Source organism: Xiphias gladius, chromosome 22 (assembly GCF_016859285.1).
Source record: "Xiphias gladius isolate SHS-SW01 ecotype Sanya breed wild chromosome 22, ASM1685928v1, whole genome shotgun sequence".
Lineage (NCBI taxonomy): Eukaryota > Metazoa > Chordata > Actinopteri > Istiophoriformes > Xiphiidae > Xiphias > Xiphias gladius.
In genome coordinates, this window is record NC_053421.1 from 16,052,100 (window position 1) to 16,312,099 (window position 260,000).

General features: G+C 39.8%; 10 protein-coding genes, 1 long non-coding RNA gene and 2 pseudogenes across 31 annotated transcripts; 4 read left to right on the forward strand and 9 right to left on the reverse strand.

The window, feature by feature from the left end:
• Window positions 1–10,235: 10,235 nt before the first annotated feature.
• On the forward strand, window positions 10,236–18,897 carry LOC120784513 (annotated as a pseudogene).
• Window positions 18,898–23,278: 4,381 nt separating this feature from the next.
• On the reverse strand, window positions 23,279–31,770 carry LOC120783978 (annotated as a pseudogene).
• An 851-nt stretch (window positions 31,771–32,621) lies between these two features.
• LOC120784822 (serum amyloid P-component-like) lies at window positions 32,622–35,519 on the reverse strand. Its single transcript, XM_040118933.1, has 5 exons — window positions 35,452–35,519; window positions 35,242–35,296; window positions 34,263–34,365; window positions 33,868–34,165; window positions 32,622–33,706 (listed from the first exon to the last, which is right to left on the reverse strand). The coding sequence occupies exons 1-5, from the start codon at window positions 35,479–35,481 to the stop codon at window positions 33,488–33,490; spliced, it is 705 nt and encodes a 234-aa protein (XP_039974867.1). The 5' UTR covers window positions 35,482–35,519; the 3' UTR covers window positions 32,622–33,487.
• A 2,892-nt stretch (window positions 35,520–38,411) lies between these two features.
• Window positions 38,412–46,498, reverse strand: steap4 (STEAP family member 4). 2 transcript variants are annotated; one of them, XM_040118556.1, is made up of 10 exons: window positions 46,055–46,498; window positions 45,475–45,582; window positions 45,313–45,383; window positions 45,104–45,191; window positions 43,811–44,089; window positions 43,585–43,679; window positions 43,365–43,475; window positions 41,335–41,377; window positions 41,001–41,165; window positions 38,412–39,299 (listed from the first exon to the last, which is right to left on the reverse strand). In XM_040118556.1, the coding sequence occupies exons 1-10, from the start codon at window positions 46,253–46,255 to the stop codon at window positions 39,042–39,044; spliced, it is 1,419 nt and encodes a 472-aa protein (XP_039974490.1). In that variant the 5' UTR covers window positions 46,256–46,498; the 3' UTR covers window positions 38,412–39,041. The 2 variants fall into 2 exon arrangements, with proteins under 2 accessions (XP_039974490.1, XP_039974489.1); XM_040118555.1 differs by lacking the exons at window positions 38,412–39,299; window positions 41,001–41,165 and having other exon boundaries at window positions 41,341–42,966; window positions 46,055–46,364.
• A 15,837-nt stretch (window positions 46,499–62,335) lies between these two features.
• On the forward strand, window positions 62,336–67,641 carry glipr2l (GLI pathogenesis-related 2, like). Its single transcript, XM_040116788.1, has 5 exons — window positions 62,336–62,734; window positions 63,377–63,485; window positions 65,033–65,136; window positions 65,624–65,701; window positions 66,757–67,641. Exons 1-5 carry the CDS (start codon window positions 62,722–62,724, stop codon window positions 66,921–66,923), a joined length of 471 nt encoding a protein of 156 aa, XP_039972722.1. The 5' UTR covers window positions 62,336–62,721; the 3' UTR covers window positions 66,924–67,641.
• Window positions 67,642–68,666: 1,025 nt separating this feature from the next.
• On the reverse strand, window positions 68,667–75,449 carry nacad (NAC alpha domain containing). Its single transcript, XM_040118289.1, has 8 exons — window positions 71,598–75,449; window positions 71,107–71,355; window positions 70,454–70,545; window positions 70,187–70,255; window positions 69,868–70,014; window positions 69,653–69,787; window positions 69,384–69,506; window positions 68,667–68,801 (listed from the first exon to the last, which is right to left on the reverse strand). Exons 1-8 carry the CDS (start codon window positions 75,064–75,066, stop codon window positions 68,787–68,789), a joined length of 4,299 nt encoding a protein of 1,432 aa, XP_039974223.1. The 5' UTR covers window positions 75,067–75,449; the 3' UTR covers window positions 68,667–68,786.
• A 7,512-nt stretch (window positions 75,450–82,961) lies between these two features.
• Window positions 82,962–89,319, reverse strand: tbrg4 (transforming growth factor beta regulator 4). Of its 2 annotated transcripts, none has more exons than XM_040118816.1 (11): window positions 89,200–89,319; window positions 88,184–88,687; window positions 87,737–88,057; window positions 87,210–87,384; window positions 86,541–86,698; window positions 86,302–86,412; window positions 86,062–86,206; window positions 85,078–85,317; window positions 84,822–84,933; window positions 84,590–84,704; window positions 82,962–83,924 (listed from the first exon to the last, which is right to left on the reverse strand). In XM_040118816.1, exons 2-11 carry the CDS (start codon window positions 88,592–88,594, stop codon window positions 83,823–83,825), a joined length of 1,890 nt encoding a protein of 629 aa, XP_039974750.1. In that variant the 5' UTR covers window positions 88,595–88,687; window positions 89,200–89,319; the 3' UTR covers window positions 82,962–83,822. The 2 variants fall into 2 exon arrangements, with proteins under 2 accessions (XP_039974750.1, XP_039974749.1); XM_040118815.1 differs by lacking the exon at window positions 89,200–89,319 and adding an exon at window positions 88,784–89,097 and having other exon boundaries at window positions 83,813–83,924.
• A 53-nt stretch (window positions 89,320–89,372) lies between these two features.
• Window positions 89,373–102,052, forward strand: LOC120784338 (potassium-transporting ATPase alpha chain 1). 3 transcript variants are annotated; one of them, XM_040118069.1, is made up of 24 exons: window positions 89,373–89,529; window positions 93,117–93,221; window positions 93,504–93,563; window positions 93,802–94,005; window positions 94,229–94,342; window positions 94,537–94,671; window positions 95,142–95,259; window positions 95,387–95,655; window positions 95,875–95,953; window positions 96,135–96,254; window positions 96,433–96,542; window positions 96,764–96,898; window positions 97,136–97,328; window positions 97,562–97,737; window positions 97,897–98,033; window positions 98,275–98,425; window positions 98,737–98,905; window positions 99,373–99,527; window positions 99,767–99,890; window positions 100,238–100,383; window positions 100,563–100,696; window positions 101,253–101,354; window positions 101,568–101,659; window positions 101,766–102,052. In XM_040118069.1, exons 2-24 carry the CDS (start codon window positions 93,129–93,131, stop codon window positions 101,792–101,794), a joined length of 3,045 nt encoding a protein of 1,014 aa, XP_039974003.1. In that variant the 5' UTR covers window positions 89,373–89,529; window positions 93,117–93,128; the 3' UTR covers window positions 101,795–102,052. The 3 variants fall into 3 exon arrangements, with proteins under 3 accessions (XP_039974003.1, XP_039974004.1, XP_039974002.1); XM_040118070.1 differs by having other exon boundaries at window positions 89,373–89,525; XM_040118068.1 differs by lacking the exon at window positions 89,373–89,529 and adding an exon at window positions 91,159–92,250.
• Window positions 102,053–102,423: 371 nt separating this feature from the next.
• On the reverse strand, window positions 102,424–120,057 carry LOC120784337 (DENN domain-containing protein 3-like). 8 transcript variants are annotated; one of them, XM_040118060.1, is made up of 29 exons: window positions 119,932–120,057; window positions 119,457–119,520; window positions 117,394–117,549; window positions 116,931–117,057; window positions 116,595–116,684; window positions 116,030–116,145; window positions 115,626–115,750; window positions 115,195–115,306; window positions 114,726–114,845; window positions 114,522–114,620; window positions 113,875–113,994; window positions 113,442–113,557; window positions 113,111–113,266; window positions 112,920–113,016; window positions 112,676–112,779; window positions 112,135–112,322; window positions 111,824–111,983; window positions 111,358–111,553; window positions 111,100–111,265; window positions 109,380–109,639; window positions 109,099–109,269; window positions 108,488–108,617; window positions 108,149–108,256; window positions 105,955–106,094; window positions 105,158–105,318; window positions 104,891–105,027; window positions 104,504–104,622; window positions 104,159–104,296; window positions 102,424–103,577 (listed from the first exon to the last, which is right to left on the reverse strand). In XM_040118060.1, the coding sequence occupies exons 3-29, from the start codon at window positions 117,469–117,471 to the stop codon at window positions 103,359–103,361; spliced, it is 3,753 nt and encodes a 1,250-aa protein (XP_039973994.1). In that variant the 5' UTR covers window positions 117,472–117,549; window positions 119,457–119,520; window positions 119,932–120,057; the 3' UTR covers window positions 102,424–103,358. The 8 variants fall into 8 exon arrangements, with proteins under 8 accessions (XP_039973994.1, XP_039973996.1, XP_039973997.1 ...); XM_040118062.1 differs by lacking the exon at window positions 119,457–119,520; XM_040118063.1 differs by having other exon boundaries at window positions 111,100–111,262; window positions 119,457–120,057.
• A 1,027-nt stretch (window positions 120,058–121,084) lies between these two features.
• Window positions 121,085–135,279, reverse strand: slc45a4b (solute carrier family 45 member 4b). Of its 6 annotated transcripts, none has more exons than XM_040118090.1 (14): window positions 135,141–135,279; window positions 133,273–133,859; window positions 132,887–133,118; window positions 128,141–128,329; window positions 127,862–128,041; window positions 126,926–127,602; window positions 126,530–126,685; window positions 126,169–126,417; window positions 125,850–125,969; window positions 125,510–125,609; window positions 125,271–125,351; window positions 124,988–125,118; window positions 124,368–124,436; window positions 121,085–124,224 (listed from the first exon to the last, which is right to left on the reverse strand). In XM_040118090.1, the coding sequence occupies exons 3-14, from the start codon at window positions 133,101–133,103 to the stop codon at window positions 123,925–123,927; spliced, it is 2,469 nt and encodes an 822-aa protein (XP_039974024.1). In that variant the 5' UTR covers window positions 133,104–133,118; window positions 133,273–133,859; window positions 135,141–135,279; the 3' UTR covers window positions 121,085–123,924. The 6 variants fall into 6 exon arrangements, with proteins under 6 accessions (XP_039974024.1, XP_039974021.1, XP_039974025.1 ...); XM_040118087.1 differs by having other exon boundaries at window positions 132,887–133,141; XM_040118091.1 differs by lacking the exon at window positions 133,273–133,859.
• A 1,410-nt stretch (window positions 135,280–136,689) lies between these two features.
• gpr20 (G protein-coupled receptor 20) lies at window positions 136,690–139,194 on the reverse strand. Its single transcript, XM_040117384.1, has 7 exons — window positions 139,169–139,194; window positions 138,436–138,730; window positions 138,038–138,304; window positions 137,642–137,886; window positions 137,304–137,388; window positions 137,060–137,185; window positions 136,690–136,875 (listed from the first exon to the last, which is right to left on the reverse strand). Exons 1-7 carry the CDS (start codon window positions 139,192–139,194, stop codon window positions 136,690–136,692), a joined length of 1,230 nt encoding a protein of 409 aa, XP_039973318.1.
• A 6,036-nt stretch (window positions 139,195–145,230) lies between these two features.
• On the reverse strand, window positions 145,231–166,964 carry dgat1b (diacylglycerol O-acyltransferase 1b). 3 transcript variants are annotated; one of them, XM_040118044.1, is made up of 19 exons: window positions 166,897–166,964; window positions 166,131–166,648; window positions 164,513–164,600; window positions 161,810–161,850; window positions 160,936–161,021; window positions 158,203–158,255; window positions 157,561–157,666; window positions 154,780–154,908; window positions 154,267–154,335; window positions 154,028–154,131; window positions 153,333–153,371; window positions 153,073–153,114; window positions 152,891–152,935; window positions 152,459–152,571; window positions 151,926–151,991; window positions 151,164–151,251; window positions 150,863–150,925; window positions 150,188–150,288; window positions 145,231–145,565 (listed from the first exon to the last, which is right to left on the reverse strand). In XM_040118044.1, exons 2-19 carry the CDS (start codon window positions 166,376–166,378, stop codon window positions 145,487–145,489), a joined length of 1,560 nt encoding a protein of 519 aa, XP_039973978.1. In that variant the 5' UTR covers window positions 166,379–166,648; window positions 166,897–166,964; the 3' UTR covers window positions 145,231–145,486. The 3 variants fall into 3 exon arrangements, with proteins under 3 accessions (XP_039973978.1, XP_039973979.1, XP_039973980.1); XM_040118045.1 differs by having other exon boundaries at window positions 150,130–150,288; XM_040118046.1 differs by lacking the exon at window positions 145,231–145,565 and adding an exon at window positions 147,911–149,079 and having other exon boundaries at window positions 150,130–150,288.
• Window positions 165,636–210,009, forward strand: LOC120784327. 3 transcript variants are annotated; one of them, XR_005706422.1, is made up of 5 exons: window positions 165,636–165,783; window positions 168,109–168,226; window positions 208,473–208,693; window positions 208,815–209,083; window positions 209,625–210,009. It is a non-coding gene; the product is annotated as an uncharacterized LOC120784327 (long non-coding RNA). The 3 variants fall into 3 exon arrangements; XR_005706421.1 differs by lacking the exons at window positions 208,473–208,693; window positions 208,815–209,083; window positions 209,625–210,009 and adding exons at window positions 187,243–187,297; window positions 198,224–198,683 and having other exon boundaries at window positions 165,639–165,783; XR_005706420.1 differs by lacking the exons at window positions 208,473–208,693; window positions 208,815–209,083; window positions 209,625–210,009 and adding an exon at window positions 198,224–198,683 and having other exon boundaries at window positions 165,653–165,783.
• The last annotated feature ends 49,991 nt before the right edge of the window (window positions 210,010–260,000 follow it).

Sequence of the window (260,000 nt, forward strand, 5' to 3'; positions counted from 1 at the left end):
AATTTTTTCCACATCTCTGTAGACCAATGCCTATGGTCTTTGCGTAACTGAACTCTCACATGTGAATTCATCTTTGTAATGAGGGGTTAATGTACTGCAACCCTGCTATAATATCCCTATCTTTGTAACTGTTGACAAGTAAAGTAAACTTTGAACAACCCCGTAGCTGCCAAGTCATTTTATACCTAAAACAAACAGGAACATTATTTACACAATTTTATCCAGCCTGTTATTAGATATAACACAAAAGGATCACACTTTTCTATGGTAACATACAATATGCACAGTTTCTTCTTGAAAGTAACAGAAATACAAATTACAGTGGAAATAATTACAGCAGTACAATAAATAACTAGAGTAACTACTCCCCCGAGGAGCTTGCTTTGGTTATATTGAGACCACAATAACACAGTGAACCTCTCAATTCTCTGCCTGAAGCAATTAAACGGCTCCCATGATTGCACCTATAAAATATCCTGTGTCTTTAACAGGTCCTCTTTTCCATGTTGTTAAGCAGAGTCATTATGTCTGAAAATGAGTTTTGTTGATGAAGTATAGATGAAAAGAGAATAAAAAATGCAGTTGGATGAATCCTGTGAATAATTTCATAAAGTCTCCATTTTAATTATGTCAGAGTAGGGAGAACAGAGATGTGGTCTCAGTGGTCCTCTTGCTCTCCCGTGCTATCAGTCTATCTTTTAATTATCCACCACTCCTGTATAGAAAGCAGAGGGTTGTGTGGAAAGGCAGAGATAGCAAGGGCTTACGTTCCCACATCAACTGTCTGCTAGAAGTGTGTGGTGATTTGATGATTGAGTCTCTTTCTTTCCTCTCTCCCTCTCTCTCTCTATCTCTCTCTCACGCACACTAAACACTATCTTTCTTTCTTCCTTGTGTCCAATATTGCAATAGACGATTCATCTCTCTTTGTCATCTTAAAAGAGTCTCTTAAACCCTTGTCTCTTCTCCACCTCCTATACCTCCACGGTCACTCGTTCTACATACTTATTATAGGGGATTCAAATTCAGTGTAGAAAGAGACATTAAGATGACGCTAAACTTTAACATTCTTTTTTTTCACGGGGAGAGAAATATTAGTAGGGGGTGAGAATACAGGAAATGAACAGCATGAGGAAGAAAAAAAAATGGACACATGAAGAATGTTGAATGCAACTTCAAAATGAAATCGGTAGACAACTGAATCTGTGTTACAAGGATACACTGAAGGAAAGCATTATGAAATGTGTCACCATTCCATGAATCACTCTCAGTGACTTGGTATTTACCTTGACCTTTGGGGCACTGCAGCTTGTTGACTGTGCCCCTGTAAAAAAAGAAAGACCTGTCTGTTGAAGCAGACCATACCAGTTGTTTTTCTTCGTAAATCATGTGTACTTTAGATCACAGCTAACCATTTTGTAAACCATTCTGTTGTATTTTAGATTTTCGGATTTATTTTTCCTCCTATTCTAGGACTTTTTTTTCTTTTTATTTCTGTGTTATAAGAAAATCAGTAAGCGGACAATTACTGACACTTCCTTGGGTTGTCTAATCCATCACAGTGAACAACATTAATTTAAAAAAAAAAAAAAAAATCAAAGTCACTTTATCATTGCTTGATGTTGCAGTTTATGTACAGATACAATTTGAAAAGTCTGAAATGTATAATCAACAATGATAAGTTTGGCAAAAAATGTCAAATAGCTGTTCACATTGATGGATTACGCGTCAAGCAAGTTTCAGGAGTCTGCTAATTGATTGTCATGGAGTTGATAGCAATATCTGCACAGGTTCAATGAGCGGCAAATACTTTGTGCTAATTTGATTAATGATATGTGCTCGTTAAAATAAATTTGCTTTCAATCAAATTATCACCCACTACATGACACACAGCAAGTATGGGGGTGGGATAACTGGTCGGTTTAGGGGGCAAAATAGGTCGGGCGGAACCAGAGGAGGGAGTTGTTCATGGGAGCCCTAAGTACATTTTAGCTCTGGTGCCCGGTATGAGGTTAATTATTTCTGGGGTAGAATAATAGATTGAAAAATGTAAAAGTGTTTCATCATACATTTGAAAAAAAAAAATGTCAGCAAAAAGTGTAAAGTATGCATTATTTTTACTTAAGGAGCTAAAAAAAATGCAAAGACATCAAGGAGTTTCCTTTAAGGAAATGCGCCTAACCTGATACCAATACATAGTTAAATCTAGTGTTAACCGCATTTTGTTAGAATCACAACCCTTTCAAACTCTTGCACTTCATCAGCTCCTTAATTTTAGAAACTTCAACTTCTTACCATTTGTGATTTTAATGTTTTACAATGTATAAGATCATTCAGAGAGAGAAATCTCCCAGATTATTCTGTGTTTTATTTTCACAGGTCAATTTTCAATAGGATATAGGGGTCCGAATTTATAGACCTCTTCCTCTCATTTGGTTAAAATGTAATCTTGCATAAAGTCCTACTGATCATGTTTAAAAATGATTTTAATTGTTAGTATGATGTATGTACCTTTTTATTAATGTTAAAACCTTTGTATATCTCTGACACTGTAACTTACTTAGGTAGAGGTTATGCCTAAATCCTTTGGTCTTTTTTTCGTCTGCACATTACTTTGATATTTCTATGCCAGATGTTTGATTTTAACTCGCGTAAATATACAGTATAAAACTCAACTCACGTTGAGCTTTTTTTTTTTTACCTCCCCGTTTATTTGTGTAAGACTACTTTTTAAAGTCTCATTTATGTCTTATTCAGACATAATGCACCATGACGAGGCTTTTCAGAAACTCTACAAGGCACTGAGCTTGTTATGTGGAATGTGAGTATATCTGTATGTGTTACAGTAAATGTGTGTTTGTGTGCACATATGTGCTTTTTCTGTTTGCCGTAATCTGTAATCTATGATTAATCACTGTCACTGTGCCAGAATCTGGGCTTTTTGTCTCTTAAATATGAATCCCTACTCTACCATCTCTCGCTCTCTCTCTCTCTCTCTTTCTTTTTTCCCATGGGGGGCGTCTATTTTAGGAACCCGATGTTCTCTGACAGCTTTCACACATTCCTCCATGGCATTAATACTGAGCGAAGGACACACACACAAAAACACACACATTATGAGGGAAAAGCAGGCAAAACTACATAAAGGGATATTGAGTCTCTTTAACGTTAACATTTACAGACAGTCCTCAGGACATGTCAGCCGCACTCGGGTAAATTGGCCTCAGGACAGACACAATAAAATGCAGCACAATACAAAATGATCTTCCAAAAGGCACAGCGCATTACCAAACACAATACAAAACATTACCATACAATACTATATGATGCGGTACAATAGAACTCTGCTCAATAAAAAACATCACCATACATTACAGTAAGATACACTGCATAATGCAAATTTCCTCATCCATTTACTATTGAGTGTAGTCAGGCTGTCTCTGTTAGGAGTCTGCCAGCCATGATGATATGATATCATGTCAATGTTTCTGTCATAACTTGTCAAGTAAGATTATGGCCAGCTTCAGACGTTACAGAGAGAGGGGGAATCACATCCTGAGGCTTTTGTACAGTGTGTGTTTCTGTGTGTATATGTGTGTATACATTACAACCGGTAGTTCAGCATTCTGGCACAAACATAACACACACACAGTGACAGACACACACACTCACACACACCAAGACAGAGGAGTGCGAATAACACTTAAATGTCAATCTATAGCTCAGGAAGTCAGAGACTAATTACACTCCTTTGCCGACACAAAGACGTTCCATTGGCCCTTTCTTTGAGTCTCCATGGCTACCTGACTGGATACGTGACCTGGACAAAGCCAGAGGGATTAGTGTATTCAGTAACACACGCACGCACACACACACACACACACACACACACACACACACACACACACACACACACACACACACACACACACACACACTGGACAAATGAACTCAGGGAGAACCACATGTTCCGGGAGACATATTTTTACAGAAAGTGATCCCTATCACACACTTGAAAACATTCATACATTCACACACAATTATGATGGCGCGTTGGGCACTTTTTTTTATCTTGCTCATTGCTATAGACCACGATACTGTATATAAGCACCCGTATATCATATGTTCATTTGACATTTTGGAGTTGGAGCTTTAACTATTCTTTTAGTGTTTTTTTTTCTTCCTCTCAAACAAAAGTCAGGACTATCCTGTTGCTAGATTTAAACATCTCTTGAAAAGGGAAGCAGTTAGAGTTGTATCGATGAATTGAGTAGGGAACACTATCGTGTTACGTGGTTTCAAAAACAACTGATCAAAACTGAGAAATTTGCAACACTGGACTGTGACCATGGCAACACCCTGTGTCTTTGTGCCTCTGTCTATATCTGCACAGCTGGAGTGTGTTCTGCTGAGTACAAAGGTCATCAGCAAGGGTATTCAGAGTAATTATACATTTTCTCTTCTGCAAACCAATCAGAAAAGACTATTCCTGACCCTTGACAGATCAGAGTTCACTGCTCTCAGCATGGTCACACAGCAATTAACCTACACATACTATACAAACTGTCTCTCCTCCTTACCCTCTCTCTCTCCTTCTTACACACACAAACACACACACACACACAGACACACACAGACACAAACACACACAGACACACACACACACACACACACACACACACACACACACACACACACACACACACACAAGCCACTGTAGCCGTGGCAAATGTGAACTGCATGTCTCCCTCTCTGCTCCTTTAGGGAGTGTAGTATGTACAGAAAGTTTCATGCCGATGTTTGTCAAGCACACCCAAAAAGAAATTCCATGCATCCAGTACAGTCTCTATCTCTATCTCTCACACACACATACACACACACAAACACACACACACACACACACACACACACACACACACACACACACACACACACACACACACACACACACACACACACACACACACACACACACACACACACACACAGAGGCACAATGCATCATCCAATGTGTGAGTTTAACCAGTTCTTGCCGACACCTGCAATTTCAGGTTTGCATGTGCTGCATTTTTCACCCAGCTTCCGAGCAAGGACGCTGTCCGCCATGACACACAAACCCTCACGCACACACAAACACACATACATATCTACACACATCATTCATGCTTGAATTCTCTAACAACTGAATGCTGCAAGTCATTAATTATTAGTTCTTCTCTCAAAATATATGTTCCTGTATGACAAGGACATACACTAGCATATTCCCTCTCTTTCTCACAATTGCAGATCTACACATCTTCATGTGCACAAAAATGTCACAAACACACACACACACACACACACACAACATTGAATCCAGCTCTATTTTAAACAGCTGTTTCCATCAACTGACCAACAGTTGATGGATACTTGAACAACTGTAAGTCTCTGCTAGTTAACAGAAAATGTTAGAATTGTTGTAATTTTACAAATTGATATCCCTCCGTAAGAGCCTGTACTGCTTTTTAAAGACTTTCTAAAGGCCTATACTTTATGTGATGTACATTATATATGTACTGCAGTGTAGTCAACCCCCCTTACACACACACACACACACACACACACACACACACACACACACTTAGACACACATACAAAAAGAAAGAAAGAGAGTGAAGAAAACACAGTTATGGTTTTATAGCAGCCTGGCAGTATATGAATATTATATATAACATCCAATCATCATTTTTATTTATTCATTTATCTGCTAAATGTCTGTTTCTTATCGCTGCTAGCAAGCCATCTGCTATTTGGAAGCACAATGTTGAATGAAAGCGTAGGAATGTTCAGCACAATAGAACATAATAGAATCACATAGAATGGCAAGCAGAAGTGCAGTTTTACAGACATACAGATTCGTGTAGAAGACAATGAATAATTCTCTTTCTCTATTAAAAGCCTACATGAGACAGCAGAATGCATGAGAATCTGGTGTGTCTTATCAGTGCTGACAGTATGTATGGTTGTATTTTCTCCAGGGGAGAATGAGACACGGAAACACTATATGGTACTGAATTACTGGGAATGTTACTTTTTTTTTATTGAGAAATTTAAGAAACAAAGCTCTTACATTAACATCACAATACACTTCCATTCAAAGCAAATCCCTGGAAATCCTGTTTCTCTCTGAATTACCACATATACCCGTAAATATACCATTCACCACAGACAAACTAACAGACATATGAACAGGCAGGCAGAGAGACACTCAAAAATAGACAAACAGTTCTGTTAGGAGATAAGACAAACCAGAAAACAGTTAAACAAATGTGTTTTCAGATCAAATATGTTTCAAGTGGTTTAGTTAAATTCTGTGAGGTTTACTCTTATTATGGTTTGGATTCAAAAAGGGGTAGCACCAAGTAACCACACCACAAGCAGAAAATGTTGGTGACCACTACATTTTTCAAGTTAATATGATGGTGGTTTGTTTGAAATCAACACAAAACATAGTTTTATGGGTGTAAAGACAGTCTGCTCTGATAGTATCAACATCGAACTGACAGTTACTCATATAAAACAACCCACAGCCAGTCAGTGATGTCCACATGCATATTTCATATATTCATATTACTTCATGTATTCTTAAAACCAGAGGTAAATTGCAGAAAAGGCAATTCCAGGAAAAGCCATCATTCCTTGCTACAGTCACAGGCACTGGGCTAAGATTTGCCAAACTTTCTGGTACCACTTTCTAAGTTTATAACTAAAAGCTTCCTTTATTAACGCTTCATAGATCAGTTAAAAGTCATTATAAGGTGCACATTCTCGAAATTAAACAACAAAATACACTGCTGGTAATTTTCCCCCAGACCTATACAAATGAGAATTTTTGCTCTGATGCCCACTGTTTGGGTTAACATGACAGGGTTAGGGTTCGACAGGGTTAGGGGATCTTTGTTTCTGCAAGAATAACCCCTTCTTTAGTTTGGGAGAAAAGAAAAGAAAAGGAAAAGAAAAAGAACATTGGTTTCCCGTGAAAAGTCATGGGTTTTGTTGAACCATCCGTTCACTCTTATCACCTCCCCGTGCAGACTTTGTGGCTCTACAATGACATCACCTGACTTCCACCTATACTTCAAACGGACAAGAGTCATAATTTCTATGGCCATTTAGAGGGCTGTGTCGTTTGAACATAAACAGATGTCAACAGTGTCCTCTGGTTGGTGTTTATCCTGCAGCGTGACACTTTTTTTTTTTTAGCTAGCTCTTATTGACATTCACAGCTCCATGGCTTGCTTGTAAAAACTTTTTATTTTATTTTTTAATTTTTTAATAAGTTTAAGCAAAAATTCAGTCATTGTAATCAGATATAGCGAGATATAGAGAGAAAGCCAGCTATTCAAATAGACTGACATGACAGACAAGGCCTCAATTATACTTAGTAACCGTGCAGCCGATCTAGCAGGCCTGCTGGCTCATAATTATTTTTCTGCAATCATTGGTCTATGTGAGTAGCTTGTTGGGCATTGTATCCCAGAAGGCAGTTTGAAGTGGAATGAGAACAAATGGCACCCTTTCTTGTTAGCAGAATTTCCTCCCCTTGTTAAGTATAGATTTGGTGCGAAAATGTACATAGAAACAACAATTTACCTAATCACCATTAATCACCATACTGCTCATTAAATCTGTGCAAATTGCATGCTGCCATGCCCGCTCTCTTCTTCCTTCAGCCTTCCTGCAGTAAAAATACAGAGCAGGGAAATCGCACCTCTGATGAGTATGAGGTTTTCATCCTTATAGAATTAGACTTCTGCGTCAGCTCTTTCCTACCTTGTCAGCTCTTTCACTTGACTGGAGGTATGGCTGAGGAGATGAGGCAAAAAATTCTTTAGGCCTATTTCAGCCTTATAATGGGCTGCCGATTTCTCTGCAGCCACGAAGAAGGGGCTGTGTGGATGCATGCTATTTGCAGACCACAGCTGTTTGTCAAAGATATGATTATATAGAATGACACAGATACATCAGAGATTTTATTCTCAACTCTCAGAGCACGTCAACCAAAAGGGCTCTGCTCAGTTTCATCTTAGCTCATACAAAGAGTGACATGAGGTGGAAGGGGAAAGGAAGAAGTAAGATGAGGCCAAAAATATTATCAAAGGTTGTTTTTTCCAAGGAGAGGATGAGACAATCCCATGCAAGCATTGTCTTTGTGCAGATATTTTTAAAGTGTCACAGTCCTCTCTGTTGTTGAAAAGACTGAATTCTGAAATAAGCAAGGGCATATAATTCAACAGCGATGTGTGACGAAATCTGCAGTTTCATGCAGCTCCTCCCTGCCTCTGATTTCTGCTGCTTGGCTTGCCAGATAAGATTTGAACTTCAAACATGCAGTCAGTGCTCATCCTGTTAAAGCAGAGATAGAGGATGAGCTCTCTGAGTTCAGAGATGTTTCTATATGGTATGTGGCCCTGCTGTGGAGATGGTGATAATGTGACATTATCAGGCACACACACATACATACTGTACAGCTCTTTCACACCACACATACACAATGACACACATGGGAACTCAAACAAACATAACCAATACCAGAACATTCAGAGATGCACGTGCACCTAGGCATATGAACTATTCGTTTATCTCACCTGCCCTAAAGAAGCAATTTCGTCAAAGACAAACATCTGCAGAAATAGGTTACACTTTCATCTGAACTGCTTCTGATTCTCCTTAAACCTATTCTAAGCGTTTTATAATGAACATCCCAAACGTGTCTGTCTGGAAAGCTGGTAATGGAATATTTATAGAATAATTCTGGGAATACTTGTGGGAAACTGGTTATAACAAGTGTCTTTGTTGTACGGAAGCACAATTTCTGCTTTCCTAAGTTGCATCTCTCCTTCTGTCTCTCTTCCAGTGTCCCAGTCTCTCTGTTATTCTCTTTCTTTTTCTGTCTTTGTGTATCATTGTATATAAAGTATCTTTCTCTGTGCCTTCCTACCTTTATTTCTGACTGGTGTTCAACAACCTCAAACTTCAGCTCAGTCAGAACCTCAATCTGAACCTCATACCTAATGCATTACAGTAGTAGTCATCATAGAAGTTCCTCAGAACTCATCTATCCTGCAGGCTTGTCTTTGTCCATTGAAGCAGCATGGAACTATGTACAATATGCATGCTGTAACTCAAAACTATCTTTAATAACCATGCCTCTTGTCATTCTGTGTGCCTTCTGACAGCTGGAAACAGCTGGAAACTCCCAAATAATACCACTTGGGAATTGAGCCTCAGCGCCACAGCAGTTCAGTATTGCTTGCAGTGCACGCAGTGCAGTGTTGTCAGCAAGAGCTGCAAATGAGAATTCTACATTTTTGTCCATTAAGCTGGCAGAATAAATGTTTAATGTTCACTATTGCATGCATGATCTTCGGTAATGCACTGCAGGCTGATACAACACGACACTGACTAAACTTGAGCTCAATTTCTCACATAAGCTGTAAACTGCAACTCCACACTGACATTTATAAAATGGTGGTTCAGCATGTGTTTGATGTAAACATATCCCAGAGCGCATCACTGTTAAATGTCACAAGATGTTTTCGGATAAGCAAAAAATACTCACATGGTTTCAAATCCTCTCTGGATTTCCTAGGGAAACCTACAAGGACTCGGGTCTTGAGGAACCTGTTAGAGGTGTGTTTGTGTGTGTGTTTGTCATGCTACATTTGGGGATACATTTTTGACTACACACTAGCTGAATTCAGTCCCTCAGGCAACGCCTGACCCCAAGCAGTGCATCGACCTCAACAAGCTCCACCAGTCAAATAAATTTGTTTGTTTTAGGTTCTGGCCACATTTAAGGTTTGACAAGTATTGGTGACAGTTAAAGTTCTAATCCTTTTATAATCTACTTTATATGGTTATAATATGTAAATGTAGTCTTTACATGTTGTTGCACTGCTGCTATGTGGCCAGAAAAATCAATTAATGCAGGTTTTTAAAATTCATAATACCAAGTTTTGATAATATTTATGGCTGTCATTTTTTTCAGCAACAATCAACCAAATCAACCGTGACTGAAAGCTAAAGAATTGGTTGGAGTAAGCCGCCGGGAAGGAATAAGTGCCCTTAATAGCGCTGTGCTCATAGAATGTGTGCAAGTGTGTTTCTGTGTATGAAAGAGAGGGAGTGCTGATAACCTTAGGAGCAAAGAGATATTCTTTTAGTTTACCCAACTATCTCCGTTAAACACAGAGAGGACATGGCCTTTGATGACAACACTGCAACCAGCTTCAGTTGAATTTACTCAGTGAATTCAATAGTTGTTCATTTAGGGAGAGAATGGAAAAGAGATGTGGGGGAGCACTACGGACAGCGAGAGAGTGGAAAGAGCAAAGGTAAGAAAGAAAGGCTGACACTGGAAGAGCGTGGTGATGAAAGCACAGAGAGAGACAGAGAGAGCAAGTGGGTCTGAGTCTGAAAGTGAAGAGGAGAAGAAAAGAGAAATGTCCTGGAGGCAGAGCTAGTAAATGAGTCATCGGAGTGGATCTGCTATCGGGTCTATTCTAACAGCGCTACAAGTGAATGGAAGCCTTAAAGGTTAGGCATAAAATGACTTCTCATTTTGCTGCGATATCCCCCAAGGTAGACATTAATGCTTTAGTTATGGACTTGACTGTAAAAGCTGCTGGGGTAACGTGTTGCCTTTCTGCCATAAATATTGCTGGCTATGTACAGTATGTGCACGTTGTGATTTCGATGAGGCTGCTTTCATGGGGAGGAGAGTATTTTTGTGCAAATAGTCAGTAAAGTTGATGTGATGCTATGTGTCACTTCTAAAGCCAGGTAGTCACTCTGCAGAGCCAACTCCCCAGGTGCTACAAGATCACAGATGAGACTCTATTCAGCTCTGATCGTCCTGACCCATTTCAGTGCACATGCGCACACTCTCACATGCATGGGCACACACACATACACCAACAAACACTTGCAAGCAAAGCCATGCATTCATACAAAGTAAAGCAGTCACGTATAAAACACTTACATACGTGCCAAGCTTCATTTCTGCTCTGTTGAGTGTGTTCGTGTCGCAACTTTGCAGATGTTTTAGTCATGAGGACGTGAACACTAAATTTGAACAAATTCTCTTCCTGGTCTTTTGGTTGGAACAGTGGGTTTTGAAATGATAATGAATCTGTGGGCCAGGATCTCCCACATGGCACCATGTCTAGTGTGGAAACAGAAGAAAAGCTGAACTAGATATTGCCTTTAAAGCAGTCTGTGTTTCTAAGAAGTGATAAAACTTTAAAAAATGTGAATCTAAGGTTAATGTTACATCAATAGAGCCAGATGGTAACCCAAACAACTGATTTACAGTTCAAAGTCTAGTGGTATGAATCAATGTCTGTCACAGACTGGCTCAGGGAATGTGACAAGAAAGGAGTCCACATAAAAGTTATACCAAAAATAAACAGTTTATTACAACGAAAGGTAACACAGATAAATTGGGGTGTGGAAATCAGCAGGTTAAGCCATGAAAGTAGCACAAGGATTGGTGGCATGTGCAGAAGCAAAAGATCATGATACAAAGAGAATATCAGCAGTTGAAAGGGAGAGCAAGTGACTACATGGGCCAGCTTTTATAGTCTGGAAGGCCCGGGTGAACTACATCAGCTGATTACCCTCCCAGTCAGCCGGTTGCCTAATGAGGTTGGCTAGGACAACCTCCAAGACAGTGGGTGGGGTGGGACATCTGGAAAACACTATAAATAATAAAAAAAATAATAATAAAAAAATAAAACCATAAAATCACACATTATGCACACTCAAAGACAAAGAGGGAGAGGCAGTTTACAGGTCAGATTCCACAGCAATATAACTACAAAGCAGGGAACACAGAATATCTAAACTCAGTGTGTGAACAGGATGGTGACTAGTGGCATGTCAGAGGAGACGAAGCCAGACAGCATGTCGCTGCATCCTCTGGACACAGCACCTTCCCCTGAACCAGGGCTGCTGTGTATCTTTGGGACCGGGGACTTGGGGCGCTCTCTGGGCCTGCGTCTGCTCCAGTCTGGCTACAGGGTGGTGTATGGCAGCCGCAGACCTCACAGCTGTGGCCCCTTGCCTCTGGGAGCACAGGTACAAAACATGGCTTAACATAGCACTTGGAGTTTGTTATGTTTGTTATATTTGTGTTCACAGAGAACACTATGTCTTCCTGGAGACACTGGCACCTCATCTAGAAGGAAAGGTGAACCAAAGATCGATGTTAGAATCTGTAACATAAGGTACACAAAATCCTGAATAGTCACTAAAGCACAAAGCAGGAACTAACGTAATTAACAAATGCTTAATAGTTACTGACTAATACTGACGACTGAAGCCACTTCTTGACTCTGAATTAAGGAATATAGTATAAATTACTTGAGTGCTAGAGATTATTTTAACACGCTACTGTCTGTTTTTTTAAGTTCTTCCAGATTTGTAAATCTTGTAAATCATTTGTATTGACAATAAACATGTTTTAAACTCTGAATTAGATAATAAATGGTAATGGCCTCTATAAACACTGTCTTCAACCAGTACTGCATTATTATGTGCCTATCAGTAACTCTTTCTGTGCCCCCTTGTGTAATGTAGTTTTAAAAATGAAGTAAACGTAAGGTAATCATAGAGCAATAATGATGCCTTGTTAGTAATAACTCAGAGTTATGCACTACATCATTTGCGGGGACACAAAGTAGCAACTAATATGTACAAATTATAATAAAGACGTGGTGACTGGTGCCAAGCTTCCATCTGATACACCGGTATCGAGTAAAACAGTGGTACCCAACCCTTTTCACCTCATGAGCCTATAAAATGAAGTGTTGTCTACTTGCAACCCCTCGTCACATGTTGCATAGTTCTACCTCTCCACTTGTGAGTAGTTCCACAAAGACTGATAATTCTTTCTCGGATTGTTTAATTTGAATATACATTTTTTTTTAGAGGCCTGAAGAGGTTAAAGTATCCAGTTTCTCAAAAATAATATGCAAAGTTTGGAGAAATTCAGAAAAATACCTTATTTTGTGTAGTGGAGGTATGTTTTGTCTTCTTTCCTATTCTGTAAATAATCTCGAGACCCATCTGTGTAACACATTACATTAGAATATATAAACATAAACAGTGTGTCTGTGCCATTACATTACAGATTTTTCCTGTTACACTGGCTTTACATTGTTTTTGTTTAAAATGGTTCCACTAATGCTTTCATTTGTAATTTTGATTTCTGGTACATCTTGAAACTGAATAAAATACACATCAATAAAAATATACCATTAAAAAAATTGTGAAATAAAAAAAATAAGGAAGATAAGGCATATTTGAACTGGAAAAATAAAAAAGTCAAAAAAGTATTAGAAAATGTAAATCAGAATTCTCTCTTTATTATATGAATATGTAGGATATGATAGATTTAACTGTTTTTTATTCTTTTGTTTAATCTTTTCTGACGATGCTAATTGGTTGATTACAAGGTGCTGGTGGACCTCGGTAACAACCTGCAGAAAGACGTGTAGTCAGATGCCAATGCTGTTACCTTTGCTACCTGCAAAGGTAACAGAGTCCTGTGAAAGTGCAGAGAAAAAATGAAGGGTGTCTCATTCATAAACGTACTCTGCATGTAAATGTAAGGTTTTATGTGTGCAATAGTCTCACAAAGGAACCTGACTTTTTTCTAAAAACAAAATCTGGGTTTATTGTCAAAAATCATTTGGCGTTAGTAAGTGCTATGTTTTTTTGAATGCTGGATGTCTCATCCGTTAGAATAACATGCTTCTGGGAAAGTGCTCCTAAACACCACTTAGAGCATGATACATCAAAACTCTCCACTGAATCCAAAAGAAATGAAAGAATTTGCGGGGTTGCAGCTCCTTTGGCAGAGCGGCCTGCTGTGTATCTATTCAGTTGAAGTGGAAAGATTGATCCTCACCATTTTGAGACTCTTCCTATCACGTCTGTGTATTTGTAGACAGATACCATAGCAGCTGAAGTCCTTGCTGTATGTTCTCCAGACTGGTCCCTGGAGCTGCTGTAGTGAAAGGCCTTAACACGCTGTCTGCCTGGGCCCTGCAGAATGGACTTTTGGCAGGAAAACAGGTGAGAAAGGAGTGGAGGTAAGGAATCTGTGAAAAGATGGCAGCGGGATCAAGGTGAAACAGAGCCAGGAAGCTTCCGAGCCTTAAGGAAGGCTTTGATTGAATAGAGTAAAGATGCAAAGACAGAGCGGTAACAGGATGGGAGATTACCAACTTGATCTTTGATGATGAGACATGTTTGACTTCAAACCAGGCAACAATAATTGCTCTTACACCCTGGAATACAATGAGAAAAGTGGATCTCAGACTTGTTAATAATAGAAGATGATTGCTTCACCATACACCAGGTAAGATTTAGGAAAGGAATTGATTTCATTTGTGTTGGTGCAGATTATTGATTTTGCCATCTTTCCATAACAATGCAAGAGAAAATGAGGACAGTGCTTGTATAAACGCACAAACAAATAAACACACTTTATGATGTTACAAAGTCGAAAGATCAATGTTTATTGCAGTTTCCGTTTCACAGCTACAAAGAGAAACACAAACATGCTGGAACCTCTGGAGACTAAACCTGAATCTGCCTCGAATCCTCTTCAACACAAATACCCCCCCCCCCCAATACATACACACACAGACACAAACACACTCTCACACACGTACACACACACCACTGCAGTGTTCTATTTTCTTTCAAAACAGGTAGCTGTGAGAGAGCAGGAGTGGTGTGTCTTTATCAGTGCATGTACTATATGTCCACACGCACATGCTTGCAAGTGTGAGCTATTCCCCGGTCAGCAATTTGATCAGAGCCTCAGCCCTGCTGTGGCTCTGTCACATTTACATTCAGATGGAGATTTAGTCTGTCGGCCGTCCCCTGCTGTTACTGGTGCAGTAATGTAGGGAGACATGGCTGGCTGCCCGGTCCACTTATACACATACCTGGGGGAAAACTGCTCAATCCTACTGACTCCACTATATGCCTATCAAACTGCTCCTTCTCTCTCTGACGCTCTCTGGCTTTCTCCATCTCTCTCATTTAATATGATTCCATTTTTCCCCCTCTTGCAAACAACTTAATCGTTTTATTACAGAGCTGTGAGTGTGGTAATAATCCTCAGCATGGTGAGATCTAGAAATGGGATTACATATTGAGCAGCATATGTGTATATAGTATGTATGTGTCTTTACATAGTCATACACTTCCAGGGGCTTCATCTCAAAATGACTGAAACAGCACGGGGGAGAGCAACAAAACAAGGGTAATTTTGCAGACAGACAATGTAGGTGTGCACGGTGTAGTCATGCGCTAGATATTCTAAACAGCGCTGGTGAGTCATCTACCAATCATTTTAGAGTAATTATTAGCAACTGAAAAACAGAAGCATATTAAAATGCAACGAAAGTAAAATGTTTCTTCACTTCTGAAGAAAGGTGCATTTGGTTTTTGAAAGTACTTATGTAGTCTACTGAGCGGTAGTCTACATAATTACAGATAAAGATATTTTAAAAACAGTGCTTCCAAGGTAACTAAACCTCAACAAATATTCATCTACACGACATGTTAGGTAGGATCTTTACAACTAATGATTAATTATAGTACTGGTTCCTCATAATATTTAAGATTTCTCCTTGTCAGCAAACCTTATGAAAAACAAAGCCAACAGTTAGTTTATAATAATAAACAATAACAAGTTTTTTTTTTTTTTTTTTGTAGCTTACTCCTCTGTGCCATAGAATTTTCACACTGTTGCACTGGGTGATATGATCCTTCAGTATAATGAACATGCACACTGTAGTTCATTTTGAGGAAATGCCCCATACATCATCCGGCTGCCATAAATATACAGTAGGTGGCTGAAAATAGGCCCCAACTAATGCACGATTTACTCCTGTTTGAGTGAGGTTTGCTAAAACCTACAATGCCCAGCTTTTTAGGGATACTATTTAGCCTTTTTTTTTTTTAAATAAAAGTATAAATTTGTGACCTATTTTTTTTAAAGATTTTAATTGGGGCTGAGTGGCAAAGACAGTGTATGGAAATCAGAAAGTAGTGAGAGATGGTCTAGCTCGTTGTCGGTTTTCCTCTTTTTTGTGGTATTTATTGACAATAAAATAAATACATAATCCCCAGCCTTGTCCTTTTACCAACCCCTGACTACACAGCCCATTTTAAAAATAACCCACTCCTCCATGCTCTAGGTGTACCTGTGTGGGAACAGTGCAGCAGCAAAACAGGCAGTAGCAGAGATGGCCATCAAGCTGGGTCTCACTGTTCTGGCCAGGGGGTCCCTGTCTGCAGCCAGAGAACTGGAGGACTTCCCCCTGCAGCTGTTCCCAAAGTACGCATGGCCGTTAGCCTCACTGCCTTCTTCTTCTTCTATCTGCTCATTAGAGATGTCATCTAAGCATATGTTGAACATTGGAAATACATATCCTTCAGAATCATGGTGTGCCTGGCCAACAATTTAAAGACCCCCCCCCCCCCCCTTGTTAAGTGTCCTGGAGACTGCTATTTTGTGTTCCCTTCAAAAGTTGTGTTCTGTGTTTATTCTTCATCCTTCAGGTGTTTCCCATTGTGTCGCTCATCATGTTGTCTCTGTGTTAACTGCCTGGTGTCAAAGCTGCCTTCCTTCAGCTCTACAGAGGGACAAAGTACAGGTCAGACATCCATCTGGGACAAAAAAAGTTCACTACCTGTGCAGGTTATTGTAAAAGGTATATTAATTTTGGAGTGTAAAGTGCCTATCTCACTTTTGCGTGTTCCAGGCGCTTCCCTGACTGGCTGGACCACTGGATGCCGTGCAGGAAGCAGATGAGTCTGGTTGCACTGGGCTTTGCTTTTCTCCATGCCATCTACACATTCATCATTCCTATTCGCAATGCCGTCAGACACAAACTCATTTTGCGTGTGGTGAATGAGGTACAGCAGGCTGGTTCAAACCTCTTGCAGTATTTCTGCGATCCCGTACATAGAGGAACATGACATAAAGCTATCATTACGTAGGAATTTCACCAGGGTTACTCTCTCGTATCTCTCTCTCGTAGAGGAAGAACAGTAAAACCACCCCGTTTTACTTTGATAATACAGAGGCACGGAGAACAGACTCATTCTATGTGCTGGGAATCCTGGGTTTCTTTCTCTATGTCCTGCCAGGACTAACATCCCTGCCCTCTGTGGGAGGCTCGCTCAGCTGGAGAGAGATCAGCTTCATTCAGGTCAGAGCGCAGTTTGAAATGTGCATGTGTGAGTGTGAGTGCGGTTGTGCGTGTGTGTGTGTGTGTGTGTGTGTGTTTGCTTGTGTTCACCAGACGTCACATGCTTACTATCAGTCTTTTGATAATCTGTCTTTGTGATAATCTATATATGGAGTTTCCAAGTTTTCTTCATAGTTATCAAACTGCTGTAGAAAGCAATATGTTATTCATTTCCCCAGAGGCTAGTTAACCAACTGCCTAACACAGGCACACAGAGAGAAAGCCTGGCTGATTTTAAATGTTAAGTTATTCATTAAATAGAATTATGATACCTGGTATAATCCCCAGTGAGAAGATTGTTAATGCAGGTCACAGTTCCATTTGTGTAAAGGTCAGATCCATTGGTAGACCTCAGATAGGGAATGAGACTCAGAGACAGAGGTCGAGGTCAAGATAATAATTATGATCTGATGAGAAGAATTGTAAGAGATGTAAAATAACAGGTATCAATTTACATAAACTGTTGTTTTTTTTTTGTTGGTGTTATTGCAGTTATGATCATGGTTGTCATCAGAGGAATGTAAATTTTTAGAATAGAAATGTTAGTGCTGATAGCAGAAGGAATTTCTGTTCTAAATTGGTTAAATAAGATCCCTGATTATCATTATAGGGGCACAGTTCATTACTGCACCACATTTATTTGAATGGTTCCTTATTGTGCTATTTGCACTTATTGTAAGTTGCTGTGGATGAGAACATCAGCAGCCAAATACTAAAAATGTAAATGAAAGCACATTATCCACGTAATTAACAATAACCGAGCCTCAAAGGCCACTGGTGTTACAAAACTAATTATTCTGGAACGGTTGATAAACAATTTGTATTTTTATCTCATTGTAATGCCTGAGGATTTCACAAGCACAGAAAATATCCTGACAATCATCTTTAAATTTATCAGAGAAATACCATAAAAAAGTTAGCTTTATTGTGTGCTAGGTGTTTGTTACAGACAATTTCAAATAATTTTTATGTACTACAACAGGATTATCCATTGCAAAAAAATAAAAAAAATAAAAATACAGCACGTGAGCTGCTTTAGATACCAATTATCCATTACCAGTTTATAATTAGTATCAGCAGTATCTGTTATTTGTGAACACGTATGTGTCAATTAATCTTTCACTCTGAATAAAAATTTTTTTTTCCTCAGTCTATGCTGGGCCACCAGACCTACGTTGTTTACGGCTGGAAGAAATTTCTTCGTCCCTCTACCTACAAATGGTACACTCCTCCAGGCTACATGCTCTGTCGGATTGTGCCGTCGGTGGTTCTGGTGCTAAAGGTCCTGCTCCTCCTTCTCTTCGTGGACCGCACCCTCATCGGTATTCGACAAGGCTGGAAGAGGACCCCGCCAAGGGAGGGCATGGGGGAAAGCAAGGCCACCAGCCTGTGAAGCCTGACCTCTGAAGTCATCAGGGTAACTGATTACTGAGGGTTTCATTCATTATTTTTATAATCTATAGATTTTAAGAATACAGATGTTTCCACAATGGAAAATATTAGTAATTTGTAAAAAACCATAAAGTAGGCAAAAGGATTTCAAATATTTCATGTTCTGATTTTGCAGAAAAACTTTCTTATTAACCAAAATTCCTACTGTTTGGAACAAAAATCTTTTTTAACCAAAAAAAAAAAAAAAAGATATCCAAAGATAACTTTGTCCATGCTCAGTTGGTATGTGATTGTCTCCTTTGATCAGTCAGCACTACCTACTCTCAATTGTGCAATAGACTTAAAAAAAAAAAATCAAAATGGACATATCTCCATGGATATAAATGTTTTAATGTCTATTTCAATTAAGCTTTGGAAAAAAACAGATTTCCTATTTACGCTGAATCTTTTCACAGAATGTGGTGAAAAATAGATTGATATCCCCTGCTGAAACCCATTGTTTTGATAAACATAGGCAATAGTTTCTATTTCCCTCTCTCCTCTCCCTTCAGGTGGTGCGATTGTATCCCTAAAGGTTGCTCCCTTTTAAGGATGTTATTGATCTCCCTGTTTTCTAACACAAATACCTTTCTGCCCAAACCTGGCTCCCTCTCAAGGGCATGTAAACTCGTACACTTACCCACACACGCACACAGTTACATATGCACATACACAAACACAGCGTAAAGGAGAGTACGGTTGAGCTAATTATATTATCACATGCAGAGTCAACACACATGTGCACACACGGATGCGCACATACAAGGGCCAAAACCAGACTGTGTAATAGTGGATAACATATTTTGTAGCCAAGAGCAGACTCTGGAGGCAGAGCAAGTGTGATATAAAAACAGTCTTAACTAGATTTAAAACAGTCAGCAACTATTTCAGAGGCCTAAAGCAGGTAGATAATAGTCATCAGTGCAGATACAAGGAAGCAGACGGCATAAACTGTAGGTTGTATAACTAAGGAAACATAGACAAACACTGGCGAGAGGTGGCAACAATATACACTGATAGCAGATCAGTTGCGTCTGGGAAAGCAGGTGGCTTGATCAGGGGATGAGCAGAGGGGGGAACCCAATACTGAGAGTTGGTGGACAGGTGCAGAGAGGCAGATGTGGAACAACTGGAGAGGGTAGTATGTACGACACTAATCAGATGATCCAGAGACAGAAGGGGGGAGAGGGGAGGATGGAGCAGCTGTCGCTATGACAGGTTCTACAAAGAAATATGTGGCACCTTTTTCGCCCAGAGCAGAACATTTAGCCAGAGACATCCCATTATCTAGCATCTAACAACATTATCTGCACACAGAATCTGCAATCCCTTACACCCTCTCGCATTGTATTATTCTCCCATTACCAAAGAGTTGCTGTTGATCTTAGGCTATCTCCTGCTGGTGGGGTGCTTAGGGCTGAGTGTGTGTGTGTGTGTGTGTGTGTGTGTGTGTGTGTGTGCTGATGTATAAATGAGATAGAGTATTCTAATTTTGCCCTGGGTAAGAATTAAGATGTAGCAACATAAAGAAAAACTGTGAAACGAGCTAACTTACAGTCATTATTTCCACTCACGTTCAATTTCACACGCGGTACAACCCATAATAAGATTATGTGTGTTCAGCCATGAAGGCTTGACTCTATATGAGCATAAATAAACAGTGGACATTGTGGGTAAGGACACAGATCATGGAACATTGAACAAGAGTTCATCCTTGATTCATCTGTGAAATGTATACCTGGATGCTGAATGAAATGTTTATAATGACACTGATAGTTGTCTGAGTGGTTGTCACAGATTGTACAGTGCTATACCAAAGTTTGGATGTCGCTTGAGGTTTGCTTTGTAAACCTCGATCATGGCACAAAATTATGGGACATTTTTTGTCTAAGTGCTGTAAAGTTGTGAGAGAATTCTGTTTTTGCTTTTGTGAATTAAAAAAACATTCTGATAAATAAATGTGTGAATTACTGTATGTCAATTCCTTGTTCCTTAATTGTATGACATTTCTTAGCTTACCTCTTATGCAGGTTGTAGGTAAAAGTTTAGAAAATTGACTACTATTCAACATTGTATTAATAATATTTTTTATTGAAGAACAGCTGATAACATATAGTATCTTAATAGAAACTTGTTCTATTTGGTTTTGCCTCAATGTTCTGTCATGCCTAAAGTGTGGTTACTGTACTGTTTACAAGTGAGTAATTATACAAACCGAAATACACAGGAAGTATCACTAAAGTCTTGATGTTTTTACTCTAAAAAAAAGGTTATTTCCCAAAATCGATTTAATCTATTTTTAAATTCATTTCTAAATTCAAATTTTCTGCCATCAGTGAACTCTGACAACTGCAGGTTCAATGTAAAATTGAGTCTCGTTGCCTGAAATAAATTGAAGTCCTTCCCCATATCGAAAACTTGACATACGGTTTTTTCATACAGATCAGAAAACCCAATTCTGTAGCGCCTCAGGTTTGCATTTAAACCTGTATAACTCAGCACAGCATGGGGCACATGCAGCTTGGCCTTAGACACCAAGGGGGCAAATGATATCTCAAGCGACAGTGTTCCTCATCGTCTGGTGGATTAGACCTTTACAATATGCTCAATCTCTCAGTCTCCCAGTCTGCTGAGGTAAAGGTTGCCCTCCATTACATCAGGTAGCAGCTAGCGTACCACAAGGGGCTTTTTCTGAGTTCTCAAGGAGCACATCATTCTGAATTGACTCAGCAGGAATGTCAAAAGAAAGATGTTTAGGGTGAACTACTGCTACAGCTCTTATCATGCAGCCTAATTTGTTGTGGAAGTCCCTGTAGGTTTGCAAGTAGGCTTCAGCATCACTAGTACCATGTAGTTTGAGCAAATGTTTCATTTCCTTTAGAGAAGAAAACTTGGTATAAAAAAAAAAAAATGATGAAAGACCAGTTGTCTCACTCGGTCATCGCTAATGAATCAAACAGTCCACGACACATATCAATGACTGACAAGGCACCATTTATTTTACAGACCTGGTGCCATGGTAAGTAGCCACTGGCATGCTGCTGAATTTAAAGGTTTGATGGCTGACTTCTTTGCTTCCCTCATTCATTGTAAATCTATATAATGACCCAAACTTTAGATTCAGATTACCAAAAGATTTTGAAGCGTTGACTCACAAACTTCACAGCAGCACGCACTGAGAAAACAGAACAACACCATGAAGAGCCCACATGCAATCATAAAGATCAGCGCATGATCCAATAGGTCATGTGTACGAGGACCAAGAGATATAGCATCCCTTTTTCAGACATTTGTATTTTAAGCATTTGCAATAATAAGAAGGCCTTTTTAAAGAGTTTGCAGTTGCTGCACTTACTTTTTCAAATGCATTATTTAAATTTATTACTTAAAATATATATTTTATATCTTTATTGCTGAGTCTTGCCAAGAATTGTAGTTGTTCAGCTACATAATTTATTAAGGTTTGTGGTCTCGCTTGTTTAACATCAAGTACTACTGAGCATTAATGAATGAGGCCACTAAGACACGCTACTATAAAAGAAGACTTAGGAGAAAGGATGAGGTGGAGTCATAAAAAGTGGAAAGAAGAAGCCATAAAAATGGCTGATATAAACCATTAATTGATCTGACAAACAAACACAAAAAAAAATTCCAATCTCTCTTTTTTGAAACTAGAGGATCTGGGAGCTCTGATCCTGCTGGTTTTCTGTTCAATTAATTAGTTTACTGTGATCACGTAAGTGGAAATTAAACCGTTTTTTTTTACTCTGACACTGCCCTGCAATGGAAAATACTACCCTGATACTTGATGCACACCGAAGCACCAAACCTGTGCTGGTGCCTTGATGGGCCAAAAAACTAAGGCTCAGGTGAAGCAAAATTTGCTCTCAAACTAACAGATGTTATGTACAATCTAAAGCTCTTACAGCACCTGCGAGCAGGGACGCCACAAGGGCACCAAGAGCTGGATCAGGCTTCAGAAACATGCTAGAGATTATAAGATGTGTTGCATAAAAGCTAGTTTAGCTGTCGTCAGGGAGCTACAAATTATCAGAGCACCCCAGCGCTCCACTGATGTTCTGAATATTATTAAAGGTTTTATTTCAGAATAATAGCCATAAAAGCCTGGACAATTTTTCCGGAATTGATCAAAAAAACCTGGTCAAAACAATAAAGAAAGACTAGTTGTCTTACCCGGTTATCACTAATGAATAGAACTGTCCACTACATCTCGATGACTGAGAAGTCACTTCCCAGTTTATCTTCACAAACCTGTAGATTTATTATGTAGTTACTATTTCCTTTAACATGATGCTATGATGAGTTGATGAAGATTGAATGTGAGTTCTTTGCTTCCTCCTTGTTGTCAGAAGGGACACAATTTCCAGGCTACCTGTGCCTTTTTTTTTTTTAGAAAGCTGGTTAAAGCCACTTACCCTTCCCAAAGTTTTAGACTTTTTTTATGCCAGTGTTTGAGCCTAAAGGGTGTGAGTGTTTCATGCTCAAGGGAAAAGACCTCGTCTGGAGTGTCACTGAAGGTTTTGTGTTTTGGAGTGACAAGTCATTTGTTTATCATCTGTCGGCACTCTTCCTGTGGTTTGGAACTCCAGCGCCCTCCAGTTGAGCACATTCCCTGGGGTGAAGTTTAGATCATCCACATAGCCCTGGATCTCACAGGGAGAAGGGATGTAGTCCCACATGTGGTCATCAGATAGCATGTCAACAAAAGACTGGTTAATGTCAAACCCCCCCACCATGGGAATCCTGCTCCTGTAGAGTTTGCAGAGAGTTGAGTTAAAAAACCTCTGTGCTGTGCATGTTTGTACATTATACTATAAGGACATACAGAAAAACTTACCAATCTAAAGACTTTTCGGGAAAACCTTAAACTATAATGTTTAACAATTAAACCACACCTGTCCAAGGATAGACATGGGTCTAATGATGTTTGATCCACCAATGAACCACAGCTGCCACCAGTCCAGATGTAGAGTCCCATGTGGAACAAACAGAGTGCCACATATTCAGCTTGAACCCCTGCCCTCCAAATTCTGCCTTTTTGTCACCAATATAGGGATCAACCAAGTCGCTTACTGCACCCTAGAATACTAACAACCTCCTTTAAACACAGTTAACATTAAAAGATCATGCTAGCGGTAAAATATTATTCTGAGTTTAGAAAATCTTTTCATAGAGCAGTGTCGTTACTAAGAGCAGGCAAATGTGCATTTCAGGCTCTTAATTTTGTTTTATCAGCCATATTACATAATAACAAATTTAATAATATAGGTAACCAAATAATTAAAAACAGAATTAATAAGGTTACAGGAACAAAAACATATCCATGAATACTTGATAAAGCTGAGGTGTCAAGTAGCTCACATGTGACACCTTCTTTTATTTTGTCCTGGCAAACCCTTTCTTCAAAAGGGTATGTGTCTGAAGTCCTAACAGTCTGTAATATGCAACATAATACCTGTTAACAACAAAATAGGCGACAGCGTTTTACGAAGTGTTTTATTTTTACAATTTACTGCCCAGTATGATACTGATGAACTGGCTGCACGTAGCTTATTGAAATGACAAACAGTACATGCTGCTGTAAACAATTACCTGGCATTTTTGGAGATCAGTAGTTCACTCCAGGCAGGGAAATGAAGATGGGCAGTGGTTCTTCAGGATGAGCTGTAAGGACATTCACGTAAAATGAGCATCAGACATGATCAAACTGTTGTACTGTAGAAAGCGTATTTTCTGTATACAGTGTATTTCAGTTAGATGTATTGAGCAACACTGAATCCAAATACACTGAAATCAAGGAAGTGAAAATGTGCTGCTGGATCATGCTTAGAAACATTAACCTTGGAAATGTAATTTCAAAATTTAAATTGTTCTGAAAAAAAAAATCTAAATAATGCTGAGTAGTTTATTAGATGGTGTTGATGATGTGAAGAGGATGAAGGAGACTCCGCTGACACCGTCTCGATTGCATATAAAGGTTTATTACAAAGAAGTACAGCGTCAAGTCAAGCACTTGCAGGTCTGCTTGTGAAGCCAATGAACCACTCTCCCCCTCAGCCTTGACCACCGACTCTTAAAAAAAGCCGTGGTCTTCCTAGGACACGTCACCAACATATGGTTTTAATCATAAAGTGTTACCTCCCTTTTCAGACTGCGAGGCCCCCTCTGAGTCCCCCCAATCCAGGGCCCCTATGATAACACATACATTTATCTCTGCATATTTCCATACACATCAGCTGTCGGTCCATTGTAGCATGGACAGACACCATTGTTTTTGGTTGATTATTAACATTTTGATTGGTTAATACTAATCCTTTTTTGATTCATTGTATTTCTTTCTTTCTTTCTTACCTATTCTCTGAATTTGGTATGCATGCATCCACATTGATCACGTAACAGCTATCATTTTTTCAGAGATGTTCTATGTTGTTGATTACCTAAAATAACATTTTGCAACACAACATCCTTGGTCTATCTGTACTGTCACAACCAAATATAATGTCCTTTCTGCAGAGGACTTTGTGGTGGAGGAGTCTGCACGCTAGTCTCTCTCTGCTGATGTGATGAGATCCAGTTGTGACTGGGGAGAAGCCTGCAGCTAAGAGCGAATGTTTCCCAGAGAACGGCATCAGATCTGCCAGAGGGATGAACCCTGGAGAGGGATCAGACCGAGACGACCAGACAGAGCACACTCAACTCAGCAGGGAAGAACTCTCTGAGTTTGACTGAGCTTCCAGACAGGATGAGATATAGTTGGTGGGCAAGAGAGAGAGAAAAAAAGGCCAAACTCTTCAATTGCACCAAACTTTATTTTGAAAATCATTTACCAGTTGTTACATTTAAAGGTTTGAAAAGGTTTTTATGTCTGATAAAAAAAAATGCTATTGTATATTGTATATTTGCATAACAGTTTCAGCATTTTTAGATAAATAGAAACGGAGTGAAACTAAAACATTTTTTCTCTGTTAACTTTGGTGACAATAGAGAGCATCTTTGTTTCTGTGCATGTGTGTTTACTTGTGTTAGTGTGCAGTTCTTCTTGCAGGAGGGGCAGCAGCTTGAGGACTTGCACCACAGAAGGCCCCACCAGAGTCAACATGTACTGTAGCCATGACTGAGTCCGGTGCTACCAGAAGAAACATGTAGAGCCTTTGCTGCCAAAAGCGGAACATTTATTTAGAGACATCCCATTATCTAGCATCTAACAACATTATCTGCACACACAATCTGAAATCCCTTACACCCTCTCGCAATGTATTATTCTCCCATTACCAGTACACTGTTGATTTTAGCGTTGTTGATTTTCTGCTGTTGATGTGCATTTGGCTGAGTGTGTGTTTGTGTGTGTGCTGATGTTAAAAATGAGATAGAGTATTCCAATATTGCCCTGGGTAAGAATTAAGAAATAGCAATGTGCAGAAAAACTGTGAAACAAGCTAACTTACATTCATCATTTCCACTCACGTTCAATTTCACACACCTAGACAACCTCAAATCCCATAATAAGATTATGTGTGTCCAGCCATGAAGGCTTGACTCTATATGAGCATAAATAAACAGTTGAAATCCAAAATACTCTGCTTTCATCTCTGGCAACTAAAGTTAGCTCAGAAAAATCCAATGTTGTGGATAAGATCTTAACAAGCATATAAAAATGTTAAATTGATATAGTGAAGGTTATGAATTATTGAGTTATAAAGATATTCATATAAAGCTTAGGTAACTTAAAGTTTAGATTGTTATTCTGAAAAACGGCAGTATCCAAAAATATTCAATTTTTTTTTACACAACAGATGAAGATGGATCAGCCTCTCAAAATCAAAGAAAATTTGTCACTTTGCCAAGAAATATAGTATCTATATATTTGACTGTGGGGGACCAAATAATAAAATTTAAGATAAGTAAACAATAATACTTAATCTATTATATCCATCAACAACACATAGTCCAGATTGATCAGAAACACACACACAACTAATAGCTTAAGACAATGACATTCAAAAGATTCAGCAACTACTTCAGAGAAATCAATCAATTGCAAACTCATCGTTACCCTGCATTACATCCGGAACCAGCTAGCTTAACACAAGAGGCTTGAGTTCTTATGCAGCACACGATGCGTAACTGATATGTATAACCCAATTTATTGTTTAAGTCCCCCCAGTTTTGCAAGTAGCTTTTATTCCTAGGGAGCAAATGTTTCAGTTCTATGGCGGCTGAGAGAGCTCAGAGCACAGCAGCTTAAAGTAAGAAAGTATGCAAATCAACAAAATGCGAGCAAATTAAGAAACAAATTTTCAAATTCATGTAATTTGATTGTCTTTTTATTCTTGCACATAGACTGCAGACTCAGTTCTCCATTATAAATGATATAATGGAAAACCATGTATGTCTATCAACTGCTCATAGAAAATAGATTCATGTCAATTCTGCACTTCGCTTTCATTTTAAAGGAATAGTCAGACATTTTGGGAAATGCACTTGTTTGCTCTCTTGTCAAGAGTTATATGAAGCAAAGTGACTGTGACCATCCAAAAAATAGTCCTGCAAATAAACTTCCATAATCTTATCATCTTTACCCTTCATTTGTTAGCTACAGATTAAACAAACGAGATATATGGTGTGCTAAAATAACTGGCTGTATCATAATTTTGGTACAGTACAGACATTGGAATGGTAGAAAACTTCCCTATCTCTTCGCAACAATATAAAACCTTTAAAGCAACATTATTACCAAAGTTCTGGTTCATTTAAGTTGACCACTTACAGAAAAACTGCTTTTTGCAGCAGTATATTAAGTTACTACAGTAATGTACAGGTATTTATTTAATCATTTGAGAAACCAAGAGAAGTATTTACATGATATCCAATTTGTTACCTTACCTACAAAACTTCATTTTTGAGCTTCGTTGGTTGTTGAGCTACAGATGGTATTAAACACAGCACAACTTGACTCTTGGGCGGAAAAAAAAAAAAAAAGTTTGATCTTGCCTCAAATACAACTATTAAAAGCAGTCACAAATGAGACCACTGGGAGATAACTGAGATGAAGAATACAGAAGGTGTACAGCAGTCATAAAAGGCAAGCTCACAAGCTACTACTCTTAGGTTTCCAAGCATTGAAAACCCTCTGGACAAATCACACTGAATAGGTAATATCTATAAAAGTAATATCCTTGGCAAAATTACATACAGCACTGATGCAATGCAATCTCGACTTTGTTTTCGCCTTCAGCTGGTGTCAGTTTCACAGACTGTGGTGCAATGGCAAATCATGAATACGCTTAACAACATTAGCTTTGACTGGATTAATGACTGCTCACTCTATGAATACAAGTGAGCCCTACACAAAGGCTATAAGGCTAGAGAAACACTCACTGGTAAACCTTAAAGAGAAAAAAAACATGTTTTGCAATGATCTTACAAATAAAGGGCAAAAAAACAGAAAAGGTTAGAGAATTCCAAAATGCTAGGAAATTTGACTGTATTTTAATTCACTTTCATTTCTATGATATTTCATCTTTGCAAGACACTGATCTTTTTCCAAAAGTTTAGTGACAGATCTTTTGTTTATCCTCTATCAGCACTCTGTCTACAATCTGGAACTCCAGTGCCCTCCAGTTGAGCACATTCCCTGGAGTGAAGCTTAGTTCATCGACGTAGTTCTGGGGTGTAGTCCCACATGTGGACATCAGGAATCATGCCGACAGGAGAATGCTTACTGTCAAATCCCCCACCATGGGAATCCCGCTCCTGAGAATTTTGCAGAGACTTTAGATAACAGCTTCATTTTTTATGGATATGCACACTAAATCATAAAACAATTTACAGCACTTTTGGAATACTATTAAAGGAATAGCTTGACATTTAGGAAAACTTACACACAGGCTAAAAGTTAGATTAGAGAATGCGGCCACGCTACTACATGTTTGTCCCTGATCCAGAGGTCAAACACATCCCTGGAGATCATGAGGTCATTGGCAACAGAGGGTCTGGCCAAAGAGAAAATGGGTGGCCTCTACGGAGGTCTGTAAAGGACCTGTAGGCATTACAAAGAGATGCAGTCTGTTGTTTCATTCATTTTGCATATTCAACACTACCTGACACAGACTGTTACAGCACTGAAATCCTGTCTTAATGTAGTCAGCCTGACATGAGCTTTGTTGGTTTGAGCTTTGTTGGGAAGGTGAAAAAGGAAATAAGTCAAATTCAGATAGTGAATTGTAAATTATAAAATAAACAAATGAATTATAAAATAGCAGAAAATACATTCACATGTTATCTGTATTAAAAAAAAGAGCTTTATAAAATGATGTTTTGAGAAGAAATGAGCTGAAGCCAAAATTCAAATCACTAAATCAATCAAATGTGGTAACAACCTTGAAACATGTTGAATTTATTGCATACCTGCTATTCAAGCAGCCACACCACTAGCACGGCTAATGTTAAAGTGCAAAATACATTTATTCACAATAAATTTGTAACGCATGTGTAATAATTGGTTACCCAGTCACAATTTTCCACAACTCCAGTTCACAGCTGAACTTTTCCCTCTGCACTACCTGCCTATAGCTGCTGCCTGCCACATCGTGTTCCTTGCGAGGGAGTTGCCACCTTCCATAGAAAACGAATTAAAGCTGAAGACTCCACCCAGCTCACTGCATTCAGCGTGTTCTAGCCTTTGTTTGTTGTTTAGATGTCTTTGGTTACCTCTTGCCTGTTTATGGACTTTACCCCTGCCTTTGCATTTTGGACTTTACTTCTGACTGCCTCTTGGTGCTGAGCCTAAGCCAGCAAATCAACCAAGTTTAACTGTCAAAATGCATTTTTAAGATTATTTTTTTTTTCTGTATTTTTCATTTAATTTTTAAATTAATGACAAAACATAATAGATGTATGCCTATGAACAAAATTGGTAATTTAGTCATTCATTCGACATGTTTTGCCCAATTCTTGCTATTAATATAAGCTCATACTGTATTTGTTTCATCTTGTTAAATTATGGGGAAATTTTGTACTGACCTAAAAGACTAATCACAAACGTAACAAATATAAAAAGATAACAAACTTGTGAGCCCAGTGCACTTGCATGCATCTTTATTGTGATGTCATTTTGATACTCCCTCTGTTAAACAAAGACATTTGTTTTTACCTTGAGGAATGGCAGCACATACTGTCAACATCACCAGTAGAAGGAAAAACAGCATCTAATACAAAGACAAATACACACCATACACAGTACAATAAATCAAATACTTTGGTGTTGTTAATGCTTTCATAAGTGCGCAGTAGACTACAAATGAATTTTGTGTTACTTAAGTTGGCCAGCTACAATATACAATACAGGGAGAAATGTCAAAAGTGGTTGTATATAATGCGGTCATTTTAAATTCCTCTGTTTCACAATGTGTATCTTGCCTCTAATCCTGTGCCAGGATGTTGTGGGTAACAGTGTATAAGATTGTGAGTTTTATACTTTGTATGCTTCCGCATTGCAGTTATTTGCCCTCTTTGTTATCTTCCCTTTCTACATATTTGTATACAACTTTTGGCTTTGGATTCTAGTGATTTGCAAATATACAGTGTTAACTGGAAGCTTTCAAAATTGGTTGATAAGATATATTACACTTACCGACATAGACTTCGAGCTTGTGTTTGTTTGGCTGGGCGTGGCGATCAGCAACCTCCTTCTGCCAATTCACCTGTGCACCTGTGACCCATCCACTAATAAACTCTTGCAGTATATATACCCCAGCTCTACGCTCCAGTCTTCACCAGATCGTTCAGTTTGTCAACATGGTACTAATGCTAAGGCTAAACTCAAGTCCCAGTTAGTTTTCTCTCGGTTTGCCTGTGCCTCAGGTTCACCATTCCCTGCTGCTTCCACTCTGCCCGCCTCACCCAACCCGCTCCACTGTCAGCTCTGGCTCAGCTCCCCAAAACCCTCATGCTCCAAGTCTTCAATAAAACTGCTTTTGAACCATTGAAACTCTTTTTCTTTGTTCTGCTTTTGGGTCCCAACTTAACCCAACAAACACAATTACATTTAATACTGGAAGTAAAATAAATAAATATGAGAAAGAAGAAATATCTTAAGCACAGCAAAAATTCCATAAGTGTATTTTTAGCCATGCTAGGGAAATTCCCTTTAAGGATGCAATGTCAGTCAGTTGGTTTGTTGGTCCTCCTCTTTGGTCCAGACTGAACGATATCAACAAATATAGGATGGACTGCCGTGATATATTGCTGTGCAGTAATAAGTACTGTACGTGTCCATTTTAATCGAATTAGATTAGATGGCTAAATTACTGATAAAGTTTTACGGCAGCACCTTCACTTATGGCTGTTGAAGGCAAGTGATTTTTGTGAAAAAGCTAAGAGCCACTGACAATGCATGGAGAAATCCAACTGTCACACTGAAGAGGAATCAGCTAATAGTTAATTGAAAACTTATGTTGCCCTGCATTACATCAGGAACCTGCTAACTTAACACAAGAGGCTCTTTTTAGTTCTCAACAGGAGTATCAAAAAGGGAGATGTTTATGGTGAGTAGTGTTGTGCAGACTTATTTATTGTGGATGTTCCAGCAGGTTTGCAAGTAGTCTGCAGCAGCACCAGTGCCATAGTCTGAGCAAATGTTACACATCCTCGAGAGAAGAGTGACGTAAGTGCTTGTTGCTCTGCTTGATTTTTGCTAAGGTTTTCCAGATATTAAAAAAGGCCTACAATCACTGTGGGTCAGTGTCTTCTCACTCATGAGCTTCACCCTTCCAGCAAGCAAAAGGTTTGTACTGTTGCAGTTTCATGAGCTGGTAGCTTCTTCAGACACTGGCAGAATTTGTCAACACAATCAAAGAAAAGTCCATGTGGGAGTGTGTGTAATTTATTATCAAAGAACTGGTTTGCCTCCGCTCTTGTGCCTTGGATTTTTTTTTAACTTATCCTGACTGTTACTTGTTGCTGAACATAAAGCTTCAAATTAAGCAAGTAATTATCTTTATAGATAATTAATATTCTTTTTTCTAAATTTAAAAAATGAGTGTCAAATATAAAAGATGCATGCCTATGGACAAAATTAATAATTTAGCCAATTGTTGTTAGTGACAAAAAGCTAATTTGTCTCATCCTATTAAATTAGGAGAAAAATGTATAACTATTACTAGAAAAAGTGTACAAGTCAATTTAATTGATTGAGAGAGTGGCAGTATCTGACAGCACAGAATGACTTGCATGAACAATCAAAAGTCCATGCGGGAGTGTGTGTGATTTATTTTCAAAGAACTGGGAGAAGTGATGAAACATGGAGAAACTTAAGCCCTCTGCCAGTATTCCAAGTATAGGCCCATTCACATATAGGGGAATAAGTACAAAGTAGTACTGTCCAGTTGAACGAAGATATTGTTTATTTCAGTGTCTGCAAAACGTAACAGGCGAAGATCAGATCAGTTCACGTAAATATCAAAACTCGGTTAAAGCTGCATTTATCAATTTTTGGCCGGTAAGGGGCAGAGGACCTTCAAAATATGCAGAGAGATTCACAGCCCTGATATTATTGCTGTATAAAGTTGTTGTGGCTAACATGTTAAAAAAAAAACAATGACCTACTTACACATCCAGCAGGCATGGAGCAACATTACCACCTTTTAGTTTTAGTCTGAAAAAGTATCTGGGCAGTAAGGCTGAACCATACAGAAAATACGCTGTAGGAAAAACCAAGACAATGTGTTAGGCAGGGTAAATATCTTGGTAGATATGCAGAATGATAATTCTCAGAGGGATAATCACAATGAGCAACTTCTTTCACATCACACGTGGTCATTTGATTCAGTGTACTTATTTTTTCTCTTCTCCAATAATGATTTTATATTGATTTACTAATTTTTTTTTTTTTTTTTTTTACTGTTTGAAAAACTACAAAATGAAAACAGATAAGGAAGTACGGTTAGTGATGACAATCAACTGTATAAACAGATTCCAGACTGACATTTAATGGAAGAACTATGTATCCTTCTGTAAGATCTGTCTCAGTTTTACTCTAAAGCTACAGTACAGCCAAAGACAGTGCAAGCAAGTCAGCTGGGAGGTAGACAGCCATTATGACTGCCTGCCTGTGGCTGAATTATTTTGTGTTCATCAACACAGTAAACTTAGTTTTATTCTACTTTTACTTCCTGTACGTTCTGCATTTGGGTCGGCACCTTTTTACTTGAGACATGAGTCATTACTTGAGTCATTATGGTGACTCTATCAATGTTCATGTAAGATGTACAATGGAGTAAAAAACTCTTTTGGATCCCGCTGTATGTTGAGAGAGCCAACATTATCATTCCTCCTCTCCATACTAGCTTTGAAGCAACACCTTCTTAGAACGATTTGATTTGGGTAACTCAAGACTACTGAAGCCTTATTATAGCTTCAACTTAGACAATGTATCCTAATAACTTCGGGACTTCATTTTTTAATACCCATCTTTTACAGCACAATCCTCTTTGGAAGTGGTCTCTTCACAGTAAGAATGGGTAAAATAGTCAGATGACTCCTTCCAGTAATTACTGTATCGAGATGGAGTTGAAAAAATCCTTTAATAAACAATTAATTTTGACATAACCTGCTGACATTGGAAATCTATACTTTACATTTATGTACTCATTGCACATTTTAGCACAGGAAATCTGATTTTTGACTTTCTAATCTATTGATGGTCTTGCTTTAAAAGCTCAGTGGCACATCACCTGTTTATTCTCTATCACCACTCTGTCTACAATCTCGAACTCCAGCGCCCTCCAGTTGAGCACATTCCCTGGGGTGAAGTTTAGTTCATCCATGTAGTTCCGGATCTCACAGGGAGAAAGAATGTAGTTCCACATGTGGACATCAGACATCATGCCAGTGAAAGACTGGTCAATGGTAAACCCCCCACCATGGGAATCCTGTTCCTGTAGAGATCATGGAGGTTTGAAATACAGGAAGTTAAAGCATTATTGCACAATCGTTGTTCTGAAATAAATACACTAGAGACACACAATAGGTTACATGTTAGCATATAAATCATTTTTGGAAAGACCATTAACTATGATGCTTATCAATTAAACTGTACCTGTCCTAAAATAATTATAGTAGGTCCTCTGATGTTTGATTCAGAGCTGACGAATTTCTTAATCGAAGGTTGTCCATCAAACCACAGCTGCACCAGTCCAGATGCAGAGTCCCATGTGGTACAAACAGAGTGCCACGTGTTTAGCTTGTAGTCCCAGCCTCTATATTCTACCTTTTTATCCCTGATATGGGACTCAATCTCCTTGTTTGTTTCATCCCAGTAAATCAGGAAGCCATTGGCATTTGAGGCTGTGGCCAAAGAGAAAAGGGCGTGGTCTCTTTTGAGGTCTGTAAAGGACCTGTAGGCATTGCAAAGACATTATTATTCATGATACTTTTCACAGTCAGGGATACAGTGGGTTCTTTTATGCATTTTGCACATTCAGTGCTACCTACCTGTGACAGACGGTTACAGCACTGAAATCCTGTTGTGATGCATTTAGTCTCACATGAGCTCTCTTGGATTGCATTGGAAAGGTGAACATTTTGCCTGACAGATCTGAAAAGAGAGAGGGGTTCAAATGTTTTTACTACGTTTGATCCATTATTATTATTATTATTATTATTATTATACTGTGGTGACCACCATGACATACAATGACAAACGATTACTGTATATTTGGGTGAAAGTCATTCACAGTCACAGGAAATTGGGAAGATACAGTACCATGTCGATTCAGTGACATTGAAGGTTCTTTGTTGGCACACATGTAAGCACTGCTCATCATGCAGCCACCACATCATACAAGATTTATGAGAAAGCTAAAGTGCTTAGGAAGGAAGCACTTGCCAAGATGTCGACTAAAAAAACTAAACTTGTCAAATCTTATAAAAAAGATCGTTACTCTGTGTTTTATAAATGCCTTTTTGATTCTCCACAAAGCTTTTTTGTTTGCTTGTTGTCTTGTCTAGTATGTATTTGTTTTGCAAAGCTCAAGAAGTGAGTTCGCAAATAGTGGAATTAATTCTTGGTTGAAATTCTTGGAATGAGCACCAATGTTTTATCATGTCACAAAATGGTTGTCCATGAATCACGGATTCACATTTAGTTAGAATGAATATGTTATTTCACTCTAATTGGTGATTGTGAATTGGTAATTTATGTAAACACTTCTGACATATTATGCCTAATTAAAAGTCTGCTGTTACAGACTTTTAATTGGTACACATTTCAAAATCTCATGTTTGTTTCACCCCATTAAACTAAGACTTTTCACTTAGAAGAGTAAGATACGGCATGACAAGTGAGTAAAATAAATTTTAAAGTAAATACCAGAAGGCACGAATTTTCAATAAAGTGTCTCGCATGCAACTTTACATGTGTTGTTTCCTTTTGGTATTCCCTCTGTTAAAAGAAGAGTATATTTTTTTTTACCTTGAGGACTTGCAGCACATCCCGTTAGCATCACCAGTACAAGCAAAAATGTCATCTGACATAAAGACAAAAGATGCCACGGAAAACATTTAGATTTGATTCAGTAAATCCAGTTCTTTTGAGTTGCTACTCATTATTTCTGCATAACGTCTACAATACAGGTGGAAAAGGTAAAAAAAAGAAAAAAAAATTCACAAATAATGTAATTACTTTAGATTCCTCCATTTTGCTGTTTTGCATGTGTAGATCCTATCTTGAAAGTGTGTCAGGATTCTGTGTGCAGCAGTGATTAGGATTGAGTTTTGTACGCTCCGCACTTCCCTATTTGGATGTGTGCCCCTATGTGTGCGTCAGTGTGTTTCCTTCCTTTATCTATTTCTATATTTTTTTTGCTTCAGATTCCTGTAATGTGTGTTTTTCCACAAACAGTTGAAACAACAGAGTCACTCTCATGTCGAAATAGTCATTGTTGTGAGTTGCAAATTTATGTGGTTGACTGCCATCTCTCAAGACTCTTATGAGGCACTCCACCTGTTCCTGTCTGTGCTCTTAAGACATTATGCATCTTATTTAGGGGGGGTTGGTGCAAAGCCAGTGTTGTAAGACAAATGCATTCACAATGCATATTTCTTTGGATGATAGTATTTGCACTTTTGCTTGTTTGGTGTTTTCCTGTTGCAGCTGAGGCTCTGTTTGTTCAGATAAGTGCCAGCACAATGCAATTTTAGTACTCGTTTTGGCCTAAAATTGCAGGTTGAAAGTTGTAATAAGTATACTGTGTTGCATGTGTAACTACAACTACTGTAACAACAATGTCAGAGAGTGCTGAACATACTCTAAATACATTGTAGATCACTGCAGCAAAGTGAAAACTTCGTATCCGTACTGGTCAGCAAAAACTACCAGTCAAATTTTCAGCCCTTTTATGTTCCAAAAAAATTATTATTAGAATAGACTGAGCATTGTCTATAAAGATGCTCAAATGTATGGCAGAGAAGAGAGGGATATATAAAATACCACTTTACCCAATTTATAAGAAATGATTTAAGGCAAAATGTTGGCACGATTAAATGATATCCTTTGTATGTGTTTCATTACAAATAGCGTCTGCTCTGCTAACTTGTGTTCTTTCATTGGGGAATGCAGGAAAACCAATTTTTACTGCATGATTGCTTTATCCTTTGCACTGTAAAATCTCCATAAATTATGTTAATTATACTTTTCTTTTACTCCTAACTCAGCATAATTAGAAACATTTGTAAGTTTCAAGTTCAAACTGCTCTATTATCACTTTCAGAACTAGTAATCTAGATTTCGGTTGACTAAATGTTCAATGGATTGTTTACTTAACTCATCATTTTAAGTTATTTAGAAACATTGTTAGCTTATTTTCATTGACTTACCAGCACGCATTGCATTAAGGTTAAAATTGTCCGGAAATCCTTCTGTTTTCTGATATTAAAAAGTTACATGACAGAGGCTATTATAGGTCTTTTTATAATCGTGTCTCAGAGGAGTCAGATGGTCGTCTCTCTGATCAAATTAAAACAATGCAAAATTATTGTGAAATACACTTGAGCCCTCAGGTCATATTGCGGAATATTGTACGTGAGCTTACCGTGACTGTTAGAAATACAGCTGTCATGGGGGGGGGGAAATTGTGTATTGACAGAAGTAAAAATTCTGAGTTGTGATGACATAAAATAAAATATTAGTCTAACTCGGAATAAGGAAAAGGCAACAGCGGGGCCAGCCCTATAAACAAGAATGTGGGTCACTAAGTGAATGAGTAAGTGAGTAGGTGAGTGAGTAGGTGAGTGAGTTACACCATTGGTCGACCGGCCGATTATTGGAGTTTCCCCATTGGCTGTTGCTCTTTGAAAAAGAACTGGTGGGAACAGTTTCTATTATGTCCGGGGTCGCCTACAGGCAGTGTTGCCAACGTAGCTCCTTTGTCACTAGATTTAACGATTTTTCACAACCCTTTAGCGACTTTTCAACAAAAAAAGCACCTAGCGACAAATCTAGCAATTTTTTGGACAAACCTTAGCTACTTTCCGTAGATGATAGTTTCCATTATTGCCCTGCAGGCGAAAGGTCAGGCTTCCCTCCACAGGCACATCTCTCTCTGGTCTCATTCAACGGACCACACGGCAGCTAATATAGACATGAATCAGCTTGTAACTTTCTCTCTGAGTGATCATTTTACAAGTAAATAAAGCTAAAATCAAAGCACAGCCGTTGTCTTTAACTTCTGTGTATGCTGATTTTGTCAGACGACGTTGCGGTCATAAAATCAGGATTTTAGCAGTGCAGAGCAGCAGCATGGAAATGGCTTGGAAGTGACTGCTGATTAACATGTAGTCTTACCGGGCCATGTTACAGTCACTATTTTATACGTGTTCCGTTGTCTGACAACAGAAAAAGAAAAACATGTAAATGAGAACAACCGTATTGGGTATATTATTGGCTGTATTAAAATTATGTATATGTGAGCACAGAGAGTAGGAGAGAAGCAAACAGATAAAGGGTGGTCTAGCCATATACTAGCTTTTGCCCTAGTGTTGTTTATAGTGTATATGTATTCTTGTATGCACATCAGTGCATAGTTACAAGCCTGTTCTCCTCATGTGTGACATTATTTCTGACCCCAAATCTCTTCGAACACACAACCCTAACCTACAAACCTATATCACTTGTCATAACACTTCTATGCATACAGTGTACTTCATATTATTGTTGTTTATTCATAAGCCTTTCCAGTTTAAGGTTTTAAAGTTTAGCAGCTGTTTCTCTGTTTTCTGATTTATGTAACACAATCATTTTTGAGATTATTAATATTTCATTTGACTGTGAAACTCCTTTTTTCTTTCCCTTTTCTCTTTAATTTCTTCCTTCCTTCTTTCTTGCCTACAGTTATGTGTGTTTGTGTATGTGTGCCCTATGTTCTGAATGCATCTATGCATGTGACAACGTGCAGCTAAGAGCGAATTTTTCCTTGAGAACAGCATCAGTTCAGCCAGAGGGATGAACCCTGGAGAGGGATCAGACTGAGACGACTACAGAGAGCACACTCAACTCAGCAGGGAAAAACTCTCTGAGTTAGATATACATGGCAGGGAGAGAGAGAAACAAGACAATGCTGTTCAGTCACATTGAAGTTTATTTTAAAATGCATTTCACACTGGTACCACTGTAGTGAGAACCAAATCCAAAAAAAATAATGTTACAGAAAAATATGTGAAGTTCATCCAATAAATATAAACCACGATATGCTGTAGCTAAAGGTTGCTGAGAAACTCAAAGTTATAAAAATCAGAGATCATCAAACTGTTGCTGCTGATGTTAAGGTAAACACAGCAAAGTTACCGTCTCCAAGTTAGAGACTGTAAAAGTTCTGAATGTGTATGGGTATAGTGCAGTCATTAAACTCAAGTGGGGAAAAAGACACTAGCTTACAAAGGCAAAGGGCAGCTGCTTTAAATGCAGCATAGCTGCTTTAACACGTGTGTATGGTTCACAATGTATAACTCATGAAAACCTACACAGTGTCATTGTATCACATACTGTTTACAAAATGTAACAATTCCAACATGATTACATAAAGAGAGACTGACTGTTTTCTCTGTTGACTTTGTGAACAATAGCTGAACAATTGTATCGTCTTGGATCAATGAAATCCGAAACAACAAACAAGGGTTACCTGATGACAGAACTCTTGGAAGGTAAGGCACTGTGGTGTCTTTGTGTCTATGTTTTCTATGCATACCACTTTTTCTGTGTCTGTAATTGTAACAGCCCTATGTTAGCAGTGATTTCTGGCTTTCATCTTCTGGATCAGTCCGCTCCCAGCCCTGTCGAATGCGGGTGAGGCTGCGGTCCACGCAGGGCAGGAGGAGCAGCAGCTTGAGCGCCATCACTAAAGAAGGCAACACCAGACCGAGCATGTAGGCCGGAGGAGTGTACCATTTGTAGGTAGAGGGCTTAAGGAACCGGTTCCAGCCATACAGGTAGGTGTGAAAGGTACAGAAGAACAGTGTGAGGTAGCCCAGCTTGGACTAGAAGAGAGAAAAATTAGTTAAGACACATAACTTTACACTCAATGAGTACGTGTGCATTCACAGATTCACATAGTTATACTTCCACTGAAAACACAGATGTAATCACTGTGTAAAAGGCTCAGTAAGCTGAAATGTGATAAACTTGCCTTTACAGAGACAAGCTTTTGACCTGCATATGTGAACATACTCCAACACACTCATCTACCATGTGTGCACAGAGCTAATTCAACTAATGTAGATAGAGAAAGTGCATACACATACACACACATGCAAACTTACACATTTACAGACCCATGGATCTATTCCATACACATGAACAAAACCTAAAGACTGTGACCAAGGATAATATATGCCCCCCAAATTACATTTGATGAATAACTTAACATTTAAAGCACTGCTCTAATTTGGGCTGGAGTAAAGGGGAGGGGTGTAGAATGAGAAAATGAGCTTGACATGACCTAGTTACATTTATGAATGAGTTTGTTCCCTGTGGTGAGCCCAACATAATTTTTGATTGGTCAAAGAGGGAAAAAAGTAAACATTTGTGTCTGCCCAAGTAAAAACAATCAAAGCGGACAATTTAGCAGGGGAATGATGGAAATATCACTAACACACTGTCAACAGATTACTTCCAACAGGAATTTGTAAGCAGCTATCTGGCCCATGTGACTATTTTCCATCTGGGCTGAAGCACAGAATCGTCCCCATAGCTTGAATCTTGGCTAATGGACATGATGTGAAGATTACAGCAAACAGTTTTCCTGCCAGTATCCACATCCATTACAGGTCCTGAAGCTTCTCTGTAAGTTTCCACACTAACTGAACCTCTGCAGCCTAGAGCAAAAACAGGTGTAATAATGGAAGTACACGGAAAATTTCATAACGCACTTTAAAATATCTCCAACGGGCACATTTTAAGTGGATATCAAGTGACCCTATTTAATATTGTGAGCATGTATCTCTGTGTTAACTGAATCATCAATCAGCTTTTCAAGGCCACAGTGAAGAGATGAGATAATCAGCTGTTCCAAATGAAATTTCCCAATGAGCGTGTGTGTATTTGTTTTATCAGAAGCTAGCTCATGAAATGGCACTAAAATGACCAGCAATGTGATTGTCTGCCATTTAGTTTCCTCTTTGTGACTAAGAGCGCCAAATCTGTTGGCTACAAAAGGTGTAAAACCTTTGCTGTCTTCCATTTTGTTAAGTGAATGTAACATTTATGTGTAAATCTAGATGGAGAGTATACACACGTGCCTTCTTAAATTGTAGGCTGATCAAGAGTCTTAAGATGTGATCAGAATATAAAGAAACTTTGTCATTTTAGGTTTCTCTGAAAACCAACTGAAGTGTAATAACTACACAATCTGTCATTTAATAATTCCCGTAAAAACACACAAATGCACAGACACCAACATGTACATAAGGGAATATCTATTGGACAGGTGGCTTCGAAGACCATAAGGTCCGCACCCTGGAAACTGGAAAATCCAAGTCTCATTCCTCCAGTTTTTGACTGCCAGTGTTTCACCATGTAAACAGGATGCAGGGATTCAACCAAATGCTGTTGGGCTGCGTGGTATCCTACACAGCTAAAGTAGAGTTCTGTGTCCATAATGTGTAACTGTGAATGTGCTAAAGCTCACCCATCCAGATACCCACAAACCATATGACTCAGACACACATGCCAGTATCCACCTGTATGAAGCTGAACTCTCTCCAGCTGAGAGCATTGCTGACGGAGGGGAGAGAGGTTATTCCCAACAGGATATACAGGCCAAATCCCAGAATCCCCATAGCGTAGTAAGAGTCAGTATACCAGGCCACGGTGGTGTCAAACTCTGACGTTTTGTTCTGCTTGATCTTAAAATTACAGTAAACAAAGCAGAAAGCAGTTTCTGTACTGAGGGAAACACATAACTTTTATTCAAAATCAACTGACTTTGTGACAACGTATGAATAAGAAAGTTTTTTTTTTTGCAAACACAAAGCTTTAAGTGTATCAAACACTTATTTTCTAGCTGTGCCTTACCTGCGAGATGGTATGAGCAGCAATTCTGAATCTCACATAATATCTGGGTATGAGAATGACAGAGTTATTTAGAGAAAAATCATCATGAAAATTCAGATAGCCCTACCTTTGTGACAGCTATGAACACCCTAGCACCCTAGCAACCCTGCAATACCTAGTTACCACCCTGAATCACCATAGCAACCACCTCATTCTTCACAGAAACACCACAGTAATCAAAAGTAATGTAGTTAGTAACTGTCCAGGGCCCACTAGCAACCACCGTGAACATCCTGTTATCATGTAAATGTTGTTTCACACTTTGGTTATGTGACAACTCAGTTATCTCCATGACAACTGAACAACCTCTGTCCATTAAGGAGGACTGTAAAATGCAGGTGAAAGTGCTGAAAAAAATCTAGTAAGTCAAGCTTTTATAAAGATTTTTCCTCAAATTACTGTTCAAGTTTCAAGAATGAACATTCATGCTTAATCTTAGCAATTGCCAGTCAAAATCCTTAGCACCTTAACACCTTAAAACCACCTAGTTAGCTACATTCTTTCTTTCTTTCTTTTTTTCAATAGCTCTTATAGAACTTTAAAACTTTTCATCTCTTTCAAAAATTCATAGCTTACTACTTTGCCTGCTTCTTCTTTTACAGCTTATTATTAGCAATTACAACTTTTCAGTTTTCAGAAATTACATATTTTCTTCTTGTAATGCATCTTTCTATAACATTAGGGTCCCTGTAAGTTTATTCAGGTGTTTCTAAGAATCTGAGGGCTACTTCTGAATATTTTGGTTGCTAATGCTGTCACCAACACCATTTATACCAATGAAGGTAGGATCAATTTTAGAAATACCTCTTAGCTACTATTATATATATCTAGATCCTAACACATTCAGTCGCTTTCTTATGACCGAGGCTTTTGGCCGGGAGAAGATGTCGTCAGATGGCATCCAATATTTCGACCCTGAAACACAACGTCCTCCAGCTGGCAGGTCAGCAGTGATGGTCAGTCACTGCCCATCTTCTCTTGGCCTCCAGCTTAACTCGTCCCGCCTGTTCCGGAGCTAACAAGAGGCTTTTTCCGCCACCTCCCCAAACCTGCAAGTAGCTGTCTTTCTCTACTTTCCTGCTAATCCCAGAGCTGTGAGAATCTCCCACACAGATTGCACCGGGAAACCCCTGCAGACAACCTTAACTGGAAATAGCTAGGCATTCCATCCTTCATCCCTACAATTGTTGGACCAGGTTCGGGTACTTTGTGGCTTTCCTCTCCAAGGCCTCTTGTCTTCCCATGGGACCATCGGTTCCATCAGGATGATCCTCTTTGCCTCCTCAGACAAAATTACTATGTCATGCCTCAGGGATGTTTGGATGACCTGGGGAAAGTATAGTTTTCTTCCCAGGTCCATTCTTATCTCCCACGATTGTACCAGCTCCAGGAGGCTTTTCTTGGTCTTCTTGGAGGTTGCGGGGCTGGTCCCATGTGGGTCTGATGCTTTTTCCATCTGTCCTTTTCCGAGATTTTAGCCAGTGCTCTGAGGACCTTGTCATGTTAATTGCAGTCTCGCATCCTGCCAGTGTGTGCGCCAACTTGCCTCTCTCTCTGCATAACCTACACAGTGGATCCTCCCTCATTCCCCACCTGTGCAGGTTTGTTGGTGTTGGAAGAGTGTTGTACAATGATCGAAGCAGGATAATATAGTGTATAATATAGCATAATTTATATCATAATACAATACATTCAACAGCAACATAGATAATGTTGAAACAACACATCTCTCAAACATTTCTAACACAAACTAAACATTAAAACTTCAGTTAAGGTAGGATTTATTGCAGGGCTGTTATTAGACTTTATTAGTTTTGGCTAGGTAGACCTGATAAACTGGCAAATGACAGTAGTTTAAGTTACAGTTGTGATTACTTCCAGGTTCAAAGCTTTAATTATTTGTTTTGGTTGAAATTAACAACAAAACTTTAATAGAATGTTACAGATAAATTGAATGAAGAAGTATGAGGATGTTTGCACGTGTAACATACCTTATGGGGATGATGAGGGTGTAGAGGACATGTAGAGAGGCAAAGCAAAGGGCTAGCAGTCCCAGCTGTTTCCGGCACAGCATCCAGCGGTCCAGCCAGTCAGGGAAACACCTGCATCAAACATACTTTGACTTGTATGATACAATATTTAAAATATATTGGAAATTGCGCACCTGTGTGCAGGCACTAAATATCAGTCGATCCTGTTTTGATGTCTGACTTGTATTTGGTCCCTCTATAGAGCTGAAGGAAGGCAGCTATGACACCAGGCAGGTAACACAGAGACAACATGATGAGCGACACAATGGGAAACACCTGAAGGATGAAGAAAAAACACAGAAGAAATTATTGTGAGGATAAGATTTGGGTTAAATGATTTCTAGAGGACACATCTGGAGTTTACCTCTCAAAAAAGAACAAATGCTGATTTGCAAGACAATCTTTACCTTGTTGGCCAGGGACACCATGATTCTGAAGGAGATGTCTTTCCCCTGTTCAACATATGCGTAAATGACATCTCTAATAAGCACATAGAAGAAGACGAAGGCAGTGAGACCGATGGCCAGGCGTAGTGGCAGCCTCCACTCTGGGAACAGCTGCAGGGGGAAATCCTCCAGTTCTCTGGCTGCAGACAGAGATCCCCTGTCCAGAACAGTGAAGCCCAGTTTGGTGGCCACCTCTGCTACTGACTGCTTTGCCTCAGCACTGTTTCCACACAGGTACACCTAGAGCATGAAAACATCCACAGTTTTTAAAGCACTCAAAATGCCTGAAGGGTTTATGGTCTTCATTATTTTATGTTTTTGCATGTACAGTATGTTTATGCATTTGTTCACACAATAATGAAAGGATGTTTTTGACTCCAGAGGATTGAACAGAAAAGCACCTGGAGATACTGTGGCTTCCCGTATGAAATACTAAATATTGTCAAAGATGGCAGGTAAAAACAAACAACAATGCTCAGTCAACATATGTGATGTTGCTGATGGTGCTCCAAATACACCAACATACCCCAATGCATACACACACACACACACACACACACACACACACACACACACACACACACACACACACACACACACACACACACACACACACACACACACACACACACACACACACTCTCCTGTGTGGTTTAACTGTCCTCTGGGATTGTAAAACCAGATCAAAATGAAACAGAGAAACCCACATATGCTGCAGCTTTGCAGTACAGAGTGAGAGAGCAAAGCACATTAAGGGAAGCTTAGATCTAAGAGAGATTGTGGAGTTAATTGATTCAAGGATACATCAGAGATGGCATTCACAGCAAAGACATAAGGCCGACTCCTTAGATTTGGCTTCTTTTACTTGAATTTGGTTTGATCAACACTTCAAATGAGTTAATAATATAATTTGGACTGAAATGTTTTCCTTTCCAAAAGAGACTATTATTTTTAACTTGTTGGTCAACACCCCACTGTGTGAATACATTGGAGCACTGTCAAATGCTTGTAGGTCTGCAGTGGAGAAACAATCTGACAAACAGTATTAGCTAGTTTAATTTAAAAATGATATATGTCACCATCAGAAAAAAAGATGTATTCCTAGATAGCAAAAGAAGACCTAATTTGTTACTTTTTAAATTTTAGCAAGTATCAAACGCACCTTAAAAACAAAAGAAATAATTTTAAACAAATCTGTTTCTCAATATATAAAGAGTTCAGAAACAGAATATCAGAAACAGACACATTCAGTACCTGTCTACTGGCATCTAAGGGTCCATTCTGCAGGGCCCAGGCAGACAAAGTGTTAAAAGCCTTCACCACATGAGCGCCAGGGATCAGCCTGCACAACAAATAACATACTTTTACTTCATGTTCCACCAGTTGTTGATGATTCAAACCACATGGTCCATAACATGTCCGAATGTTTTAGGTAATTACATTATTGCCTGGTGTCCTCTTACCTCTGCAGATACTCAGCATTGGCCTCTGGATATAGATTCTTCTTGAGGTTGTTGCTGACGTCCACCAGCACCTTCAAATCAATGAAATCAGCGGAGTGGATGAAAAGTTAGAAATTAACCAAGTGCTGTGTTACACAAAAGCATGACTGTGCAACAAGGTACCTTCCCCTTAAGATGAGGTGCCAGTGTCTCCAGGAAGTCATAGTGTTCTCTGTGTATACAAGTAAAGACAAGACTGGCTGACTTGGCTGCTTCCGCATGGCTCATCACCTGCACAACACACACAAACGCAGCTCTGTTGTCATGCATGGCCATTACATAAGGAAACACACTCAATAATAACTGACTCATGTTCAGAGCCACTAGTTCACTAGTTAAGCACATATTGCATGAAAGATGAAAACAAAACACTCCAGATTGCAGCACAACAATATCAAACAAAGCACAGCAATATCTGCAGACACACATGCAGACACTCAGTGACCTTGTTTAGCTCAGTCAGCTTTCAAAGTCTGATAAGAACTGTTTCTTTTTCCCAGGACTGACTATGCACTTTGAATTTTATCACCATGGATATTTTAGTTTGTTTCAGAGCCATTATGCAACACACATTCTGAAATATCAGCTGTTGTTTACAACGACAAAAATCATCAAAAAAACAAAAAAAACAAAAGCTGGAAACAAAAGCTGAATTCCAGGTTTTGAAAAAATGTGTCGTGTCGTGTCGTGCAATGTGTTGTACCTGAGTTCCCAGAGGCAAGGGGCCACAGCTGTGAGGTCTGCGGCTGCCATATACCACCCTGTAGCCAGTTTGGAGCAGACGCTTTCCCAGAGAGCGCCCCAAATCCCCGGTCCCAAAGATACACAACAGCTCTGGCTCAGGGTTAGCTGCTGTGCCTAGAGGACATAGCGACATGCCTTCTGGCTCCATCTCCTTTGACATGCTGCTCAGTCTTTCAGGCGATGTGACCACTGTGACACAAACAGTGAGGATATCTCCTGTGGTTTTGAAAGAACAAAACACTCTGTCGATGCTAGACAACTTTACTGAAATATGACCGAGTAATATGTCCAGATTCAAGGCAGATGTAACAAAAAAGTGGTCTTCAGAGTAACAGCCCTTCTGGGTGCTTCTGGAAAAAATGTCAAGCCCATGTGTCTGTTCTTCTAACTCTTTACTATCTAGACTGACAGATTTTTCGATCTCGAGTCAGTTTTTCTATTGGCCCACCCCCCTCCCATTTTTAGGATGGGCTCAGGGTGAAGTCTGTCTAAACTGGGAAACTCTGTGGTCAAAGGTTGGGTTGTGTCTGTACTGGCACAAGTACTAGTGTGTGGTTATGTTTTGATTGTACAAACTTTGAGTCTGTCTATGCCTTTGTGTGTTTGTGTTGGGCTACGAAATACTGTGGCATCATTTCAATTACAGCCTTCTTCTGAGAAACCAGTGTATCAACTGTGACAGATTACGCAACACTGGAAAACAGTGCTCTAATTCATTACAGTCTGCCAAAACTGTGTTATTTTTTGTTGTACCAAATCACTCATTTTGTGAAAACACACAATACGGAACATACAGAGTGAGGCAAGAAGTGAAAGTCCCAGTTAATCTGAGGACATAAAGGAATGCACATCTAAAAATCCCAATGAGCTCTCTCTGACTGGCACACTGTGAGACAGATTTTTTGATTGTAGCTTATCTAATGTCAGCTGCTCAAAGACAAGATCATTATAACAGGCTTACACATTTACACAGAATAAAACCAAAGAGGTGAAAAAAAAGTTAAATCTTACACTAGTGTCCTGGATAGAGTGCAGAGTAAAACTTTGACAGTTCAGCCAAGAATGAGATAACTCACAGTTTACTCATCACAACTCTGGAGCAGTAACACTGATCCCTTACAAACACACTATCCAGACCAAATCTAGGTCACAGTATGCAAATATTACGTGCTGGAATGTCCCCAAACCCCTCCTTTCTTTCCCTACACATCTTTGTTATATGACCATAACATTTACATGCCAATTACTTGGATATGTGTGCAAAACAAAAAACACACAATTTTACTAGCAGGAGGTTATTTCTTGTGCACTTGGATTGAAAGAACCTAATCCTTATATTCAGTCACTGATATGGTGGTAAGTAGAGGCACTTGCTGATTCATGGAGTTTGGAGGCAAACCCACCAATTATAGTCTAATCTGCATTCTTGTGTTGCCCTATGAGTAATTAATGTTCATAGCCTTGTAACTGAAGTTGGCCTCTCAGTGCAGCCCCTCTTATTTTCCCAGAGGTCCAGAATAGCTCCAGTTTTCAGGGTTAAGGTGAACCGCAGGACGAGTGACCTGTCCTACACCGTAATTACTCCCTCTGCTCTGCTGCTTCACTAAGTGGCTAGTGTGTGTGTTTACATGTGACAGAAATATAATGGTATTTTAGTAGCACACACATATATACAAGATAATGTCATGAAATTTGTCGCTGATCAGGTTTGTTGGGCAGTAATTAGCCTGAGACCTTAACAGCAATTAATCTGCTGTTTGGTAAATAATTACTCGCAAACTCTTCCTCCCACGAGATCCTACAGCCTAAAGAAGAGTGATGCTCAGTGGATGGGGGGGGGGGGTCAGGCTTGATAGACAAAGAAAAACCATGAGTTTTTGCATCGTAAATAAAAAGAAAAGCAAGCAAAAGAAAGGCTGATAGGAAATAGAATTAGAGTAATATAAATGTAGCAGGTCAGAGTTATTTATGCGCTGGGTAATTTTTTTTTTTCCTCTGAGGTGTATGTTTACATATGTAGAGCTGTGTTTCCATAGAGGCCCTAGGTCAAAGGTCCTCAGAGGGTGCCTCAAAGTTTGGAAAAGGAAGTTAATGTTTTGTGACTGAAACCATATGTTAGTGAAAATTTCTAGGAAAAAAATTGCCTCATAGAAGAGTCGTTGGTCAAGGCTGATTTTCAGAGTGATTCATTGGCTTCACACCCTCTCACAAGCAGACCTGCAAGTGCTTGACTTGACGCCGTACTTCTTGTAATAGTCTCCTTCATCCTCTTCACATCATTAACACCATCTAATAAACTACACCCCGATATCGGGTGGTCATTTATAACTGACCCAGAGTTCCTTGCCCTCTAAAGCCGAGCTCAAAGACCACCAGTAACAGCCCGGGTACTAAAGAACAGAGCTCAACCTCTGTGAGCAGCAGAGCTGCAGTCAACTACACGTGAGCTTCACTCCAAACAATCAAGCCTTGAAAAGAGTGGGTGGTTTTCTGATGATCAAAACAAAACTGAATGGAAGCAGCAATCACGTATCAAATGTCAAGTCTAGAAAAAGGCACTCTCAGGCAAGGGCGATGATTGGACCATCCAGTGTTCCCAGACCACAGCCATTACCATGATTGGCTTTCTCACTGCGCAACATCTGACTGTCTAAGGTAAACGCAGAGTGCATTAGAGCCACAAGTCTATGCTAATGAATTCTGGTGCCTGAAATGAGCATCCTGCTTTCTAGATCATTGTACTATATAATCAAAATGATTGAATTTAAGTTGCACTTCTCGAGCTTTGAATGCAATGTTTGTTCTGTAAAAGCAGCTCCAATAAATTGTGATTATGGTGGAACTTAGACCTTAGAGATCTGAGGCGAAGGAAGGAAAAAATGATGTGGGTTTTTTACAGTGATTGGGTTATCAGAGCAGATGCTCCCAAGGTAATGGATTATCAGATACATGAATAACTGTGGCAATTATTCAGTCGAGGGCATGGTCAGGGAGGATGAATTATTAATAATCTACAGTGGAAAGATTTGTTGCCGAGTGTGATTTGACGTCAAAAAGAAAGAGGGAGATGGTATAGAGAGGGAGTGGGTGTGTTAGATAATCGCTGCACAGTACTGCAGGGGTATGGCAGGTAGAGGTGGTTGGATCTGAAGTGCGACCAAGCCAAGGAGCTGCTGTGCCGCAGGGCAAAAAAGAAGGGCGAGAAACATCCTGGTCTGAGGCCAGTGTTACAGTGATTTTTCTCTCTTCTCGCTTCACCTCCTCTACACAACACATCTGCTGTTTTTGTTTTCCTTTGGGCACAGAGTGTTCTCATATGAGCCCCCTTAGCTATCCTTTTGAGGTTATGTTTTGGGTTGCAGGCCATGACCCGACACAGCCAGAAAGGCCATAACTAAAAACAGCTTTTCTCAAGGCAGAGACATGAGAGGAGCAGGCTGAAAAATAGCCCACATACACTCTAATCATTTTCTCGGGAAATGGCTAAGCTGTCATAGCCCCTTTTTTGTAGAGTGATTAAATGAGTAACATTTAAACATGTCAGGATTCCAAAGCTCCTGACTATGTCCAAAGCCATAAGGAGGTTTTGGACATCGCCAAGGATATCATCTGCTACCAAATCCTTAGTGAAACTTGTGGCTCATGGTTTTGGACATAGTCAGCAACTGTGTTGCAAGCTGTGGCTTTCTCTCTCCCTCTCTCGCTCTCTCTTGCTCGCTCACCCTCCCTGGTCTATCATTGTGATCGTTGTAGAGATTTACAGTGAAATCTCCCTACTGACCCCTGCTCAATGAGTGGCCTGTAAAGTTAATGGGTCAGATCCAATCTTTCCTTCTAACACACTTCACTCCACATGCACGCATGCACACACACACACACACACACACACACACACACACACACACACACACACACACACACACACACGTACACACTTGCATGCACTCCCTCTCTTTATTTCTTTCTCGGGCACACACACACACACACACATAGTCCTGTCTATCTTTCTGTCTCTTACAATGCAGAGCAAAATCAGGACATGGTCTCAGCTTTAGATGATTCTTAATCACAGTGGTTATAAAAGCCTGACTGAATGAGTGAGCAGTAGTCCGCTGGTTACACTGATGTATGCCATTTTACAGAGACGCTGAGGAATTAAGATTTCGGATACTGGGCCCAATTAGTGTACAGAGTGCACATTCTCCATTCTGTCCCCAAAAACTAAAAGAGACAGTTGACCCTGTTATCATTCTAATTAGCAAATACAGTGTGGTGACGCCATGTCATTTCCCAGATAACACCACCCAAACTTAACCTGGCAAGATGCCTAATCAGACAGAGTAACTGTGTGGGTGTGCAGGACGTTTAAACAACAGTAACTATTCTAAAACTAAAAATCTGAGTAAAATGTTTAAACTTCTGTGTTTGTTTTTTTGCTGAGTAAAAATGAATCTTTTTTTTTTTTTTAAATTGAGAATTTTTGGCTATTTTTGCTGAATGCCAGTCTTCTCACATACTGTATGCACATATGGCCAAGTTGATATTTTGAGGCAAAGCTCTGACCTCATCACTCTTTGCAAAGAAAATTTAGTTTTAAGGGCCCTCATCATTGAAAAATGTCATTTTTCAGTCAGCTTCCTATTATGGGAGATGTGATCTGGTCATGTGATCTGGTTACTTCCCATGACACATCCATGACACATTTCTATATTTCCTTTTCTTTTTCCCCTCTATTTGAAGTGGGCAGGGCACAGTTAGGAGAGTCAATGCTACATACCCCTGATTCAAAATCAGAATTCACCAAATCAGTTGATTTTAATCATAACACACACACACACACACAGTCCTGATGAACAGATTAGCTGAGCTGTGTGTCAGCTGCCATATGACCATTACATTAGACACCTAAAAGCCTCCGAGAGGAATACCTTTCTTGTGGAACCTTGTGAAACCCCCAGTCAGGCACTGGCCCAGCCTTGATGAAATACAAGAGTGCAGCAGCAGCAGTAACAGTGTCAGCACTAGTTGCAAACTGAGCCATAAAGCAGCCTCACTGGCAAACCAGGTGTGTAACCGAGGCATTTGACAACTTAAACACACCAGCTTATTCCAAAAGGCGCTGCTGGATATTGCAGCGAGTAAGGTTTGTCACATGCGAGTGTGGCAGCACAACTGGAATTGTCTGCCTGAATTAGCTTTGTAGGTTTCAACAACAGGCAATTTCTCAAATTTGATGAGCCTTTTACTCTTTTATATTTCACAAAAAACACGCCTTGCCAAACACACTAAAACAAGAACTGAAACTAAATAAACTGGAAGCAGAATGCTCTGTTCAGCACCGAGCTACGAGTAAAATTTCACTTCCTCTATGTCTAATCTAATCTGCCCTTCCTCCTCATCTTTAATCACTGCACCCCTTTTTATGTGTTTTTTCACTTATTTTACTCCAGTTCCCGATCCCTCTCAGACCCTACAACATCAAATCCCACTATGGAACAGAACTCCTGACAGTAGTGAATATATAATTAATTCCCATGACCACACACTGCTGAATATTTCACTCCTGCAGTCATGTATAATTATAGTTGACTCTTTGTCAAGCTGTCACTCTAGTGCCCCCCCCCAGTAAGTTTTCCACACTGTCCTTCAGGCCTCAAAAAATGGTTTCCTTGGCAGTGTGGGCTGCCTGCTCACTTACTGTCAATCGATCAGTGGCAAACCAACATGCACACCTGGTCCCGCCTCCAATGAATTGCATAATAACTCACAATTACTGACAAAAACTGTGCTGCACCGAACAGACATCAACAGAATGCATACAGTGGTGTTTAGGAAATGAGATAAAGCAAGTGGTAACGATCCTCACGAGGGTGGTAATGAGACTTAATGGGAGTTAATGGGGTTACACTGATCGGAGAGCAGAGAGACCCCAGGTTAATACAACTGCTAACGGGACAGAGACTGAGTGAGGGGGGTATATACACATACGTGCACACACACACACACACACGCGCGCGCACACAGAGCCAACATAAAGGCGTATCGCAGTGCCATAGCCTGGAATCATTAGAACGTTATAACTCCACTCAGTTTAAGAATTATACATGAGCCTTCTGGAAGGTTCCTGTCTTTGATTCTCTTGTCCTATGCTACTGTTAGGGTTATACAAGCGGTGTGTGTCTCGTGTGTGTGCGTGTTAGAGACAGTGTGTTCTTTCAAGTCCTCTGCGCTTAGCAGCAGTTAATGAGATCAGGCTGAGTGTTACCTGTGAGGAGGCCTTTGATGAAATATGTTCAGAAAGAGAGGGGGGTCGCAGAGAATGAGCAGACAGCCAGGAGGAGCCAGGAGGGAAGAAAGTGTGTTTGTGTGTGTGTGTGTGTGTGTGTGTGTGTGTGTGTGTGTGTGTGTGGGGGGGGGGGTATATAGAGATGGCTTGAAGAAAATAAAGAGGATATAGGGAGAAAAAAGAGAGGGAGCAGGAGCAAAACTGAGGAAAAGTGACAGAGAGCAGAAGGGGGGGGGGGCATTCATTTTTAATCGAGAGGAGAAGAGGAAGGCAGACAGATGAGGCCCATTCGCTTACAGCCACATGTGCACACGCCCACACAACATAATGCCGACACACATATACATGCAAACTTTACATGTTCACACACACCTAAAATAAACATACTCACAGTGTCTAATAGTCAACAGTAAATAATGTTTGGTCTGTTTAGCTTTCTGTATTTGAAAGAGTGGATTGTTAACTGAAATTTTATGAAACCCATGAAGGAGTATTTGGATTATAGTTTTCCTTCATCATAATCAGACTCAAATCCTCCTTTTTAACTCTAATACTTTAATTCTAATTACTCCACACAGGCTTCAGTGAGCTGTAGACTGGGAGGGTCTTTATCCCTTAGGAGAGAAAGGGAGAGTCTGTAGGAGACAAAGGCAGACAGACAGAACCAGAAAGAAAGAAAGAAAGAAAGAAAGAAAGAAAGAAAGAAAGAAAGAAAAAGATGAAGGTAAGTATAACAGGACTCCCTTGCTTAACAGTATTTCACTGATGGCTACCTTTAAAATGCTTAGCTGATGCTTAGCTTTCTAAATGACAAGCATGCAGAGCTCCACCAACGGCACTAAAGGCACATTTTATTTCACCAGGTAAATGACAGCAAAATTACAAACATGCCACTCCAACCCAACCAGACCTGGACGACCAGTAAACAAATGGTTGACTGTGCAAACCTTGCATAAAAAATCAAGACTAGCTCAAACCTAGTGTATGGCTGGACCGCCTTTTATCTGTTTGTTTCTCTCCTACTCTCTATGTTCACAAATTTTCTCATTTACATGTTTTTCTGTTCCTGTTGTCGGACAATGGAATAAGTATGAAATAGTGACTGAAACATGGGCCGATAAGACTACATGTTAACCAGCGGTCATTTCCAAGCCATTTCCAAGCTGCTGCTCTGCACTGCTAAAATCCTGATTTTATAACTGTGACGTAGTCTGACAAAATCACCATACACACAAATTAAAGACAACGGCTTTGCTGTGCTTTCAGCTACATTGTAAAATGATCAATCAGAGAGAAAGTTAGAAACTCATTCACATTCAATTGAATGAGACACATAGAAAGAAACTGTTTGTGCCAAAGGAAAAAACTCAAACACATGGCTGGCTGACCGATGGTGTAACTTCAGCACTCAGTCAAGTCAGTCAGTGTCAGACATTCGTGTTTATATGGCTGGTCCCGCTGTTGTGGTCCAGCCAACAATGCTCTATACTGCTACTTTTGCTCTGTGTACCTACCTGTTGATAAAGCACCCAAAATTTAGATTTATATGTATTAAACTATGCGTAAAATTATCTCTCATTCTTTCCCAAAGCAGTGCCTAAACTAAATTTTTGCTCCTACTCCTGCAGGGTTTGTGTGTGTGTGTGTGTGTGTGTGTGTGTGTGTGTGTGTGTGTGTGTGTGTGTGTGTGTGTGTGTGTGTGTGTGTGTGTGTGTGTGTGTGTGTGTGTGTGTGTGTGTGTGTGTGTATGTTTAACATATTTTAGCTGCTCTGTTTAAGCCTTCTTTGCCACACTGATGAGATTATTGATACGTACATCCTAAGAGGGCAGTTGTGCCTGCCAAAAAGAAATGATATAGTAACACCACAGTCAGTCTTCAAAGTCACAGTCAGTCAGATCCAAAAAGGTAGAAGAAGGAGAGGAGATAAAAGAGAATTTTGCTTTACTGCCTGATAATGAAATTGTATTTTAAATGAGTATTGGTGAAACATAATACTGAGAAGAATTAAATTTATATTTTATAGTCATTGTTAAAAAGTAGCAGAAGGTAGATTTGCATTTGTGTGCTGAGATTGCCACCACTGCAGCATTCTCCCAAATCCCAAGGATGTTTTTTCTTTTTTCTTGTCCTTTCTTTTCTTAACAAAGATACCATTCGAGTGACCCAAACCTGTCCCACTAGAGCCAAATATTGAGAAAACATACGCTAAATACCTAATACATTTACCACTTTGTCTGTTGTACCTTTAGCAGCAACTGCATTTAAATGATTACCCTCACGTATTGCCAACATGTACAGAACAAAGACAGCTGCTCTACGGGATATAATAACACTTTACTGACCACTAGCCCAATGGGATTCCAAGTTTAACCAGGTCTGAAGATAAAAAACGAAACAGGAAGGATGTTTCATTTTCCCAGAGGGCTCTCTCTCTCTCTCTCTCTTTCTCATTCACTCATTTCCTACTGTTATCTCTATCTCTCTCCACATTCGCCGCTTTCATTCGGCTCCCAGAGCTGAGGATATACACAACACACAGAGGGGGAAACACACACAGACACATAGAAGTTGAAAAAACACACACAGAGAAAAGGAGGAAGCACATACAAAAGAGAAATGCACTCTCTCTCACACACATACACACACATATAGGTATATATACAGACACAGTAGGCCCTATTTCAGGATGCTGTCAGCAGGGGGACAGAGGCTAGAGGAAACACAGGATGAATTCTACCCTGCCTCATTTCATCACACTGCCATGACACCCCTATTTACCTCCCCCATCTATCTCCACACTGACTGTCTACCGCCTTGTCATGCCTGTGTGTTTAGCTGTGGATGTGTGAGTGCGAGCACATGGGTGCACGTGTGCTCTGTGGGTGTGTCTGCACATGTACAAGCTTCAGTGTATCAGCACATTCACAGTGATGGAGTGAGGTGAGGTGGACACTGTATATTGTGCTCTGCAGTATCAGAACACGCTGTGCAGTCCGTCAGCGTTTGACAGAATCACTGTGTTTTATCTTAGACGGTTGAAACACTGGCACTCACTCCCATAGGAGAGACTCAGGAAGTTTCTTCATTAGAGTGTACAGTGGTGCCAGTCCTGAAGTTTCCCAAGCAATTTCTGCGACTGATTCCCCCTTAATGCAGTTTCAGGGTGTTTTTTTTCTTTGTCATCTCCTCAGACTCGCAGGCATTCCTCTCCCCCTGTCGTCATCTGATGGCTTTGCTTCACACCCCATATGTCCTCCTGCGACGATGAGAGAGCCACTTTCATTGAGGGGAACGAACGTGTTCTGTTCAATTCCCCAACCTCATTTTGGCTCTGAGAGAAATGGTCCCTTTCTTTATGTCTTCCACACATGTGCACATGCACACACACACATACACACACACACACACACACACACACACACACACACACACACACACACACACACACACACACACACACACACACACACACACACACACACAAACACAAAATGGTCCCAACCCTGCTGTCCTTCTTCTCCCCAAGGCTATGGTCATGCATTTTCGCTTCATATTAAATTTTTTTGTTTGTTCTCCTTGGCCTTCTTTGATCCGCGACCACAAAAAGAGAGAGGACACACAGTGAGAGCAAATAAAATGGATATTAGCAGTACTGAAATGCAGTATTGAGCTGTCCAGTGGCTTTATCCATCACTAAAATGCTAGCTAGCATTTCATTAAGTAAACAAAAACTTGCTTAAAGCCTGCTATTTTATGCCTGTTTTGTATCCTTGCAGACATAAACGTTTGCATTGTAACTTTATTGTATCCATCTACACATTATCCTAAGGCTGAATGAATGTGAGACACTGTATTGGACTTACATATGCAATATATCTCTACAGATAATGGCCTGACTGAGAATGAATTAAATCATGATGCAATAGTCAGATGCCATTAACTCCAATCCATTAATGCCCTCTATGATAGACACGGACACAAGTCTGTATATTTGTTAAGAGGAAGCATAATAGTGCCAAAGATCACATCCTCCCAGATATGATTACAATTGCTGCATATCAGCAAACTGCCCCTGCATCAATGTTATTCATTCACTTTCTCTACCTAGTTAATTCTCTTCAGTGACATGAGGAGGCTTTCTGTTTACAGCACTGTGTGAGCAAAGTGAAGCATTGATACAGTTTTCTCATAGGCTTATTTAATGTTATCCTTTTCTTCCAGTTAACATACTGAGATATTTCCTTAAAGTGGGGTGATGCATATTTGAAAATCAATTCTGCTCAGAGGTTACTATTTTCATCATTAAATATTCATTAACACGTGATATTCAAATACCTCAAGGACATACTGTATGTATGAATTTCGAAAAGTGCTTACTTGCTGTAATGTGGTTTAAGCTAGAATTCCTTCTGGGTTTGCAGCAGTTGATTTGATTAAATTCAGCGCAAAAACTCAGTTCATAATATTCACACTCTGTTTCTCATGACAGCTTGAACACTACAGGCTGAGAAGTTTTTGCTCATATGACAAGGTTTACATGAGGCTATATTCATGTGTTTACTTTATATGCATTCTTGTATGTGTGGGCATACTGGTGGATGCACTAGACTGGCGATGACCACTGGCAAAAATACTTTCCTATCCCCATCTCTGTATTAGTCAGTAGTTGATGGCTGTATTTTATTCTTCTGTGTGAGAGCGTGTGTGAAAATGTGTGTGTAGCTGACAGTCTGCTGATGGCCTAACACCTTTTTTCCAGACAGCCCATCCTCCTGTATCGTTTCGCCAGCGCAACAGAGTCCTCCTCAGCATGGTAAACAATGTACACCTAGACAAAGGCAGCTACACACACACACACACACACACACACACACACACACACACACACACACACACACACACACACACACAGAGATTCGCAAGCACAATCATACTCAGAAATCCTTTTTCCATTCCATTCTATTCTATCAATTCTTCTTTAACAGATAGCTTTGTTATAAGTTGACCCAAAGCAGTAGTTAAGCATTCCCAAGGCAAGGTCAGAAAATATTATCACAAATAATATAATAAAATTATTATCACAAACACAACATGAGCCAAAGAAGCACCATCCAAATATACTAAATTAGCTTTCTTCCCCATACCAACCAAAACATCTTTCCCAGATGCTGAGGAAAGCTCCATCGGGGGCCCATGCATAGTGCTCAAGGGTGGTTAGTTATTTTCAGAAGTAATAATTAGCGCCCATAGTGTCAAGATGTCTCTCTGGCTCTGTAAATAACATCTTGTATGACAACTAGTAAACAACATTAAATCAGCTTTAAGAGCTTATTAGATATACTACTTGGACATAGCTTTTTAAATTAGAATATACATAACGCAGACTGAGAAGGAAGGAGAGTAGAAGAAACAGACAGTAGATCTAAATGCCAGCTAGGACATGTACACAGTGAGAGCAAAGAGGATAATGGAAATTGTGTACAAATACGTGGAAGAGTACAGAAGAGGATATTCTGTAATGACTTAAATTCCGTGTCATTTTCTTGGAAGTTTCCTTGAAAGAACTAAGTTATTTAGAACAAATTACATGGGAAATGGAGACAAATTTTTGAGACAATAGTTGAGATGAGTTCATAAGCGGCTGTTAAGTTCAAGAGGAATTTGAATTTGAAAGAACTGCTCATTTTAAACCCAATCAAATAAACATTCATTGTTTATTCATTATTGGAAATGTAATCATATCCATCTATGTTGAATTCATTGACTGAATTGATTGACTCCAGATACCAACACTGGTATCACTGTTTGGTAAAAACAGTTTCTATTTTGCCTAGAATTAGTACTAAATACATGTTACTTTCTAAGAACCTTTCTTTACACTTACATATCAGTTGTCTTCTAAGCAACTACAGGAAACTACGGGACACTTAAAATAAATTGTTATTCAAAATTAATAAATTAATTGTAAATATTTAAAAAGAGACGGACATACCACTGACACTCTCAGAGAGTTGCTAATTTTTCTTGAAATGGATGCATGTAAACCTACAGGTATGCTGAGAGACAGTCCTCTTGTTATAACAGTTGTCAAAACATAACACCTCAATCAATTTCAGGGTCAAACAATGCTTGTATTTTTTCCAGTGCGGAGATCCCACACCGTCATCAGTCTTTTACTTTCGCTTTTATTTGTGTTTTTTTTTTTCTCCTCTCCTCTCCTGTCAGGTCAGGATATCAGCAGACATATAGTTCAACACATACTTCCTGTGGACATGCATAAATGAAAGAGTGTGTGTGTGTGTGTGTTTGTGTGTGTGTGTGTGTGTGTGCGTGTGTGTGTGTGTGTGTGTGTGTGTGTGTGTGTGTGTGTGTGTGTGTGTGTGTGTGTGTTTGGGTGTGTGCATGTGTATCTGTATGAGAATGAGGATGTGAGGATAATTTAATTATGGACCAGATAGAGCAGGTTATTGAGGTTAATATCCTGCATGCACTCTGCTCCTCTCCGGACACAGTAATTGCTTTAAGCACATTAAGAACTTTATTGACTGCGATGGCCTTTTAAGACATTACATTTCTGCTGCTTAGTGTCAGACAGGAGTCATCCGGCCCTGCTTACTGTCTCTGTCTCCCTGTCTTTCTTTCTTTCCTTCCCTCCCAGCTTGCCCTCTCCTCACCATGTCACTCTCTACTCTCTGCATGTGTCTTCTTGTCTGTATCTGTTTAATTGAAGGCTCCCTAAATATGATGAGATTTGTATAGAGCCTCATCTGTAGAGGCGGCTTGATGAGGTTTGATTGGCAGGTGATTAACTCCTCTTAACCCACAGAATCATCTGTCCTCGGTGGAACAGTTGCACTAATGACACCATTAAAGGCTTCTTGATGTGTCAAATTCTGGAGCGGAGCTCTGGAAAGACAGCTTCGAAGAACTCCTTCGAAAAAGTGCAGCCCCCTCACTTCTCTTTCTCTCAGCTGAGATCAATCCTCTCAACACCCTCTCAGTAGATCTCTGCATTTTCACTCAACTAGACCTCTTAATGAGGATGGAGGTGAATGAAAGGAGTTATTAAAAAGTCCTCACCTTCCTCCTGGGACCGCTGAGGAGGAATTATATGCAACTAAGTGCACTTACAGGCCCAGTTAGAGTTATTTCACATTTCTGTTGCCATAAATCCACATTCACTGCAGACATGACAGAAAATTCATGATGGAAAATTATTTCTGGCCCAGAAAGAATTTAGTGTTCCTTTCTTTATATAAGGGATCTGCTGGAAGGTTTTCATTAAGGGTTTCAGGTGAGGAAAAAATGAAAATTACAGATTGGAGGGATGGAGGGAGGGTATCAGAGGCAAAAAGTGATGGGGAGCAGAGGAGAAGCGAAGGAATGATGTCGCAGCTGACGGGGAGGGGAGCCAAGCAATAAGTACAGCAGATATAGCCAATGTGCAGAGATAAATGATGTAATATCTGCATGGATCAATGTCTGTACTGTCCCTCTAAAAGGGACTCTCTATAAATCACATTACCCTTCCTCCTGGTACATGTGCACACGCACACACAAATTCACATATTCGAACCACATATACACACAAATACACACGCAGCTATCTAAACTAGTATGAATTAAGATGTATGGCTGTAAAGTCTCAGTGTCTCTAGACCACTATGTAAATGTCTTCTTACAGCTGTCCAGTCCCATCACCCTGCAGATGGTAGGAGGAGGCAAGGAGGGAATCAATTTGTTAAGATAGCACTATTCAGCTAATGAGAAATCAAGTGGCTTGACTTTTCACATGAATGCTATCATGTCCACTCATATTATGGAACCAAAATGTTATTAGTTGCACTTAGTGTGACTAATAGTCCAGCCACGACCTTGTTCTGTGTCTTTGCTAATAGTCCCACCTTGTGGCAAATTAAATAATTACATGTGAAAGGATCAAATGGAGGGGGGTTGGCAAGGTAACTGAAACTCAACACAATACAATACCATAGCTCTAAGTTAAAGCCTAATATATAAGCTCCTAATGTTACTTTCTTTAATTATAAATGGAATGGATTGAAATTAGTGGTTGACCCCATAGGAAATATTTCCAGCTCCAGCTTTGTCTCTTGTATAACAATAATAATAAATGCAAGATTTTAGATTGCCCAGGTTTGAAGTCTTTCTTTATCCAGAATGGAAACATGCGTTAACATAATTGGACATAATTGGAACCTGTATTACCACTGAACACAATGTCATATTTTAGACAGGTCTACGTGTCACCACGTTTTTTTTTTTTTTCTTTTTAGACTTTTTCTTCTTGCTACACTGTGTTTGAAGTGATGCATCAGCACTTCAGGCAGTGATTATCTGGCGTCTCTGTGGGTTTTTAGAGTCACCCCAAGATGACTACTCAAGCAGTCACGTACAAAAATGGTGTTTGGTGAAATGGTGACCTCTTTTAGAGCCGACACATACTTTATACTACAAACTGGCATTCAGCTATATATGACTCTTTATGAAGCTGTCTTTGGAGTCATGATTTATTGTATTCACAGAATGGACTGCTGCATCAGTTGCCAAGACAGCAAAATTACAAGACGTGGCAAGGAGAAAAGACTCAACACGCCTAAGAGTCTACAGCTATGCTAGGGGGTTCTGTGAGTTTGTTGCCTAATTGGGCACCATGGTAGTTTGAGATAAATGCTATCACTAGCTGGCAACATCCTCACAGTGACAATGCTAACATGCTGATGTTTACCATGTTCACCACATGAGTTTAGCATGTTAGTATGCTTACATCTGCTAATTATATAGTAAAGACAAAGTACAGCTGATGGGGATGTCATTAGTTTTGGAGTTATATGGTTGTAAATAAAAGTATTGGACAAATTGTAATTTGGGCCTGAAGGTGGCGCTAGAGGAAAAGTCAGCAGGATTCATCCTTGGGGATTACGAATGCCTGTATAACATTTCATGACAATCCATTCAGCAGTTGTTCTAACCTGCTGTATAGGTAGTCTACATTCACACTCTATGGTATCTGATATTAACACAGTCGCCATAGTGAGTGAGTTTACTGACCTTGATTCATTCAGGCCTAATAAATTGTGGATAACCTCTTACTCAAAACTGGGAGATTAGCCAGTTAAGCCTCAGCATTTTACTTTTACACATTAAGCAGTTTCATCACAGCACCTTATTGCTGACACAATGATGTCCTACCGATTTAGAAGGTGTAAGAAAAGAGTCTTTTTCTAAAGTAGTCATTCTTTATACAAGGAGTGGACTGTTTAAAAAACTGGAGACAATTTCAAAAGATGAGGTATGAGATGTGTGTGGAGTAAAATATTAGTTAATCCATTGTAAGGTTCTTACCTTTTCTAAATGATGAATATCTCAGTTCGGAAACACCATTAAAGCACAAAAGGTAGCATACCTCATACAGACAAAACAAATTTTAGAACCCGTTTCTGCAGCATGATGGATTGGGATTCGGCCTCTCCCTGTATGTCAACAGCAGTAGGCATGTTGTTGAATCATTGCTTTTCATCCAGGATGGAGGTTACGTAATCACTGGGTGTAATGGGATAACTTATTGATCCATAAGTTACTGCAGAGTTGGAAAGTCCCCCATAAAGATTTTATGACTCAAGCCCTTTGAAAATCTCTCCTGTAGTGAAAGTGAAAGGGTATATGAGAGATATGAGATATGTCAGTTGAGTAGCAGTGAGCATGAGTGAGTACGTACTTTGTGACCTGTCTAGAGTTTGCCAGTGTGTTCAGTGGCACATTAGCTAGGGCACAGCGCTGCATCATGATGGTGTAAACTGTGAGAAAAGCCACTATCCCAGCTACGGCTGGTAGGAATAGCATTCTTCCTAGCTACCAAATTGCAGAGAAAAGAATCACGGAGCCATATATGGGCATGTGTCTCACAGAGATGATGTCACCAACCACTGCAGGGGCTCCCCTTTCATTTGTAGGAAAGTATAGATAGTGTGGGTGTGTGCTCCTCTGAGCCATTAAGATAGTTGTAACGCATGCACAAAGTAGGGTGTGTGGCTACAACAGAGACAGGCAGTTTGTGTTAAATGTAGTCAAACAAGACTTGAGGAGGAAGCATGTTACGTAATAATCACAGATAGGTGGAAGGAATTGAAGGAAAGGCCCAAAGTAAAAGGGTTAGTAGTTGTTTCAGAGCATCAGCGTTAGACAGCACTAAAAGGGGGAGCAAGCAACAGAGAAAGAGGCAGAGAGAAAGAGAGCAGGAAACGAAAAGAAGACAGAAGGGAGGCTGCTTTCGTTCAATCTTGTTACTGATTTTACTGAAAGGTTTCCTCTGTCCGCACCATGGGAAAGTCAGGTAAGTGGAAACTGCACCCAGAGAATTTTAACTTTAATTGCATCGGTCTAGCCTGAGTTAGAACTTTCCCCCCAGTGAAACTGTGTGTGTGTGTGTGTTAGGGCTTGTTTGTTTACTGTATGTGTTTGTGAGCTTTGCTATCTTTGAAAAATAGGACAGAGAATATACAGAACTGCAAATCAAATGTCTTTTATTTTTCACTAATTCTTTTTTCCTCACTAATGCTGATTCCAGTAAGATTTCAAAAAGGTTTTCTCTGAGACTTAGTTAAGATTCATCTTGCAGCATGCTGAGTAAATGCTGGCAGCATTGGCATTTGTATTGTTTCTGTGTGACTGTTTGAATGTGCCTATTGTGTGCAAGCACTCAAGAGATTGCAGGACTTATGAAAAGGCCAGTGAGTGATAGGCACCAGGCAGAGGGGGGTTGGTGTGGATGACGTTTCCTACTCTGCCTCCATCATCTGTCAGCGAGTTAGTACTCACTGTCTGAGGTCAGTCAGTCTGTAGGTGGTGCAGCTCAAACTCAGCTCAAGTTTTTACCCTGCAGTCATGTATGAGTCTCCATGTTGCATCGTCATGTCTCCTTTGTCGGGTTTTTCTCTCTCTGGCTGTCTGACCCTTCTCTGTCTTTGTCTCTCAGCCTCAAAGCAGTTTGCTGAGGAGGTGCTGCGGTGCCATAATGAGTACAGGAAGAAACACCAGGCTCCTCCACTGAAGCTGAGCACCAAGTTGAGCAGAGACGCTGCCCGGTGGGTTACTACACACACAGATCAAATTAGAAACCTAATTAGGAGGTATGCACACAAGTCATTGTCAAACTGCTAGGGATAACGGTGACAGTTCCAGTCTAGCCTGTCAAATGCAGTAACTACAAAATATAATACAGTATCAAGGGTCCTTGGTTTGTTTTTGTTGTGATTACAGGTTATGTTGACAATTCATTGCCGCTCATTGCAGCTATATTAACATTTCATTAAATTTAGTGAAACTCAATTTCCAGACTTTCTGTATCATATCTCCAAATAAACTCAGAGAAGTTACCAAAGAGAATGTATTCTGTTGGTTAAGTGCAAACACATTTTTGTACTGTCAGGAAGTGTAGAGGCAACTATGTTACGTAATACTTTCTGTCCATTTCCTTGAGCACACTTTATGGTGCAATAGCAACAGCAACACTGAGATGCACACAGCCTTAAATTTAATGATACCTGACATGAAAATTTACACTAACATTCAAAGCACAATAACATCCATGTTGGGAAAAGAGAGTATTTATTCTCCCGTTCATTTTAATGTATTAAAACATATTTTAAAAGAAGAGACCTTAAGCTACAGCATGTAATAACTTTAATGATAAGAATCTGCACCTCTGTTAATACACCTCTTTTAGATACTGTGTATACTGTTAATATCTATGATGGTAAATATCTGAGTTTGGAGATTATCTACCATTTAGAGTGCACCACAGTTCATTGCAATATCAATCTCCCTCTGCGTCAACTGACATTTGTAAAGGTACTTGCTGAAATGATGCAATCACAACAGTTTCACCCCCGCTCAGGAGGAAGGTATCATAAATCCAACAAAATAAGTTACAAAGCTCTGGACGTGTATTTGTAGAGTTGAAGAATTTTGTTCTTTCGTCCAAGAAGCTTCAAGTAGCTCTGCAGGAGGAAAGAGGGAGTCCACTGGCATATAAAGTCTGTCGTTGATCCACACCATGTTGTGAGAGTCACTGAGGTCATATGGTACTCACATGATTGTCAATACAGTCTTTTAAACTGAGACATGAACAGGTTACTACCAGGCCAAGATGTTGAACATCCCTGTAGTATTGTGCCGGATGCAGACTGTTAATAGGAGTATATAATTCACAAATTATGTCACTACATCAATACTATCATTGTCATACTGAACTTCCTAGCTTTACAACCTGTAATTAGTCATCGAAATATTGAATGAAACTTTAACCAGTCCAGTACTTATCCAATATCAAAAGCAGTTTTTAGAGGAACTGGTTCCTGTGCCTATATTGCAATTTTCCACTCGACTATACCTCTATGGTAAGGGTGTTTCATACTGTTTATCTTGGGGTTCGAGGACAGCACAGGGCAGGGAGCTTTTAAAAACTTCTGGGAAGGCCATGTCTGAAGGAGGGGTGAGCTGTGAAGTATACGCCACTCATACTGGTGATCTGTCCAATGCAGAAATGAGATTTTAGCAGGATTTACAGTGAAAAGATGAAAAAGACAATTTAAGCAGTGATATTTACAACTTTCTTTGTCTCTGTCCACAGGTATGCTGAAAGTCTGGCCAGCACAAGGATCCTGAAACATAGTGTGGAGTCCAGTAGAGGGAGCTGTGGAGAGAATCTGGCATGGGCGTCCTATGATCAGTCAGGTCAATACACACATACTAAACATACCAGCTGAATGATTATGTGCATATGCTCATGCTTTTCTCACACGCTTAGCCATAGTTAAACTCTGTGGTCCTCCTGAGGTACTTGTATGTATGTAGAACATACATGCGGCAGATGTAATGAGACACACCCCTCAATAGATACATTAGTTTGGTCCTATAGGGCTTAAAGCAGATACTCTGTGCTGACTTTCCCACCCTGCAAGTGAACAGCTGGGATATATTTCCTGTCTGCTTCACACTGTGTTTGAGACCATGACTCACTGCAGAAATATGTCAGCACAGGACCGTGTGATCCATAAAACCTCTCCTTGAGTGCAGCACGTCAAACAACATGTCCAAAAGGGATTTGTAGCTACAGGGTGCAGTCTTCTTACAATGCTGTCACTCTGACTAATATGCACAACACACGACTGATTTGATTGTCCCTTAAGCTGATGTTACACTTTGTCCTGTGTTCGTGCAGGGAAGGATGTGGCAGACCGCTGGTATGATGAAGTGAAACAGTACAATTTCAACCATCCTGGATTTTCCTCTGGCACTGGTGAGATTCACACATGAGAGTTTCTGTCCATCTGTCTCACTTTCTTTCATATTTCAGTTGGTAGGAACTTGCGCTGACCAACAGTATAATAACAAGAAATTTGACAAAATTACTAAATTAAATATAAGTATATTAAATATAAGTAATCATTAGAATTTCTACTATATAACAATCAGGATATAACAACATGGCCCTATGTATTTAAGATCATGTTAAATAATTTAGAGGTGAAACAATTAGGTGATTAATTGATTTGTTGATTGAAAGAAAAATAATCAGTAACTATTCTGATAATTAACTAATGGGTTAAAGTAATTTCTTAAGGAAAATGCCAAAAATTTCCAGGTAGTGGCTTCTGAAAAAGTCAATATTTACTGTTTTTAAAGTCTTTTGTGATAATTAATAAGTAGTCAATATTTGTGTCTGATGCAGGGCTTTTGTATCAGATACTTTTTCCTTCTCATGTGTTTTCATGTCTTCTTGTCTAGTTTCATCTCATTTCTTCACATCTTTTCTTCTGTGTTTATGCTCCGTTCCTCTTTGTCATTCTGTGTTCACTCGTTGTCAGTTTCTCTGTCTCAGTGTCACTTTAACCCAGGCATGGGGAAGGTTGTTGTTATTCTCGTGCTGATATCACACCTCAGCCAGTGTGTGACTGACTCAGTGACCCGCCATGGGGAAACTGAACCCACGTCATTCCCTGTCTGCCCTAATTCCTCCAGATGGTTTCCGATAGCCTCAGAGTCCAGTGTGCATGAGTCTGTTTAACTTAATCACACATGAAGCAGATAATTCCTAGTAGCTCATCACTGTGATTCACACTGATTCATATAATGAAAGCAGTTAAGTGTACAGGGAGAAGGGAGAGATTTGGGATTGATTAGTGGGAGGGGAATTAAGATTCCTTTGTCCGTAAATATTTAGAGGTACTTAAGTGTGTGAGCACTCAACTTCAACCGTTTCCTAACAGTCTGTTTCTTTTTCACTCCATCTTCCTGTCTTTTCCACCTTTAATTACTTTCCATTTATTATATCTCTCTTTACTTTTCACCCAGGCCATTTCACAGCAATGGTGTGGAAGAGCACTAAAAAGCTGGGTGTCGGTAAGGCCACTGCATCAGATGGTTCTTCCTTTGTGGTGGCAAGATATTTCCCAGCTGGCAATATCACCAACCAGGGACACTTTGAGAACAACGTTCTCCCAGCTAAAACCACTTCCTAAAGATGCCTAAATCGACAAGACTTGACCCAAGCCCAGAGGCATTTATTACTTTTTCCATGAGGGAAGTTATCTGCCTGCACTGCTGTGGAAAATACTCAGGAGAGCAACACTTCTTGACCCATACTACAATCTTGTATGGATTCTAAAAGAAGAAATGCACCTTGGGCTTTTAGTCCTATGTTTGTAATTTGGAAAGGGGTGTGTAAGATACAGTGCTTAAAATGAAAGAAGCACTACTGTTTAACATTGCTAACAACACATGTCCAGAGACCATGTGGACTGTATAATCTTGATTTTTGAATGTTGTTTACATTGCCTGTGACAGTATTTCATTCATTAATTCCAGTACTTTTATATATTCACACACTGAAATAAATCATAGCTTCACATCTGTATTTGTGTAAGAATGGGAACTAATTCAGTCAAACGGACAGGGAATACAGATTTACATATGGAGTCATTGCTTGTAATTTAAAGCTGATGACTCAACATGCTTGCTATGTGTTCGTGTTATTGCCACTGCCTGTCAAAGCAGAACTCCGTCCCGGGTGTATGTTTTGTACTCTAATCAGTTTTGTACAATAAAGTTGATAAATTGTCAGAAATGCATTTGGCATCTGTCCATGCATGCTAGTGTTATCAGTACTGTGTGACATATTAGAGAGTGAGAAACAGATGAAAATGAGAGTTTCATCTCATAGCCAGCAATCACTTCTTTTTTTTTTAAATGTAACATCTGAGTCTGGCACAATCTCTGCTGGCAAAGTATAACCCTCCTATGGAAGTAGTTGCATATGTTAACATTAAGCAATGAGTATGTTTTGCCAAAGCTGGTATTTAAGGTATGAATAATTGTGAGAGTGGCATAAATCTTCTGCATCTAAAGACCGATATAGCAGTACAAAGTATTTTCTTAATATCTGCAGACTGCCTCTGCAAAACAATAAAACAATTATATGTAATGGCAATCTTACAGTGCAGCCTGATAGCAATGTTTCTTTAAAAAAAAAAAAAAAGCCATTACCAGAAAATATTTCTATATGCCTTGCCTATATTTCACAAAGTCTACACACTAACAGCATGTCATGACAAGCTTCACACACTGGAGCTCCAATCTGTTACCATATATATTACAGGTATACTGTATATTCACATGTATTAAGGGTTGGAGAATGAGTAAAAAATAAGCATTTGTATGTTTCTCAGCTGTTAATGCTTGAAAATTTTAGGCCTGTTACCCTTTGGCTGCAACAAAAACAATACATTTATCAATATCAATTATCAATTGGTTTGAGACTAATAGCAGATTCCATTTCTTTGTTGAATGTTGGTTTTCTTTTCACTTTTAAGGTAGCGTTAAACGCTTAATAGATGTTACTTTTTGATAAGATGTATCGTTTTCTGAGCATTTTCTTCTGGCTTTTGGAAACCTGCATTCACAGGCCAATGGAATTTCTATACTTGTGGGAAAGTGGTTGACTAGCAAAAAAAAGGTGTAGGGCTTGGTTGGTAGAGAGATAAATATATACGTCAGCACATTTTTGCTCAATGTTAAATTCTGTATTTATATTTCCGGTCTAAACCTTGAAAATGGAGTAAAAGAAAAAATGTTTTAAATTTACGCCTTGTCAATTTGCAGGAAGTTAAGACATGAGCTACCCCTAATGTTTGAACACCAAACTATAGTATCTGCAATTATTTAAGTAAAATTAATCTCATGGTGCAGTCACAGCCCACGTTGGAACGGACTTTATTTAGCAGGTATTGGGGATGCAACATACAGTAGCAGCGATACAGAAGAGTCAGTGGCATTTAGGCATTATAGGCTGGAAGAAGGGGATCAGGATTCAAATTGTCCTCCACTCACATGGTCAGCTCCTATAAGGAAAAGGGGAAGAAAGATGGAAAGGAGAAAGAGAAAAGAAAATGAAGAAAAACGAAACTGTGAAAACAATGAATAGTGAATAAATTCAGGTGATAAAGAAAATTATTGCAGCGTTTCCTTTGTTAAACTAGAATATGTACCAGTGTCTTCACTACTATTGAACAGAAACACGAGCCAATCTAGGAGATAGCACACTGTTTAAATAAACAAAATTGTCTGGATGAGAGGCTGTGTTTTTACCCAGCCAACATTTGCCAGTGATCTTGTGGCAGCTCCGTAGTGTTTCCCTTACAGACCAAAAAATCATCAGTCACTTGAACAACTCCACCAGTTATCTCTTTGTGAGTTGTAGCTGCCACCTAGTGGGCATGAAACTGCACTGATGACCTACGGATCTGTCGAGGACAAATTGTACTTGTCATTTGTCCTCTGCTCTTTCTCCTCTACGCCCCACACCCCCTCCTCCCTCAATACACTCCCCGCTCACTAGCTATGACTCATTATTTTGTTCACCAGCTGCCCTCCCTCTACCCTCTCCCTCTCCCGCTCCCTCCTTCCCCCTCCCTCCTCCTCACCATGATAGCATTCACAATGTCATTCTTGTTGTGTTTCAGTGCACGGACGGCCTTGGCTCGTGACACATTGGCCTGGGCCATCACCAGCTCAATGTCTCTCTGCTCAAGACCTCCCTCATCCACCTGATGTATTGAAAGAAGAAAATAGACAGAGAGAGATATAAAGGATAAAGTTAACAACGGAATAAAGGATTTACAGAGAACTACATTCTACTGTACTGACACTACTGTGATACATAGGTGTTCCGTAACATAAGTTTAGACAGTACCTCCTCTTCCTCCTCTTCGCTCTCTTCCTTTATGGTGAGGCTGGGCGGGACAGGTGGGGCCAAGGGAGAAGAGGTCACAGGTACCTTGAATTTCTCTGCAGCTGCTTTGTGAGCCTGCTGAGATAGGTCCTCAATCTGAGAGGAGAGGAGAGATTGAGAGGCAATACAATACATGTACTGAAGGTTAAATAATGAAGAAAGAACAAAAGACTTACCTTTGCCTCTCCAAATACAATGTAAATGTCGGATGCAGGGCTTTTGAATACATCTGGTCTGCTGATGACAAACAAGATACTCTTGGACTTCCTAATGGTAATTCTGGTCACACCATGGACCGGCTTTAGACCCAGTTTAGACATGGCCTACATACACATACAGCAGCAGGGAGAGTGAGAAAAAATGAGGAAAATAGCACAAATTAAACACCAGTTTCATATATGCTTAAACAATTAAGGAACTATTGCTTTCATAATCAGCTTTAATGTTATCTTTGACCCATTTATTCATGTATTTTTATACAGCCAGTCGTCTGACCTTGCGAGCTTTCTTCTCACTGCGGCTCTGTTTCGGTCTGTTCAGCCCTTCATCTGCTGAGGAGAGAGACTGAAGGAAAAACTAAATATTAGTTACCTTACTATAGTAATCATTGATATTTTCATATTTCAGTTTTCCTAATTTGCCAGTTTGCTAATTTGCCATATGTCAATTTTGCTATTAACACCAAAAGTAAGATAAAAGTAAGATGAATACAGTCCTACATTCATCCTGCTTGTTTCCTACAAGCAGCATGAATAGACTCACCTGGGGCTCTGATGGTCTCAGTGGTTCTGGCTCCTCTAGCTCAGGCACTGACCCCTCACTCTCAGACTCATTACAGGAAGCCAATATGGAACCTACACAAGCAAATAGTCAACACACATACAAGTAAATGTAAATGAAGTGTATCAAATCTTTACTGTCACACAAACTAATCCCCATAGTAGAAATAATTAGGGTATTAGTGGGTCTATCTCAGTAATGCTATACTGATGATGACACTATACTGCTGTGTTCATTATAAAATCCAAAAGCTCATCTAATCAACACCAGGGAATTGAAATATCCTATGGAAAATACATTTAATTATATCCTCATACCATGTGATTTTACATCATATGGGATGTGCCATTGCCATTGATAGGGAAAAGCTTAGGGAAAGTGTCAGCCATAATTAAAACAGTGAATTTTATAATGCAGATAATTTATGTCTCTTGTGATGTTATCTGACAGAAAAACACAGCCACGTTAGGACATTCATATTCAAATGCATCTAAATGTAACACAGAGTAACAGTGATCTACAAACAGAGAGAGAGATGGAAACAGGCCAAAAGAGAGAAAGGTGGAGTGTACAAAAGAGAGCAAAAAATTTTAGGGGATTTCTTTGTCCCACAGGAGTCAACAGAAACAACTCACAATTGTTCTTGAAGGATAGGTCAATCTCTTCGGAAATCTTGTGGCTGTGGTTGATTGGACAGCCCGCGTGTCTGTCGGTTATTTGGTTGGCAGAGAAAGGCTGTATTTCCCGTTGGTTGGATGGACCAGACTCATTCTGCAACAGTCCATTTCTGTTTCCTGCGACTCCTCTAGGCTGGGATCTGTTACCATTTCGAGGCAGTCCACCATCATCCTCACTGTCTGTCTCATCCTCAGCCAAACTGGCACCTTACAGAGAACACATTAATTGATCATATTTGTATTAGGAGGCGCAGATTTGACTTTGTTTTAACAAACTCTCAAACTAACAGACCAGGGGAATATAGTGGACATTTTTTTTATAACAATCCCAACTTGCAAAACACCCTTTCACTGTTGCCAGAACTGACTGTAACAAAAAGGACAAGGAATTCCTCAATGTGAATTGCGCTGGGATATCAATCTAACTAGCAAATCCTTTCTTTACTCACCTCTGCATCTGTCTTGTGTGCTCCATGTGCGACCTTGCTTAATTTGTTTGTGAGACTGGGTGTTAAGATTCGGCTGAGACTCTGAATAAGACTTAGACTTGGGACAGGAAACAGAGTCTGGAACACATGTTGAATCTTGAGTCCCTGACCCAGGTGAAGAAGATTCCTGGGTAGGCTGGGACAGGCTTAATGGCATGGCAGTGGAAAATGAGGGTGGAGAGACACTTGTGGCAGATGTCGAAAGGACAACAGAGACCTCTTCGGGGTTGTTGTTAGGAAGAGATTTGGAATCGGGGTCTTGTTGTGTTTTGGGGGAGGTAGAGCAAACGGTAGGAGTGGTGTGGCACATGGATAGTGAAGACTGTTTCTGGGCTGAGGGGACAGGTTGGGATTCCTGCACAGGTGTGGAAAGATCATCCTCTGGCTCTTTTGATGCACAAGGTAAAGGGGAGGAATCAGGAGATGATGATGAAGGAAGTGGAGTCATAGAGCATGATATGGTATCCTGGGTAAATGGGCTGTGGCCAGTATCTATGTTGTTGTCATTAATGTCTACTGTGATTCCTCTCTGACTATCCAATAGTGGTCTGTCTTCAAGCACTTCCTGTATCTGTTGTAATTCTTGGTTCAATGCCACCACAGCATTGAGATTGTCTGGGCTTTGTGTGGTTGAATTGCAGTATCCATGGCTAGGACTTTTGGCATCAGGACTGGGACTGTTATTCCCCTGCATCTTTGAACTAGATTCTGGTTTGTCTGTCCCAGATGTCCTTTGTTGACAGTCGAATGATGACGCTTGGTTGTTTGCCTTTTGACCTGTCTTAGTTTTAGTATTGTCTGCGACCCCCTTTGACCATCCATCTTCTGTGGTATTTAATGGATCACCATTCTTTGGCTCATCAACAGATTCAGGGCTGGAGTCAGAATGACTGCCTCTTTGGGATGCCCTGTGTTTGTTCTGCCTCCCTCTCCTTCCTTTCTTAGCAGCAATTGGTTTATCTGTGCAAACTTCCCCCTTAGGGGTGTGACATGCAAAGTGCTCTGGGCTATTTTGTATAGGAGAGGTTTTTCTTTCCTTTTTGTTCTCCTTATCATTTTCTTCACCTCTCTCTTTCACGTTCTCTTCCACTTTTTCTCCCTCATCCCCTTCCCCTGAGTTACAAACAACACACGGCTGTCCTCTGAAGGCATCTTTAGTCTTTGGTTCATCACCAAGTCTTTCAGTCACATCATCTTTTTTTTGGCTTTCAGTCTGAGGTTTCACAGTCTCTGGTTCTGACAGAGAACCAGTATTTTCCACCTTGTCTTGACAAGCTCTACTTGGTCTTGATACATTAGACTTACATTTAGGAGTAAAGGAACCAAAGGATCCATGCAGTAAAGAAAATGCTGTATTACTCTCTGGGGTGTTTGTCTGACACTCTGGACGAGTATGACATCTTGACCTATCTGGTGAACCGAAATGTTCATCTGTTGCAGCTGGGTCCATGTGAGTTTCAACTAATGGCACTGAGATGCTACAGACACCTCCCTTTGGGGATGGTGCCTGTGTTGTGTCCGATGTCTGGTTTATGGAGCTGTCTGTTGACTCTTGCTTTTCATCAGCCATAGCGTCAGAAGCCTGAGGTGGCATCTCTTCAAGTGGAATATTAGACACAGATTCTCTAACACTGACACTCACACTCTGGGGTCTCACTTCCTCTGATAGAGCATTCAGACTTCCACACATGGCTACTTCCAATGAGTCAAATGCAGAGTCATTGTTATTGTTAGAATTCTTCCAAGTGTCTTCTATTTTTGTGTCTGTGTTATCTCCATCATTGTCTGAATTTAGATTACTAACATCGTCCTCTGGGAATCTGGAGCTCCCATCCTCTCCTCCCCCTGCCTCTGAGATCTCCTCAATAGACTTCCAACAGGCCAAGTTGGACTCAGAAGCTCCCTCTTCTACCAATTCTTCATCTGCCATCCGGTCCCTCTTTCCACACAGACTGTTGTTATCTTCCTCATCCAGAACAGAACCAAGATCATTGTCATAATTTTTATATACTTCACTGCTCATGTTGGGAACCACAGCCGTCTGTGAGCTTTGGCCCGCTGTGTCACACATGAGCAGACTCTCTGCCTCTAACTCATACCTTTTCCCCAGAGATAGGGAAAGCGACTCTCCTGCTCCCCAGACACCAAACTCAGCCCCTGAACCTAATTCTTGACCTAACCCAAGCCCCATCCTGTCATCACACCATGCCCCAGCTCCAGGACCCAGTTCTCTGCTGGTGTCTGTTTCTGAGTTTTCCCTTTTGGGTGAAATGGCAAGGGGGGAGTGTGGAGATCCAACAGCTCCCAGCACCCCCTCATCAGTATTCAGGGTGTTTTCCCTCAGGTTCTCCTGGGCAGAGTCACCAGGGCAGTGTTCAGGGGTCAGGGCCAGATTGTCAGCAAGTTCTGAGATGATCTCTGGAGAGACAGATACAGGGATATTACTGGGGTTGGGACTAGGATCTTTAGGGCAGGAAAGAAGGAGAACACCTTTATTCAAGTCATTGGTGGCGGTGGCTATATCAAGAGAGGGACCAGAATCAGTACTTCTACACTCCACACTCATGGACTCAGCTGAGGAATTCCCATTCCTCTGGTCAAGCTCAATGTCAGACTCCCTGGGTATACTAGACCTACACATGGCCTCTGCCCTTCCAGACACATCAGATTTATTGGAGAAAGACTTTGATAATACAAGTCTAGTGGCTCCAACAGTCCTGTGGCTTTCTGGCTGACAATGACGAGGCTTGATGAGCAGTTTGAAAGAGTCCCTTTCTGGTTCTTCTGTGGATTTTTCCCCTGAATAATCATTGCTCTGTTTCAAATCAGTATCTTTCAGCTGGGGATTTTCTTCAGACAATTCTTCCCGAAGAACTGAACTGTTAGGATCTGTCATTTCCTGTGTGGAAGGGGCAGGAGGACGAGAAGTGTGTAACTCAGCAGCAGGGTCAGGAGGAGCATGAATGACAATGGGAGTGGGAGAAGGGCTGATGTGGGGACTGTCTTTAGGCTCCTCAAGAGGATTAAAAGAACCAGAGATGTCTATCATCTCACTCTCACTCCTACTGTTGTTCAGGTTTCTGGAGAACTCTGGTTGACACGAAGTTGCGCCTGAAGGACATGGTAGTTTCTGGTGATCCACTGGTTCATCTGTGCTCACTTGGATGTGCAAAGGTTTTCCTATTTCACTGATAGGTTCTAGTTCAGGGTCTGACTGAGATTCACAGGGTTTAGGTTCATCCAGAAGTTTGGGTTTTATATTGTCATCTGAGGGGTTGGCAGCAATCGCTTCAGAAAGACAGGTGGTTTCGGTATGATCCACTAGTTTGTCTGTGCTCAGCTGTGTGTGCAAAGTTTCAGTTTGACCTGTTCCAGTGGTAGATCCCTGTTCAGGTTCTGTTTGGATGTCAGTTGGATCAAGTGCATCCATTGGTGTGGGTTCTACTGATTGTGCATGCCTCTCAGTGCTGTATAGACGTTCGTCTTCCTCCCCATTATAGGAGGCAGAATCTAATGAGTCATCCGTATCGTCTTGAAAACAGAAGGATTCGTCCAACCCCTCATTGATAGATGTCTCTGAAAGTGAATGAAGGAACGATGCTGAGCTGTCCTCATCTGTAGGGTCCTCCACTGCTTTGCTATCACACTCTTCCTCATCATCCTCCTGCTCTTCTTCTTTCTCCTCTTCCTTCTCTTCCACCACTTTAACCTCCACCTTAGCTTCCTCAACTGCCTCATCATGGTCATCACTGTCATCATCTTCATTATTTTCATCATCATCATCACCATCAGCAGCACCATTAGCATTGCCATCACCATCATCATCATAATCATAATCATCATCATCGTCGTCTTCGTCGTCGTCGTCATCGTCGTCGTCATCTTCAACATCTGCCTCCTCCTCTCCTGCTGCATACGCATCAACATCCTTTCCTTCATTTCTGTCATGAACTTCTCCAATTTCATTCTCTTCCTCTGTGGGGAAGAGGGTGATTTCCATTGAATCAGCCTTAAAGATAAGGCTAGTGTGGAGAGGAAAGGAGATGAGGGAGGCAGGGATCATCCTTTCCTCCTCTGGTATATCATCAGCACAGGCTGCCTGGGAGAGCATGAAAGAACCAGGGCCGAGCCTATCAAATGCTCCAGAACAGAAGGCATCCAGGGGGCTTAGAGGTGAGTCAGAGCTAAGGCTAGATGAGGCCATGGTCATGTCAGGAGTCAAGAACGTGGAAGGTAGTTGTGGGTGGTCATCCATATGTCCATAATGTTCCTCTGATATACATGCCTCCAGCTGCAGGTTCAGGCCAGGCTGCATGGCTCCAGAGTACTCTATTCTCCCTGAACCAGCCTCTTCCAGTGGGCAGAGTGAGCTTTCAGACTCTCCTCCATCCTCCTGAGAGTCACTGCTACGGCTGCTACTGCTCCTTAGAGGGGATGTATCATCAGTCACCCAGCATGGACGACAACTTTCTCTGGAAATCTTAATCTCTTCCCCTTTTAGAGCCTCTTCCTCCTCGAGGATCACTGTCCCTGTAATACCTATCCGCGAATTCATGACAAAGTCTTCAGGGCGGTATAGGCAGAAGTCCCCTGCCCTTTCTTCCTCCCGTTCTGGTCCCACTTGTCCCTTTTCATCCCCAACTTCATCTCCAATTTCTGATAAAGAGCTCACAAAGCAAGCAGGGGCCTCTTGTGTTTCTTCTGTGAGAAGCAAATTGGGAGAAGTCGAGGGGGAGGTGGAAGATGTGTAAGAGGAGGTCCAGCTGCCTCCCTCTGCTGTGATATAAGAGCCAGAAGGAGAAGTGAGAGGAGAACAGAGGTCCTCACTGTCTGAGGGAGAACCAGGAGAAAGCGGGCAGGCTGGAGAGCCAGGATATGAATGATGCTTAAGGTGCGAAGAGCGGGAAGCCATCTTGATTGGGGTGGAAGGAGCGGTGTAATACAGGTCAGGGTCAAGAGATGAGGGTACACCCACACGTAGAGGGTCAACAGCATAGGCTGGCTCAGAGAAGGACAAAGCAACTGGACAGGCCAGCTCAGAAAAAGAGACGGAAGGCACTTCGTTTTGAGTGAGGGTTTGACCCTCTTCCTTGTTGTCTATCAAACTGTCATTGGTTGGGACAGGCTCTGGGGAGGATGAAGAAGGGAGCAGGGGCTTGTGAAAAGGGGAAGGTAGTGTCGCTGGGGGCTGCACAGGGTCTTTTTGCTGATCCTGCTGTTTTTGGGGGCTTTGGGCTTGGTTTTCCTCTTTGCTGATTTCCAGCTGAGGCTCTTTTGAGAGTTCCTCAGGATCTGAAAAGCTTGGAATAGCTGGCAAAGGGATAGCCTGACCACTTGGTTCAACCAGGGATTTCTCTTTCTGGATCTCTGTTGTTTTGAGCAGTGTCTCTTGACCCATCACCACCCTTGTGTCAATGGCTTGCGGCTCTTGGTAGTCACTCTCCACCTCAGAACCAGTAAGGACCTGGGAATAAGCATTATAAATAGATATTAAAGTATGGTGGTACATCTACTGTAAAATTGCAAATATCCTCATACAAGCATGACACACACCTTGATTCTCTCCATCTTAAGTGGGACATGGCGGCCACATGGTCCATGACCACCTAACTTTCCAGACAATCTTGGCGTGGTGATGTTGCGATGGTCAGAGCCCTCAGGTTGAGGTCTTGGAGGACCAGAGGAGCTGGGTGTTGCATGAAATAGTCGTGGTCCAAATGGAGAGGTGCATGCTGGGAGTAGCTTCTGAGGAGTACTGGGAGAAGGGCTAGAACCACTATCACTAGGGGAGGAGCCACTGTCACTAGGGGTGGAGTCAGTAGATGGGTATCTGGTTATGTCTGAAAAACAGAAAAAGCAATGTAAAACAACAGATTAGGGAAGGAGCAGTTGCATCAAAATCTTGAAATAAGGGGAAAAATGGGTACTTCAACAAATTTATGGTAAATTTTAACTGTAATGAGGATTTTACAAAGAAGTGAGATCATTTTATTGACTTAATTATCGCAGTACAATCCCAGCACTTGACATGATGTGGAAGGCTATACCTCCTTTAGTGTACAATAATAGACTTTTATCTCTTCAGTTGAACTTTATTTTTCTTCTCCCACACACTAACTCAGAGAGAGCTATAAAAAAAATGTCACCAAAATGCCAGTCACTGGATTAAACGAATATCTCTCAGTTCTGTATGTTATTTTGACACTGCAAATGCCTTTGGAAAGCAAAATAATCACCGAGGCAGAAAACCAAAGACTATTAGCAGACTGCCTTATTGAAATTTTTTGAAACAGAATAACCTTGTCTGGAAAATTGCTCCTCTACATACACTGCCGTATCTTACTTTACCTCTCAGGGTTTCTCTCTCTCTCTTTCTCTTTCAATATCAAGATGCCCAATTGCACAATTAGCCTGGGACAAAAGAAATTCTTATTGAAATTCTTATTCTCTGTCCTCTTGTCCTTCTAGACCATGCTATCATCTTCATAACTGTCATGAATGGGGAAATAACTGAGGTAAAATGACAGGATAAATGAGTGAAATTGGGTCGGGGTGCATTGAGGGAGTCTTGTGTATGAGCAAGTAATGGAAAGAAAATGGAGGGAGAAGATAGGATAAAAGACTGTATTCTTCATTTGTTTCAGTTCCACTGGTTATCTTTTCTGATGTTGTTATGTTGGATTGATTACCATAACACAACACTTTACATTCACTGAAATATCCCTAGAGGATGGGATGTAAGTCTCTTTCTCTATAACACACATGGAGGGAACAGAACCTTCATTTGCTCTCTTAACTGGGCCATTGCCACAGTGACCTCAATCCACATGCTGATTGGCCATTATAACACACAAGTGGCTCAGCTTAGTGCCAGCCACAAACAGACACACACACACTCACACACAAATACACATTTGCTCTGCCAGGAACCCAGATATCATTTACTAATTCACTCTCTGTTCTGCAGCCACTCCTTTGTCTCACTCCTTCAGAATTTTTCCCTAACCCTTTTACTATCTAATCCTCTCCTCGGCTCTGCTTTATATATGAATATATATATAGCTGCCTCTCTTCGTTACACTTTTAGCTGTGACTCTTTGCTCCCCTCTCTCGCTTCCATGTTCTTTTTTTCTCTGCAAATAGTATAACTCCTTTGCTTCTCCTCCCTCGCTGCTCTCCTGCCCTGCCTGTGGTGGTGGCGGATGCCAGCATTGGCACTTAGAAGCCCTGCCAGATCACTGCCCCAATAACAAGCACTAGGTGTGTTTGTGTGTGTGCTGACTCACGCCTCAGAGACTAAAACCTGCCACTAATCAGAGAGATGCTCAGTTAAGCATGCACTAAAGCCAACTCCTGCACCCCCCTGACATATATAGTGCACTCCAATGTGGTTAGAATGGGTATTGAGAATGTGATTGTTTTCTCCTGTAGGGCCTAATAAAAAGGCACCTAGCTTATACTTATAGAAAATCAAGCAAAACAGCACATATTGAACACATTTAGAAATACTCCCTTGTAGGCTATGAATTGGAATCAAATGTAAGAACTGCATAATATGGGCACTGCTGTTTCGCTTGGCTGCTAAATGAGCCAGTGACATGTATTATGTGTGTTAGCATAACTGTCAGCCTCTGTCTCTTAGCTTCAGACTCAGTGCTTCAAATAGTCGACGGACGTCTGCCTCTCTTCCCCTCTCTGGCCCAGCCTCGGAGTCTCCTCTGGGGGGACACAGTGAAACTGAGCACCAGGTTTACCGTACCACTAGTAGGCCGCAGCACGCTGAGCAGACAGGAGCTGCGTCACAGAGGCTGCAGCGCTGTCAGCCCAGCGGGGAGCCTCTATTTCAGCTAATGCTCAGACTGAGCAATAAAGAAGAGACACCCCAACAGTCTCATTTGCTTCTTTGTCCTTATCCATCTGCCCCTCCTCATACAAGTCATAATCATTTTTCTAACCTCTCCATTTTCATCAACGATGTCTCAGATAACAAGTTGTAACCAGAGCATCCGACAATTCTCTCTCCTCCCTCCTCTGCCGAGATTCAGGCCAGGAAAGCTTAAAATAATTTCAAGCTTAAGAACAGATCAGGGCAATGATGAAATTAAAGCAGTGATATATTTAAAATTACTATAACTCTGTTAAATGCTTCCAGCAGAGAGGAGGCAGAACGCTTTCTTGCTAATAGGTTATCCATCATCACTGTCAGGTGCTTACAATCGTATACCCTGTACTCGTGAAAGATATATTATGCAATAATTGTCAGAGAGACAGTATTCACAAGGCTTTGCTCCATTTAGGATATTTTCACTCTGACCATTATTGCCTTACTAATTAAGGGGACATTAATAAAACCTTGACCCTCCCAATCTCTCATCTGCGCTGGCCCAACCTTACCTACTCCCATTGCTCTCTCCCTGTCATCATTTTTGCTTAATTAGCCTACTTACTCCATGATTTCACAACTTCAGATAAAAAGCAGCAACGTGAGCAATAACTGACAATATTTAGAAACAGTTGGAAATATAAAAAGGCAAAAGCTCTCGTTCTTGTGCGGCTGTATTTGTGTGTTCCTTCAGAGTGCTCTGCCATGCTGCTGTGTCATGTTCCTGCTGATGCTGGGGGAAGGGAGGAGCCATTCTACGCTGTCCTTACAGCTTGCCAAACTAATGGAGAGATGTGGATGTGGACATGGATGGGGCTGAAGATGGGTCGGCAGGAGGAGGGATAGGGGTGAGGAGGCCAGGGTTAGGGTGGGGGAAGACAGGGCTGGGATTCTGATGACAATGGGGGCTGGGCAGTTGCACAAAGGTTTTGGAAGTCGATGGTCCATTTATTTGGGGGAATTTTTGTTAATTGGGATTTAATATTGAGGAGGGCATAGAGGTGGAGTGAGAGTTGAGAGCTTAGGGGTGGAAGCTTTGGGGAGGCTGCTAATAGTTGGGAGCTGGAGGGGAAAACGACATGCAGCTGAATCACAGCTTACTCATTGCACATGTCAACAGACATATAGAAATGAAGTTTACACTGTTCTCCATATGGCAGTTCAAAGCAGATTGTATTTATCTAAAAGTCTCTTACACTCTCACTGGCCCAGAAGTCACTGTATATTTGCTATGCTTTCTATCCTGCTAACTAACCCCTTTCTCCCCTCCTGCCCCAAACAATTTAACACTTGCTCTAAACTATCTTTATTCTATTTCCCAAATGTGCCCCAGTTTCTGTCTTCAGTCATGTCTATCTGCTTAATTACCTCATTCTCTCTTCTACTTCCCCAACCCCAGAGGTCCTACCTGGTCCAGGGAGCCCTGTCTCCTCAGCTCCCTGCTCTGGATGCTTGTCGGCGGGGACAGATCTGTGAGTGCTCTCCCCCGGCATGCTTCTCGATGGCTCTCTTTGGCTCTGACGCAACAATAAACCATACAGCCGGAACAGACAAGGTGAACAGGGAGAGGGAGTGAGAGAGAGAGATTGAGAGGGAGAAAGCAGAAGAAGGGGAAGGGGGTGGGGGGGTGGGACCTGGATGCTCAGCGACCCAACGCTCAGATCTTCCCTGCAGCACGTGTCTGTGTGTGTGTGTGTGTGTGTGTGTGTGTGTGTGTGTGTGTGTTTGTGTATGAGGCAGAATGAGAGAGACAGAGAGAGAAAGAGAGAGAGTGAGAGATGGGAGTATATGCTGGTCTCTCTCTTTGGTGCAGCACAGTGATGCTGCTGTAGTGGGCGTGTGTTTTAGAGCCTCATGATCCGGTTCATCTGAATATGTGTGTCTATGTATGTGTGTGTGTGTGTGTCTGTGTGTGTGTGTGTGCATAATCTGAGATGGAGCTGCAGTATTCTCCCTTGATGCCCAATTCCTGCTTCCCTCCCTCCTCCTCCCTGTATCTCTCTCCCTTTTCTCTGCCCCACCTCCTTCTCCCCCGGCCAAGCAATGACTGGATCTTGGGAGATGATGTCAGCAGATTTCCACTGGTCTCTCAGTGCTGCCCTCAACCTTAAAGGAAAGTGCAGGTACTGCAAAAACAAGAGGAGGGTGGAGAAATCAAGAACAGGAGACTGATTCAAGGAAAATAAACCAAACAGGGGAAAGAGAAACTTACGACACAGAATCAAAAGGGGAGAAGCAAAACCTATAAGTATTCTGCTAATTATACCTTCTGCCTCCTGCACATTTCCCCTGAGGGCAGCTAGAGCATGTTTCTGCTCTCCATGTTAGCCACCTCCTCAGTGCTCTTGCCAGTTCTCCTCTGTTTTATCTCTACTTTTATAGATAACAAGTGAGGGGAAAAATAGATGGAAATAGAAAGAGATGAAGGGGGCGGGCAGCACTTAGCCAAATGATCAGCAATGGTAGTTTCCATGACAACCCAAAACTTCCCATTGTAGAGACCCAGCTCAGCAGAGGTGATTGCCACTTTACTGGATACTGTCTAATAGCCTCCGTGCAATCCAATTTCCGTGCAATCCAACAAATATAGCTGCTGATAAGCTTGCAGTTTATAAAAAGAAAAAGGTGTTTGTGAGTTCCCAACTCACATTATCCTCTCAGGTTGTGGGCGCCTGTATACAGCAGCACTTCTAAAGTATCAGTCAGAGGCAGAGTATGATCGAGATGAATATATTTCACACTACATTTGTTCATCTTAAAATACTGGGTTTTTTTTTTCATTTGATGTGTTGAGGAACAATAAAGCTTCAGTTTCCTTTATTAACTAGAGAACTTTATAATGTGTAATATTTCCATATCCTTTGATACTTAGCCTTGCACGAACACACTAGCTGCACCTGCACACTGCTAACCCTTCAGAAAGGGGAAACTGTGACCAAGGAGTTCAATGCTAGAAGTGCTAGCTGGGTTCTTTGTTAGCAGTCCCTCAATCAATCCATTAATCCCTGGATATTGGGAAGATAAGGCAAGCACCATGACTCTCGATCATGTGATGGTTTATCAGAGTAACAATTGATTTTCCTGTTTTTTGTTTCCTCATTTGCCATCCTGCCTTTTGTGTTGTCCTTTGGCTCCTGCTCAGATTAACTCATTTTCTCTTCCCTGCCCTGGCTTGCATTAGTCAGTCTTTTTCGTTCTGCCTCTGATGTCAGAGTACCGCTGCTGCCAATGATGTTGTGTAAGCAGTTTCAGGTCAGCAAAGGGTTCATCTGAGAATCTTACCTTGTCTCTTCATGATAATGCTATTGTTCCTCAACGAACATGCACATGAATGACAGATAAAGCATGAAAATTGAAAATATACACTAAAATTTAACAGAGCACTTCAACAAATGAAACATTTAAACACAACTTTGTCCATTACCCAAACTTGCTATATTTATTGATTTTAATGCCTCTGATTTCATAATTCTAACCAAAGTTGGGCTGCTAAAAAGTAATGTTACTTGGGCTGTAGTTGAACACAATAAGAAACAAGTTGTTGCTCTTCACTTATCCAATAAACATTTCCTAAAAATACTAATGCACAGTACACACACCAGTATGCCAGAGATGTGTGCGACCTAGATGTTAGATGTGAAATTAAGCATCCTCGGTCTGAATACCACACCAAATAAAATCCAATGCACACTTTACACCCCCTGAGAAAATGTGCACATGTATCATACACACACAACCCCACATCCTGAATCTGCTACAAAGCATATAGTCACTCTCATGAGAAAATAAAAAACATAACTGGGAACCAAAACGGCAATAAAACAATTTATTCCATCACAAGATGACTCCACACACATTCACAGAGATAGATAAATTATTCCAATCTATTCACATTCTGATATTGAGCACAACACTTGACCAAAATTCTACACGTGGCCCAGGTGCTTCTGTTTATCATGTCAGACTTGTCCTTGATCATATCATTTCTACTGAACAGTTCATTGTTGTGTTTATTTCTGTCTCTCCCTTCCTCCCAAAACTCTTTCCCATCATCACCATGGAAACAGGGAAAGCCCCCCACGTTGCCAAGGGAACCAGAGTGAAAATATGATTTTTTTATTTTTTTATTTTTTTTCCTGAGAGCATGAAGTATCTTCTGAAGTATGAGAGTGCTGCTTCGTTCTGCAGTGCTGCTCCGTTCTGAGTGTGAACGTGGGTGTATGTGTGTATTCTCTATGGTCCCATTTGGTTGTAAAAGCTCTTATTTAGCTGAGCCTGCAAATTTTGGTCAGGCTTTGCCCAGTTCACTTGGCCATGTCCTCGGCCACAGCCTTCCCCATTTTATCCTTCAGGTACGCCAGTTTCTGCCAGTCTGTCTTCAACTCCAGCCACTCATAATATGGCACCTGAAATAGGGCAAAAGGGATGGATTTATAAAATGTTTCTTTACAGGGCTAGTGAGCAAAACTACCTCCTCATTACCAATGCTCTGTCATTCCTTGAGGAATGAACGTAATTGTAAAAATCGTTTTATTATCATATATTTGCAGACACATTTAAAAAAAAAAAAAAAAAAAAAAAAAAAGGACATAATGCTGGTTTTTGGTCTCAGGTAGACATAGCTGACACATCCTGCAACACTGCAAATCTGAGAGGGATGTGATGCTACTATTGGCTCAGGAGATTGTCCTAAATGAGAGTGAGAGTGCTTGGATTGGCCTAGATGAAGCAGAGCTGCAGCTGGAGCTCTATTTTTACCACAGACTGCAGCGGTACCCACCTGACTCTCAGCTCTACCAAAGTATTAGGTCCATTGTTTGCATGGCCTTAGCCTGTCAGACACAGCAAAAGCAGCAGCAGCACTGCTTCTCTGCATCTGTTCTCTGAAATATTACTCACTATCACAGCAAACACAAAACAACCATGCGGCTTAGTTCATCCTATATCAAGAATGTAATTTGATCACTGTTTAAAATAAAAAAAAAATAAAAGATTTTACTTTGAAGTAGGTAAACCACCATCACAAACACTGGTACAAAGCTGGGTTATCCCAACTTCTGCCTCTCCCTACCTCCACTGTTATGAAGCCAGCCAACTGAAGATGTCGCTTCATCATGGCAAACCGGCCCAGAAGGTCTTTACTCTTTGAGCCAAAGTTAGGAAATTCCCAAGCCAAGAAAGCAATCCTGAAAAAACACAGATGTAGATGAGTGGAATGGAGATCAAAGTAATTTAAGACAGCTACAGAAAAAAAAAAAAATCTTAAACTATCTAGGCCCACTTGATTCTCTTCTATGACTCACCGCCGCGCCCCTACAGGTACTGCCTGGTCTCCTCCTCCACTGGGTAGGTGAGGGGCTTTCAGCATCAATATGTCAACTGGTTTGTTGTCACAATCCACTACCAGCTCACCATCTGATTAGAGAAGGGCATGTCATTTGTAAAAAAGAACTGTGTTAAATATTGCTTTCAGAGTAGAACTCCAGTAAAACTCCAGGAATGAAAGGAACAGACAGCGTGATCTGATGGTAAATTTACAGGTTACCTCGGTCCCCTTACCAATAGTCCATCCATACACAGTGTCAACCCCAGTGCGAAGGGCCTCTGTCCTCCCACCCAACAAACTCTGTAATGCCTCTCTTAAGCTGCTCTGTAGGGGGGAGATGCTGGCCACGACAGATGGGGCAGTCAGAGAGGATGGAGTATCTGAATCTGAGGAACCTGGATGCTCCAAGTGGAGAGTAGCAGCAATGTGGAGGAGCTTCAGTCGATAGTTCTCCACTCGAGCTGCACTGCCCTCTGTAGGCAGAACAAACAACAGAAGGAAAATATAAGTGCTGGCAACTCACTGGCAAGAAGAATCTTTTACTGATCAATGTTATGCTTCACATCTAGGAAAAAATGGGATTAATGTGCCTTTCTAACCAGCAATCTATTGCTGCTGCACTTCTATCTACTGAGCCAGAATGGTAATGTAGCTTTCAGCTCCCAGAGTCCTTAGAGAGACCACAGTATTTCAAAAGAATGCATAAATGAGTCATATCATTTCTAAGGTCCCAAACAAAATATCACCCGCTTGGGTCTAATAATATATGATACAATGTTAATGCCTGATGCAGGACAAAAGTATTGGCTTATTCATCCAAGCTTATTTAAACTATAATGCCACTGTCTGCCTTATGGTCTAGTGAGAATAGTTATATATATATTTCAGGAATGCAAATGTGAGTTCCAACATCATAAAATGCGGACATTGTCATAATTATTACTTATGGCTTTTATTTAATTAGGACCTGTCATTTGTTTTTTTAAAATCATTTCATCAGGATATGAACAGTTCCCAGAGCCCAAGGTGACTTTATGACAATGATACAAGCTACAAGCTCAGTGAAATATTGCATAATGATCACTTTGACAGCCTTGGACATTAGGTATACTAGCGTCTTGTTCTATGGTTTGTGTCTCAAGACAAGGCTACAAATACAGACATCAGAAAACAGGACAGTACAGAGTAAGATTAACATCCACTGCTACGTGTCTTACCTGACAGTTTGGTAACGTGATTTTGTTGCATGAGGGGGATGAGGTAGTGGGGCTTGGCCTGCTGTAGCACACACAGGGACCAAACCACATCTGTCTGCAGGAAGGGCTCCAGCCCAAAGAGAGGCTCCTCCAGCACAGGGTGAACCTTTACACAAAATGGCCCACACAGAGATTACATTCAAGGTAAGAAGTGAAAGCAACTATGTAAAGCCAAGAGACAGCCCTTAATGTCATTAGTACCTTGCTAAAGAACTCTTCTCCTTTGCTGGGCTGGAAACCCAATCTGGCAAAGGTCATGAGCAGATTACAGACCTGAAGAATACTGTACTTCTGACTGTTTGCTGTGTAATGCTGGTGAAAAATGTAGAGAGAGAAAGATACGCAGAGAGTAAGAAAAATGTATTCGTTTATCTGAAATTAGAGATTAGGCACTTTTCAAAATCAACTGAATTAGAGTTAGTCTTAGTTGTATGACTGACCTCAGCAAAGGCCTCAAAAAGGGGGATGTGGAGCCATTTGAGGAAGCCCAGTGATTTAGCACAGCGTGTGACATCAACAGAGTTGAGCTCAGGGACTCTGGGCAACAACTCTGAGGCCATTCGCTGAAATACCTGAGAATGATGGAAATTCAACTTCCCTACAGAAGCGCAGGGAGACAAAGATGATACTGTTAGCATTGCACACTATGTTACTGAGCCGTCAGTGCTTGAATCAATTCTGATTTGCAGTACATATCGAGCTTTACACATGAGATTTTTTTGCCAATAGCCTTGCTTAATATCCATTATTCAGGTTTAAGAAATGTTTTTAAAATGGTGTACATGTGAAGAATTATCATTACAAAACTTGAAAAAAAGATTTGTTAATTAGCACAGAGGAAACAAAAGGTTATTGTGTTATATATAAAATGTTACCGACAAAAGCTACTGTCACAAAAATAAATGATAACTACTTATTTTGACATGTAACATCAGAAAAGCTCAGACTGTGTTAAATCTAACTAAATAAAGCGCCTGCAGACGGGTGTGATGTCCCCGTCTATGAGCCTGTAACCCTTCATTGGTCTAGCTTAAAACTTGTTACAGGTTAATCTGGTGTATGCATGCCTTAAATGGTAGAGACTATTTTATGATATTGAGCGTCATTACCATAAGCAAATGCCATGTCCATTATAAGTGGAGTGGTGAACTCGGATGACGGCTTCTGGAGAAGATGGTAGGATAGAGCTCTGAGCAGTGGGACACATCTGCGGCTCTGAGCTGCCAAAGACACGCAGACTTTGCGGATCTCTTCTGCTGTAAAGCCCTCTGCGAGCTCCAAAGCCTGCAAGATATACAGCTAGACGGTTATCACTGTGGTTTAGGATTATGGACCAATTGTACCAACATCCACTGGAGCTCTCATAGATTAGATTTATGCCCCTAAAGAACCTCTTCAAAAGGCACTTTGATGTTTTGTTTATGTTCGCAAGTTTTCGTCACTTTCTTATACGTTTCCACACCAGACATAATGATTGAGATATATTTTAGCCTGCACACTTGAGAATTATTACATCAGTATCATTAATTTTTCTATTATATGCTCATATTTTATATATAAAGTAACTTTGAGATTACCACATTCAACTGGGACATTAACTGTCTTCAATTGGGACGGATGTTTCTAACTCCAATACCTTGTCCTCTAATCTGTCCATCAAGGTAGGTGACATGCGTTGTCCTTTGGCTATCAGGCCAGTGACAGTTTTAGTGTCAGCGATTTCAATCCAGCGCAGTTCCAGTTGTTTTAATGCGGCGTTCACTATTGCCACATCCTGCTGTCCCTTCCTGTCTGCTCCCCAGTCAGCCAGGTAGCCCAGCTGCTTGTAGGTTAGTCTGCGCACTCGCCACAGGACCTCTGTCTGGACAGAACTGAGTACTGAATCAGTGGAGGGCAAATCCATGATCCAGAGAGCTCGCAAGGCAGACACTAGATTGCCGTTCCACACTGAGGACACCTGGAGGAAAAACACTCACATAAATGAGTAATTTATCTTAACAGGCAGAGCACAAGGGATCGGATAAGATGTTAATCACCTTACACATTGACAGCGCCAGTTCACCTCTGTATCTGGCTTGCTTACCTGCCCAGATATGGTATCCATCATATCCAATAGCCTTGAATCCACCATCAGTTCCTTAAATTTGCCCTTCGTCCTTAGCACCAACAGAGTCCACTTCATCAGGGCATTAGCAGCTTGATTACTATTTCCTCCGTGCTCTCCCCAGGCCAGCAGGATGTCCTCTGGCACTGCTGCCTTTTCCACCAACTCATCCAGCTGGGTGAATGTAGGCATGGTTGGAAAAGTGTCATCCTTGTTAATTGTCTTTCCCTCACACATTAACCTCTCTGTGACCCTAGGCCAGCCCAGAGCCCTCAGTAACTCTGCAGGCAAAGCCATAGGCGGAGGCAGGCGGGCGGCCGCAGCGGCTGGAGCCTGAGAGGAGGCCCTGCAGAGCAGGCGGACATATCTGCCCAAGAGGCGGCTGGCCATTGTGTCTGAGAGACAAGACAGTGGCCACAGGGGGAAGAGGAGAGAAAAGGCTTCTCACAGCTCAGGAGTCGGCGTCACCATCCCACATCCAACCTAAAGGAAAGGTGCCCAACGTTAAAGAAAAACATGTCAGCAACGAGCTGAACCGTCTTTTAATTTAGTAAAAATTATACGCAGTCAAATATTCACCTTCATGTCAACTAAATGCTTAAACCATCTTTCATTAGCCACTGCTTATAGATAAAGGGCTCTTGTGTGGTGTAATGGTTGTAATGGTACTGGTTGTGTAACCCACAACAGGAAGGAACTTATCTGAGGCAAACAAGGACAATAACGTAGCTATGCAGAGACCAGCTATATATTCACTGTCATTTTGAGTGACTCGACAACTCTCCTGCTGTAAAAGCAATGTTAACGGAACCGGCAGCCACAGACTGGACGTTTCTCCCGTCATGTAACGATGAATTCTGACCTTGTCGCGGAAAGGAAGAGACGGTCTGAAACGCAGCGTAACGACTTCAGACCGTCTCCTCTCATAAGACTGTGCTTGATCTGCAAAAGCAGAATGCTGACAGAACTCCTCATCATAGTGATAGGTGACTCACCTGTAAAACAAGAACGATAACTTTGGTGCAAGCTGTTCACATGGATCTATCTGTCACAGACGGTCGCGGGGAAATGACGTTGCGGGGCGGTATCATGTGATCGGCGGACACAGCTGTAATTGGTTCGACTCACTCCGACGAATTTGGGATTCGAGGTCAACGACAAAATTATTTTTTTCCTGTGGTTAATGTTTAGGTTTTGTGAGCTAGGTAGCTTCAGGTGAGTTTTGAGTGAATGTCTTTTTTTGTAAGGCAAGTAGCCTAGTTTACTTTCACAGTTCGCGGTGCTACGGAGCCCCCCAGCGTTCATGTGAAGAAAAATAAATGTAGGTAAGAAACTGTGGGAACGGATTAATAAACCTTAAATTTCATACATGCAACACCTTGTCAGAGGGGGCGCAGTTGATCAGCACATATTTTAGGCCATTGGTTCAACTCTTGTCAGTGTCATACATTTAATAATGACCTAAGCTGAAATAATAGGGGATGCATTATTTTTGGCGCTACAGCCATTTCTGCCGAATAATGCATCCACCCCTCAACAGCAAAGTAAAGAAGTAAAGCTCTTTTTTTTTCCTGCTTTTAAACCTCATTTTACAACACCTTAGTATCATATGAATCCTGGTCCCCGTTTCATATGATGCAACTCAATAACGTCTTTCTATAAGACTTTCTTAGGATTTTTTTAATGCAAATGATACCTAAAATTTTAAATCACGTTATATCTATTCCAGAGACTATGTCCCTGTTACCCTGGATAATGCGCACGCTTAATTTTTTTTTTTTTGTAATTTGGGAGAAACTTTTAGTGTGAGTGTGTTGGTCCCTCTGTCTGTGTCCCTGTCTCTCACTCTTATGTTACCCCGTCATCCCCTCTATTCTCTCCCTCCTCACCCGTCCCCCCAATAATGTGTAATTAAAGCTGATAAAATCAGGTTGATAACATTACTTTGATTATACTGTCACTCTGCAGTATGCAGTACAGTACAATATTGACTCTCTAAAATACAACTTATCTTAGCTGGCTGTTATTTATCCAGCATGCAACATGTTCTGGACAGGAACAGTTAAGGGACAGGGTGACCTTAGCTCCATTTTAACTCATGACTCTTCCTCCTACGCAGGATAACAGTTTATTATTCATTTTATTCATGCTTTTTTTTTTTTTTAAAGAAAAAAAAAGACAAGATGTTTCTATGTTGTACAGTAATTTGACTTACTCTGTAGTATTTAAATTAATACGTTATATGTGTGTGTTTGGGTGGGATATTTCTTTGCCAATAGGAAGTATTACTGTTTACCTGTTATAGTTTATGATGGAGTAACTCTAATTTGGGTAACTGCATTTGCAACAGTGTTTCTTCTTAAACATATACTAGTGTAATGGTCCTCTGTCAGAGGTTCTTGACAGTGTGTATGCATGTCTAATATAATGGCACCCTCAACGGCTCTGCACAGCACAGGCAGGTGCTGCGCTTGAGTGTCAATGAACAATTGTGGCCCAAATAATGTTGTCATCCGTGATGTTTGTAAATGAAAAATTAATAGGTAACTGCAGGTACTCAGTGTTAGTAATTTGTAGCTGATTAGAGGATAGCAGAAGATGGTGGAAAAAATTAAATAGACCGTGAACAGTTCCGTGTCTTGTAAAGAGGTCTTGTGTGTCTTGCAGGTGTTCATTACACATAAATACATAACATACACAAAAAACATGACGTTATGGAGCAGGGTTCAAACAGTCTTGTTTGTTGGTTCGAGAGGATACTTCTTTTGTCTATATCAAGACTCAGCTTTCTAAAATCATAGTGAGTTCTGTTTTTTTTTCTTTTTAGTGAGTTGTCATGGTGGAAACACCAGCTGGGAAACACAACCAGACAACATGACAAATGAGGGTCCCACACCTGCAGAGAGCAGTGTATTAATCAAATGTGGTGGTAGCGAGGGGCGGAAGCTGTAGACGGAGGAGGGTATGGGTTCAGACAGAGGGAGCGTGTGCTCATCAGAGTGATCACACAACCAGTTAGCCTTCAGGAGGTGGCAACCCAACCTCAGTGGACATGCTGACACCATTAACCTGCCTCTGTGGCTGAGGCTACCTGTTATAGCTTTGCTGATGAGCTGGGATTGGCAGCATGTGTGACAACTTGACAACCTGATATCTTCTCCCTTTGTATTTGGTTTTATGGTGCTGCAAGGCTGAGTGTCTGATCTCGTGGCACAGCTGTCGGGCTGTGGATTGTGCATGCTGGTTTGAATTCTTCTGTCTTCTTTCCTATGGGTGCATTTGACCATCAGCTCATAGATAATGTGTATAGTAAAGATGGATCATTTCCCCTCAACTACTAAAGCTACTTTTTTTTAGTTAATGCTTATTCTATTAAGGCAGTCAATCCCATTTCGACCCATAGAATGACTCGATGGCCAATAGTAGACTCTAGCTGTGAGGGTCAGCTTTTGGTGTAAATTGATGCAGTGCAATGTCAGGCAGACTGGTAGGAATGACATTGGTCTGTTTTAACCTTCACTGCTCCTTCCTCCAATCAGTTTATCAGGAAAAGAAACGTGCCCCTGAGAGATAAGAGATACCAGAGAAACACTAGCCTACGTATAGTTTGTGATATGAGTGTATTTCTAAGTATGTGTGTGTGTTGTGTGTGACATGGCTAGGGGTGACATTGTTGCTACCTGAGGTACAATTTTACGCACATCGTCATATTGAAGTGCATGTTTAAACATACGTGTGTGCGTGTATGTGTCCAGAGGTTTTTGTGCGCATGTGTGATTAAAAAAGGGGAGTTTCAGGTATATAAGGCTTTTCCAGAAAATTAGTTCTGTTTCTAACCATTGTGTGTGTGTGCGTGTGTGTGTGAGAGAGAGAGAGAGAGAGAGAGAGAGAGAGAGAAAGAGAGAGAGGGAGAATTAGGGTGTATGTTTGGGACTGGACCCTAACTGTGAGCCAAAATTTCGGGGGCGAAGAAAGATCGAGTGGTCTGGACCTCCATTGATTTAGGAGAGCAGTCCCCTATCACACCAGCAACCATGAGTAAAACGGTAGGAGACCCAGCAGATTAGATGATGACTGTTAACCTTGTTTATCATTGGTTGTAGGAGAAAATAGACAAGTCTTTTATTAATGGAAAAAAGTGTGCAAATGTTTTAATTTCTTCAATATAGTCTTAAAAAAACAAAGACTAAATCAGATAAAGATTTGAAAAAAAATCTTGTCTGCTAGATGTTATGTACTACACACAACACTGTAGAAATTAGAAAGGTTCAACAATTATTATTTTCAACAAAATGTATTTTCTTTATATTGCAATTTATTAGAATTTATATTACATTTTAAATGTATAAGATACAGTTTCTTGTTTGTTTTTCCAGCTTTTATACTTTCACTGAAGGTCATCCAATGAAAGCCAGTGAATCACTCAATAAATTCAGTCAGTCAGTTGTTTGAGTTACTATTAAGATATGCAACTAGTTTAATTCTTTATATACTACTGTCTTTCATCTGTTAGAAAATATTGTATCCACTTCAGTTACCAAACTTCTACTTTGTAATGATGTCAGTACGTAAACTCAAAGAAAATACTGCAGTCATATGCCTTTCCTTCCCAATGCGTTTGTGTTCTTTGACATGAAATGGACATGATGTACTACAGTATGAGGTGTCAGGATTTGTCAGTTTACTGCAAACCAAACCACTGAGCTGTTTGAGTTGTCACATATTCACATATAGTGCACTAAGTGAGCGGTCCCTTTGAGGAACATACAGCAGATATTGAGAAAAAAAAAATACATTTGATTTAGTTTTGGTATCCATCTCATCAAGAATTTCCAGCAGTCTGGACAGACAGCTAGATGTCCTGTATAAGTATATGCACGTAAATATTTTTCCCATTTCTGCCTGCGTTTAGGACACTTACAATATGTTCGAGATGGATGGAGAGATGGACAAGAAGAAGAACAAAAAGATGAAGAAAAAGGAGAAACTGGAGGGCATGAAGAAAGAAATGGATATAGTGAGTATTGACGATTACCTGCCTTACAACAGCTGTGGTGTGTGCTGTATCGATAAACCTGTGATTTACAGGCAATACCACAGAAGCCTCAGGGCTGCACAGTGGTGAGAGGATGTAATCTTAATACGTGGGAAAAAGTTATGAACTTAGAATTTAATTGCAGCTACTGTGAAGTTATGGCCAAGTTACAACCAACCAGCTCTGAATAAATCACCTTAATTCACTCTAATCTGTCCTTCACAAGTCTTCTGAATCAATGACGCCTTCTGCTTCCCCCTGCAGGACGACCATGAGATTACAATTGAAGAGCTGGAAATGAGATACAACACCAGTGTTACCAAGGTAAGAAATTTCTTCTTTAATGACTTTCTCTCTTTAATGTCCCTCTTTTGCCTCCCTTCAAGCCTCTTATATGTTTATTTTATGAATTACTTTCCTTTTCTCTTGACCCATATCTTTCGGCCTGCATGGCTCCTTTCAATTCCAAGACAATGATGTCTCCTAGCTCCATTTTTTTTATTTTTCATCTTTTTCAAAAATATTCACTCATTAAATCTGTTTTTCTGCTCTCCATCCACAGGGTTTGACCACCACCTTTGCCCAGCAGATCTTGGAGAGAGATGGTCCTAATGAACTGAAGCCCCCTAAAGGCACTCCAGAGTATGTGAAGTTTGCCAGGCAGCTGGCTGGAGGGCTGCAGTGTCTGATGTGGGTCGCAGCTGTCATCTGCTTCATCGCCTTTGGAATTGAACTTGGGAGAGGCAACCTCACCAGCTTTGACGACGTGAGTCATATTACCATCCTGAGTGCTTCTCTTTTACTGCGATGTGGAAAAAACAGCGATAGAGTGCATCTGGGGATTATGTGGATTGCCTTGAGCATGATGGAGAGACGCAGAGACAAAGAGACAAGAGAAGAAAAATGAAGAGAGGAGAGGGAAGAGCACAATTTGAATTAGCCATTTCTAGCTACTTGTTTTTATGGTGACATCTTCTTTCTGATTTCAGCTTTACTTGGCCATCACCCTGATTGCTGTCGTTGTGGTAACTGGGTGCTTTGGTTACTACCAAGAATTCAAGAGTACCAACATCATTGCCAGCTTCAAGAATCTGGTGCCACAGGTAAGTTGTACATAACAAAAATGAAGTGTATTTTTGGAATTTAATATTAACAGATTCTCTATCATTACATCACTTTTTTAAAAATCTCTTCCCTTTTCTCACTCTCATGCTTCCCTCTGTCCTTCTGTCTGCTTTTCTTTGTGTGTGAATCTCCCTTCATCTTTGCTAATCTTACTCTCAATCTCCAAAAATAGCAAGCCATTGTGATCCGTGATGGCAAGAAAAACCAGATCAACGCGAACCAGCTGGTGGTGGGGGATTTGGTGGAGATCAAAGGAGGAGACAGAGTCCCTGCTGACATTCGCATCATCACTAGTCAGGGCTGCAAGGTAAAATACACACAGGCTGCACTTACCCTAACCCTCGTTAAGACAATTTAAAATTGTCATGATGCATGCGTAAACTCAGATTTTAAAAATTTTCTCAACTTTATTTTTCGACATTAAAAAAACAAAGCTAAAATGTCCACATTCAGTCAAAGTTGGCAGGATCAACCTAGAAATCATGACCTTTTTAAGGTCCTCAATAGGCTAGACAGTGTAATTTACCTACTGTGCTGAGTTTGGTGCCAATTGGATTGAACAGAATATGAGGCCAGGTAGTGTAATGTCTTTAAAATCCCAGTGACATACAGTGGAAGAATGAACCACTACTTTATAATTTTAAATTAAATTAAATTTTTAATAATATCTGAGGAACAGATGAACCCCAATCCATCATCACACACCTTCTCCTCCAACCCCATTTCATCATGTGGACATGTAATGAACCGTTTGTGAATATACTGTGTGTGTGCCAGGTGGACAACTCATCCTTGACAGGCGAGTCTGAACCACAAACCAGAAATCAAGAATGTACTCATGAGAATCCACTGGAGACCAGAAACATTGCTTTCTTCTCCACCACCTGTCTGGAAGGTACTACACATACTGTACATGCACATGCGTAGACATAGCCTGGCCTAGGTATAAGCTATGCACCATGACAGTAATCACTGACCGATGAGTGAACATAAGAATAAATCTCCTCTCCTCTCCTCTCCAGGCGTAGCCACTGGTGTGATCATTAACACAGGTGACCGTACCATCATTGGTCGGATCGCCAGTTTGGCAAGCGGCGTTGGCAACGAGAAGACACCCATTGCCATAGAAATCGAGCATTTTGTGGATATCATTGCTGGTCTTGCAATCTTTTTTGGGTTTACCTTCTTTGTGGTTGCCATGTTCATCGGATATGCCTTCCTGGAAGCCATGATCTTCTTTATGGCTATTGTGGTGGCTTATGTGCCAGAGGGGCTACTTGCTACAGTTACTGTGAGTTACTGCAACAAATTTGGATTTCTCTCTCTGTAACATTGTTCATAGGCTCATAGTCTTTGTGGCTTATATCTTCACCTTGGATCATGTCGCCAAGATTTGCAATATCCTAACCTGGGTGCAGTATGTAAAATTAAGTTTTATATGGGCTGGACAAATTTAACACTGCTCTGTATTAATCTGTCAGTCTGTAACAGCCTGTGTCTTTGTAAACAGGTATGCCTATCTTTGACTGCTAAACGACTTGCCAGGAAGAACTGTGTTGTGAAGAACCTGGAGGCTGTGGAGACATTAGGTTAGTATGCCAGTATACCAGACGTATCCTGTTCCTAGTAGCTTTGTTGTATTCAGGCAGAGTCTGTTATATGATCTGGGAAAATCTAGTAAAGATTTGACTTGAGAAGATTTGTCTCTATTAAACTATTCCAGTATGCGTGCATGGAGGTATGTTTTACCTTCAACCCATGTTTGTTTAGGTTCCACTTCAGTGATCTGTTCTGATAAGACGGGTACGCTGACTCAGAACAGGATGACTGTAGCTCACCTTTGGTTCGACAATCATATCCATGCTGCTGATACCACTGAAGATCAGTCAGGTAAACACATGGATAAAAGCCTGCTTTTGTTCAAAGCATTTCCTTTTGAAATCGATCAATGCTGTTGCTGTAAGCAGTGTTATACTATAGATATAATAATCTGCTATAAAGTATATAAACTACGATAATCCAACTTGAGGGTTGTTTATTAGTAATTATCTGATTGTGTGGTTTCCAGGCCAGAGTTTTGACCAGTCATCAGAGACATGGCGTTCGCTGGCGCGCGTGGCTTCCCTTTGTAACAGAGCTACATTCAAACCTGATCAAGAAGGAGTACCTATTCCTAAGGTACAAATGTAATGTGTAAAGACATTTATAGTTGACATCCATGTGGTGTCATGCTGAGCAAATAAAATGTTACATCCTGCTCTGGCTTTACTTTCCAATAATAAAGTTGTATGTTGTGGTCTGGTCTATATTAGTTGTTAGCTTTGGCTAAAAGAAGCTAGTTCCCCGTTTTAAAAAAAGATTTGTTCTAATCGTCTCTTTGTATCTCTATTATACCACAGAGGCTTGTGGTGGGAGATGCGTCAGAAACAGCTCTGCTGAAGTTCACCGAGCTCACCGTAGGGAACATCATGGACTACCGTAATCGCTTCAAGAAAGTGGTGGAAGTCCCCTTTAACTCCACCAACAAGTTCCAGGTGAGAGCAGGAAGCTTTGGTGTTAATGGGCTTTGTGTCGTCCTTGATCAGTAACTACAATGTAAACCAGAAGGATAGTGGGCACAATATTAATTTTGTTTTATGTTTAATGCTACCATCTGGAGTTTCCCCACTTTGATACTGTGATACTACTGTAATCCTGTGATTCACAGTGGATCTAAGAGCACAGATTAATGTCCAGTTTTTATCTTTCATCAACCATCCCTCTCTCTCCAGCTGTCTATTCATGAACTGGAGGATCCACTGGATCTGCGCTACCTGTTGGTGATGAAGGGAGCACCAGAACGTATCTTGGAGCGCTGTTCCACTATTTTGATAAAAGGCCAGGAGCTGCCTCTGGATGAGCAGTGGAAAGAAGCTTTTCAGACCGCTTACATGGACCTGGGAGGACTGGGAGAGAGAGTGCTGGGTTAGAAAGTTCTTCTATTAACACTGATGAGGCCTAATCCTGTGGCTTGCTATAATTAAGATTTTTTAATTTTTTTTTTTTTTTTTTGCCCATATACTGAAAGCAAAATGGAATCGACACTTAGTTTTGTAGCTAATAACAAACTGATTAGTACATTATGAATTTGCTGTTGGTTGTGTGTGTGTTTTTTTATTTTGTTTTGTTATTTAAACAGTCTTTTCCTCCCCTCCCAGGTTTCTGTCATCTCTATCTCAATGAGAAGGACTTTCCTCGTGGCTTTCGATTTGACCCGGATGAGATTAATTTCACCACATCAGGATTGTGCTTTGCTGGTCTCATCTCAATGATTGACCCCCCAAGAGCCACTGTACCCGATGCAGTGATGAAATGTCGTACTGCTGGCATCAGGGTGTGTTCATATTGACCCACATACAACAAAAAAAAGCTTGTTTGGGCTGGTTTTGAATTCTAAAAAAATAATTAGTATTGTATTGCAGAATTTTGAGTTTATGTTTATTTCCCCCTCTCGTATTTTTATTTATTTTTTTTAAATATCTTGAAACCTCAGGTTGTCATGGTGACTGGAGACCATCCAATTACAGCAAGGGCAATAGCAGCTAATGTAGGTATCATCTCAGAGGGCAGTGAAACAGTGGAAGATATTGCCCAGAGGAAGCGCATACCTGTAGAACAAGTCAACAAGAGGTACTGAATTGCTGCTGTCCACACTTTGAACTGTCTTTGACAAATCAGGAAAGTGACTATTTATCCATTCCAGTATAACTTTTAATTTCTTAGTATTTGACTACAACAAAGAGCTATAAAATTCTACATCCTCATCTTATAAAGATTTACAAAATATTGACTGTCGTGTCTGGATGCATGCCTATGTCTTTGTCCGTTTATTGCATGTAACTCTGTCCGACACGGTGTTGTCTGTGTGCAGGGACGCCCGTGCTTGTGTGATCAGCGGAGGTCAGCTGAAAGACATGAGCAGTGACGATTTAGATGAGGCACTACGGAACCATCCTGAGATGGTGTTTGCAAGAACATCCCCCCAGCAGAAACTTATTATTGTGGAGAGTTGTCAACGTTTGGTAAATACACACCTTTTGCTTTACTAACTGTCCTCTTCACCTCTAACTGATTGAATAATTGAAAATTATTTGATCATTTAACAGAAGGTATACATCTAAAGCAAGTTTTCTATACACATAATTTGAAAAAACAAAAACAAGGAGAGACACCATAAAGCTATAATATCTTATTTCAGTGCAGTCCCCTGGGAAGATTGTGAATGAATAAGCAGCAGGGGAAGAGATTGGTTTGCATGTATTCCTAATTCAGTGTGAATGATCAAACTGCATTTTCAGTCTTGTGAGAGAGTTTTTATCCTTCATCCCCGCAGGGCTCCATCGTCGCGGTAACAGGTGACGGTGTGAACGACTCACCGGCTCTTAAGAGGGCTGATATTGGCGTTGCCATGGGGATCGCTGGTTCAGATGCTGCCAAGAACGCTGCAGACATGATCCTGTTGGACGACAACTTTGCCTCTATTGTCACTGGAGTGGAGCAGGGTGAGGCTTAGTAAAAAAAAAAAAAATTATATGCTGTATGTAGCTGGGTTAATCCAGTTTTCATTAATGAATGTTAAGTAAATATAAATACAGTCCAGATTGTCACAAATTACGAAAAAAAAAGTTAATGATCCAGAAAAAAAATAGTTTTTATCTTGGCGGTTACTGCATATACATACAGTTCTAGTGAAAAAAGAGGCAGGCTTCTATTAAAAAAGACAAAACTTTGAAAGAATGTTACAAGTTTTGATGTCTGCTACAAACAGAGTATGCTGAACTATTAACAGTGTTTATACAGTATAGCATATACACGGAGCACACTGAGCTTCTTTTTAAGTTAAGGTAAGAGAAAATTCCTAGTGACCAGAATATAGCTAAATTAGAGAATGTAACTTCGTAAGGTTGATGATTTGTACATCGATCATTGTATGAAATGTGCACCTGTGTGTGTGTGTGTTCGTCTGTAGGTCGTCTTATCTTTGACAACCTGAAGAAGTCTATTGCCTACACACTGACCAAAAACATTCCTGAACTGACTCCATATCTGATCTACATCACCGTCAGCGTGCCTCTTCCTCTGGGCTGCATCACTATTCTCTTCATCGAACTGGCCACTGACATTGTGAGTAAAAGTGTCGTTAGTACCGATTCAGCAAGAAAGGAAATACCTTATTTATGGTCATTACAGTTGCAATTTATCGTCATAATTATGATTGTGTCTAATATTTGCTTGCATTTCACCGTGACCCGTATACTTTCAATTCGAACACCGACCTTATCCTTTACAGCAGTTGATTTGGTGACATTAACAGCAAATTAGCCACATCATGATGTTTTTTTTTATTCCCGTCTCCCCCGAAGTTTCCCTCTGTCTCTCTGGCTTATGAGAAAGCAGAGAGTGACATCATGCACCTGAAGCCCAGGAATCCTCGTCGTGATCGTCTGGTAAACGAAGCCCTTGCTGTGTACTCGTACTTCCAGATAGGTGAGACTGGTCTTCAAAACGTGCATCCTTGATATTACTGTTGTACTAACCTCAGTTACATTGACCTGAATACTTACTTCACATGGACATGAAGTAGACACGCATACAATTTGCCTTAATGTACCTCCAGTTCTATCAATACAGGCATAACCCGCTAAAAGACTTTGCTGTTATATCCTGGTACAATAAAGCAGATAAGATAGGACCCCTGACAGAGTGCACTCAGAATTTCTCTGGAGGGGCTGAGCCACCGCCTCATATGATCTCTGAATAGTGTCACACAGCAAACAAGCTAGATTTATATACTTTTAAAACGGTATTGACTCCTTTTTCTTTCTCTATTTTAGGAGCCATCCAGTCTTTTGCAGGTTTTACAGATTATTTCGCAACCATGGCCCAGGAAGGCTGGTATCCACTCTTGTGTGTTGGCCTGCGTTCTCAGTGGGAGGATGTTCACCTTCAAGACTTACAGGACAGCTATGGGCAAGAATGGGTTAGTATAGACTCAGAGATGCTATCTCTGAACGCATTTCAAACCTCGGACACAGAAATGTCTCATTTTTGTCTCCTGTGTTAAACCTACAGACATGGAATGGGTCAAGGGATTATTTATATTTTCATCAGCACAGAAACCAAATAACTCCTCCCTTATGTCCTCTCCTCTGTTTACAGACATTCAGTCAGAGGTTGTACCAGGAGTATACGTGCTACACTGTATTTTTTGTCAGTATAGAAATCTGTCAGATTTCTGATGTGCTGATCAGGAAAACTCGACGTCTGTCTGTGTTCCAGCAAGGCTTCTTCAGGTCAGTAAAGACTCATCCCCAACATGAATTGCTCAGCATAATAATTTAAACATTTTCGGGGTAAATTCTGTTTCTGTACTGTGTTAGCATTAACACCTCTAGGGCTTATGCTGCATTCATATATTTACCAGCAGAATCGGAATAACTAAAAATAACTAAAAATCCCATTATTCCAACTTCAGAGTGTTCACACATTTATCCAAGATGGTTACTCCTTTCGCTGGTCTTGTGTTCACCTCATTAAATATTTGGAGCGGTTCGTTAAGAATCCAGACACAAACAAAGCGTGAATGGCTCCTTTTCATGAGCAGGTTGTTCTCAGGTGCCAAACCATAAATACCATATTAAACGCCATATTTTCAGAAATAATGAATAGCAATGTAGTTTAAGTCACTGTAGGAAATTGTACGTCTGTTACAGCTGTATAATCCTCTAAATTTAATGTCATGTATCAATCCATTCTATGTGGAAACAATTAAACCTTAACTAATCTGGTTAAGATTGTAAAAAGATTCCAGCTGGGTGTTTGGTTATTTATGTGTTCATTTGTTTGCAGGAACCGTGTCCTGGTTAGTGCCATAGTCTTCCAGCTCTGCCTCGGTAATCTGCTTTGTTACTGCCCCGGAATGCCCAATATCTTCAATTTTATGCCAATCAGGTAAGAGCACACAGAGCCTCATTCACATGGTCAGCATCTGAAATCAAAGCTCAGACCAGAGTAGAAGGAAAAACTGGTGTGAGAATACAAATTCTAATTACAAATATCAAAAATTTGGAACCCACAAACTCTAAACTCATAGCTTTTTCCAGATTTCAAACAAAAAAAGCCGTAGCCTGTGATCTAATGTTACATGTTGTGTCTCCGCTTCAGGGTCCAGTGGTGGTTTGTTCCTCTTCCATATGCTGTTTTAATCTTTGTCTACGACGAGATCAGGAAATTAGGAGTCAGAAGGCATCCAGGAAGTAAGCCAAGATTCACTCTACCCATTTAACCATCAATCAGTCATCATTTACATCTCTACTGTAAATCCATTCAGTATTCATTAATCTATGGCTTGTCCTCTCTCAGGTTGGTGGGATCAGGAGTTATACTACTGAGACCAGAGAAGCTCTTTCATTCACCCATCCATCCATATGCATGAAAGCTTACTTTGTGATCTATGTATTTATAGCTTATCCTGTCTTTTAATGTTATTATATTGATATTCAAGGGTCTGCCTAAATCCTTTTAACAAAGTATAAAGGTAATCATTACTGAAAGTCATTGTTGAGTAATTCACACAGAGTTGCTGTGTTCAAGCTCTTTGACTGTGGCTGCATTCTACTGTATTTACTAATAAAAAATTTTAAGACCGATGGTGACCTCAAATCAATAACAAACTTTAGTTGAGCATTGAGTTGAATTCTACATTGTCTCGTGTTTTTTGTTAAAAGTTGTATCTTAACCCAACTTTGGAGTTGTTGTTTGCATTTGAATATTATGGGGTTCACAAGTGCAGACTTACCTAATGTTGCACTTGTGATTCACTCTGGAAAATGTTTTACCTGGTTTTGTGGTTAAGGCCAGAAGTGCAGGATTTCTTTATTGATCTGGCATCCCAAAGAGCCTCATGTCTGAGTATATAAATTCAGCACAAAGATGTTTCAAAGAGCAATCTGATTTGGATTATTTAAGCAGGAATCAATGCACCATTGACAAATTGTTAACAGCTAAATTTGCATGTCGACCTGAAACAATTCAGTCAACAATAATTAAACCTGGACATTGCTTCAAAAATGTCATTCTTTGGAGGCAATGCCCAGGTAAAATCTACCTCAAATGGTAGTACATGCTACTGGAATATGAGGGATGACATAGCACGCATACAGTTGACTGTATTAGCATTTCAAGTTATTGCCTAAATTGAATGTTTTAAACTGAACCTAACTTTTTAAATCTATAAATGTAATCACATCACAATCATTCAACAGTAGCTGCGTTCATCACTTAGTGAGCGTAAAATAGATTGTGAAAAGGGGGTCTGCATCAGTCTGGATGTAACAAAAAGTAGGCAACTTAAAGTAAGACTGCAAATAGGCTCATGAACAAACAGTACATGATCATACCTGAAAATGTATATATTATTAGTGCTTGAGAATAAAACGTGAATGACAATTACATTTTGGCATTTCAATATCTGACCAGTATTGACATCTAGACTAAATCGTGTTTTTAAAACAACATACAGAAGGCACAGGCTTGATCTTTTTCACATCTCGTGTGTAGAAGGTTTGTTTCCAAGAGGAAAGAGATCTGCTCTTTGTAGTCCAGGACCAGTAGGGCTCACTCTTCCAAAAAGTATCAAAATGTCAACTTTAAGAGTTGTTTTCACCATTTTCTGTCCTTACTTACTTTTAGCTCCCAGCAGAAACATTCAATTACCATTGAAATATGGCTATAAAAAGATGTTCCACCGAGTGAAAGAAAGGAACTTTCTTCTGCACCTCTTTATTACTCTTTGATTTTGTACTCCTATCTTCACCCTCACTCCAATCAAGTCGTGTTTTTTGTATCTCCTTTCAACTGCCTTCTTTGTTGTTCTTCTTTCCTCTCCCCAAGCTTCTGTCTTGCTTCCCTTTTAACAACCTCTTTCCATTCTACTGCTTTCTTTGGCTCTGTTCTCTATTCGACTTTCCAGATGGCAATCTTGCCATCATGGCGTGCGGAGCCGCTCAGCACATAGCGATCCTCAGCTGAGCAGAGTGTCTGGATGCTGTCTGAATGAGCGTGTAGTTCCTTTGCCACAGTGTGGCTCTCTGGGTCAACCACCAACACCTGGCTCCTCAGCTGACCGTCAAAATGACCTCCAACACCGCTCCGGCCACAACAGCCCACCCAGATCTGAGGGGAGCAGACAGCATCAAGGAAAGGTAGCAAGCGGATAAGTGATGATTGTGATAGTAAAAGTCTAAAAGGGTGAGGAGATGAGAGTCTGCACTACTTGATCTACACATTGCCATTTCAAGGTGTCTATTTATAATAACAGGCTGCAACTAATTTGCAGATTATTTTCTCAATTATTCATTTTGTCTATAAAATTTCAGAAATCAGTGATAAACACCTGTTATAATTTTCCACGGCCCAAGTTAATGTCCTCAAATGTTTTGTTTTGTCTGACCAACAGTCCAAATCCCAAAAATATTCAGTTTACAATCGTGTGACAAAGAATAGCATCAAATCCTCACATTTGGGAAGTTGGAACCAACCCTTTCTTGGAATTTTTGCCTTAAATAGTATCAGATGATTTTTATGTCAATCATCTAATCGTTACTTGGCTCTTACAGCATAAAATAACACCAAATTTATTTGTATACACCTTTCAGACATGCAACTCAAAGTATTTGACCAAAAAAAAAATAAAGATAGCAAACTAAAAAAAATGGAAAGATAACGTTGTGACCTGACATGTTATCTTAGCTCACCTGGTCCTTGACACGAATCATACAGGTGACTCCTGAACTACCCGGCAGGGAGATTCGTTTGGATGGATGTCTGTGGTCGTTAGTGTGCCAGAGACACAGCTCCCCTGAGTCTGCACAGCCCGTCCACAACTGACCTTGCTGGAACAAACACACAAAAACTGTAAAGTCACAGTCATATCTACTTTACGCATGTACAAACACTGGCCTGCAAAACTGTTTCATTCACTAACTGACTGACAGACTTGACCTGCTGCTTGTAGACTGGATGACTGACTTGCTAGACAACAAAATGGCTGCTACCTTGCATAACACAATTGACATATTGGATTAGGATTGCCAAGTCACCTCTGGAATGACAATGAAGCTGCTGAAGCTACTGGGCATGCTCCGTGGGTCATCAAGAGGTGCCATCCTTCTTTGTGGCGTTCCGCTCTTTTTCAGTTCGACAATGCTGTCACCACAACCTGCACAGACACAGACACTTCTGCTCACCAAATCATTATCAGGATCTTTTTTGCTTGTAATGCAGAAGTACTGTGTAGACATTTTCCCATCAGGAATGACAGTCTCACCTCTTATAGTCTTATAGTCTCTGACAGTCTTTAAATGTTTGTGTGAGAATGAGCGGAGTGGGTACATTTACCTAAACGGAGAGCAGTAATTATACAAATAAATGTGCACATGACTTTAACAGTTTAAGTTTAGGAATCAAAGAGAACAGTGTGTACTTACAGCACCACAACGTGCCATCGTGGATCTTTATGGAGGAGAGACGGTCACAGCTCAGGTTAAACTGTCGCTTCACTTTGAGACTGGCTGAGTCCCACTGCAGGATCGTCCCGTCACAGCTGCAGGAGTATGTCTGCTGACTAGGGAGCAACGCTTGATTAAAACCCAACTACGGTGCTGCAACGTGTTTACTTACACATTTAGACTTTATAAACCTGCTTTTAATGTTTAAGGTGTAATAACCGATAACTGAACTAATCATGTCTCTACCTGTTGTCTTGATCTCTGGCGTCCACAGTGAGGCCAGTCACTTCATATCTGTGTTCAGTGAGCTGTTTGTTGCAAAACATGCTGTGAGTGTCAATGATGTAGATTATGGAGTCCTGGGAGCCAATCCACACCTGCTCCTGGACCAATCCCAGCATGCAGTTCTAGACAGAAGATGTGACAATGGATCTCACTGTCACTTCCCTTAGAAAATGGTTGACTAATAGATTTAAAAGCAATATAATTAACAGTATTATGTATATATTGTACATCTGGAAATACACAATATAGATGTCCAGTATGTAGATTTTTGGTTCTACAATACAGAGTTTGAATGCATAAAGTTTTAAAGGAATACTCCACGGGTTTAGCATTGTACTCCTAGTATTGAAATCGATGCAGCAGAACCAGAGCTATAATCTTTTTTTATTCCACGCATTCTTCTTCATCGTCAAAACCTACAGATGCCTAAATTACCCACAATGCAATGTGACCGCCGACAGTTCCATCAGCGATTCAGGTGTATTATGCTAGTAGTGGCTAACGTAGCCTCAAGCCTGTAGCTTCAAGCAGAGATGAAGAGCAGGCAACAGAGGTCTAGTAAGGTCTAGTACCCAACCGAATATATCAGATTTTGCACATCTCCCACTGAAGCCACAAAAGGCTTCATACAACTTTTTTTCACATATGGAGTAGAGCTCTCCAAGACCTGTAAACAGACTTTGAAGTGTAAAACTGGTGGAACTCCCATTTAAATGAATGTTATTCCTAGAAATAGAGCACAGCACGACTGCTCTCACCAGCTGGGACTGTCCAACCTGGATGCAGTCCTGCAACATGGACCAGCTAGCTGCATCGAATACAACCACTTTGCCCCCGCTGAGAGCCACCCACAGCTTCGGGTTCATCTCACACTCTGAGTCATTGCACTTTAACTGACCTGGAGAGAGAGAGAAAGAGACAAAGGGTGAGAGAGCAGTGGACCAGTGAATTGGCAATGGCAATATTAAACATAGAAAGGATAACAGTAAGTTGACACTTACAGTTGCAATCAGAAATATTCAACCCCCCAAGGATTTATCAATTAAATTAAAACAGAAAATACGTGATGTAGTATTTGTGTGTAACAGTATATTTTGTTAAGATAGCCATGTCACAATTATTCAACCTCTATATAATATCTGTCTGACAATAATTATGGCGTAAAGTGGAGTTGAAACATAATTAAGCCTTTGAGAACTCTACAATGATCCTTCATTTGCTTCAGCTGTGATGCATATATAAACCCCACCCATGAAGGTATTCAAGGTGAGTTGCAATCATGGGAAAGACAAAGGAGCTTCCACAAAAGCTGAGAGAGGAGATTATTTCATCACACCTGAAGGGCCTTGGGTATAAGAAGATTTCCAAAAAATTTAATTCCAAGAGACACCATTGGGAGCATTATAAGGAAGTTTAAAACTTATGGAACAGCTGCAAACCTGCCTGGCCGTGGAAGAAAGCCCATTTTTCATCAGGGGCCCTTAGCAACTTAGTCAAAACGAATGAGAGAAACTCCCGTGTGACTGCAAGACACCTACAGGATGACCTGATGAAGGCTGGTACAAGTGCTTCAGTGGCAACTATGAGACGTGCACTGAATAAACAAGGACTTCATGGCCGGACTCTAAGACGCACTCCACTCTTGACCACAAGAAACATCAAAAGTCGACTACAACATGCCAGGAGGAATTTGGATAAGACTACAGACTTTTGGGAGACAGTTCTATGGACTGATGAAACCAAACAGGAACTGTTTGGACATATGGACCAGCGGCATATCTGGCGTGCAGTTGCAGCACGGAAGCCATCAAACGTCACTGAGCTAGAGGCTTTTGCACATGAAGAATGGGCAAAGATTCCGGTGTAAGAAGCTTGTCAGCACTTACCGAAAGGGTTTGTTAGAAGTTACAAAAGCTAAAGGATGTGTACAAAGTACTGAAGCTGGGGTTGAATAATACTGCACATGTTAAGTTACATTTTTATTTGAACTTCTTTGACAACTTCTGTTGTCAAAATAACTCATATGTATCAAATATTTTTTGTTTAATGACGTTTTTTGTCATCTTTCATCCACATCACTATTTATTTTGAGGTGAGCAGGCTGAATATTTCTGATTGCAACTGTATGTAATTTGCATTTTATATTTCTCAAAAGTCCTGAGAAACTTTAAATTACTGTAGTTACTGGCAGGGACTTTGACAGAAATAAATAAATCAATACACACTACAGTGTATCACATCATATTTCAGCCACTATTTTGGTGTGATCAACTTTATTGCCTCTTAAAATGTTTATGTGCTTTATTATGTTCTTTGAACTCAGTTATCTCTTCAAACCAGCTTGCAGATGCTTTTGTTCTCTGTCATAATTCAAACAAATGAGACACTAACAAAGGCCGGTATTATACTGCCTACTAATACACAGCACAACAAGACTAATCAGGTTATGTGGATAAGTTTCCCTGGAGAGTCTATTGCCACACAAAAATGTACAAAGTATATATGTACACACACGCACGCAGTCACATATAAGGTCACATGAAAATATTTCTCCTCAGAAAGCAGTTCAGTTTGTGAACACTGATTACCATTGCGTAAATAAACTGATTATCACTACATCTTTGAAGCTCCGAACTGTAAAGGACTTTGACAATTAATATCAGAGGGCAACAGGGATATACAGAATACTGCGTGAAACTAAAGATGATATGACTATTACCATGACAACAAGGTACAGGGGATGTGTGTTAGTTCTATGTTTTTTTGTTCACTTATTTGTCATGTATGATATTTCAGACACACTCTGGTCCAATACTGACAAAACATGGCCAGGAAAATGGCTCAATGTCCATATATTAGAATATTTTAAGGCTAAAATATATGATAGTGGCTAAACACACAAAAATGAATATTCATCAACAAAATCACACTGCAAAATGCTCCTAATAGTACCTGGTGTGTATAGCAGCACATGTACAGTCTGAGGCTCAGCCAGGTCCTGTGAGGGGTTGATTTTGTGTTTTAGAGTCTCTGAGGTAGTTTTGGGCACCATCATGGACACTGGGCACATCACAAACACAATGAATATAAGAGGGTAAATGGAGAAGGGTGTAAAGAAAGCCATTAGAGAGAGGAGGAAATAACTATATAGGGTAATGATGACTCAGATTTGGCATCTACATCAGAATGAGCATGAACAAAATAATACACTTCTGTACAACTACATAATTGTATGAAAAGAAAGAAAAAAAAACAAGAGGCAGAAGCAGCAGAACAAGAGTGCGCCCAGACCTTCGTGTTTAATCTTATCAAAGTATGCCAGCTTTGAGGCTGCAATAATGGACTTCTGGGTCTGCAGACAGCCCATGACAGCATCCATTAACAGGGCGTTGGTCAGAGCCTGAGTCATGTACTGAGGGTCCTAGAGAGACATAAAATGAGCTAAATGTTAAGGAAATCTTAGTACAAGCAGGTACGGTGTGAGTAAGCAGATTGACAAACACCCCTTAAAATTAACTTTAATAGTCAAAGTAGTTAATAAATCACTAACACTGCTATAAATGTAGTCCTCTTATGTTCTGTATACATATACAGTATATGGTCAGCAGCAGTCAAGCCCACATGACTAACAAATCCAAGAATGAGCTCTGGGTGGCTCTGGCAAGATCACAGGTCATTATTCTAGTCATGTGCCATCATCACCCAATTTTTTATGCACTACAACACCATAAACTTCTACAGTTTATTAGAGTGGTGCTCAATATGTCTTATTACCTTAAGACATACCTTATTGCCTATGTTGGATCTGTGATATCAAATCATTTTGTGGCTGGACTGAGGCAAATATTGCCCTCCCTTCACAGGCCAGCCATAATGTTTTGAGATCCTTTGGCAGATTTTACCTTGTGTTGATCGGCCATCTTGCGTCCGGCCCACATCTCTTTGACCACAAGGTTCCAGAGTTCAGTCTCTGTCTTCAGGTTGGCCTCAAACACCTCAGGCCTGCCAGAGGTCTGGATATGAAGGGAAGGAATACGAACAAGTAGAAAGGGAGCTGAGGCAATCTTCACCTCCTGCATAGAGATGGGGGAGTTATTTATTGAAGTAGGTGTGGGGGTTGCAAATTAAGATTCCAAAGAACACATTCAGAGATTTGGAAAAAAAGGGACTAAAGACACTTGACCTGAATATCTCTGAACTTGGTGATTTCCAGGTAGCCCGGTTGTCCCTCAGTAAGCAAGAACAGACGTTTCTGCGTCATGGCGATTTTACCAACACCACGGGAGGTCTTGACACAGGATGACAACTTGTAGACACACTCGCTATTGTCAAGGTGTTCAATGACCTCAGTGGGCAGGTTGACATCTTGTGCCTCAGCCTCTTTCTGCTTCCAGAAGGTGTAAAAAACTCTGAAAACCCCTGGGTCCATCTGCTTTGGCTGGCCTGGGGCACATAGAGGTATGTAAAGTATGTATGCAACTTGGTGCAAGTGGACAAACATACTGTACACATGACAAAAAAACACATGGGCACATTGAGGGAAAAAAAAAAAAACGTGCAAGTACAAGATGGAAACATGTACATAAAACAGATTAAGTTAGTTTCACATGAAGTCTCACATATCTCATAATAGTACGTATTGTTCTTCATTCGTTGCTAAATGACAGTCTGAATCCACATCAATCCACACAGCGTTGCTCCCAGACAACAATTACACTTTGAACGTCAGATTAAAAATAAAATATAAAAAAGACAGGGAATAAAATGTCGGGGGGAAAAAAACAAATTACAATGAAGTGGCATCAAAGTCTTTGTTTGACGTGGCTCAGTGGTCAGGGGACTTTCGCACCATGAGCTTACAACTTTAAGTCCAAATTCATTTCATGACCCTAATCACATGACCTTGCCTCTTTGTTTCTCTCATGTTTTCTGTTGCTCTAAACTGAGACTTTTTTCCTTTGACTTACTTATTAGACTTACTTATTGATTATTTTAGTCCACTGTTTTGGTCCAAGGCTCAAGGAAATTATCAGTGCAACTTTTAGCTAATCAGTTACTTATTTGCACATCTAAGGGATCAGAGATTAAATCGACCAGGCCGATATTAGCTCATTGCAGATACATCAGTATATTTTGATATATCAGTATGTACTATATTTTGTTCCAGGTACTCCCACTTAGTGCCCCATGCGCTCATTCTCAGGTTTATTATATCTGTATAGAAATGATTATTTTCCAACACCGATGCCAATCAAAACAGTCAGTGATCTAAGACTTTATAGTCTTTGCCTGGTCAAGATATGAAGATATAATATACTTAATTTGCATATATAAGTGACATTATTATGTGTCTGTACCATTCTCCTCAGTTGGACACTTGTTTTGCAATTCGTTTAGCTGAGTTCATTTTAACAATTTCTGTGTGCGTATGTGTAAAAGAGAACATGCTGTAGAAACTGTACTTTACGTTTACAGAGCATTAAAGTAGTGTAGCAGATCATCTGACAGCCGCATAATACCACCATGTCAGCAGCAACTTATGTAAATCGATTCAAATTTTTTTCATATAATGCCGGTGCAGAAATAATTACTGTATAGCCACTTCTATGTCCACCATGCTGGCTCAGAGCTCATCCATCAAAGGACTGAAAAAAGGCTAACAAAAACCACAATGCCTTAGGGATTTACCCATCTTTCATCGTGGATTTGGATTTGGAACTTGAATCAGCGTCACAGCATTTAAAGCACTTTACTTTGACTCACACTGCTGGTTACAAAATACAGTATTCGTATGTCTGTGGAGATTCTAACGATTCAAGTTTAATATCGCAAGGTTATACACAATACTAGAAAATAAGAGTTGTATCTAATCTACAAGCATCAGCCTTCCTTCCCTCACTTACCATCAGTGAGAGCATCAAATAAACGGTGTATGGTCGCTACATCCTTAACAATCCCACATTCTTGGACGCAACGGACAAACTCGTGCTGATGCAGATGTTTTCCAGGAAGCTTGAACTTCTTAACATGGTAATCGGGCTGCACCAATGGCTTCTCATTCTCTGTCTTCTGAGAAAAAAAAAAAAAAGATCACTAACATCATCACTACTTTTACACCACTTCTACAACACGGGTAACAATGAGTGCGTGACCTGACTGACCTTGAGGATGAGTCTCATGAGTTCAGGTCGTCTGTCAGCTTGCTGTCTCTCGTCTTGGTGCAGTGAGTCCACGAGCCACGTGACCAGCTGTGTGGGGAAGATGGCGGTGTCTGTCTTGTAGAGGTTCTGGAAATCACTCAGAGCGTCCAGCCGGCGTGAACACAATGTGTTGATGAAACCACGCAGGTAGTAAAATCTACATACGGAAAATTATTCCATTCAAGACTTAAGTCTTTGGAGTCAGCCCCTGCATTATCAAAGTTTTTTAGAGGAATAAAGAAGATCCTCAAGAGGAGGGATGGTGGAGTTAAAACAACAGAGTGAAGAGAATTAACTAGAAATGATAACAGACCAACAATGTGAAGTAATAAAACACTTAATTGTAAAAATTAAAATGAGGAAGATAGGAATGACAGGGTTGTTACAGAAACAATGACAGGAAGAGCATATAAATTCTGTAGAGTACCGGGCCAACAGAGTGGAGTTCTCGTTTTGGACAGAGAAGATGGCCTTGCCAAGCTGCTGGATGAGCTCACTGTAATAACTTTGGACAGACTGGAAGGAAAGAGACACTGGGAAGTCTGGGAGTTTAAACACCTTTACAGGCTTAGGAGGAGGTCTTAGAGCTAGGGGACAAAGAGAGAGTGGAAGGTATGGGGAGGAGGAGAGGATAAGAATGGAAGAAAATAGAGGAAATGTTAAATCTTTTCTTGCCACTTTTTCATCATCCTGGTTTGTGCATATAATATAAATGGTTATATTTCTCTCCAGTCTCACCAGGGTCAGACATGATGATCCCCGTCAGCAGTGTGTTTCTTTGGAAGCTGATAGTTTGGGCATCTCCCAAATTAGGAAGGCTCATCCCAAGTCTTTTATTCAGTCTGTTCTCCGCGATGGAGCTTTTTCTCTGAGCTTGAATCTCCTGCATGGTGGGTCTGCGCGGGGCTTCAGCCATGCCCTTAATCCTAGAGGACACATGATAAAACAATCCATTGCAGGGGTACTGTTCCAGCACAAAAAGGAGATTAAGAAAGTATGTCAGAAAAAGGAAAAAAAAATTGAATTTTAACATACAGTTAAGAGAGGGGGATTTCAATATACATTTATTTTCCAGTTTAATAAAAAGCTAATGTTTATAATGTTTTTGTTGCAACTGTTTTGGTGCTAATTAAACTATATGGTCCTTTTTGAGGCTGTAGGTGTGATGCTTTTGAACTGTACTGATTTATACCAAGAGGTGTTTCTAAGATTTTGTTCAACCCCATTTTTGTTAATACACACAGATCAATTGGTGAACTTTATGAATATAATATCTTACTTCTGCATCTCAGAACGAGTGCTGAGTTCCATGCGTGCGTAATTGTCCATTTTCCTGTTGAGACGATCCTTGAGGAAGGAATTGAAGATGTGTGTCTCCAACACCTGCAACACAGTCATGTTAATTTTAAGATGAGCATTCGGCCCAGCATCCTATGTCAGCTAATTTTGTCATCAATTCAAATAAAATAATAGAAAATAATATAGTAGAAAATTATCACTTGTGGTACCAGGTTAGTATTTACCTTCTTGTAAAAAAGTTGCTCAGCTGGCTCTCTGGTTTTGAGGAACTCTTCACTGTTAAACACTCGATGCTCATAGTTAAGATGACCACCAAGATCCCTGTAAAATGCATACATGTATGTATTGAAAATATATGTGTAATTTAGGGGAACCATCCCATTGGATCGTAGTACCAAAAGAATGCACACAGAACCTGAATATGTTGACAATCAGTTCTAGTGAGATCCTCTGGATGTCGTGGTTGAGGTTGTGTTGCCACGCTCGTCTCTGTGCCCGCTGCTCATTGATGTCGCTGCAGCTTGCGCGGTGGCACTGCTCCAAGTGAAAATGTATCTGCAGAGACTGACACCTGCAAAACAAACTCAGATTGTACAAACCAACAGTGGCTACATCCCCATACCTCTTGCCTAGTTTGAGGGAAACTTACCTTTAATAAAAGATCTACAGTTCAAATCTCCAGTATATGTACCTGCTAGCATTTGTATTTACTACAGTTTAGTAGTTATTTAAAAAATAATGAGTACCTCTCTGTGAAGCAGTCTGCAGCAGCTGGAGGAATGTGTGGAACATCAACAGTATCAGAGCAAGAAGAGGACACACTTCCGTTATCGATGTTGATTAAGATCAAATCATCTATTTCCTGGATAAAAGAGTATCAAGATTAAAATTAATGTCTCATTTCTCTGTTTATTCCATTGATCTGTAAAAAATTGTTCAATATTCATTAATATAAACAACTAGAAACCAGAAGAAATACAAATGAAGTTAAAATAGACTCAGAACTAACAACAATAATTTAGCAAACTGTATTTGAACTTGCAGTACATAAGCTTCTTTGCTTTAGGTATTTTTAGATGGAGTAAAAATAAGTTGTGGACAAAGACAAAAACAGCAGTGAACCCATATTCCTCTGATATCCTGTGCTGGAAATTTTACTTTGGAAGATTATGTACTTACAGCAGCAACCTCTTGAAAATGGCTGAGATGGCAGCCCATAAAGAAGGCAGTCGGGGCCATGAGAAAGTCCAGCATGCCTCTGGCCAGGACAGGAACATAAGGCTGCTGCCACGATAGAGGCTGGAAGAAAGGTCAGAGAGGCATGGATGAATAAAAGTGATGGGCCAAAAGATTAAAGGATGGCTTAAATTTCATAAAAGTGACTTTGCCGTGTTCAAAATGAATCAGCAAAAGGAAAGAATAATGATATGTTGGGAAAACACTCAATAGTAAAGGTACTATAGATTAAAATTTCATTAAATCATTATTATAATATTTAATGGATTGTGCTGTTACTTTTTGAAAATTTTACATTCAGTTCCATGTTCTAAAGATACACATTTACACAAAAGGGGCTTTTATTTTCCTGATTATCAACAGGAAGTCGCTATTCCATGACTTCCAACTTCAGCCCTGCCCTACTCTTCACTTAAACCACCACAAGCCATGTAGCACTGTGCTTTTGAGACCAATGTTTGAGAAGAGTCATTCTAATATCCTAGTTATGGGTTAAATTCAATTTTAAAAGAAAAAAAAAAAAAAAATCAATATTAACTTTAACACTACTTTTCCCTTTGCAGATGTGAAGACATAGATTTTGAACTGACGTGCAGAAAAAGCAACAAACTCTCTGCCACCAGCGTGAGTCTGGCCCAGTCAGCAGAAAATAACACCACCCGCTGTTCCTGCAGGAGACAAGATACCACCTACGGAGACAGGGACAGAAATAAGGACAAACAGAGAAAGAGACATGAGGGTTAATGTGAGCCTCCTTTCGCTTCACTAACAAATACAACAGGTGTGTGTAATACCTGCAGTAGTTGCTGTGGCCTGAAGCAGAGAAAAGGCAGATGTAGGTCTAAATCTACAGCTGGGTGGTCTTTGTCTTCTCTGGATGGTAGTACAATGGTCAGAGGACACAAAGTAAACATCTGCAAAAAAAAAAAATCATACACAGTTATAGTTAGTGTTCTATCATCTGTCTGGCTTTATCACAGTCAAAGGGTGAAGAGAAAATTAATATATGTACAGAAATACAAGAGTATGATACTACTACTACTACTACTACCTGTAGTAGTGTTTTATTTCCAAATTATGAACCTGAAGAACTGCTGGCACATGATATAATGAATGTAAACATTTTTAGGACAAGTGACCACAGATTTGCCAGATCTTTCTATCACTGCAGCCTGGCCACACAACTAGTGTAATTTTAACAAATATCTAAACAAAGCCTGTTTAAGTCTTTACATTACTCAACTACACAATGCACACACACACCAAATGTAGTTGTCCAGGCGGTGGGATAGGCACAAGTGTCAGTTTGGCTGCAAACTCCTTCACTCTCTCCTTCATGTCTGATAAACAACACGTTCTCAGCTGGATTAACAGACTAACAAGGAAATAGAAGAAGACACAGAGAAGAATTCCCTCTTAATACATGAATTGGTAGAAACAAATAACGTCATAACAATAATTTTGTAGCTTAAGTTTCCAGACAAATGGTTCTTTACAGGTAATCTTAAAATAAAGATTAGGAAATGTTACAGGTCAAATAGGTATTATAACTGCGCTGTTGGCCTGTTGACAAGTAGATCTTAGCAATCACTAACAGAAAAATATGGCTAAAGTGGAAAGTAACAAACAAAACCAATTTGTTTAATAGGGTAAAGCAAACTTTTTAATTAGCTAAGCGGTTTGGTTTCCCTCACCATGACAGACAGTCTTTGAGCCCCCTGAAGTAAGGATACTTAGATATGAGACAGAAACTGTAGGCAGAGAAAAGTTTAGAAAACTTAGAGGACCCAGCTCCATTGTGAAAGAAAGACGTCCCTTCCTGTAAAAACACAGGAAAGACAATCCAATGGTGACTTGCTTTCATTTATGTTCTGGTTAGTTTTATCTGACATTACAGCACAAAGTGGCCATGCTATTTGTTGGCTCATGCTCAATGGTGAAATTGTCAAACATGACAGCCTGCACATAAAATATCTAGTTATCTGACCTGTTGGCAGCACATGAGCATTGCAGGTTAGAAATCTGCTTGTAGCAGTAAAAAACAGTTGGGATGAAGGTTAACTGTTGTGTGTGAAGTACTAGGTGTAGTACTGTGTACCAATAGGGTTCGGTAACACTGCATTACTACTCCATAGGTCTTGTTGCCAAAGATGTCAGTGAAAACCAGGAAGTGAAATTGTTCATCTCTCTGTTCGCTGGTTACTTGGAGCCCACCTGGTAAAAAAAAAAAAAAAAAAAAAAGAAAAAAATATTTTTATTTATTTTTTATATACATATATACATATACATATATACACACACATCTATATCTATCTATCTATCTATCTATCTCTATATACACACACACACACACACAGACACACACACACACATATATACATATATACACATACATACACATATACATTTACATATACATACACATACACATAAATATATATACAAAAACACACACAAGGTATCACGTTGGCACGATATGCTACAATTCCAAGATGTCAGTATTATGCCGCTCTGTGGCTGAACAGCATGGAAATACAAAATCCGATATCACAATTTTTAGAGCAAGTACCTCAATAATTATAATATGTTGATGTTTCAGTGATTACTGTTTGTGCTTTGAGAGGATATTATAACACAAAACTTCAAGCCAGAAGACCAAATACCAGGGAAGCAGAGCTGAGGTAAAGCCATGAGGTCAATGTCTTTAGGAACACAGACATCTTCACATCCTCCTCTTCCTTCTGCTCCTCCACCTGCAAAAATACGAGTGGCTAAAACTATGAAAAAACAAAATGATACCAATCACCATGATGATTTGTGCAAATCGGTTTGCCAGGGCATGAAAAAGGCTCATACCAGTAGGCCAGGGATGACTCAGAAACCCTGGGGACACGTTTGTGGCTCCATAGAACTAATATTTAAAGATGAACTAGGACCTGTTATGTATGTTTAGATGTGAGACCGACAGGCGTACCGGACCAGACAAGCGGGTACCAAACCTTGGCTCGGGGTTGCAGCAGCCACTCCGCCCTCATTTTGCGGTCCGCTTACAAAGGGAGGCGCCAGGACATGCAGTATCTCCGGCTCCAACAGGAGGTGCTCTGGAGCTCCATTGTCGTTAACAGCCTAAGTGGGAGATGGGGGTTGACAGTTGACAAACATGGTAGAGAGAGGGTCGACACGCAACAGAAGTTCCTAACCAGAATCATGCTGGGAGTGTTGCAGTCATAATGTTTGCCTCTCGACCACTATGCTACCATGATGTCTGGAATATTTTGCTTTTCCTGATTCAAATTTTGATTTAGTTTGGACTTTTGGACGTATATATATATATATATGTCACTGTTGTGCACATTAAAGTTTGCAGTGATGCTGCTTTTTTTTTGGCCAGATCTCCCTTGAGAAATAAATCCTTAATCTCAGTGGAGCTAGCCAGGTTTAGGTGCGTTTGAAAGCAAATACCTGGTAGACCTCCCTGAGTTTGTCGATAGAGGCTCCTACCACCACGCAGGCTTCCAGCAGAGCAGGATGGTTTGCCATCACCAAAGCTAGTCCGGGGCGCGGTTGGTCCAGCAGAACCGGACCAAGAGCCAACTCAGAACTGCTGAATCACAACCACTGAAAGTAACAGTGAAGACACACAGAGGTAGAACAGAGCGAGGAGTAAAAAGGAGCCAGAGAGTGACAAAGATGAAGAGACAGATGAACAAAAAAAATGATTACAAAAATAAATAATTGTTTTATAATGTGTTTGTTGATAAGGAAGAAAATTGTTTCATGTCTTTCATCTTCATCTGTCTGCATGAGAACAACATCTTTCAGCTAAATAAAGTCACAACATCTGACAGAGAGGTTGTTCCAGCTCATTACCACTGCTGCTCCTCTCATCAACAACGCCGTCTAACCCACCACAGGATCATTCCGAGATGCAGGGAGCAGAAATATCCCTTTGCAATTATTACAGCGGTAATTGCTGTAGTAATTGCTAAATTGCTGCTTGCTCAAGCTTTAAATTCAAACGGTTAAGAAAATCATACATCAGTCCATGCTTAAACTCATCAGTTTACGTACAAAACACCGACACCTACGCAACAGCCCTCTTCAGAACTCAGTGTGGAGAGACAAGACAGTGCATCTGAATGTGCTTTATTATATACTGTAGTACAATGTCTGCATTTATTTTTCTAATGCACCGTGGGATTGATTTCCACTGCATGAATCACTCTCTGGAACAAAATCTTGTTGCCAGCAGATTATCAGCTTGTAATTTTTTGATCGTGGCAGCAGTGGTACACATTAAGTGTCCCAAGAAAAATCATATGACAACTTAGGAAAAAAACTAAATCAGTTAAGCTGCATAAAACTCTACAGGGAAAATGTGAGCATGACAACGGATGTCGCTCATCATTTAATAAGGATTCTTCCCTCGCAGTTCCACATACACAGTGATAAAGTCCAGACTCATTTTTTACACCCTATCCTATAATTGGTTGTCTTTCTCCTTCTATGGCCTGCTGCTCTTTCTTTACAGCTGAGTCACCACAATGAGGAGCAAACATTTTTAATTACATTTCCCTGTTGCTCCAGATGGTCCAGTCTCTTCTTGGAAAATTAGGCTCATGTGTGCAGAGGACAACGGGTACATACACACAACATACACACAAAAACACGGAGAAAATGGGCCGCACTGAATTGGCTGCACGCAGGACATGTTAACATCAAGTCCACCTTAAAACAGCCTTGTTATGAACAGACCAGAAGCCAGAAGACACGCTTCAATAGGTGTTTTTTCATCTTATTTTATCTTTAAGAATTCCTTAAAATGTCTTCAAATAACCACTGCAACAGTGTGGCATTGTTCACTTATTTAAAATGAAATGATAACTATCCCTCAGCAGTGAGACTGTTCAGCATAACTTTACTAATATCCCGCTTAAGAGCATGCCACATGTCCGGCTGATGTCCCCACACTATTAGTCCAAGGATGTGACATGATCATCATAATATACAGTACAATCGTGATCCTTGAAAAGCAGGGCAAATTCCACATCAAGCCATAACAACACTATTTTTTTAGACACAATATTTGGACTAGAGTTAAATCTTCTGATAACGTCAGAGCACAATAAGTGAGATGAACACACAGCAATCTGACATTTATTTTGTTTCAGATCTCAGGTGGTTGAGATTGCAACGAGATCTGGATCAAAAGTGTCCTTAAAACACAGGCAACTAGTGTAAAGGGTCAGGGGAAAAAAAAAAACACCACAACCAAGCACTTCCAGAATTACGAGCAGAAGAGAAATCTCTGACCCAAGGTGGCAAACAGAAACATAATCCAAAAGGAAATCTGACCGCCAGGATCAGTTGGAAGGATATAAAAAAGTGGGCCCTAATCACAGCCTTGAAGAGCAACCAACACCGTCTGATGTCTCCAACTTTTACATGCCCCCACGCAAATCCAGAAAATTGCATCAAACATGGTACTTTTCTAGTATTAATAATACACCACATCTGAATCTCACCTGTAGAGGCAATAAATGCTGACTGTTCCGGCTGTTATGTAGAAATGTAGTTCAAAACAGGTCACTGGAAGTTAATACAACAACAAAAAGAAATCACTGCACATGTAGGCCTACTACAAACGACTTGTAACCCTTTAGGATCCACTGTGCCGGATATGTGTCCAGGCAAGATCACTGCCACACTGTTATTATCCAAAGTAACAAGGTTTGCATATGTTGGTGCCTACACAGAATTCGGTCTATGCGGGATACGAGTTTGGCAAAGAATTTAGGATTTAATAAAGTTTGTAGTGCAGCTCTACTGCAGCTGCGACCTGCGATCCCGCGTCACGAGCCGCACAGGTGAGAGGACGCCTCTCGCCAGTCCTTCCGGCTCCAACGCGACCTGTCCCAAGACACGCTGTCCAAGTAAGACCGTAACTCGCGCAGGTCCACAGGGCGCCTGTCGTTCAAACCTCTCCCTCCAGTCACTGACCTCCTCCTCCTCACAGTCCTCCGTGCGCCTCCCACAGCCAAGGCAGCAGCCCCCGGAGCTGAACTCGCACCAAACTCCTCCGCTGCTAAATGGACCCAGCTTGCCCACAGTTCCCATATTGTCCGTCCGCCGGCTTCCTGTTTCTCTTGCGTGCGGATGCAAACATGCGCGTTGCTGATATGAGGAAGCACAATGCGGTGTAGCAGGACGATAAAAGAGCCTCCAAGATACTGCAAAGTGGTTTTTTTCGTCGTACCATGGTAATTAGGCTCCACAGGGTATACTTGGATAATCAGTAAAGAATCAGTGGAAAACCATTGAAAACATGATGGACTAAAACAGCAAATCAAGTTTTCAAATTAGTGTAACAGGCATCAACAGCTTCCTGCATTCACATGGATCTAATATAAGAAAATTCTAAATTGACATTCACCAAATGTCATTTTAAAATTGGTGACATCTGATACAAACTGAAGTCTTGATGGTCTGGTTTGACTTCCACCTTGAGTAGACACTGATTTTAGACTGGAAATAACTTCAGTTGCGGCATGTAAATCCTGTATTATTACGGTTTGCTTCAAATGTTGTTTTTGCACAGTTTAAAAATGTCTATTATTGCTCCACAAATATATTATTTAAAAATATATATATCAGTAGAAGTGCAAAAGGCAGTGTTGCAATATAAAAACATCAACTTCACATTGTTGTCTAAAGGTTAGCACTTTGTTGTGGTATAACCAGACAAAAAATAATCCTTTTACAAGATTAGGACATTTCACGCTGGTTTTAGTTAGTTAGATTTAGTTCTATGAATAGGTGAAATAATAATACGTAACTTTTTTATTATATCATAGTTTATATTTTGTGACATCATTTGACTCTCAATGTGAGTTTGCAAAGAGGGATTATTTTCATGGTATTACCACGAGTGGTTTGCTAAATTTGAATGAGTTTGTGACATGCTTGTATCATGACAGATATTCAACTATTACTTGTATTATCGACCACAAATACAACCATTCACACCTCCAATAATTACAAAATCCAAAAAATCTTTAAAAGACTAGAGAGAAAAGAAAGGAAAAAAACTAATGACTGCAGGTAGAGACGTGTAGGAGGGAGTGTATTAAAAACACAGAAACAACTGAGGGTGCATTCATTGTCTTTTTTCAAATAATTGGTACAAAAATACCATTTTTAATTGTACAAAAGTCTGTACAGCATTAAAAAGAGCCAAAAATCAATTTTAAGACACACCAGTGATTGACTTTCAAACCAAAACATAGACTATCATCCCAAAATTCTTAACATTTGTACAAAATCTAAACAATTTGAATAAGCGAGGGGCGGGTTCCAAGAAATTCTTTTTCGTAGTTCAGTAGTTTGGCATGAAAAATGGAGTGTCTCCACCAGACAGAGCTTATTGGTGAGATGGGAACATCTCGGAAACATTTAGACCAGCTGATGTTAATCATTGAAACAAACTTAGGAAACTAATTATTTGTAACAGAAATTGAAGCTGCAGGGAAAACTTTATCTTAAAAAAGTGAAAAACAAAGTTTGAATGTGTACCTGTAGTGTTTCAATTTACAGTGACTTGTCATAATGCAACTGGAAAGACTTTCTGGAGGAGTACCTCAAAATGGTTGAAAAACATAATGTTAGCAAAAATGAATTCCTAACACTAACAAAACTGTATACCCTTACCTCTTGTCAGAAGGTGCTTTTAAAAACCAGCCCTACAAACACAATGGCACACACCCCATGTCACACACACTCGCAGAGTCTCTGCATTATTTACAAAAAGAAATGAGTGACTGATTATATTACTTTGTATTAATTCTCAACACTTTCCCTTTGATGCAAAAAGCCACAGAATGAGAATGTTCCCTTTGTAGTAAATCTTGAGGCCTTCAATCCTAAATGACAGCAAACACACCATAAAAGACACTTTTTCTGTCATGACAGGCAAAGCGGTGGCATAGTTAGCAGGATACAAGGTCCAATGAATACTGTTAGCATTGCCCAAATACTGATAAACACAGTAAAGAAGTCTCTCAAGGGTGTAATGATAATAAACATCTTTCTCTCAGTCAGGTCAGAAATATAAGAATCTCTGCAATGTTTTCACAGTTGTTTCACTTGTGAGATAGTCTCCTCTGATTTGAACAATCCTTTGAGGAGGAAAGAAGACTGAGCGGGTCCTGTGCTTGTCTTCAAGGTTCATTTGGTCATGACACCCTAACCAAGGAAATTTCAAGTCTGCATAGATCAGTCGTTGGCCTTACATAGAAGTGGTCCTCTCTACCATTCAATATGCAGCATTATAGGTCTCTGGAACAGTTTCAGACCATGTGACATTTGACCTCCAAAATTAAACAAATAATGCCCTCATCAGTGAGCTTAAGGCTGCTCTTGGCATTTACACCAACTCTCATATTCAACACTAGTAAGGTTCTACTGAAGACGAGTCCTCAGAGAGTAGAGACTAGGCTGCTCAGGTAAGATTGTACATAAGTCTGCAGCTTATTACACTAGGTTTGCGACACTGAATGTGTGTTAAAGTGTGGTAGAGTCTATGCTAAAAACACACGATACCCCCAGCAGACTCTCTGCTACCTTTCATGTTTGTTATTCTGAGGTAAAAGGAAGCCGGCAGTATGCGAGCCATGTGTGTTCCTATTTATCCTTTCTGAAGAGCAGGGCAGAGTTTTACAGCCGTCAAATGATCAGAAAGGCACACTAACCTAATATGTAAAGCAAAGCTTCCAATACAAATCCCTTTACCAATGCCTGGGAATTTCTATCCAATCATTTTTTTAAAGACTGTATATGACAAATGTGCCATGATGAACATAAGCTCATCATGAGCTATTTTTCCATTTCAACTGTATTTGGAATGTGTATGTCAAAACACTTTTTAAATTTTTCGATAGAAAGCAAAATTAATGCCACCCTGCAGTAGAATCACACTGAAACCCAAATCCACTTGAGGTCAATTTGAGAGACCATGATAAAACTACAATTTACAGTGTAAATTCCCAGTAATTGCAATGCAAAAACTATCATCTGTCAACTGCTGCACCAAAAAAAATTTTTTTTTCACAGCTAGTGGCTTACTCTCTTAATTACATTATGATTCAATGGAGAATGTGGCATTCAGAATTTTAGTGTTTCTGTATAGGCAAGAAACATAAAACATATCATAAAAGAGCACTTTTAAATGAACACTAGATTGCTATGTTAACAAGTTCCAACACCATACATGTGAATAAAAAAGTGTATGAAATTAAACACTGTTTTGTGTATGTCTACAACATGTAGAAGGTTATAACTGTCGTTTGAAAACTTTGCGGAATTTATAAAATAACAATGTCATTTCAAGGTATCGTCTTAACAGACTGGAACAAATACTTACATTGTATTCAGTCTACGTAATGTGGAGGAAAACAAAGTAACAATTTTACAGCATTATGATTGTCCATTAAGCAGTAACAGAGCAGCTTCCGTGAACTAAAATGTCACAAATTACGTCATTGGGCAGCATCAGTGTGACGGTACTGTACAGAAGTGAGAGAGAAAGTGCCCTGTGTGTTTCCCATTTACGTTTTCGCAATAAAGAAGTTTGTTTGCTTCAGTAGTCTGAGCTAAGTTAGTTTCATCACTGTCTTGTGGGTCTCTATGTTTTAATGGCTTACTTCTATTCATCCAAACATTTATTTTTAATAGGGTTGAGGTAGCAACAGGACAAGCAGAGCCGCCCAAAGCTGAGCAAGTTACTTCTTGTCAGTCCTCTACTCCAAGACGATATCTATCCAAATCCATTACACTCAGATTTCTGTAAATGGAACGTCAACTTTCTTCCATGTTTTCCCTCTTTCAGAAAAGCACAGACCGTCAAAAATGTGAATCAGATGTGTTTGGTATAATCCTCGCATGTTGTGGCTTGTACTTGATGAGGATAAACCTTAACCATTATTCCCGTGTTCATGCTTAGGCAACAGAGTGATTCTCTGTCTTCTTCAAACTGTCTCTGTCTGTGAGGCTCAGCAGAGCCAGTCTCTGGTCACTTGTCCTTTCTTCATTCTGGTCTGAATCTCCAGACAAATCCACCAAGCCCTGGTCCTGCTCTGAGCTGCTGGGCTCCACATCAGGATAAATGACAAGGAAACAGGCAGTAAGGAAGCCAAGGAAGGAGCCTACAGAGGCCACTACAGGAATGACACGCACGCTGCCAAATGCCTCTATCACAGCTCCCAGAGCTGATGCCACCAAAATCTGGCTGATATAGACCTGGAAGTGGAGAAAACACGCCATAATCGCATAAAATATAATGGCACTCATGCTTTTCGTCAATTCTCATTACCACCACGTTATTATGGTAGACATTTGTTTAAAAAGGATCAAGAATCACCCATGTTTGGGTGAACTCTAACCTGACAGGTTAAGATGGCGCAGTCAATACCGAAACCTCTTCGAGTGTTTGCTGGACTGTGGTGAATGTACTGAGGAAAGGAACATGAGAGGAGAGGTTGCAACTTAAACTGCAATGCACAGTATATATAGGTTTTTTTGATGTAATGGTTTAGGCTTTCAGTAAGCTAAAAGCCTAAAAAAATATGCTTTTTATGTTAAATAAGCTGACACTTTCCTTAAATGCTTTGGGGCTCAGGCTCAAGGCAAACATACTTTTTTTGTGAAAAAAAATGTGTATTTTGATCATTTTGATTTGTATAACAACAGCTACACCAGAAAATGTCCCAGGAGACAAGACAACAGGACAACATCACATCAACTTCAATTGCTGTAATGTGCTTACAACTGGCTGAAGTACTTAAAAATTTCAAACAGTTCAAAATTTTGTTACTTTCAAAAGCCTCTACTGAAGTACCAAGACAAAATGATACATGAAAACTATATAATATGGAAGCTCTTTGTTTGTGTGTGTATGTGAGTGTGTGTCTGTGTGTATCTGTGTACACATGCTCCCATCCCAAGTTGTATTGTGTGAGACAGTGTGCATGGATATGTGGGTGTAGTTTGTGAGAGTACATACCTCTTTGATTTCATGGTACTGCCCGAGTAATGCATAGGGACAGTAAGAGATACTCATGGAGATGATGCCCATGCTACTGATCATCACCATGGCAACATAAACATTAGGGAAGATCGCCATGACTGCAGTTCCTAAAATAAAGGGGAATAAAAGCTGTAAGTAATTTTAAATAAGCTAAATTTCCCTTTATCTACAGACACATTGAGACTATGTGCATCTGCTCCCAAATCTACTGTAGTACACTGTACTGTTGACAGCGGTTTATTCTTATGTATTAAATTACCTATTGAGAATCCCAGAGTTCCAACGATGTAGATGACCTTAATGCTCAGATCAAAATTATCCAGGTACTTCTGAAGGATGGCTGTGTGGAGAGAAATATCAGTTATTGGAGACAGGTTTGGAAAGAGGGTCAGAAAAGGGAAAGGAAGTTTAATTGTATCATTCTCCACTTGTTTTGTGTGTAAATACAGTAGTTAGGTGAATCCTAATCTAAAAATGGAAACAGTGTTTGTGTTTTACCAGAGCAGACAGCAGCAGTAGCAGCGTAGACCACCAGTCCCCAGCAGCCCATCTGTACTCCTCTGTGATAGTTTTGTAGCTCTGTGGAATTGGCTGGTGCCTTTAAAAAGTGGAAGAAATGCAGCACTGTTATCATGCACTTGACTTGACAAAAAGACTGGATAACTGACATTGTAGTGTTTATATCTGGCGTAATTACTATGTGTAGTGTGCTGTGTTTCTGTTTCTGTGTTACTCTATTGTGTGGTCTTCATGGTATACAAAATACTCAATGACTTAAGTTAGCACAACTATCTTTAAATAATACTGAGGACATGAGGGTGTGTGTCGGAGTGTGTACCATGGGGTCTCCACGAAAAATGACTTGCCCCATGAAATCAGTATAAAACACAGCTTCAGCTATAATGGAGAACCATGTGAGGAGGTGACACACACACAATCTCCAAAGCTGCCTCGGCATCTACAGAGGACAAAAAAAAAAAAAAAAGAGAGAGAGAGAGAGAGAGAGAGAGAGAAGGAATCGAGATGAATTTAGAGAAGGAGTTCCACAAAAAAGTTTGCTTTGTTCATCTGCAACAGCAGACACTTCCACTACCAAATGTGATGCAGTGCAATGGTAAAATAGGAGAAAAAACATTTTCTCATCCAATTTACTTCACCTTCAACATGGACAACCACAGCAGTTGAACAGTTGTACCCCTTTCGGGTCCTCCCTCACTGCTTGAGCCCTCAGATGACAGACTGCTGGCTGACAGCTGTAACTCCCGCCTGTCTGCACACAGCTGGAGGTCACTCAGATCATTCAGACTGCGGGAGGTGGTTATTGGCCGAGGGCTCAAAGGTGCTGTCTGTCGCAGTCGATAGCGCTGTGATCCTACCCGTCCGTAGTATGAGAAAGTAAAGGAAGGCTGTAGAGAAAAAAGACCAACATCAGCTTTTTCACAAAACGAACTGTCGTGTCCAGCAAATATTTATGACGATTACAAAATGTAATTCAACAAATGATAAATGCAATTGTACTTGTCGGTAGAAGGTGTGTGGGTGTGGCCGTGATGACACTGAGGTGCTGGAGGGGCGGTTTCCGAGCTTAGTGGAAGCATGGCCTTTCATTGCATTGGAGTGATCAGAAGAGGACAAGCAAGCATTGACACCATTGGCAGCCTTGACCTGCTGGGACTAGAGAAAGGCACAAAGACCACATGAGACTACATATCTGAAACACAGTACAGAGGTTTTCAGTCTCTGAAGAGTTCCATATATTGCCTATTGAAAAACAGGAAAAATAATCACATATCAAATAACTTGTTGATATTGACACTTAATGACACATTTCTTTGCAGGTAATAAATTGTTTCGGTCTCCAAGTCATTTTAGGTTAACACAAACAGCATCTGCAACTGTAGCAGCTGATTTCACCTGTCTCAGATGTGAGTCTTCTGAGCCAGAATTGATTTGAAGGAGAGAAAAAGGACAGTTTTTTGGATCCTTATGCTCAGGCAAAACTGGATTTTTAGGCTCTAAGACCATCCCATCAGTAAGGGTGTGTGGTCCAGCAGGAGAAGACGAGGACCCAATACTGTGATCCGATGGCTTGAAAGCATCTTCCAGCTCGCCCTGTGTCTGTGGTAGAAAGTGATGCATCTCTGGCAGGAAAAGTTGTCCATCTGGGTCGAGGTCAGGATCCAACTCGATCGTGGCATCTGGCATGGCTAAGACTGAATCGCTTTTACTCCGCACTCGCTCCACAGCAAGGAAGTCCAGTTCCCTTTCCTCGGAATCTGATTCATTGTCCTCTCGGGATGGGGCTTGAGTAGAAGCATCCTCTTCTGCAATCACATCAAGTAAAGGTGGGATGTGGCCAACAGGCCTGAAAGACAACTGGCTGGTAGACTCCCCACTTCCTGTGACTTTAAACATGTTGGCTGGAGCGAAAGGTCGCTCAGGGATACTGAGCATGTGCAGTGTGACAGAGATAATAAAGATGATGCCCGCAAACAAAAAAAGGACCTGTTCCTGTGATTTAAATGCTTGGCCCAGAGCCGTGCCAGTCCAGTCTAGACCACCTAACATGTAGCCCACTGCTCCACCGACCCCTGGAGCAACAGGGATAGACACAGATACACATGTTAATTATTGTGCCAAGAAACAAGGACAGATAGAATAACAAAGACAAATCTCCAAGACTGTATTATCTACGTTTAAAACATTTTTAAAGCTCACGTTCTGAGATCATTCGTAGGTTCTGAGGATGTATATGTGTGCACCACTTATAGATGCTTCATGACAGCTGATATTTATACAGGACCACATAGACCCACAGTGTTTGTCAGTGTTCATACATGCACGTCTTACCAGCAGAGAAGGCATGAATATTCAGGGCCATATCTTGTTCCTCAGTGTCAGCAACATCAAGAAGGTAAGCTCTGATTGGTCCCTCAGAGGCATCAGCACAGAAGTCCAGCACCACCACACCTAATACAGTGAGGACGATGCCGGCTGTATTGCTGGTGGGGCCAACACCAATGGAAAGGCCTGAAAGAAAACCACAAAATACACACAGAATATACCACAAATTAAAAAGTAATTATAATCATTTATAAGTGGTGATCTCCTTTGAAACCTTCTACTCACCTATCAATGATCCATTTAAAAAAAGCGCCAGTCCCAGCAGTACACCCACACACAGGGCCAGAATGAATGGTCTTCTCCGACCCCATCGCAGAGTACATCGGTCACTGGCTGAGCCGATCACGGGCGTGAAGAGGAGACCAAGAACGGGGCTGAGGAACCAGGTTAAACTGTAATATTGCCTAGGAAGGCCTAGAACAATCAAGAACAGAACAGTAGCTGTATTCAGATAAAGTACGATCAGATTAAAGCCGAGAAAACTCTTACAATATACTTTTTCACTCGAGCAGGGGATTGAACCGGGTGCATTGCTTTACCTTATATCTGTGTCTATTAACATTTTATATTCGACCACACTGTTAATAAGTTACTATAATAAACTACATCAATACAGAAACTGTTGCTAAATTGTCTGCGCTTTCACAATATTATAGACTTGAGTCTTGCCAGTATTGCCTAAGCTACAGCTAAATGATACAAAAGACAGAGGACACTTGATGTAACAGCTATGGTTCTATTTGCTGATAGGCTCTATAAATCAAGAAAGGTCAGGTGAAAATGAGAAACGTTTCATCATTAAATGCTTTTATTCAGGCAGCACTGAGCATAAAACATCTTTCACTGTATCTAATATAGTTTGCCTTTTCTGTTCATTTGGCACCTAAGGCGATTTTTTTCAGGCCAGAATCATGGTCTTTCACATTGATCTTTGTCCATATGCTATACTGCTTGATGTTGAGATCTCTCAAACATTTTCATTGAGTTTAATTTGTTTTACTTTGTGTTTTTAACATAAACCATGTTTTTAACTCAGTTTACTAAACTACTTAATGATATTATTAGCGTAAATGTCCTGTTGTATTGATTTACTCATTTGTCATGCAGGAACTTGGCAGAATAACAAACGGTGGGAGTCTGGGCAGAGAAGGTTTTTTCATTTTTTTCTCTGCACAAAAAGGTTAAACTTTTCCTGTTTTCCACTGTTTATAAAAGCATAGCACATGACAGCACTTGCATACCAATACATAGCTATAGAACCACTAGCGCTCTTAAACAGCTCCTCTACTAATAGCTTTTAGGGTGGCAGGGAAATTTCAGATAATGAGGTGGCCTGTTACAACACAGATAGAAATATGCACCAACCCGCTAGGAAAGTGGTGAAATTACCTCCTGTCGACCCTGTCAGACAGCCTAGACAGAACTAGGCTTTATTGAGCACTGCAATCAGGAAACTCTCATTCTTATAGCCAGTTTAATAACACTGTGGTTTGACAGTTAGTGTACCTGTTAGGCATAAATGTATGTAAAATGTATATGAGACAATGCACATCAGTTATAGTTTAAAAAAAAAATAAAAATAAAAAATAAATCTCTGCTACATGACATTATCCTGATTTTCCACCCCATATAAAGGCATGGGCTTTTAGCTTCAATGCAAAAATCTGACATATTTGAATCAAGTCAGCTGGCTGGGTGAGCCTCATGGTTCTCAGGAGAACAACTTGCTATCCATACTGCTTGCTCTGCTCCTGCCTTCCTTCTCCCTTAAGTCAACAAAACAGCAGGTTACTTCACTCCTGTAGGAAAAATATCTTGCCTTTTCGTCTTTCTTTCCCATTTCTGCTCACTCTCTTTGTTGTCAAAAGGCCTACAGGAAGACTTAAAAGGTACCCTGAGGAGTTTTTGACCTCAAGTAGCACTATGAAGTGAGTGAGTGGGTCTCTGTTTTGTTTGTTTCATGCATACGGACAAGGACACACGTGTATGCGCTACATACTTCTGCCAATTTTTTCACATTATTAGACTGATTGACAGGTGGGAGCAATGCATCAAGAAATGCAGCAGCAAAGGTAGTGAAGAAGACAACTACTAGATAGTAAACATGGATGCAAAGAATGCAGGGTTTAAAAAATATTTAATGAGGAAGGAAATGCATTCAACACATTTACCGGACCTCAAGGATACACACAGTGTGTTTTGGCAAGTAACACTGTATGGGAACATAACCATATTTATGCAAAAGAAAGCACCACCATTAAGCAACCTGTGACAAACCCATGAGGTAAGTTTGTGTTGCAAGAAGCTGATTATACATCCTGCTTGAGTTCAGTGTTGTACAGCGACAGTACAACAGTGTCTGTTGCAGTGGCTGACAATGCAGCCACACCCTTCCTATTAATCAATTGTGGATCATATCTGATTAATAGATTTTGCTGTGCCACTCTCCAAGATAGGGACATAGGACACTGAATTCCACTCTTTGTGGTAAAATGATTTAAAATACAGTTTTTCAGAATAATCAGACATTCAACAGTGAACAGTACTTAAAAGGTGCTATATGTAAGTTTTCTCTGCCGCGAACATGGTTTCTTGCTGGTGGTCACTTGCCAAGAGCTTTAGCCATTTTTGCATTTACAAGACAAGAGGTTTAATATATGCCTTTTGAGCAGCGCTACTTCTTCATCCTCTCATACAGAGGGAAGACTGGACACTACAGTGACTCACTATCGCAAAGTGGTAGTATAAGATGGGATGGTCTGGGACTAGCTGGTTAGCATGCTTACTTCAGTAGTAGAAAATAGGTGATAGAAATAGATGCAAAAAAGGAGTTAACATTGGCGTTGCCTTCCACCGCTGGAGATATCTCTTAGCAAGTAAAGGAATGAAGTCATATGCTGTATTCGCAACGCTGCGTCTAGTAAGTAAACAGCTGTTATTGCTAACTTCGGCTCTGCGGTGATAGTAAAAACTTACATATAGGACCTTTAATAAAAACCTTCTTTAGCAGAGTTTCCTGCTCTTTAAATAGAAATTACAAAAACAAGGATTACTTAACTGGTTTCATGGGTGTTGCTAGCAAAATGTGTAACAGTATAATTGCATCATTAGTTTTGAATCGTGTTATGAAATCTTGTGCTAAATTAAGAGAGAAAAAAAAATCTCTGGTCCTGTGTAGCTTTTAGACATAAACGTTTCATTCCAACGATCCCACAATTATGTTTAACAGCGTATGGACTGCGCCACCTAATAAGAACCTACCAAACAAGGCTCCACAGGTTCTTACAACATGTATTTGGAGTCAAGAAACATGAGGATTTGTTCCTGTAACAGAGCCTTAAAAATCCAAAAGAGATCCAATCCAAAAGAGACTGCTGTATTAAGTATATGGTCAAGTTTGAGGTACTCTGGAAAATTCAGCAGACTATAGATTGATAGATTTATTTGGCAAAGCATTAACTGTATGTTTGTTTTTAAAGTGTTGACTATAGAAATGTCAACCTTCTTCAAACAAAGAGCTAATGTTTCAACTGTTCAAACTAGTAGTACTTCATCCAGGTTTAACATGTTAATGTTTCTGAAGCTGGTGTTGTCACACGCTTTTGCAACACTGAATGGACAGAGCAAGGAAACAAAGATACAGCATACAGATTCTACCAATTTTTTGCTTAATATTTATTGTTGGTCCACCTGTGTGTACCTCTCCCCCTTTAAAGTACACCTCTTAGAAAAGATTCATTCCAAACAAGAAGTTTGAAAGGTTATGTTACTACTAATAGACTACTTTAGACCAAAAATCCTATGTCACAATAGTCATTTGTCGCCTGTAACCCACATTATATGGCAATTAATTTAAAATAATCTTTTCTCTCTGAGAGTGTGGCCTTGGACTTTAGGTTCACAAAAAGAAGACAATAACCGATTTTACATGCAGACATGCCATAAAGGATTAATTAAACTACAACTTTAACTGACTCTATGCATTTTCCACAGAGATCACTGATATAGTACCAAAGCAAAACTGGATGAGTTCAAAAACACCCTGAATAGGGTTTGGTTGAAAGTTTTTTAAACACAATCTTTCTTACAATATTGTGAGCAGGGAGGAGAACAGTGAGACTAAAATGTGCTGTGTTAGACATTCTTGTAATACCTAGCCAGGGGAAAATGCCTTTGTTCTATTTCTGCTATGGTGGCAAACCTGACATCTAACTGCATAGCCCCTGTAGGCTACTGCTGGGCAGACAGGTTGCATGACACAGTGGTGCAGTTAGGGAGATCAATAGATCCAGCCTGGCTAACGCAACGAAAGTCAAATTCCACATTGTTGTCGCTGTTACCTTACTACTGTTGCAGCTGGAAATTAGACTTATGGGCATCTCTTTTTGGATAGCTATGGTAGGTTTCCTCACAAATCAAAAAACTATTCTTACATATAGAAAATTAACCAACAACAAGATGCTCGTAGCTCGATCTGGGCAAACTGTCAGTGTGGGTCTTCCAATTTCCTGACACTAACCAGGGGAACAATGCCACAAGTACAGTACATAACTAGGATACCTTACAGGGTAAAGGGAACATGCTACGTGTTACAGCTAGCGTAAACACCTGCTTTGAAATATCATATGGCTATACTAATAGAACTACTACCACATACCTCTGTGTACGTCAAGTGGGAATTGGCCGAGCAATGCATATTTAGACAGACATGTGTGCTTGTTGTTGGGACTTATCCATCTGTCATGTACAAGTTGTTGTAATACAGGTTCTTTTATTACCTACTTTCCATACTTATCACAATTGAAAAAGCACAAATTCACAGAATGTGCTAGTAACATTGGGGGTGGAAATCCGAGTACTGTCAGTATCGCTGCAGTTTCATCTTTAGATATTTATAACATCACTAAAACTTAAGCGACAGAAGAGCAACAGTGACTTTGTTCCTTATATGACTGTATTGCATCTCCTTACCTATCTGCAGCAGCACTGGCGTCACCAGGGCTGTTTCCATGGCGTAGCAGAACTCACGTCCAAACATCACTGCCCCGTGCATTACCCAGCGATGCAGAGGGATCCGTACACCTCTGCCCTCCTCCTCCACCTCCCTCTCACTCTCCTCTGCTTCTTCTTTAGGTTTTCTCTCCTCCAGAGGGCCAGAAGCCTCCCTCGCCTCTGCTTCTCCTCCCATTACAGTCTGGTTTAACTTCAGAGGAACCATTTATTTTTCTGGATGGTTGGTATATATCATTGAATATCACTTATTGGTACTATATTCCTTTATATTTAAGTACACCTTACTATGTTATAATACGATAACAGAACATGTAATGTTCATGGTTTTCATCTTGATCACTCACTGTTTAGGAGGAGCCCAAGATATCCAAAAAGATTATTTAGCGAGCATCTCTGCTTGTCAGAACGTTCTGGGTTTAAAGCCAAATAACTGCAAATAATTGAGGAGGAGGCAGGAATCCTCATTCTTATGAGATTAATGTGTCCAAAAAGCTGATATGGTATAAATATATTCCATACATTTTATCCTTTGTGACCAATGTGCATGACTCAGTAGCTCAGCGGGAGAGAAGTGGTGTTCCTCACTGTGGCTTGCACAAATTCAAAACTTAGGAAGAGCAGAGAATTTTTGTGCTGCTCTAGAGGTATGCAGAGGGGAGGAGCGGGCGAAAGCAGAAGAGGTAGAAGGAGAGGGGTGGTGATATGTGTATTATGATTCCAGTAACTGTGTTTGTGGTAAGCTGCGGAATAGGTCTGCAACTGTGTTTGCTGTTGTTAGTCAGTGTGTGTTGGAGGTTGTGTGCATGCAGTATTTGGATTTTGTAAGACTGGAGTGTGGGGGTCAGCAGAAGTCTGTGCATGTGAATCTACTGTGTACTTGAGGGTAAGTCTGGGTCACAGTGTATGGAAAACCACCGAGTCACACATCAGCCTGCAGAAAAACAAACACCAGTTAGAAACTAAGCTAAAGCTATAAAATAGTACAGGGGGTAGCAATTAATTGGTTTTAATATGCCTAGTCTTAAAGTATTTGCCAAATTAGTGTTCATACTCTACAGATACTGATAGATAAGATGAATGAAGTACATTTTTTAAATATTTGTTTTTTGTATGGGGTCAAGGGCCAAATACTAAAAGGCTCCCATGTGTAAAAATGTCTCAGTGCAACTGGGCCCCATGAAGGGAAGCAAAAAATCTCTTGGAAAAATGCTGCCCTGACCCAATGAAGTACACTGACAACAAGTTTAAACTCAATATAAAACTTTTCCTGCTACAGAACTAACATTTTACTGAGGGAATAGACTTGTCATACGAATCATATGCCAGAATAAAGGAAAAGTTCTTCATTCATGTATTTTCTTGAATCGGTTGAACTCAGTGATATCAGCTGAAACAAAACTGGCAGACTATAAAGACATCAGAGGCATGAACAAAATCCACATTCAGGAATCCACCCTTTTTACAACACCATAGCTGTTGCATAATTGTTATCCATTAAAACAGTTAGATCCAATCTCCTAAACTACCCCTGGGATTGGGACATACCATGTAACAGTGATGTGATTTGATCTTTGGGATATGGTTAAGCCCCATTTCTCTCTTTTCTTTATTCAATAACTTAGTGTCTGTCTTTTCTGACGTACACAATGGACAGGTATCGCAAATAAATGTTAGGCCACGTACGAGTTAATGTTTAAAAAAAAATAAACAGAGCTTTAAAACCACAGATGTGGGACAGTCCTGTGCAAGTCTATGTCGTTATGTTTTCGAAGAGTGACAAGAGTAGCCTGTTCCTGTGTGTAGTGAGCACTGTGTACAAGTTTTTAACCTCCCCGCTGTAAAGTTGAAAATGCGTGGTTCTCACAGGAATGTATGATAATTAGGTGTGTGTCTGAACCAGTTAAGGCATGTTTCGCTCAGGGACAGCTCTTTCCAACGTTGACTTACCTGAGCTACCCACCAACCTGTCCTACAGTCTACACGAACAATTATCAGTCACTTTTGGCGTGTGAGGATGGCGCACATGGCGATAGATAAGCGTGTTGGATCAAAGCACCTGGCTCTGGCCACAGCAACTTTACACTGACTGAGGTTTGACTTGCGGGTTAACGTCACCTTAGCGAGCTAGGTTGGCTAATAAATTTGACAGCTAACATTAGCAAGTTGCGGCAGAGAGACCCACTCAAAATGAAGACGGAAAGACGTGACATACCTGAGATCTTTCTCCCTTTAAGGTGCAGTAGAGTCAGTTCCGCATTATATATATTTTCGATAAGGCAGAGGCAAAACTCTCCATTTGACTTAGCACCATGGCTAACCGTTACCAGCTAACTGAGAGACCATCTGGTTTACTACACTCATCGGTCTCATTGGTTTCCACAGTAACAAATCGGGGCGTGGTCAAAAGAAAATACCAATGACGCCAGTAGGCTACTCACCTACGGAGGGCGGGGAATTAAAGTAATGGTTTACTAACATTACATTTATTACTCATTAATAATACCATTGGCTATAAAATAAAACGAATAATAATGATAATACTGTACAAACAATAAATCAATAATTTGAATATAGGTATTATATTCCAAATTGCGACAATGGAACGTTTAACTTTAGTTTTTATCATAAACCTCATTCCTCAAACATGAATTTAAAGACTTATGAGACCGTTGTAACGTGACCGTTTTTTTTGTTTTTTTTTACTGCACAGAGGGGTTCTGATGATTGTTGATGAAACAACAATTAAAAAGTGTTTATTTAACAGCAAGTGATATCAGACTTTGCTATAATAAAGATTACAGTCCAACAAACTCAACATTCACAAGGTAGGTGCTCTCATCCATCCAAGCATTTTCAGTCTGACCGATAACATTTTCTTTACTATCTTGTAATGGTCTTTGAAGGGGAGTGCAATGTTGCCCTCTGCTGCAAAAAAGTGGTTATAATTCACAAATATTTCCTTACAGAGGTCACCATGTAACCCAAGAAAAAAAACCCATCACTATCCATCAATATGGAAAATAGACACAGATGGTGTCTGTTTTACATTATGTTACAATGGCATATTGTTGAATTTCCCTCTGTTCGCCTGTAACTAGGCATTACTGTAAGAAGTTGATCCAAGTGGGTTTAACAATATGTTGCCCTCTAATGAAAAGGATGCAGTGGTCCTAGGTAGGTATTAAGGTGGACATCCGATTTTTTCTTTTATTAATGCCAGCACTTGTGTCCTGGCCATTTCTAGGCTTCTCTGCATAACAGAGGTCACAGCTATCATTACTCCTTTTGCAGTAGCAACTGTGCTCAGATTTAGCCAAAGGATTTCTTTAGGGATTAAGTGCAGTATGAAAAAAACATTTGGATAGTGCTGCAGCTTTTCAGACTATCTCTGTTATGTAGAGTCTCACAGCTGAAAAAGTAATGGGAAGGTTTTATTGGCATGATGACAATGTGAAATTGCAGACTAAATGTGTCTATTGTGAGTGTTGTAATTTATTCAAGTAGTTAGTAAAAGTTTTCAGGTTGCTGAACCAGCTCTGTTGCGGTGTCTCACTTTTTTATGAATGGGTTGGTGATTATCATTAAATAATTGTGTACAGCATTAGCAGTCGACCCTGAGCTCTTAGCACTGTGCCATTTCACACTGATGCTGTTATCACTGGTCAGTATGTTGCAGAGATCAGACATATCAGCCACACTTCCCAAGGCGACTGTGGCATCTCTGTAACTCTCAGTTCTCCTCACCCCATGTGAAAGGGGATTTAAACTGTATGGTTCTTCCCCGGATTGTCTCTCTGTAATGAAGAGGGAATCTTGGTCATCATGATCACATTATTAGTGGTGGCGTTGGCCATCACTCCTGAGGCCTTCGAGCTGTGCTGCATGCTGATTATGTCACCGCTGGTCTGCTCGGGCTCTGCACGACGGAAAAGATGTCTCATAGTGGCCTGGGGAAGGAAAATGAAGTAAATCCTTCCGTGAATTGACAAGTAAATAAGTGAATACATGAGTGATGGACGGCTGCAGGCAAGGATGGATGGATAGATGGATAGGTGGTATAGAGGAAGGACGTCGGGACGGATGGGATGAAGAAAGATGAGAAAGAGAATACGTAAAAGACTCAAGTCTTACCTGGAAATTATTTGTTACAAAGCAGTAGACGACAGGATCCATGCAGCTATTCAAACTGCTGAGAGTGACGGTTAAGTGGTAGACAATCACATGATGAGGCATGTCAGGGTAGAAGTACACCACCACCTACAATGCAAAGAGACAGACACCAGGTATCTTGGGACCACTTGAGGGTTTAAAGGCCACAAAAACATGATGATGATTTTACATTTAAGACAGTGTGTTATACATGTTGCTCGCTCACCTGTCTAATGTGGAAGGGTGTGAAGCACACAGTGAAGATGATGAGCACTGTGGTCAGCAGCTGGACAGCCCTCATTCTCCTATCCCTGAGGAAACACAGTTAAAATAATCACTGTGACATCCCAACAGCTGTATACCACCAGTGCTTTCAGAGCTGCAAATCTGTGTCATTTTCAACAGTCCTTTTATTCTGGTATGATATGTTCTCGTATCAAAAGCTTAATTTTTTAAGTTCTGAATTTTTTTAAGCACCTGATACAAGCAAATAACGGACAAAAATCTGAAATGCCATGGTATCCAGTATTCTTTCCTTGCTTCTGCCAATTTAACTGTTTATACCTGCTCTGCTGCATCAGATGGCGGTCGGCAAGGGCCCACATAATCCGCAAGTTGAAGACAACAATGATGATGAGGGGTAGAAAGAACTCGGTGATGGTAAGAAAGAGGAGCTTTGAGAGGCAGCAGCCTGTATGCTGGAAAGCAGTGGAGAGGAAGGAGTAGGTGACCACGATGGCAAACAGCCAGACAGAGACACACACACATTTGGCCACACTGGAACTCCTCCACCGACGGGAAGCTTCAACCTGCAAAGACATAAGAAAATAAGTATTTTTAGATTCCTTCTGTATTTCAGTACAGAATGAGCAGGTACCCAGCATATTGTAAAGGGACAGTTTAGGCATCAGAGAACGTAACTGAGACCAATTCTGTTACCGAACTACAGACAAAACCCACCTGCACGATGGCAAGGTAACGGTCGACACATATGCAGGTCAGAAACAAGATGCTACAGTACATGTTGACAAAGTAGCTGAAGATGTGCAGGTAGGAGCAGGTGAGACAAGCCCCTCCACTGTAGTAGAGAAGGATGCGAGTCGGCAGAGAGAGATTCACCAAGAGGTCTGTCACCGCCAGGTTTATGGTGTAGATCACTGAGGTGGTCTTCTGCTTAGTGCGGAAACAGAAAACATAAAGCGCAACCATGTTGAGCACCATGCCCACCTGCAAAAGCCAGGGAGATATGAAGTAAAGGAGAGGAACATTAGAGTTTGCACAGACTAGCATAGTCAACATGGCTTCCAAAAGAGCATAACGATCTACAACCCCAAAATGACTTAGTAAAAGGTTCCTACCAGAAATATGAGAGAGTTTATGACCATCAGCGTGATCCAGAGGCCGTAGAAGTCACTGTAGAGCCCCTCGTCTAAATGAGCCAGTCTTTGAAGATAGGCTTCCATGCCACTCCTGTTAGTGGGACTGGCTATTACAGGCAGGATGGGGAATGAAGTATTGATAAAAACCCAGGACTCAGTAGTGCTGAAGTTTGTCATAATGGTGATGATGATGATAGTGATGATGATGATGATGATGCACTTAGGTGATAATGGAGAGGATGATGATGAAGATGATTCGGAGCTGGTGTGGAAACTGTCAGACAAGATGACAGTGTTTTGATACAGTAAACGTTTACTATAAATTTTAGTCTGAGTGCACGCTGCAAAATACAGTATGAAGTTTGCATTTCACTGAAGGCTTCTAATGTCCATCCATTCACTTTATTCCATCTGTCTCAGCTAATACAGAACAGTTCATCAGTGATGTAAACCTTAAAAGGGGTTACATACAGACCAGGGCTGAGGTTAATAAGCTGATTTTTGACCACATCCATACAGCTAGATCCCTTTTTTACTGTAAAATCTGCCTCATATCTAAAGTGCCAGTTGAATAATGAGTCTGTCTTGCTCTTGTTTATCCGGTTAATGAAGCTGATATCTCAATAACCCCCTCCGCTGCCTTTCACACACAGAGACATTCACAAGCATCCACTCCACTGCCCTGACGTCCACTCTCCCCCCTGTCACTGACCTCACTGTGGTTGTTGCTGTTGGCATGGCCGCACTGACAAAGCCATTTTTTTCCAATATCTGATTTATTTGGACTATTTACTTATAATGTAATTATTTATTGATGACTACAGTATCTGTGTGAATCAATCCTTATCTCAGAGATGGCCTGTATGTGTTTATTTACATCTGAGAAAGATGGTGAATTCTTCTCGTAATTGGTATAAACACAGTGAAACTGGGTTAACTCGATAAACTATGTGAGGACAGTCTTATTTTTGGGATGTTTACAATTTTAAGTTTTATGTAGTTTCATATAATAAATTATAACAACAGATATGTTGTTCAACTGGTAAATACTTAAAGGTGAGTGATAGAGGATATCACCATGGGTGCAGAGACCTTTACAACCCCGATAACACTACATATCAAATCAGATAAACGTATTAAACAGCAGGCTCCATCGAGTTTTCCATGATATTCAACAAACCTAAGAGAATAAATTTCTGTGTAAACACATTTACCAGTTTTGAAAATACTGACAGAAGATGAAAGATCTTAAACAACTGCTAAGTGGATGAAGGTGAAATAAATGCTACAGTATGTACAATCACTTTACAGCTGCAGACGACACAAAGGCAGACTACTTTAAAGTTCAATTTCACATTTCACATTTTCACAGTTTGGTTATTATGTCTTACAGTGCACAATCAAAATCCTGCTATAATGAGACTTCATAAAGTTAGACACTTGAGTTAACTATATGACCCTTTCAATATGGTGTTTTCAGCTGTGAGGAGGAAAATATACAAATATATTTAGATTCTACCAGGTGTGAATATCATAGACAGCAAAGGGGAGTCAGTGACTGCACTGTATATATATCTCAGTGGAATATAATCTGAGAATATGTATAAATTTAACATCTATGAATTGCTTCTTGTCCCCATAGGTGTTTCCTCATCAGTTGACACGCCTCATAAAGTGGTCAAATGCCATAATAGGACAGAGCCTTTAGGGTCCATGAAGTCGTAATTAGAAAAGCATTAAGGTGGGGTGTGAGGAGAAGGGAGAGAAAAAGGGGGAACGGCAGGTGATTTTTGGACAGTGTCATGCACACTGAGTTTTACAGACAGTTGTAATAAATGGTTCTACCTGTTGGTGATGGCAGTTTGCTTTACACTTTTAAAACGAGGACGCACAACAACTGGCTTTGTTGCCTTGTGTTTAGTTAATTGGTTTTATTACATTCGTTAAATTTTAAATGGACCGAGTTGATGTGAGGACTCACATAAGCGACAGTGTCAATTGAGGACAATGAAGGAAATGCAAAAAGCTTATTGACTGAATCAAACTCATAAGGAATGGTACTGGCATTTAAAACATAAGAAAAACATGAAGTTAAACATCACATTTTCCTCATAGAGTCCAAATGAGTGTGAACCCAAAATCGTCTGGCGGCTAGCATGCGACTGTATCCTCCTATGACAAAATCAGCTTAATCGCTCATGAGAGTCTCAACCTGGAAATGTTTAAGGAGCTCAACATACTCTGTTGTGTATACACATGATTCACAACTGATCTCTCACAGCAAACTAGTCATCCAGCAAATGAAAAATGTAGTCCTCTCAGGCTAATGAGAATAACACGCTCAGCTGAGGGTGAGGCATGAATAATGTGATTCATCTGCATTACCAGCACCAGTCTGGCCATAGAACATCAAGACCACTGAAGTAAATAAATGGGTGTTTTCGCAGTAATATCCCCTGATATCAATCAGCATACTGGAACTAGTTCATCATCATTAACAGAGCTAACGAGTGTTATTAACATTGCTCTGGGAAAATTGTGTATTAAACCACTTACTTCATGTGTTCAGAAACAAATGACAAGAACAAGTAATGTATTTCAGTGGTTTTCAATGATGCACTGCCAAAGCTGCACTAACTATACAAAGTTGCTGACTGTGTGCTTTTTAGCCAAGGGGCTAGACATTAGGATGCATCCTAATATCTCTGGTGATCCCCTGACTTTTCCTCCTGTGCCACCATGAGGTTGACCCTTGAGGTTTTGAGTGACATGTCTTGACAATTATTGGATGGACAATCCTGAAGTTTTGTACAGACATTCATGCCCCCCTCCGGATGAATTGTAATAGCTCGGTGGTCCCGTAACTTTTCCTCTAGCCTCATCATGAGGTGAAAATGTTCATTTGTTCAACACTTCAGTTTATGACCAAATGTCTGCAAAACTAAAAACATTTTCATACTCAGCTTTGGTTTGTGTTTACTGCTAACCAGCCAATGTAGGCATGCTAACACGCTAAACTGAGATGTGTTAGCATTTAACTAAAAGCACCACCTTAATTCATAAAGAGGGATGAAAGAAAATCTTTAGCCCACCGTGAGTGACCATTCCTTCATTGCTACTCAAAAAGTTGATCATTTAGCCTAGACAATGGCCCACAAAATCAGTTATTCAGTTGGGTTATATGATCAAACCCAAATACAGATACTAAATAACATACTAAAACCAACTGATTTTCTTCTGGCATGTTAAAAAAAAACTTAACTCGATTATGAACATTTTTGATGTAAAACTGTCTTTTCATATAGGCATATAGTGTATGGATTAGGATTGTTATTAAAAGCTAATCATCACAAGCTCTGGCTATAGGGCTGCAAGCAGTTGAAGATAATTGTACGTGACTAATATCTTGGTAATTGGTCTATTTTCACTATTCCTGTGATAAAACATGACAATCTGAGTTTTTTTTTTTTTTTTTTAAGTAGCCTGTTTCTGGAAGACAGCAAAATGACTGGATGTGTTGTAATCCTGCAAACTGTCGGCAACGGCTCTAATTTAAAGTCGATGCAAAGAATACAGGAATAAGTGTGTGTGTCCCTTAATTTGAGTCAACCCAGGTTGTTTGATAATCTAATGCATCACTGTTTCTATCCAATTCTTGATCTTCCAACATCAAAGACAGTGGTGATGCAATGACTGTAAAGTGATGCTGAAAAGAGAGCACAGGGCCTGGAGGCAGCTCACGAATAACACTGTCCAAATAAATTCCAGCAGCGTGGGAGTCCCGTTTGGGTGTGTGTGCATGTTAAGTGTGTATCTGGGATTGTGTGAAAGACAGAAATACATATAAAGGGAGAGGGACAGGATGGGACATTGGTGTACAGATCTCACGCTGTCCCGCATCAAATTATAGCTTTACAAAGAACCCCTCAAGGCAAATGGAACATTTTTTTGCTGATATAAGTCTAAATTTAGTGATAGTTGTACTTGCAATTACAGTTCACAGGGGCTTTCCATGTACTCTGATTGTGTAATATATTACAAACATGCTCTGGAGTGCAGCATGGTTGTAACTCCTTTAAGCACTCTACTTCATTTACAGAAAACTACCAATGTATGGAAAATGATTTACTTGTTTATTCTGTCCATGCAATGTAAAAATTACACCCTCATAATAGTTTGTACACTGGATATATTCTTGGACTATTCATGCCCCTGTTTTAGTGATTTTTGGCATTACTTTTGTACTTGCACCTTGTGAGGAGTTTGGTTTCCAGGATGAAACATAACTGTGAGAGCTGATTTCTTTTTCCTTTCTTTTAAATACAGTATGTAGAAACCATTTATCTTCTGTGGATGACAACTCACCTCTAGAGAAAAGGGAGACTGGTCAAACCAGTAGGCAAACTGGACTGGACAAATGGACTTCTCAAATCTGTGTCTGACGAGGTCGGAGTGTCCTCATGTCCGACCAAATCCAAAGGTCCTTGGTCAGTGTCCAACCAGGTGATGCTGGATCTTTTCCGAGTAAGGATGCTTCACCCCTCGGTGACCTTTTCACCCTCGTATCATCTGTGAACATCCACGTAGGTCAGTCGTTTCAATGTCTGGAGCGTTTCAGCATTTCAGTGCAAATTTCTTTTCCCTTGACAGTGTGTCAGTCGTGTCTCTCCCTTCAGCTTCTCGAGTCATGCCAGTTGGGTGCAGCAAATAGCACTCTTCTTCGAATCTGTGTATCAAGAAGTCTTCTTGTAATTTCTGTCACTTTGTCAGCCTGTCTGCTTTTACTCAGTGTATTGTTTTCTCACTAGATTTCTCAGACATCCTCAGATCTTTCTGCTTCTATTGTTGTAGGTCTCTCTCCTTTCGGTGTCTTTCTTCTTCATCTGTCCTACTCTTTCTCCCCCTTTCAGCATCATCTTTGGACTCTGTCTTTCCCTTCAATGACTGTCTTTCTACTTCCCTCCCTCTTGCTCTAAATCCCCCCTCAGTTTGGGCTTCAGACAGGAAGTCTTAGTATGTGTTTACATTCTGCTGTGACACACACACATACATACCCATGTACAGTATGCACACACACACCAATGTTGGAGCACACATGCACAAATATATGCAAATACGCTTACACACACAACATCACAAGCATAACTCATACATTTAATGTGTGATTTACTGTGCAGGTCCATAAAGTCCTTTAACAAACCAATAAATTTTGTGATATATAAGGCTTATACTAAAAGACCACTATAAAACACAAATGATGTAGGCTCTGCATGCTCCCTCAGCTAAAATAAAGACACAACCTCTTTAAAGTGTAGCAGTTTTTTTCATACATCTTCTTTAAAGTGATTTATCTCATTAGTGTCCTAACTGAGACTGATCTTTTTCATGATATTGTGGAGGCTTAACTGCCAAAAAATACGATGTAATATTTCATTACAGGCTCCATAATCTCATGTGTGGAGCAGGGCGAGACTTGGCTCCTCCACACTGGTACACTCAGAATTCAGTGTGCTCCTTGCTCCTTGAGGAAATTGCACAAACCTATTAGGGACTGTTAACGGGCTCAGCTGCCTCTCATGGAACTGGGGCTATAGTACGTAACCATCGAGAAATACTACTGAATGCGCAGTACAGGCGCAGGCTTTACAACAGACACGAGGGTAAAAATGATCTAAGGCAGTACACAGCAGGTGTAAAATAGTTTTAGTAGCTTTGGGTGAAGACAAACAAACATTGAAACTACCGTCTTTGAATATTAAGCAGTGCAATGATATATTTGGGAAATCAAGTTGCAGCCTTTTTTAAAAACATATCGCCACCAGTATATTGTATATGTTTCTTGTTATTTTACTGCAAAGACCTTGCATCCTCAAAACACCGACATTTACAGTAAGTGAATATGAGAAGTCAAAGTGTTTTATGTCAGAAAACATTTTGAAGCTAAGCTGTGAGTAAGAAATCTAAAAGTGGATGGAGAAAAAATGGATCTTAAAATCATTTGGAAAAATCAACTGTGTGTGTTGTTGATGCTTCCATAGTTCTCTTCCTTTTTGATTTAAAATAACATACTAGAAAGTTAGGTGTCTTCAATCAAGGAGGAGGGATTTGGTCTGTATCTTATGATAAATGTGAATATGAATGAAGAGTGATGTATGGGATTGAACTGGAAGATGGAGACGTGTGTGTGTGTGTGTGTGTGTACACTGAAACACCTCATGTTTCTACAAACATAACAAGAAACTAGCAGAGCAAAAAAGATTAAAAAAAAGATTTGTGATCAAATATGATTGTGATGCAATACCTGTGCTTTGTCATGACTACTTTCTCGGTGATATATTAAAAATAAACTCAAAACACAAAATCTTGAACCTGCACAGACCTTTTCATTTTACTCTGCTGAGCTCTAATGACAAAACACATCAGGCTTAACAAGTGATTTGATGTTCTTTTCATCCTGACACTTGTTTTTACTAAAAGTGGAAAATAAATGAAGACAGACAAAATCAGCTTAGTGGGGGTGATCACTTCTCTCAAGATGATTAAACTTGTTTCAGCCAGTTGCATTAAACCTCCACTGGATGTACGAATTCTGTACGAAAATCAGAGATTGAGAATGAAAGATTAGGAGGGTGAAAGGTAATCTAAATACGGTGTTAACAGTGACGATTTTTTGTCAGTGTGAATATTATAAGAAGTATATAAGTATTATAAAGACTGTTTCAGAGAAGAAGAAAAAAGGCAAAAAGCTTCTACTTGTACTGACTTTTATTTAAAAAAAATGCATGTGCTAATAAATCCCACTGAAATGCTAAATGCTAGTCATACGTCTCCTTCAAACTGGTAGTTAGAACATGTTTTGTGTATCAGTTAAACATATCTGTGTGTAAATACACACATGCCTGACTAAAAGTGGTATTTGAATGGAAGGCTGAGTCTGTCTCTTTATAACGCGTCTCTGGACCAACGCTCCATCCATCTTGCAGAATGAGACAGGTTTGTGTCTCCCGGTTTCCTGTCTAGAGGATCATCATCACTCACAGCCCCTCAGCTTTCTTTGGAAAGATCCGGAATAACGGATGTCAGGGGAAGAGGCATGGATCAACCTGTGACTGAGGACGACGAGCACAAAGAGAAGGTGCAGGACGGGGACGGAAAGGAAAGGAGAGAAAACGGGGGAGGTGTGAAAGTAACAGTTAGACAACATCGGGAGGCAAAGACAGAGTAAAGTTTGAGTGTATGTATAGGTGTAGAAATGACAGATGGATCATTATATGACATGTTTGTGTGTATGCGTGCAAGTACAAAGATGGTGAATCAATGTGGGACTCAGTCCAACCAGGGGAACTGGAAAGCTTTGTTTATGTCAGGAACTCTGTGAATTTTGATGATGGATGAGAAGTGACAAGGTTTCTGCTCTTTTTTCTGCACTCCCCCTGTCCTCTTACAGTTTATTTGTCAGGTATAAAACGGCGGATGGATGGAGGATTATAGGTGACCTGCAGGAAAAAAGCTCACTTTTTGGCAGTGGTGGCCACTTTCTTCAGTGTGATGGGAGTTATGAGAGATCTGAGGAATTGATTGCTGGTACAAATAGTAGCATGTATTCCTCTCATTAGGATGCAAGTGGAAATGTGAAAGGAAACACAGCGCTTGCCCACCACATCTCTCTTGTAAACCATTACCCACCACTTCAGAGTATTTATGTTCAAAAGAGTGAGACTTTAACTGTGCACCTGTCAGTTAAATGATCCCTGAAGAACACTACTTAGTATGAGTTTTACAATGTGATGCTGAGAATGCTGTGTCTAGGATTTGTGCCAATTACAAAATACAAATCACCTCATTATTGCACAGTGGGTTAGCATTTCCTAAACCTTGACAATAAACATTCATGTGCTTGTTTCCAGTGGGTCTCTACATGAGTGTTAACATGTTTTAAGATTCCAGATTAGCTTTACTCCCTTTAATAAAATAGTGGCTCAAGTCCTTTTTTGAAATAGAGGCTGATGGAAAAAATAAGTTAGTACACTTTTAGTGGGGGCTGATTCTCTACATCGTATTGTGTATCCTGCAAAGCCATGTCTCCTGTCACATCTAGACTCTAATCCCCACTGACGATTGTTTAACCAAATGTCACACTCACAGAGCACATACACACACCCCTACAGAAAGTTCGTGATTTGCCCCAGACTTGCTGTTTAATTCATTGTCAACCTGACAAGATACAGGTTCACAATCCTGTCTGGATGACAAATCTACACTCTCGTGAAAACACAGTCAAACAGACATGATTTTGTGCCCCTGGGTGCCCAGTAGCAAAGTGGTAAAATGATGTTTGCCACTGTCTTAAGCTTGATATTTAGCCTGGTAGGTACCCTAATCACGATGAATAACAAGGGGGTAATGATAGCGTTAAGTCATTTAACATGTAGTGTGCTGAATGCCTGACTGAACGCTGGAGTGTCAGAGAATTAGTAGTGACTGTGTATGGAGACAGCACAGAGACATGGTAAATGTCATTTACATTATACGTTTACGAGCGTTGCTTTTAGCAGATGTTCTTGTCAAAACTGACTGTGAACTGACAGTATTACATAAGAGAAAAAGTCTTGCATAGTAAATAAAAGACACTTTGGGGTCATTTGTAAGAGTGAGTATAGGTGATTAAATGTGAGTCACGATTTTGGATTTCGGTGAAGTGAGGTATTCTTTGTGGAAAAAAGGAGCGACCTTTGTGTTTTGACTGGAGCACAAGACTCTTTCCACAATTAGGAAAGGAGCAGCGAGAAGAGTCACAATTTAGGGGCAAAACACAAGAGAAAAAAAAAAATCCCCACAGGTTTGTAGAGCTGAAAAACTGCCTGGTGGTATGGATTTCTGCAGAGCCTCTGTCAACTGGGACTTGAATTTGATAACCGAAGCTACTGGCGGTAACTGTAATGGCAGAAGGATTAGTGCACATACAGCAGTACAAGGGATCAGTGTTGAGGGTTTAAATGAGTGTTTTAGATAGGGAGGAACTGCAGTAGTTGCACCTTGTGCTGGAAAAATGACTGGCAGAGTCCCTATAGTAAAGTGGAGATCTTTCTCATTGGATGGTTTAGATTGCAAAACTGCAAGATCACGCATTCGTTATGAGACAGTGGACCCCCGGACACAGACAGGTAAAAGGTCTCCCACCTCTCGTACAAGGGAGCAAGCGCCACAATTTGCATCTATTTTTACTCATTTTGTGTCAAGGAATGCCTGTTTTGCACATCTTCGTGGTTGTTTTGGATCTATTTTTAATCATTTTGTTTCTCCTTGTAGTCATTTGATTGACTTTCCAACAAGAAATATAGAGTTCATACAGAGGCTCCAGCCCAGGGATCCAAGGGGTCACTTGGGCCCCTGGGCCTCTTCAGTAATCCATCCATGTGTAAGACTGAGGATAAAATGCAGGTATATAATGTAAGCTGGCTTTTCTACAGTCACACCAAGGTTATTGGCAGTTTGAGAAGAATCTATTGTAGTCTCAATTAGGATATTACAGCACCTAGGGAGTTGTATTTTTCTTAGCAGTTCTGTCTGATACAGTGGAAGTTCTTCTTGCCTGGGGTTCAGACTTGGTAAATATGATCTGACTTGCCACAAGTCTTATTTTTAAAGCCCCACAAACTGTGTACCCGCAGTTGCCTCCCCTATGACCTGGGCCTGTAGATTTACTGGTAAAGGTAGGCAAAAAATAGGGGTCTGACTCAAAAGTGTCAGTTTAGCGACAATACAGACTGAAACAAGGACCAGTTGCATATTCTAAAAGGCAACTTTCACTTTCTTCAGTTCAATCTTAAATCTCTGCTGAAAATCCCTTGAGGTAGACTGTAGACTAGTGAATTCAATACTCAGTCTCCTGCTGCTCATGAATTTGAATCTAAACGAATAATGAAGACTGAGGAAAGACAGTAAACAACACAGTTCCATTAAGTTTTGGTAAAACCTCTCACATATTTGTAACCTACGTACCTGTATATAGGTCGGAGATTCCCATCAGGTGATCAGAGATGGGTGATAACTTGCCACACAGTGAGGAAATGAGTGAATGCTCTTACTGCTGCTGCCTTGTACCTGTAACTGACTGAACTGGGCAAATGGGAGGGGCAACTGGGAGGTTACAGTTTATCACACCAAAACACAGCAAAACATCTGAACTGATGAACCTGTTCAAAGAAGACCCCAGCCCATTCAAAGTTCTTCAACTCACTTCTCTTCACTATTTGAAATACTATGCATCATTTCGAGCTCAGAAGTGTAGCACTACTGCTGTTTTAAATCTCATGTATGGGTCTTGACAGACAATTTTAAATAAAAAAAAAAGACCAATTAAATACTTCAGAATACACTTTTTCTTTTCCTTTCCAGGTAAGATTTGCACCCTTTCGTTGCAGTCACATTTTACTATCATGTAAAAAAAACTTGTTACTTTAATTTACAGTACGTCCATTGATACTGTGAATGGATACATTTTTGCATACATTTGTCAGCTACTGTTTAACAAATGCCTGAAAGTTGTGAAAATCCAACTCTCTCTCTTCTGGCTCTCTGTGTCTTTTGGTTTCAAGAACAAATCCTGTCTGTTTCAGGTAACTAAAGGTAAGAAAAAGGTAAAAAAAAAAAAAAAAAAGTCGGATCAACAACAGCACAGAATAACACATACTTAAAAACAATACTTAAATTCAACTGTGTTTATTTTCAGACTCATACATTGTATTTAGACACATCATTAGACAACATTACTTGAAAGCAGTCTAATGAGATACTAGAATGACAAAAAAACACTAATTTGGAGATTTTGCATACTATCTGTTTTTCTGATCTAAAAAAAAAAAATCAATACACAAAAGATGTAGGTGTGATCGGATACATGCTCTATTACTGTAATGGCACATGGGGTATAAGAAAAAACGAACATCTTTGTCATAACTGACAAAGTAAAACCTCATAAAAAAATAGAAATCATCTATTAATAAAATCCTGTCAGCGTACATTCATTTTTCCTTGTGATGTTTCCATCTCAAAGTAAAACCAAAGGGATTAAGACCCCTTTGGCTCAAAAAAACTTAACTTCCAACAAGGCACTTGATTCATCTTGTCAACTTAACGTCTTATAAAATTCAGCTATAGTCATCATCTTCACAGCTGAAGAGGAGAAAAAGCTTTATGGTCCAAAAAAAAAAAAAAGTCTAGGTAATCCTGCATGTTTTGTAGTACCAAATACAATAAATTATCCATTCAAGTCACATTTCAGTGCAAACTATGCTGTTGGAGGTTTTAACAAGACACTGGAAGAAAAAATCACCTGAGTAACATGCTGCATTACTGTGTCACTTCCTTGCTTAGATATTGTACATTTTTCTACACTGTCCAGTTTAAACATACAAATATTTTTTCCTCCTTAAGCTATTGTTACCTCTCCCAGCAGGAAGACACAATGTCAAAGGTGTGTAATGTAAACAAGCTGTGATCATAACGCCGCAGATGTGATCAGCTCATCCTGACATGCAGAGGATGATATTTAGTACCTGCACTGTAGACTCGTGATATTTATGTTTATTTGTACAAGAGAGACAGACAGAAGAAAAGTTGTGCATTTGTGTGTGTGTGTGTGTGTGTGTGTGTGTGTGTGTGCGCACGCACGTCTGTGAATCAGTCTGTCTCCTGTCTGTGGTGCAGGACGTAATAGTCATGGACGTACATCAGGACGGCGAATGGCTGACCGATGATGAGGGACATCCAAACTGCAGCGTTCCCGTGGTTACCACGCAAGAAGCGACCAACAAACCAGGCGAGTGGAAGCTGAAGAGTCAATTAAAAAAAGTAAATAAATAAACAGAGTGGGCGATTGTGTTTTTTAATGACTAATAACAGTCTCAATTTTCTGTGTGTATTTTTTCTCTGATTTCGGTTTCCTGTGTTGTATGACTCAGCACATTATAATGAATAACAAACTAACAGAGTCAGCAAAGAACAAGAGGCACTTATACTGCCTATTACCTATTATATTGCCTATTGTCCCATTGTCAATGATACTGGAGCCAAGGCCAGACCCTGACAACAGCTTTTAAAATATCCTATGGAAGTCAAAAGGAACATCATCCACTTATCTTTATTTTGACTTTTTGTATGATTGGGCTACACAAAGGAACTATTTAGTAAATGCCACTCTACCTCTAACCTACCTATACCCATTTTTTTTTAAAACCATTTCAGACATTAAGAAGGATTTTCTTACAAAAATTATGTGCCCAGATCACAATGTATATTATACAGTTTTAAACAAAAATACATTTAAAAAAAAAGTCATTTCAGTGCAAGGTTTGTGTCGGCCACAGCAGCAAGTTTATCATCGGTGATATGTGTTGGGTCTCACCTGTGCCATCATGCCCGTGAAGGCCCAAAGTCTGAACATCCTGAGAGGAACACTCACCAGGTACTGAGACAGACAGAGAAGGAAAATTAATTTTATCACTTTAATTGATAAAATATAGTCTGACTGTCTGCAAAGGAGCATTTGCCTGACAGAGCATTTACAGTTTTGAAGACATCAGGGGAGGGGTAAAACCTTAATATTTGACAGAGGCTACTAGTGACTGATCTACACTAAGACTAGTCCGAGACTAGTCTACAGTATGTAGATAACCGGTGAAAGTGGCTATGGTTTCAGCTCTTACCTCGTGGAAGAAAGCCGACAAGAAGAAGACAGCTGATTGGCTCACTATTTTACTAAATCCGTTCCTCAGCAGCGGCTTGTAAAAGTGGCTAGACGACAGACAGAAGGACAGATTATCAGACCAGTCGATGCACAGATCAGAGCTGAAATGATTAGTCTATCAACCGATTAGTACATTTTCGAAGCATCTTTGAGCTTCTTAAATGTTGGGATTAGCTGCTTCGCTTTGTCATATATGATAGTAATCTGAATATATTTGGGTTTTGGACTCAAAACAAGGGCCAAGATGATGCTACTATTGTCTGCTATTTATAGACAAAATGATTACTCAAGTAAAAAAATTGGCAAAATAATCAATGATGAAAGTAATCATTATTTGCAACCCTAGATGTGTATATGGACAGATAAATTAGAAAAATCAAATACACTGACAAAAGTTGTAGAAAAGAGTTCACTCGTTTGTTCCTGTTTATTACCTGCTGTCTGATATGTTCAAGTGTCTTCTTAACTGACAGGAATTCAAAGTAAGTAATCATTAATCCCTCTAAATAGCCTTTTATTTACTTTGTCTTGTTTAATATAACCTCACTGCATTTGCTCCTGCTGCTATGTTGGCGTATGTAGAACTGGCTGTGGGCACTGTATTTATTACTACCACTTACTCTCTCACAGCCTGATGAATCAGTTTCCCAGATACGTCAGTGCGCCTTGTTAAGTGCCTTTCATTGCTCCCTCTCAATGTGTTAGTGTGCGAGTAACTCACCGTAGACACCACTTGTGTACAGGGATGTTCCAGTTCTGCCAGAAATATGTCACCGTCTCAGAGTTCCTAAGCAAATTGAGTGTTGAGGATTTACAGGGTCTAAATAATGGATCTATGGCAGTTTGATTAATTTTGATGGACATGAGCCTAAAAACTGTATTGTCATGCAGGAAAAAGGGAAATAATAGTAATTATCCTACAGTACACTGAGTGATGAAATTGATTTACTAATATCAGAAAAGGTACAACACACAAAATAACCAAATGGTCTTAAACTTTCACAAAACACTATAAGACTAGAGTTTCCAAGCTCTTGTTCTCCCCAAAGTACTGAAATTATCCTCCACACGTGCTTACACTACACACACTTTTCAATTTTCTGCAATTGTCTACATGCACATCTCTCCCACGCACACACATGCGAATAACAGAGTGTGCAGCACCTCTGATCTGTACAGACCCTGATAGTTCTTCATCACAGTAGCTCATAAAATTCTTGAACTACACAGACACAAACAGACACACAAACATACCACCAGTCCTTGTAAAACTGTCTGTCACCAAAGCGCAGCAGCTCAGCAGTGAAGTTCATAGACGAGTGGAAGAACCAGTAGAAAAATATTAGCCACAGCAAGTGATTAGGAACCTAGAGAAGGGTTAGAGAAATGGGACATCCACATGAACAAGAATGAAGTATATGACAGTGAGACATTTAGGAGGAGATGCCCAAACTAACTACGAGTGAAAGCCTGATGAGATAGTCATAGTCATGATGAGATAAAGTACATTCTCATGCACAGTGTAAACACTACATAGTGTGATTATTGACACAGCTGTTTTTATAATGTTCTGTCTTATGCTGTTTAATCCTACAAAGTGTTGGTCATCAATTCAAAACAAACATGGAAGACAAAACAACCTTAGTAAACGGTAATTTCAGTGTGACGTGTTGGGCTTTTACTCACAGCTAATCGTAAGAGTCTCTCAGTCATTCTGGACAGGTCCATGTCCTACAGGAGAAAAGAGGAGTGGAGAGCAGACACCCATAGGTTAACAAATGATGCATGCACCACTTTGCATTTTAAAACCACTCGGCACCATGTTGTTCTGTTCAGGATAAGCTGCACTGTCATTCTGCCTTCCTTACCTCTAGTGGTTTCATGGAGCTTTGAATGATGGGAATCATCCACTGAAAGAAACAAAAGAAGAAAAAAAAGCAATGCAGAGTAATTTATCCATGGCTGTCTTTCTGGTATTCAGAGAAATGCAGTTACTTAACTGTATATCAGGAGTTTCTAAGTTTTAGTATTGATAAAAATGATGAGATTAAAATATTTAGAAACTGAATGGAGAGAAGACTATTGTTATCACCATACATCAGTTTTGGTTTACATCAGAAGACTGTACCTGTTGAGTGAGACCAACTAACAGCTGAATGAAGAAAAGCTGTTGGGGGACAGACACATTGATGAAGTGAGTGACATTATTTCACAGTAATAAAATGTCATTATTATCGGTTTACAGAGAATATGGCGAGTGCATTGGATAACAGAGAAGCGTTTTGAACTTTCTGAAGAACTTTTATATAGTTATATCTCACTACATGGGACATTGAAGTAATTATACTATACAGAACAGAGAGGGTTTAGATGTCTATTTGTCTGAAAACTCATGTTCCTTGACCTGTTGGACTTTGTTGTCACCATGTCCCCAGATCTCAGCAATTCGGTTAACGTGGTGTGTAAATGTTATCATAATCGCTATAAGAGATTGCCCAAAAACTGCAAAAAAAAAAAAAAAAAAAGACCCAGCATTTTACCTTAAATATGGATTTACTTAAGAAGTAAATTAATCCCCCTTGTCACAATCATTTACAGCAAATGTTAAGCTCTTTACAACTGTGCATGTATACTTGCTCTTAATCACTTTTTTGGGAGATGCTTGTAAAAATGTGAGAACGTTCACAGAAATGCTTTTAGAAAACAATCCTAAGCCCCTAGATTGATCACTATCAGGAAAAGTGGCCCCTTTTTGACCTGAACATACAGCTTCAGTAAAGGTAGCGTTTTTCTGGCTGATGCTGATGTGAGATATTTCCTCACCATTTCAAACAGCCTCCGCAGCAGGAAACTCATGCGAATCTTAGGAGAGCGAGGGAAGTTGAGCTCGTAGCACAGAGTCGGAGCAAAGACAAAGTAGTACATGTCTACAGAGATAGAGAGGAGGTCAAAGTGACAATTAAATAAACTGTGGCTAAATGAAACATGAAATAGAGGCAGTGGGGTACATGACAGAAACATGAACAGTTCAGTTTAATGCAAACGATGGTGCACTGGAGTACCTCTGATGGTGAGGTTGCCAGGATAACACACCTTACGGTCACCTCCCTTGAAATGCTGTGCTGAGGGACCTGTGGGAAGAATTAATACATAAAAACGAATGCTTAATATCACAACACTTAAAATGATGTGTTTGTAATATTAATTTAATGGGTTATGACATAAAAATAGAGAGAAAAATAAACATCAGATAAAAAACAATGTTTGTCTCACAGTCACAATTTCAAAACAGAGCTGTAATAGCTTCTGTTTGCAAAACTGTCATACTTTGACTTTTTTTTAATCTGAGAGCTGCAGTATCACGAGTCTGCCATTAGATGTCACTGTAACTGCGTGAGCAAGGAAATTGGAAGCTCCTCTGGGTTAGGGGCTCGTCACTCTTGAACAAAATCAAAGCATTCACAGAAACTAAAATCAAAAATTGGAAATAAATTAATTTTCCCTAATGTCTTACACTGGGTATCCAAAACCTCTGCCAAATTGTGTATGTGTGTGTGTTTCTGTTTGTGACTTACAAGAAAGTGACCTGGCCAGTTTCTTGGCCTTGGCAGTGCTCAACTCTCTGCACCACATGTTGACGTCCTTATAGGAGTACATCTTTAGGAAGAGAATAGTGTAAATACCAAGTACGAACGCACCACCAACTGACAGAGAGGGAGAGAAAGAAAGAGATCATAGTTAACACTGTGATGTGGATAAGGCTGCAGCGCGAGAACATGCACTCAACTGATAAACTGTGTAGATGTATACAGGGATAAGAAGCAGAGATGAGAACCAGAAATGGGGGAAAGCCAAACATACATTTGAACAAACACATGAAGACAAACGCACACACAAACAAAAACTGCCTGTCGTGCCCACAGGGGTGAGGTGGAGGTCAGCAACACCTGGCATCATACCATAGCAGATCTTATCCATTAACCATCTGTCTCTCTGGCTCAATGTGGCTGCCAGGTAGTTACTGTAGATGGTGATCATAAAAACACACATTCACAAAGGCAGAGCTCATGGAAATCACAGCGATGCACTTAAATCTGCAAAAATCTCTGCTAGGCTGACTGTATGAATTTTGTTCGTTTTTTCTGCCAGTGGCAGAATGGCAGAGACCGGGAGAGTGTGATGATTCACTGATTAAAATCGACATACTTCATTTTCACAGCAGAGAGTGCCTCTCCTCTTTGGAGAGTACTTTGATCAGGGTAAAAGGTTCAAAGTGGTTGCGCCACCAGAAAGGCCCAGGCTCAGCTCCATCAGGTAACATGAATCCTACTGCATGTACCTCAGATGCCAAGTTGACACACCTGATACACCACACCTAGCTTGTGCAATATGGGTAATTATCAAGTTTAAATCTACAGATGTGAACTTCGAAATCTAAAATGACACTGTAGCTGACCAGCAGCACCTAACTAAATGATTCTGCTACTTTCCTCATTTTGTCACACTGAGAGTTACTTGAGTACTTGCATCCAAAAAAGCTGAAAAAAGTGTTTAAAGTCCTTATACCTGTCCCAAGATTATTTTCCTTCATATTGTAGTTGTTGCTCTCTATGTCAATTGTTTCATCATGTTTTATAATGAAAACAGTTCAAAAAACTTTTCAACAGTTTAATACCTCACACACTGCTTAATGTACAATTGAGTGATTGAGTGTTTTACACCTATTTGTAAAACACGCTCCTTGTACCAGACTTGGCACATTAAAAGGCATCAAAAGCAGTGGAAATAATGGTAGTACACAGTAGAGAACAGTTCTCCCTCATCACTACAGTATTCCACAAAAGAAATTCAATACAATTTAAAATGAACCTTGATATCAGATCCTTGCACTCTGCTTCATGTGCTATGGTTGACTACTGGTTACAGAAGAAGTGTCCAGTGAATGCTATAGCTCTCTTCACACACACACACACACACACACACACACACACACACACACACACACACACACACACACACACACACACACACACACACACACACACACACACACACACACACACACACACAAAGACCTGTCCTCTGTCATTGCCCTTCCTGTGTGAACAGCAGCTCAGAGAGGAGAACAGACAGACAGATGGACTGACTCCTTTACTCCTTCACCTCCCAGTGAGAGAACAGATGAGAGGAGAGGAGAATATACCAAAATGGGAAATGAACAAAGAATTTCTTGGACTAAATTAACACTAAAATATGTGCCAAATTACACTGAAAACTCACTATCTGATCATGGTAAAGTTAAAGCTGTCCCAACTAAAGGTTGAAGAATAAAAGACTGAGGAAATGCCAAAAATCTAAACTATATATAACGTTAATGTTGTTAAATACTCCTATCGTGTAACATTTGTGGGTTAAAGTGAAAAATGGGACCTTGGCAGTGAAATAATTTACAATTTCATTACAAGTTCATTACGTGTTAAGGACACTAGAGCAGAGCATGAAACCCTGGTAGAGGAGCAACATTTTACCAAATTGTACCATAATAGACGCAATGCAGGTCGGCCCGGGGTAATAGGGAGCATTGGATTAAAATACCCATCCCACCAGAAGTATGCACTTTTTCTTGTAACTTAAACATCTTATTACTCCAAAAGGAGAACTGTGTTATTTGGTGAAGAAATAACTTTCGACATGACAGTTGCATTTTCTGTTGAATGCAAGTCAATGTTACAGGCCATCTCGAGTCCTTTACTCACCAAAAAACAGCAACATTTAAAAGGGGAATTAAAATGTTTTGAGTAAGTGCCTCCAAGTATTTTTATGAGTCATATTATGTAACATGTCGTGTACAGTATTGCAAATGCATCAAAAGGGAACTGCAGGGTTTGTGGAGGTTGGCCATGGTTTCTGTCATGTAGCATGATGAAGACACAACGAGGTGACCCTTGGATGACCCTGTACTGCACACCACATCTACTTTGTTTCCTTTCCTTTCCTCTCCTCTCCTCTCCTCTCCTCAGAGCCAGCTGGAAATAATCCAGTCATGACCAACTGGTCCATTACCACTAACCGACTCCAATTATTACTCTGTATAAGACATGTCTTTTACTGCACCATCAAACTGGTCAACTGTTTCTCTGAAGGGCAAGCATGTGAATGTCCTCTTAATCTTCATTACAATCACATTATTTTCTGTTTTATACACACGGCTACATTGCAAACTACCTATGAATAGATAATGGTTTGACTGCACTATAGGCGCTACTGTTTCATTTAACTATTTGTCTCAGTTATGTGGAGTAGATTGTAGCAAGGCGGCAGAGATGGTATTTTGATAAAAGCGAGAAACATTTTACCTGGGGTCATGGAGGGGACCAACAGCACCACTGCAGCAGGGAATGTTAGCATGATTACCATGTTAATGCAATGGACCAGAAATCCCACAAGTTCACTGAATGAACCCTGAAGAGAAAGAGAGACACAGAGAGGGGCAGCAGGAGTTTTTATATTAAATCTTAAAAACGGTAAGTTGTCCTGTTTAAAAACACCATCACCTGACTAAGTGGCTTCATTTTGCATGCAAATTTTTAACTTTATTTATTTGTTGTTGAGGTAATTCTAAAATCTCTAAAAACATTTAAAAAAAATGTTTAAGCAGTTGTTTACTCTGCTTTTGAAAACTGGAGTAAAACAGAACTACATTTTGAGTTATGGTGGCCTAGTAAAGTTTTAAAAGGCTCATAATGTTCCATATTCATGCCAAACAGACAGAGCATAACTGAATATGTCCTAAATGCAGATGGTGAAACTAATTTTCCCATTTTACCATTTAATATATGCAGATGCAGTTGGGGAGGGTCAGCTAGTCAGTCAGTTTTGGAGAACAGCTTTGGAAAAATAATCCCTCCTGGGAGTTGTGAAAGTGCTCTGAATTCAACAGTTCGGTTAAAATCCACAACACTCTGATTTTTAAGTGCAAGCAGGGTTTTCCCACTCACCTTCGACAGCTGCCTTTCTGTGTAGAGAGCCACTAGAATGAACACGTTGGACACTGTCAAAACACAATGAGAGACTTGTGTCAGTTTATTTTAAAACAGTCCACTTTACATTTTTTCTCCTTGACAGAGCCACTTCTGACAGGTCCCAGCAGGATGAGAGTATCAACCTGAGTCCCAGAAAAAAAAAACCCAGGGCTAGTATTGGGCCATATTTGAGTCAAAAATAGTTGAAGTAATTTTGGTTTTTCTGTAATACAGACTTTATTATGCATATACCCCGGTTCTGTGAGGTGCAAATTAGGCTAAATTGTATGTAGATTTTTCCTTTTTATCTCGTAGCTGAATCAGGTTAAACTGCAGGGTAACTCAATGCTGAATGAATTTAAGGAAACCACTGGTATGTAGATTGCTCATTACCCTGACTAGACTAGGCTGAGCCACACTGATGGCACATAATTACAGCAATTGTTCCATTTTAAAACCCTAATCAGAGCATTTGCATGTCAATCCATCTAATCTAGAGTGAACAGATGTGTAATCTGTCAGACATTTTGATTAGTGGGTCTTATCATCCTGTTATCAATGCAACTATCCATCAGCATTGCCATTCCAAATCAGTTTATTTAATGGTTGAGTCACATGCTTGTTTCTGACTTCATGATACACTGAAGAGACAAAAAGGGTCTAAGAAGGAACAAATGGCCTACGGACACAACTTGTTTTCATGTGACAGTAACCAAAATTTGTGCACTAAACAAGCTAATCATGCACAAGTGAAAAAACAATTTTATTCAACCTGCCATAATTTTTATCTTACCCCTAGAAACACCTCTACAAAGTAAACAAAAAACATATGCAGTCCAGAGACATAAAGTCAGAAAAACTATCTGTAATTTCCTCACAAATAATTATTTTAACCTGGTGGCTTTTAACACAGGGACAACTCAGATTTTCAGAGAATATGCAAATTACAGTATCATGAAATATTATACTATAACTTGTAAACATTCTGGTACTCATTCAGCATATTTTGCTCCACTTAAAAAAGGTCCAAATAACAAAAAAAACAAAAAACGAAAAAAAACAAAAACCAAACAAAAAAAAACAGTTGTTTCTGCAATCAGGCTGTGTTTCACATTTAACCACATAAGATTTTGACCATGCGTTATTTTATCTTTAACACAGTATAAGTGATTGCCAAATGCTGAAAAGAGTGACCCGAGAACAGTGGTCCATATCTTGGCAAGGACAAATTACGGATTGGGGGATAAGCATGCTCTTGCTAATTTGCCTTTTTTTAAATCTCTTTTGGAAACTGACCGGTTCCACATCTTTAACAAACAGCAACTATTGTACCCACTTGTGCATCAAACCAAGACAAACAGCACCGTTTAGCACCTGTTCGATGCACATAGCCATATCACCAGGTACCTACAAAGTAGCTTTTGGGGGACATTTTGAAAGCAGCACACTTATAATGTTGTGAAATACCTTAGAGTAAAATTCATTTCATTTTGGTCACTCACAGGTCATTTGCCTCAATGTAAAACTTTCTAGACTGGTTTTCCAAACCATACCCACTTTGCTGGTAGGTTATCATAAAGTATAGACCACTCATTTATTCTGTGTTGGGGTATTTGTGTGTGTGTGTGTGTGTGTGTGTGTGTGTGTGTGTGTGTGTGTGTGTGTGTGTGTGTTGCTGCAGTGGCTCTAGGAGTGACGAATGCCCTCTGGGAAAGAGCTGCTTTACTGTTTTTGCTACTGTAAATGGACTCCCATTCTCACCTGTCTCTTACCCATTGTCATTTACCTTAACTCCATCCATCCCTCCCTCTCTCCTCTTCTGCCCTGTGTCAATGCAGCACTTTACACCAACTCCATCTCTCTTCCCTCTCTGCTCCTTTCTTTTCCCTCTTGCCTCTCTCTTTTCATTCCTGTATTCCAGCCCTCTCACCAACCACCCCTATACACAATCACCCACTTCATTTTCTCTTCCATTTAATTCTTCCTCTACGTGGCTCCCCCCCCCCTCACTCGTCTCTCTCTCTCTTCCTTTCGCTCCCCATCTTTATCTCACCACCTCTCTCTGCAGCACAGTACCAGTGTGCAGTATATAGGGCAGGTGATTGTCCCTCTAGAGACACTGTGAGCTGAACCACTGCAGACTTTCAACGCAATATACCATGAAAATAAATACGGTAAAAAACAGTGAATATTGCATGTGCCCCTGTGTGTCTTAAAACAAGGCATGGCTTGAAATGAGACAGATCACACCACTTACGCTATATAAAAGGAGAAAAAAAATTAAACATGTTTACTGCTTTAAAATCAGTTCCGTTATTTCAACCAATTATCTAAATATTGTGATTTATTTTAAGTAAAAGTGTGAGTATACATCAGCAGAATTGTTTAGGTGCAATTGTCAGACATATTGCTACGTAGTTCCAAAAAGCTGCGTGTACCTCCCCTATCATTTATTGAAATTATTGTGGTTGGTTGTTTTAGTTAGAGCAAGCTTCTATTTCTTTTTTTTATCCTTCAAGTTAACAATGCAACAGGTAACATTTTGAAGTGATTCTTCCACCCCAACTAAAATGATCAATATCAGATGATCATTCACATTAATAATTAACAGAATTTGATATTCAACATATTCATCTTCATCACAAAAACATATTGTTTTCTTTCCATGGTATTGATATTTAGGACAGGTGTTTTTAAAAGTTTACCTACCAATCATCAGGCATGCCGCTGGCCAGCTGTAGGGATCATTCAGAAACAAGGAAATCACCTGAATAGGGTCCACCAGCACGCCATACCTGACAAACAAACAAAAAAAAAAGAAAAAAGGAAGTGGTAAATTGAAAAAGACAAATCTAAATTAAGATCCATGCCTGAACCTGTGGAGTACAGAAATTGATCTTAGTCAATCAGTTAATGAAGTCAGTGTTCTTCAAAAGTTAAAGAACTCCACACTGCATGCTTATTTACTATACAAGGGAAATGGATTACTTAAATTTAGTGAATTGTTACACCATTGTTCGGCCGGCCAAGTATTGGCTGTTGCCCATTGGTCACTGCTGTCTAAAAAATGAATTAGGGTCAACAGTTTCTAATACATCATCAGGGGGGTGGTTACAGTCAGTGTTGCCAATTTAACGCCTTTGTTGCTAAATTTACTGACTTTTCAGACTATTTAGCAGGTAAAGCACAGGTGTTCCTAATAACATTAACAATGGCTCAGTTCCATTAAGCATCCCAGTAAACGATCTCAGTGAACCTAAGTGAAATACAGATGTTGCTGTATTAATTACGCCTGTGATTTTCCTGCTATGACTTGTCAAAAGGTCTGCTGTGAATAAATTCTATTGTCCAAATAGGGCAACAAAGAGCTTTTCGAAGATTAATAAAATCACTCTGTAAGAGCAGGAGGAAGTTTTTAAACATTTTTAAGACCCCGGTTCTTCTTTTTGGTATATTTTGATTTAAGAATTAGCCTAGGTAATAGCAATGCAGGAAGCCTCCTGAAATAACTGGTAATAATTAATGGGAAAAAGACAGGCATAAAAAAATAACATGCTTTTCAAAAGACAGCAAATTTACTCACCTTAACAGGTTTTCTAAGAAGAGGCGAGCATTACTCAGCACCTGTAATAAAATTACAAAGTTAATGATATACAGTAACTGTAACTAGCTACTATGTGTTTCTGTTTGTCACACAATAATACTCCATGTTCCTTTTTCCCTACTTACTTTATGTTTCTTTCATCGATCTCATAGTCATTTCTTCCGTCTTAATTGAATAAACTTGTCCTTCCATATCACCCGTCTCCTCCATGCTTTTCTCTCTCCTTCTATTCCTCCCCTTTTTCCTACCTCTCCCTACATATATCCAATCTCTTTCCTCTCCTCACCCCATTTCTCCTCCTCTTCATCCTCCTCCTCCCATCATTCTTTTTATTCTCTCCTCCTCACTCTCCCTTCTTCCTAAATGGATTGTAATATCTAATTACCCAGCACAAAGGCTCTATGCCTGGGGATGGGACAGAAAAATCAGTGAGAATGAAGGAAAACCTCCTGCGAAGAACACAAAAATCTGTGTTCAAAGCCTGGATTAACAAAAGCTTTGCAAGCCTCCTCTTTACTCCTATTCTCTTATATTCTGTCACTTCTCCCAAGCACAGAGGGGTGTGAGCTTCACAACATAAAATTGTTAATTATATTAAATTATTGCACTGTACTTGCAAATAACTTTGATATTTTGAGAAAATTTGGATTTAACAGCAACAGGGTTTTGATGCAATTTCTTTAAAAAAAAAGAAACATAACATGTTTGATTTAAACCATCTTAGGACAGAGCTGGCAAGTCTTTATTTTAAATACAACACCTTGGTAAGACTCAAATTTTTTGCACTGTGGTTAAGCTGGCAGAAAACCAAATTCGATACAGAATCTGACACAGTGAGTCAGTTTGAAAACAAGTGGGTATTTATAGAACAATAAAATCATAACAACAAAGATATGATTAGAACAAACTGGACAGTGATTGAATTAAACAATTTGGTTAGGGAATCACAATTAATTTTCTAATCAGTGCTTGATTTCACAGGGATTCACTGATATTTTGTCTTAAGGGTTTTTTAATTACTTTTAATATTAAGATCTAAACTAATGATATATATATATATATATATATATATATATATATACACACACACATACACATATACATATATATACACATACATACACAAACACACACACAAACACACACACACACACACACACACACACACACACACACACACACACACACACACACACACACACACACAGCACCTTACCTGTTCATACTACTACACTACTACATAAGATTTACCGTCCTGGTTGAAAGTACAGGCAACCCTGAATTTTAAGTACAGAATTTAGAATATCGTCAGAAATAAATGCAAATTAACCAATTTTGTATAATCAGAATATTTAATAAAATGTCCAAAGTTACTGCACAAGGCCACAAGGCCAGAGACTTGGAAATCCCCGTTTCAGCAGTTCGTAATGTTATCAAGAAGTTTCACAATCATAAAACTGGTAAGATGCTTCCAGACGTGGAGCTAAGAAGAAACTCAATGAGATAGGTCTACGAAGGTTAATGCAGATTGTGGCAAAAACTCCCCGCAAGACATCTAAAGAGCTGCAGGCTGACCTGGAGCAATCTGAAGTGGTGGTTTCAGCATGTACCATACGCCGCACACTAAACCAAGTAGGGCTCCATGGGTGAAGGCCAAGGAGAACACCACTATTGAAAGAAAGCCACAAAAAGGCTAGACTAATTTTTGCAAAAACTTTCACAGATAAGCCGAAGTCTTTCCTGGATAATGTTCTACGGACAGATGAAACCAAAGTGGAGCTCTTTGGGAATTCACTGCATCAGTTTTTTTTATAGGTAATGAAATGAAACCCACAAGGAAAAGAAGACCCTACTTACGGTAACACATGGTGGAGGTTCTATCATGCTGCTCTGGGGCTGCTTTGCTGCCTCTGGTACTGGAGGCATGGAATGTATCAAAGGACTGATGAAATCAGAAAATAACCTAGGCATTTTAGAGCGAAGTGTGTTACCCAGTGTCAGAAAACTAGGCAAAGGTCTTGGGTCTTTCAGCAGGACAACGATCCAAATCACACATCCAGCAGGACAAAGGAATGGTTGAAAAGGAAAAGATGGACTGCTTTAAACTGGCCAGCAGTGAGTCTTGACCTAAATCCCATTGAAAACCTTTGGAGAGAGCTGAAATCTGCCATTGCAAAAAGGAGTCCTTCAAACTTAGAAGAGCTTGAACACAGAGCAATGGACTAGTGGCTGACACTAGCAGCAGATACGTGCAAGAAGCTTCTACATGGCTACAAGAAACATTTAGAGGCTGCGAAGGTTCCAAATATTAGTGAAGGGTGCCGATAATTGTTTCTGGATAATTTTTTTTTTTAAAGTTTTGTTTTTTTATTTTCTTTTTTTCAGTAACCTCAAAATATATTCCTTTTGTATAAAATTGGTCAATGTGCATTCATTTCTGAAGATATTTTAAATTCTGTACTTAAAATTCAGGGGGGGGGGGCAATAATTTCAACCAGGATTGTACAAATTTACCCAATTTTGAGAATGTTTTCTAACAGCTATTTTCAGGGGTCACAAATGTTGGTTTTGGCGGGATAGAGAGCCAAAACATTAGATGTATTTTGAAATTTATTGTTATGTATACAATGCATGGCTATGTGTGTGTGTGTTTCTTTGTGTATGCACACACTTATGTCTTACCAGCATCACCACACACCAATTGAGGATTCCTCTGTAGTTATTGTAACCACTGGCTGAGCTCAACAGGGACTCCTGTGTCTTGTGACAGCTACAGAAATAGATGCAGGCAAGGATCATTCAAGAATAATATGATCTTAACTCATATTTATTTACATTTGACACATGGATTATAATGATTGCACATCAAATGATAAAAATAAGGATAAAGAAGATGCTGTTGGGATTTATAGACCTACACTCACATCTGTGTTGGCTGTCAGTTTTAGTACAAAGTGAAGAAGAAGAAGAAAACGGAGGAAAAAAGAAGAAGGAAAAAAAATACCAGCATAAGCAATAACCTAGGGGGTAACCCAGGGGTCAGTAAGTTAGGTTTAACCATGGGGCATTTTTTTCAGCATTGTTCATGGGGGGCCAAACCTACTCAGAGTACTTGCTTTTTATATTTTTGTATTTGTTTTTTAGTATTTTATTTCTCTTAGCAATAAAAAGATTTATAAATCTGGTTCTTTTAGGATTTTATCTAAGGTTAAGTTATTTCACTCAATAGTAAGTAACGGTTGAACGTGGCAAATCTTTCCTACTCATTTGGCCAGAAATACTCATATATGTAAAATGTATGCTTTCACTTGCACTAACTAACTTGAAATGTAATTGATAGGTTATCCATACTAAGTAAACAGTAACGTGTTTCGTTTTTGGTTGTATGAATGTTCTCCTGTTGATGTCTTAGATTAATCTATTATCTTATTTATTAAATTTTAAGGTTTTTCATGCAAACTATAAAATGGGAAAACTTCATTGGGAGGGCCAAATGTTTTTGTTGCAGGGCCACATTTAGCCCATTGGTCGCTATTTGCCCAAGGTGGACCTACACCTAGCAACAAATGGGCGGCAGACAAAACATCAAGTTATGAATAGATGAGAAATCATACTACTTGTAAAGTATTAAAAAACCGAACAAAGTTGTGGTTTTATTTATGTCCCTTGGCACACTCTTTTTTTTTAATTATTTCCTGAGGTTACACAACAATAATGTACATCATACTCGTTTCTTTGCGCGCTAAATACCAAGTAGCACTGTATCAACACTAGTTCACAGAGTATACTTTAGTATTACGTAAGTGGGACCCAGCGCTGGCCTAAGGAGGATTTAGTCAGCCCACATTTCACTGCTGTTCATGGGGCTCCCATTAGACACGCCCCTGATCGATGAAAAAGCCCACAAGTCCCACATTAGCCGTGCAGGCAAATCCTTGGCATTACCATGAAGGGTAAGTGCCGGAGTTTCGTTACGCCGTGAAGCAGCACTGGGAAAGTGTGAATCAAAGTATCAATGAAGCAGTGAACAACAGACAGAAAATCAGCAGGGCTCGTCCGGGGCGACCCCGGACATCCCGGCTGTGGTACACCGACCAGCCTTTAATCCCTTTCGAGCTGTTGCACATTTAAACTAGCTAACGCTCATTACGACACTAACCGAATAGGACGGTAATGTTAGCAGTTTAAAGTCGATGTGACGTTAGCCGGTGGTGCTTTGAAGTTTAGCGTTAGCCACTCGGTGACTGACCAAACACCTCTAAACTTTCTTCAAACGAACCAATTTTTTTGTGCGACTCACCTCAGCCTGTCGCCGATGTCATTCCCGCGTTTCTTTTTCTCACTCTTTGATTGAGACCAGGCTGTCTCCAGCGAACGCTCACGGGTTTTCTCCGGGCCATTGTCAGCGCTAATGCCAGCGGCTAGTGAGCTCTGACACGCCGCGGCGGACTTCCCATTCATCGGCTGCGGACTCCCGGCTCTCCCCGCCGCCAAAGTCGCCCTTCTCCTGCGAGTCGAATAGGCCCCGACCGCGTCCGAGTCGCCCATGACGACGGAGGGGGGAAAAAAAAACAACTGAAAAAGTTCACTTAAAAGTTCACCTCGGGGAGTAGCATGCCACTTGCTACACGGGCACAGAGCCGTAGTATCCTAAAAGAGGGAAGTGAACTGGTTGCAAAAACAATCCGCCCAAAGTTCAGATTTCCGTACAGTTGACACGGAGTCTGGTACTGTAACTGGTGAGTCAGACCCTGAGGGCTCATTCAAAGGAGGGACGCACTTAGGTTTCAGTTCAGTCTTGTACGCAGGCCAGGACTCCTAGAATAAAACAAAAACACAATAGAATAGACTGTTAATGTTTTCCCGGTTAAAATGCAAGGATTGAGTAATATTAGCTTTGGCAATAGAGTAACATCAACATTCATGCCGGCAAAACCTATTTGTTATTTAATACAGAAATGTGTTTTAAATTCCTGTTATCTCATCAGGTAACGCGAAGCACGGTGAATATCAGCAAGACAACACCAGCTGAATAGAAAAGAACAGTTGATAAACCGGTCTCTCACCTCAAGGGGCCATTTAGTATCTCTTCCGAAGTTTTCAGTCATACAACATGATCTTCGTCAGCAGGAGGCGTTTGCTCAGTTGAGCTCCTTAACGACTTCTCATCCAGGTTGGCTTAAAAATTGAGATTCAAAGTATGTCGGTAAATAAGGAAGTAAGCTCCACTTACTGTCAGCCTCAAAACCACAGTAGCCCACCTGCCTATAAAATTATATATTATGTGTTGTCCTTAGAAGGAAAAAAAAATCCAAGGAAATTGGTCCTTCAGATTGACTTTTATCATAACCGTAAGCACAAAAGACTGTTGCGACTGGTCACTTGCAGCTGAAACTGTTGTTTAGCTAAGTACTGTTTAGGTCAATGGAATCTCAACTAAGTCAAACAATGTATAGAGCTGAGTCTGATCTAATGCAATGTCCATAGTACCAGCTATCCTCTGGTTCCATCCTCCAAACCCTTCAAACTTGACACGTTTTATCCCACCAGTTGTAAAGATCATTTTTTAACCCATCCATAGTTTTATGGTGTGTAACAAACATTACAGCCCCACACAGCCATGAGTGTGACTAATATGGACTGTTTGTCTTGTTAAAGATGCAGAGCTCTTTCACCTCTATGGCTAAAGTAGTTTAACAGTTTAATTTTAGGGATTATTAACTCACTATAATGGATTGGATTTGGGTTTCCCTTTTTAACTATCTTCCCTGAGACTGTGGCAAAAGGGATAGGTACATCAGACTCTCAGTGAACGCAAGCCAAAAGGCTGTTTGAAGCTTTCATATAATGAGAATGCTCTTTCTTGTCTTTTCTAGTTCTGTGGACTTATCCATATTAAAGTGGGAACTGATCAGTGGCATTGATCCACCTTTATCAGTCCTTACTGTCTATAAGGTTGTCTTTTAGAGTAATGAGCCTGTCTACAGTTGTTGGGATAAGAGACCTTGGGGAGTGATCAATAGGAAAGTTATTGCTAATTGTTTTAACTCTTAAACTCCTTGATGAACTACATTTCCATGTTTCCCCCAAACCATTAAACTATATTAAACTCCCTCTCGAGTTGCCCTTATGGTTGTCATCTTGCTGTTTTTTGTCTTTTCTTTGTGGTGGCTGTAAAAGATTAAAAGCTCGTCTGTCGGTTGATTTATAGGGGAAAAAAAATCCACATTGCTCCTCCAGATTCCGATTTTCTAACAATTTGTTATAATCTTCCTCAGGGAGGATGTTCCACTGAAGAGACGTCTTGACATCCCACAGTATCCACAGCCCTTTTATCAGCCTGTTGTATGAGCCAGTAGAGGGAGTCCAAGGCTTAAAACCTGTTTCTACCGTTTGGTGAGTCAGGCAAATGTTCTATGTCTTGTTTGAGGGTCCCAGTTTAAGTCTGTGTTTTGTGAGAACATTAATCTTCAACTGATCACTAACAAAATCTTTTCCATACCCTTGTGATGAGTCAAAACAATTATTAATATTATAAAAATGCATGAATGAATCCATGCCAATGAGACAACTCACTAGTTTTTTTTCTCTTAATAAGTAATGGAAAGGGTTTTGTAAATACGAATGCTGGAAATATCAGTCCAAGTTGAACTTGGGACCAGTGCCTTCTCTTTCCTATAGCATACTTCAGAAGCCACTCTGTTGCGTGCGAGCCTCCTAATGCTCCACAGATCAGGTTATTTTTGATAACAGCTAGCCATTTAAAATTTAGAGAATAAGAGGTTTTAGCTATGCATTATTCATACTTTCTGTAGGGCCTCAAAAACTGAAGCTTTCTACAAACTCTCTTTTCTCTGTACATTATGTCTCTGTCTCTCTTTCTTTCTGTCTCTCATTAGAGACATGACCTTTAATTTACTGTTAATTTACTGCCAATTTAATACCTCTTTTTTGAAATCTTGCAAGTCTCTATCAATCTATCTAAATGATATGCCCAAAAGTATGAGGACATCTGAACATTAGACCCCTATGTGGCATTTCATTATTTTATTATTATTCAAAAACATGGGCATCAGTACTTATGACCATATCTGTCTGTGTATCCATCTACTTTGTTGCATTCATGTTGCAGCATCTTTTAGTGGGTTAAAATGTTTGCATCAAGTTGCTTAACCATGCTTGCACTTGCTCAAAGCTAGGTGGGCGAGGAAGAGAGAAAGACTGTGTGATTGAAAACATACATATAAGGTGATAGATTTAGAGACAGAAGATAAATATAAAAACGAAGGAGCAAGATAGAAAGAGCATGGTGGGGGATACAAAGAGAGAGAGGGATTTCACTTTCTATCTACTGTATATCTCTCTCTCTCTCTCTCCCTCCATCTTGTTAGGCAGAGGGAGAGAGAGGGATAGTGTTTGCCCTTGCAGGTTGTAATGAAGCTGTGGAAGGATAGATGACTCACTTTAACACAAGCAGAAGAGAAATACACACTCAAAAATCACTCAGGTGTGTGTGTGTGTGTGTGTGGGTGCATCTGTATTAGGGCCTTTGTGTTTGTGGTAGTGATGGTAGGAGTGTGTGTGTGACAATAGAGACTGATGCTGATTATATAGGAGACTGGACGGAGTGATAAAGATATCATTAGATAGACATACTGCGATAGAAAGGGTTTGTGTTTTGCTTTTAACATGTGCACATGTACCCATGTGTGTTTGTGCACACACTAGTGCCTGTTCATGTGCATTTGCACTTATGAACAAATAAATGTGTGCCGATATAATACACGTCAAGTGCACTCGTCTGTGTATATGTTCAGCCACACATTATGTATGCATGTTATTGTACAAGTACCTATTTAAGCGTGCGCGCCTGTGTGTTTGTGTGTGTGTGTGTGTGTGTGTGTGTGTGTGTGAGTGTGTGTGTGAGTGTGTGTGTGTGTGTGTGTGTGTGTGTGTGTGTGTGTGTGTGGGGGGGTCTGTGTGTGGGTGGGTGTTTGAGAGAGTGTGTCATCATGGAAAGACCGATAGAGGCGTCATTGCGCTGTTCGAGGGCTTGGCTCCACGTCAGCACTTCGACAGTTCAGCCAAGGACTCCTGTGCATACTGTCCATCCATCTCCACATGTCTGAGAGAGGGAAAGGTTGAGAGGGGGAGAGAAAGAGAGGGGGATGTACTGTACTGAGACTGGAAAAAGGGTTGATGAAGGAGTGAATGATACCAAAATTCCTAACATCAAAGACCCTGGAAAAGATCTGCCTGTACTGCTGCTAGAAGAGCTACACCCTCATATCATAAGATCATGGTCCACTCTAGCGTTCTAGCATGGGTTCTGGGTAATGCACCATGCTGCATTACCCAGGGTACCCATTACCCTGCATTACTGGACTCTTAGCTCATCTTTCCCTATGGAAAAATGAGCTCTACTCATCCACAGGCCTTCACTTCTCTTGGCTTTGTCATAGTGGAAAAACCTTCCCATGATAGTTAGAGCTACAGAGTAGCTCCCATTTTTCTGATACATCTGAAAGCTTCTTATTTAAAGGACCCCTCAGGTTCCCTTCCTCGCTGAATCATGCTGCACTCTGGAAGCCCTTCTGTCATGTTTAAAAAAGTGACATTTTCTCCTTATCTATGTTTCTGTGCCTATTTTTTTCTTAGTATTAATGGTTATTATTGTAGGAACATAGGAATGTTGTTACATCTACTATGAGCATGCTGTGGCTCTGATTCTTGGGATTTTTATTGATATATAATTTGATGGAGACCAGTTTTAGTTAATAGTGTCTGCCTGGAGTGTTAAAGTGTAATTGTTTTTTCTCCCAGACAACATCTGACATTTTTTTTCATGTTGAGAATTAGATACTAAAAAAATTATATCATAACCAAATACCTGATTTTTATCAGTTTAGAAATGATTGAAAGTTCTCTTTTTGCTTACTTTGAGAGGTATGATATTATAGAATTTTTTGTGACTGAGGACAGCTTTTTTGTTCCGTCCAACCAGATTATTAAGGGCAACTCCCCCATTTACATCAGAGCTGTTTCTGCTTTCTCGTCAGCTTCAGCAGTTTGGCGTTTATTGGATCTGGACAAACATATTGCAAAAATTCCTTTAACAGCACTTTAGGAAAACAGATCTTAGTCAAACGCAAGGTTTGCTTGTCATCATCATCATAATTTCCCTTGATGAAATATATTTTTAAAAATTTATATTATGTTTAAAACATTATGGTGAATTATGGCGCATAAAAGTTGACTTATACTGTAGTGCACCCCAACTGGCTGTCTCATTTTTTCTGATGGCCTCTCTATGTTTACTTTTTCATTAAATACTTACTTCCATTTCATCATATGATGGTGGATATGTGCTTGGGCCAGAGCAAGGTCTTATATGTATATATCCCAAATGTATCCTACCTTCAAACTCTCACTGTCATCCAGGGTCCCATTTGATGGTAAATACCTGTGTCCCATTGGCAGTGAGCACATGCTTCATGTTGACAATGTTGTCAGTTTGAGTATGAATCACACCCTGTCAGATGTCACATCTGCTCTAAATCCCTGACTGTCTTCCCCCTGTCATTCAGTCTTGCACTTTTTAGGAAAAAAAAGAAAAAATATTGAACTTAAAATCAAAGATAATTATATCATGTAGAAGGTTACAATCAGAGCAATTTAACACTGTTGTGATATGCATTTGAGATATGGAAGCAGCAGGCAGAGTTTAATGCCACCTAAAATAGTTTGACTTGCTTCAGATTATTAAAGGGCACAAGTGGGAGTTGCATAGAGAGAATAAGCTGGGAGGGACAAGACAGTTTGTTTTTTATCTGTGCATGTCTTAGTGTATGTGAAACAGACCATGTTTAACATTTGGCCCAGGGAAATGTCATTCACCACTCACTGTTTGAGTAGTGATGTAGAAGGGAAATGATTTGTATGGAACTGAATAGGAAGCATTTTAGCTGTTTCATTTGTAGCCTCAGTGTTTCCCCTACTGTGAAATAGGTGAGTGTGGTGTCCTCACCTAAAAGAATTTCATTAGATCTTGTTTTCCCTGGAGGGACTTTAAAACCTGAATGCTATTTGAATGCGGGACCATATAGAAAAAAACGAATGAGGTTTACTGAGGATGTTTTTTGGTGTAAAAAGCCCAGCACAATGAGAAGGAATGAGAAAATGTTCATGACTGCTTCATGGGGTTGCTTTTGGCCATGGTACAGCAAAGTGACTGTGACAGATTTAGATTAACTTTCACATATACATGCAGAGATAGGGAAGGCCTTGTATTGCTGATTATTTAAAAAAAAAAATCAGGTGAAATTTCTGACCAAAATCTTCATATATAATGACATCTAATCACCATATTGTAATTTTGTGATATTGTGAGTGGTTACTGTGAACTTTTTAGACAGTTGCCTATTTACTCATCCATCAAATACTGAATAATATTAGTATTAATTCTGAGTCATGTTTCTGGCAATCTGTTGGATATAAATCCCATATTCACTCTCCCTACTAACCCCTGAAATATGTGGCTCTTTAGCTCCATCTAATTTTTTTCAACAAAAATGACCATACTGATATTTTTTTCCATTGAAATATACAAAAAACTACCAAAAAGTATCTCATAATAAATGTGTTGTGACAACAGCATTGATATCATTTGGATTTTATAGAACCAGTATGCAAGGCGGCTTTGTGTTGCGTGGCAGCATTAGTCATTTACTCTTTGCTATTGTTAATGAGTGAATAATATTCCTCTCACACACACAAAACCTGGAAACATGTCAGTATGCTGATCTGTTGGAGGTGACACTTTTTACGTTCGTTAATTCAGACTCACGCATTTTCAGTGGGATGTCACATTAGATGTCATGACGTCTTCCAAACCAGACATGAAACTCCAAACTTTTTCCATCCATCTGCTGTATTTTGACACTTAACACAAAAACAGTGCCCCTTATGGTAAATAAATATATGTGAACATGAATATACCGTGAGTGAACAGATGAATTAAACTAGACGGCTGAGAAAACCTTCTTTTCCTCAACGTGGCAAGTATGAGGTGATGAAAAACAGACTGAAATTCAAAATGTCAAAATATACTTTTGAAGTTTCAAGAAGTTTCAGGATACTTGGGGAGAAAAACACCTTAAATCAATGTCATGTGCATTTACCTTAGCTCATATTCACTATCTAGTTGATCAGTTTAATTTCAATATAATTATATTTAGTGATGTTTGAACAAATGGAAGACAGTGTTTATTTTTAATATAGGGTTAGTATAAATTAATGTACCATTTAAAGTTCATTTAAGACTTTGATATAGTGCTGAACATTTGCCCCAGAGCTACAAATCAACTTATGAGGGAACAAACAACACTCCAATCAACTTCTCAACGCCATATAATTGTCACTGAAAAATCAGCACTCATTAGCACTGCAAAATTCTACACAAGATGCTAATTTGTTAGTTTGTGAAATCAGTATTAAAACTCTGATTATTTAAAGCCTCTAATTTCCTGAAATCCTGCAGTTTAAGGCTAAGTGCTCAAAATGTGAGGCTGTGATGCTCATGTTAACTTCAACCTTTGTCCAAGTATAGATAATCTCCCCGCCTTTATCTCAACACACTCCGTTCTTCTGTGACTTTAAAATAGGATAGTGATACAACTGTCTCACCTTAGAGGGTGCCCAAGGGTAAACTGTTGGAAATAGGAAAGGTGGGGAACGATGGAGATTTGAAGGGTTACAAGAAGAGAGACAAGATGTCCTTTAGTCACGGGGTTATGAAGCATTTTATCACAGCTCTCCTCTGAGTCTGCAGCTCCTCTGACATTATCAATCTCACACTTTGTGAAAGAAAAAGTCTGTGAAAAAACTGCAACACTGCAGTCTTCAAACAAACGCCTCAAACATTTGTACATTCCAAGCATTTTGTAACCAAATGTCTTTGTATGCAAATCTGGGATCAGTTCTATTTTGATGAAAGAAAATGTACAAGGTCAGTCTGGCGGTCTGCTGTTGTTTACATTGTGTTCTAGTTTTTAACAGCTTCATAATCAAAGGCTTTTCTCTCAGCATTGTGTTGAACTCTGAGCTGTGATGGAGGAATAAATTTAAGTGCTTAGATTTAAGCATACAATTACGATTCATCTCCTGCTCATTATTTCACACACATACACGCATGCACATGCACACACTGCTGTATAGACATAGAGTATCAATGCAGATGGACATGTACAGTATGCATATGCACTAACACGAATGTATGTAGCCAGACACAGTTTTTAAGGCATGCCTGTCTTGTCCTTAAAGGACCTCGAAGCATATCGCTCACAATATTTCTGGTGTAATTCACCCCAATTCAATAATTTCTCCACACTCAGCTCTTTTGTAAATATACACTTTGCCTGCAGACTCAAATTAATTAAACTACATCTTTGTTTGTTGTTCACCCCTTGCTGGCTGCTGATAAATCACATCACCATCCAGTGGTCTCCACTGATGCAGTTGAGGAGGTAGATGTACTGTGACCCTCCTGTTATCCTTACAGTGAGTTCGTGATCATGGACCTTGCATGAGTCACAGTTAAAAAGAAAAGGCCCTATTTATCTCAAACTGCCTGTTATGCAGCCCCTCAGTTGAGCCTCTGACTGAAAAGGGCAATATTAGCTCAGGCCTTCTTAAGAGGCCTCCTTAAAAGCCCACTTTCTTCTGATTGGTTGAACATCTGGAAACCTGCCCAGGTGCTGCGCACTAAGCGCTTGTAATCACGGCCTCATCCTCTTACCGGTATGGACGTTCTGAAAGCAAACTGTAAAACTAAATAACGAATAACTAAAACTAAGTAACTGAACATAATTGATTGGAAATAGCAAATTCTCAAATCCAACTGTACATGTTTGAGCCCAAATCCAATCCGGAATATGAGAGTGGACAGCACAAACATCCGCAGCAACAAAGATTACAGCAGGATGTCTCTGTTTGGTAAATATTACGCCCATTACCTGCTTAATTTGTGACATAACGGTGGGCTTAGTCTTTCAGTCACAATCTGTATGTAAAAAATGTTCTATATATGTCCCTCTTAATAGTTGTACATGTTGGAAAAGGCTGAGCTTTTGTCTCACAGGGATTACTTTTACATACGTTTACCTCATTATTTGAAACTTTGGTCACATTTAATATGGACAGCTGACATTGTACCATTATATGTATAATGTAGAAAATAAGGAAAAGCATAATAGGTCCCTTCTAACTTATAGGGTATGGGACAGCTTCATCCTCCCTTATGAGTCCATAATGTTGGCACAGTTCAAGTACTTATTGGTGCTTATGTAACGGTGGACACATGAGGGTTCAGGGTGTTACTATGAATCTGTCTCCATTTGTTCATGCATTAGAAGTAACAGGCCACACCTCTGAAAATATCCGGTCTGATGCAAATGAAACTTGGGTAGGGCTCCAGCTAACTATTATTTTAATTATCAATTAATCTGCCAATTATTTTCTTGATTCGTTGTTTGGTTAAAATATCCGAAAATAATGAAAAACACCCATTAGATTTTCAAGTTGAGCTCAAGTTGACAGCCTTTCACCCAAACACATTAAATTTACAATGCTACACACAGAGAAAAGTAAGAAAGTTTGGCATTCTTAGCCAAGCTATGGTTGTAGTCTTAAGACGGCAATGTTGGTTGACTGGTTACTTGGTCCACCACTTTGGTACAGACTGAGATATCTCAACTACTGAAGGGATTGCCATAAAAGTTTGTAAAGACATTTGTGATTCCCAGACAATGAGTCCTATTGACTCTGGAGATCCCCTGACATTTCTTCTAGCATGTGGTATTGAATGAAATGTTTTGATGTCTATTGGATGGATTACCATGGAATTTGGTTCATAAGGTCATGTCCTCCTCAGGATGAATTCTTATGATCAGTTATTCCCTGACTTTTCATCTAGCGCCATCATCAGATCAAAATTTTGGTTGGTCCTAAACTTTGGTTTATGACCAAATATTTGCAAAACTCAAGACATTCCCATCAGCCACAGCTCCATTTTGTGGTTAGTGCTAATTAGAAAGTCTTAGCATGTTAGCAACTAAATGAAGATGGGGAACATGGTTTGTTGTTCACATTGTTTCAACTCTAAACTTGGGTTTAATGATAATTTTTGCCATTGATATCCACTATACTATAATAGCCAGTCAAGTGAAGCATTTTTGACACAGAGGAATGTGAACTTATCATTCAGATGCGTTTTAGTCCATGACTGTTACTTGTTTTATAATAATGAATAGTATCGTAAAGTATCGTTACACTATATATAATGTATATAAATTGTTAACCATTATGATAAATTTACTCATATTCAACAAACCCACATCAACAAATAAAAGTCTAGCATTTAATTGCTACTTGCTACTAGTCTTAGATTACTAAGAGGTAGGAAAATGCAGAAATGGTACTGTAAATGTAAACAGTTGGGAATATAAGCTCTACAAGGAATAGTAAATACATCATATAATATATTGTTAGTTTTCTACACTATTAACAGCATATAATGTATTTCCATACTTATCTATGTTGGCATCAACAAATACATCAAGTTGACGCATGTGATGATGCTGCTGTGTTTGTGTAAATGAAGGCAGAAGATGGTGTTTATTTGGAGCTGCTTAATTAGCAGCAACAGTAATGAAGCCACATGGGACACAGTGTTGGTATCTGGACGGCCAGGATAGGATGATTATTTAGACTGGATTTGTCCGAGAGGCTGCTCTTTCTACTCGCTACACAAACACAGACGGAATACACACAACACACAGACAAACTAGACAATGTCTCTTGATCTGCTGCCAAAGGAGGTGTGTGCACGAAAACTTCTATGTGTGTGTTTTATGCGCGTTTGTGTGTTTATCCCTTTGTATTGAAATGCATATCTGTGATTGCATGTGTGTGTGTGTGCGCGCGTGCAGTCTGGCTATGTGAAGTAGTGCTACCAGGGAACAGCAGGGATTATTTGTAATTTCTTTATGAAGGGTGAGTTGATTGTAGAGATTTTATTGCTAACTGCTTGAAATCTGCAGGAATTTCATTCCTTGCCAACTTTCATTCCCTTAAATGTCCAATTGAATGTTAACCGACTGGGATTTACATAACCCCTATTACAGTAAAATATAAACTGAGCAAAGATAAATTTGATGATTCATAGAAATTTGCTGGTAACAAAGAAGAACTTTGCTATATAACACTGTATAAGACCTGAATAATTTCAGTTGGCCCTGGACAGGAAGTTAACTTATTAACAGCAGCATCTGACTCTGTGTCCATGTAAGTGGTCATGATAATGAGGGTTGTTAAATTTGAATCCACATATTTATTGCCTTAAATTTAATGTGAACAACGAGACAGTGCATAGCTATATTTGTAGCTGTCATTGTATGGTAAATGTAATGAAACCATCTTCTGTATGTTTCTTGAAATATTTACTTTTGAAATTGAACTACATTTTCTTTATTGTTTTAAATGGACAGTGATTTGGGGGTAAACCTTTGCCCTCCACTGTTTATTTGTGTCTTTTGTTTTACTCTGAATATCTATGTCAATATGTTGTTTTGGAATGACACTGAAATATGTAAACTGGAGTCTGGTTCACTATTCAGCACTGGTTATCACTGAAACAAAACATAAATCAGGCACCACCTTTTCAAAGCTTTTCAAACCTACAGGGCAGAATGAATGAAGTCACTGAATGAATGTTGTCCTGTTGGAGTTGAGCTCCTCAGTCTGCAGCATATTCAGGCTTTGCACATGTGTAATCTGCTTTAGTCATCCTGTTTTTGTTTTTGTTTTTTTGCACCTGCCACACATACAGAGAAAACATACTGGGAGGAGTTGTTCAGTCTGTGTGGATGTGTCTTTTTGTACGTTTTTCAACTACCTGTGTGTGTGTTTGTGTGTGTCTGCAAGCACATATGCTTGTCTGTGTGTGTTTGGTGTCCCAGAGAAAATGCCAATTTCAGCATTTCAACTGATGCAGGCTGACAGTGAAGGAACAGAAAACTGCAATGAGACTGACAACGCACACTTTCTCCTTCCTCCTCTACCCTGTACTTTTCTCCTCCTCTACTCCATTTTCTTCTTGTCTCCTCTTCCACCTCCTCCTGTCCCTTCCCATTATTGCCTCTCATTTCTACCCTTTCTCTAACCCCTCCCTTCTTTGCCTTTTGCCTTTTCTCTCTCTTCCTCCTTGTCACCCATAGATTACCTATGTTATCACCTTATCCTTATTACTGTGTCTTTTTCGCTGATATAATATTGATGGAACCAACAAAGGAACCAGCATTAATGCTACCTTAGTGGAGAGTCCCTAAATATCTAAGGACCCAGGGGTTCTGAGTCTACATTCATGACACCAACCTTGTCTTTGGGTTCCAAAACAGTTTATCATTTAAACAAATTAAAGGGGCTTCACATACCGTAGCTGTTTCTGTCTCCCTCAGATGTCTCTTTGTACACTTGGACATTTTTTTATACCCACTTGTATAGCACTGAGGCATAGAGGTTATCGATTTCTTAACTTCTGTAAAAACCCTTTCAAGTTAAAGTACCAATTTTGCTAGCAAATACTTGGTTGCAGATGTTTGTGTGTCTGTGTGTGTGTGTGTGTGTGTGTTGTTTAGTTCCTCACTCCAAAATTGTAATCTAAGATCATTTAAGTTGTAATAACTAATATACAAGAGTTTTCGGCATTTTTTCTTAATTGAAATTCAAGGCAGTGCGGTAACCTGTCTGGCCCGTTGGTAGGTGATATAAAAAGGAAAAAAATAAAAAGCATCTTTAATATATATTACGTACCCTGAATGTGACACTGTTCAACTACAGTCAAATTAAGAGTACTGTTTGATCACCGGCTGCATCTGATCCCCTTTTGTCTATTAAAATATATATAGATATTTTAATACAATACAATGAAGCTCCTATGGTGTGTATCAGACCATGGAGAGCTGAGCATCTTAACTATGGGAATACTTCTGCATCACTTTCCCTTTCTTACTTTCTGTTTATTGCTATCTGTCTATCTAGCTATCATCTATCTGTCCATGTGTTTGTCTGTTGCAAAAAGATTCCAGCAATTTATTTCAGGTCTACGTTGAAAATAATAGCTTGAATAAAACAATTTTCAAGTTCCCTTCAAAGTCTTCAGGTTAACAACAGAGACTCATTGAAGCAGCATCCCAATGCTATAAATCTCTGTCTGCATTGGAACGATGATCCCATGCCACAGTTTATGAAGACGATATCTTAAAATGATTTACAGCCCTCTACAGCACTGCTGTAAAAATCCATGAATCATCAGGGTTTGATTTTTGTTACAGTCAAGCTGCGAGAGAAAAAGTTCCCCTCATTACCTGCGGGTGGAGGTATTGAGCTCTGCATTGCTTCTCCTCACTTTCTCTGTCTCTCCAACCTGAGGAAACTGCGCTACAAGGTTAACATCTGTAGGAGTCAGGAAGAGAGGGATACAAGAGAGGGGAAAAAACAGCATGAGGAGAGGATGGGAAAGTTTAGAATGGGGGAGAGTTTGAGAAAATGAGAGGAGAGAGGGAAAGAGAGAAGAAGAGGATAGAAAGTAAAAAGAGTAAAAGGAGAGGGATTAGTAATGTTTTGTGAGGGTAAGGAAAAATGTAAAATATATAGAAATAGAAAATAGAATCAAAAGAAAATTAATTAAAGCATAGTGGCAATGAAATGGTTGAAAAGAGAGAGAGTGAAGAGAGGGATGGCAGACAGGAAAGGAAAGAGTGATGAGCGAGATGGAAAAAGAGAGAGTTGCTGAAACGAGATCAATGCTTTACTGCAGGGTGCTGAAATGGTGGTGGCAACTGTCTCCCTGAGTTTCCTCCCTAGCTAGACACCCACACAGACACACACACGCACACGTGTACACACAAACCCCCACAGCCCAACCCCAACAGACACATGCTGAAGCCAACGTACACAATCACATGCACACACACACACACATGCACACACATACTTAAAGCTTGAGCAGGAGACTGTATAACTGTTGAGACGACAGGATTAAAGGATGCCCGCTGAACTGTAAAGAATAAATGTAAAGGGTGCTGCCTGTTAAACCTTTAGTCACGCTGACACACTTATTATAGTCAAGAATGCTCAATATGCATTACATACGGTAAATGGGAGGAAAGGCAAAACGTAAGTGTATGAAAGTAGTTTGACAAAAAAAAAAATGTAGCACAGAGTACAAGTCATATGATAACATCTGACCCATCCCCATGAAAACTGAGTAAACTCCTTCTGCTGGTGTAGGACAAGGGATGTGGCTGAAAACTCCAGAAAATTTTCAGTCAATGGACCTTGTGCTAAGAGTAGAACAGACCAGCGTGAATCACATATGGATGGAGTTTAGTGAAAAAATGGAGACAGGATATCAATGTGCAGTTTAAATGTGAGTCCGTATGTGTGAGTTGAGACATTCATATTTATTCCTCATAGGGCTCCGATCTCCCGGTCGACTGGTCGATCGGTTGGTTGATATGCTCTCGTCCGACCAAATTCTCATTGGCCGGACAGTTGCCAGTGTTACTTTCATAAGGAGAAAGCGCTACATCGAAAGACCTCAAAATTTTGAACTCGCCCAACCTAATGGAGACTGAACTGAACTTAACTGAACATTTACGTACGACCTCAATCAACCAAGATTTTCTTTGGTTGTCCATAGCCCTAATTCCCTGGCTTTATTCTCTGGATGAACACACTCACCTTCATATGTTTCCTCTGAATGTTCTCTTCATCACTTGTCTTCCTCTATCACAGCCTCTGCCATTAAGTACACTCATGGTGATGCCCTGGGCAAAGATATGTTTGAAATGCTTTTTTCAATACCTATTACTTTTTACCAGTGTAAATAAAGAATTGGTCCAGTCTGAAACTCACAGTATTTATCAACAGCACTGCAGGACACGTTCACTATCTCCAGTTTGTCAGTTTACAAAGAGTTTAAAAAATCTGAAAAAAACTTATTAGCTGACATTTGTTTGTTTTTTTTCAACATAATTACATGACATAAAAGTAAAAAACAGTTGATAAGTGTTTTTTAACTTTCATGATTAAAGAATTTTGACCAAGATCCTTACTTGGACCGAGACATTTTTCTTTTCAAAAATGAACTTGTCAGTGCTCTCTGGAGAACTAAGTAATCGCGACACTGTTTCCAATTTACCTTAAACAGATCCTTGACTTTTTTGTAGTGCAATTTCATGTTTTAAATAGGCCATCTTGCTGATTTATCAGTGATTAGCTTTAATTACTGTACATACTTGCATACTTACATACAGCACATACTTGAACTGTGTCTATTTCTATGACAATTTCTCACTAAGGCAAAGAGAAATTACATTTCATAAACAGTAAGGCCACTTACAGACCTTAATAACTGATTTTTTTTTTTGTCCTGCAGTCCGTCTGAGTGTTAATCATTATCAATTAAGATTAAATAACTGCATGGTAGCTGCTAAAATCAGAACGAAAAAGTAAATTCTTGCTTTTGGGTTTATGTACTACTGTCTTCTTGACAAAGTTTACAGAACTTCACAGAGATGAACATGCTGGCAATAACAAATCCGCAGAGCAGATCACCTAATCCACATCTGCTGTCAGCGCGGAGACAGTCTAACCCTATTAGTCAGTCAGCCCTGTCAGTTAATTGCAGCACTATACTGTAGCTATGGCTACATTATTGATTGTAAGCCAGACGTTTAGAGTTATCAGAGAACACTGCAGCCTCATAGTCCTTACTGTGCGTCTGAGTTTATAGTGTCTCCTTCTCATTTGTGCTTCGAAAAGGACTGAAAGAGAAACACCGACCCATCCTGTCACAGTTCATGAGCTGGAGAGATGAAGATGAAGCACATACTCCCCTCACTGAGCTGGCTTGTGAAAAAAATGCCCACCTGTTTAGAGAGCACTTTGGCAAGAGTGTCACAGACAATATGTTTTATAATGGTGTGGTCTGACACAAAGTCTACAGTTGTCCCTCTGAGTCAGGGGTGTACTATGCCTCATCGTTTGCAACAAAATGTTCTAAAGCTGCTTCACAGTACTTCCAAGTGCCACAAACCACAGTATAAAGACTCCTGAATTACTGTTTTTCAAGCCAAACTATTGTACAGTCAAACCCAGACCATGTCACAGCCAGAGCTGAGTGACAAACTTACACGAAAGCTGCTGATGTATATACTATCATGAAAACCCTGTTTCTATTTATCTCTCACAAAAGTAAATGCATCAGATTTAGTCACACACACACACACACACACACACACAGGTGTTTTCAGTTATAATGGTCGACTGGACCTCTGCAGAGGTTAAAGGTGGGCAGACCATGACTCCATGTACAAAACGTCTAATTTGTCCCACCATAGCTGGTTCAAAAAAGCTAACAACGAGAGTGAGGGGAGATGTCAACCAAGCACAGTTTGTATACGCCCACAGAGTCCTGAGAAGAGGTCTAATAATCCAGAGTTACTGAAATCACCTCCATGGGTGGACCATGGTTTTGCAGGGCCTTAAATGTTGCTCATCCAAACTGTAATGATGGTTATATCTAACATATCATGTGGTATTATATTATTAACGTTAAAAAATATGGATATAGTTCAGGTTGTACTGTACACCATATCAAGCATACCGTTAGAAAAGAATGATACAGGTATTTGGCACTTTACTGAGGATCCCACTGTAGTTACAGGAAGATTCTTACCTGACCTGAACCAGACCAAAACTATACACAATCATCACCATTTCCAATCTAATTACACAACCATTTTTCAATCCCACTTGTATTCCTAACCTACTGGTTTGACATGCCAGAAGAAAACAGAGCTGCACTTTCTGTAAGCACTGTGATAATCACATTTGATAAAGACACAGATGAAAACACCAGATTGCAAGAAGGCATTCATGATTGCCAGTACTTAATTATAGGCAATTAAAAGCGCACACTTTATATACAAAATTTGTGGGAAATTCACCAAAGGGACAAATGGAGGACTTGACCTGCAACATCACTGAAGCCTTTGGATTTTATCATTTTAGTATCACAGACACAACTGCGTGAAATACTTGCAGCACAAGAGGGAAAGTTTTAGTTTCTTATCATGGTGGAGTTAAGTAATACATTGTTGTTTTCTGTAAGGTTTTCCAAGTACAGGGCATGGCAATGCGTGTTGATGGTCCCTGATGATGACGGATATATCATTAGAGGCAAAGAGAATGAGGACTTTAAACAATACAGGTTTCAGGTTTTCAAGGTTTTTAAAATGATTTGTAACGTAGAAAGCCTTAAAGGCACACAATGAGAAACACTGCATCTAAAGAAATCTATGTTTGCTATACCTTTTATAGGCCATTTTCACGGCCAGCATTTGGAATAATAGTAGGAAAAGCACAGGTGTTACTAATAGTATTAACAGTGGCTGCGTTCTATTCAAGTGTCCCATTAAGCCATGACCATGTGACAGTATGACAGTATCAACAATACCAGGGCGCTGAAGCCGCTAAATCGAATTTAGTCATCGCTAATTTTATAATTTACACTGCTTTTCCTACTGTGACATGTCAAACTGTCTTGTGAAAAAGCCCTATGTGAACGTCACAGGGTATTTAAGTCGTTTGCTACTTAAAGTAAACATTGTCTTTCTGTGGTGCTTCTTTAACAGCATCATTGCTTCATTGAGCTCTCAAGGGTCATTTTGCTTTTGAGCTAATGCTGTGTTTTAATTTGAATACTTATATATTCTTTACTGTGTTGAAATCATTAAACGTGAAAAAATCGGGCGGTGATAACTTCCGAAACCAGTCAGTCGCTGTGGTGTTCGAGGGAGGCCTTGACAGTTCTTACAGCGATTGGCTGACCCAGGTTGAAGCTAAACTACACAAAAGTCATAAAACAAGGCATCAAAGATGTAAGAAATTAAGTAATGTTAAGACCTTCAGAGATAAGATAGACTGATGTCTGTATGATGTATCCTGTCTATGGGCTGAGATCCAACATGTCTTGCAGACTTATTAATGTTTTTGCCTCTGAGGAGCTAGTGAAGCAGTCAGTGTGAATGCTGAAAATACTGTTACAAGACTGATAACAAAAATTCTGGGAAGATTACAGCACTTTAGAAATCATTTTATGTTTAGGAAGGTGGTAAATGGATGTGGGACATGAAATTTACATTTTGAAGGGAGTCTTTAGCACAAAACCAGTCAATTTTGTGTTACAGACTTGTTTCGTACTTATAAAACTGTATCTCTACGCTCTCAAACCTTGACTGGCACACTGATTACAGCTTGACTTTTTCTGTTCACTCAGTAGTTTTGTCATTAATGAACTTCTTTTATCTGTCACCCTGATTTATGAGGAAATGAAAAAACGATAGCTTGCTGTAGCTTGTCTCTTTCCAAAGACACACTAACACAGAAGTGTACTCACTCATATACGCTACATCTCTTAATATCCATCCTTCCTGCGGAATCACAAACAGTTAACTTTTTGATGAAAGAACCACTGCTTCTCGGGGGGAAATGTTTAGACATTACTCTCCCTGTCCTGTGTGTGTGTGTGTGTGTGTGTGTGTGTGTGTGTGTGTGTGTGTGTGTGTGTGTGTGTGTGTGTGTGTGTGTGTGTGTGTGTGTGTGTGTGTGTGTGTGTGTGTGTGTGTGTGTATTTGTGTGTGCTGATTTGTCTCTTGACAGTGAATCGTCAGTCCCTGCTGTGCCTTCTGGCTTGATGAGAACATCAAGGGGCCTTTCTGACTCATGGCTAAGTGTGTGTTTGTTATGTGAATGTGTGTATGTTTTGGTCTGTCTGTATGTGTCAGTACCTGTCAGTCTCTTCTCAGTGGGTGACAATTCATACAAATTCCAGATGCTTTTGTATAAATTAGTTCTTCTTGTTATTTAAAAAGAACTTCTGTGTAAGTGATAATGTAGCCGTGGGTGATTGTAATATTGAGTCATATAGACCATTTATTTCATCTGTATGATTCTTTGACATTCAGGTAGAGTTATATTATTTTCCTGGCTAATAAACAGATTCTGTAATAGTCCATAATGCTGACATTAAAGTGAGAGAATGAGCTGAAAAAGTGGCTAAAAGTAGCAGAGCAGACTGGGCTGTTGATAAAGGGAGCCATCTGATTCAATGTTAATGTAAAAAATATTGCTTAATGCAGCTATAATGATGTTGGCCGCCACAATAAGAGCCTCCATTTTTCACTTTTGTCCTGAGCTGAGCAAGCTGTTGAGCCACTGCATTAGTTTAGAATATGCGTTTCTTCCTCTCCTTCCTCTGTATTTCTTTCATTGTGCTCCTTTATTTTCTCTTTAAAAATAATGGCCCTTGAGAAAGGCTTGCTACTCACCCTAAGACACAAAATATTCCTTTGCAACCTTATCAATTAAAAAAAGGGAAAATAATCTACACCACCTGCAGTTATTTGCTGTCCTGTAATTCCACGCCATTTATCAATACAAGCCTCTCGCAGAGTGAATTTACATAAACCTGTAACAGCACTGCTTTATCATTTAATTGGTCCCTAGTGAGGGAAACACCTTAACATGCAAATAATAGAGAAACTCTGAATTAAAAGCAGAATACACAAGGAAAAAACCTATTGAATTCACAAGTGGTTGTCTGACAACTGTGGTGCTTTAACTTGAAGAGTTTTCAGTTTTCTTCAGGTCAACAGAAATTCACAGCTAATGTTTATTTCTTAAATAAACACTAGTCTTTTCTTAGGATTGGCAGTTGAAAACACTATGTTAAACAGATGCAGTCTCTGATGATTCCATAATTTTACCTTTATCTTGCCAAAGGTGTGAGCTAATTAAATAGGATATTCATAATGATATTGACAATAATAATAATGTAACAAAAGCAATAAAATAGCAAGGCCCCTGTAGTTCAGCATACTACTAAAAACACATAGGCTACTTCAAAAAGTCTAAGAACCTTTGCTCTTATTCCTACAAAAGGCTGTTATACTACAAAAGATAAACTTCACAATGCTCTGCTTGGTTCCAAAAAAAAGATACAATAGACAATATTTAAAAAGGCATTTTTCCTGCATGAGCCCTGCAGGTCATAAGTTAGACTCAGATCAATTTCACCTTCTGGCATGACAATGTTACATGTTTTCATTGCAATGCATCTAAATGTCAAATAACTGTATTTCTGCTATATGTAACCTGTGACTGTGTATCCCTGAAAGTGACAGTGACTGGTAGGGTTGAGGTTGGATGACTTTGTTTACTCTACAGGGAGAAGTCCATTTATCATACTGAGAGGAGGAGGTTTGAGTGGGAGTAGTCTGATGACATGGGCTGATGCACCAGAGACAACTGCTGTATATGTATATACTGTTGGTAGGATATGCAGAGGACATGTTTGTTACTGAGAAATAAGGATAATAATTGTGACAAGACTAAAAATGTGTAAAAAATACACTACACAAGCAAGACAAAAGACAAAAGATGTATTAATAAAAACAGGGGAATCTGGAAGGCCTCATTTCTGCCCACACTGGGCATATTAGAGTCATTCTAACTTTTTGGTTTTTTCTTTTTTGGAAAAACACAAATTTTAGTTGCTCAAAGTTAGGGCTCAGGTCAAACATGACTGGGGGCCAGCTTAATGTGTAAATTGGCATTAAAAAAAACAAACAATCATTGTCTGTGATTGATCTCTCTAATCCTTTCTGTGATACATCTGTAGCCAGTGGCATTACTGACCTAAGAAGAATTGTTTTTATTTAGTATAGATGTTTGCTTTTTAGGTATAAGATTATACCAAAAATATATTTTTTTTCTTTTGACTGTTTAGGCTGTCGTTGATACAAAGGTGACTATCACTTTACAGTAATAGATAGTGCTAGTAGGATTTTGGTGTTCCGGCCCACTGCTGGCATCAAATCAAGGTAGTAGAGAAACCTTCACAGTATCTCTCCGAGTTGTCACTTTCAGACAGCATCAAACAGCTATTTGCAAAGATCAATTGTTAGCTTGAAAGGCATCATATCATACCATATATCATAGCAAAGAAAGGGAAAAAATAGTAGTTCAAAATCAACAGTTTGTCTCAAAACCTTTTTGGTTTCAGCATTTTAAACTGTACATTAATTTTACTTCTAGCCCTGTGCAAACCACATTTTAGCATTAGTAATTCAAAAAAGAGTTATTCCTGCCTTTATGCCATGGTCATGGGTTGTATGATTGCAGAGTTGCTTGTATAGTAGTGTGCAGGGGCATATAGGACTTAAGTCCTTAAACCATGCATGAACAGATTTTTTTTTTTTTTTTTTTTTTTTTTTTTTTTGCTACAGGGGGGGCAAAAAAGAGATTTGGAGCATCCATTCCAGTCTCCGGCAACTCCTTAGGGTAAATATCTTGCTGTTTAACTGCTAAACATTCCAGTATGATCACCTGCTAGATGCTAACTTTGTCTGTCTGCTGTTTTGTACTGGGCAGATGTACAGTGCACAGTGGGTTTATCTGAGTTTTTGTTGCTGAAAAGAACTGCCTGTTGCGCCTGGAAATGCAGTTGATGAGAACGGCAAGAATGAACCAAAACAACAAAATTGCAGGCCGTAAAACCCAAATAATGAGCTGAAACATGCTAAAACCCTCCAAATAGCTGAGGGGAACTGCAGGGTCAGGTGATAATTCTCTTTAGGCTCTGTAATTACAGTTTGATTGTTGACATGAACTGTATTTATAACTATGGAACTGTACATGAACACATCATTAGGCCCCAAGTCAAAGTCCAAGGTTTAATAGAGTACAATAACTCGGAGTAAAAAGAACTACAGTTAGCTCGAGCCATGTGAAAAGGGTCTATACTACCTCAAGGCAGCCTCTACTGTGAGTGCTACAGTGTGGATAACCCCGGGTTAAGAGCACGTGAAAAAAGGGTTTAACGGTGTCTGTGATTACCTGTGTCGACAAGGACATGCTGACTTAGTTCTTCTGCGCTCTGACTGATTGGCCCCCATGGACAGATGGACTCACTGATTGGCCCTTAGCATACAGAGGGCAGCAAGCAGGAAGTACTCATAAAGAGAGAGGGATGTTCAATCTTCCAGCTCCCCAGACAACCACAACCTAGCTTCTGCTGAGCCATATCTATTTCTACTGTGTGTTTCTCTCTGTTTCTGTCTCTTTTTATTTTTGTTTGTCTCACTGTTTAAGCCCCCCATAACCCCTCGTCTCCATACTCTCCCCTTCCAATTGTGATTTTATCTCTCTCTTACTCTCTCTATAACTTTCTCCCTTCGTCTCTCTAACACCATCTCAGACCTCACACTCTGATATCTTTCTTTTTTTTAATTTGTCCTCACTTTCTGTCGACATTTTCTCTCCTTTTCTCTTCCTCTCTCTCCTCTTTCGTTTTTCCCTACAGCAGCTTTCACAAAATTGTCTTCTGTGTGAAATGAGACAGAGAGAGGAGATTGGCTAGCAGTATTAGGGTACGAGAGAGACTCTGTAAGGAGGTTGTAAAAATGAGTCCTCCATGGGGAAATACCCACAGCTGTATTAAGATTTCCTCCTCTCCTTGTCTTTTAAATGGCTCCCATTCTCCAGCTAATTGTTTTGAAGCCAGGCCTGTAAATCCCCAGTGAGATCTGGCACTACTCATTGAATCAGCCTGGAGTTACAGAAATATCTCTCTTTTATCAATCTTTGAGGGAGAAATATGTCTTTCCACCCTCCCCATTTCTCCCTCAATCTGTTACAGTCCCTCTGTATTTCTCCCTCCACTTTCTGCCACATAAAAGCATTTCTGCTTAATTCATTTCACTGAGCAACAGGAAAAAAGGACAATGTGACAGAGATTGGGAGGATTCGCATCATGTCACAAGACTTAATCCACTGAGCCGTAGGGATTCCTCCTAATACTGCAGTATCAAAATATGCTTACTCAGAACTTAAAATTTTTTAGAGGTAAAGACCCCAAATGGCGAGTACCTTCCCTCCTTTCAGACAGTTTGTCATCCCCGCCGAAGAGTTTATGAAACCAGGGTAGAGCTTACCAGTGAGGCCAGGGTTAGTAGGAGACTTTGATTGAAGTTGAAGCCCAAGCACAGTGGAAGCAATTTACTGAAATGTGTAATTTGTTGCTCCTAATCTGAGCCTACTATGACGCACGGCAGGTGGCAGATTTGAAGTGTCAGCAGCTCCTTTATTTCACCACAATAATTGGAACCATTACTGAACACTTTTTTTAGACAAACTTTTGCAACCTGTTTCACAGAAATCTGTTAATGTGCAACCGTATACAATCTTTACAGATGCTGAAAATTGTACATGTGATTTGATGTTCTTTAACATTCCAAATTAAAATTCAGAGCAGACATTACGGTGGTTTTCCTGCTTTTACTTCAGTTAAAATGAGGTCTGCTTTCTGAAATAGGTTGTAGCCCAACCTGCGACCCTTAACAGAAATAAGATAGAATGGATGGAACTTAATGTGCTCATGGCTGCTTGTCCCTGCCCTATTTGTTATCTATCACCCTTTTCTTGTGTTAAGCATTTGTGCTTGTTTAGATAGCATGAAGACAGAAGAATCCAATGTGCCACATTGGGGAAAAAAACGGTATAAAATACAGCGAAGTGCAGATCATTTTATGATTTATTTAATATTTGTCAATCATCACTTTATTTTACAAAATTAGATTACACATAACCTAATGTAAGATGAACTCGGGCCAGTAGAAATAAAATGGATGGAACAGACATTCACAGAAATTGCCTGGTCACACCAGCATGTAGTGTGACTTGAAATGGACTGAAGTCAATTAATTTCAGTGGAATTGCCCAGACTAGCAGATCCACCTGCAAAGTTAAGTAAATTCACACAAATCTTTTGCTTAAGTTGAACTTTGGAGAACTACACATGAATTTGTGATGTTGACTATTAGAGTCAACAGTCTTGACATTGTGATTTTGAAGCAACTGAGAGCAAGAGAGTCCAAAACAGAGAAGGCTATCAGCTAATTAGCTTTTCTCACACCATTCGCTTTTATAATATCACTTTTTAAACACTGCGCTGCTGGAGAAAAAACTGCTCCACAAAAGAGCCATGGTTTGCAGACAGCTTAGACAGGAGACAATAGTAAAAAGACATATTTTGAATAAACTGTGTTAAATAATTGTCTGGTTATCAAGCCAGCTAGCTAGTCTGCTAACTACAAGTTAGCCTTTTCAGCCCTTTTTATAATAATTCTTGTTAACTCTAACTGTCAACATTTATCATCATCCAGTTGACTTAGAGGTGTATCAACACTAAAGTATTGATACTATACCGAATGTTAAAATAGTATTTCACAGGGATTCTAAAGCTATGCATTTAAAACCTAAAACATCTGATATCGTGTCCCAAATGAGTATATTTTCAAAAAACTTGAGCCCAAGGACAAGAGACTAATTTAAATCAATTTAACTATTAAATTAAAGTTGGAAACCTTGCAGAAGAAAATTCTTAAAACAGCCTCACAACACTTATCCAACAACTTTGAGGTACTGGCAGTGTACAGAGGAGTCAAACCAAGGTGAGGAGACTTTACATCAGGAGGTGGAGGTGGTGCCAAGAAAACAACAGAAATGAAGTAAATTGTTGCTTACTGTACATGAGTCAATTTCAGCACTGAGCCAGCAACCTTGACAAGCTGGTATATTTATACACGTAAGTCAAAGGCAGTGTTTACAATGTGACTAAGCCAAGGGGACTTTGGAGTAAAGTGCTGCCATCCGTTTGTATGTAAGTCAAATTAAGCCAAGTTAGTTTGATTGATATGGATATTACTGGGCTGGATATTACCATAGAAGCAGGTTTTTCCATATTCATGCTGATTATTTTGGTCTCTTCACACAAAGCAGGATAAAATACTGCCTGCTGAACAGTTAGAAACCAATCATCGGCTTTGATGTGAAGCCTTGGCAGACAGCGAGGGTGAGAGAAGTGAGAGGGGAGGGAAGAAAAGGAGTGTTTGTGGGAAAAGAGGAGCCAAGAGAAAAACGTGGCACACAGATGAAGGGAACGAGAGAGAAAGTCAGAGTAAAGTGTGTGCGTACTTCAGAAGGACCCAGTCACAGAGTGAGACGGAGAGTTAAAAGAGCGTCCGTTCTGGTCAAGATGAGATGGTTTATTGTGGGTGGATGGCATCCAGGAAGTATTTGGAGTGAATTGGAAGAGCTTCCAGTCCTTTGAGAGCATCTCTTTTAATCATGGCTGTTGGGGCTGTGGGAACCAGCCTCAACACGGAGAGGACACTGTTAATTAGACGGCACGTTACTGCACATCCCTGTAGAGTCAACACCCTGCACGGCAATGATTACTCTCCGTTTTTGTATCACACACACACGCAAACACACACATCTCACAGTCATGCTTGCTCTCTCTCAGCCTTTTTCATTTGCATAAACATACACATGCAAATGTACAGATGTCTTAAACACATAAACACTGGTGCTTTCATGCACACACACACTATTTCACTAACTTGTGACCACAACCGATGTGACCACCGTTCCTCCTTGTCAATGATATTTTCGGTACATGTTTATCATATTTCACCCTAATTGTTTAGGCTTTTCTCACTACATTAGATGATTATCCCATGTTTTTGAGTGATTCACCAGCAATTCAGGCAGCAACTGTCATTTTTAATTTGCCTTATGTTGCCTTCAAAATTCTCTTCAAAAAACTGTCAAACCTGTATCAAAGCTCACACATACTGTTAACTTGTATTCAACTTAATGAGTAATTTAAGTTTGTACCTGAGATTCACAGTTTTACTGCCTGAGTTTCAGGTGCATCAAAAGTGCAGTGACTAACTCTCAAAAAGAATATAAACAAACACAAGAAGACTGCAAAAGCAAAAAGGAATAGTGGTGTCAAATGAAAGATATACCCTGGTCAGAATTATCCGGACACTTGACCATTACATGCATATGCTTTCCTCTGTAGGTTAGGGTTAGGGCCTCTGAAAATTCATCCCAGAGAAGTTTGATGAAGTCAAGAAGTTCTACCTCACCAAACTGAGAAAACCTTTTCTTTCTGGACATATCTTTGTGTACGGGGTCATTGACCTGTTGAAAACGGGAAAGAGCCTTCCGTAAACTTTAGCCACAAAATTCTGAGATACATTATTGTCCAAAATATCATTGTATGCTGGAGCTTTAGCATTTAGCTTAATTAAGAACCTGTTCATACACGGACTCAAAATAGCAGACTATCTTGCCTCTCATGTGAATGAAGCTTGCCGATGTACTTATATCTTACTTATATCTGACTGGACAGTATTTTCTAGGGTTGTCACTCTTCTGGCACATAGTGAGGTATTTCATCAAATTACCTAGCCCATCACAGAGAAAACAGCAATATTTTTGGTCATATATTGTAGGTAAGAAGATTTTTTTCTTAAGATTATTACAAATTACGGGTGTCAAAAATTATCATAAAATTTTATCTTTGACAACCTCAACAAAATGCACACATTACAAACTTTGCCAGATTGGTAATGACTGCAAGACCATTGTAAGGTGTTTATTTTCCTGTAACTAAAAACACACTAAGATTTGTCTTTGCTTCTTTTTTTTACCTCCCCATCTTGCTTCTTCACCTTTTCTGCAAGTTGGCTTTTTCCTCACTCTGCATCTGTTTTTTTCTGTCACCTATATCTCCTTGTGAGGCACACACAGATCATCGTTCTCTCATGCATACATACCCTTCCTTCTCTCAGCTGCTCTGATAAAGCCATCACTGTCTGTCTGAATCCTAAGTCAGTTTTCTGAACGTTGCTCAGGCAAGACTTAGAGAATTACATTCATCCACTGTGGTAATTCACACCCTCACTCTTTGTCTGTCTTTCTGTCTCTGCATCCCATCATCTCTTGCGGTGTCTCTGTCTCTCTGTGTGTGTTCCCTACCATTTCTTTCCCTCTAAATGACTTTTGCAGCAGAATGGTTTATTTATAGGGCCAATTAAATCTGGAGGAGACTCTGTGGGCTTTGGTGGAAAATATGTCTAAAAAAGCAGAATAGTTTTACATTTTTTAATCTTGAAGGCCTGCAAGAGCTGTAAACTGCTTGTTGTGTCAGGTAGATAGATTGTATTTGATCTCAGAGGAACAGAAAGGGAAGGAGGGAGAAAGAAAATGGAAAGGGGGGGTGGAGAGAGAAGGAGAGGGAAAATGAGAAAGAGAAAGAGAAAGACAACATGAGTGTGGGGGAGTGACTCCTTTCTTACTGTTGTAAAAGTCTTTTCTGGAGTTTCTGGAGAGTAGATGGTAGGTAAATGACTGCTGCAGGAGAGGAAAAGAGAGGGGAGGATTAACCAGAGCATAGAAGAGAGCGGAATTAAGAATATACTAAATACACAATACAGCTGCCTTTACACAGTCAGGATCTAATTTTAACTTTAAGTGACTCTGATCTTTGGAGTGGAGAACATGATGTTAGTTTAGTTACTTAGCTAATCATTGTGCCTAGAGGTTTAAGAGGTAGCTGTTTTCTCTGGTACTGAATCTGAGGAGATTGACAGTTGTGTCCCAAGCACACAGTATGAGGCACAGGTCAAGACAATGAACTTGTGTGATTCAGTGTTATGTTCAAAGAACACTAATGTCTCAAAAAAATATATGAGCATGGTACTAAGAGGAAGCTCAGCTTATTTAATGAGATATCACTCTCTGTGCCTATATGAACCTGAAACAGCTGTTCATGCAGTGCATTACCATACCAGCCACATCAGCAAAAAGGAGTTTTTCTCCAGCGGGGAAGCTTAGCCAACAACTTGAGTAACAAAATACTACCCTGTCCCAGACATGCATGTAGCATGCAGCACGCAGGACGCAGCACACTCTCATGTGCACCCCAAATGACAGGCACACAAAGAGGGGCAGTAGAGAGACAGACAGGGCTGTTAAAAACTTGAAAAAAACTTGATGGATTTTTGATGCTCCACCGGGATTTGTCCTGGTATAGCTTGTACACCACTGCCTTGAAATTATTACATATGACACTGCCAATCAGATTTATTTACTTATTAAATGAAGGTTCCAGAACACCGCTCCAGATCGTTCGGGGCCGCTTTAACCCCTGGTCATGGGATACTAACACACCCTGGAACACACTTCTGCATCACTGCAGCAAGGTGAAACATTAAACCACTACAGGTCAGCAAAAACACAATGTTCAGCTTATAGCATCCCCAGGTGAATGAATAATTAAGAGGGGGTGAAATAGGGCATGTTTAAAGTTGGAGGGAAAGGTGCCAGTGGACAGAGTGCAGTTAACAATGGCTAAAATATCTGGACTAATCATCTGAAATACTGCTTTTAAAAACAAAGTGGGGATTCAGTCTGAAGGTCAAGTGGAATCTTTTGAAAGTGCAATAATGCATTAAAGGGTTGACAGAGAGATTTCGCCAAAGCGAGTTATTGCTCAAGATGGGCAGGAGTCAACATCAAGCTCTCTGAATCCAGTTTTAATATGCTCCCAAATATCCGCTATCTTAGTATAGAAATAATGAAGAAATTCTTCTCATCTCATCCTAAAAGCCTCTGGTATCTTTAAAAGTAAAACATAGTGTTGTGAACAAGTGGGAAAAAAAACAAATTGTCACTAACTGAACCAAGCAAGCCTATGTCTAAGAGAATATACAGTGAAGCCACTTTGTCAGACAAGCTTGTTCTGAACAACTAGAAAAGAAAACAGGTTTCCAGTTGCATTCAAATGTTTCAGCACTGAGGACAGCACATGGCGCTCTACGTGCATTTATTGACGATGGTTCAGCACCACCACCGATATACAGCGACAGGCAGGGGCACTGTCTCAGTGCCTTGCCTTTCTTAAACGGGAAAAACATAAAACTAAAATAGACGTGGTGGTCTAAAACACTATACAAGGCCTATTCAAATATAAAATAGACACAGCTGTACAAAACCAAAGGCAGTGACACAGACAGGTGCTGAAATGCGGTAAAAGTTGAGTTTAACAACAGATTAATCAAACATTCTGACTGATTTCTTCATATATACGATAAAATATAATAATATGAAGTTTAGTCACATTTAAACTGTTGAAAATAATTTAAGCAATGTTCACAGGTTTTTCATTTACTGTATACTTAGACCAGACAGAAGCTAAATACACACTGTACCTAGCTATCCGGCCGTAAGAAAATAAAAAAAACCACAACATACAAATGGACAGAAAAATTATAATAATAAAAAAAATTATCTTTATATAGCACTTTTCTAAATAAAGTTAAAAGTTTTATAAAGTTTTTCACAAAAGAATAAAAAAGCAATAAAACAACAATAAAACAAATAAATGAAACAAATTAAAATTCACACAGAAATGAAAGCTTTTTAAAAAAAGAACCTGTTAAGAAGAGATTTAAAAGGGTGGTAGATCTATTAAACCTAATCTCAGCAGTAATGAAAAAAGTACTGAACTTAAACAAAAAATAATCAAGAAACCTGACACCCAGTCATCTTTAGACTTTTTTTCAAGCCAAAATCTATCTACTTAATAAAGAGGGAGTCAACATGGTTGTTTCAACAGAAACAAAAAAGAAGAAAAAAATTAAAAGTGCTCAACCGCAGTTGTATGACTGAAAGCGTGCAGACCTACGCTGTACTTTTGTGTATTTGGCATCTTGTGATTATCTATTTCGTTTTCTTATGTATTTTGTTTTGATTTAATTTTTCTTTCTTTTCATTTATAATTATGATTTATTTGTTATTGTTTTGAATTCTGAGTTCTGTTTACCTTCAGAGTAAGAAGACAAGTGAACTTTATAGCATTTCTAAAGTATTTGGAAACATTTACCTAAAAAATGTCTTCAACAACATCAACATCATGCTCAAATAATGCAAAGGAAAAGTACAACGAGGAAGCACCTGCACCATTTCAAGTGCAGAATTGTGATATACTCTATAGCAATTCCATCCGCTACCTGGTAATGGACTTTAACGGAGAGGGAAGTTTTGGCAAAGTTGCCAAGTGTTTCAACTTAATCTTGGCCAAGATGGTGGCAATAAAAATCCACAAAAACAGCAAAGATCACATCGTTCAAAGGGAAGTGGCGATGTTACAAGAAATCAGGGCTCTTGACACAGACAAAACGAACATTGTAAGATTCCTTGACAGTTTCAGGTTCCATGACCACTCGAGCCTGGCCTTTGAAATGCTGGACAGGAGCCTTTTGGACCTGATGAAGGAGAGGACCTGGATGCCACTGAGGCTCAGTGAAATTCACCCTGTGATCAGCTACTGGTTGCTTTTGAAGCCCTGAAAAATATTGGCATCATGCACATGGACTTGAAACCTGACAACATAATGCTTGTCAATCACAAGGATCAGCCATTCAAGATCAAGCTGAATGACTTTGGTCTTGCACTTCCAATGAGCCAAGTGCAGGTTGCAATGGCCATGCAGGCTCCAGCATACAGTGTTCCAGAAGTAATCCTAGGGGCCTCCCCTGGTCCGAAGCTGTAGATATGTGGGAAGTGGGTTGTCTCATGGCGTACATGTACCTTGGCACCAACATCTTCCCTGGCAACTGTGCATATCACTGGATGATGTTGGACCTGCTGGGGCAGCCAGAGGATAAGCAGCTGATTGCTTGAAAATACAGCTGAATATATTTCATCTTTGAACAGGACTGGAGCGTAAGGACACCAGAGGAGTACGAGGAGGTAACTGGTGTCAGACCAATAGTTTCGAGGAGGTATTTTGACTTTGCTGGGAATTTGGAGGATGCAGTACAGAGATGCCCAGCAAAACGGGATGATCTTGAGTATGAAGATACTATGGCATTTTTAAGCCTCCTGAAATTAATGAAGAATTAGTCCCAGGGAAGCCCTTAAACACCGTTTTGTAACATGGGTTCACCTGGTAGACAAAATGGAAACCAGCTCCTATGCAAACGCTAACCTTCAATTCATGATATTTTCTCCCCTGCATAATTTAGATGAATTGGATTATTCTCTCATTGATACTGGATTACGTGATTACGAGGATTATGAAGAATAAGACCATGTGTCCTATTATAGTGATATTGAATCAGCCACCAGTGATGAAGATGACCTAGAGTATGACCCTGTGATGTATTTTTATGGTTACTCAAACAGTGGGACAGAAGGGACTTGCAGGAAGAGCCATCTACCACCAGTTCCCATGAAAACGATTCATCAACTGATGGTTTTGATGGTGACGATGCAGACCCTGAAGAGTCCAATGCTGAAGATGCTGACATTGAGAATTACAGAGGTGAAAATGAACAGAGTGAGAGTTACAGTGACAAACACTCTGACATTGAGAGTTCCATTGGTGGCGATTCAAAAGATGAGAGCGTCAGTGGCAATGATGATGATATTGATACCTACGGTGAAGAAGACGGTAAAGAACCAGCCACAAGTGACTCCTATGATGAAGACTCATCTCTCCCATCTCCCCCACCCTGAAAATGATATAGAGCCAAGCGAGCCGTGTTTTAATTTTCATGAAGTTCCAGCCCCCACTGGCTTAGAGAGGGAATCAGCCATTATCTGTTTCAGAGAAGAAGGTTCACTCCCTGTTCCAGCAATGGGAATTCACACACTGACAGCCATGACAATGCACCTGGACCTTCTGCAGCAGCTGACTCTTCTGATGGGGTCAGAGACACTGCTACTCCCCCTGAAGAAGAGTCAGGCACTGCTGCTACTTTCAGTAATGACAGTACAAACACTGACTGTTTGCCAGTTCTCAGTGACACTTGTGATGACAGACCTTCAGCTGACTTTCTCACAAGTGATGGGGCCGCAGTGTCCATTTCTTGAAATGACATAGCTGCAGCCGCCATCAGACCCTTTGATGCTGATGATGTCAGACCCGTTGTTGCTGATGGAGCCCACCAGAAGAATCTATTTCAAAGAACCCGCAAATTCTTTCAAAAGACTGAAGGCGCAAATGGTTTCCAACATTAAATGTTGAAATTTAGAACTAATCTGCACTTCCTAAAACAAATGAGGACAACACTGTGCTACCCCAACTTTATTCTCAGTCATTCTTATAAATGCAAGTGTAGTTAGTTTAAGTTATATCCAGACCTACATTTAAAAGAATGACTGAGAATAAAGGTAGGGGAGCACAGCGCTGCAGTGGTTAGCACTGTCACCTCACAGCAAGAAGTTTCTGGGCATGCAGGTTATGTTGATTGGTAACTCTAGATTATCCTCATGTTTTTACGTGAATGGTTTTCTTTGTCTTTGTGACGGCCCCCTGACATACTTGCCCTTTTTCCACCTACGCAGCTCGAGGGCTGGTTCAGGGCTGGTGCCTAATATTGGACCAGATCTTCAAGTTTCAACAGTCAAAGAACCAATTCTCGGCCAGGAAAACTGGATTGAGAGTGGCACCAACACTGTGCTATTCTAGAACTTACATCTCACAGCCGTTCCTGGTCTCTCTTTCTTCTCTTTCCCCCTCTACCCCCTCTACTCCATTTCTCTATATCTCAACCCAACCGGTCAAGGCTGACAGCTGCCCACCCTGAGTCCAGTTCTGCCAGAGTTTTCTTCCTGTAAAAGGGAGTTTTTCCTCTCCACTGCTGCCAAGTGCTTTTTCATGGTGGGAACTGTTGGGTTTCTCAGTGGTGATGGAAGGGGGTAATTGATCTGGGCTTGATTTGACCTTAATGTTCACTTTGTTAAGCATTATGCAAACTGTTCTGTGTTCAATAAACGTGCCAGAATAAAAAATATGAATATATTATTTATTATGTTCATTTATATTTTTTATTTTTTTAGTTTTATTGAGAATTTGGGATATGAAAAATGCTTGCAAACTCATTAACAGAATATGACATTTAAAACTATGTTTAAGTTGTAATTCTAAAGGTTTGCAGTGAACAGGAGAAATGTTGAAATATGTAACTGACATGCAATAGCAAGGTATAACATTTATTTTATTTATAGAGCACCTTTCAAAACATAGTTTCAAAGTGCTTTACAGCAAATCAAAAACATGAATCTAAAGCATAAATAATTAAAATTATTACAACAAATATCATCAATTAAGAAAAAAACCAGAAGACCATTAAAGTGAGTTTTCAGAAAAGCTACTCAGTTTACCTGTCTTAGATCCTCAGGCGGTGAGTTCGACAGCTGAGGGGCCTCAACAGCAAAGGCCTGGTCACATTAAGCAATAAGTTCAGATTTTGGAACCATTGGTAGGGCCCTGCCAGAGGATCTCAAGCAGCGGTCAGGCTTATATGCAATCGCACCATTAAAAGCTGTAAAAACAAGAAGCAAAACCTTAAAATAATTTCTTAAACTTATGGGTAAGGGCAGCAAGGATTGGTGTGATGTTGTTGTTAGTTAAATATCTAAGTTGTACAAAGCAGGATTGCACAATCTTTAGTCACCTGACTGTCAAAAGACAACTATGAGTCGAAGATAACACTTAGGTTACGGGCCTCTTTTTTAACATTATTAGATAAGATACCCAGACTAGACGAGAGATTTGCAGTGCTGCTATTGCTTGGACCAGTTAGTGTAATTGTAATTATTTCTGATTTGGAGACTTTCAACTACAGTAAATGCTTGGAAATGCAGGCCTTAATTTCATCAACGTCAGACATAATAGATGACACATCGTTGGTACCAAGCTTTATAGGCACATACAGTTGCTATGTCGTCCACATAGCAATGGAAATCAGCATTATGTCTTCGCATGATTTTCCCCAGGGATAGCATGTATATAGTAAATAAAAGGGGGCCAAGAATAGACCCCTGTGGGACCCCACAAAGGGAGGAGCATGAGATGAGGAGGCATGTCCAAGCATAACAGAGAGGGACCTGTTAAATATTAAATGAACCAATCCAGAGCCACATCACTAATGCCAAAATAGTTTTTCAGAAAGCTGATTAAGACATTGTGGTCCTCCTAGCCGAAGGCTGAGCTGAGCTCAAGGAGAACCAAAATTGAATTCAGGTCTGCATCAGCGGCAAGCAATAAGTCATTGGTTACCTTTACCAGATCAGTCCCAGTGTTGTGCAGAGTTTGAAAACCAGATTGAAAGTTTTCTAAAATTTGATTATTGTTCATAAAAGAAATCAGTTGTGTGGACAAATTTTTTTTTCTAAAGTCTTTGATAAAAATGACAGTTTAGAGATGGGTCTAAAATTACTTAAAACAGAAGGATCCATAGAGGGCTTCTTTAACTACCACAATTTTAATATGTTGTAAAATAAACCTCAGTCTCCTAATTAGACATACACATATTTAACATGATATGAAAGTGTCACTCTTTAGCTACCATCAACTTGAAACATAACAATAATAATGCAAAATTATACTGACATGCAGGTTTAACCCTTTTTATTTTGAGGATGCTTAACCGTATATACTGTATGTATTATATACTGCAGTAGTACAATATTTCTTGAGACTAGCAAAGACAACTTAACCAAAGAATCTGAATTTATTGTTAACACAACATGAACTGTGGTGCATTGAGCTAATCTTTGCTAGCCTACACTCTCACTCACTTTCAAACTTAGTACAACTATGAAAAGTCATTATAATGTTACTCAGTATTAAACAAAATCTAAAACAAAATACTGACCTTGTGCCCTTATCGGCCAGGTGCAAAACATAAAATATGACTTTTTGTTTCAAAGACAAAAGAAAATATTTTGGCATTCTCATTCTAATATGTTTATGCATTGAAGTAGTCATCAGGTTTTGCTTGCACAGGATAAAATTCTGCTCTGAAACCATGTGACAAGGCCAGCACTGCTAAATGCCATCAGTGCATCAGGCTGTTTAGGGACAGACTCAAAGAGAAACTCGTGGCAGAACTTGCCCTCACAGCCAACAGCAGCCCCAGAGCCAGACCCTGACAACATGACTGATGCTAGCTGGCAGCTGGCTACACACTCCTACTGTTAGAGAGGCAGAAAGATAGAGAGAGACAGCAGGGAGAGATGAATGATTCGGGTCAGTGTCAGAACAGGATTGATTTGGATCAGAACCAAAACCACTGATGGCTTATTGAGACAGAGAGATGGATGGAGAGATGGAGAAAGAATGACTAATAGATTTTAGATACAGGATGTCAAGCTGCCAGTTGGCTTCTGCTGGATGAAGGAGGTCATTGTAGGGAGAGGAGGGAGGTATGGCATGATGGCTGGATGGCTAAATAGCTCCTGCACACGCACACACACACACACACACACACACGCACGCAAACACACTTCTTACAGCCTTGGCTGCCAGTCAGATTTGAACCTGGTGCTTTTTAAGCACATCAATTTACTGTATAATTAATTAGTTATTATTACATGCAATGTTTAGGACATTACATCTTTTAAACCATAGAGAATGGCAGAGAGATTTGGAGTGATGGTATGTGAGAACAGATTGTGATGTGTACTCAAACTCCTGATGCTTTAAGTACATGGTAGGTGCCTCATCCCAGTGCAGTATCCCATCTATTGTCTGACTATTGTCCGCTCTGCATTGTCCTCTATAGCGGCCAAATGCCCAGAGCCACTGAACACAACACTAGACACAATGGACAGACACAGAGAGGAGCTAAGTCTTGGCAGAAACGAGCTGCACACACACTCACATACACACAATAAACATGTACACACACACACACATGCGGTATGTAAACGCACATACGCTACACATGCTGTTGCACACTTGCACATGCGCTTATTATACACATAAACACATTCATGGGCATAAACACACACTCACAGCAGCTCAAAGGCACAAAGCTAGCATAACAATGGCAGGCAGAGAGGGCCAGACTCGTATACAGCCCCTATGGAGTTGGAGGGGATGCACACACGCTACATATTCTTACACACACATTTCACACAAAAATATGTGCACAGAAAAAAAAACAAGGGCCTGCATCCTGAAGGCAGAGAGTAGAGAGACGGAGAGGGACAGTCCACATTCAGAGGATCACAATATAAAAGACAGACACAAGAGAGGGAATGACAAAAATGATATAAGCTCCACTGAGAGAGAGCAGCAGCGTCTGATGGGAGAGTGTTTTTCCTCTAGCTCAGACAGTGTCAGAAAAAAACACTAGTGTCAAGTGAATTATATCATGTAAGAATGGAAAGTTGTATTCTCACGGGGCGTGTCTGGCTGTACTGTCTGATAGAAAGTTAAGGATAAGGCAAGTTGAGCAAAGGCATTTCTTGGTCCTACCATTTTCTGATATTTGGGGCAGTGACAGACTATCTGCCTCTGTTTTGCAGGAAAATCATGAGCAGTGGCGGCAGCTAGCCGTTACAGACCGGAAAGTCCAAATGCATTTTAAACAAGAACAAACGACTGTGTAGACTCCACTCATGAAGAGTAGGGTCAGACTCTTGACCGACATGGATAAATGAAAAAGGTTCATGCATGAATAATAGTGGGTAGCAGCCTCAGCAGGTAATCTCACTATGTAGAATGACTTTTATCACGACAGCTGGCATGCTCAAACGTGTGTCACATTGGTTGGTTTGACTGTTTGGCATCATTCAAAGTGGCACCAGCCCCTTTTTAAATTATTATCATGGAGAGAATGTGCAGACATGTATCATGCTGTGACCAACTTGTGAGGTCTTGTTTGTCCTGCGAGGCTTGGAAGTTTGCTGATAATGGCGTGTGCAGCTCTGTAATGTGAATTTAAGCGTCTCAACACAAGCTTGATGAATAAGAATACAAGATAAATCACTCAGTAAGCTTGTCTTTTCTGCAGTGCTTTAGAATACCATCAATGTCACTCAACATGACCAAACTGAGAAATTGTTATTGAATAATTGAATTGGAACATGTAAGGTTGAACTGAGAAGCGTGACTGATGGTATATTTGTATGGAATCTGCAAGCAGAAGCGTGAGACTTGGTGTTTGTGTTTGGTTTTGTGTGACAGAGGTTGTATGTACATGTGTACTCAGGTGTGTACTTATCAAGCAGAGTGGCAGTGCTAAAATACATACTTATGTAGGGGAAGCACTGAGAGAGAAGCAGCAAAGTATGTGGTATAAAATGCAATACATGCGAAACGTGTTGAATTTTCATCAGGCTGGATAACGGCACTCTGCCACTGTCATGTGACTCAGACAATGCTTCCATACAACAGTAAGAGCACAGCAATAGGCAATGACTAAATTACAGATTTAAGTGTCAAAGTAATAGTCTATAATGCAGTAATACCTATTGCCTCCACTTTTTTATTCAGTTGTAGCTGTATGTTTTTATCCATTCTTCTCATGCAGTATTTTAAAACAGATGAGCTAACAAAAAAGCGCTATAAACTGTCAACACGCAGACACATTTTTTGGAACAAGGAGTCATTAACCTCTGACTAAGTCAGCACTTCCTGCAGCTGCTTCACAACAAAAGCCCTTTAATAGCTCATTGGAGGAAAGTAAAGCAACTTCAGGGAACTGTCAAATTTTCATTTACAGTAAATATAAAGTTTTTTACGGTTCCGAAAATAGATCACTCCAACATCAAAAATCTTTAAAAAACATATGGATGATTTAAAAAACATACGGAAACCTCTGACAATGTTGCCTGCATGACCACACATACAGGTCATCAAAATGTCAGCCCAGCTTGATTGAGGGCATGGACCTATGCAGGACCATAACATCATGAGTCAGTGTGGTTAACCTGGATGCACAAACACAAAGAAGTCTGGCAATATTTTAAATTGCCATGCCCCCGAATGTTTCCATAAAGCAAGAGATTCTCTTCCTTGAGAAGTCATCGCAAAGTGAAGCAAACCTCAATCTTTTACGAGGGATATTTGTTGGTATTGAAGTTCAGTTTGTAAAATTACAGCCACCAGACCACCAGTCTGCTCTGTGCTCTTGTGACCATTTCATGGTTCAACTTCATCTACTGTATATCTGCTTGGAGAATTGGAGACACATCCCCACAGATAAAACAAACAAATTACAAGAGAACAAGCTGCAGGCCAGGGCTTCAAAAGACAGTGTCAGAGTAGAAGTGCGTGTGTGTGTGTGTGTGTGTGTGTGTGTGTGTGTGTGTGTGTGTGTGTGTGTGTGTGTGTGTGTGTGTGTGTGTGTGTGAGTGCTGTATGTGCGTGCGTTTTTGTGTGTATATATATATACATTATACCACCGTCCAACGCAGACAAAGGGAGACACAAAGACAGACACTCTCCATGCCTTACAGGAACCATTAACCGCCATGCTGTTAGCTACGTGATGATATCCAGTAAATATCAATGTGTGTGTGTGCGTGCGTGTGTGTATCTTTTCATGTGTCCAGATCTTATGTGTCCCTCTTGCAATCAATACATGATTCTCTCTATGTGGGCTATCATTAGTGACCCTGCATGTTTTATCATTTTCACCACCTGATGGATGTTCTATTTTTTTTTTTTTTTTTTTTTTACATTACAGACAGTAAGACTTTTGGACCCCACTGTATGAAACACAAACTTGCCTGCATTTTAGCAAAGGGGTCATAGTGCGGGATCATCTTCAGTCTGCCCCTTTACTCTGTCTACATACTCTATCTGCTTACCAGTCTTTCTGCCTCTTTATCTGTCCTTGTGTCTGTCTTTCTCCTCCTCTTTTCTCGCCGCCTGTCTGCCTGTTAGCGACAGCAGCTGTGCTGGGATACATCTAGCAGGAAATTCTCTGTCTTGACTAGCTGTCTTCTTGCTTGACAGCAGAGAAGCTGGGAGCTGAAGAATCAGGAAACAGCTTTTATCTTGTCTGTCTGCTGCCTTTTGCTCCCAACTCCCAACTCTTCTTCTAAGAAGAGACACTGAGAAGGGGGGGGGGCAGAGGATAAAAGCAGGACAGAGTGAGAAAATTATATTACACAGAGAGTAATGAAAGAAAGAGAAAGTGAGACAGAAAGCTGCCGCCGGAGTCCCTCTAAAAAAACGCTCTTTCTTTCTCCCTCTGTCTTTCTCTCATTCCTTGTTTTCTTGCTGTTTTGATGTATTCAGACAAACCCACAGTGCTCCGATGGTGAAACAGGCATGCAGATACAACACAACAGATGAAGAGTGTCAGCTGGTGGTTAGAGGCTCACACATGCTGCTTATCTCTCTTTCTCGTCCCCAACTGCATTCTCCCTCTCTCTTTCCACACAGACTTTTGTCTTTCCTCCTTCTCTCTCTCCCTCCCGGCGTAGCTGTTGGAGTGAACTTGAGATCAATCATCTCCCAAACATTTGATCGCCAGGCGGGATGTGTAGACTGTACATCTAGACCATTAGCACGGAGGCACTCCTGTCTTCATTCAGGCTGTAAGGAATCTCATTAAACACAAACTCTGTTGTGTTGCAAATGGCTGCATGAGTGCATTCGTCATTGATAGTCTGAGTTTATGGCAGGATATTATATCTTCAACACATTTGCAGTGGGAGGGATGCTTAGAAGACCACATAAGTTGTTTTCCAAAAGAAGATGTTGGCCACTTTGAAAATTATAGTAATTATTTCATAATGTTGAAGACCTACTGGCCAAAAATTTTGCAGATGTGTAAATTCATATAGACTGATTCTTCTATATTTTAGAGATTCTTGACTTTTAACTTCAGGAAATTAGGTTGTTGTAAAGTGGGCCTTTTTTTTTTTTTTAAAGGATAAGATTTACTTAAACCAACATATAAATTTCAGCCTTATATGGAGATAATATATGATAGTCCATTTCCTTAGAGGCATGTGTGTGGCCTAAATTTTTGCTCCATAACACCTACCAAGACATAAAGTTTTCAATTAAAAATGTATAGAATTCTCTCAGCAAGACACACGCTTTTCAAATGTAGTAAAGGCTAAATGATGCTTTTTAATGGTAGTATTAAAGATATCATGCATTTATTTTGGTTCTATCCTTATGTTGAGCATGTTGGCTTTAAATTCTCATGTTGTAGCATTTTGGTTAACTATAAAAAGATGGCTAGCTTGGTGGTATTGACATTGCAATGAATATGTGACCACAAACTGTCTAAGGCGACATATTCTATTATATTCTGCTATTGGCGAAAATAAAATGCAAACTGAGACAAAGTATGTACTGTATGCTAATTGTAGATCAGCTGAAGGACAACTACACCATTATCAACAACATGTGGCAACACTATGTGCAATTCTACTGTTACATGGAATAAGTAACACAACATGTTGCTTGTTGTAGGTATACTTTGCTACATTCATGGTGTTGAAAATAACATATAGTTGTGTGGAGCAAAGCCAGGCTCAGATTTAGAGCCACTGTAATCTACAGTCAGCACTTCTGTCAGACACTTAATGGTTTTACTGCACTCTGGTATAGCTCAAAATGGCTGCGTTATAGTATTCACTAGAGAAACACACACACATAGACATATGCACATATGCAGGAACACACACATGCACAGACTCAGTACAATAATGACCTTGACTAAGTAGCTCTCCATTTTGTAAGCGACTTTTAGACCGCTCTGCCTTTGTCTGCATTTGCCTTTGCCAAATTCTTTCTGCACACCACAGTGTCTTTCACAGTGGCCCCTGTGTGCGTAATGTATGTGTCTGTGTGTTTATGTGAGACCTTGCATTGTTTTATCAGCACACAAATTTTGTTCCAGCAGGTGGGACCTCATTATGGATCCTGCAATGGAGCTGCCCATAGACTAAAACTGTGAGTTGGCCGTGAGTGTGGTAAATTAGAATAAGTAAAGTTCATCCCAACAAAGAATGACATATTCAAAGGACTGGGTTATGGAAATCTTCACACACAATAGACAGTGAATACTCAGACCACACATATAAAGTGAGAATGACAATTCCTAATCCAAGATACAAATCAGATAATTTACCATTAACATCTCTACATACTGTGAGCAGCCAATGTGAAAATATAGGTAGCACTATAGCTCAATAATCACAAGGTAATAAATGGGCCATAGCTTGTCTAATAGAAAGGTGCCATTTTCCTAATACAGCGATAATTGTGCAAAAACATACGGGTAATATTGGGGAGAACATATCAGCAATAGCATAATTGGTTAATAATAGGCTAACCTGCACAGGTTCAGGCTCTTGATCAGCGGCTATTGAATTGAATTTTTTATTTATTCTTCCAGTTAGTGATTCTGGTCTGTGTTTTCAGTTTAAAGTAATTTAAGTACGAAGAATTTATAGGAGTCACTAGATACATGTAGGTATATGAAAATACTCTTGGTAGTATTTTGATTACAGTGAAAATGTCTCTGGCACAACTCTAAGAAAAAATTGATAAATTCTAATCTTGCTGCACATGGTCAACTCCAAATCCTCCAAAGACAAGGTACAAATTTAGTATTGCTAGTAGTGAATACATGAAACTGTAGGGTGTTTTCAGGTATGGACGTGTGTGTGTGTGTGTGTTTCCATCTATGTATGTGGGTGTCAGCATGTGCTCTTTGTACATCTGTTAATTTACTGTATCTCTCTCTGTTAATGTGTGGGTGTCCGATTGTGCTCTTGTCTTTGTATTGAGCGTCCGTGTGTGTGTGTGTGTGTGTGTGTGTGTGTGCGCGTGTGTGTGTGTGTGTGTGTGCGCGTGTGTGCACGTGTGTGCGTGTGTGTGTATGCATTGGGGTCACCGGTAAATTGAAGTGTGAACGCTTGGTTTCTCCCCAGCATGATGATTTCCTCTGTCAGCAAACTGTGAGCTGGAAAATAGACCCATATTATGATGAGATTAACTTTAACGGTCAAGGATTCCAGATCTTTCCAACAAAGTCACTGAAGATTAGGACTTTCAATGACGCTTTTCTCCGCTCTGCACTTGTGCAGTTTTCAGTTCAGTTGAGCCCTATACTGTTTTGTTTGCCATATTGAACTCTCCTCTCCTAGTAACCATAAACATATGTGTTCCCCAACAATTCTACAATTCTACAACCTACAGTAAAAGAATGACCAAAAAGCTACATAGTTTATACAGGTGACTATGAAACTGTTTTCAGCAGCTGTTAGTATATTTACTTTAGCATTAAAACATAGGCTTACATGCCTACACCATTAGGTTGTACTTTTGTGTTGTGTCAATAGTTATCTCTTGCAAACATTAATTTGTGTGAAACTAAGAAACACAAGTACTTCTACAACGCATTGCTCTTCAATGTGCTCCAATATGATATTACTTGTTACCATTTTTCACTCATAACAAATTACCTAAATCCTTTATAAAAGTTGTAATTTGAACAGTATGCAATATGTTACTTTTTGAAAGTCTCTTCCTCAAAAATATAAATGGTAATTTAAATATAAGATCTACAATCTAAAAGAGAATATGTTACTTTTTGTTTAATGTGTAACATGTTCATTTTTGCAAAACCTTCCCAATTAATTTACAACAATCAGCCCCAACATTAAAACCACCTGTCTAACAGTGTTAGGGGCTTACATGGATCTGACTTGTTTTTCCAGCACATCCCACAGATGCTCTATTTTATTGCGATCTGGGGAATTAGGAGGCAAAGGAAACACCTTGAACTCTTTATCATGTTCCTTAACCATTCCTGAACATTTTTTGCAGTGTTGCAGGGTGCATTATCCTGCTGAGAGAGGTCACTGCCATCAGGGAATACCGTTGCCATGAATGGGTGTATATGGTCAGCAACAATGTTTAGGTAGGTGGTAAGTGTCAAAGAAACGTCCAGGACCCAAGGTTTCCCAGCAGAACTTTGCCCAGAGTACCACACTGCCTCCACTGGCTTGCCTTTCCCATAGTGCATCCTGCTGCCATCTGTTCCCCAGGTAAATGACACACACACACCCAGCTGTCTACATGAAGTAAAATAAAATGTGATTCATCAGACCAGCCTTCCTTCTTCCATTACTCCATGGTCAAGTTCTGACACTCATGTACACATTGTAGGTGCTTTTGGCGGTGGACAGAGGTCAGCATGGGAACTCTGACTGGTCTGTGGCTACGCAGCCCCATACTCAGCAAGCTGCGATGCACAGTGGGATCTGACAGCTTTCTATCATAGCCACTATTAAGGTTTCAGCAATTTGTGCTATAGTAGCTCTTCTGTAGGATTTGACCACACAGGCTCAGCCTTCACTCCCACACACATCAGTGAGCCTTGGGCAGCCATGACCCTGTTGCCAGTTCACCGGTTGGCCTTCTTTGGACCACTTTCGGTAGGTAATGACCACCGCAAACCGGGAACATGCCACAAGACCTGCTGTTTTGGAAATGCTCTGACCCAGTCGTCTAGCCATCGCAATTTGGCCCTTGTCAAAGTCGCTGAGATGATTACGTTTGCCCATTTTTCCTGCTTCCAACACATTAACTTTAAGACCTGATTGTTCACTTGCTGCTTAATATATCCCATCTGTTGACAATTGCCATTGTAACGAGATAATCTGTGTAATTCACTTCACCTGTCAATGTTTTTAATGTTGTGGCTGACTGATCTAAGTCCCAGCTGTATAAGAATGAGAGCTTTGCCACATAATGTAAAGACAAAATTTTGATAATTAATAATTGAATATGCTCCTCCACATACCTCTGGTCTACTCACAAAATTAAAGATCTGAAATGTCAGTTTCTTTAACATCTGTTGTAACAACCACAATATCAAAGTAAGCCTTAAGTTATCAGAATATGGACACAGCTAGTGGGTTTCATCTCATTATGAGCGAAAAAAGGAAAAGAGCTGTATTTGTCTTTTCTTTGCAGATACGGTAGATAAGGAAGATTAAAGACGTCTTGTCCTGACAACTCGGAAAAAGCGAGAGAACAATCTGACAAGACTTAACAAAACCCATCGCAGAAAAGGAGAACTTCAAACAGAATCGAAACCTGCAGACGATGAAGGAGCGATGCAAACACACCACCCCAGGCTCTGCCTGTCTCTCTGTCTTCATACCTGACTGTCTGTCAGTCTGTCTACCCCCACTCTACAATCTACCTGTTTCTTAAAGTGGCATCTATCCTGCATAAATGCTGCTACAGCATCTCCAGTCATTTCTTCCTCTCATGTTGCAAATTAGAGATCAGCTGTCAAGTTGTCATTAAAACCTGTTTCCCATTCAGCTGCTCCATATTATCCCACAAATACCACAATTCCCTTATCTCCACTGCTTACTACATAATAAAGTAAAAATATCTTTAAATAGGACTTTGGCATTTGATCAGATGTAACAACTGTAAGGTGTGATTAGCATCGGTGTGTGCGCGTTTGTCTGTGCACATAGGTGTGTTTGTGTAACTGACAGTTAGCTGGCGGACAAGCTGTCACAGCTCTGTGCTCTGCTGTTCCCTATGGACTGATTATTATAGAGCTGTTATCTCTCTCTCCCTCTCTCTCTCTCTCTGTGTGTCTCTCACGCTCACACATCATTGTGACTGTGATACTGACTGCTGTGTAATACTGTACATCACACTCAAAGCTCTCACAACACAACCACTTTAATTACAACTTCGGAGAAGTTAGTGTGTGCGTGCATGTGTGTGTCTGTGTTTGTTTGTGTGTGTGTGTGTGTGTGTGTACATGCTCGTACTGTGATTTTCCATCCAGTCTAATCAAACTTGTTGTAACCAAGTCTGTTGCTGACAGAAAAAAGTCGAAACTTTACTTTTATATGGGCATCTGATAGCGGCATCTTATCATAATGGCCACATCTTTTTTTTTTTTTATCAACAGCTTTTCTTTAAAGCCCCAATCCAGAATATTTTAGATCAAATGTACATTCATGTTATAAAAGCAAACGTTAGAAGGTTTTAATCATATGGATATATAAACTGTGTAACATACTCTAAGTAGTTATAATAATAGTTCAATTTGATTGCTCAATTGACTCTTTTCACAGTGGTATGTTGGAAAATCTAATGAGCAAGTTAGTTCAATTCATTAGTAGCACTGCCACTGCTCACTAACTGGCACACCTGAATAAAGCTTACCCACAATTAATTTTATAAACTGTAGCTGTGTTCACTCTGCTGTGACACTGTGAAAAGATTGTGTTGAATGTGTAGAAAAGCAGAATTGTAGAGATGACATTTTCAGTCAGTGAGCAGAGGGCAAAGGAACATAGACCTTTTTTTCCCCCCGACAATGGTTGAATCCCAGGACAGTTCACTACCTACTGAACTACCAGCTGGTTGAGCTGAATGTGAGTAGGCCTCCTGCCCTGTAGTATATGCAACACTTGTAAAGTAATGTAAAGTCACAGGATATGGTGCTAAACAAGCGACAGTCACAGAACTTAAACCTGAGTTTTAAATCTGCGAAAAGAAATGTCGATAAAACAGTGTAGCTAGTTAGGTGGCTGTGAAGCTTCAATAGCAAATGTTGGTCGAAGGTTCCTTGCAGGGTCGATAACTACTAGAGAGCTAGATAAATTACTGTAGCTGGTGAGCTAACTGCTAACACATTACCCTGCCAGGAAATAGCTAATGCTTTCTATTTTTTCTTTACTGGGACGTTAACTTCCCAGTATAGAGCACTAAGTGGAACATAATGAGTATATGTATGGAGGTAGGAAGTACATTATGCAAGGAGTGGTTTGAGGGGTTTTTATTATTATTTAGGTTCTGATCGTTTTACAACTGTGAAACTTGGAATAAACTGTAGCTGTTGTAAATCTGAGCTGACAGCAGCTGTCATCCTCTGCAAAGGGCCAAACCTTGTCACCTTCCAACCATCAGGTGTTGAGTGTTGGAGAGTCAAAACAGGGGTTTTTGGCAGAGTATTGCTTAAACTTTGGGGTTAGTATTAAGTCTTCTACCTTTGATGTGCTGCTAGTACCTGTCTTTCATTTGTGTGTTCAGCCACTGTAGCTTTCAACAACTAAGTGGCTAAGTGTAGCAGAGTTTTTATTTTATTTTCATTTTGAAATAAACCATGCTGAAACCAGAAAGATTTGAACACAGCGCTTACATGTGGCAGAGGATTTTATCACAGTAATGGTAAAGGATCATTTGAAAGTTTTCAATAACTTGGTATAGATTGCTTACTTAGCTACTGAATGTACTAAAAAGGGAATTATTTACATTAAAATGATATACGTTATTATGTCAGTATTTCCCCATATTTCTTGTCTAAGGTCATGTTTAAACGCAGTGTATCAGATGTCTATTTTTGCCCTTCTAAGACACGTAACATCCTTCCCTGTCTTGTTCCTTCTCCAAAATCAGAAGCAAGAGTACAGCCTTGCATGTTGCACTATGTATCTGTAATTCCCACTGACAACTGTGTTAATGGATGACAATAGCAGAGAGGAGAACGCCATATGTCTGAGCCTGGGGCAGCACGGAGAATGGCAGGGCACACAAAGACGAACAGAGAGGGGGGGGGATGAGGGGGAGTTGAGATGGAAGGAGGAGAAGAAATGAGAAAGAGGGCTGAGGGTAAAAAAAAGAAGAGAAATAGGGGATCCAGTGAAATGAGGAAAAAAGGAGGAGAGAAAGCAGGAAGGGGAATTATGACGGTTGAAGGGCGAGCAAGAGGCCAGAAAAGATGAGAAACTTAGGTGAACAGAGGAGACGGGGAAGAAGAGAGTAGAGACTGATGGAATAAAAGACAAAAGCTAAGGAAATAGGGGAGGAGAAATGAAAACATGGAAAGAAGAATCAGAATTTAAACAAATTACAAGATGGAGAAAAGTGAGGAAAAAAGGCAGGAGAGGGATAAAAGAGGAGTTTTTGAATAAGACAGGAATGGTTTTCTTCCTTTCCACCTTGTTCAGTTTTGATCAACAGTATTTCTCCTTCTCATTCATACTCTTTCCCTCTCTCCTTCGTCTTCATCTGCATCTAAATATCAGCAATCAAAGTGAGATTATTTCCGTTCTGCCCAGAGGGTTTTAAGTAGTTGATGGTTGAAGCAAATGTGCTTCTTGTCTTGACTGAATAGAGGGACAGCTATTTGTAGTGCAGCCATGATAGGACTCAGCATTGAACATTTTGACATGTAAATATTGCAGTTTGCATGAGGTTATCGTAGATTTTTACACCCTTTTTTGGTTTGCATCATTTTTTCATTTCAAATAGTATGATTTCACTCTTCTTTCATTTATATTTTTCATGGACATTCCCTTCTAGTTTATTGATTTTAAAAAAAATGACTCCAGTGTACATTTTTAAAATAAATTCTTTGAGTTTATATACAGTATGCACAGAGTATATAGTTCTTGTTATATGTCAAATGTAAACTCTCCTTTACAGTATATTGGTTAATAGTTGTTGTTTTTAATAGTATTTAAAATTCACCCAACCCCGTTTATTACCCAATATTTTTTTTCCCATGAAAACTGACTCTTTTTTGAATGGTCAGCTTTTTTTTATTTGTAGTTTTTAAAGTTGATTCTTCAAGTTACCACACCCTAAGCTTATACATGTATTATCAAGTTTGAAAGATATCTAGATGGACAGACAAGTGCCCACATACTCCGGACTACATGTGACATGAGTGTATGAACACTGTATATGCTCATTTGTTTCAGCATTAGGTATTATCTATAGATGACTGTCTCAAGGATGCCACAACATTTTATGACAAAGAATATCCATGCCTGATTTGCTATGCGCAAAATGTTGTCAGTTCATGAGAGACTGCATCTAAACATCGTTGAATTTGACTCTCAGTATGTATGCTATGTTATGGCATCAGAAATTATAGTATCACACTAGATCTAAAATAGATTTTAATTGTAGTAAGGTTTTAAACCTCTCAACTTAATACTGTCTTGATATTTGAATTCAAGTACTGATAAGATGGCCCTATTCTGAATAGCAGAACAACTGGATTGCGGTTTTGGTGGTGTCAGTCTGTAATGGCCTCTGATCAGAGGCACAGCTCATCTCAGTTGCCATAACTCTACTTGTAGTGCTCATGAAATCTCAACTTTTCTCTCTTCGTCCCATCTCCTTTCATGTCTCTTCTTTCATCTTCCCATCTCCCCCCCTTTCAACTTCCTTTGTTAGTCTTGTCCTGCTGCATCCAGGCGCACACAAACTCTCACATTCACATACACTCATCTTTATCTCCTCACATACTGTACAGCTCCAAATTGTGGAGTTAAATGATCCATTAACAGGAAGAAGAGAGAGAGAGAGCCAGCATGTCAAATATCAGACAGGACAGCTTGAGAGAAGTTGAGGGGACAAAGAAAGAGGGGAGGGGAGGAGGAGAGGAGGGGACATCTTATTGAAATGGAAATAGAACAGGCCAATTAAAACATTTCACTGGGAGCTTGTTTGCATCTCCAGCTCAGCTCTCATAGATTATATATACAGCACATTATGGAGTAATGAATATGAATAAATTGAACTCATCAATTATCACGCCACCACTGGGTCTCAATATACTGTATTTCTCAATCATAATCTAAAAGCACTCACCTTTTAATCACATCACACTGAGACTAAACATTGTTCCCACACAGTCCTTGTGTATCAAATTAACAATATTTAAGTGTAGTAATAAGCGAATCAATTATAATTCAAATAATCAAGACTTATTCTTTGCAAAAATGCAATGGAAGCAGTAATAGGTATTAAATACCACATATCCCACATTTTTGTAGTGTTAATGAATAAACCTTTCATTTGTAATATATGTAAATACACCTTTGTAATCATCACTGTCTGGTAGTGAATCTAAATAATGACTGTGACCTCCGAATGCCTCAATTATTTTATACACCTGGGACTTGACAATACTCTACCTCTAACTATCAGCCAGTTGCTTGTTAATGAGTGCAGAAGCTGAAAATGCTCTTCTAGCTAACGCAGTCAGTTTTCCAATCTAGTTTAAATCTAGCAAATGTGGTTGGGAACATTTTGAATCCAGCATTCACTGCAGTCTACACAAAGTTCAATTCTCTGCCATTAAATATATTTTACTTCTCAATCAAATCACATTGAGAAGAATAAAAACACTCAATGGTTAACTACAATAGTAGTTAACCATACAGTAGATACGATGGGTACCACATAAACATGTAGGCAGGGTTAAATTGTAAAAATATCCCAAGTGGGCACACTTTTTTACCCAATACCCCTGTATTCCACCTGTATCAGTTCAGCGGTAAATCAAATACAGTACATAAGCCAAGCAGTAGTGAAGGGCATTGAAAGGATTTCTATTACCACTGCAGTCCTCTGTTTATGTACATAGATTCTTTATTTTATTTCCTTTCACTAATCCCTGTACGTTTTTTTTTTTAAAGAAGAGCTAAATGGAGAATACACAGTCTATTTTGTTAGAATTAACTAATTTTCATTTTCATTGAGCAAACTTTTAAAAATGTACATTCCAACAGATAAGGAAAATCACACATTTCCAATAATGCAATAAGAACTACAAAAGTAACAACATTTGATGAATTTAACAAATTAGCATAGCTCTGAAACAATTCATTGCAGCCTGATTCTAACATTTTCTAACTTAGCTGCAATGGTAACATAGACAGTTTTTTTTTTTAATTATGTTTTAGTCACAGTAAAAGCATGAATTTACTTTTGATCTACCCTGATTGTGTAATTAACTGGTTAATGACACTTGGTACCAAATTACCATACTGTAATATACAATTTATGTGTCTTCTGTTTTTTAATATATGTGCTAAATCCCTTGAAGGGGGGATTCAGAGGTGACTGCATCAGTGGTGCTGGAACTAGAGGGGGCCTGCACACTTTTAGGGACTGATCACAGCACATAGCTGGAGCATAGAGAGGCTGAGAGATCATACAGTAAATCCTGCCTCATTTTTGAGCTAGCTTGTGTTCCCCTAGCCTCCAATGTATTTTTTTGCATCTAGAGTGTCTTAAGTCTTTCTGAAAATCTAAATGTGTAATAATACTCCAGCTGTCTGTCTACACTATCCTAATTCAACCCATTAGTATCATGCCTCTTATAGACAACTTCCAGCTGTTCTCAGTGCCCAGATCAAGCTTGGTCCAGCCTTTAGGTCATTGCGGCTTTCCTCCACTTGTGGGATGAGAAACACTCCTGTTTCCCACCTCACCTCAGCCTTAAGCTTAGGTATCGAAGGGCACAAAGTTTTTGAGGACCTAAATTACGGTCAGGAAAGGCTCTTTGTTAATGTCACTTCAAAAAAAGAAAAAGATGTAGAAAAATTTATAAGCCACATTACTAAAGTACTTACCAAATACTGTCATTCTCCTCCCTTTCTCTCGTGTTCTGTGGTTGTGTGTGTGTGTGTGTGTGTGTGTGTGTGTGTGTGTGTGTGTGTGTGTGTGTGTGTGTGTGTGTGTGTGTGTGTGTGTGTGTGTGTGTGTGTGTGTGTGTGTGTGTGTGTGTGTCTACCGCTGCTCTCTGTCCCTTTTGAAACCATGGATTTCATGACTCCAAACATGAACCTGAAGCTTGATGTGAGGCTGGAATATGCACACAAGCAACCAGAAACATGATGACCTCATGAACCCATGACCTCCTCTTTCCCAGTCGGTTCTGCCAGAAGCTCAGCCTTTGAGTCAGGTGGTCATCTTGTCTGTGCTGCCACAGAAAAGGTTGCCTTTGGACTTGAGTGAGTGTGTGAGAAAGTGAATATTTCACTAACTAGAGAAATATTAATATTAATATGTAATACAGTTTGAAAGGGCTGTGCTCCCTAGTTTGCCTTTGTAGATCGACAAAAATCATTCATGCAATGGCAGGAAATGCAGCTACAGTATCTGCCTGGTAGTGACCAGTGAGAGAAATCAACTCGGAGAACTTATACAGCAGGTATTTCCTCGTTTCAACACAGAATCTGCACCAGTGAATTGTTAACAAAAACCCTGACTCTTACATTTTGCATCATGAGTGAGAGGGCACCAAGTTATAAAATTTTAAGTTCATTTTTTTTCAGTCTGAATGACTGCAATTTTTTTCCCTCTTTGGTGCATATTTTTTTGCGTTCCAAGTTGTACACTTATTTAAAACGATTCGTATATGAGATGGATGGTGTTGATGGATCATTGGTTAGTACTTTCGCCTCACAGAAAGAGGTCCTGAGTTTCAGTCTGCTCTCTGGGACCTTTCTGTGTGGAGTTTTCCATTTTCTCGCAGTGACTGTTTGGGTATCCTCCTTGTGTTCTGTTTTTTCTCCAATATTTGGAAGACATACAGGTCAATTGGATTTGAGACTCTTGTGTGTAGGTGTGAGGGGTTGTCTGTCTGTTTGCATGTTAGCCCTGTGATTGACTAACAAACTGTCCAAGTTGAACCCTGCCTTTCACCGAGTGTGCACTGGAATTGGTTCCAGCCTCCTGTTACTCTGCATGTAAATAACAGAAGGATGGATAGATATTTGTCTGGATGTGTTTTCCATGGGACGGCCACAGTCATCTGATTGGACCATTCATCCCATGCGATACGTATAATCTGTTATCATTTTCGTCATGAAGACATAGACCCGGCATTGTTCACTGTCCCCTGTGGTATCCTGTTTGAGATAAACCCCAATAGGCCATGTTATTCTGTGTCCTCACTCGCCTCCACCCCACCTTTATGCATATCCAACCTTTATCCTGATGCAACAGGTGCTGGAAAAGGTAAACATGGCAGACTCTGTGCTCAGATCTTCCTTGAGTGGTAAATTTTGACAGGTGAGATGGCTGCTGGGGTACAAATCCTGCATGTGTCTAGCTGCTTCATGTATCCAGATGTTGTATTTGTGGCTCACTGCCCTTGCTCAAATTCAGATTGCCTTTTGGGTGCTAAAATAGGAAAATAAACCTTTTTATTTACCAACTTTTTTGGTGTTGCTTGTGAGGAAAAATCTAAAATTGCTCAAATAAACATGTCATGAAGATATATATAATGGCATCTAAACTGACTTAGTCTTAGAGAAAATAACTCAGCCATGGGTTTCTGGTAGTGCTGAGACCTCCGCTCTCCGTCTCCCACTCAGACAACCTCTTAGATGAATGCTTTCTGCTTTCTGGAGCTGACTTTGTTGTTTTCCCAGGCAGCCATGTGCAACTAGGCTAATGAGTACATTTAACTGGAAAATGCTGAGGTAACGCTTTCATCATACTGTGTGTGAGTGTGAGAGAATATGTGTGCGCACACAGCCATGGATTTGTGTATGCTTATGTGTGTCAATATCATCTGTTTATTAAGGTCACAGTGAGAGACTGAGCTGAAAAAACTAATTAGAGACTCATCCTGCTCCTTGCATCACACCTTTCTAGTCATAACCATCTCTTTCTCCATTCATTCCTCTGGCTCTATCTCACCCCACTCACTCTTTAGCTTGCTCGCCGTCTAACTTTCCCTCTGTCGTTTTCTGGCTGCCTCCCACATTCTTCCCCTTCCGTTGCCTCCCTTCCATCCTTCCTTTCCTCTTTTCATGTATCATTTAATTTTCCTCCTAAAATATGCTTTCTTTTCATTGTATTTATGTCATACATTTGTCTAACTGTGTGTTTCAAATGGAAAATCTTAGTAGAGTAAGGTGGACAGAGAAAGGATGGTACAGAAGAGGAGGATGATGAAGATGTATTTCAGTCATTTTGAAGGACTGAGGTTATTGGTTCTCAATAGTGTTGAAATTCGCTTAACTGTTGGCAAACAAAGGTTCTGTTGTTGCAATAAAAAGTCAAAAGTTAGATTTTTCTGTTGTTAGCTAGACAACAACTGGACACAGAATCAATCTGCAGCTATTCTTGTTACACAATAAGAACAAAAAGTTTATTTGCATCTTGAGCAATGTGAGCCGTAATTTTTGCTCCTCAGCTTAAAGAAAAGAAAATCGGGTCTTGTCAACGAGGGAGTGACTTTGGCCCTCATGAGCTGTCCTCTGTGAGCCCAAGTGAGTCATTCATAGAACAAATTAAAGGGATGAATTGTCAAGGAAAGATACATTTCTAAGTGTCCAATCCAGTTCAGTTTTGAAATCTTAGTAACTTATTCCGCAGAGAACTTGTGTCCCGAGAGTTGTTACAGTATCATGATTGAGCACTTTAAGGGCACACAGGAAGAAAAACAGTCAACTGAAACATGACTGGTTTCATTAAACTCAGAGGAGAAAGGCCAAGAGTTTGTTGCAGTTCCTCACTCAGTGCAGTGCTGCAGTAATACAGAAAAAGGAGAGAGCTGCTTGTTTGTGCACTTTGAGTTGTCTGTCTAATTAATTTAATTAGTAATCTATCATTAGTGAGGCCAGGTCGCCACTTTCTTTTGTCCTGGTGGGTCTTCTTCTCTGCTTTGCTGATGCCTGTCCCTTGAGCAGGCATCAGCAAAGCAGAGATGCCTACCACAGGAATGCGGTTTCTACCATTGCTCTTCACTTACTCTTACAAAGTGGGACTTACAATAATTCTTACAGGGGTACTGTAGGCAACAATATAAGCCATACTTCCAAGCTTTTGATTTCAATTATTAATAATTACACAATTATACCAGATTCTATCTCAAAGAAGGAATTAAATGAAACTGAGTGTTAATTAAACAAGATGTTGATAGAAAAGCAAGTTGTGAACATGAAACAGTGAGTTCATATTCAAAATGTGATAATATAGATGATTATCTTACCAGTGGTGTTAACTCAACTGCAAAGTTCTGGGTGATGAGGAAAACACCCATTTCCATTTACAAAATTCACATTGAACTATTTAGTATCTTGTAGTTGTGTTTTAAGACAATTCAGGGTACATTTTTTATTTCATACTTGTTTATGGTTGTGGAAACTAATCCAATACAAAGTCATTTACGGATCTCAAAAAAAAAAAAAAATGTAGATCAACTGTTTTGCAAATAGTAGCATCTCTCCACATGCTTATTTGTAGGCAATCACCAACAACAGGGGTCATTGCATTTGCTAGGAGGAAAGCAAACCAATTATGAGGAAGTTTGTGCTCAGCAAACCATGAAAATGCCATATCACATCATGCAAACAGAAGGAACAGATGTTATATTACCCTAAATGAACCACTTCTTTACAGAGCATGGATGAGTGTAACTTCACTGCGTTGGTCTCTACAACACAAAACATGTTTTTAACAAGTCTGTGAAGGTAAAAAAAATATTTTTTTTCCAGTAAAGAATACAGAGAATTAATCTCTTCTCTGCAAAACCTTATGTTTCAACATGTCAAGTTAACATACAGACACTATCTTACAAAGTATGTTGTCTTATTCACACCCACTGAAACACAGGTGAACACACAAACATGCAGAAAAAGGCACATTCAGACGGGTGACAAATTAAAGGAGAAACCTGAATAAATGGGTGGAGAAGCGTAAAGAATGCAGGTCCTTCCCCGCACGTGTACTGCATGATACAATTAAGCAGTTAACATCCAATCATGCTCTGTGAAAATGCTGAGCAGGCCCAGTTGATTCTGATTTTGTATCAAGATGGCAAGAGGAAAAGATCTAAGTGAATTTGAAAGAGGGTTGATTGTTGAGGTACGGTTGGCAGGAGCTTCATTCACAGATAGCTCAGCTGGCTGGTGTTTCAATAGGAACAGAGAATGAAGTGACATCTGTATTTAGATCTATGGGAAAGACGTCAGTAAATAGGGTTGGAAATGTGGTTGACCGCTCATTTGATGACCGTGTGCTCTTGCATTAGTGCAGTGTGCAAGGAAAACAGAAGAGCAACTCTTCCTCAGGTGGCTGAGAATGTCAACGCAGGACGTGATCAGACTGTGTCATCAAGTGCAGTCCATCGACGGTTACACAGAGAGGGATATTATAGCAGGGTTGCAGTGGATAAACCCCTCATTACAAAGATGAATTCACAATTGAGAGTTCAGTTGTGCAAAAACCATAGGCACTGGACTACAGAGATGTGGAAAAAAGTGATATGATCAGATAAGTCATCCTTCACCACATTCTCCACAAGTGGGCAAGTGCCTGTGTGGTGTACACCAAGAGAATGGTACAGGCCTGAATGCTTGACCTCTACAGTGAGGGGATACGGTGGCTCTGTTATGCTATGGGGGCATTGTCCTGGCATGGTTTGGGTCAACTTGTCCCCTTAGAGGGAAGAGTCACTGCAAATCAATACAAAGTTGTTCTGAAACATCACCTTTATGTTACGATTAAACATTTCTATCCTAATGGCCGTGGTCTCTTCCAGGATGACAATTACCTTCATCCATAGGGCAAGAGGGTTCACCAAATGGTTTCATTAGTATAAAAATGATTTCAACCCAATCTCCCATAGGTGTTCAACAACCCAATTGAACACCTATGGGAGATTTTGGACCGACGTGTTAGACGGCGCTCTCCACCAGAGGACCGAGACTTGTAGAATTAATGTCAAGGCGCATTGAAGCTGTTCTGGCAGCTCATGGTGGCCCAACACCTTACTAAGACACTTTATGTTGGTTTTTTCTTTAATTTGTCACCCATTTGTCCATGTATATATATATGAACACATACAAATAAATACATACATAAATAGACTAAAACTGGTATTTTCTAAACCTAATTCTTCAGTTATTGCTGTTTCCCATGGAACACTGTAGTATCTAGAGCATCTAAATGCCAGGCTCTGCTTGGAGTACATGTTTGTTGTTTATTCATTTATTTATTTATTTTTGTCTTGTTGTCTATTGTTGTAGTGCTGAGTTATTTACCTCCAACTGCCAAAAGGAAACTACAAGAACTAAAACAGTGCTTATGCAGTAGTGGTTAATTAGTTTTTTTTTTTTCAAACCCTTGACACACTTAATTTTCCATTATCCCTCCAACAGTTAATTCTTATTGTGTTTCAGTAAAAGAATTATTTGTGGTGAAAAGCTTGTTTCTCATTTATTTGGCCTAAAAAGTAAAAGACCCCAGAGCTGCTGTAAGATAGCTAGAAAGTAAATCAATCAGTATAACTATGCAAGAGTTCCCACATTGACTGTTTATGTTAGTCAGGCACCCCTCTTTATGTTTTTTTTTCCTTCTGTCTCCCTCCATTTTCCGCCCTTCGTCTCTTTCCTCTCATTTCCACCCGTCTAATCATATACTTGTATCTCTCTTGTGTGTGTTTGAGGAGGAGGGAGGGGTGGCTATAGTAATAAGACCATTAATCATTGAGAATAATTTGCAGAAAAAATCAGCCTACCTTGTGAATTTGACAGCCACCATACAGGGTCTATATGCTGGAGCATAATATATGGTCAGATAAGAAGCTTTGAGTATAACCCATGAGGTTGCAGTATTGTACATTTATGAGTCTCTACTGGAATTTTCATTCAAATCTGTGCATTTTTGGGTGCTTTTCAATTTCATTGTCCTCTTTTTATTAGGGCAACAATTCACCAAATATATTGTTTCACTGTTCCTAAAGTGGTCAGGTCTTACACATACTGCATATAAATTTGCTTCCAAAACTCAACCTCGGAGCATCACGACTAAGGGCATCATGACTGCCAGTTCCATCCTTATAACACAAACCATATGGCCACAATAGGGCTGATACAGCAATTTGAATAGGAGCCTATAAAATCAAAGCCATTCTTCCATCAAAGTCAACTCTAATCCATCCTGTAGTCTATAAGTGTTGGCCTTCATAGTGTCTTTCACTATATTGGATCCATTGTGTGTGTTATATAGAACCTAAAGGCAGCTTAAGATGTAGAAAAGATATATCCCTGGGTCAGTTCTAAGTTCTCAATCTCATTTATTGTAGCTAGTTAGATTATTTTCTCAACCTTGTTATTTGCCTTTCATTTGTGAGTACTACGGAAGCCCACTATTCAAACATAACAGTGCTGTTCCAGTCTAATTTCCTCAATCTTAGCTCTTGAGTGACAATATTAAGGTCGGTTCTTTTTAGACTAACAAGTGGTGGTTAGATATTAACAGTATAGCACTGTTATATAACACATGAAAGTTAAATCATTAAGGTCATCATCAAGACTATTTTTCCCAGCCTTGATTTACGGTTGAGAGGGACTGCCCTCTGGATGAGAGTTTGTATTGGCAAAGTTGCTATTGATTTACATAATCATGGCAGAGCCTGCCCCCTGCAACCCTCAAAGGCAATCGAGCAGATGCTCCTCAATCTGCAACAAATTTGTTTAACTACGGCAAATGATCTTATTTAAACATTTACACCATGGTGGAGATTTGAAACCTCATGTGTGATACGAGATGAAAAATAACGATTCAGGTAAACTTTCTGTTGCTTTAAATAAGGCGTCAAGTCACAGATTGTTTCGGAGGGCTTTTTTCTGGTCGGTAGCCACATGAGTGTTGTTTTAATGAGCTTGGCTCCCAGACGGAAATGTTTCAAAAAACCCCAATGTAGGGGATTAATAACTTTAGAGAAGGGAATTGTAATAATAAGAATGGAATAATTCTGGAAAAGTGTGTGTGTGTGTGTGTGTGTGTGTGTGTGTGTGTGTGTGTGTGTGTGTGTGTGTGTGTGTGTGTGTGTGTGTGTGTGTGTGTGTGTGTGTGTGTATGTGTGTGTGTGTTGTACCAATTTTGTCTTTAAGAGCCTGCAACTATGTATTTCGTATTCAGTGTTAGTGTTCTGGTGTTTGTGTTTGTTTATGTGTGTGTCAGTTTGTGTCTCTCTGCTACGCACCACACATAATATTGTTGCTGCTATGGAAAGGCCAATGTCACGCATGTATACATGCATACAAACACACACACACACACACACACACACACACACACACACACACACACACACACACACACACACACACACACACACACAGACACACACACAGTGCAGTAATGTTACACATGAAGGGTGTCAGTAATGGGATTCTGGTCAGGCCAGTGTGACCATGCTGTACTAAGCTAAGGTCATTGATACCATATCAGGAGCTGAGAGAGAGAGAATTTGGGGGGAGGAGGGAGCACAACTGGATGGATGAAAGAGAGGGAAACAAAGGAATAGAGTGGCAGGAAAAGGATGGTAAGGAGAGAAGGATGAGGGGAACAGGTGGGACCTGGTTTCCATACATAAAGCATTGCAGCCCCCAGGTGTCATCCAATACACATATTTTCCTTTGTCTTCGCTTTTGTCCTCTCTTTTTCCTCTCTATTTATTATCCTCTCAACTACTCTCCTTTCCTTCCTCTCTTCACCCTCTACTCCCTTTCTTCACACGCTTCCTCTCTCCCCTCCTTTTCAAATACAGCTTCTCTTCTCTTCTCTTCTTTTCTTGTCTCCTCTCCTCTCCTCTCACACCTCCTTAGACGGGGCTATTTTCTGCCTGTCAGGCAGTTTGCAAACAAGCACTGTTTTCTACCCTGGTGAGACTCTCCATAGTGTGTGTGTCTTTGTGTGCACGCATATTGTACAAGTGGCCATTTGATTCATGTTTACATTTGTGTGTATGCCTGTGCATGTTCCGTATGTGTGTGTGAGACAGAAACGCAGCATATTTTATAAATGGCCATTTGCTTCTTGTTCCTGTGTACCTGCATGAGTGTTTGTGTGCATGTGTATATGTATGTGTGTGTTCCCCTGTTGTGACAGTGTTGAAATCCAAGCTGACATCCCCTACTCCCTGCAACAGCATATGCCCCTCAGCAAGACCACTGGGAGACTACAGAGAGAGAGAAAGAGGGAGGGAGATGGAGAAGGAGGGGATGAGAGTGAGAGGGGGAGGGCAAAAATAGAGAACATGAGAGGGAGACAATTGGTAATGGATGGCAAGAGGGAGAAGAGGATGAAAAGAGAGATGTGATAGAAGGAAAGAGAAGAGAGAAACAGTGGGAGAGGAGGGGAGGAGAGAGGAATAGGAAGAGAGCCACAGACTGAGACCAAGACAGAGGGAGAGTAAGCACTCCAACTGCGTTCCTTTTCAGTCCCGGTACCGTTGGCGTGTGTTAAATGTAAAGCTGTTGGCTGACTCACCATGCTACCAGCTCATATTCAGCACTCTCTACTGCTCTTGTCTAACAGAGAAAGAGAGGGAGAGAGAGAGGCTAGCAGCTTAGACTCAACACTGATGGAGGGAGAGAAAACAGAGGGAGAGGCCACCAGCGAGTTACCAAGAAACTGTCTTCTCTTTCCTGCTTCTCCAACACTTTTTAAATCACGTAATCACTGGCCCAAGAACACATTAGTCTTTAAAGGCTCTTTACCAGAGCTTTTCAGGACATGAACAGGTGAACGTTAAAAACCTAATCCTCAAGCTGAAAGGAGAGTACTGAATCATCAGCAGCACTGAAGAAATTATTATCTTTATGCCAACAATTACTAAAAACTAAATGTCAAAATAGTTTGTTTGTTATTGCCGTCCAAACTCACAGATATTGTATTTTATAGTGCTCCTTTTATCGTACAATGTTGTTTGTCAGTTCCCCTTTCAAAACAGTTACAGAAATGTAACTGAGTGTTTTCTGATCCACCATCACTTTTGTTAAGGTTTGGTTAGGTAATGGCATAATAAGTACTTAGTTAGAGTTAGAGAAAGACGTTGGATAGGGTTTTAAAAAACCACACGTGAGGATGCTTAATTTATGTATAGGAACTCCTCTCACTGGTGAAGGCATCGTTGTCATCGCTGTGTTTAAAAACTTACTGTAAGGCCATGAAGTCCAGAAAACAATCGTCATGCAACAGCGTTCTATCAGGTGGGAGTATGGTGAAAAATCAGCCTTAAAATGCTTCTATTCTGCAACCAGCAGTTAGCTCCAGTCACTGTAAATGTACTGTTGCATGTAGCAGCCCCTACTGGCACAGTTCCTGTTTAACTGACATTGTTACATCTACCATTTGTTCAAATCTATGACATTGGGACATTATCTGTAAGTACTCCTCTTAGTATAGCTGTTTTTTGACTGCTGTTTATAATTTGAGAAATCAAATTCTTATTATTTTCAATCAGTTTAGTGCGAACCAAGTTAACTATTATACGAGCTGTTTGAGCCGAAGGAGTTTCTATAACAACATTCTAAGTAGTTAATAGTGAATTTACCCATGGGCTAACTGTGGAAGGGCATTTTACTCTAACTTTCTTTACCTGTGTCTTCCTGGCATGAGGGACAAAAAAGCAGTGCCAAAACATCATTATCAGTTATGTATTAATTACTTACTGATGTGCACGCTTAGTTTAAAAGAAACATGAACAGACTACATAGTCAGTGACTACGACTCTTTGAACTAAAATGAACAAATTAGCAAAGTCATGAGACATTTCCAGCTCTGTTCTTTACATGATCAAAAACTGAAGACCTGCAAGAGGTAAAAGAGTTTTTAAACACATTACTATATCCATCCATCTATGCATTTTTTTTTTTTACACCAACTAATTTCTATTCAGGTTCACAGGGGGCATGTTGGATGGTGGTTCACATTAGAGGAGACAGACTAAAGTCATACCAATACAAAAATCAATTTTATGTAGAGTTTCGTAAATTGGATAGATTGCTATTTTTAGGACCGTGCCTCATCATACCCAAACATTCAGACGAAATGAATAACTTGTAGAGTAATGAGTCTATTTCTCTAAGTGACTCACATGTGACTCAGATGTCTCTTGGGCATGTTTCGAGGATCATAATAAAAGTCTCTGTGAAAGGAGGAGAATAAAAAGGTAGATGTGGGTGGGGATGTGGGGGTTGGGTTGTTAGTCGCTCTGCGTGAAACTCATTTTACAAGAACATATTTTACATCTTTGCTTCATTTCCCACTGGGCACATCCACAAGAAAGATGTACAGTATGCTTTCCTGGTATTTTGAGGCACTTTTGATGAAAGCCCTTAACAGTGTACAGTAGTATGTCGGGAGAAGTGAGGCAGGAGGGAGGATGAGAGTTAGTGATCACTCATATGTATCACCATCTTGAAGAGACATTTTGTAACAGTCCTTCCATCATTTTTATCTGTTATTTGTCTTTGTCTTGACTGAGGATGTGTGCACTTTTTTTTAGCATACAGACTCACAATTAGGCTCAATACAATAGTCTATTCCTACGGCTCAAGCCAAGCATTGCTAAAGGGTACCTAAACATCCTGCCTTCGTTTATGTTGTTCAGAGGAAGTATCAAGATTGCATAATGTGAAATTTATTCCTATACAACAACAGAATGTGTATAGAATAATGTTTTAATGCAATGCAGCCAACAACAGCCGTAATTTCATATCAGCACAGACAGGAATATATAAGTATAAGTGATTGTTTGTTTTTTTTTCATCATGCAAAACCACTTTAACAAACAGCAGTTTAAAGCTGCAGTGAAATGTCTTTGGTGGAGGTGAAGAAATGGAGGGTTGAAGGAGAGAGAGTCTGAGGGTGCTGCTTTACTGTGTACATAACAATATAGTGTGCATATGTGCATGAAGGTGATCCAGTCATATTATAATGTATGCTGTGGCCTTGGATAGGATACATACATATAGTAGACTAGATTAGATTTTAATTGGATTACAAACATCACATGATGTTTTTTTAATTTATCTAGAGCCGAAATAAAATATTACAAAACCATTTGCAAATATGTATAATTAACTTTTACAACAAGCCAATCAGTGCCATGAAAAATAACTAATTAAAGTGTACGGTAAACCGTTATCATGCTTTTAGATATGTGTAGGTTTTTCTTCTTCTCCCACCTCCTCCTCTCCTCCATTTACCTCCTTTTAGTTGTTTCAGCATGTTGAAACACTTTTCACTACGGTACCTGCTGATCAGGAGCTTTGATGACCGTACTGGATGTAAAATGATTCTCCTTGCAGTTTTTTTTTCTCTGACATCAGTGAAATGCCATGAAGGTAGGATAGGCTGTTTTCTGGGGCTGATTGCATTGGCAAGGTAAAGGAATTCATCACACTGTGCATACAGCATGACTGATGATGAAACTGTCCAGACACAGGAAACCATAGTAGTGTGATACTATGAATAGTCTATAGACTTATTCTCATTTATGTTATGGTAAAGATCGAGTTAAAGGGTTCATCCATATTACAAAAAACAAAAAATGTATTTTCTCACTTACCTCCAGCACTATTGTATCTAGCTATGCTGATATTTTTGGTTTTTATTTACCCTGATTTTGAGGTGTTTTTTGCCTCCACCTTGAGAGAGGTACAGGGAATTTTGTTTATGATTCTGATAGCGTTTAAAAATTATTCTTATCAACAGATTTTAAAGGAAAGATTTCTTTGGTAGAAAGTAGTTCCAATGAAAATTGTTAAGATGGTCATGAATTATCCGTAGTAAACAGAATCCATAGATATTCCTCATTCACAAATAGAAGGACCCGTTTACAGGTACATGTTAGTCAGTACGGGTATACATTTTTGGCTAAACACACATGGTCTATGTGGACCCATTTGGAAATGGGCAGATGACAGAATTTATGCCAAGTATAATTTTATCAGGGAGGTTGTCTCTGATAAGAGATATTGCTGTTTTTATATTGACATTCTTTAAATACTGTCACTGTTGGAACTACAAACGTTACACTCCATCTACCTTCATCTTCCAGGCAGAAATCTCAGAGATGGATATTTAAAAATCTCGGCAGACAGTCATCTGCAAGCAAGGTACCACTATACAGCAGGTAAGTTAGAACACGTTTTTTTGGTTTTGATTCGGGTAAACCAACCCTTGTGTGCAACAGTAAACAGCACAGTTGTCTGTTTAAATTAGGATTGTGCGAGTGTGTGTGAACTGAACAGTTTTTGGACACAACATTTCTCCTTCCCTTCTCACTCTGTTTGACAAAGCTGCTCGTGATCTTCAAACCCCCTTCAACAAAGCTCTGTTCTCGAGAGGCCTGATCCCTCCTAACCCCCTGTCTCTCTCTCTCTCTCTCTCTCCTGTCTCTCTCTCTTTCCCCTTCAGCTGTCTGTCTCACTTTCTCATCACTCTTTCTCTCTCTTCCTGTCTCTCTGTCTCTTGCCCTCCTGCTGTCTTTCTCTGCTGCTCTCTCCTTTGCCCTCCCTTCTCTCTTTGTTCCAGGGATCAAACGAGTATCTTTCTCGTCCATGCTCCGTCACCTGGGAGAACACACACACAGACACACGCACACATTCACACTCATCTTGGCCTCTCTCCTTTAGTTTTTAGCAATGCTCATGTTTCTGTTCAGGATTCTAGAGTAGTCATGGTCAAAGAACAAGCTAACCTTTCAACTCACCTATTGCTTTGGATCAAAAAAGAGAGAGGGGGGAAAAAAAGAAAAGCGGAACAATGTCAGACAGGACAGATTAAAAAAGAAACAAGTTTCTCTGAATTGAACTGAAATGACCATGATAAAGATCAGAGCCAACTCAGACCGAAAAAATCAAACTGCAAAAACCATGGCTGAATGTTAAAGCCCATGTGGAACTGCCTTAAGATGCGGTTTCTCCAATAATTTAAGACTGAATTTTAGAAAAAAGAAATCCATAAACATCTCAACAAAGTCAATACATTTTTCTTCAATAATTTAAGGTGGTTATAACAAAACTTACTTTTTTATGTGCCTTTTTGGCAATTTTTAAAGAAGCATCTTTGGCTTCTGCAATGGGCAGTAGGAAGGATATCATTTCTTAGGGACTGGAATGGCTCGCTTAAAAATGAAAGATGTTGTCAAGATCAATCAGATGTTGTCATAAATAACAAGAAGTTTAAGCTACTCCGCCATGAATTGAATATATCACAATAGCACCAACTGGACATATTCCACTTTCATTTGTTTGTAATAAGAATTAGAATTATACTCAGGAAACCAAAATAATTTAGTTAGGTTAAGTTGTTGATCAGGCTTATTGAAAAAGCTTTCTCTGAAAATGAACTTTTACACTTTTAATATGAACGTTTTTCATCTACAGTATGTTTGGAGTAACCTGGCCCACCAAAGCTGACGACAACTGCATTCACCTGTGCGCCATCCCAACTTTCATTCCCTTCATTTCCAACCCTCTTGTTCTGTCCAGTCTCGTTTAGACTGGTCCAGTTCAGTCCAGTCCCATCCAGGTTAGTGTAGTTTAGTTTAATCCCATTCTGTCCGGCTGAGAACTGAACAGGTGGTATGTGACAGCAGGTATGAGCTGACATCAAAGGATCCAGAGAGAGGAAGCGTGATAGAGTGAGCGAGAGAAAAGGGGCAAGACAGATCTGTAGACCAAAAAAAGGGATAAGGGTAAGAAAGAAAAGGAAAATGCTGGGAAGATGGGTGCACAGAAAGGTGAGAAGTGAATCATAACAGACAAAAAATTAGAAACAGAAAAAGAGGAGGAAAATGGAGAGCTGTGTGGCATGGTTTGTGAGGTTGGGGGTGTTAGGTGGGTTGGGTGCTTGTCTCTAGACCAACAGCTTGTGTGCTCAACTCTGGTGAATACCAATTGTTTTGCAGTGATAAAAGTCCACTGCAAAACTCCAAAAACTCTTCATCTCTCCCTCTCCCTCTGTCTTTGTCTACCTCTCATTTTCTGTACAGTTTTGCTGAAAAACAAGTTTACTTTCTGTGTATGTGTTAAAGCAAACTTTTCCCATACTTTTCTTGGACCTCTGCATATAGTCACTCTTTTAAATACCATTATAATTTCCTCTCCAAAGCAATGAATGCATTCTCACTGTCTTTTAATTTAGACCATGTGAATATGCATACTTTCTCTTTCACACACTTGATACGTTTAGATGCACACTAATATTCCACTATTATTCCAAATACGACAATATTTGATACGGGTCGTGTAAACGGAATATTCGGCCTTATTCCAAATTTAGCATTTCCCAATAAAGATATGTGAGACGCGCCCATGTTTTTCGGGTTTTAGGAGTATCCTCGGGACATGTATACAGTGCGTTCGGAATATGGGTCTCAGTTTGGGGTTTTTAAAGCAGTTTGAGACACACGGCCTCTTGCATGCCCAAAAGAAAAGCTCACATTTTTGCATGGAAGGAGAAACACACCTATTTTCAAACTTTATCAAAGACTTACATATCAACATGTTTTTGGGTATGCGCAAATATCACAACGCCGACCTTTTCATTAAAGCGGTTGAAAGAATGAAAGAGGAAGGCATTTTATGTTAGTTGGAGTATCCACGGCTGCATGTAAAAGGGAATATTAGTGTAATATTTATTTTTATTAGCCATATAAACAGCTTAGTAAGAATATTGTCTTTTCAAGAATAAGGGCAAAAACCGGAATATTTTTTGCTTGTAAATGCAGTGAGTATCATCTCTGTAGGCATTGTCAGGTGAGAGCGGACATTGTTTAACGAACCCTGTGGTCGGGAAAGAGAGGGGAGGTGGAGGGAGGGGACAATGGTAGAGAGGAGGGCAGTGGCAGACTGGCCATCAGGCTTACCCGGATAAATCCCGGTGGGCCCCCGCATCGGTCGGCCGATGGACCGTCAAAAAATCCATAAAGTTTTTACCAGCCAGTTGGTCTCTTTACCGGCCCTTTCTGTGTGCCTGTCAGTCCAGGTGCGCATGAGAGCGTGCTGCATATTCGTGTTCCGGGACTTGGCTCACTGGCCAATCACAACCGTGTTTCAACCTCACCCATCAGACGAGGGACCCCCCCCAAAAAAAACCCAGTCCAACACTGTGAAGAGAAGGGGGGGAGCTGAGGTAGAGGACAGCAAGGGAGGGGGGAGGAGAAAGTGTGGGATATGGAGGATGTGGGGAGAAGAGGAGAGGAAGAGGGGGGAGGCTGCAAGAGTGGATGTGGAGAAGAGAGCAGAGAAAGGTGGGGGAAAAAAGGAAGAATGGAAATCTCACAGGGAGGAGAAGCAGGAGAAGCAGGGGGACTAGTGGAGAGGAGAGAGGAAGGGAGGACAAGAGCGTGGAGGACATCCAGTCACAGGAGGGAGGTGGAAGAGTGGGAGAAAGTCATGAGGGAAGGAATGGGAAGAGTGTAGAGGAGAAACATAGGGGAAATGTATGTGATACATAGCCTGAAGACAGGAGAGAACGCAATTAAATAAAGATAGGAGGAATGGAAGGAGGAGACAGAGAGGAGAAAGGAAGCAGAATAGACGAAAGAGAAAGAGGATGTGACATGTTACCCATTGAAACCTTCAAACAAGGTGAGAAAAAGGTGTTAGGAGGTGATGGGTAAAGGATGATCCCTCCTTCCTCTTACCTCTCCTTCCTCTCGCTTCTCTCCTCTGCATTTCTTCCTCAGAGCCTCTCTCTCCTACTCTCTTAATGTGAAATGTTAGACTACTGGAAGGGAAAATCTCCAAAGTCAGCTCTTATCGTGGCTTTTGCTGTTCTCTCTCTCTCTTTTCACACTATGTCATGTTATTCATGCTCACAAAATGTTGCAGAACTTAGTTGTCCTAATTAAACACATTTTTTCCTCAGTAGTTGCTGATTCTATTCAAACTATCCACTTTAAAACTGGAGCCATGATCAAAGTCGCTCTTTTTTTGCTGCGCTGTAGATCTGGGCTCAGTGGAGATTTGTGGAACATTTGCATTTTTTTCTTTCTTTTCACATTTTGATCCAGGAAGGTTCTGACATCCAATTGTCTGAGAGAAAGAAATTTTCCATTACTGTAGATCCAGTTATGTACAGTACTGTTTTGCAGTGTGGCTTTCAAGATCCATTGCAAAAGCTGCTATAGTTTTGCTGCAGGATTGATTTAAGAGGAGTGTGGGTGACCAGAGAATCTACGTTTCTAAATCCTCTTTGTTCTCTTGCTTCATGCAGCTCTCTCGGCAGCTCTGTCAGTAATGGTCATTGAATCCAACATGGACAGACAGTAGCACGACAGCGACGAAGCCCACTGTGTGTGTGTAGTCTAATGTGGAATCTATCCACCCTCAAGTAGTGAGTGTGGCTCATATTCTTCTACTTACTCTGCTCTCCTTTACCTCAAAGCATCAAGTTTATCCCTCTGTTCATTTACGTCCTGAAAATAAACTGTCACTCAGTTTATCAGCCAATGTATGATTGTGTCTTGTGTTTCTGATTGTGTGTGCGTGTTTGTGTGGTTGAGGTTTGAGAGGTGTGTGTGCACACCGGGGCGTTGTGGCACACACTAGCACTTGTGTGTATATATATTTGTATATTTGTGTGGGCTTCTGTGCTTGTCTGTGTGTGTGTGTGTGTGTGTGTGTGTGTGTGTGTGTGTGTGTGTGTGTGTGTGTGTGTGAGAGAGAAGCTGTCAATTTATCTTGCCCAGCTCCATCCAAAAAGACAGACAGCCCATTGAGGCGTATGCTGCAGAGAAAAATAACAACTCCAACTGACAAACATATTTTAGTCAGCGTGCAAACACACACCGTGAGACAGCAGAATGAGGTTTTGCATGTAAATTGAAGTTATAGTTCACTTTTTATACTTAGTGCACTTTGTAAAATTGCCTTTTCCGTTTGTTTTATAGTTGTTAATTCAAAGTATTGATGCTGCATTAAATGGGAGATGTGGCGGAAATTGCATTATTTGAGACTCAGCACTCTGGAAATTATACACAAAACACTGACAGGTTGATGCTATTTTACTTTCACAGAGAACACTCTCCCTGAGGGGGGACTGTAGTCGTGCTAGTGAATGAATCTGGACCATGTTCAGCTGCAGAAGGCAGCGTTTAGTGCCCATAAATACCGTCCTTCTGTCTCCTTATCATGTCGCTATGAGTGAATCAAGCAGGGCATTTAAGGTCATATGAAGCCATGCAGTACAACTGTGTGTGTGTGTGTGTGTGTGTGTGTGTGTGTGTGTGTGTGTGTGTGTGTGTGTGTGTGTGTGTGTGTGTGTGTGTGTGTGTGTGTTTGTGTGTGTGTTACATAACAACAGAGTAAAATCTATAATTCAAGAAAGTAGTGTTAATTTTGTCCGCTATTTTTAGATTTAGTCTTAGTCCTGAGACAAAAAGTAAATTTAGTTTTAGTTAAATATAATCAACCTCAACCCTTTTATTTTTAGTCAGTTTTTAGTCAACTACAACTCTGGGCATTTTAGTTTTGTCTTAGTCAAAGAAGTAGTACTAGAGTGTGTTAAACAGTAAGTGTTTATAATACGTTGTACACTACCATCTAAATAAATTTTTAAAGGAAATATTTGGAACCTTTTTGCAAACAAAGCAAGCTAAGTACCCGACAGCTAACTACTGCCCAACAGACTTTATTCAAGCCTAAAACAATCTTCCACATTATATGCTGTGCATTTTAATAATCAGCAGAGGTCTCAGACTACATTTAGCTATCACGGACCCGTTCGACAAGACCTGCAATGTGTATGGCAATTAAGCTGTGTGTGCTTTAACATGGATTGCATGTTTAATACACTAAAAAAAACAAACTTGTTTAAAGCAAAAAGTTGGCCATCATAGCTGACTGGGCTACTGACTTTTGAGTGAGACTAAGTCTCCATCTGCAAGCAGCGTTGTAATGTCCCGTTATTGTGAGATGCTAATAGATAATGTTACAGCACTGCCCTTAGTAGTTGGCTTAATATGGCTTTAAAAGTAAAGTAACGTTATTTAACATCTTAACGTTAGGTGACCTGCATTTCTGTGTGGTGCACCTTAAGGTGTCACTTCAGGGTTGTGGTTTTCTTCCCAGTGATTTTGTAGCCGCGGGGCTTCTCTCCTGACAGTAAGTTACTACACACACAGTTACTGGATTATACTTGAAGTATGTCAAAATATCAACCAAGATAAACCATTAAGGCCACTGTGCTTTTTCTATCCGCATGTTGGATTTTATACACCATACTTCCTTTGCTAATAGCATGCTGTTACATTGAAAGCTGTCTGTATTCATACAGTACTCAATCCCTTTATAGTCTGATCAACAGATAAGCAAAAAACATTTTTAAAGCAGCATGTGGCTCATTTATTCATGTGATGATACCTGACATGAAAAATGAAAGTTTGCCAGTGCAGAGAAGCTTTTGTTCTTGTTCTTATTACTCTTTCCTTATGTCTCAAGTTTCAGCTCTTATTAGGTGACAAGTTCTTTTTTTCCGTCTTTTATTAGGTAAAAAATAAGGATTTTTTTTATCATAGAAAAGTTGGAGAGGTTAACCAGACCACATAAATAAGTTTACTTGTTGCACACACTGTGCTAGGTTTTCCCCCAAGCTGTTCTGTATATATATTTCTAAATAGTTGATATCTAATTTTGAGGAAAAACTCTTCAATTCCTTGGTAAAAGTTAAGACGGCTTAAAACAGATGTAGTAGTTAGATCGTAGGCCAACTGATTAATCTAGTTTACTCAACTAAAACAAATGTTGGCAAAATTGATACAGGTAATTTATAATATAAACATTTTATTGCTAACAAGTATGAGATGTAACAAGGATTTGACATTTTTACTACATGGCTTTTTTTCCCCCTGTAGTTAAATAAGCAATATACAAAGGCAGCGAGCGGAATGTGAAGGATAAGGATCATTAAATTACGAATTTCCTTCACAAAATCAAAGAAAACATAGCCTACAGTAGCGAGGTTCACTCTGCAGTAATAGCATGGGTTCAAGAGCACAAAGTGCATGTCGGCAATATCAAAGGCCTAGTGCACAGGTTCATTATGCATGTGAAGTTGTCCGTTGCACATCTTATAATATATATAACATATTTCTTATTAGTGCTGTATTGATCTCTGGCTGCTGCCTGTCTACCTGTAGTACCTGTAGTTATTGTATTTTATTATATGTTAACTAATGAAGTATATTTTACATTGTGTAGCCACTATGCAATGTTTAATTTGACCCACAATGTACATGTAAGAAAAATGTAAGGGGACATTTAGATATGTAGCATTTTGGTCTGTTAATTTAGCATTTTACTGTGTACATCAATGTAACAATCACTTTTTCTGGGTACACATCCTGAGAAGAACATACGTAGAATGTAGGTGTAGGTATTAATCTCTACCACTAGCGTCACTTCTTCTTCTACTCTTTATCTATCTTTCTCCGCCTCTTGTTTGACTGTCTAACCTTCTTTCTACCACTCTACCTCTTTATGTTTCTCTCTTTGCCTCTTTTTAACTTTTTTATCTCTACCTCACTGTTTTGTCTCTCTCTTTCTTCCTCAGACTCTTCTGCTCTCACCGCTCCGTACTCCCCACCTGTCCACAGCAGCATAGAAAAGCTGCGAACACGAAATAAATTATGAATCATTTCTGTAGGCAGCTACACCTGTAGTGAACTACACTGCTGAGCATTATAAAAACAAAAGCAATAAATCAAGGAAAAATCCACAAGTCAAAGGCAAAAGTCCTGCAGAACTATTCCATAGACATCTCTCTAGAGAGAGCTGTGCCACTGAAATAACCTTAGTCCCTTGTGCTTTTTGAGAGGTTCACCACTGTAATGTTACCAACCAGAACGGCTCATTTTATTTATATTGCTTGGAAAAAGATACTGCAGTTACAGAACTGCCAATCGTTAACATTATATGCAAGACTTTGTGAAATGTTCCACCTATTTTTTTGAAATTCGGTATTGTGAGAAGTCAAATGACCATAAGTCACACCATACATAATACTAAATAATTGTTGACTTATTACATTTCGGCTGTGCCACCATGAAGGCCCCTGACTCTAAACTTTTAGGATCTGGTGTATTCATCTCATCAGACATATTAGCAGCAAAAAAAAAAAAAAAAAGAGAGAGACTCAATGAGAGAAAACATCCTAATTTTTTCCTAGTTCGAGCTGTTCTCTTAAGTGTTAAAAACACATTCAACCTATTAAGTATTAAGTGTTCTAAATGCATTTCATTCCTGTATTCCTGATGTTTTCTGAAGAGGCCAGGTATGGGTATTAAAATCATCAGAGGCTGGCAGTGTTTGTGAATTGTAAACACATCTGTCACAACTGTTTAATTGGTAAACAAGTCTGCCCGCTTTCTGTTTGTTTGTAAACCACCATGTCACTGCATGATATGAAAGGTCATGAAAACAACCTGTCTACTACTCTGTCTACACCATCTGAAATGTCTGCACCTCTCTGTGGTGTTTAACAGACACATTTCATTTACATATAATTTATAGGTCCATAGCTGATGGTGTTGTCCTATGTAATATGCAGTGAAGCAAACTTACATCGATCAGCCACAACATTAAAGCCAGTTACTAGTTTTAATGTTGTGGCTGAATGGTGTAAGTCTGTGTTCCAGGTCCATTATAATATAATAGCTCTTCTGTCACACAGGAACCCAAACAGAGGGAATGTAGTTTCTTACCCAAGGGCTCAGGCCAATTTAAAACAAATTAGTGCTCTTGTCGTGTGGGGACCCCAACACAGAATATGTAGCTGCTCAGCCTGAGACACAGGCCAGATAAAATATCCTGGAACAAACACGATTAGGGAGCATCCATCAACCCGCAAAATTCAGTTCAGTCTCTGCAACTGTGGGTAGCCATGCGGTACAGACTATATTCTTTGTATCTTCAGATATCCTCAGTCTTTAACTACTGTTACTTAAATACAGTGTCAGTTATAATCCAATTCAGTGGATGCAAAGAAGTACTTGTGCATATCAATCCCCTGGGAAGAATCCATAATGAATAACAGGACAGAAGCAGCATGACAGTCTGTCAACACCGAACTGTTTACGTTTTTGAGAGATTTACTGTTTGTGCACAGACAAAATGGCAGCATATTTTGTAAGCGGATGTATTGTCTCACTTTGTGTGTGTGTGTGTGTGTGTGTGTGTGTGTGTGTGTGTGTGTGTCAGAGTGGCACTGATCCATTGACCTGACAGCTCTTCCTGAGGGAATGCACACATCCCTGTCATTACTGCAGTACCCACTGCTGATTGACTGCTTTCAGCTCCGCTCAGGAGATGTCAGCCAGTCAGTCACACTGTTGATTTCAAGCCAAAGTCAACATACTTGAGTGGTGCTGACAGTACAGACTGGCCATTGATGGGTTATGAAGTCTGTTTCATTAACACTGTTTTACTCCATAAAGTTATTGACCTACCTGCTCAGTCAGAATTTCAGTTGGGTGCTGCACATCTGCAAAATGAAAATAATTCTAACTACTAGAGTTATTCAGGAATTTAAAAAATGCCAGATGTGCCTTCTGCATTGTTTCCCCACTATTTAACTATACTATTTTTTTTTTAGTTATATTTCTTATTTAAGTTATGTTTGTCTTTATCTTAATTATTTACAAATAATACTATTAAAATACCCAAATAGGAATAAGAATTTCCTAGTAGATTTCCATGCAGTCCCTAGTAGATTTTTAATAAATGTGCTTTACAAACCATATACCAAAATAATTTGTAGCAACAGAATGCAACCATGGCCCACCCTTCTCATATACACATTTGTATTATCTCCTGTTATGGACATAGACATGAGTACAGTAGTTTGATAAAGAGAGCTTCATACGGGCTCATACAGAAAGTTACCATTTATTCAGTTCATTTTAATGTAGACTAATGTTAGACTAGACTAATGGCAGGAAAATCACTTCCTTAAGTATTTCCATTGCAGGAATCATTTGGGAAATCTTCTCTTGATGAGCAGAGCTAAGAAATGTCATTTTGATTGTTCTTGCTTGTGAAATTCACAATTATACTTTTAATTGAATATTAACTTAATAGACAAGCATTTGGTTTTCACATCTTGTGAGTGTTAATCTATCACACCCTTGATCCACCCAGGTGTTTACACTCATTACGCCTGATTATACGTCTTCACAGGACTGTGTGGGCCGGTACAAATTTGATTGATTGGCATCTCTCTCACTCTCCTGTGAGTATTGTTGCAGCTGTTAGGTTTAGACCAAATTACATCTTAAAGCTGAAGATTTTCATAAAGGGGTTACGGTGTGGCTGGGTAGCCTACCCATGTACACGCCATTGCTGATGTGCACGTCTTCAAAAATGCAACTACATGTTTCTGCGACGGCTAAGATACACATGGGGAACACAAAGGCTGTGATTCATTTGCTTTGGTTAGTGTTGTGGTGGTATCAATGGGTGAAATCTGCAGCTGCATTACCATTAGCTCCTTGCTTCAAGTATAAAACCAGCTTAATCATTTTTAGTAGTACATGGATTTTGGTGACCACATATAATTCTCAACATAGCTTCACCCAACTTCAAACTGAGCAAAGATGGAATCAATGGGGATAGGTGACGGCACCATTGTGGGTGTGCAGAGCACCTAACACAACAAAAATTCAGGAACAAAAAGTTTTTTAACAAAACATGTTTTATTGTGCAATTATTGACTCCATATTTTTTAAAGTACACATCTGCCGTGCTGAGTAAGCGTTACGACGTTTTCCTTTGGCAGGAAAGACTGGGACCGAAATAGAGAAACAGGGAGTCAAAAATAATGTAGCTCCCATTCGACACAATAAAATTGCAGCCGTTTAAACTTATTTCTTTAAAATGTTCTGATCACCAGCTTATGGAACAGGTTATTAAGCACAGAAACTTATACATTACGCACACACACACACACACACACACACACACACACACACTGTTTTTGAACTACAGCCTTGTAAAGGATTGTTCTGCTCAGCACCTTCACATCTGATTAATTGACTTGTCAGCACAGTATTTTTATCCTGCTCCCCTGTGTATGTGTATGTGTGTGTGCATCTGTATGTGTGTGTGTGTATGTGGGATGTATGTGTGTCTGTAGTCCTTCCCAGTGTCCTCTGTACTGGTGTTACTCCCTAGACATTATGGCAACCCAACCTATAGGCGAGTCTGTGTGTATATGCTCTGATCCCTTTCTGTGGTCATTGTTGTTGTGACTTCCTGTACTATAGCTGCTATTCTCATTTACACTGTCACACAGACCAGCTTTCCACTCTCCCAAATGCTGATGTACTGTATGCACCCGTAATGTTCAGTACATCATCGAAAAGCTATTTTCAGGCAAACAGGATCTCAATAAGCTCAATAAAACTTCATATTCATATTTAAACTATATTATTATCATATTAGTATTTCTTTGCTTTTTTGCAAAATTAACCACATATGGTTTTGGGTTCACATTAGAGATAGAGCTTTTACTCTCATGCCTTCACAATTTACAGTTTATAAAAGAATGAAATACATAAAATAAACTAATTTTAAGTCTTATTAATAGCATAAACTCCTCAACTCACATGTGCTAGTGAGACACAAATAACTGCCGGAGTAAAATGTAGTAAGGTTGGGTAGGTGCTCTAAACAGTGTTGACAGTGATGTGCAGTTCACGTAGATGGGGGAAATTTGTAAGTCATCACACAATCCAGAGATTGTTTGTGAGGAAAACATGTGCTTGCTTATTTTGGTGACATTTCACTGATGAGCCCTATAAAAGCATTTAGAGACATACATTTTTGCATTTAATGTGATTCTCACTGTGATGGAAAAGGCTGCCGACACAGTTGGCAAAACGTTCCACCATGCAGCATTTGCAGAGATCTCCGTCATTAAACAATTGCAAATAATAAACATCTGGTCTTCTGTGGACCACATATTGCCACAGTTTGTTGCAGCATTAACTAATTAAAAATTTTTCTATAAACACACACACACACACACACACACACACACACACACACACACACACAAGCTTTCATTAAAACACTCTTGATTACACTCTCTTACTTAGTCGACTGCATACACACTTGGAGGAATTAGCATACACAAACACACACACACACACACACACACACACACACACACACACACACACACACACACACACACACATTAAATATAGACAAACATTAAAGCAGTTTGATGAAATTAAGAGAAACAAATAAAGAACTTCAAAACTCCAATTCCCAAACTCCCACTGGGGCAATCCCAACTCTTTTCTTGCCTTTAGAACCAATCAGGAAAGAGCTAAATGAGCCTCAGTCATCAGAGGACTTACTGATTGGTTTGGGGCTTTGAGGATAAGATAGGCACATTCTGAGAAGCACATTCGTTTCAAAATCCCATGCAAGACTTTTCAGTTTGGCACCACGTGTTGAAAAAGAGTGTGTATACACAGGCAGATATTCTGACCAAAGTAGCTGAATCTCACATGAGTGAATTTTATAGATACAACAGGAACTGAAAGGCAGCTTCAGTATATGAACCCAGGCAGCACAGGCTCTGACTGCAACTGCTAATTCGTCTGTGTTCACAACACTGACATTAGCTCTCTGCAGTTTGTGCCCCTGGGGATTTCACAGTTTCATCATAGAAAAGTTTGATGTTTTAACTGTGTCACATGCATCCACCAAAAACAAATGAGACTGACCTGAGTGTCCTTTGCCGGGAGGAAGCATGTTTTGCAGATAATATGACAAAAGTTAAATTGCCAGTGAAATCTCACAGCTACTTTTGAATCTACAAGTCCTACTAATATACATCATTCAGCAAGGCCAGGCATATAATATAGAGCATGCAGTTTAAATTGCATACCAATGACATGTGCAGTGTTTTTGCAGCTCACAGGTGTATCCCTTTTATAGGTTGGGTTCAGTTTATTTACTCACTCATCTGCAAAACCTCAGTTTTATGCTGACACCTGAGTTTATATACTATCATATACTATCCTATTAACCTGTTTTCAATGAAACAAGTCATCTTCATCTATTTGTGTGTGTGCGTGTGCGCGTGCGTGTGTGTGCGTGTGTGTGAGAACCATCATTCATCAGAAGGCTCCCCGGTTCAAGCAGGAAACATTGGCCCTGCTGAGCAGGACACTGAATCTACCAGCTCTGGTGGTGCTTTTATACAACTGTTCTGCTCTCTGAAGTGCCTGCAGACAGTGACTAGTGAGGATCAATCCTCCCTACAGAGCTCAATGAAGTATCACATTACTTCTTATTTACCTCTCTTATGCTGTCACATCTTTGACACATTTTGCTTTCTCAGATGTTTTTTTGTAATGTTTCTGTAATACTTATGTAGATCAAATGTCATAGTAAGACAGGTTAAAAAAAAAAAAAAAAAAAAGCAGTCGACAGGCCAATGACCATCTCTCATACAGTATTAGCACAGCTCAGTAGGGTTGGGTTCTTATAGCCAGGTTCCAGTTTGGATTCGGTTCCAGGTTGATGAAATACCCAGATTCACAGAAGGTCAGAGGCTAGAGTGAGGCTTTATCTCTCCTCACTCTTTTTATTTGCAAAAAGTAACCTGCTAAACATACAGGTTTTAACTGGAGCTGTCATTTGGCCTAAATGACAAATGTCATTGGTGGATTATATTATCTGTTGCTAATTAATGTTTGTTCCATAAATAACTTTGTGTCAACTAATGTCACATTGAGCTCTGGAAAACTGTGTTCTCTGTTGTCTAAACAACAATCGATTGATGGAAAAAATAATAAAGAAATTAATACATAATATATAATGAAAATAATTGTTAGTAGCTGTTCTGGTTCTTTGAAATTTAAAATAAACAACATGAAAGTTTCCATAACTGGCAAGATTATGAAAAAATGGTGTTGGCCATGGGAGCAATAGTGTTGACTAATATCACCAGTCCTTATTAGTGATGTTTCTATGTCCATTTAATAGCTGTGGATTTTAATTGTGAGCGTTAGTTACTGAGTGGCTTCAGTACATGAATTAGTGTTGTGTTTGGTCCGTATGTGTTGAGTAGAGGTTAGAGGGGCTGAGTTTTTTTTTTTTTTTTTTTTTTAGGTGTTAGCAAGCAGAATCAGTATGTGGCCTCCTGTCATATTAGCACGGATGAGGCGTTAGCTGGCAAAGTTAGAATGGATGTTTTCCCTCCCTGGGTGTTCCTGGGAGGATAAACAGGCCATCCATAATTAACAGCCACTCCGCCTGCATTCTGATCCACTCTGCTTTAAAAAGAACAACTGTCACCATCGGTTAGAGAGGGAGAGAGGGGGAGAAACAGAGGAAGTGTGGGAGAGACGGAGAGAGAGATGGGGAGATCACGCTTAGGCAAATATTCCCTTGCTGGATATGACAGACACCTACACACACACACACATGTAGACACACATACATATTACAGACAATCTTGTGATGTGATCACACCAGCCGCTACGCCCATCAACATGTTGACGTTCCAACCCATGAGTACTCATTACATGACTACCCAGTACTCATAGGTTGGACCAGACCCATTTTTTAACACAGCCTTCATGTTGATCTCAACTACACACCTGTAAAGTTTTGTAGCTGTATCTAGCACAGTTGTGACGCTATCGCGGTGTCAAAATCTGTGCATAGACAGACAGACAGACAGACAGTACTCAAAACCACCTTTGTGGTAGTTCCTGCTGCAATAGGTGTTTCAAGGACCACATTTTACCATGATGACACACAAACACAGACTCACACAATGGTAGATAGATAGATAGATAGATAGATAGATAGATAGATAGATAGATAGATAGATAGATAGACACAGCAGGACGGTGTGCAGTTTATGAGTATGATATACAAGTACAGATTGTAGTGCAGCAGTGTGTTCACCTGTCACACAGAGGTGAGTTGTTGTAAAGTGTTATGGTACCAGCCTTGCTGTCGCGGCTGATAAACAAAGACACATGTACTGTCAGAACATGTACGCATCAAGTCTCAATTATATAAGAAAAGACAAACACGCAGACTTCACCACCACCATTTCTTGCATATAACACACACACACACACACACACACACACACACACACACACACACACACACACACACACACACACACACACACACACACACACACACACACACACACAAAGACGTAAGGAAAGCCCACATGCTTTGTCTTACTCACACCCCGAACACATTTTGCTTCCTGCTCCCGAATGAACAGTGAATGGCTTTATAATGTATTTAGTAGGTTACATTCAACAGTGGAAACAGGAGGCTTCCACTTTGTGCTCCTCCTGATACAAGAATACATTCATCTAGAGCTTTACCAACTTGACATCATATATCTACCTGCTGTACCTACCAGCCAGTGTAAACCAAATTACAACAGTAGCCTGTTAGTTTTAGCGGAGTTTGTGTGACATACTCTAAAAGCTTAGTGAAGGATTTTAGCTAATAGCACTGGCTGTAAAAAGTGAAAATTTCAAAATGTTAAATCCAACAGCCCCTTGATAGATAAGCAGTCATCACGTGAATTACATACATTAATTATATCACTTTATGCTTAACAATCAAATTGATGGTTTATTCTTGAAAGGGAAGCTAACAGCTAATGCAGTCCATGGATGGCAATCATCATCAAAGTGATGTGATTTTTAAATGTATTATTAGCCTAACTCTGTTATTAAAGCCAAATAATTCAATCTTTGAATTTCAAATGAAAAGTTGAATTTATAAACAATAAGAGACACCAGCTCAAAACACTCAAGGGTTCTGCTAATACAGCTTTACTTGGTCTGGTATGACCCCCAGCTTTTGTTGGCTTATATCATAATTTAAGTAAACTAGATAGATTTAGCTATAACGAACATAGCCTTGATAGCTCTCCTCTAACTGTGCTGTTATGCTATGCATTAACCATTATCACATAATTATCAGTTGTTACCACAGTGGCTGCTGTTCAGAAAAAGATACATAGCCTCACTTAAATTGTTATTTTAATACTTGAATAGATGTAGAGGTACGTACATCAGAAATGGTCCTTTAGCCTCGAGCCACCTGAGTTGGCAGGCTGGTGTATGCATTTTGATTGACAACTGAGAGGGCAAAGGCACTGACACGCAAATGGAAACAAACCTTCGCTGGTAAGTGTAGCTGACAAGTCAAGAGACAGTCAAATTGTTGTTAGCAGTGGTACAGAGGGAAGGACCACACCATTTAGCATCTCTGACTGATGTTAACATTTGCAGGTAGGTTTTTAAGACGTTCAAAGTGCTACAGGTGACTAACTAATTAGCTATCCAGCCTGCAAACTAGCCCCTTCAGCAAGCGGAGGTCAAAGAAACTTTGACTACAAACTCTGGCTCTTTTTTGTGTTGTTTTGAGGCTGTAATGGTTTTTAGTCTGAATCACTGTGATGTCACTGCATGTTCACTGAAAGATGGACAGACGGAGGACGCGGTCACAATTTCAAAAAATATTCATTACGCCCGTTTGGATAAAGATTCTCCCTTCAAAGAGAGAATACAGGGTGTGTACTTTACAGAGCAGAACACAGCGCTGGAATGTAATGTAAAGTACATTTACTCAAGTACTGTACGTTTGCGATACTTGTACTTTAATTGAGTATTTCCATTTTTATGCAACTTTAGACTTTATGCAAATATTATACTTTTTCTCTAAATTTACTCTGTATTTGTTTAATAGCTTTAATCAGGAGTTAAGATTTCATATAGTGATTCATAGGTTTGTCTCCAGGTTTGTTTCCATGTAAGTCTAGTTGGTCGGTAAAACCCTGAAATGGGCCCTGTAATTGTTGGGATTCACCAACCAGTGTGGCCCATCAACTGGACGTGAAGTATTAATGTAGTGTATGTTGCACTACTGAGAAAATCTGCACAGTTTTAGGTAGCATTACATGTGATGTCTGGTTTCCAGCCTACTTATTAATAGATGTATGCTGTTGTGCGATACACGCATCAGAATCCAGGACAGTTGTCATGGGGACCTGACTGATGGTGAAACAACAGTTGATTGTACTGAATGTTTCTGGCAAGGAAAAGTAGTACTGTTCCTTTGTGTCTTCTCTCTTCCCTCCTCTCTCCTTTCTGCCATCTCTAGCCCCCCCCCCCCGTCCTCTCTCCTCTCCTCTCCTCTCCTCTCCTCTCTCTCTCTCCCTTCATTTTGCCCCATCTCTCCCTCCTCTACTCCCCTCTCTCCCCTTCCCTGCTCTCCCCTCCTCTGCAAATCTATATGTAATCATCCCACTGCAGCAGTCTAATTTAAATGTGGAACAAATGTTGTGACAGACTAAAGCTGGATAGAAGTCCTTATCCGCAGAGTGAGAACTGAATTATCCTGCTTGACTGAGCTGCTGACACACAGACATTGAGAGGAAGAGAGAGAAAGAGAGACAGAGGCAGAGGGCATAAGTTTCATCTGAATTAAACCAACCTTTCTGTCTGTGTATTAGTCACCCTGGAAGCCAGTAAATCCTTAATTCCACTATGGAGAGACATTCACATATTCTTTGACTAGAATTTATCTGTCGAGTTTCGTCTTTCCTCAGTGGTCCCCCTGAGCCACCAAGACACCTGTGGAAGAAAACTGAAAGTGTCAATTTCGAAGATTTCAGACCTGGTTGATGTGGCATCACATGTAGTTACTGGTGGTAACAGCAAAGGCGGCTTAATACTACAGGTCACAGAATTCTGGGGGTAGCAAAACAACCTGTTGTCGTTTTAATAAAGAAGTCGGGCATTAATTGGACTTTTTCCCTCATTCTTTGAGCAACTGTGATTTAATTTTAAGATGCACACGGCGTGAGTCTGCAAACAGCAGGGCACAGTGAAAGGAGTTGATTACCTCTGAGCAGAGTTGGAGGTATGCAGCCTGTTGCATGCAGCTCTTCATCTAACAGCTCACTGTGGCTGCTCCCTCTTGTTTCATTACTCCCTGCAAAATTTCAAACTGATCCGCTGTCCAAAAATGCAGAAAATGACCATTGTTTTGTTTTGTAGATGCATTTTTGATGAATGACAGCGGTAAGTGCAAAGCTCACTGACAAACACATTGCATTTCCTGTGACCACCTCATAATAAAAGTCGACTTGTGTTTTGCCAGTTAAATGCTTTTAATGTGAAGCTGTGGCAGTAGGAAGTGTTCGGTTTGCATTAGCAGTAACTTAATACAACATTTTTTCCAGGAATGTCGGTACAGACACCCAGTTCATAAAACTGCAAATGTATAAATATTGCAATACTTCTATCAATGGGACATAGGCTCAATCACCATTGTGTTACCTCCTTTGGCGATAGATAGATTTAACAGACATTTATTTAAAAGAAAATCTTTGAGATTGCCACCTTAAAGTGATATTTTACCGATTTAGTATTGCACTTCCATAAGGTTGAGGTACAGATTAAAGGGCCCAAAAAATGATGTCATTACTTCCTATGAATATGCTTTAAACAAAGCTCAACAGTTTTCCAAGATCAGAATTGGAGTAAATAAGACAGTAAGCAGGGTTTTAATTTCTCCCTCATGCCCCCCCCTTTTTTTTATTCTTCACAAAACTACTTCCATCATTTTCAAGTGTACAAAGCACAACACCATGAATGATTACCATGCTTTTGACTGCAGCCATTTGGAACAGCCATAAACACGTTTGCCTTCAGATGTGTTCTGATGACAAATTTTCATGCATACCTGCCCTTTCATGTGATGTATTTACTGCTAAAACAGGACAGTGAGGGATCGATCTTTATTTTTTAAAACTTTAGAACCAAAGAGGACATTATGAGCAAAATGCATTAAAATCTGTGGAATGGCTCTTTAATTTTCTCTAATCTTTTATCTCCTCCCACAAACTCTATTGCAATTTTTAAGACTTGTGTGAGTTGCAACCATTACTGTTTGTCATGTGTTTGGGTAATCTAAGCACATTGTGGAAGCAGATGTGGTGAGGAAAAAACAAGCATTACCAATTATATTGTTACAGAAGAATTTTAACTTTCTCTTCTAAGTTCACATGTGGCTTTCAGCTCATAAAATGTTCTCTGGAGAGTGCCAGAATGCAATCCAGGAAATGTAAGAAACTACAAGGGCTAAAGGGCTGGGAGAAAGTCCGTCCAAGAAAAGCTTAACTTCATCATGAAATAAATGCTGTTATGTACATCACTGACTGATGATCAAACAGTGAAAGAGGGAATGAAAGGCAGTCCAATGTTTTGATTTTCATGTTTTTGATTTTCAAATTGCCGTGAATTTTCAGATTGTCCTTGTGAAGGGACAGTGAGCGTACTCGGGTAATTCTTTGGTCTAATTTGCAGCTTTTTTGGAGCATCTCATTGGGCTAATGGAAACCAGTTTCCATAAAAAGGTTTTAAAAAACAAAAATAACTTCCCAAAAAAACATTATCTTGCACTAAAATGGGTCCCAGCAGCAAAGCTACTCTAATTGTTCACTGCAGACAAAACAGTTGTTTATCAGAGAATCCGTGTTGTCGCAAGCCAAAGTGTTTTTATTTTGGGTCATTCAGTCTGGATGATCCAGATTGCTGCTGTTACAATAACAACACATCAATGTTTAATAGTCTGCAATGCAGAGATAACGCTTCTGATAGTCACACTGAAATCTGTGTCTGTGTGTTTGGGCGTGTGAGTTTTTTGTATGTCAGTGACAAATAGAGACAGAGAAAGAAGGATGGGGAGTGGGAAGGAAACCATTAGGGTATTTGTCATAAATATATTAAAATATATCCATAATACTCCATTTCCATTAATATTTTTTTACTTCTACAATCATCCTCAAAGTCAGACTCTTATTTCTGGTCATCCCTGAGCTGCGTGCCAATCCTGTTTCATAACAGTCTGATTTATTCTGCCAACAGGGACAATGATAAGAAAGTTGATAGTGCTGCCAAGTCCTCAAAGAGCAGACTACAGAAGATACAACATGAAACATTCAGCAGAAATTGGCAACTGCTTTTTTAGTGTAAATAAATCAATTAGCTGTACAGTGCCAGGAATAAAACACATTTTCCAAGGCTATGTGCCCATTTTCCAGTTCAGAGCTGCTGGTGCTGTTACAAAATGGAGCTCATTTAGGTGGGAAAACCAAACAAGGACACTAGATTTCCATAAATTCAGACACCAAAAAACAGGAAGTAGTGATTATCATCAGTGTTTTCTGTACAGGGAAATTCTAATATTACTTTGAATACTGCAGTGGCTTCCAAGTTTAGATTTTCAATAAGAGATGCACCAACAGTAATACAATATACACAATAATATGTGGTACTTAGTTGTACCAACACAGCAGCATTTCTAAAATACAGTGGAGTCCAAAAGTCTCAGACCACTTTCCCATGACTTTTGGACCCCAATGTATATCTGGTTTCAGACTTTTAGACCCCACTGTATATGTATTTAGTACATTGGGGTTATAGGCTTTAGAAAAACATGGATGAAATTTGCAGTGTCACTCATCACAATAGCCTTCATTTGGAGTTGTGTTTCTGTCCACCTGATGACTGTTATGTCTGTTTTTGGTCTCCATCAACTCCTGAGGGAAATATATGGCTCTTTAGCTGCTAAATGCTCCACTGTGTTCGCCAGGTGGTCACTACGTAACTTTGTCATTTGGTGCTGAGCAGGTAGTGTTCAGTAGGTTTTTTCTGAGCTTTTTTGCCGGGAAAGAGCGGTGAGAGTGAACCATAACTAGAGCAGTGGGGAACTACATAGTGGTGATAATTATCATTGAGTTTGTCATGACTAGCCCTGTAATGTTAAAGAATTGCATTGCAAGTGACCTTTTCCACACTTACTGTTGTCATCTGACCCATTATTAATGGGTTATTAATAAAAATAAGGATTAATGCAGCTTTAAAGGGGCTATATGTACGTTTTTGCCATCATTACATAGCCAACATTAGCATTAACAGATGTTTACTTACCAAGAGCTTCAGTCATCATTGCATTTACAAGACAAGGTTAGAATATGCCCTCTGAGCAGCGCTACTTCATCCTCTCATACTGGACTGAGGGCAGACTGCACGTTACAGTGACACAATATCGCAAAGTGTATTATGAGACGGGACAGGCAGGGGCCAACTAGTTAGCAAAACAAAAGTTGACATTGGTGTTGCTTTCCAACCACTGGAGACAGCTCTGGACAAGTAAGGGAATGAAGTTTGATGCTGAACTCGCAACAGTAAACAGCTGTTGATGCTATTGTTGGCTATGTAAAGATAGCAAAAACTTAGATATCGCACCTTTAAGTTTTAGTTTTGATTAACGGCTTGCTGCCATGTCACCATTTGGTAGGCCAAGCAAACGGCAATTATCACCACCAACTGAGATACCCTGAGAGACCTGTCAACTAAGCATCCTCACCCCTGTATATACCTCTATTTAAGGCTTAATAATTCTGTAATGGAAGAGTAATTAAATTTATTTAATATAAGTTGCCACCAAGATACATTTAAAATTAAATAAACTACTGATAGCTTCTTGTTGAAAAAAGATGTATAGTAGTCACTTCAATATGGCCTTAATCAGCTTCTATCAAACCATTATCCCTTCATTACATCATCCATTATTATAATAGATAAGTATTAAATAATTAAAGAAGCATTTAAAGGCACTTCTCATTGGCTTCATGGCTTACCATGGTTGTTGTTGGCTGAGGGTTGGTATCTTTAATTGCAAAACATCGCTAATGTACTTGTGAGCCTTAACTGAGTCAAGTTTTCACACTGGCATAGCTGTCAGACAACAAAAACAGGAAACTATGTCAAGGCCAGCACCTGGTTTGTATTATATGTTATAAAACATAAAATGAAACTAATCACAGGGAGTTACGGCTGACAGGAACATCTATTCCCTTTAGAAGTACCGTATATTAGCAATGTATGTTTGTTTAAAAGGTCTACAGCTGCTGCTGTGTGTGTGTGTGTGTGTGTGTGTGTGTGTGTGTGTGTGTGTGTGTGTGTGTGTGTGTGTGTGTGTGTGTGTGTGTGTGTGTCAGATGTTACTTTGTGAGCTGAGTGCTGCTTGTAAAATTATTCCAGACTCTGTGGCTGATGTTGTTACTGTGCTCTGTTTATCCTAAGGCACATACACACAAACACACACAGGTGACTTTTGCTTTCTGCCATGTTGTTCTCCCCTGGGCAATCACAGAGCAGTAACACAAACAGGACATAGTTACACACAGACATACACACCATAAATCTCTACTTTTCATGTTTCCCTCTGTGCATATTTTAACTCTTTACAGACTGACAGACACGTTATCATACTGACAGTCTATTATCTGCCTTTCCATGTACAGTATCTTCTATGTATCCCAATGGTGTTTAGTATTTGGGTGGCACATATAAGAAAAACAAGATTTTCAAGCAAACTGAATTGACCCAAATTGGTTTAGCTTGGAGGAGTAAAAAAAGATAAGCTCATTAAATTTAATTTTAGTCATTTGCTGTTGATGTGTACTAGGTTTCAAGGAAAGAAGTAAGCTATTTCCTGCATGTGGCATCTTTTAGCCTTTCAGAAAAATGTTTAAGACGGTGGAAGAGGTGAGATGCTACCCGTTGAAATAGGCTCATAATTCAAGTTCAGCCAAACCACATTTAAAAGCGTCCTTGTTTTTGTCTCTTTGCTTTTTCCTCCTTTCCTTTTCCATCTCTTTGGCCATCATGTATATCTTTGTCATCTGCCAGTCCATTCATTTTTATTTTATCTTCTCTTCCTTGTTTGTGTGTGTGACCATGACTAACAGGTTGCTGCCGTGCAGCACTGCAGCCAATCCCTTTAGGTCCTCGTCTCTGCTGCTTGTTTAGCGACCTTGACAGCCTTTCTCTGTCCCTCTGAGTCGCAATATTCCCCCTCTCTGTTCCTCCTTTCCCCTCCATTTCTTCTCCCCCTCCTCTTTAATTTCTTTTTCTCTTTTTTTCTCTCTGTCTTTCTTTCCTTTTTCCTCTGATCTCCTCTCCCCTCTTCTTGCTCTTGTCCTGGTCTTTCCTCAGTGCTCAATGTTTAGCAACCTTGACAGCCTTTTTCCATCCCCCTAGTTCAAATCATTTCTACTCACTCTCTGTCCTCTCATCTCTCATTCCTCTCCTTCATCTCAGTAACTTCACTGTTTTTCTTTCTCTTCATCTATTCTTCCTCTCCCTTCTCCCGCGCTCCAACGTTTCTCCCTCCTCAGAACCAATGCTTTATGTCAATATGTTATTGTTATAAAGTCAAATAAAAACTCAATACAATGCCCAATGGATTGTGTCAGTATTGAGCAAATGTTGCTGAACCCTGCAAGTTGATGTTGCAGATTAATGCTTAACCATACATTTAAGTACATTTAGTCTTGACACAATCTCTCATTATATTTATGTTTCCAGTGTTAAGTTTGGCATCTGATTCTGGTTTAGTTAAACTCTTGTATTTTGACAAAAACATATACTGTATTAGTTTTTGTCACATTTTAGTAATTTGATTTAATTTGGGGTTTTTTTTTCCGTTTTTCGTTTTTTGTTTGTCACTGAAATGTTTTATAAAATGCATGTAAATCTTCTCAGGTTGTAGCATTTCATTAAATCTATTCACTGGTCCGTCATCAAGCTCCATAATCTTTCTGTTTTCTCCTGACAAATATTCAACAATAGCATGAGTGTGATCATCCATTTCTTAATACCAGTAATGTACAGGTTGAATAATTCACCTGAGGGCACAGAGAAAAATCAAACCAACTGAAAAATATCCTGAGGCGAAGTGATATTGATGGATACTTTGAGTGTTATTTTACTGTATCACATTGCAACGAAAAGTTCTACTTCTTTAGTTGTTTTTTAAGACGACTGCAGTGTGCATCTTTTGTTTGTTCTGTCAAGGTTACACAGGTTGTTTTTGTATCATGAGATGAACAAAGACACTTTTAGCCCTTGTACCTGCAGCCATTTCCTAGAGTGTAATGTGTTTGATTTTGTCAGAACAGTCATTATGAGAAAAGACTGTATTAAGGCTGCTGTGATTGACTTTACTCCTAGCGACTGTTGTGACTCCCACTTGTAAATAAACTCTGAAATCGCTTCAAACATCGTCTGGTGTAAGATCAGCATGAGCCGGCAAACTCACCTCCTTCCATTTGTCTATCTCTTCCCCCCCATGCCCTCTCCATCCCTTCTCTCTCCCCTCTCCACCTCCTTGCATCCCTTTTCTCTCATCCTATCCTCTCTTTCTACTTGCACCTATTTTCCTCCCCCTCTTCCTCCCTCTCTCAATCTTCACCCTTTCTTCTCATTTACCCCCTCCTCCTCTGCCTCTCCCCTCCTCTTTCTCTCGCTCGTCTCCTAATCCCTCCTCTCCACCCTAATTTAAACTCTTTGAAGCCTTCAATAAGGCTCCATAATAAGCTTCTCCCTCTCCAGGCAAGGAAAGGGAGCAGCCTCCCAGTTGCATTCTGCCGTTGTGTGAGTGCTGGCATGTTTGTATGTGTGTCCTCTGTTTATTAGCGTCTCCGCTTGTGAGCTTCCATGTCTGTGTTTGTGCTTGTGCCGTGTGCAAGTATACGTATGTGTATACTTGCGTGTGTGAGTAGTTTGAACCTAAATGCTGAGCAGAAAGCCGTGAGGGGAACAGAGGAGCATACTGTGGAACATATCAGAATACGACGCCACTGCAGATTAAACTCTATAAGTAGGTTATTGATGCAAACCGTTCTGCAACAGCGAGAATTCAGTTACATATTATTGAATTGAATTGAAATGAAATGAATTGAATTGAATAGAATTGAATTGAATTGAATTGAATTGAACTCAATGACTTCCTCATTAAGGACAATTTTAAAGCCCAACTTCATGTTTTGACCATTTTTCCAACAGGAGATGAAGATCTGTAGATTATGACAAAGTTGGCAGCACATCATATTCATCCTCATGCGTCCTTGGACCAGTTTAAATGAGCCTGTCTTGTTCTTGGATCACCCATTTTTCCACTGAAAAACAGCACAGCTTTGACTCCTTTCCCTCAGTGCTGAAGCTCCACAGGTTTGCCTGCTCACTCCCCTTCCTTACAATCTCTCCACACGAGACTGGACTCATCAGAAATTACAGCAGTGGTCATTTTTTTTAACACTTAACCTATGCTTAATTTTTCTTGATATGTAACCACTTGTGGCTGTGCAAATAATGACTCTTGTCTCTGAGAAGCCAAGAGGGGTGTAGCATGGGTTTGTTAATAATCCCCATAACCTCTTGGAGGAGAGGCCAGCTTGGGTAGTTGTGCGTACAAAGTGTTTGACTTTTACACTGTTCACATGCCATCTCCTACCAACAGTCAACTTTGACCCTAACCTTTACCAAGTAGTTTTAGTTCCCTAAATTTAACCAAACCACACTATATAGGTGGGAGATCAGAATCAGCTTCTATGAATCATTATTGTAATGTTTCTTTATGGCACCGACAAACAATGTAATCCTGCCGAGGGATGCCAGATTATAAAGGTGTATAATGAAACAGCCAGAAACACCATTTACCCTTGTGTTGTTTATGATATCGCTCATACCTCTGATTACATTTACACAAGATATGGGGAAGTTATCATCATGAGCATCACCTTTGCATAGTGGTATTTTTGGGTCTGTATCATTGGTGATGACAACATGTTGGCTGTCACTGTTTGTTTGTTGTTATTACAGGCATTAGTGGTTGGAATTTGGCAGGTTACCTTTGCCTACTGTAGTTCTCTTTGAGCTATAATAAATAAGACCACTCACTTCAGCACACACACACACACAGGTTGGTCTGTAGCTGTCAGGGCACTCATTGACATAATGCATTCCTTAGCCCCTTATCCTAAGCCTGACCTTATTCTACCCATAACCCTAAAACCAAGTTTTAACCCTCTCAAAGCCCCTTAGTTGTGAGGACCAGCCAAAATGTCCTCAAATCGATGGTTTCAAACAACCATAGAAAAATGTTTTTAAACACACATGCATAATAAAAACAGGCATAAAGCCTTTAGTACTGGTACAAGCCTTTAGTACGCACATAGACAAACACAAATTAGGCAAACACAGTATGTGCAGACATTTACGCACACATTCAAACAGCACACAAACACACTTTGCCTACTGGCTTACAGTTCAGAGACACACAGACACACACACATTCCTGCTCCATAAGTTTTATCTTCATGATGATAGTAATCAGTATGAAGCCCAGTGGCTACAGCAGCAGACTGCTTGGTAGTCATTACCGCTAGCTTAACTGTTTACGACCGTTAATCAAATTAGCAAGTCACACGCACAAACAAGAACACACACACACAAAATTTCATACAGACAAACATGCAAAGGTGAAACACTCAGCAGAGACCCATTCATATATACGCACAAATACACACTTACACATAGTAGGAGATGCACACAAACACACAGAGAATGTAAACATAGAGAAGGGCTCAGAGTTTCATCAGAGATTAATTATCTCTGTCCTAAAGCAAGAGATACAGGCCGAGACAGAAAGGTGGAGGGAAACAGGAAATGATCTCCACACTTTTGCAGGTAGAGAGATATAAATGAGATAAAGATAGAAAGATGTGAGGAGCCAGTGGGTGGCAAACACAGAGACAGGAACGAAGATACATACAGGAGTTGAACTTACACCACCTCTCATCTTAAAACTGAAATCTCAGAGTAGTCTAAGTATCCAAACAAAAAACAGACAAACAGTGACAGCCAGAGCAGAGATCCTGGAGGATGTAAAAGAGCTTTTAGTACCTAGTGGTGTCTGCAGGTGTTGTCTTGAAGCCAACTTTTTGAGGCAATGGTGATGGGAAGTTTAGTTTCCAGTAAGGAGGAGAAGGGGCAATAAAATATGATACAATGGGCTCTGCGGATCAATATATAATAAAAATAGGGACAATAGTTGGTTGAGTAGCCCACATACATTACCTTAAAAACTGACAATGCAACAGCAGCTATCAGGCATTAGCCATTACAGTGAGTTAAAGCTCCTCTTAGAGACAACTGACCCCAATAAACTGGCTGTGGTGCATGTCTGGCCTTCTCTAAAGGAATAGTTTGACATAGTGGCAAATACACATCTCCACTTTCTTGTCGAGAGTTAGAGAAGGGGATCAATACCACTCTCAGATCTGTCTGTTAAATATAAGGTTAAATAAAGACGGTAGACAGTTAGCTTAGCTTAGCTTGGCTGGCTATGTCTAAAGGTATCAAAATCTGTCTCCCAGCACATCTAAAGCTCACCAATTAACATGTTATATCTTGTTAGTTTAATCCATATAAAAACCAAATTGTAAACAAGACGGTTATGCGTCCAATTTTTTCTTGGCTGGCCGCAGTGGTTTCCTGGAGTCGTGTGTTGTTTTTACACTTTGATTCTTTTATTTTGTGATCTTTGGTCAGAACCAGGCTAGATGTTTCCCCCTGCTTTCAGTCTTTAAGCTTCATATTGACGCTTCATATTAAAAAGACAAATATGAGAGTGCTATCGATATTTTCATTTAACCCTCTGCAAGAAAGCAAATAAATGTATGACCTTTGAAACAAAACTATTTCACCTCAGGGTCCATTTAGTGTCTGTTTTAGAGCTGTTGGTCACATCACATGATCTCCATCAGCACATTGTGTCTGATAGTGTCCGCCGTTTACAAAGTCAAGAGGGATCTTAAGTCTTTAAAGTGCTCCAAAAAGTGGACATTTTGATTAATCTGGACAAACGATTCTGAACAGAACATTTAAGATTCATGGTGAACAAGTTTTCCAGACAAGAAAAACAAGAAAGCTGCCATTTACTGTTGTCTAGTTTTCCGCTCTTTCATTTTCAAAGGATGGTGGAGACAGCAGCCATGTAGTACCAGTCTATGGGTTAATTGAGTCCATGGAGACAAGAGGTTACAGTTCAGTGAGAGAAACAGACCTGATGCACTTCAAAAGTGCAACTCTCATCGTGGCAGGGAACCAAAGCAAGGTAATCGCTGGGAGAGCAGAGTGTTGTCCTCAAGTGAAAGATGCAGAGAAAGAAAGCGAGAGAGAGATACACAGACTGACAGTTTGAATGCAACTGTATTTTTATTACTATATACCTGTATATCACTATAATCTGTGATAACCAATAGAAGCATTACAAAAAAAAATCTGTGTGTCAGCATAACGTGAAGAAAAATGAAAACGTTTGTCACAGCTCGTCAGTGTTTTATCAGGAGCCTTGTACCATGCACTCGCAGGGAAATAATGAGTTTGGCAAGTGACTCAATCCAATGACAAAAAAAGAATTTACGCTTTATATTTTTTCTTCAGCTTTCCATAAGCAAGGAAATGAGAAATGGATTGTAATTGTTTTACGATTGGCACGAAAAAAGGGAAAAAAAAGAAAACAATTAGGCACAGTGATGTCACTGCCTCCAAGATGGTGATGCATCGGTTTACAGTGAATATTGGAAGTTGTTCAATAGAGGAACTCTGGCTGACTGTTACGCTATTTCCCTCTGCAGTCTAAATGTTCTGTGAAGATTAATGGAGAGATACTCTGTCTGTGTGTGTGTGTGTGTGTGTGTGTGTGTGTGTGTGTGTGTGTGTGTAGGCTGTGCATTCATGGTGTGCAGTGCCAGTGTGTTTGCGTTTGTGTGTGTGTGTGTGTGTGTGTGTGTGTGTGTGTGTGTGTGTAATAGATACCGTGTTACTGTTGGTTTCTTTATACAGAGACAGTGAAAGGATGAGACTGACTAAAGCAGCTAAAACTCAGATTAGCAAGCAGCCATCCACTCTGTGATCTCATTTTACAACAGCTATACACTGGCTTTATCACAGCTATGCATTATAATAAATACTTGACCGTTTATACACACATAACCACACGTGGAGCGCGCACACGTCTTCAGTGAAGTCTGCAGCAAGAATAAGATCCTTAAGACTATTCTACAGATTTTTGTAGACCATAATTCACACAGAATGTGAAATTCATAACTGAGGGTTGCCTGTGGTCATCATAAAGGTCAACAAGTAGCTCTGCATTGCAAACTGCTGCCACGAATACATTAATAGTGTTCTGGTTTGATGATAAAAATTGAAGACATCTGCTTTGCCTAGAAGCATTTTTGTATGTTACTAACAGAAACATATTTCCATGGGTGATGTGTTTGGTCATACTGGTAGGGCTGGGAATTAAGAACCAATTAGTTCCGACATAATAGTTTTTATTGTTAAGTTTGGTTCACTTTGAATAAGATAAAGAATTAAATAGGGAACTGGATCTCTCACTGGATTGCTACTGTGGTTAGAAACTTTAAATGTAGTTACTGTTTCTACCTTACATAGGTACTACTCTTTTTTGCACAATGCAAAACACCATAGATTATATTTGTACATTTTGTAATACTAATATAAAAGGTGCGGACCTCTAAATGTATAAAGTATTCTGAGAATTTCATGTTTTCCTATATTCGGAGTTGCGCACCAATTAGGCCCTGAGAGTGCAGGACACACTATCATGATATAGTGGTATCAAGTGGACGTAAAACAATATGCATCATTATAGTCCCAAAATATCAAGATGCAGGCTACATAAAGCTGATATATTCATAGATCAAAAAGTGTTTTTACTTAACTTATTGTGAAAATATTTTGTTGCTGCTGTGTGTGTACTTTTAAAGAAAATAAACAAAATTCTACCAACTTGTATTAATATTGTATCACGACAGTAGCAGAAATAAGACTTGACCTGGAGAAGATGAAAGTTTTTAAATCAAAATGCAAAACAATTGTTAACACTGAAAGACACCAAAAGTTGTGTAACTTAACCAAACTGCAGCTATGAATCCCTCCAAAGTCAGCAGGCAGCAGGAATCAGGAGAAATATCCACAGGCCAACAAGCACTGAGTCTACTGTCTGACTATTGTATGTGAGCGAATCCTTTGAGCCCCGAAGCTCCTGTTCGGTCTCCAGCATTCTTCAATGTACGGGCTGCAGTTCAGCAGGTACGGGCTTGTACAGGTTTGTAGTACTGAACAGTCTCAGAAGCGAGTGCATACTGCTACTGTAAGCCCCAAGGGGAAAACTTGATTCAGTCAGTCACCACCTACTCTGCCTAAAGCCAAACGTTGTCACACAGCACTCAAGTGAGTTTGAACACTATTTAAGGTTGTAATGCTTTCGTTGATATGGCTGGCAGTTAGTTTGGTAATATAAAAGCCAAAAAGGCAGGTGAAGGTAAAAGCTTTTGTCAGTGTCGGACTTCAAAGAGCGAGGATGTGGCTATTTCCTCAAGGTAGTACGTTTCATATTAAACTTGTAAAAATACCAGTAGAAGAGCTTAGTTCATTCATTTCAGGCCCTGCACTAATTCATATGTGCATGAATGCAAACAAACAGAAGCACCCAGTTGAGACTGTCAACTCACACTCATACACACAGACTGAAGAAAAGATAGAACCCCTGCCAAGTGTTGAGAAAACAGGCAGGGAGAGAAACCTGAAGAATGGATGAAAAACAAGGGAAAAAATGCTGGATAAAACACGAACGAACAGGGAACGAGAGGTAGAAAAGAAACAAAACGGACAAAGACAGAGAGGTAAATCCAGGGAAACAGTATAAAGAGACAGAGATGGTATAAGGAATAGAGAGCAAGGATGACAACGGAGGACATAATAGAGATGAATTATCAACTAAAACTGGAGCAACTGAAAGAGAGACAAAATTAGATAAATAAGAAGATAACAGTTAAGATAACAGAGTGATTTCAGTAGCTACATACAGTGGTTTTAGGTTTTTAGAACAATTTCTAATAACATCTTAATGCCAATTAGGAGCTAAATAGTGCTACTTCTCCTTTCGCTGTCTCCTTACTTAGTTACAAACATCTGCCTCATGATTTAGAAGAGGAAAAGTATAAGAGAGATAAGAGATAATGAGGTATGGTGCTGCCCTGTCTTCTAAAGTTTAATCTATATTCAACTATTTGCATTAGCATATAGTTTCATAAAAATGTCCCTTTTTTTCTTATTTTTTTATCTAAATGAGAAAATGTTTGTATTACACCTTTCTGAAAACTGTTCATTAACAAATCTCATTTGTTTCCCCAACAGTATCCGCTCTTTGCAATCAGCATGATTAATTTTTTTATTGTCATGTTTAGGCAGCTGAAAGCAATTGCTTGATTTCAGGAACAGATTGTGGTCTTGGTTCAATATTGAACAAGTTGTTGTAGTTACCTAAAGGCTGGGGTATGATTGAAGGGAACTACTTCATACTATGTGTTGTTCGACTACAACTGGCGGCAAAAGTGTTAATTGCTGTTCCAAATGGCCACACTTGATGATGGGCTGAAAAGCCTGCCATCATGGAGAGGGGGGTTCACACATTTAGATTGTGCCTCCTCAAAGACAGTCATGGTGTTGGATTCAATTGTATGCAGAGTGGTGGAAGTAGTTGTGTGAAGAATTAAAAACAACAGCTTGAGAGAGAAGTTCAAATCCTGCCTTATGTCCTCCCCTTCACATACCTGGCCAATCGTTGCATGAAGTTGCCGTGCTTGTCAGATTTGCCTTTTCAGAAAGTTATAAAGATTTTTGAACACAGTGCCCTATTTCCAAAATTGTCTGGTATCTGAGGAGGAGGTTTCAGTAACTATTCAACCAATCATCAAGTACATTATTTGAAGTACACTGACCCCTTAAACATAACCATA

Excerpts from the sequence above, each read along its gene's own strand:
- LOC120784822 (XM_040118933.1), bottom strand. The coding sequence starts at position 35,481 with ATGCAAAACAGCAAAATGGAGGAATCTAAA. Across the intron at positions 34,366-35,241 it reads ATGTGCTGCAAGTCCTCAAG|ATCTGTCAGGCAAAATGTTC; the intron begins GTAAAAAAAAAT and ends CTCTCTTTTCAG. Across the intron at positions 33,707-33,867 it reads CTATAATTATTTTAGGACAG|GAACAGGATTCCCATGGTGG; the intron begins GTACAGTTTAAT and ends TGATCTCTACAG.
- steap4 (XM_040118556.1), bottom strand. The coding sequence starts at position 46,255 with ATGTCAAAGGAGATGGAGCCAGAAGGCATGTCGCTATGTCCTCTAGGC. Across the intron at positions 44,090-45,103 it reads CCTTAGATGCCAGTAGACAG|GTGTACCTGTGTGGAAACAG; the intron begins GTACTGAATGTG and ends TTCATGCTCTAG. Across the intron at positions 41,378-43,364 it reads ACCCTCATCATCCCCATAAG|ATATTATGTGAGATTCAGAA; the intron begins GTATGTTACACG and ends TCTCATACCCAG.
- glipr2l (XM_040116788.1), top strand. Across the intron at positions 63,486-65,032 it reads TTGAGCAGAGACGCTGCCCG|GTATGCTGAAAGTCTGGCCA; the intron begins GTGGGTTACTAC and ends CTCTGTCCACAG. Across the intron at positions 65,702-66,756 it reads TGGATTTTCCTCTGGCACTG|GCCATTTCACAGCAATGGTG; the intron begins GTGAGATTCACA and ends CTTTTCACCCAG.
- nacad (XM_040118289.1), bottom strand. The coding sequence starts at position 75,066 with ATGGATGCACTTGATCCAACTGACATCCAAACAGAACCTGAACAGGGA. Across the intron at positions 70,256-70,453 it reads TGAGACCATCAGAGCCCCAG|TCTCTCTCCTCAGCAGATGA; the intron begins GTGAGTCTATTC and ends TTTTTCCTTCAG. Across the intron at positions 70,015-70,186 it reads GTGAGAAGAAAGCTCGCAAG|GCCATGTCTAAACTGGGTCT; the intron begins GTCAGACGACTG and ends ATGTGTATGTAG.
- tbrg4 (XM_040118816.1), bottom strand. The coding sequence starts at position 88,594 with ATGGCCAGCCGCCTCTTGGGCAGATATGTCCGCCTGCTCTGCAGGGCC. Across the intron at positions 86,413-86,540 it reads TTTTTGAGGCCTTTGCTGAG|CATTACACAGCAAACAGTCA; the intron begins GTCAGTCATACA and ends ATTTTTCACCAG. Across the intron at positions 84,934-85,077 it reads TGTGTATGGATGGACTATTG|ATGGTGAGCTGGTAGTGGAT; the intron begins GTAAGGGGACCG and ends TTCTCTAATCAG.
- LOC120784338 (XM_040118068.1), top strand. Across the intron at positions 98,906-99,372 it reads TGTCACTGGAGTGGAGCAGG|GTCGTCTTATCTTTGACAAC; the intron begins GTGAGGCTTAGT and ends GTTCGTCTGTAG. Across the intron at positions 99,891-100,237 it reads GTACTCGTACTTCCAGATAG|GAGCCATCCAGTCTTTTGCA; the intron begins GTGAGACTGGTC and ends TCTCTATTTTAG.
- LOC120784337 (XM_040118062.1), bottom strand. The coding sequence starts at position 117,471 with ATGGCAAACCATCCTGCTCTGCTGGAAGCCTGCGTGGTGGTAGGAGCC. Across the intron at positions 116,146-116,594 it reads ACCTCAGCTCTGCTTCCCTG|GTGGGCTCCAAGTAACCAGC; the intron begins GTATTTGGTCTT and ends TTTTTTTACCAG. Across the intron at positions 108,257-108,487 it reads TGATAAGATTAAACACGAAG|TGTCCATGATGGTGCCCAAA; the intron begins GTCTGGGCGCAC and ends TGATGTGCCCAG.
- slc45a4b (XM_040118088.1), bottom strand. The coding sequence starts at position 133,133 with ATGGTTCCTCTGAAGTTAAACCAGACTGTAATGGGAGGAGAAGCAGAG. Across the intron at positions 128,330-132,886 it reads GCCAGTGCTGCTGCAGATAG|GCCTTCCTAGGCAATATTAC; the intron begins GTAAGGAGATGC and ends TGATTGTTCTAG. Across the intron at positions 126,418-126,529 it reads CACACACCTTCTACCGACAA|CCTTCCTTTACTTTCTCATA; the intron begins GTACAATTGCAT and ends TTTTCTCTACAG.
- gpr20 (XM_040117384.1), bottom strand. The coding sequence starts at position 139,194 with ATGCCAACAGCAACAACCACAGTGAG. Across the intron at positions 137,389-137,641 it reads CATCTGATGCAGCAGAGCAG|GGATAGGAGAATGAGGGCTG; the intron begins GTATAAACAGTT and ends GTGTTTCCTCAG. Across the intron at positions 136,876-137,059 it reads TTGTAACAAATAATTTCCAG|GCCACTATGAGACATCTTTT; the intron begins GTAAGACTTGAG and ends TTCCTTCCCCAG.
- dgat1b (XM_040118044.1), bottom strand. The coding sequence starts at position 166,378 with ATGGGCGACTCGGACGCGGTCGGGGCCTATTCGACTCGCAGGAGAAGG. Across the intron at positions 153,115-153,332 it reads TAGTTGGTCTCACTCAACAG|TGGATGATTCCCATCATTCA; the intron begins GTACAGTCTTCT and ends TGTTTCTTTCAG. Across the intron at positions 152,936-153,072 it reads GCTCCATGAAACCACTAGAG|GACATGGACCTGTCCAGAAT; the intron begins GTAAGGAAGGCA and ends TTTCTCCTGTAG.